The 288,358-nt window shown below is 43.4% G+C and overlaps 6 protein-coding genes and 1 non-coding gene across 12 annotated transcripts; 3 read left to right on the top strand and 4 right to left on the bottom strand.

Moving 5' to 3' along the window:
* Window positions 1–17,442: 17,442 nt before the first annotated feature.
* On the top strand, window positions 17,443–19,493 carry LOC143359050 (MYG1 protein C27H6.8). The gene is made up of 6 exons (XM_076796700.1): window positions 17,443–17,799; window positions 18,133–18,228; window positions 18,304–18,537; window positions 18,604–18,805; window positions 18,947–19,119; window positions 19,205–19,493. The coding sequence occupies exons 1-6, from the start codon at window positions 17,456–17,458 to the stop codon at window positions 19,380–19,382; spliced, it is 1,227 nt and encodes a 408-aa protein (XP_076652815.1). The 5' UTR covers window positions 17,443–17,455; the 3' UTR covers window positions 19,383–19,493.
* Window positions 19,494–26,982: 7,489 nt separating this feature from the next.
* On the top strand, window positions 26,983–83,090 carry Stacl (SH3 and cysteine-rich domain-containing protein). Of its 3 annotated transcripts, XM_076796668.1 has the most exons (13): window positions 26,983–27,522; window positions 56,040–56,296; window positions 56,648–57,040; window positions 57,905–58,161; window positions 58,627–58,738; window positions 69,912–70,066; window positions 70,360–70,410; window positions 71,105–71,364; window positions 74,313–74,471; window positions 80,687–80,863; window positions 81,632–81,881; window positions 82,097–82,280; window positions 82,934–83,090. In XM_076796668.1, the coding sequence occupies exons 1-13, from the start codon at window positions 27,120–27,122 to the stop codon at window positions 83,078–83,080; spliced, it is 2,805 nt and encodes a 934-aa protein (XP_076652783.1). In that variant the 5' UTR covers window positions 26,983–27,119; the 3' UTR covers window positions 83,081–83,090. The 3 variants fall into 3 exon arrangements, with proteins under 3 accessions (XP_076652783.1, XP_076652784.1, XP_076652786.1); XM_076796669.1 differs by lacking the exon at window positions 70,360–70,410; XM_076796671.1 differs by lacking the exon at window positions 74,313–74,471.
* On the top strand, window positions 83,081–89,117 carry LOC143359176 (uncharacterized; the record flags this gene model as incomplete). The annotated part of the gene is made up of 1 exon (XM_076796925.1): window positions 83,081–89,117. A coding segment is annotated over one exon (792 nt), but the record flags the coding sequence as incomplete, so codon positions are not given.
* A 68-nt stretch (window positions 89,118–89,185) lies between these two features.
* Window positions 89,186–92,426, bottom strand: Idgf4 (Imaginal disc growth factor 4). 2 transcript variants are annotated; one of them, XM_076796697.1, is made up of 6 exons: window positions 92,297–92,426; window positions 91,806–91,941; window positions 91,359–91,612; window positions 90,810–91,113; window positions 90,024–90,186; window positions 89,186–89,909 (listed from the first exon to the last, which is right to left on the bottom strand). In XM_076796697.1, exons 2-6 carry the CDS (start codon window positions 91,924–91,926, stop codon window positions 89,429–89,431), a joined length of 1,323 nt encoding a protein of 440 aa, XP_076652812.1. In that variant the 5' UTR covers window positions 91,927–91,941; window positions 92,297–92,426; the 3' UTR covers window positions 89,186–89,428. The 2 variants fall into 2 exon arrangements, with proteins under 2 accessions (XP_076652812.1, XP_076652813.1); XM_076796698.1 differs by having other exon boundaries at window positions 89,186–89,891; window positions 92,297–92,423.
* A 12,667-nt stretch (window positions 92,427–105,093) lies between these two features.
* LOC143359042 (ecdysone receptor-like) lies at window positions 105,094–165,395 on the bottom strand. Of its 3 annotated transcripts, none has more exons than XM_076796685.1 (5): window positions 165,344–165,395; window positions 114,273–114,682; window positions 113,502–113,780; window positions 112,793–113,168; window positions 105,094–112,416 (listed from the first exon to the last, which is right to left on the bottom strand). In XM_076796685.1, the coding sequence occupies exons 1-5, from the start codon at window positions 165,378–165,380 to the stop codon at window positions 112,172–112,174; spliced, it is 1,347 nt and encodes a 448-aa protein (XP_076652800.1). In that variant the 5' UTR covers window positions 165,381–165,395; the 3' UTR covers window positions 105,094–112,171. The 3 variants fall into 3 exon arrangements, with proteins under 3 accessions (XP_076652800.1, XP_076652797.1, XP_076652798.1); XM_076796682.1 differs by lacking the exon at window positions 165,344–165,395 and adding an exon at window positions 133,661–133,983; XM_076796683.1 differs by lacking the exon at window positions 165,344–165,395 and adding an exon at window positions 133,661–133,983 and having other exon boundaries at window positions 113,502–113,759.
* On the bottom strand, window positions 148,390–265,096 carry LOC143359058 (uncharacterized). The gene is made up of 4 exons (XM_076796714.1): window positions 264,195–265,096; window positions 234,398–235,950; window positions 176,231–177,263; window positions 148,390–149,258 (listed from the first exon to the last, which is right to left on the bottom strand). Exons 3-4 carry the CDS (start codon window positions 176,709–176,711, stop codon window positions 149,236–149,238), a joined length of 504 nt encoding a protein of 167 aa, XP_076652829.1. The 5' UTR covers window positions 176,712–177,263; window positions 234,398–235,950; window positions 264,195–265,096; the 3' UTR covers window positions 148,390–149,235.
* A 4,651-nt stretch (window positions 265,097–269,747) lies between these two features.
* Trnal-cag (transfer RNA leucine (anticodon CAG)) lies at window positions 269,748–269,830 on the bottom strand. The gene has a single exon. It is a non-coding gene; the product is annotated as a tRNA-Leu (tRNA).
* Window positions 269,831–288,358: the final 18,528 nt, after the last annotated feature.

The raw sequence follows: 288,358 nt of genomic DNA, 5'->3' as shown, positions 1-288,358 counted from the left end.
TGTCATAGGTTGGGAAAACAAGGCGATGTTCCGTAATTTTTTTAAGCAAAACCAAAACACACATCGATTTCAAATTTCACAGATCCACTCGCTACTATTCGAAGCGCGTTCTCAAATTTTCCCAAGCACAAAAACTGTGTCCGAAGCTACACCGACACAAACATTTCCACTAATAAGCCATGATATTTCGAACCCTCGGCGAAAGGTCTCCGATCGCGGAAATCTCTTCCCCCACCATGCGTCCGAGTTTTCCGCGGTTCAAGGGGGTTGGAGGGGGTAGAGTTTCCCGAAAGTAACGCGTGCCGACGACACGGGACGACACGAGTCGAGTCGAGACGAGTCGAGGCTCGGCCAGTGGTGCGCGGGCCGCCGTGGCGCGAGTACGTGCACGCTGCTTCCGGAACAAGCGTGCCTCGCCGTCACTTACGCTTACGCGAATACGCGAGTGCGCGAAATTACACCTAATCGACGCGACAGAACTCTCTCGCGCTCATCAACCCTATACATCTAGGACTATTCCCTTGTGCCACGTGATTTCCGATCTTTTTGCAACACCTTCACTGTGGCGATCCTTCAAGCAGATCTACTCCATAGATCGATTGCTCTCCTCTGGGGGTGAGTTTTGACATTTTTGAAATTGCAAATCTTTTTTATATTTCGAGGTGGTTCATTCTATTTTGATGGATTTTAGAGGAGCTTTTTTGTGCTAATGCATTCTTAATATATAATATTTTTAGTTTTTATCACTGCATTTTATTTTATTTTACTGGATTCTTAAAAATTTTATTTTGTGTTACTGCACTTTATTTTGCGCTACTTTGCTTTATTTGATTTTACTTTGATTTATTTTATTTTACTGTACTTTATTTTATTCGACTATGTTCTTAAAAATTTTATATTGCCTTACTGCACTTTATTTTGCATTACTGTGCTTTATTTCATTTTACTTTGATTTATTTTATTTTACTGTACCTTATTTTATTCGACTATATTCTTAAAAATTTTATTTTGTGTTACTGCACTTTATTTTGCGTTAGTGTGCTTTGTTTTATTTTACTTTGATTTATTTTATTTTACTGTACCTTATTTTATTCGACTATATTCTTAAAAATTTTATTTTGTGTTACTGCACTTTATTTTGCGTTAGTGTGCTTTGTTTTATTTAACTGTACTTTATTTTATTTTACTTTGATTTATTTTATTTTACTGTAACTTATTTTATTCGACTATATTCTTAAAAATTTTATTTTGTGTTACTGCACTTTATTTTGCGTTAGTGTGCTTTGTTTTATTTTACTGTACTTTATTTTATTTTACTTTGATTTATTTTATTTTGCTGTACCTTATTTTATTCGACTATATTCTTAAAAATTTTATTTTGTGTTACTGCACTTTATTTTGCGTTAGTGTGCTTTATTTTATTTTACTGTACTTTATTTTGTTTTACTGTATTCTTAAAAATTTTATTTTGTGTTACTGTACTTTATTTTGCGTTGCTTTGCTTTATTTTGTTTTACTGTACTTTGTTTTGTTTGACTATATTCTTAAAAGTTTTATTTTGTGTTACTGCACTTAAAATAAAATACAAAATAAAATACAATAAAATAAAGTTACAGTACAGTAAAGTATATTAAAATACAGTAAACTAAAATAAAGTACAGTAAAATAAAATAAAGCACACTAAAGCAAGATAAACAATGTATTGTATTTTATTATGATTTACTCAATTTTACTGTATTTTAGTTTATTTTGCTATTCTATTCTGTATTTTGGTTTACTATATTCTGTTAGGTTGTATGTAATTATGTTTGCAAAACAGTATTCATTTATATTATGATCACGATGATTTTACAATATCGAAAATACACCAAATTTCACTGGATAACAAATCTATGGGGGTTGCAAAATTCCAGATCACAAAATAATTACAAAAAACACCGTACCGACTATTTTCCGCTAAAATGAACATCGCTTTTGCATTCTCAAAAATCCGTTCTGCGCAAGCAACAACACGAAAAGCGTGAAAGAGAAAACAATTTTCAATCTGAAAATGATCATCGCAAAAATCTCGTCAGCTGAAATTTTCAAATTTCCATCTCGCTCGGAATATTTTCCGACATTTCTAGCAACAAATTGCAGAACAAATATCTGTTAATCCCAGTCGGAGTCGGAACGGAATTTGCATTAAAATTAGAATTTCCATCGAAGCTAGTTTTTCATTTCGCAAGTACTCTCCATGCGTTTCCACGTGATTATGATGGTCGGGCGTTTTCTCTGAAATTTTGTTATTCGCAAAAATTATTCGACTCGCGAAAACCACTCTCGAAGCGCGGCGGGTGTCAGAAATTTCGCGCGGCGGATTTGAAAGGTTTCGCGACCATCAGGCCAGGTTGTAATATGCAAATTTGATCAGGTAAACGGATTGAAACCTTCCACGGTTATGATCCGGACGCAGCAATAATTGGTTTACATCAGAAACCAATTTCTCCGTAGGCCATTATCGCTGTTTCTCGCGCGACGTTTTCTTTTCCGCGAACGATCGCGAAAATGTAAATAATATCGTCGTCCCGGATTTTTCGCTTTGTATGCGGGAAAAATTGCTGGGAAATTGCGAATCCTGGAAATTCGATGAATTTTTTCGAATCGGATGCCCTGGGAGATTCATCGTATGTTATATAGGACACGTGCGTGTGTTCGTGAGAAAATATGCGAATATATTGGAACAGTGAATGAAAGACCTGTAATCATTTTTTTTTCGCTACGATTTATTTTCAAATTTTAGTATAGCAAAGAAAGAAATAAATTGTTTCATCACTGAAGTCCATGATTCACCCCTGAAATTGCAACCCTCGACAATTTCTCCCCTTACAAAGCTGTAATTTATTCTACTTTTTCAAATCATTATAAAATTCAAATTTTGTATAGAAATAAAGGATAAATCCGTTTTTAAGAATAGAAGTCCTACCCTTAAAATTGCAACCCTTAGCCTATAATTTTTCTGGTATCGCAATTTCTATCAAAATATTTAGCAGGAACGAAGAATTTATTTATTTAGCAAAATAGTTCACAGTTCACCCGTGAGGTTGCAACCCCTAAACAATTGTTATGTCTTGAATAATTTTTCACTTCCTACACTTATTAAGAACATATTTCAAAATTTAAGATTAGTACAATTGTCCCACTGTCCCCACCAGTGGGATAGTGGAATAACTTTAATTGTACTAATCTCAAATTTTGAAATATGTTCTTATATGTTCTGGCCGCCATTCATCGAAAAGCGTCGGTATTCAGAAATAAGAGTTAAGTCAAACCAGACCAAGTCGAGTCAAGTCGAGTCAAGTCGAGTCAAGTCGAGTCAAGTCGAGTCAAGTCGAGTCAAGTCGAGTCAAGTCAAGTCGAGTCAAGTCAAACAAGACAAACTTAAGTCAAGTTGAGTCAAGTGAAACAAGTCAAAGTTAAGTCAAGTTCAGTCAAGTTCAGTCAAGTCAAGTCAAGTCAAGTCAAGTCAAGTCAAAATCACAAAGTATTAGACAAAACCAAACAGAATCAGATCAAGTAAAATCAAGCTAAATTGAATAAAAGCAGCCAATGTAAAATGCAGTCGTGGGAGTGCTGAAACTTTGATAACAAATCTTGAATAAAAAATATTTAAAATTCAATTTTCACCACTAACAAGCTCTAAAGAATTTCGGCCTTATTTCCACGAAAGGGTCAGGCCGCGATTCGTCGAAAAGCGTCGACAATCGGTATTCAGAAGCTCGAAAGAATTTGATTTCCGGTGGTTTCCGCGAGCTTTCGTTCGGTAAACACGGAAAGCGGAAAGCTTTCGCTCGGCTTTCTACGATTGACGAACCCGCCGGTGGAATAATTGATAGCGCAGAGCGCGCAGACATTGGAAAACCTCCAAAATCCTCTGATCCCATTCGTCACTGTCGAGATTGTTACAGGGGCCAGGAAGGCGTATTTGCGAACGAGGGATGGGCACGCGAGAAAAAATCTGGTAAACAACGCCACGAGAATCCACCGAAAACCATAATGAACCGTGAAATCCCGGCGCGTAACACGGTCTCTCGTTTGCGGTGGTGGGGCTCAAGGGCTGTTTGCATCACGTAGCCGAGGCTGCCGAGCTTTCTAAAAAATGAGGGAAGTGCTTTCTGGCTCGAGGGATTTTTCTCGGAATAAAATGAAAGCGGTTCCAGGTGAAATTCTTCTTCCCGGAATTTGTTTATTCGTTTGTTCGTTCGAACGAACGACCTCGCACGCGAAATACAAATCACCGCAGGAAATGGGGGAGAGAGAAATTAAAAATTTAGTGGGAAGGAGGGAGTGTCCGAAGGGTCGCTCGAACGGCTGACCTCGATATTTTATTTTGTGGCTGTCGAATTAATAATTGAAGCAACGAAACACTTGCCTTTGTTCGGGGGTGGGTGGGTGAGAAATTTCGTGAAATTACGGAATTTTTTAAAACTAAACTAGTGGATATATTGATCTCAAATTTTGTGGGTTCGTTCAACAGTGTTCGGAAGATTATGTAGAATTTTTTCATATGAAAGTATTGATTTTGTTCGAAGTTACAGCAACAAACAGTTAACAGTCGTTGGTGAAGCTTTTCTTGACATGAAAGTGACGATCTGAGAAGGAAGGTGATTTTTCAGAATTTTTTTTAAACAAAAGTGACGAACGTATCATTTTCAAAGTTTATAGGTCAATTTAACAATGTTTGGAAGATGTTATAGAATTTTTGCAAATAAAAATACAAATTCGTTTCTAGCCGTGTAAAAGTAATGACAGGAATACAAATTTTTGTTAATAATTTTTTCATTGCGACGACGGGATTGGCTGCCACTTTCTCTTCTTTCCGTATACGTTACACGAATTTCGCCTTGCTCTCGAGAGTCGCGAGCTGGCCTCTACATCCTCCGCTAATAGACCCGGCCCTATTTATAGGGACACTTATTTCGAACCTCATGCTGAATATTTAGCGTTGCTAGTTACAGCTGTCTCGCGAACTTCGTAGCAACCTACGGCACAGGCGCGGATAGATCGGTAATAAATTTCCCTTTCGACGTTTCGAGCTTCTGTCCCTCTAACAAAATTTATTGATGGCACATGTGGTCAAGCATTGTCAAACGTTTTCAGCAACAAACTTCTTTTATGGGTATTTCAATATTTCACCCCTCCAAAAATTTGCACACTGTTAGTGGGGCACAAACTCTGTCAAACGTAGTCAAATTTAGTCGGATGTTGTCAGATGTAGACAAATGTAGTCATTTGTAGTCAAATATAGTCAAATGTATTCAAATCCAGCCAAGTGCAGTCAAGTGCAGTCAAATACAGTTGAAATACAGTTGAAATACAGTTCAAGTACAGTTCAAGTACAGTTCAAGTACAGTTCAAGTACAGTTCAGGTACAGTTCAAGTACAGTTCAAGTACAGTTCAAGTACAATTCAAATACAATTCAAATACAATTCAAATACAATTCAAATACAATTCAAATACAGTTCAAATACAATGTAAATATTCCCCTAGAAAAATGTACAAAATGTTAATAAATAGCGAATAAAATGACGACGGCAATTTGTAGTTCATACCGCAGTGCACTTAGTATACAATTTTGGAAAATGTCGTTAACCTGTCGCAGATTTTTGCATGGTACCACAAACAACATTTCTGCATGTTACTCTCTCTTGTATGCCGCGAACTAAACAAATTCCATTTATTTTCGTTCCTCTAGCAGACTTCAAAGAAACGTTTCCTTACCGGCACAGTCAGTCCATTTTCGTATCTGGCTTCTCAAAGACAAAGCCCCCTTATCTTAAAACTCACTTGCGGCGTGCACGATTCGTTCGAGCCGAGGTAGGATGATCCCCCTTCATCATATCAGAACGGCGGAGTATTTTCTTTCTCTGAAGAAGCAGAAGCTCCGAAATCTAAAATCGATTCGATTTTTCTCTCTTCATTGGGCTTAGCGTCGCGTCGTCGCCGCTTGGCAGTCATTTCAATCGACGAGACTTCGGTTTGGCTTCTCCTTCGGAACGTTTTCGACCTCCGATCACTTACTTAGACCGGGTCTCGTTTTGTTCGTTTGAGCATTGTTATGGTATCTGTGTACGTCAACTGTTCTCATCCCGGCGAACTCTCGAAGCAATTTTCTGGAAAAGTCGGAACTGAGAATAGAAACAGTTAAAACGTACGAATGATTATGGAAAGGAGTTTATCATTGTTAGGAATGTGGAGGATTAATTCATCGATGCAGATTATATTTAAACCTAACCGAGACTTCACTCAGACTTGACTCAAACTTGACTCAAACTTGACTCAAACTTACTCAACTTGACTCACACCTGACTCAAAATCGACCAAAACTTGGCTAAAATTTGTCCAAAAGTTGACTAAAATTACACTCCAATTTCACTCGAACTTTGACTCAAACCTGACTCGAACTTCACTTGGACGTGACCAAAACTTGACTCAAACCTCACCCCAATTTGACTCGAAATTGACTCGAAATTTACTCGAACTTGAATAGAATTGGACTCGAACTTGACTCGAACTTGACTCGAACTTGACTCGAACTTGACTCGAATTGGACACAAACTTGACTCTAGACCTCACTAAACCTCGGTAGAATCTCACTAGACCCCTCTAGAATCTTGTATCGAGGTAAATTGGGACTATAGTGTTTCATGTTCGAAATTGATTTCGCTAAAAAGCGGACTCGGAGAGGGTACAAGATGTCGGGGATAAAAGCTGTAAGGGACACCCATTGAAAGTCGGAATTGCAAATACGCGTTGAATGGTGTAATTGGACACGTCCCGCTCAAAGGGATGGTATTAAAAATGGCGGACAAGACACTAGGATCTCGACAGATTCACGACGACGACGCGACGACGGATCACCGTCTCTTTCTCCCTCTCGAGCTCGCCTCGTTTGAATTTCGAGGGAAATGGTTTTCCCTTGATCGATTGTGACGGTAATGATAGCGGAGTGTGTTTCGCGGTCGTGTATACGCCGAGCGTTGCATTTGTAATCACTTCGTTAACTCCGTGAGCTGTAATTCCAGCGAATACCGGCGAGGATGACATAAATCGATGCGACTTCAAGATAGCTTCGCTTTTATCTGTTGCTTGTTCCGTTGTTTTCGAAATCTGAAAGGCTCATGATTATTTTAAGGACGTTTCTTCGATCTCTGATCTGCATTCTGCGTTCGTTTTCAAAAGCGTAGTTCACTAGTTGAAAAGAGACACTAGAAGATGTAGTTTCAACTCCTAAATTTGGAGGTTGCTTTATTCTTTTCAGTGTGAATGACTTTTTATGGAGAAAATTGATGTTCAGTATTTTTGTTAGAACTATCGCAACGTACTGGAAGGTTTGCGTTACCTTATCGTGGGGATCAACCACCTCCAAGTACCTCTAACTGGTTTGTGTACCTAACCTAGATCTAATCTAGAGTTGGTTAATTAGTTAGTTAGAGACTGTTAATGTAGAGCAAGGTCATGTCATAGGTTGTCACCTAACCATGATTGAAATAGTAAACTAGTGAAACAGTGAACTAGTTGCGTAGGGAAATAATAACCTCGAGAAATAGTCATCTGGGGAATTCGTAGTATGGGGAATCAGTGATATGGGGAGCTAGTGATATCGGGGAATTAGTGATATGAGGAGCTAGTGATATGGGGAGTTAGTGATATGGGGAGTTAGTGATATGGGGAGCTACTGATATGAGGAGCTAGTGATATGGGGAGCTAGTGATATGGGGAGCTAGTGATATGGGGAGCTAGTGATATGGCGAGGTAGTGATATGGGGAGCTAGTGATATGGAGAGCTAGTGATATGGGGAGCTAGTGATAAGGGGAGCTAGTGATATGGGGAGCTAGTGATAAGGGGAGCTAGTGATATGGGGAACTAGTGATATGGGGAGCTAGTTAAATAGTTAACCAATGACATGGGGAACTAGTGAAATAATAAACTAGGAACATGGGGAACTGGTGAAATAGTAAACTAGTGAAATGGTAACCTAGTGACATGGGGAACTAGTAAGATAGTAAATGAATAAAATAGTAAAACAATATAATAGAACTCACGTTTCGTACACCACCAAACTATTTTGAACTAACATTGGATTGGTACGGTTACGACACACATAGTAATTTCGCAATTTCAAATGGAAAGTAAAAATGGCTGTAGTATTATCTTAGGATGTTCCTCGCAACCGTTTCGGAGGATCGCGCGGGGGTTAAGAGCACACAGCTCCGAAGGTGTGACGAACAGGTGTGCATGCACACGGATCACGTATCCCTAACCCACCGCTCGGCACTTTGCGGATACTCGGCAAAGAGAGACGAGTGAGAGAAAGTGAGAGAGAGAAAGAGAGACGAGAGAACGTTGAGAGAACACGGAAAAGCTATTCAAGAGGGTGCAACGTTCGAATGACCGTCGGACAGGGGTAGAAATGGGATACGACGCCGCGAGAACCACTCTTTCTACGATTTCTTTTCCTACCCTCTCGCTCGAAAGGCTGTTTACACCGCGACCAAACTGCCCACCTCCTAGAGAAACCCTTTCTTCTATTGTTCGACGGTTACAGCACCCGGATAGGGGGCGAAAAGGGGCCACAGGAAATTGTTACACCCTTAGCGCTTCGACTGTGCCGTCATTGGTTACACATTGCCTCCTCGATTCTTTGTACAGACCGACGAATCGTGTTTGAACAGTCCCCTCGAGAAATTCTCGTTATTCATATTTTCATAATAACGACGAAACATTTTCATTTTTAATTATTTCTTTGACGAAACATTCAGTAGCGTGTTCCTGACATTTTTCTGATTAAAACGAGTACCGACACGACAGGGTTCGGATCATATTTACTCGTTTAATTCGGGATACAGTGGAACCTCGATTAGTGTTCGGATAATCGAGGTTCTGCAAAATCGTGGATTACACAGGCGAATAAGCTCCGAATGGTATCGTGTTTGGACTCATTTTAATCAGAAAAATGTCACGAATGTGCCGGTAAAAGTTTCATAGAAAAGTAATTAAAAATAAACAAAACTTTTAATCGGTATTTATTTTCAAATATCGTGCACGTCTGTTCGGCGTGTATCTAGAGATTACTGTGAAGCAGGAATCGGAGCAGTCGGCTGGATAATGGATAAAGCGGTCCAGTTTGTTCCTCGAGACAGAGCAACCGTCTGTTTCGGCGAATCAGCGCACAGGGGAACAAAACACTTGCCGGTCTTCTCTGTTCCACTTCGAAATATTAATTTATACGTAGAGGGAAGCCCGACCGACCCCAATTATCATGCGGATCGAGCTTGTCCAGGCCGCGAATCTAATCCGCTCGCGGGATTCTGCGGGTCGATCCGATCAAACCCACGTAAATCCCATTCGCGAAATCGCGACGAAATTAATAAAACGCGTTTATTGCTTCCGGTCACGTTTCTCCCGGTGTTGCAGTAAATATCTCGAGCTGCACGCCGAAAGCAATCTACTCATAAAGTTGCATTTTCTCATCTCGGGAACTAGAGGGCCTAGGAACCAGAATTTTTAAAATGATAAAATAAGAATAATTAAAAATAATAAAAAAAAATTTGTTTAGAAGCACAGAACCATTTTTTTTAGAAATTTGTTTGTTAAAATAATTTGTTTAGAAAGTACAATAAAAAATTAAAACCTCCCTCCAATTTTTTCAATAAATATTAATTCGCTCTCATTCAAGCAGCTACAAAAATAAACAACTATTTTCTCGGCAGTATCTTTCAAGATAATTTTCAAACATATTTATTTGAGCGTCATAGTTATGGTTTTCTTGGTCCAGAATGGTCAAGGAACAAATTTCGATTTTCGCCGGCTAAAATTACCAACGTTGTCTTCGCAGGGGAAAAATTTGGCAATGATCGTGTCAACAGGACGGAAGCATGAGCTCATCGGGAGCATTTCTTCGATTCGCTTTCGGCCGGTGTTTCCTTAAATTATTTAAGGCCCGATAGAAACCGCGCGAGGATCGCCACCGAATGTTTCGTAAACATCCGCGAGCGTTAAATCGTCGAGGTCTCGCTCCTGCATAAATTCTGATCGGAATCGTTCAGGCCTCGCTTGACTCCATTTGTGTGTACACGCGATCCCGACAGTATAATTGACGATTGGAAAGTTTGTTTCGTGTCTTGGAAACGATGCGGACCGTTCGCCTTTAAATACCAAATCGTTCGCGAAAACAATATTCAACTAGAGCCCGTATGCGAAATTGCACGTTCTGCAGATCCCTCCAAATGGACGCCCACAAAACTATCACAATTTTTCTAATTTTTTAAATTTACGAATATTTTCATAATCATTTTTACAATCCGTAAACATTTTTCTAATTTTTAATCATGTTTACAATCCAGAAATGTTTTTGTGATCATTGTAATCAATCAATATATTTGTAATATTTATAATCCATTTAATATACTTATTTTAGAATTTATTTATTTTGTTCTTGACAGAAGTAACTGTTTCCAAGTCGAAGCATGCACAAAAATTGTTTAAATCATTTTGCTACGCTTCGTTTTCAATTTGCAGAAAATGCAGAATTTTGAAGCGTTTGAAAGTGGCGCCATCTGCTGAAGGCCTGCTTGTCAAGTTGCATGCACTGTTCCCGGGAAAAGGCGGTTCATTCAAACGCTAAAACAGTCCCCGTTCTTGATATTCAATTTGTGCAAGTGAAAAATTATTTTCAAAAATTGTGTCTACACTAACAAATCAATGCATTTATGAATTTACATTTAACAATTGATAAAATAATTATTAGATTCCTATATAATGATTTAAAAATCACAATAAAATTACAAACAACATGTTTTGAAATTTAGTGTGTAAATTCCACATTCTCGTTCTGAAACGATAATAAGTGCGATACGTGGTTCTCGGCGAGAGAATGAGTAGAGCAGGATTTTATCATAAGTAGGATGAAAACGACGAGTTTTACAGGAAGCCACGGTCGAGTTATTGGAATTCGAAACATTCTGGCGTAAACTAGTTTCGTGACTCGCAAGCATTCGTGATCAATTTGTCATGCAAACGCAGGCCAGAAAGTATAAAATTACCTTTCCTGGAATAAAAGTATAATACGCCATGGAGGGTAGGGACGGGGGTGGGGGGTTACATTATGTCATTCGAACGAGAGGATTCGATTAAATGGTCGGGTGGATGATAATCGAAACACGAGCCAGCCTAAAGCTCATTGCCAAGAAATTGTTTCATAATTTCAAATTATTTCAAGTTATTTAAATGGAAACGAACGTAAATGGAAAAATAACGAACGAACTAATTATTCAAATGGTTTTGTTATTTATACCTTTGCGTGACGGACCCTGGTTGGTGTGCCCGGGTCTCCCGTGGCCCACACGGTTTAATTGCAAATGCCATGTACCGGATGTTTCATTTAAAGTGGACCGTAAAAGTTTATTTTTAAAAATTGCCTGTATAAAAATAGGTTTTTGTTATTTATGTCTCGAGTGTTGCGTGACGGGGTCTGACAATTATGTCTGGGTCTCTCGTGACCCGTAACATGTAATTACATTTTCTATGTACCGGGTGTCTCGTTAAACATGAACTACAATAATTTATTCTTAAAAAGACAATTTTTGAAAATGGCTGAACGCTACACCTGGGTCTCTCGCGACCCACGTTATATAATTATATCAGTTACATACCGGGTGTCTCATTTAAAATGTACCACACGTACCACGTACCAATGTATCATCCTAACAATAGTTTTTTGTTATTTGGGCCACTCGTGACCCAACCACTTAAAAAAACGTTATCAAATTGAAATTAAATACGAAAAATGGTCAATTAAAAATTCGTGCAATGTTGAATTAAATATCACAATAATAAAACATGGAGAAAACGGTCATGTTTTCAGAAATAATCGAAACTAAATTAAATAAAAGCGAAAATTGTTTTTCTGTGAAAGGTAACCGTTGATTAAATAAAATTCTGTTCTGTTTGAACAATATCGAAGCGAAACAAAATTTGCACAGAATCCGAATCGAACGAGGTCGCGTACTGTCTCTCTGTTCCTTCGATAAATCACGAGTCTGGCCAACGCGGGTAATTAAAAACTAATTCCGATTCGAGGGGACTAATTTCCGGGCGAAATTTGATAAGCCATGATTCCTGCGGCTTAATTGTTGAGTAGCACGCGCGACACTGGATCACGGTTTCGCGAGGCACATTCCCTAATTAGGGGAGCATTTCTTCCGTGTTACAACACAGAAGAGAACCAGGTGAGAGCACATCGAACGCGCACCCCTTATCGCAACCTATATTTCTCCAGGGCGTCTCAATCAGTTCGAATGTGATTCATTAATGCGCGAGAAAACCTTGCTGAAAAAACTCTTCATTGTGAACGGAAAAATCCGTTCCTGTGAGCAGTGCCCAATTAAAGAGCAGAAGTCGCTCGAACGGAACAGTTTCCACAGCTCAGCCGCCATTTTGAATACTGTGTTTGAACTACCGTTGCCAGACTGTTGCAAATAAAATGCCTCCGTCTCTCAATCCGTGAAATATTTCATAAAATATTTTCTATTCGTTAAGCTACAAAAAATTTTAAACGACAAACTTACACAATTTTAGTTAAATGTTAGTATTATTTTTGCGGATTTATAGCGCGCAGGAAATTTGAGAATTTTAGGAAATTATTAGGCGAATATTAGCGGCAATTACTTAAAGTATTCTGACTTTTGTTTCAATTTTTAATTTCTCTGATTTTAGAGGAATATAAATATTGAAAATATTAGGGGAATGTTAGGAAAAATAATTTTAAATTTTATTTCGATTTTCAATTCTTCCGACTTGAATATTCTGTTCATTGTAGATGAAGATATTGTTTGTTAGGAAGTGATCGGAATTTCAGAATCGTATCTCGAATTTGACGCACGTTTCATTTTTATTCGGCGCTCAGTGGCGAATTCGTGCAACGCGATGAAACGGTATTAATAAATCCGGGAGAGCGTGTGCAAACAATTGGAAACCGTGGGCACGCGGGTACGCAAAAACCAGCCCTGTAAATACAGCAATAAATTAAAACCGAGGTGAATAAGCCGGGAACGGATCACGAGAACACGATGACGTTTTCTCCTGTTTCCCTGACTCCGTTCCAAATTCGAGACGTTTTGGCATTTGCGACGCTGTATTTTTCGATTCTCGTAAACCAGCTAATTTGTTGCCGAAACAAAGTCGCAAATATTCCTCGTCCAACGAAAATTATATTCAAAAACCACTTTCAATCAACTTCTTCATATCTACAAATTTAACAATTTTTTTCAAAATCCAATTTCTTAGTTTTTAATAAAAAAAAATTTGTTCTTGACTGGTTATTAAACAATATTTATGTATTTTTTTAGAAGCTGCTTTTGGTTATTGCGTCTATAAAAATGTTTAAAGTTATCAATTGTTGACGTGGTATTCAATTAACAAGATATCATAGTTAAATTAATACACAAAAACATTTCTTTTCAGCTAAAACAGTTTTCCGAGGAAAGAGCAGGAATAAATTATAGAATCAATTTTTTTGATAAGCTTATTTGCTGAAGAAATCGAGTTTGAATATAAATGAACGTTTAAAGCGTTTGAAATTGGCGCCAATTAGCCAACGCAGGCCTACCACAACAATATTCTCAATTTTCCCTAAACTGGCGGTTTATTGGAAACAAAAGTACCCTACGTAACGCTGATCCAGCAAAGAGATTGGATTCTGTTCTATAACAGTTTGTTTATGTAAAAACTTGGTTATTTTTTAGCCATTTTTTAGTTATTTTAAAAATTCCCAAATATACCCTTGAGACTCGTATAAAAAATTCCTAAAAAATACCCCTGCAGGCATAGTGTCGAATCAGGGGGATCCCTCGAACAACCCACTCAAACGAAGACAAACGTATCGGTCGTTTAAGGAATCATGAGAAGCGAGTAGGGGATTGTCGAAAGGAATATCGACTAGGGTAACCAAAGACCCATCGATCGGATTCCTTTCTTCGTGGAAGAAAGGGGCGGAAAGTTCTTTACGAAGTTACAACACTTGCTCCAGTTTTCCGGATCGAACAACGTTAAAGGCTCCGCGGGATTTGGTGGGGTAAAGAGAGAAGAGCCTTGGGGGAATCCCTAGTTGAAGCGGAATTAACGGGAATTCCCTAGGACAAGCATCGAACAAGCAGTGGAGGGGGTAGAGGAGCCGACGAAAACGGCCGATTCGTTCCGGCAAATCGCGTTCGTTTTACTTGCAAATATCATTCGGAATTAGCATTGCAAAGGGAAGCGACGCCTTCGCGACGGGTCTTTTAGGCTTTCGTCGCCCGGGAGAAGTCAGCCTCGACACAAACTCGATAGAATTCACCAGAGATAGACAGAAAGAATTTCTCTCTTGCAACTTCCCCCTCGGCGGAGTTAATAACCCGGCAAATTTGTTGGCGAACGGTAAATACTGGATTGTAGTTCAGCAAGCCCCGCCCCTCTGGGGAATTCCCGATTAATTGCTCCTCTACTCGCTCTTCTGGTTTCCCTCATTTTTCTTTGTCTCTGCTGAACGAAAAATCATGTGATGTATCATTCGAGTGCGTATGAGTTGATCTTGCGGGCACTTGTAATTCTGGGGGATTTCTAGGGGATTTTCAGATTAAGAGAATTTTTAACTTTTGGGTAATGGTTTTCTTCGGTGGGCTTGGCTGAGTGATCATTCTGAATGTGTCGTGAGGTAGATAATTTTTTAATTGTTGTAAATAAAATTTGAACAAAAGTGGGCGGAGCTAAACTTACACAATTTATTCAACCAATTTTGCCCAGTTGTCCCGCTTTTGTACCTTCTCGGAACAACGTTTAACAAAATCCTGGTTTTGGCAGCAATACTGGCAGAAAATTCGTCCAAAAAAGCGGTTAGGCTTCCAATATGGCGGCGATTCGTCCCGTGACTCCTCCCCCGGAAAGTTATACACGCTATTACGCTGGAAACGGTCGCGTTTCGAATTTCCACCACACAGTTTGCCGCGAGTTCGAGGGTCCAGGAAAGTTTCTCTGATTGAGTGAATAGAAATGGGCAGGGGGTGGGGGTGGGGGCTGTGTTGTGGAGACATTAAGGGGGTGGTTGACGTCGCCGGAAAAGCGGGGAGACAGAAGCGAGAATTTAATGCTTTCGTGGCCGTCGGGGGGATTATTTTTATTTGCTATTTCTGTGCATGCGAGTTTTCCGCTTCGGGGTTCGGTATCGTTGCGTGAAAGGGGTACCCCGGATCGATCTTATAAATAATGGACGGTCGATAATCGGGCAGGGGTTGAATGAAAAGTCCCGGGAAAATTCAGTCAACTTCCGAGGAAAAGTTTTCCATCGACTCCCGTGGAGACGAGAGGCTCGAATTAAGTGTCCGACGACCGTCTTCATTGAAATGATCGTTCGTTTTACACCTCGTCGCGTCTGCCGTCCCTTCTCCCGTGTCTCGGCGCCGGGAAAAATGGATTTTTCATTTAATTACGGGATTAAGTGGTGCGGCAATCAACTGTTGATTTCCTAGATGGATATTTGTGCCAATTTATATTCGTTGACTGAGTTTAGGACTCGTATACGATATGTCTGGAACGAATTTTTTCATTATTATTACAAAATGCAAGATTACAATAAATTATAAAATTTGGAAGAAAGAACAAGTCTTACATAGTAAGGTATTTATTAAATTTACAAGATTGCAATACAGTCTGAGTGTCTTTATCCCATTGTCTCTGCCTCCAATCTTTAATCATCATCTTTTCATTGCAAACGATTATAATTATTGGACGTTTTGCATTTTTATAAAACTATCACAGGTCAGGAACAATCTTTGTTTATTATTTTTTGAAAAATGTATTGTCTCCTTTTTTTCTGTTTACATTAATATTCGAGGTGGAGGGCATTTGTTAGATCAAATATGGCGGATAGGTATTCCAGTGGTTGCCAAACTTAAGAAAACGACACGCTAATCGATTTTAAATGAGTAAATTGTTGTCAGGCGATGAAGCATTGTTGAGAAGATGTTGCTTTTGGGAGAGCTTGACATGTTTTCGAGAATCGAGCTCGTCTAGCCGATTAAGTCGAAGGAATCTTATACTCCTGGTCGTTTTTGGCACAGAAAGGTTGGCATTACCCACGGGCAACGACGCGACGAAGGTCGCAATTACAGGGCCGACGGCAAGCATAAAATTAACTATGATCCCCGATAGCCTCGTCACCCTACCGTCTTTTCTGCTTTTAAATATCATCGGATATTGGGTATCTTTGCCACCTGCCACGAAATTCCATGGATTCCTCCTGAAATCTCATCTAGGAAAAAAAAACAAAAAGAAACTCCGTACCTGAATGTCTCAAATAAAAAATAAATGTGCTTTCCCAAAAATGATTCTGTACTCTCCTAACCACAAAGACGATTTAAAAAGAATTTCTGAAAGGTTGACCTTCACTTTGAAGATCAAGGTCAATTTGTGTTTTTCATCGTAAATCATTCTGTAAAATTGAAATTAATTGTATGAAGCATTAATATCGCCAAAAATGGTTATCTAATTAAATGTTATTGATGTGTCAGTGATACTTTTATATTTTTGGCGAATAGTTGAATTTGGGTTTCACTAAAGTGTTCGAAAGATTCTAGAGATCGAAAACGACTAGGACGAGATAACGACGGTTTGCGTATAAATCCGCAACTTTGGCAAACGCAATTTCTAATAATCTGTTTACCGTGTGGTTGATTTCGAACTTTGATAGAATGATAGGCGAGCATCCCGGAAAATTAGCATTTCAAATACCGGATCGATACGTGTTAAAACTTCCAAGCTGGAACTGCTCGTGTCACCACGTCGGTGGAAACTTGTCGATAAATGGAGGAACTGCTTGGAACGAAGAGCAGCGTGACATTTTTTTTTAATATTCGAGTTTAATCTGAAATCTCCATTATTCCAATATTCCCTCGAAAAATCTGAAAAAAAGCTATCTCTACACCAGCATCATCAGAAAATTATTACATGCCCTATCTTATCCGGCTATCCTCGGTAAACTCGTAAAACATTTCGTGCTGTTCTTATCTTATCAGCTTGGGAAAGTATTTCCAGTGCTACAGGTTTTTCCATCTCGATGGTAAAATGAATGGAATGCAATACCTCTCTGCTGAGAATATTTCCAGAATATGCTGAAATATCAAAAAAGATATACTACTCTCAATTTTAAATTTCAAATTAAAAACTGCTCAATTTTCAATGTTTTCTTGGATCTCTACTTTTCTGGAAACCCGAAGTCTATCCTGATTCCACGGTGCAAGTTGATCAAGATTATTTGTTTGTAATATTCCGTAAATGAAGTTTGTGCACGGACGCAGTTCAAATTTTCCCGCGCGGCCGGGGGATTTATTGATTTTGCGCGTTGCGCGCTGCGCCAGTGTGACGATCACCTGCCAAGCCGAATGCACGCGTGCCGAGTGGCCTTTGAAGCGAACGGAGCACGTGCGTACAGTTTTAACAGAAACGTGGGCAAATGTTCAAGTATTCATCGATCGGCGCGTGTTTTCCAATCTCAGTTGAAACATAATTCGTTTCGCTCCGTTTTCGGTGCCTGTGACACCAAGTTCTTCCGCTCTAATCGTCTCGACGTGTTCCTAACCTATACGCCAGCGAGACTGCGAAGCTTCTCGACGATGTCGGCGAATATAAAGATCGGAACGCACGATGGTTGTTTCCATTGCGACGAGGCGCTCGCTTGCTTTCTTTTGAAGACGCTGCCCCGGTACAAAGACGCAGAAATCGTCAGGTGAAACATAGTTCTCATTTCGGAGCATGTAGACCGTACTTCAATCAAAGCGCACGTGTAACAAGAGGCGGTACTTTTGAAATTGATCGCGCGCCTGTTCCTTTAAATTGGATGTACAGACAGCGGGAAATTTAAATCGACTAGATTTGGTATTCTCATTTCTACTATCATCATTTCTACGATACTATCATTATTGCACTCCGTTATTTTCCATGTTTTTAACTATTACCTCCGGTGGCGGTGCTTTTGTTTATCGATCTGTCGATAACAATTTGCTACGAACTTTCACGTTCTGCTGTGCGCAGGGACACGAAGTGTTAAATTTGCTTTTAGATCACGAGATTTAAGTATTTTGAGTACCTGCGATATCGTAGTTGACGTCGGTCAGAAGTATGACCCTTCGACGCATCGTTATGATCACCACATGAGGTAGATATCGATATTTGCTACTGTAATTTGCTAGTAGAATCATGGTTTGTTAAGTCCATTTGTTTCACGAATCAGAGATTTTAAGGAGTCGGTGAGCACAGTGATAAAGAAACCTGGATACAATTGGAAAATGAAACTGAGCAGTGCCGGTTTGATTTACTGCCATTTTGGCATGGAGATTCTTAAACTATTATTACCAAACATGAGTGATAGTGACATAGAACAAATTTTTAAAAGAGTTTACGGCACATTTATTTATGAAATCGATGGCATAGATAATGGAGTTCCGATGTTTGATGGAGAGCCTGAGTAAGTGGTCTATCTTATAAATATTAGAGTCGGTAGTTTGGGTGTTTATGTTATTTTTCTTTCTAGATATCGCATTGTAACCGACATATCTTCTCGCGTAGATTTTTTAAATGCCCCGTGGAATAGCGAAGGCATCGATGTTGACCGACAATTCTTAAAGGCGGTGGAGCTCACTGGCCAAGACTTTATGCAGCATGTAAATCGTGCAGCGTACGTTTGGTTGCCAGCTAGGTCTATCGTGGAAGAAGCTATACAAAATCGTTTTGAGGTGATTACTGTTAACACATAGAGTCATCGGTAAAATTAAGTGGGTGTCTACATAATTTTGCCCCTGTCTGTAATTGTAATTTTGAGCAACACTGTTGCCAGCTTTGATTGGGTAGTATGTAGAGGCAATAAAGATTTGCAGGTTGATCCGAGTGGGGAGATCATAGTGTTGTCTCGAGGAACAACATGGCAGGAGCACTTGTTCAGGATAGAGGAAGAATTGAAATTAGAGCCCACATTGAAGTACGTAATTTTCAAAGACAAAGAGTATCGAGTTCGAGCAGTTCCAGTAAAGAGCTCCAGTTTTGTATGCAGGTATACATGCAGCGAATGACTTGATTCGTTCAAGCAGGAAGTGAAAGTACTGTTCGCAATCTGAGTACACGATATTGTTTTGTAGAATATTTTTACCGGAAGCTTGGGCCGGTCTGAGGGACAAGGATCTAGAAGTTGCCAGTGGAATCGAAGGCACCATGTTTGTGCATACAGTGAGATTCATTGGCGGACATAAAACCAAAGATGGCGCGATTATGATGGCACGCAAGTCGCTCGAAATTGCAAAGGCGGGATCGAGTTAACCGCAAACTTTGATTTTACATTTATTCAGTGACTAGTACAATTGCATAATAATCATCATGTATCGTATGTTTTGAACACTGACTGCAATGAAATTAAATATTTTCAGTCCATACCCGACTCCATTCATTTCACTAGCCCCCTGGATGGAAAAATGTGGTTTTAATCGAGACAGTACGCTGGAATGATCCTTTTCAAAATATTCGATAGGATGATAGCGAACCATATAGAATATTAAATCGGGATTCAATCTATTTCCTTTTTTATGGCAGACTTTCTCTGTCTTTGTGCTGCGCCGCCGAGGCTTTGAATCGTCGAAAACTCGTTACCCGGTTTCCGAAAGAGCCTCGGTTAATTCGTTTTCCCGATTAAATTCTAAGCCGACGTGTATTTGTTTTTCCGCTAACGCTTTTATTCCACACGGAACAATAAAAGTTAGTCGGGAGCGTTCCATCAACTTGACAATTCTGACATAGCTCTTTTGTTTTTAACTATCTTATTCATAGCAATGAATTCTGATTTTCGCAGACTACCTTCGAAAATCTTTGAGAAATTTCAGGAAGAGACGAAAGAAAAATATAGTTTGCAGTGTAAACGGTCCCCGGTAACGGAAGTAATCAACAAACTGCATTTATTCTCGAAATGAAGGAATGCCGTAATCGCGCAAAGATCTGCGATCTAATTAGAGTTCGCGCGATTACGCTGCGAAATTCTGGTTCCAGCGGAAGAAAATTCCGACGCAACGTTGAAGTTTCTTTTAAGCCCCCGTGTCGCGATGGCATGATTAAAATACAGTTTACGAAAGCGACGAGACTGTCGAGAGAATTTCACTGCAACGCAACAATTTTGATTTCGTATAAAGTAGATAACGAGATGAAGATCCGCGCCGAGGTGGAGGGAAATTAAACGCGGCCCGTTGAACAGGGTTGATTATCAATTAGGAATTCCGTGATCAGTTCCCGGAGCAGTCCGGGCTTCATTATCAGGCCCTTGCCCGGCTTTCTATCTCCATCCTTCCGGGGTTGCGGCCGATGCCATGTTAAAATTATGCGACGACACGTGGCCGCGGTTCAATGAACGTGCTTGACACAGTGTCGGGGAACTGTGTGCTCGATGATGTGCTGAAAAATGGAGCTAAAACACGGGCTGATAAATTTTTCATTAGGGGTAATCGACGGCAACTTAAATATTCAAGTTTGAAGTCAAAGACACGAACAAGCAAAGTTTGCGAATTTTTTGTGGGACAGGATTAATTTTGATGGAAAAATCGTTTGGTACATCTTAAAGTGTATAGTTTCGTCTACGTGTCCAGTAAATTTCACTAAAAAATTCGTAAAATTGTAAATTTGGCAGCGAGTTTGTTCAAGTTTGAAAGCCTTACACATCCAAAACACGACCGAGTGGGGTTTCAGAAATTTTTGTGGGACAGGATTAATTTTGATGGAAAAATCGTTTGGTACATCTTAAAGTGTATAGTTTCGTCTACGTGTCCAGTAAATTTCATTAAAAAATTCGTAAAACTGTAAATTTGGCAGCGAGTTTGTTCAAGTTTGAAAGCCTTACACATCCAAGACACGACCGAGAGGGATTTCAGAAATTTTTGTGGGACAGGATTAATTTTGATGGAAAAATCGTTTGGTACATCTTAAAGTGTATAGTTTCATCTACGTGTCCAGTAAATTTCATTAAAAAATTCGAAAAATTGTAAATTTGGCAGCGTGTTTTGTGAGTGCTACTTCCAGCAGCAAGGTTCGAGATTTTTGTTAAGGTTGAAGAAATTTCATTTTTACAGGTATCTTGCGACGCTAATGGGAAAATCAGTTTACAGAAAATGTAGCTGGGGTCACGAGAGACCCAACGGTTAATGTATAGCAGTGAATGGTTCGTTCCCGAACCGAAGGTATAACAGTCGGTGAACGAGAAGAAAAACGTCTTTCGATCGCGACGCGATTTGAATAATTAATTAGCCCCGCGGAGGCTGGATGATGAAATCAAGCGGCACTGTTCCGGTCACTCGCCTTCGTTCATTAGCATCTCGTCTCCCTTTCAAAGCCGGTAACCTAATTCGTTAGCCGTTGATGCAGCGCGACGACGACGAGGGACAAAAATCGAGACACGGAAGAAGAGGGGACGGAAAAGCGCCATTTTAAAACGGGACGGACCGAGAGACATTCAAAAATCGTGTTACCGCTTAATTAATCTTACCACAGTACTGGCTCAGTGAAAATGTGTGAAGAATTGAGGGACTCGTGTACGAGGGCTAAGCGATTCACTTTAGGAAATTTTCTGGAAGGTATTTGCAGTCTAATTAGGACTGTAATAAGGGAATTGCAGATCCGAGGGGACAATAGAGGCAACGGGACAGTAACGAACCGTTCGATAAGAGAAAAAAACTATCGAGCAAGTTTGTCACTCGGCTCAACAAGTAACGATCACCGAAAGTTTCGCTGCAACTCAAAAAGCAGCCTCTCGAGGACGCCATCGAGGATTCCTCGGTGCATACACGCGCACACCAGCGCCGGATAATTGACCGAGTACTCCAATTATTCGCCGGAACCGCACGAGGACTTTCCTCGGCCGATATTGCGACGCGATTTACCAAAAAGTGGAGTTTCCGGTGTGGAACGACAATAATGTCTGAATATAAGCGATAGAGATATGCAAATTTATGAAACTCCATCCCCATCACCTCAAGATCTGCCCCAGAACTTCAATAACACGGGCACGCCCAGAAAGACAATAGCAATTTAATAATTCAACTTCATTTTTAATTTTTTTTTAATAAAACCTTTACCATCATATTCCTGACATTTTTCCGATTAAAACGAGTCCAAACACGACACCATTCGGAGCATGTTTACTCGTTTAATCCACGATGCAGTGATTCCTTGATTAAGGTTCGCATAATCGAGGTTCTACTCAATCGCGATTTACACGAGTAAACATGATTCAAATGGTGTCGAGTTTGGGCTCGTTTTAATCAGAAAAACGTCACGATTTCATTGTTGGTAGTTTCACAACGAAATAATTGCAAAGAGACTTTTTTAATTGCAACTCTTTATCGAGTAAGCGATTTTTGGGGAAACGTGTGCTACATCGACGGTGTAAAGAATTTAAAAGAGCGAAAGAATCGAGTGCCTCTAAAATGATGGATAACTCCGTAATCCAATAATACAGACTCGCCGGCAAAGTGAACGGGGAATGCTTTGATGTAAAGTGTGTCATATTTATTCAACGAATCCCGCGACTCCAACTGCTTGTTTATCGAATTCGATGCATAAACTAGGATGCACAAATTCATGCGTTACTCGAGTGCGTCGCTATGCTGACACCGTACCATTCGGCGGAGGGTTCTGACGGATTCGACGATTTTTCGTGGAATTTTCTTTCTGGCGCGACTGCTATTGACACTTCTGTGAACGAAATTTCAAACGAAAATAATGGCAAAAATAGTTGATTGTTTTTGGCGACGCTCGGTTAGACAGATATAGACTTTGTTTTAGGTATATGTTTCACGCATTCTCTATAGAACAGGCTTCTAGAATTTTCAAACAATTTCGGGAAATAGTTCTTGGGGAAAAAATGTGCAAATGCGGATATTTTGAAAATTTTTGTGACCAACACATTTGTGACATTCTCACGAGTAAAATGAGTACAAACACGATACCATTCGGATCACGTTTACTCGTTTAATCCACGATACAGTAAAACCTCGATTATGGTTCGGATAATTGAGGTTCCAGTGTTTCGTGGATTAAACGAGTAAAAATGATGTGAACTGTGTCGTGTTTGGGCTCATTTTACTCAGAAAAATGTCACAAAACTATTGGTAAAAGTCTTTGTACTTATCGTTTACGTTGAAAAGATTTACATTGTCATTGCACATGAGAATTTCAATTTTTCCTGATGTAGTACTAAAATGGTTGCCATTAGGGAAGCGACACGGGTCAAAAAAGTAAAAAAGAAAGATAATTTTCCGTAGAGAGGAATTTCACTGGACAGTGAATGGAGGCGGAAGTCTTCGACGTGAGGCGCAATTATGCGAAATTGCTTATCGCAGTTTGCACGGGGGTCTTTATGACGCAATAATCGGTGCCGGTGCTTCTGTACGGATAGCGTTTCGTTCAATTACTTAAAAAGGTTCCCTCTACTGTGAAGTTATCAGCGCGAGACGCGAATTTAATATCGAGCCCCCCAACCCCCGTAGCCATCCTTTTTTCTCGCGCTTTTTCCTCTTCTGCGCCATAATAATTGCATCATTTGTCCGTACCGCCGGGACAGATAAGCTTTTAAGGGAAATTAACAGGGCTTTTCCGCCGGCATGAGTGGTGTTAATCTTCCGAGATTAGAGACCTGCCGTCGGGCGAAAGAGTAATTTTATAATTTTGTAATTGAATAGAGCCATTCCGAGCAGCTCGCCAACTGATTTGTTTCCTTTTCCGCTTAGGATTACCGCGGCCGCCATCTTGGTCAGCGTGGGAGCATCGACAACGGTTAAACTGATTTATTCCACCTTGAACAGAACTTTATTAATAACTTACCCTACCGGCGATATAATTCTTCAGTCTTTGACAGACGTTTATTGGAATTTATGAGAATGATGTGAAGCATATTTGTTGCGAAAATGTAGGCTTATAATAAATAATGCGGCAGGAATATCAAGATAAATCAAAACGTGCGTGGGTGGTACAATCCGAGCCAAAATATTAAATCAAATTCTCTTTTATAATTTTATCGCAATGCACTTTGGAAATTTTTGGAAATTTTTTATTACAATTTATTGCTCATTGAAAAGTGACTAACTTTTGTTCGAAAGGTTTTTTAATCAGATCATCAGAAGTGTTGAGAAAATCGTGTTTCAATTAAGAGTTCACGTAGCGTCGGTTAAGTGTCCGTGCGGCAGAACATTTGCGGCCACCCCTATGGATGAACGAATAAAAATACAAATATACGGGAGGAGCGTGTTCGGATATTGATTTGCAATTCGAAGTTTAAGATTGAAAGGGGCTGCATCATGGGATCTAGGCAGATGAGATTCGCGTTTGATCCTACTGTAAGAAGAAGGATCGGGCGTTATCTTGATTGATTGATCGGCTCCCATATACAGCCACTCGGTTCTTCGGGCAGCTAATGGGCCACGCGTTTCCCCACGGGATTGTACGAGTGGCTGGAACCTGATACATCCACTGGTAATTGATGGCTACGTTGTATTAATATTTGTTGGCCGACACGGGCCGAGCCAATTTCGAAAGAATAATGACCCTGGCTAAGCAACACGCGTATAAGAGATACGTTACGTGCTCAACGAGACGCCATCGAATGCTCGAGTTCCTCGAGTTTACTGTTTGGGGGATTTTGGGGACTTGGAAGTTTGATGCTTGGGGATTTTAAAGTTCAAAAGTTGGCGGTTTGGAGATCTCAGGTCTCGGGAGTTATGAGTTTAGGAAATTGGGGATTTCGGACGTCGTGGATAGAATTTGGGATTTTTTTAAATTATAAAAGTCGAAGTCTAGGGATTTAGGGGTTTTATATTTAATTCGAGGATTTCGCTTTGCACGGTTTGATGAACTGAAAAGCTAGGAAGCTTGGAGTTTATAAATTGAGGAAATTGAGAGTTTCGGACATCGTGGACAGGTGTTGGAATTTTTTTAAATTATGAAAGTAAAAATCTAGGGATTTTATTTTTTACCGTTTAGTAATCTGCAAATCTAGGGACTTGGGGTATATGAATTTAGGAAATTACAAATTCAGGAATCCCTGGAAATCTAGGGTTATGGAATTTTTTTAAATTATGAAAGTAAACATCTAGGGATTTTATTTTTTACCGTTTAGTAATCTGGAAATCTAGGGACTTGGAGTTTACGAATTTAGGAAATTATAAATTCAGTAATCCCTGGAAATCTAGGGTTATGGAATTTTTTAAAACTATGAAAGTAAAAATCTAGGGATTTTATTTTGCACGGTTTAACAATCTGGAAATCTGGGGACTTGGGGTTTCCGAATTTAGGAAATTACAAATTCAGGAATCCCTGGAAATCTAAGGTTATGGAATTTTTTAAAATTATGAAAGTAAAAATCTAGGGATTTTATTTTGCACAGTTTAGTAATCTGGAAATCTAAGGACTTGGGGTTTGTGATTTGAGAAATTTCTAAATTCCGGAATCCCCGGAAATCTAGGGTCTCCAGAACTTGAAAAACGAGTACAGCGGTTGTAGGAACGTCAAGATAAAAAATTTAGCATTTGTAGAATTCCGAAAACGTTAAGTTGGCATCTCGGAATTCACGGAAATTATTAATTCTGCGGGGAATCGAGGACAGAGGTGTTGGGAATACAGGAACGCGCGGGATATGTGCTCGGGAACGGCCGGAATCCAAGAAACACGTGGGAATCCCCGATAATCAATAAGATCCGGATAATTTTAATTGCCGCCGGTCGGGCGTCCAATTTAAACTAAATACTGGACGCTGAAAGTAGACGTCCGCAGCGCAAATTTGTTTAGTGTTTCGCCCCGCGGCGAAACGAGAGTCGCCTAAAGGGTGCTCGAAAACAGGCTTCAGCCGGCGTTGCACATTGAACGACATTCAAATTAGATTTAAATCACCGAGTGAGATTTGCATTGGACGGCCGGGATCCTTGAACCGGGGAATAAGAGAGGACGCTTTTCGTCCTTTATCCGGAACGTTTGAATAAGTTGTTCAACCCTGTAAACAGGGATACTTCCGACTCGGTCGTGCGCGAGGCTCCGTTGAAAATGCGGCCTATAAATAATTCATGGGACGAGTATTGCTTAATAAAATCGGTGGAACAACCGTTCAATTGGAGACTGTCAATGGAGATATAAAAATGGAGATCAAACCAATCCAGGAACAGTGAACTGTTAGCAGAATGTTCCTGAAACGAGTAAGAGCTTCTATTTCGGTAAATAGACTGCAGATTTCGATCTTACATAATTTTTATAAAAAAAATATCCTCCATATACATGAAACTTCACTGACACCTATATTTCCTAAGCATCCATTAAATTTTCTCTTCGGCAGTGTACGCGTTACATAATCAAGTGGATCACGTAGTCACCCAGCCCGCAGAAATACTTCCCCGTCCCCTGTCCACCATTTTCTCTTACATCACGTTTCCCCTAGATCTGACAACGCTGTTTCTACCCGCCATTAAGAACCTCTGGCCGTCCCCCCATCAATTCCCAAAAGCGACCTTAAACTTTCCAATCCCCTATCCGAACCCCTTAGAAGTTACGATCCACACCAGTCCTCTAGGAAGACACCCCCCTAACCAGACTTGTTCAATTTCAGGTGACAGGTGTTTCCCCTCGTTCCCGACCATGGGAGGCCATTAGCAGAGCCAGGGTCAATGGCGAGGAGGGTGTACAACCCGTACGGGTACGTCCCCAGTTGAATAGTCGCGACTGTCATCCCGAGACGTTTGGTGGCGGAAGAAGAGGAGGTGGCGGGGTAGGAGGAGGTGGGAACGGTGGCTCCCGTGCCAAGAAGATGCGGGTGTTAGCGTGGCCTGGCAGCGTGACTCGCGTGACCCTCACGAGCGATGAATCGTCGGTCACCAGCAGGGATGTTGGCTCACGCGGACCCGAGAAAAGCGGTAGCAGCAGGAGAGGCAGCATCGGCAGCAGCGGCATCATCGTTGTCATCATCATCGTCAGCGGCGGCGACGGCGGCGAGCAAGAGAAAGAGGGCGCGGAGAGTCCCATCGTCATCATCGGCTGGGCATGTACGTCATCTACCCGGCGGACGTGTTGCTGCGTTTCTATGAGAATCCCGATCACGATCCCAGCCTGGTGTTGACTGGCGAACGCCGGTCCAGCTGTTGTCGGATTCACTTGATCACCGTTGCTGATCGAGCCGAGCGGATCGAGGAGGAGGAAAACCGTAAAAAGAGGAAGGGGAGGAGGAGGAACGGCGAACGAGCCGCGACACGAAGAAGAGGCGGCCGACGAGGCAGCGGACCTCGGAACAAGAAGGACACTCGTGCACAGGACGCCAGGACTATGCAAAACAGCCGGGGAGCCGGCGACGACGCCGCCGCCAATCCTTTGAAGGACCTCACGCAGCCCGGGCTCAACGAGCCACTCAAGCAGCACAATGCCGCCACGCTCAAGCTCGTGCAGACTGGTGAGTCTATCGGTTTTGTTTTCTTGTTAAGCTGGGTCAGACCCTGAAGCGATCCGCGAAGATCAAGGAAGTGGTCCGAAAAGTCCCTTATGGGGCTCAATGTGCGAAAGAACCTAACCGGTTAAGGGGGTCAAAAACGACCCCCAGCCGATTTTGGCCCAAAATGGCTCGTTCGATAGCTTACCAAGGCAGCACCCTTTCCGCCAAGTTTCAGCCCTCTAACTCGCCTGTAAGGGTAGTTACGGGGAAAAAACGAAAAATCAGTTTCGACCCCAGTTTCCCCATTTAGCAGCGTCGAAAAATTCTGAAAAAATCTGACACATTTACCATGTCGAACCACACGTTCGAGAATTTTTTCCGATTTTTCGGTTGCAAACTCTCGTTGTAAAAAATTGTTTAAGAGAACTTAAGAGCACAAATCTGCTATTTTCTGCTCTTCGAAATTACTCAAAACGGAATTTCGTGCAATCGACGTAGACCATTTTTATTTTGCGTAAAGACTTAACATTTTTGCGTATTGTCGCAAGAAGTGGGTGTTTCACGTAACACGTGCAGGTAGCTCGTTGGGATTCCAGTGACTTAGGTTACAAGGCTTGAGAAGTGGAAGGTCGTAGGGCTCAAGACACAAAAGGAGGTACGGGCATTCTGTTGCAACAGAATAGAACGCGGAACTGTGTGGAAAACCGTGAATATCGTGCTTTGCAGCATGTCTTAAAGGTTTACGATGTTGCGGATTAAACGGACTTTGTCGACCAGGAGTGAATGCTATACACGAGCTTGTAGCATCTATACAGGGACCGTTCAGTTCGATTGATACGTATGTTTATAGACTGCGAATTGTTATTAATTATTCATTAAAAATTTAATGACGTCGGTCTATTTTTAACTCCAAAGAATTTTTAAAGCAGTGTGTGACACCTGGTCTCATGATTCTGCGCAAGCGCCGTCACCTGTCTCTAAGTACTTTCCGAAGGTGCCTCATTGTCCCACGTAAGGGTGGCCCCCCTGATTTGCATAAATTTCCATACTGTAAATAGTGCAAGCTTTTCTCCTGTCTTCGCCGCTGGCTAATGCCCCCTCGTGCGCGCCTACACGGTATAAACAGCACGCAGATACAATGAGCAATTCAAGAGGGGTTTATCGCGGTTCGCCAACAACAGACACGGGCTCTGTTAGCAAGGCTGACCATCCCTCCGCACAACTTTTCCCCCGTGCAATCCTGATCTGATTAAAATCGATACTTCTGCTAAATAAAACGCCTGATTATAAATACGTATTCAAAATTACACAAGCGGATGATTGCCGCTCGATTCCAGTGCTCTGTGACATACAAACACGATTCTGGGTCTGTGCGCTACAGGGGGTCTTCTTATTTCCGGTTTCTTAACGAATTTTTTCCCGAAAAACTATGGAGCCTTTCGTACTGGAATTTTGCATATATCTTTACTGATATTTGAAGTGCATGTGTGATTTTTTAGAAGTCAATATTATCAAAATTACACGAGTTATACATTTTTTTATAGAGCATAAACTTTACAATTGCCCTCCAATTTTATCTCAAATTTAAAGTTATAAACTGGAACACCTCTTTAATAATTATGGAACTATGCTGCAGTAAAAAAAAAAAAACTGTTCTACAGGCACCCAATTACCTCGTAGCACCAACACACTCGTGCTTAATTACACGTACCATGGTCAAAGGTCCTCGGTGCACGCGCCTTTCGTGATTAAAGGCTATTTCCCCTCTTATTTAGTAGCTGGTAACGCTGTACGTTTAGGACACCCTGTTGTTTGTTGTTTCGCCGGCGGAACAGGGTGTAACGCTCTATTCTGTAATGTGCGTCCAGGTTTCGTGCTGGGGTGCTGTAACTCACCGTCGTGACCGTCCTCGAACGAGCCACTTAGGTGCTTCTCCTGCCTAAACGCGCGCTATCCTCCGGGGAGCGAATCTCTTCATTCCTTTGTCGTCATTTTTGTTCGATATGTCCATTTTCTGGCGAGCACGAACCGCCACTAATTTCTGGGGGCGTACACAAAATTGCTGCTTGTAATTCAGAGTATTCCGGGGATTTCCTGGAGTTGACAGTCAATTTATTATTTTCCAATTTTTCAATTCGTGCAAACCGTTATGGAATTACTTTTTAAGTACTCGTAAAAATCAGTTTAGACTGTTTTATAGTGGAACGAGGTCTTCTGAATAATTTGAGGTGCTTCTTAGGGGATGAAAATCTATTTTCTATGCCCTCAGAAATTTTTAACCATTTTGGTATGGACATGTTGTTATAAATCGACATCTCGGTGGCACATAAAAATTATTTCACACGAAGGCGTAGGGGGGTGTTCTGAATAACTTGGTGTGCTCGCGTGTTTCCCTGGGGGTTGAAAGTTTATGTTCTACTTCTCCAACAATTCCTAAATATTTTGGTTTGCGCGGACAGTGACAAATTCACGGCCCAGCGGCAGCCAAAAATTATTTAGCACTGTTCTGGGCCACAGCGTGCACCTGTGAACACTTTAAGACACTTCTTTGCCCCCATAAGGGTTGGAAACTCACCTTTCAGTTCTCTGGTACTTAACCCTCTGCACTAGAGTCTATTTCGACTTCATTTTAACACTAGGTCTACGGACCACTAAAAATGACTACTTTGCATTACTTTATAAAAATAACAAGAATGTGTTACCCACATTTTTAGCAATATTTTAAGAATAATATATACCCAAAGAAATAAATTTGCTAAATAATTTCTCATATATGCATTCTTAGAATCTTAATAATTTTATGTTTATAATTTTATCTTAATGTCCCGTAAACCTAGTGTTAAATATTCTCTAAAACATCTAACCTTTTCCATTTTATTTATGTAAAAACGAGTGCGTTGACTAGTACTAGAGGATGCAGTCGAGTGCAAAGGGTTGAAAATACATAAAAATAGTTCAGCCATATCAAAGTTTTAAAAATGAATTCACCACCGTCCCCGTAAAGTTAAAAATTAAATCCCCACCACGGAAAGAGTGTCGGGGGTGGGTATGACCGCATGGCATCCTCGTAAAAAATTAAAAAATTTTTCTCTCGCCGCAGCGGAAGATCCGGATGCGCTTTTATTAGGCAGTTCCGTCGAACTGGCGAGCTGGCCGGTGTTTTGAAAGTTTGATCGCCGCCTAGCATAAATTCCCGTACGGGTTCCACGACCCCTGAATTGCTCTCACGGCGACAGTGTCGTCTACGCCAGCGTGGTCCCGGAATTACTATTGCACCGTTCCGGCGTCCTTACAGCCTCGGCCAGCTCTCGTTTTCCCGCGAATTTATCGTTTACAAGCATCGCGAAAATCCCGAGCGCCGTACATTAAAATCACGATAAAAAGCTCGGACGTTATGGCACCGGCTTTTTGGCAGCGGTAACCGGTGCCAAAATGTCTCCCCTTCCGGTCGAAGCTCGCGTCGTTTCCGCTCTCCGGCGACCACTATGTTTCTGTTATACCCCGAATCCGAGAACCTTTTCTCGTGATATGGCTCGGGGAATCGTGGGCCATACTTTAATATCGTCGTTGATTCATGGCGGGAAGTCGATAAATATTTCTTCTGAAAATTTGGTACAGTCTTCCGAGCCAAAACTCCCATGCGGTTATTATTAATGGACATTTTCCGACGCGATCTCTTTATTGGATTTTCCGGATGAATTTGTCACTGGTAAATTGCTCGAGTTTTCAGAAGTTGGTCAAATGTGTCCCCAACCCTCCGTGGCAAGTTTCAAATCGGTACCCCCACCAGAAGGGTAGTTACAGGGTTGACATGGTTTTGTGAACTATACCCCATTGCTTCTGCTCTGCTCAACAAAAAATTACGAAAAAATTCGTGAACATTCTACCTAATAGCACACACCACTGTGAATTTTTTCCGAATTTTTGATTGCGAAATCGATTTTTTAAAAATCCCAGGAGTAGTCATAGGGTGTGGACGGTGTTAATGAATTATGTTTTGTTTCCTGTGTTCTGCTTAACTAAAAATTACGGTAAAATTTATGGATGTTCTACCTAGTAGCGCACACAACTGTGAATTTTTTTTAAATTTTTTATTGCGAAATCGATTTTTTAAAAATTCTGGAAAGAGTAGTCATAGGGTGTGCACGGTTTTAATCAATTGTGTTTTATTTTCTGTATTCTGCTTAACAAAAAATTACGAAAAAATGAATGGATATTCTACCTAATGGCACACACAACTGTGAATTTTTTTTTTCAAACAGCGATATTTCAAAGTACAATATTAACTTTGAGATGTGGTATAATTTTATCATATTCTCTCTGTATAGGTACAGTAAGTATTTGGTACCATATATTTCGAACACCGATGAATACTACAGTGTGATATATTATTTAGAGAAGGGAAGATGGAACATCGAACTTTTCGTCCCCAATAAATAAATAAAGAAAGAGGCAATGGGGAGGAATTTTTCTCGGGTCGTAGCCAGGTGTTTTTCCCGGTGAGTTTCCTTTGAGTCCAATCAGGACCCTGCGAAGATTAATTATGTCGGGGAATAGGGGTTGCCAGAGTCTTTCCGTCATCGGTCTCTGTCGGCAGCGATTTTATCCCTGCTCGATCCCCGGAACGTCGAACTGATTAACCTTCGTCGAGATCGATCTTACACACCGGGATCGAGATAACGAATTGGCAAATATTCGGGGGCCAATAAAGACTCGTTTTGTCAGGCCTATCAGGGTGATTCTAACCCTGTAAAAATCAGTTTATAATTGTGCAAACCAAAAAGTTTAAATCTTTCCAAAACCTCCGAGCAATTTAAATCCTAGTTTCTGAAGCGGTGTTATTCATTTAAAAAGCCATAATTTCATCAAGCAATTGTGATAGAAACTCTACGAGCAAACGACTCGGCGAACACGCAGCTGGAAGGAGAAATTCGTTTATTTTGAACGCCGGTTACTTAATAGTCCCCGAGAAATTGTGATCCGCGTTCAGGAACAAATTGCCGGGAAATTGTTCGCCAGTCAGGAGCCATAATTTCGAAGTAATCGCGTGGTGGACAAACTGCGACCATCAAGAGAAGCAAAGAGAGAGAGAGAGAGAGAGATCGAGAAAGAACGGGAGAGTGGAAGGAGCAATAATTACTCGCGATAAAAAACCGAGTGTCACGGTGTGTCCCGGTGACACAAATACGTGTCACGCGACCGACAGTCCATTTTCCACGAACGTTCCGCGTTATTGCATTTTATTTTTTTTTCCCCCGTGGCAACAATTCCGTACCGTTTCTCTCGCCCCCCATCACCTCTCTTTGTCTTTCTCTGTGTGCGCGCTCGAACGATCGTTTTGCCTCCCTGCCTGTCTTCACAAGCGGCAACAGACGTCAGTCGATTGTCCTCGAACGAAACAATTTTTCGCGAACCCCTGTCGGAATGCCAGGACCCAGCGAAAATCAGCGCAACACCCGACGGAGATGAAAATGTTTCTGTTGGCGGAAGACTCGACCGGGCAATTTGCTCAATTAATCGCGCGACTTTTAATTTGTCACTCGACGTTGCTCCACATTTTATTTCACCGGATTTTTGCTTACTTTTTCATCCGACTCGTAGCGTACGTGCTGTACTTTCGTGGATCGAGGAACGTATTTAGGAAATTGTGCTGAGAGTCTCAGCAGAAGAGATTATTTCAACAATGTACGGTGCAACGTCATTTGTTCTTTATAAGGGAAATGTAGCCCGATATCGTATTTGAAATTAGTTATGTAATCTAGCCTGAGAGTCTCAGCGATGGATGTTGCATGTCGTTATTAGAAATGGTTTTATTTTATGTTCTCTATTTTTATCGGGTGAGTGAGGCCCAATATCAAATTTGAGGTGATCATTTAACTCAGACTCTGAGAGTCTCAGCAGAAGATATCGGAGATTATTTGAACAATTTACGGTTCAATGTCATTCATTCTTTATGGGGGAAATGAGGCCCGATATCGTATTTGAAATCAATTATGTAATCTAGCCTGAGAGTCTCAGCGATGGATGTTGCATGTAGTTGTTAAAAAATGTTTTATTTTATGTTCTCTATTTTTATGAGTTGAATGAGGCCCAATATCAGATTTAGGGTGATCATTTAACTCAGACTCTGAGAGTCTCAGCAACAGTGGAAGTCCTCCTAATCTCAAAACTAGTCAAATTAAAATTTAACTAGTCTCAGTATGGATCTCAGCGATATCAACTTCTCACTCTCGCAAATTCTGACAAAATGGTCTCAGCACTAGTCCATGTCCTCCTAATCCCAGAACTATCTACTTCAATTAAAATGTAAATCAATCCCTTTGTCAACTTCCCAATCTCCCAAACAGTTTCAGTACTAGTCGAAATACTCTGCCGATCCTAGAACTACATTGCGAACATCCAACGTTCTGCTGAGACCATTCTCAGCATCCAGCAAAACAGCGAGGCGTCAGCGAGGCGGGCGCAGACCGATTTTCGCGGGGTCTCGAACAGAGGTAGAGAGAGAGAGAGAGAGAGAGAGAGAGAGAGAGAGAGAGAGAGAGAGAGAGAGAGAGAGAGAGAGAGAGAGCCCAGTCAAATTCACGGTGTGCATGCTCCCTCACGAGGAAACGAATTCTCCTCGGAGCGTTTCGCAAGATTACATCGAAGACCTCGTTACCGCGGTATAAATAGAGAGCTTTCCGCCTGGCGTGGATTCAGTTTAACAGCCCCCGCGGTGCAGCGGGTGCGCGCCCGGTCCAAACAATCTTCTGGCTGTCACGTGTGGTGACCTGGATGCTTATTCGGATCATTGGCGCCGGGTCGTCCCTTTCATTGGTCGCGACCCGCTCCCTCGCCCTTTCTTTCCGGTCTCGACGTCGGTGGATATTTAATTAGCGATGCATTCGACGTCGTGTTTCGGCAATGTCTCAGCCGAATGTCAACTTGGAATTGAGAACAGGCGACCTGGATCGATCGGAGCCCGAGAATCATCGAGTTCGAGGATTTAAACGGTGGCTTTCGTACCGTGTTGTTTTCCACAGTCTTGTGGTCTGAGGTCCTCAGCACATTTTTTCGAAGCATTGTCAATCAAGACCTCAGGTTCCGTGTTTTATCAGAATCGAGCATTTCTACCGGCTTCAAAGTCTCAGTAGGATTCGGAGAGTCTCGGTAGTAGTCTCAGAGTCTCAGGCCTCTAGTTCAATTGTTTAAAGCATCGTTAATCACGGCCCTCAGATTTTGTGTTGCATTAAATCAGGGTGTTTCTACCGGCTTCAAAGTCTCAGTAGGATTCTGAGAGTCTCAGGGTCTCAGGCCCCTAGTTCGATTGTCTAAATGTACAGTTATCAAGCCCTCAGATCCTGTGTTTCATTAAATCATGGTATTTGTATTGGTTTCAAATCTCAGCAAGAGTCTCAGAGTCTCAGCGTAAGCTCGAATCCCTTATAAATGTACTATTAATACCAATGTTCCTCACACAATAATTTCAAGGTCTCAGAATCTGTTGATTAGTTCTCACTGTTTGATTATCTCACCTGCTGAGATACTCAGCACACCAGATAAATATTGTTCCGAGGTCGTCAAATCCCGTCAACAAGTTCCCATCCCCAAAGTTGCAATTTCAGCGTCCCGTTTCTCATAATTTTGCCACGAAATCTCGGAGTAAGGCTAGGTTAGCGTCGAGTATGTCCGCCAGAAAGACACTGTAGCACCTGTCGCGCAACATAATCTCATCGGGACGACAAATAGCATGAGCAACGGCGTGTAGAATCGAGTTAAACTCTCCCGGCGCACCTGGAAAGTTTCGTAATGCAACTTTGACGCCAGCCGCGGGAACTTGCGATTTTGTGGCGCTCGCCAAAATTCGAGATGGCCATTTATCGTCGAGATATCGCCCGTACAACGTTGCCATAACCCCTAGAAGCTCTTCTAAAAGAATAAAAGTGTCGTAAATGTGCGACGGGGAATGTGCTCCAGGGGCTGGTTACATAATGTAGGAACTATTACCTTTGATCGAGGACTTCACACTAGCTGCTTATGAATAGGAAAAGGGCAACTCGAAGCTATTGCTGAGAGCATTGCTGAGGGGGGTACATCAATGGGAAATAGAGATTGGTTCTCTTGGAAAGACGGAAATCGACTTGAAAATTGCTCTTCTTCGTGACTGAGCTTGAAGAATGCCCCACCTCCTGGCCTGTGTCTATTTCCAACGGTTGGCTGCCCTGCTCCCTCGAAGATCGGTGTATAGGCTGGCCAAAAAGTCACTAGACCATGTAAAATTCGAATTTGTCTCTAAAAGTATGACTGTGAATTTTTAAAGCATAAAAAAAGTCACGTTCAAATGTTCTAGTGAATTTTGGGCCAGCCTGCATTTAAAAGTCAAAAAACATTTTCGCTATTCTCTTAAATCTAGGAAGATTTTTCCTAGTAACTTGCTGTTGGTAACTGTCTTGGTTTCTCTAGGCACTATTTAAAAGTGTAAGAAACCTTCTACAACTATTTTCGTAAACTTAGAAGCATTTTTTAGTATCTTGAAGTTGGCAACTGTTTCAGTGTGCCCAGGTAATATTTTTCCTAGATAAAATTTAATTAAAGGCCAGAGAATTCTCTGCCGTCGTTCCCTCGAACCTGGAGAGATTTTTAAAGAGAAATAACATATAAAAGCACTTTACGACAGTGTCGCAGTTCTGCGAGGGTTAAGAACATAGAGTTGAGGTTATGTTGTCGGAGGTAGGATCATAAACCGTAATTGGTCTCGAGAGATGGACTCAATAGAAACTGTAGAACGCGTCAAAGCATTATATAAGATTTAATTTAACCGAATGCGAGGTTGGGCAAAGCAGACGATGAGCGCAACGAACGACGTATTAAAAATAAAAGTCCCTAGGGCATTTACAGTCGCGCTTCTAAACTAGAAGTTACTCTAATTAAAATTCAGAATAGAGCATGTTCTGTTTCTATTGCGAACTGACTGCAATTTTACTGACTGATATTCCAGCATTAATATGCTCAGTAATGGGTAATAGAATTTCATAGGAGTTAGACGCAATGTAAATTGACTCCCTTTACGGCCATCACGAAAGTTCCAAAGTCTGGGGATCATCTGTGGGATATTCTCCCTAGATTCTGTACAGTATTCTAGCCACAGTGTGACCAACTTCTGGCAACAGTGTTGACTCGAGTAACATAAAACCAGAAAAAGTAACAAATCTTGCCTTATGTCTTTAACAATTTTATTGATCTTATTAATTAATAAACTTATCATTTGTTAACAGATACAGATATTTTCCAAATGTTTACATAACTAAGTAATTTATTGAAAAATAAATTATTTTGAAAGCTGGAATTTTTTCGAACTTTATTAAGTATTGAGATATTTTAATAAATATTTATCTCCGCTCTGATTTCTGGGTTGTTTTATATTTTTAATGTAAATGACAGTTGGTAGGGAGGAAGATCTGTCAACTATTTTTGCAAATAGTATTTTTTTCACCAACTTTGTTCCGTTGGGAGTGTCTGCTCCTGGCTGGACCCTCCAGCCAGCTCTTCAAGTCGTCTAAGAAAAAACCAAGGGTCAAGAGACAGGCCAAGTAGCTCGGATGACACAACGTCGAGATGAGGTACACAGGAAGTAGACGTCTCCCACGATATTGTAAATTCTCAAAAGATGTTCCTCAGTCATGTCGGAATGTGTTGCAATTTTTCTTAGGGGGGGTGGTCGCCTGAACCCATTTGCAGATTAACCACCCCCAACAATCTACCCTTATATAAAACGCAATTCCTTTATCGTTCGTGTTCGAGTTAAAAAATTTAAATTGCTATACTTTCGTAGACTAACACAACATCCACAATTATTTCCAGAAGAAACAACCACCCTTTCATCAAACCTAATTTTTTCATACCGTTCCTGCTGGACCCAAAAAGTTTAACTTACTGTGCTACGAAAGACGCCATTCATAACAATTTTCAACCCTCTCATCTCCATACACCCTAAATCCTCTCTACTATTCCCTCCGTGCCTACTCAATCTTCTCTCACCTCACCCTTCTACCAAATATGATTTTTTTTCATGCTCGGAAAATTTATATTTAAGAGACAGGTCCCAACGCAATATTTATAATTATTTACAAACGTGTGATCGACAAGTATCGTAGGACAATTTTTCTTAGGGTTATCTAGAGTCAGGACCATCCATCAAATCACACACCATCCCCCTACAAAACCCCGTGAATCCTCCCAACCATCCTCCGTCTCACCTAGCCCGACGAAGCCCGCTAGAAGCCCGGGTCGTCGAACCAGGGAAAGTAACGAATGTCTCTAAAAGACCTCGGATCGTGGCGGCCGGCAAGGGTGAAACCGAACACCAAGGCCAGGCCCGCCTCTTCCTGAAACCTGGCACCGGGCCGTGTCGGTTCATCGTCCGTGTGCCAAGGCCGGTCGAATCTAGCGAACCTTGTCGTTTCGTCCTCTCCTCGAACGCTCTCACCTTCGGGGGCGCACACAGGGTACTCCGGTTCGTCGACACACAGGTGGCTGGGTGGGCACAGGTGTGTGCGTATGGGCACAGGTGTGTGCGTGTGCTTTTGGGAACGCAGGGAACAGGGTGCACACAGGTTATACTTAATAAAGGAGTCTGGTTGCCACGGTAACAGTGAGGTGAACGAGCGCCGGGTATTGATTCAGCCCACCTGAATTCAGGTCAGCCCCTGACTGTAACACCTTTCCCCGTGTTACACTCTTTTCCGTCGCGTTCCCCCACAACCTCCCCTTCAACTTTTGCTCAATTTTTCCCACCCCCCTCACCCCCCGCCTCTTCCCGCCAACCCCACCCAGCACACAACAGTCCCCATCTCAACGTCTGCCACGCGACCGCCGTGCATTATGGATATAGTTCATCGTGATAGGGGATGGTGCCACCAGTCGCATGGTTCCCCCCAACCGTTCCCCTAACCCCCTGGCTATACCTGGCTGTTGTATCTGATATCCAAGGTTCGCGTGGCTGTCGAGCAGAGACCGGAGGGGGATCTAGCAGAATAATGAGCGAGGACTCGGGGATAGCGGGATCGCTATTGTGACGAGTGTCTTCAGGTACGCAAGGGGTTTGAGATATTTAGCGGGGCCCGAGGAGGCCACTGACACCTGGATCAGCTTGCTCTGGGTGCTTCTACTGGCTGTGCTTGATGAGAGGAGTGGATGCTGGTCGAGAGGGAGCTAATTGTGGAGTCATCTTTTTAGGGGATGTGGTGGGTTTTGGGGAATTTTTTCGGGGGATGTTCGGTGATAAATTGATTTTCGGTGGGGGACGGTAGGGTTTGTGGGGGTATAGGAATTTTTTTAGCAAATGCAAAATGAATGGGCCAGCCTCGTGGGAAGAGTCATCATGTCAGGAGATTCTTGGGGAATCTTTTTAGAGACGTTGGACCAGCCATTTCCTGATGAATTGATAGTTCCTGAAGATCTCAATTCCATCTTGGACGGTTTGTCCTCGAGCATTATAAATATTGAAAAACCCATTAGCGGGATTGGTCCCGGGGCTATTTTATTCAAAAGCAACCTTCCTCTAGTTCCTCCAAAAAGTTGTAGAGTCAGCATAGGTAGTACGAATCAGAAGCGAAAGGTCGTCGGGTCAGTTTAGAACGATCGAGTGGATAGCGAAATTGTAGGACGTCTGAAAACAAAATGGAAAACAAAGTCAAAAAGGTCACCGGGTAAATCGGTCCTGATTGGGTAGCAAATCGTGGGGCCTGTGAAAATAAGAAAAATAAAGAGCAAAAAAGGTCACTGGGTCACCTCGACAATTAACCTAACAAGGTAGCACATTGTAGCACCTGGAAAAAACATGTTTGTTAACAATGAAATTGATTAGATAGACGATTAGAGGACTTGCAAATGTGTGTTGGAGCAGAAGAGGGTCACGGGGTCGGTATAGAAATAATTCTCACTGGGTAGCAAACTATAGGACCTTCAATAACAAGTTGTGTTTCAAAGAAAGACGGTTATAAACTAGATAGGCTTCCAAAACTATGATGCACTAAAAGAAGGGGGTCCCTAAGACAGTGTATCCATGAGTCCAAGTGGCTAGTAAATTATAGGGCCAGCAAAACAGGTCACCAAGTCACTCTCATTAATGATCCCCACTATGTACTCATCCGTAGGACCTCCAAAATCTAGCTATAGCAAAAGAAGGAAATGACAATGCTAATTGAGCAACGAACCTGACCAGCCAGAAGATTACAGGACTCTGGGAGAAGCAATGAACCGAAAGAATATCCCTAGAACACCGCATCAAAGGCTCCAGGTGTCCCCCGAATTACAGAGGCAAACCCAGGGAGATCCCGAAGAAAGCAGGTCACCAATTTGGCAGAGCATGGACCTAAGAAAGGGGACGGAGAGAGGACACGTGTCGACTGCAGAGGAGCCTAGGGCCTGCAAACACCTCGAAGCAGCCCGTCTCAGACAGAGAGAGGGAAAACTATCTTCGAGTCTGTATGCTCGAACGCTTCTGAAGTAATCTCCACTCACAGCCCGGTATCTTTAAATCGAGAAGCTGAAGAAGGTCCTGAATAGCTCCCAGGGAACTGTGAAACTTCGTTCCCCGGCTTCATCTTGGGGATGTTTAACTTCCTCGATCTATGTTTTCAGATTGCCGACGTCAGCACGAAAGTATTCGAAAACTCGGAAGACCCTCTGAGAAATTAGCTCCCCGGGAAGTCCGTGATCAATGACGGTTCCCGAAGCCCTCCACAGGTGTCTAGAGGTCTTTACACGCCCCGGAAGTTCGCCATACGTCGACACACCTCGGATAGAGCCGTTCGCGTCCCGTCTATAAACTCATAACTCTCGGAAAGTCCCTAGACGACGCCTGGAACCGGGGATTCCCAACTTTTTCCCCTAGGAACTTCAAACTTCCCGATTTAAATTTATTTATGAACTTTCCTGGTTCGTTTAGGGACGTCTGCGAACAGTACAGGCAGAGTCATGAATATTTCTAGGTGGTTGAAGTTTATGCCTACAATTAATTATTATTAATTAATATTCGTGTCTTGGTCTGTAGAAGAAACTTTTTTGGATCTGCATATTGGCACTGTTTGAAATGTATTTGAAGCTGTATGATCTCGTTTGAAAGAATTTTTATACGAACAACTGGTAAAAAGTCCCTAGAAGTCTCTAAAATCACTAGCAACCATCTAGTCACAATTTCGAATGCTGCCAACGACACGAAATACTATTTAAAATATTTTACAAGCTCTCTGAACCGATGTAGAGTACCTTCCACACGAAACTGTGATTGCTACCAAATTCCCTAGATTTCCAAATACGTAGAGGTCACATGAAGTATCCGGTAAGCGTCTAGTGACATTTGTGAATGCTTTCAACGGCGTTAGACATTATTTAAAATGTGTTTAGACCAGTTCAGAGTTACGTGAGCTGATCTAGGGGAATTTCCAGACAAAATTACGATCGGTAAAAGCCCCCTAGAGGACACCAAAGTGACTAGCGAGCGTCTAGTGAAATTTTAGACCGCCGTCAATTCGATTAATGGTTTCGATCGCGTCCCGGTAATTTCCGGGCAGATATCTGTCTGACGAATCGTCGCTCGATGGAAATCGATCGGAGGGGGATGGGCAGCCGCAAAATGCCGCTTAATTGCTGTCGTCATTATCGTTCACGGATCGATGAACATTGCTAGTCCGACGGCATCCCTTATCGAGCAGTCGTCGGGGCTCTCGCTCGATCCCGAATCGTGAATGCGTTATCATCGAGGGGCGTGGGAGTGGGGGTTGGAACTGTTCGTCGGTGGCACGGGGTCGTTAAAAAGTCCTCTCTCCGAGGTGCCTCGTTATTGTCGGCAATTTTACAACTGCTTTAACGGCCGCGGACGTCTATGAAAACGCAAACGTAATCGTTGAGAGACTGACTCTGAAAGCATCGGTGGGCAACGGGACGGAACAAGGAAATGGCCGGTCAAAGTGTCTCGGGGGTTGCCAGCTTGTTCGCCGTATTCGGATGTCCCTAAGGGCTTGCTGGTAATATTCCGGACCCTTTACTGGTCGTAATTCTGCGTGAAAATTCTTCTAGATCCGCCCATGTAACTCTAGACCGCTCTAGACACATTTTGAGAGCATGTGCAAATGTCACTAGACACTTGCTAGTAACTTTGGTTAGCTCCATGGGTTTTCTAAGAAATAAAAACGAAACAAAGTTTTTATCTGACCTCGTGGGAACCATTGCTGGAAATTCTGGGACACATAATGACACTAGACGGTAGCTGGTAATTTTGGGTGGCGTCTAGGGACTTTTTCTTAGCTGCAATTTAGTGCGATTTTTCCGGATCAACACGGATACCTCTAAATACGTTTTGGCATTGCGATTAAAATGAACAAATATTTAAACACTTCTCAGCCAGAGCATAATATATAATTTAAACAATTTTTATCTGAAAAATTTTTGTCTCCACTTAAACGTATTCCTGAACGTGTGAACAAACGGCGAACAATTTGCCAATTACCGTGGAATAGCCGTGGAAACGTCGACAAATTGCTGACGGCTTCTAAAAATGGCGATTCCGGGGCCGGAAGCCGCGGACGCGCGGGACCGCGCCGGGGTTTCAGCTTACATGGAAACTCGATTAAACGGTACGGTGAAATAACGTCATTAAATAATACCATTACGGTCGCCGGTGGTCGCTGATAAATCAATTTGGCCGCGGTAACAGGTAGGTATCATTTGACGGAGCGGCGTTGAAATTCCGTTACGATTACAGGTCCCCGTAGAAATAGCCCCCCCCCCCTCCACCCATCGAATTCGAACGCGCGTCCCCCTTTTACGGTGGTTGGTCGAATTTCGAAGGGGCGGGGGAAACGCGGACGGAAAATTGAATTCCGACCGAGGAACCGGAAAAGAAGATACTTCATCGCTCATTGCTCTCCTGGGGCATTGCGTATTTACTTCCCTTGGCACTGCTCGTATCTTTGTGGGGACATACGATCGTTGTGGATACGTTCGACGTGGCCTCGCTTTATTTCCTACGCGATACGCTGCCGTTCGTTTCATTTATTATTCATTAGCCCCGGAGAAACGCCTGAAAAATTGATTGGGAGCAGCCTGCGGACCGGTTCACTGAATTCAGTTTGAATTTCCCGCCTTACGACGGCGTCCGGGGAAGCCCCGGGGTAAAAACTTCGAGAAAGTTGGCATTTTATGGTTTTAATCAGTGGTTGTGTACAGAGGTTGTATTTTCGAAGTTTCAAGCGTAAATTCCAAGCAGTTATGCAGATTTTCCTTCGTCTAGAATTCCTACGTTGGCAAGCCTCTCAATAGTTACTTTTATTTCTATATTTTTATTCATTACTACGTTGGTAACCCTGTATACCCCCTACTTCATAAATAGTTAGTTTTAGTTCTATATTTTTATTCATTACTACGTTGGTAACCCTTTATAACCCCCTACTTTATAAATAGTTACTTTTAGTTCTACATTTTTATTTCTTACTACGTTGACAACCCCTTTATTTTTGTTTACAAATGTAATTGTAACTCTCTGTATTTGCAGTTCTAAGCTATTTATATTTAATTGTACTCTCGCCATGAAAATTCGAATCCAAAAAGAAGTCTTCAGTGTTATGTAGAATTAAATCGGGAATCGAACAGGGATACCAACTGTATAAATTGTCTGGCTCTTCGAGGGGAAATTGGAGGTGACAAAGGTGTTCTAAATAAAAGGGGAATGCTGGGGCAAGGGGTCAATCGTGAGGGTAGAAGTTCATCTATCAGGATTGCGGGTTAGGTCTGCGGTTGATTGGCTACAGGGTAGGTAGAACTTCGATCAAGGATCGACTGTTCGAGCTTCTGGCCGGGGTTGCAATCGTTGTCGGGTAATTTTAGCCGAAAGCTGTCGTGCCTCATCCTTGATATCGTCGTGGGGACCAAACACGCCTACGGGCGTCGTGACGGGGACAATAATTATAGATGGCATGACGAAATTCTCATTGGCCGCTGGGGGCTAGCCGGAAACGGGAGTTGTCCTTGAAACGGCCTTAGGATCTCTGATTTATGCTGGAGTAGCAGCATCGAATTATTTTCCACCGAGCTGTACGGGGATTGCTAATTTCATCAGGCTTTCAATTCTTTAAAATCTAGATTTTAGGTTATGTTGATGTTATAGGTTAGTTTGATGTTCTAAGTTGGTAGCAATGGGCTATAAAAGGATTTAGTGACAACCGAGCTAAGTTTAGGTTAGTTTAGGTCAATTGAGGTTAGAATTGACAACAAACTGGTCATTTTGGTCATAAAAACATATAATCTGCTGTCTAATTATGAGAAAGTACTCATTTGTGACAGAAATGGGTAGATGAAATGCAAAACAATAAAAACGTGTGAAGAATTTAAGAATAGTATTGCATTATTCCTGACCCACTAAAATTATTACAAAAAGGAGGTACATGTCTACGTAGCTCCAGGTCACGATCATTAATCAGGTCACTTTGTATCCAACTCTGACAGTCACATTGTTGTTGCTGTCTATAGAAGACATGGACGGGCTTAGGGTGTCACACTAAGTTCTTAGGTGGACTTATGTGGACTTAGTGGCCTCGCATTGACGCTGGATCACGCAAGACACGTGTAAAGGCAAACTTCCAGCAAGCTGTATAGTGTTGCTACTTATGCAGACTTGTACCGATACGCAAACAGTTCTAGGTCGCCTGTTGGTGGCGCAAAAGTTTCTGTGTAGAGGATAATTTATGAAGACCTAGAACTCTGATCAGTTCCTGGTTGGCTGGCAGCACAGGCTTTAGGACCCATACACGTGTACAGGACTTTGATGGCCTGTAAGGTGGTGGAATTGATTAGACTTGTGGACACCTAATAATTTTCTAAAGGTCTACAGTCGGGGGCAAAATTAAGTGGACACCCTTCAAAACTAACAACTTTTTAAAAATTGGATTATACTATACATTTTTTTTTAAGTTATTTTACTTAAAGGTTTGCGAGGATTAATATTACTTCTATTCATATAATTTCTCCAAGGATTCAAATCTTACAGACACCCGTGCGACATTTAGATTCGCTTTGGGTGTCGTCAAACCACCTGTGGGTCTGTTAAAGCCTTAAATATACTTGGCCTAATCTCTCTGACACTGTCACTCTCGGTTGTGCACATTACAACGAATAATTTCAGCAGTTGACAAAAACAACCCGACATTTACAAGAACATTAGAAAAACGTAAAACTATGGAGACGTTATTTTCACACAATTAGAATTATTTACAATATTAAATAAATTTTTATTTAGCTCCATTTCTTTGCAAATATTTTATTTTGCACAGAGACCCGCGCGGTCCAGTCACAACAAAATGACAAATTTTTCTAGTCTTTTGCAACTTGTGAGTTCGGTATTATTTTGAGATGTATCGATAAACGATAGAAAACTTTTTCTCTTCGCTGGAAAATACAATGGAACTTGACACAAGCTTGCACGGCTCTGTGCGCACACGTCGCGAGTATGATGGAGCACTTCTGATAGCGTTTATTCAAGAGAAGTCTTTGAAAGTTACACAGAGCGGAGCTGTTTCAATAAACCAAGTGCACCGACGGAACCGAATCGATTCGGTAACCGTGATCGCGCACTGATTCCAAGCCCCGCGGTATTGCCATGAAAGGTTGTGCCTGCGAATGCTAATATGTTAAGTGACGCCGGGGCTTTGCTCGCTTCTAGCTATAGTGTATAGAGGAAGAACGCCGGCGAAACGGGAAGGGAAAATTATACGGAAGTTTAATGGCACGATAATTACTCTGTCTATCCCCGCCAGCAGCAGCATTAATGGAACTCCATTAGGCTTTATAATAATGCGCAGTGTAAATAGACGGTTGCCCTCACCCCGAGTTGCTTAAGAACCTGTCCATCAGGGGAATCCTCTCTTTGAGGGTCACGTGACTACCAATCCGAATGAATTTTAACTTTTGTTCAAAATAATTTCAACTATACTTCAGTCCATCAGGGGAATTCCCCCATTGAGGACTTCCGAGCCAATTTCGATGAAATTCAATTTTTATTTACTTCAAGTAATTTTGAAAAAGATACTAAACGATACGTGTCTCTGAAAGGGGCAAAATAAAAATTAATACTTCGAAGTTGCCAAACGGGGCTTCCCCTAAACTTGTCCACATCGAATCCCCATGTCCCCTAAGCATGAAGTCCCCTGATTGATCTCGCCGTTTGAGAAATTTCCAGACCCTTCCCTGTCAAGCAGGGCTTATCCCTGTCCCTGCTGTCCTTCGTCCGATGCTCGGGCATTTAATTATAACAAAAGGACCAAAGTCTAATCCCATAGGGTTCGGGACCTCTGAGCAGACAGTCTTCGCTCGAAGGCCAGGATAAAATTTGATTCCGGCAAGTCCCTGACGTCTATGAATTATAAAGTTCACGGTGTAACCGAGCTGTTCGAGACGTTGGCAGACCTGGCGAACGTTTTCGGAACTTTGAGGTTATGCTCGGAACTCTTTACCGACTTTTAATGGAGTTCGGAGTTTCTTAACGGTTCAACGGTCGTTTACGTTAAAACCCGCTGTTGACCGAGTTAATTGAACGCAGGTGTCCGATGCGAAGTTAATTCTTTATTGTCCGATCGAGAAAAACTGCTGGCGGCGGGAAAAGTGGGATTTGAATTTAGCAACTTCTCCCGCGCTTAGGTGCTGGTGAATGTTAACGAATGTTGTCAGAAGAATAACTTTTTAGTTTATTTGGTAGTAAATACTGAATTCAAAGTAAGGAGGAAAATTATTTATTACTATCATTATTCTGTATATATTATTGTAAGTATGTAATGTGATTTGAATTTGGAGCATTTTCCCGCGGTTAGAATTTGAACGTTACCAACCGAACAACTTCGTAATTTCTGTAGAAATAAATATAGAATTCTGGAGACAAATGAAGATTGTTTATTGGTCTATTAATTCAGTAATATACTGAATAGTTTTGTTGGAATTTTTGGCGTCCTGAAATAGTACAGAGTCCCCTGAAATAATACAGAGGGAAAAAACGCGGAACAACAATAAAATCGAGTTTTAACGGCATCGTTAGTTCCCTAGTTTATTAGCGATTCATTCGATTCCGTCTAACGATGCTCGAGAATGTGGTAAATATTCCGGGCTGCTGCTTAGTGAGTCACGTGTCAGTCCACCCGAAACAGGTGCCATAAACAATTCATGGCCGCTGCGAGGCACTCACGTCGACGATTAGGCAAACCCTGGCCAGAGTTCAAGTGTACGACCGCGACGTTTCCCAGAGGCGGGGAATTTACCTCCTCGATGTAAATCGAGATCTGCTATGCTCGTTAGAAACCGATTATGCATTTCCGAGTACCATTTCCCAGAATTGTCAGGTGTACCAACCCCCGGAAAATTCCCTAGCACATCGATACCTATGTCCCTAGGCAATTTAACAATTATTTAAAGTCTTACAATTTGTAGATCCAAGTAGATCCAGTGGCCATAAAATTGCAGGTTAAATTTAACCCCGATCGCCAGGTGTGGTAACGCCTGGAAAATTCCCTAGCACACCCACGCGTGTCCCCAATGGCAGGGTAAATACGATTAGCAGAAATGGACGGTGAATTTATTATACTGAAGTTTCGATCTGTTCTTTCGATTCCCATGGTAGCCACGCCCCCTCAATTAGCCCTGTCACGTTAATTTTCGTTTGACCGGCGAGATCGATATCGCCTCTGGCTGGGCAAATGTGGTGGATGTCTATTTGCCAGGGATTAGAAATTAGCCTCATTAGAGTTTTGAATGGCCATTAACCTGCTTGTCCTGTCAGTCTTCGCGTAAACCACCACCACCCCCCCAACCCCTGAAAGCCTGGGGACAAACTTCCTTTAATTGGCAATGCACGCGTTTACAGATATGTCGCCGGTCGCAAAAGGAGACGGGTGGGTCGGGTAAATCGGGTCAGTGGACAAAACGCCGACACAGAGATCAAATGGGGGGGGGGGGTGGCTTATTAATTCAAGGGGTTGCTCCGCTTTTCAGACCCGTCCTTTTCGATGAAATTGACCGAGTCGACCGATTAGGGGAGGAAAGATCTTGACTGGTTACTACTCTGCCCCATTTTGCAAATCGCTTCATGAATTTTTAATATTGTCGGAATTTCATTTGCAACCGAAATTTTTATTTTCGTCAAGATTATTTTTAATAGAGGTTTTCTAGTATGTTTTCTTCTACAAATTTGTGAATTTTATGGATTTTAGCGATTTTGGATGATTTTCGAAGGTTTAGGGTGGTTGTTTATTAATTTATGGTTCGTTTGTGTTTACATATTGATTTATGTTTCGTTTAATCACACGTTTCACCTCCTCACCGTTTAATTTTTTTGAAACGCCACCATGACGGACGACGTCTCTTGATAAGCAGGCTTTTAGTGCTACCTAGGAGCTCCCTTAATTAATTAAATGCACTTCAGTGCACTGGAGAGGTTCAGGCTCTATTTATCTGCTTCGAAATGTCGTGAATTACTCCATTTTTCTTGGAGACCACGCAAATACTGAAATCTTTCTACTTTCTTACTCAATATTGAAAATTGCGATTAATTTAAAGATGCAAGTAAGCCATTTTTCTATATCAATATTAATATTTATTCGTTTAATAATTTCGTTCTTCCATAACCTCTTGGACTTTTTGAAAAGTGCGGGGAACCATTCTGCATTCTTGCAGGCTGGCCAACTCGAAAACTTAAGTCACAGATTATTAATTTACAGACTGTATAGTATCTATTAATTTATACATTATATATTTGTGAATTTTATAGAGTCTGTCAATTTGTTCATCAAATTTAACATTCATATTGAAAGAAATCATAACCTTCTACAAACAATGTTATGATCAGTCTCAATGTCCAGCAGTCTTCATTTTAAACGACAAAAGCGCGGGAAAAAGATCCGAATTCAAAGTAATTTCTAAGAATTGTATAAAAAATCCCCAAGAAAAATAGCGTAGTGTGTTTCTTTATATATGTACAAATTTGTTTAAAAAATTCGTTAGAATAGACATCGTTTTATTTCGTAACTTAACTTTCCATATGTTTTTCTTGTAACATCATGTTGGACAGCGGTTTCCACATTATTAGGCCTCGCGTGTCTCGGTGATAATTTACCGCCGACGAAAAGTCAGGGATCGAAAGTGATCGCGTCGGATTAGCACGTTTCTCTCGACGTTAATCGCCCCGTCATCTATCATATTTTATGGTGATCCATTCTAAGCCGGCCGTCACGTCGTGGCCTCCAAAAATAATCTTTCTAACAAAAGCCCCACCGGAACCTTCATGTATTTCCTCCTCTACGATATAACCTTCATATAACCTTGCATTCATATTTACATTAAGTAGAATTTTTCCAATTCAAACAAATTTGTGACTCGTATGTATTTAATTCCCTGGCAAAGTTGATCTGTTCAATTTCAGCTGCCTCTATAACATAACCTCACAATTGGAAGGAACGTCAAAAGGAATTTTTGACAAACCCGAATCACAATTTTTCCAGCTTCAATTCTACCAAATTTGTGACTCGTATGTATATAATTCCCTGGAAATATTGATCCGTTAAATTTCAGCTGCCTCTATAACATAACCTCACATTCGTATGCACGTCAAAAGGAATTTTTAACAAACTGAAATTACAATTTTTCCAGCTTCAATTCAACCAAATTTGTGACTCGTACATATTTGATTTGAAGCTAAAACTAAGCCTCTGAAATTGAAAAAGATGCTAGCATATTCAGAAAAAAGTGATTTCGAGCGCAAATCAGGAAACAATGTTTCCGACGGACCGTATTATGGAAAAACGGAAAAAAGACACAGCGGATAAACCCTTTGGGGTCAAACGTTGCAAAAGAACGGAAATCGATGAACGGAGGAGGCAATATGGCATCAGAAAGCTTACGGGGTATAGAAAATATCGGGCAGGACTTTCGCTAATTACTTTCCGATTGACACGAGGGCTTTGTATTCATCAGTCATCCATGACAATTCGCCACGGCCGTCCTCATCCGGCTTGGCTGTGCTGCAGTATCGATTGGCTTCCCATTGGAATTGACACGCAACCGAATAATTGAAGGTGTCGGATGGCGAATATGTTCGGGACGTATTGAGATTTGTTCACGTCGGCGTTGCGCGGTGCATGATGGGCCTGCCAATACCGGTTCCGAAGAAAATCAATTAACTCGACAGCGTTTACCGGCTCAAACAAAAATACACAACCATGACTACGTGACTCTGAACTCTTTGCACTTGAAAATACTGCAACAGCCTGTATCTATTGGGTTAGGGCTATGGCATTGGATCCATAGAGTCAGATTCATGTGTTGGAGGTTATGGAATTAGGGCGTGCTAATTAGTGGTGCTAGGCACAATCTGACTTTGAGCTAGGAGCTATGGGGTTTGGCTCTATGGTCACATTTTTTACATTTTTTCTGCAGGTCCCTTTTTTTTTGTAATTCAAAGTAAACGCAATTTTCCCACAATTTTCATTACATATCACCCACTAAACTAATCCATCTAGCTCGGCAGGAAAACTTTATATCTGAAAGATTATTTATAAAAAAATTTATAAAATGCAGCAGTAAATAATCCTAAATCATTAACTATAATGAGGGATTTAACTGAACAAGAACAGTTTGTACGTACACTGTGTATGTCTCAATTTCCTGAAGAGTGTGTAAGAACATGTATCGTTTGAAGCACGGTTGGCTTAGAAGGAAAAAGGGTGACGGATTAGCTGTTGAAGATGTCTGATTCTTCAGGAGGAGATTGTTGGGGATGAAGAAAGGGTGGAGAAGGGGCGTGGGCGGGGTGCCAAAGAGAATTTCTACTCGGAGACCAACGGCAGACGTATTCACGCGGCACCGGGATAATCGATTCCGTCGAAACAACGACACCGACACGTGCATACCGTATAGATCCCCATCGATCGTGTTCAAACAACGGTAGCCGCAAACGAAAGCACTCGGGGTCGTCTCGCCGAGAGAAATCTCTGCGAGAACGAAATCGGCTCGTGTTACCTGGGTAACCCTGGCAACTGGTCGAGGAAAAGGTAAAGGTAAACCGAGCCCCGGATGCTTTTCCCTGCCCCCGTCGATGTTAGCTGATCCCTGGTACGACCGTAGAATCAAAATGGCGATGAACGAGGTCCCTTGGAAATAATTGTTAGATTCGGTCTACTATAGAAATGCGTCTAATGCGTTTTAATTGGACAGAATATAAGAATAGTTTGAATTTAGATGGTTTCCCGCCCTGTGGAGTTTTGTGGTACCAACTTAAAGAAATATTAGCAATAAGCATTTCCAATTTAGGTGGTTTCCCGCCGAATCCGGTCAAGTTAACCTCAAAAAAGATTGGAACGTTTCGAATTTAGATGTTGTTCCGCCATGTTGGGGAATTGTAATACCAACTTAAAAAATTTTATCTAAATTCGTAAAGTTTACTGCTGGTTTCCCGCCATACTGTGATTTTGTAATACCAATTTTCCACTAATGTGGTATAACCTCAAATGAGTTTATGAGTCATTTTGATTGGAAGGATATTATTTGTTGAAAATAGAGAATTATTGAATGCAACGAAGCAGAATATGTTGCGAACTTAACCTAAAATTGAAATTTTGCTTCTGTATGTAATAGATTTTGGGCCTTTGTTAGTGGATAGTATGTTTTGAAGATGGGAAATGTCGAAGGGGGTTAGGATTTGAGATTCGAGTCATTTGTAGGTGGTATCTGGTGTTAGTTCAGAGCTTGTTTCCATGTAATTCCAAACTTGACCTCGATCCAATCGAAACCAGCACCTGGTGCCGCATCAATCTGACATAGGGCGCAATATCTACGAACAGTTAAATCGTCAGCTAAGCATAGTCACTATGATTCGAGGTAATGTTGGTATCAAACAGCACGCAAACTCGAAATCAAATATTCTCAAATCTGTTCACTGGAGGATATTCATTATAATTTTTATACAACTATTTTATACAAATATTAATACAATATAAATAATATTCGCTCAGCGAATTGAAACAGTGATTTGTACCAGTGTCACAAATTGAATTTATCCAATTAAATCGTTGTAATATTATAATCTTCATGAACGTTACTGAAGTAGGAGATAAATTAATGTTTGGAAAATGTTCATTGAACAGACACAGTCGCTTATAATTACAAACAAACGATAATGTGTATAATATAAATTGGCGGATGTTTATTTAAATGATCTCGTTTATGGATTAACAAGTCGCTGAAAATTATTATTCATTTAAATGTAAGTGCACAATATTCTGATGCGTGTATACTAAAATAAATAATGAACGCATTTCGCAAAGTAAATGTACTTACAATAATGAATCTGCGTGTACAATATTAATGATACGAGGAATTATTCAAAGAATACGCAACGAAATTCCATGAACAAATAAAACTAAAGGAAGATTTCGCGAAACAAAAATTTCTGTAAAATAAGCAGTAAAAATAGTTTGTTAATAATTACGTATTAATAATACAGAATTGTACGCACTTTATATTGTTAGTACATGGAATTATTCAAACAAACGCGTAATAAAATTCACCAAATAAATTCGAGCTTCGTGAAATACCTAATGGAGCTTCGGCGCAACAGATTCCATTGAATATGATCAAAAAATGATGAAAACGTTATCCGCAATAAATCCGGAATATCAATGCCGCGAGCAGCCGTCGGATAAATCGTCTCTAAATGCCAATTCGTCTCTTTACTTTCGCATAGCAACGCGCTCACTAGGTCGAAATAAAATGGCGGGGGGTGGGGGATGCAAAATTATATCTGAAACAATAATCTCGTTTCACGGGGTAACGGAGCGTGGGGGAAGGAAGATAGGGGAAAAATGAGGTAAACGAAATTTTCGATTGTCGTCAGTCGACGCAGCCCCCCCCCCCCCCCCGCGGAAGTGAACGCAGCCCCGCCCACCAGGGGGCCGAACGCAAAGGCGATTATGTTTCGCAACCCCGGACCGTTAACAAGCACGGAATTGACATTCAATTACGCGGACACGGTTAAAAATAGAGGGGAAAGCTTAATTAATTCTGTGACGCAACGTCTTGCCTCAATGTTTTTTTATTCCGGGCCGTAATTGACCCCGTCTTAGCGATCCCTGACGCCACTGACGAGTAAACGTCCGATTTTATCTTCGAAGCACTCGGAGGGAGGGGGGAATTTTTAATTTTTTTATTTATCTGGGTGAATTTGAATTTTCGTGTTCATCTATTTTTGTTGTTTCAGTATTTCTGTTATGTTTGATCGGATTAGCGAAACGAGAAAATGGTACTTGTCCAGAAAAATTAGTACACAATCGTGAAAAATGATTTTGTTCTGTAAAATAAATTTGAACAAAAATGATAATATGGAAATTGTTGATTACTCATCAGTAATTTTAGCATTACAAATATAGTTTGTTTTAAATAAGAAGCAAAAATGGCACTTCTCCAGAAGAGATATAAAATCGTCAACAACAATTTTCAATGTGCTGCTGTTTAAAATGGCGGTATAAAATAAACTTATTATGAACGAGGACTGATGATATGGAAATTGTTTATTACTCCCCGGTGATTCCGGAAAGGCTGCGTAATTTATGTTAATACATGCTGTTCAGTTATTTCCGTCTACTTTTGAAATGAACAGGATATCAGCAGTGATTTCATCTTTGGATAACCGTGACCCACTGATGACGTTCGTTCCGTCCCATTTAGAAATGATACTGTCACGCTAACCGGCACCATTGCCAAATGATCTTGTTGCAAAACAAGTGAAATCATTTTCGTTGGATCCGCGTGAAATGCACCGAGGAATTTGCAGCCTGGGGGACGTGTCGTTGTCCTTGCGGACATTTCCGTGGGTGGAGAACGATTCAAGATTATATCACGCTCTGTGCGATGACAGTAGTATAATTACGCGTGATATTATTTGCTGTACACTGTCAAGTTCCCTCGGGGCGTCCGGAAGTCAGTGATATTTGGCAGTTTGCTGAAAAGATTGTTTTAAAAAATTTTCGTTCTTCGCAAATGAGGTGACCTTTGGGATTTTTTCAAACAAAACTAATGATCCTATGAATTTTAATTTTTGCGGATTTGTTTACAAAGGATTGAGGGGTGTGCAACAATTTTTGAAAATAAATCCAACCAATCCATCGGTTGGAAAATAAATATAGAAATATGGAAAACGCATGTGGGTGAAACAATTTTTGAGAAATAATGATTCAGCCTGAAAGAGAAGACTAAAATGAAAGTCAATTCAGCGAAAATTCATGGATTTCTAATTGCTGTCGATAACGAGCGCCGAAGTCTGCGATTAATTGGTGCCGGGGAACGTTTAAGGCGCCGCCATCTTGGGAGGCGTGTAGCGTCGCCCTGAAAATTCCTTTTAACGAGGGATTCTGATAAGGCGTTAATTAGGGAACGAACAGCTCTCATTAACAACCGATATCCGATAAGTTCGATCCTGTTTGACATGTTCGCCATCACATAATCAATGAAACCACAAAAACCCTGAAAATATTACTAGAACACGATGATTCGGAGAAAATTCAAATTGAAAATTGGGGTTCGAAGCAAGATGTTCAAAATTTTCCAAACTTAATTTATTCGTGTGTTAAGATATTTTAGAATGGCACGTGAAATGTTTACCGTGTCAAAAATATTTTTTCTTCCTAGGGGGATGGCTTAATCTTCCCTCAGGCTAGTCTACAGCTGTAAGCCCATCGATTCGATTTTATATCCAATCTGCCGGTACACACCAAAGGCACCCCCATAAATGTGTTTTCCCCTCGAACCCTATGAATCTCATTTATCAGCCGCGGCTCTAACGAAACCGTTAGAAGACTCCCAGCGACCCTCTTCTCAAAGAAGAAATGGCTCAAATAAATCTTTCGAAATGGACGCGCGAGCATCCTCCAGCATTCCCGAAGAATTACGACGTAAAACCGCCTATAGTGCTCGCATCAATTGCTGCTTAACCCTGCAATACGACACTGGACTCCCGCATGACCACACCAAAATTTTCTGTACACAGATTTTCCAAACACAATACCAAAAAACAACAATCTCAAAATTTTTTAAACTTTTATTTGCCTCACTTCGAGGAGGCAAATATTATGGCAAGAAAAGTAATATTTTTTCGAAGTTTCAAGCTCATTGCCATTTTTTTAAAAAATAACAGTATATATTTTTAACATTGTAGAATGATAGCTGAGCCCAAGGCGAATCCAATGGTATATAATATTATGACCTTCAAACGACCTTGACTATTCAATTAATCCGAAAGAACATGCAAATCTCCCAAAAATCGAAACCACCCTCTGAACAAAGGGGTTGAAGCAAAACAGGGAGGATAAAATGTGAAGAGCAGGGGGGGGGTGGCACTCAATTTGATTGGAGCTCGACAGCGGCGCAATCGGCGTCCGTCGACCGGTTTCGACTGGCTCAATTAATTAATCGAAACAGTGTTGAACTCTGTGGCGGAAACGGTTCGCGCGTTGCAGCCCGTCAGACGCGGGGCATCGGTTACACGGGGTTTCGAGTTCTCTTCAAATATTTCGACGAGTGCGAACCAGAGAGAGAGAGAGAGAATGCGGTGCCACTCCTTCGTCGGCAAACAATTTACGGACGGGTCGGCCAGGCGCCGGTTAATTCAATAAATGCCGGCCATTGTTTCAGCGGGGAACGTCCGCGGAAACGATGTGCTCGATAACGCACGATTTTCGGGGAACAATCGCCGCGCCAATTGTACACCCTCGACGTTCCCCGCGAAGCAAATCAGCGTGTAATGTCCGCGGTAACGAACGAGCCCGGTGAATTTGTTGCGCTGCCACCCCTCGAGGCAATCGAGTGACTACTCTTTCCAGAACGAAAGTTTCGGCATTTTTGTAAGACCCGTTAGAGTAGAGCGTTTTGGTCGAAATTTTTTTCTAACATGGCTTGGACATTGGAGCGCGCATACAAAAATTTTCAACGAGCCCGTTTTGTTGGTAACAGTTTTATGAATTGTTGACTAAGATCAACTTTTTGGGCTGGTCCCCTTCGTTACGTCTTCGTGATTTTTTTGACACCCTCGTAGCCATTATTTTTGTACGTAATTTTTTTATGAGATAGTCTTGACAATGGACCATGTATACAGAAATTTTCAACAAGCCTGTTTTGTTAGTAACAGTTTTATAAATTGTTGACTTAGATCAACTTTTTTGGCTGCTTCCCCTTCGTTACGTCTTCGTGATTTTTTTGACACCCTCGTAGCCATTATTTTTGTACGTAATTTTTTTATGAGGTAGTCTTGACAATGGACCATGTATACAAAAATTTTCAACAAGATCCGTCTGTTAATAACAATTTTACAAATAGTTGAATTGGTTCGAGTTTCTTGAGCTGATCCCCCTCGTTACAGTTTAATTATTTTTATGGTGTCCTTGTAGGCATAATTTTGATTCGAAATTTTTTGGACGGGTAGTCTTGACCTTGGACCACGTATATAAAAATTTTTGACACGATCCTTTTCGTTACAGTGTCGGAGTTCACGGAGATGTTGGGCGCGGTCATGGAGGACCATTCCGCGAACGTCCAACGCCTGGTGGACAAGTTCCGGAGCAAGTCCGAGGACACGAGGCTGGACACTGGAGGCGTGCGACGTGTTTGGGAGAACCTGTTGCGCCAGGTAGAGGCTGACGCGTTAGCTCACCTGGATCTGGCCAAGGTTTTCCAACAGCAACTGTCCAGGCCCACCTTGGAAGCCAGTTTCCATAGGAAGCTGCAATCTAGGAAGGTGAATATGTTCATTAAAAAGGACAATGGTGGGCAAAGGGTTAATTTACTAGATGACCTTAAATTTCTGATAATATTTTCATCGCAGTATCCAAACTGGGTTGCACGACATAGTTTATCCTTTTTCCAATCGCCATTCGCATAATTAAAGCGCTGTGATCCGAATACGATAAGGTGTACAAGATTCTAGTCACTGATAAGAATACTTTGCTGATGACCAGGTAGATAGATATTCCACCTTCATGCGTAGAAAATGCTACCTTGTCCTCATTGAAGTTTTGCTGTCCTTGAAGATGAAAACTGACAACAACGTCGGGTGATCGAATGAGAATCTAAATGATCCAAATTTCAGGTATTCGCTCATCGCGAGGCCTACGAGCAGCTGGTAGCCAAGTCCGAGGAGAAGCTGCAGCGCGCTCGAGCGGATTACAAGCGCGCGTACGCCGCGCTGCTGATGCTAGAGGGCGGTAGCGAGCAGGACCTGAAACGCGCTTATTTCGAGGCGCACAACGCGTACGTTTTGCAACTGAGGGCGACGAATGCCATCACGGAACGATACCAGACGCGATGCTTGACCGGTATCCTCGGCGAAATAGCGGAGGTCTACGAGGAGCTATGCGGCTTGGCCTGCAAATGCGTCACCGGGTTCACAGAAGCTGCCGCGGAAAGATCTCGAGAGCAAGCCAAACGATACCAGAGCATCTCGGAAGAGGCTCAGGTCGTCTCGCCGTTGACCGACCTACAAGTAGGTTCCTTTAGCGCCAGTGTTGCCAGTTTTGGGACTTTGACCCTCCTACAATACGATTAAGTCGGTCCGTGCTGTATCGAAGTCTTCTTTCACGAATTTTAACAAATTCTCGATAATTCCTCCAGTACTATTTTATGAAAATCGGCTTCCTCTTTAACATTTGTAACACTTAAAATGCTCATCGAGGTTTTATACCTTCTAGTTTGTTAGCAAAAATTAAAAAGAGGGTTTTGGTTAAAATGCATGTGAAATTAAACGGTAATCAATTTGACTCAAACTTTGTATACTGGTAGCTCTTTGGATCAGCTATCGATTCAAGGTAAAAAATATTCGATCGGGTCCCTAAGTCAAGAGAGAGAGGAGGCTGAAGTGGGATTTTCGAAGAATCTTTGAACAGCTGTAATTTTTTAGCGTAAAGAGGTATCGACCTGGAAGTTGCGTCAGAAAATCACAAAAAAATCAAGCTTTCCAACGATGTATAATTATATGCAGTTTCCTTAATTCTTACCTAGCTTTTCCTCATTTTTCGTACTTTTTAGATGAAAAAAATGCTATTGAGTTGCTAGTTTTTCTAAGAAGCAGATACCTCGTATTGACCAAAAATTCATAATTAATAGTCCACTTTATACTCTTTCGAATGCCGTCTAGTAGACCTCCCTAAAATTTTTGGTTTCCGAATTATTCAACAAAGAAATTCGAATTTTACAATTTCCGGAAAAAAGAGGTTCAAAAGTATTTCAAAATGTTTTCGGTGGGAATGTAAGTCGTACTTATGATCAGTTTATTGTTAGGAACGCCCAGAAGTGGTACAGCTTAGCAATTTTCCTGTCTGTTGTTTAAAATATTACTTTTCTCGGTCAGATTCTAGCACGAAGTTTGGCAGTCATAGCGACTCCATCGAAAAAACCTGCCAGACGTTTGTTCGTCCCTCCAGGCCCTCCGGAACAGGTACCAATGGAGAGAATCAATCAGGTACCTGCCTTGAGGGACGAGCTGGCTCCGACGGGATCGAGCACCCTGCCACTGATAGAGGATCTCCGACGGGAACACGACGCTCTCAGCCAGAAAATTTCGGGGCTCCAGGAGGCTTTGGACTCGCTGATGCGCATGCAACGCAAGTAAGTGCGAACATGAACTCCTACATTCGCTAAGATCCCCCCAGTAATGTTGAAATTTTTATTATTTAATCGTACGACTCGAGTAAATTATTGTCTTACTACGTTTCTGATGCTGTTAATATGCTGTATATCTTTCCCAATGTTGCATGCGGTGAAAAGTAGTTTTGTTAACAATGTTAGGAGTCGTAAATAGCGTCATAATTGACCTTGAACAGGCTTGAAAAGTCTGCGGTGGGGGTTTAGCGTGGATATCGAGCGAAATATTGTGAATACGAGTATTAGAGTGAAAGAGGTGTCTAATCGGTTGTTGTGCGGTATCCTTCGAGCTCTTCGAGTCCGTGAAGGGGTAACACGTGACGAACGGACAATTTCACAGTGGTTCTTCGCTCGGTGGAAACACTCGACCCATTTAATCCCCAGAAACTCGAACAACCAGCTGTGAACGGTGTCCCTCTGTGATTGCAGGAGCGCCGAAAGCAACCTTTACACTAAAGTGGCCGAGCTGCAGAAAGACATTTCCATGAAGCGTTTCGAGCTTGGCGAGGCACAGCTGAACCTCGCGGCCGTGCAAGCACAGGTATTGTCAATTTATTGTTAATAATATCGTTCCACCGTGGCGTGCACTACAAAGGGACAGCTCGTCTCTCTTGTCGATTCAATAATTCCAACTCTGGACCTTCGTTTCTTTTACGGATTCCATCGACGTTTGCCAGTCGATATTTAATTCACTGTTATTTCTTTAATTTCAAGAGGTCTCGGGAATTTATTGAAATCACGGCTTATTATTTATTCGAGTAATCCGTTCGTTACATGTCATTTTAATTATCTTGGATGGGCAGTCGGAAAAAGAATTGCGCAATTTGCCTAGACTGATATAACTCTGCTGTTTTGATGCCACAAAGTTGGTTTTTTCTCGACGATATTTTTCCAATAAAAAATTAGCAAAGAAGCGAAGACAGGTGAAGAGGGCTTGGGAAAGTTCAACTATTGCAACTTTGTGGGAAATAATTGGATAATGATCTGACTGGGCTGATATTAAAAGTTGAAGTTCCTACTTTTAGCGCACTTAAGTTATTTTTATTTCAAGGACACTTTTGCAATATAAATTAGGCGAAAAAGTGAAGATAGTTGTTTCTTTCTTCAAGAAGGGTTTTAGACTTAACCTCCCCACGGAACTTCAGAAGTTTAATCCTTTGCAACTTTGTAGCAAGAAGACAGACAAAAACCAACCTGAGCTTGTTTTGAACAGCGAGCAAACAACGTCTTTCAACAACCCTAAGTTGTTTCTTTCTTGAGAATGTTTTTACACTGGAAAACGGATGGGAAAATGCAGGTTTTAAACTTTCATGAACTCTGACATCCTTATTCTAAAATCTTTTCAATTCTTGACAATTTTACAAATTCAAATATCTCCATGAAGTCTAAACAATTTTTCTCGCTACTCAGATTTTCACGAATTCGAAGATTGGAATATCCCCTTTAAAACGGGACCATAAAATTTGAAGTACGATTTTTATAGCCGTTTTATTACACTGAATGAAACATGTGCTGCTGTTTCGATGAAATGAGAATATACGAAGAAATATAAACTGTTACATTTTTTTTTCTCTCTCGAGAATAAAAATTTGTACAAGCTTGAATCGAAGTTCGAATCGTACAGGAACCAATTTCGAACGTGTTATAATTTTGTTTGGCCGAGCAACATTGAACACATGTCGCTTTCTTTTTTATTGTATCTTGTATCTTATATCCTCGTCGAAGAGGAACGAAGCTAGGGCAAAAAGTCCGAGGAATCGATGATTCTTCCTGGTCCTGAGGGACGCGTTATCCAATCGGAAAGTCGTGGAACGACTTCCCTCCTCTCCCCCCCCCAACTTTCGTTTCTTGCGGCCGTCCCGGCCCGGATGAAAAAAGTTTCGACGAGCCATGTCGCGGTTTTCCGGACCTGGTTAGTCCGGGAAAGTGGCAAGTTTTTGCGGGGAAAACTTCCACCGGACTGTCCCCCTAGGGACATTACTGTTGGCAGCACCGAAGTCCTGATAATTCGGGAAAACCGCCTCTAAATACCAAGTTTCAGTCAATCGGGACGACACTTCTCGAGTGGACCCTCGTCATGTTCGTTTGCCATTTGAAACTAATGGCTGCGTGACGCTTAATCACTGCTCGACACACTTACCAGCTGAGTTCAGAAGTCGATAGTGTAATTTTTTTGACGTCCTTACGGTATACATTTTTACTTGAAATTTTTTTGTAGAATAGTCTTGATATTGGAGCATACATGCAAAAATTTTCAGTGATATTCATTTATTAATAACATTTTTATAAATTGTTGAATGCGATCAATTTTTTGGGAGGATACTTTTCCTTACAGTACTACGATCCTGGGAATTGTCTAGGGATATTTACTGTGGTCTAGGGACAGACTTGAATCTGAGTGAGATCGGACCCAAAACAAGGCCCAAAAAAATCCTCAGAGGAATAACAACATCACCAAAAATAATACTATCCATGATTCCCAATTTCCTGCTCAGTCCCCTTACCATTACGATCCGAATCAGATCAGGCCCAAAATTGGGCCCAAGAAAATCCTCACAGGAATAACAACACCACCAAAAATGCTATCCATGATTCCCAATTTCCTGCTCAGTCCCCTTAACATTACGATCCCGATCAGATCAGGCCCAAAAAAATGGGGCCCAAGAAAATCCTCACAGGAATAACAACACCACCAAAAATACTATCCAGTCTTCATGATTCCCAATTTCCTGATCAGTCCCCTTAACATTGCGATCCGAATCAGATCAGGCCCAAAATGGGACCCAAGAAAATCCTCACAAAATTTTCACACAATCAAAAACGTTACTCAGTCGTTATGAACGTTGTTCAACATTATAATTCTAATCGAATCGGTCCCAAAATGAGGCCCAAAAATTGCCCCACCACCAAAAATGTCAAATATCAAGCTCCCCGTTCAGTTATCCCCACCAATACCCAAACCAATTGGACCAACGCGGTGACCTGACAGAGCCCCGGTCGAGTGTGTTCGAAACGTCAAGTAGGTGAATCGGCTAACACGTTTGCACAAGCACGTCGACAGAAAGCGAGCCAGTCTCGGTTGGCAATCGAAGAGAGGTCCAACGGTAGAAGGAAACGAGAGGAGGTTGTCGATCGTCGTCAGAAAGAAAGAACTGGTCTCTCTCGACTCTCTCGAGTGGCATCGGGCCGATTAAAATTAGCACGAGCCTGCCATTGTTCCCTTCTACGTAGCAAGTACAATGCACCTGCACGTGCAACCGGGCGCATTTGCGAGCAGTCGACGGCCACTTTCGTCGGGGAAACAGAGACATTAGGCGAGCCGGGAGCTGCAGTTAAACGACTCCGTGTGAGTATAGTCGCCGGACGAGATCATGCTCGGCGATCGTTGCACAGTTTCTTTCGGTCACTTAGGACACTTTTTCCTCCGGGATTCCCCGCCTTAGAAAATTACAAATCAGTTTTAAAATGAGCAGTGGCGTCTGGTGTACTTTTCTTTTTTGTCAATTAGCTTCCTTATCTGTTAGGCGAATTTAAATTTTTTAGTTGGCTTGGGATTGTGTCAGGTTGTGTAACGGGCTCGAAATTAATTTGGATGATACTGATTTTATGTGGAAGTTATTTAGTTGTTTATGTGTGCATTAGTTTGGTTTGTGACCTGAGAGTTTATTTATAAATTAATTGTTATCTTATTTTGGATATATTGTTTTTTTAATTGGAAGGTTGACATCGTTTTTGAAGGTTTTTTGGTTGGGAGTGTGTATTGTTATGGTACGGGAACGTTTGAGTTTGAAAACAATACGTTTTCAGTTTAGTAAAAAATGTTGTCAATTCCTTTTATTATATATATTCTATCTTATTGTTTAATTCCCGTGAGGAATAGTTGATTATTTTTGTACCAGTTCAAGGATAAACACGATTTTTTAAATACTCAATCGAAATTTAAAAAATAAATGATTAGAGTTGATTAAAGCGGATCTTTATTTTTATATTGCTTTCTGAAGTGGATACGAGATGCTCAGTACCTGTAACAATTTTGTTTAACTCGATTACTTAGTGCCGCTAATAACAATTCTAGATCGCCCACCTTTTATAAATTTTTCCATTTTCAAAAAATTGTTTGCTCCCGGAAAAAAGAGGATTAGAAAAGTCATTCCAAAGTTATCTGTTATAAAACACGTTTTACAAAATCCTGCAGAATTCGTCAATTTTTGAAAATGTTTCCATGAAATTTTGTAGCAATGCTCTTAAAAGTGCCCTCTTTAAAACGCCAGAAAATATTCTTCGCCGAAGAATAATCGGACACGAGTAAAAAAATGTTGAAATATGCTTCGACTCGTATGGTTTCCAGCAACCCCTTAATGAAGTGCTTAGTCACCGGGTTTTTTTTCCTGAATCCGCGTAACACACGCCACGCGGAATTCAATAATATTGATTTGCATACGACTCTGAAGTATGTGCATGTGCTTGCGCATCGAATGCACCGGCCCCATCGAGGACGATTGGCCTGATTCGAGCGTTCCGCTCGAGCATTCGCACAATTCCTGAATGCGACGTGTCCTGATCCTTCCGGTGGCACGCGGACAGCCCAAATACCAAGGAATACGCCCAGTCGCGGATAAATTCGGTATTCGGAACGACTGTCGACGTTTCTTCCCCTTAAGACTGCTTAACATACCGGGTGTCCCCTAACTCACCCCCCCAAAAACCATCTATACAGCCACCAGTTGCAAATTTTTCAAAACATCTCACTCGTCTCGACTAGTCCACTGAACAAAATTTTTCGTTAGCATTTTACACCAGTGCAATCGATGTTAAAATTATTTCTACCCATTTTTCAATGTATTAAAAGTATTTTTAATTTTGCAAGTCCGACTATTCACAGAAGTGTTTTTGGAAACTTTTTTCTCATATAATCCTCTCCGAAAAAGATTTTCATATTTTTCAAAACAAACTCGAGAAACAGTGCTATGCTTCAACAAATATTTTTTAAATAAATAATTCTTAACTGTCTGCACACGTGAATCCTCTATTTAAAAATGCACAAGCTGTACACACAATGTTTTTTCCAACGATCAAGAGCTTTGAAAATATTTTATCCAACGTGTTTTTCATCCCCCGTTTCAAGGGCCGTTTTGAAAACGTACAGATATGAACAAATATGAGTGTTCGTAGGAGTCCATCAAATTTGTTTCGTCCGACTCTACCTGCTGGTTCAACATTTTTTATTTTTCCATTTCAGTCTTCGCAAAAACGTTTAATTTATATTACATTTATATTACCTGGCACAAATCAATAATTTAATTGCTGAGAATATTCTGGTATACCACACCCATTATTACGAATAATTAAGAATAATTCTAAAGTTTCTATTTATTTCGTTAGGGGCACGTTTTTATGAATTTTTTAATTATTTTGCACTATATTGAGAGAAACGAGGGATGCAAAAGCAGTGGCAAAGTTATCTCCGAGCGACGGAGGGTCTCAGACATGCAGATTGGCGATTCAAGCGGCGTTTAATCGGCGTGCTTTCACGAAAGCATCGATAACAGGGGTTGCGGGGGGGTTGGAGGGAGGGGGGATCAAGTTTCGCTAAAATTTTCAACAAGACGCGTCCTAATGGACCTTCCGACAGCGAGCAGATACTCGTATCTATGGAACAAGCTGTCCGGCTACCGATAATTGGCTGCTTCGATCACTCGTGGCAATTTCCTTCGTGTTAGGGGTTGACCCATTCTCCAGCAGCTTGTACAAGATGGCTGGCGTGTTGCCTTTTGGGACCTCGAGGTCTAAGGAGATGGCTCCAAGATGACAGATCACTGCCAGAAACTGACCTTGATGTGTCCCAGTTTCTCCACTACATAATCGCTTAATTATCTCTAGGGGATGAAATAGATGACAGGGTATTTGTAACTTATTTCGTGAAATTTTGCGTCGCAGTTGAGGGAAGGTTGTAAGTGTCGTGATTATATAAACATTTTGGAATAGGATGAAAAATCGTTGGGTCCTACTTCTTCGATTTTAATTGATCATTATGTTCGAAAGTGTCTAAAACCACCCCTAAAAAGATAGTTTAATTATCTGGTAACCTGAACGCTCCGGCAAGAATGTTCGTAATTAAAGTTGCGTCGTCGTCGCTCAACTCTCGGAGTTCCCCAATCTTCGAAGTGTCAAAAACTATCCTCAAAATTTTGCAGGTTTTAATGAATTTTAGCGTGCCGATGAAAATTCTCTTAACTGCAGTTATTTTCTTCCTTGTTCTCAAAAGTGTTCAAATTCTTAGTTTACTGAAACCACCCCTAAAGGAACAATTCCCATTACCTATCCAATCAGCTTTTCCCAGACAAACCCCCCAAAACAAAAACAAACCTCATTCATCTCAAACTCTCAACAACCAGCCCCTATCAAAGTCACCCCTACAATCCCAATTATAATCACCAAAGCTATCCGAATTCCAGAACAAAAACAAACCTTATCCACCACAAAATTTCCAAAACCCACCCCAAAATAAGTCTTCCCACAGCATTCCCCGTGTCCAAACCCCCTCAAACTCAACCCCCCCATCCGTAACCCCCTCAGCCGGCCTCCGGTAAACGCCGGCCCCCAAAACCCCATTCAAACCGAAATCTCCGAAACCATCCCTAGAAGACCAATTGGGGTCTCAAACCAAATCGAACCCTTCAAACATAAACAAACCCCATCCGCCTCAAACCTCCTAAAACCCCCAAAAAATCTTCCCCACAACAATCCCCGTGTCCAAACCCCCTCAAACTCAACCCCCTTAGCCGGCCTTCGGTAAACGCCCAATTGGGGTCACCAACCAAATCGAATCCTTCAAACATAAACAAACCCCATCCACCTCAAACTTCCCAAAAGCCCCAAAAAATTTTTCCCACTACGTTCCCCATGTCCAAACGCCCTCAAACACAACCCCCTCGTGCAAACCCCTCAGCTGGCCACCAGTAAACACTGACCCCCAAAAACCCCATTTATATCTAACTCTCCGAAACCATCCCTAGAAGACCAACTGGATTCACCAACCAAATCGAACCCCTCAAACAAAAACATACCCCATCCACCTGAAACTTGCCAAAACCCCCAAAAAATTTTTCCCACTACATTCCCCATGCTCAAACCCCCTCAAACTCAATTCCCTCAGCCATCCTCTGGTAAACGCCGGCCCCCGAAAACCCCACCCATCCCAAAATCTTCGAAACCACCCCTAGAAGACCAATTGGAGTCACCAACCAAATCGACCCCCTCAAACAAAAACAAACCCCATCCGCCTGAAACTTCCCAAAACCCCCAAAAAAATTTTTCCTACTACATTCCCCATGCCCAAACCCCCTCAAACTGAACCCCTTCAGCCATCCTCTGGTAAACGCCGGCCCCCGAAAACCCCACCCATCCCAAAATCTTCGAAACCACCCCTAGAAGACCAATTGGAGTCACCAACCAAATCGACCCCCTCAAACAAAAACAAACCCCATCCGCCTGAAACTTCCCAAAACCCTCAAAAAATTTTTCCCACTACATTCCCCATGCTCAAACCCCCTGAAACTGAACCCCCTGGTGCCGTGACCCCCTCAGCCGGCCTCCGGTAAACACCGGCCCCCCAAAAACCGCTCTCGCCCGGCATCGTCCGAATAAATACGGCGCGCAATCGCACGACATGCGCCCTCACAACTGGGTCACCGTCCAACACTCGCGTCTGAAAATCCATTCCCGGCCTCCTCTCTCGCCGAGTCCGCCTTCCTAGGTCAGGGTAGCAGGCACACAGCAGCACTCCTCGCAGTGTCTCGTCAAAATCCTCATCGAATCCTTCGGACATGGGTTGGACAACGTTGCGCACACGAGTCGTTAGTACCTTCAAACCCCTTCAAACGCGAATCCACGATATCAAACGAGGCACAACCACCCTGGCAAGTGACAAGTCGAAAAATTTCGAACCATTCACCTGGCGTTCTCTCATTCAGCGAGTCGAGTGTTTGTTGCCATGCAACCACGATGCGTCCTGGTGCACCTGGGGATCGGTGATCAAGGTGGAGGGCTGCCAATGCGCTTCCAAACCGTTTCAAACCACCCTCCCACCATCTCCCGCAAACACCTCGAAAGTGTTTGTTAGTTTTTCTCGATTTTTATGGTTTTTTTGATTCCGTGGTTGATTTGATGCAGTTTGATTTTGTGCCTTTTGTTTTGGTGCGTTTTTTCGAGGGGGTCCAGGTTGATCACGTGATGTTTTCATGGGCCCCCCTGGTGGTGTGGAATGGTGACACGTGCCAAGGGGATGAGGAGGAGGACACGTGGACCTCCAGGAAGTTGTTTGGAGGAGCTGGGTGGCATTAAGCTCGTCGGAATGGACTCTTCTGGGATCGCGTACCTTGCCGGCGGTGGTTCAGTCGCGTGGTGTAATTTTAGGGGTTGATGCGGGCTGTTGGGGTTGGGGGGTCAGGTGACAGGTGGACAGACCGTTTTGTTTTCGCATTCAAGATGATGGACGAATATTTAATTTTTATTTCTGAGCTTTTGTGTTTGTTTTGGGTGGTGGTGTTTGTTTATTTACGTTGTTTCTGGAAGTGTAATGTGCGTTTATTTGAGATTGTTTACATTTTAATTTTGTTTTTGGTGGTGTGTTAGACTGTTTTCATTTTTGTTTAGATTTTTTGTGTTAGACTGGTTTGGTTTCAATGTATCTTTATTTCCCATTATTTGTTTGCTTATTTTAGACTATTTCAATTTTTATTTGACTTTTGGATGTGACTTAGAACATATCAATTTTTTTCAATTTTTGTATTTTCATTTCATAGATCGTCTTTTTTAACGTGGCAACCACTGTTAACCATAAGTTTTGTTGTTTGTTTATTGTGTGATGTATCGAACTTCCAAATGTGGGTCACTGTTTTATAGAAACTTTACTAAATTTTGAAAATTGTGGAATGTTCCCAATGTTCAATATTATTCATGTTCCTAAACTATTAGCAATCAATAATCTGCAGGTATTTATGCAAATATAAATTTTGCTGAGTTCTATGTCATATTTCAGCGAAAATAAAAATCGTATTGAAATTGTTTAAAAATTTCCAACTGTAGAAGATTAAAAATATATAAAATGCATAAAATCCACAGTTCAGTAATAAATATTCCCAAAATTCTTAACATATTCTTCTCTGAACATATACATTTTGACCATACCAAAAGCAATAAGATATTTGACCGCTTCCAAATTTTCAAGTAACACAAATGTTTAAAGATTTGACGATTTGAACACACCAGTATTTCAGAATTGAATGCTCGTTCGCAGAGGGGGCGTTTCGACTATTTAAAAAATTGGATAATAAAATATTCGAATGGGGTGAAATTTTTTAATAAGAAAAAGTCTCGGATGCTTCAAATTTGCGCGGCCATATTAATTCTTAAACTCCCGAGAGAGACCGGGAGCCATTCTGGAACTAGGTCCTTGAAATGCCACACGGCTATTGCACTTTCACCCTTCATTCACTTTCCTCCGCTTCCCCCCCTACCGTCTCCCACCGAAAATCAGTGGAAGTGCACTCTTCTTACATAAAAACAATTAGGCGCAATCAGGTTTGCAAGTTCGATTATAATTAATAACAAAATCAAATTCTGCTTATACAAAATTAACATCATTACTCGCCCCGTTTATTTCCATTTTAATGTTGATCAATATTTATTCGATTTCCTTCTAAATTCACAATCAATTTTAATTTTTAAAAAATGAAATCAATTTTAATTAAAAAATATAACCGTTTTTAATCATAATGTTAAACTGAACGCATAAATAAAACGTATTCGAAGTTCATTTCTTATTAATTTTTACTTCTGCTTTTCAATATTTATTTCTTTCTTTTTATGGTAATATTTAATTAAAAAGTTGCCTCGCGTTTAATAACAATATTAAATTAAATGCATAATTGAAACGTGGACTATGTCACGAATTGTTATTTCCGTGTGTGTGTGTGTGTGTACATTTATTTTTTTCCTTTTCCTGTGGTGTAATGAGCAAATTGTGTTGTTGTTATTATTGTTGATCATATTGTTGCAATTAATGGTGGTCCGCGCTTATTTCCCATTCGTTTCGGTTTGTTCGTTTCGACAGTTGATAACCGCGTTGAATAGTGCATTGTTAGGTGACGGTGAATGCAGTTTGTGTGGTCGATGCACCTCCGGTGCATGAATGAAGTCGCCGAAATACACATATACATTCTCCGATACAATGGGATCATACGTGGCACAGCTTGTTTGTGAGCAACAGCCGTCCGAGTTTGAACAGTAACATTCACCAAAGAACACCAAAAGTAACTTCTTTGCAATCTATACATTGAATTGCAAAATTGACAGTACCAATTTTACAATAGCTAAATATCTTTAACAATCTCCATTGACACAAACAATTTCATTCACTCGCATTGATAATTCATTCACCCTAATTGAACGCTACTTACAATAATCTATTTTAAAAAATACTGAAAGGTACCATTTCCGTAATACTAAAATTAAAAGTACCATTACGATAAGTACCATTTACAGTAAAATATTAAAGAAAAATAAACAAGTAAATAAAATAACTAAAGTAAATAAGTAAATTACCATTTACAGTAAAATGTTAAAGAAAAATACTGAAAAGTACCATTTGCACGGCACAATGTTCATTAAAATAAACGAGTCATTTTCGATGATCTTAGCAAGTCGTGTTTAATAGAATTGCACCTTCTCCCCGATCAAATCGTTCGAGACAATAGGAGGATCGAATCAAGTGTCTATACAATGCACACACAATGCACCGACAATGGGCATGCATACATGTGCACACAGAGACGTACAACAGTGGCATTTGAACGCGTATCTTGACGGGCCATCACGTGTTCAGTGTCGAATCCAATTAATGCCGGTTCCTTCGTCGCATTAAAACCGTGTGCTGGCTTCCTCTTCCATTGGGCTGCCTATTTACCAGCTGGTCGTGCACGGCCCGTCAAACAAGTCAACCGGAAACGCGGCTGTTTCCATTACCGTCAGTCCTCAGGGACCGATAAGAGTTTCCGCTTGCCCAATTTTCTGCGACCTTTTTTTTCGCTAAAAGGAAATTGGCAAGAATGCACCAGCTCAATGTTTAGCAATTCTCGTTCCATCAAATTGAATGAAGACGAAAGAATGCACATGCTCAAGAAAAAAGTTAGTCAAACTACATTGCATAACCTCCCTCTACAATTTGCATTTCATTAGATAATTAGGTAATTTATCAGTAACATAAGTTTTTTTAATTATTTTCTCATGGAACATTTACTAACGCATTCGCGAGATCTTCCCGATTAAAATGAGTCCAAACACGATACAATTCGGAGCACGCGTACGTCTTTAATCCACGGTTTAGTAGCACCTCTATTATCCGAACGGTGGGACGCGAGTGTTACATCGTGGATTACTCGGGTAAATATGATCCAAACTGTATCGTGTTTGGACTCATTTTAATCGGGACAATGTCACGAATATGCTGACAACAATTTTGTTAAAAAACAAAAAAAAATTATTATTCTCTTTATTCTGTTATACGTTCGAGGCTGACGCCGAGGAATCGATAACTTCTGTACATGATATAAGTAACATTTCGGTCCAGAATTTTTCACAGAATTTTCAAACGTTAATGCATTGCTTAAAAATGTTAAATAAATGTGTTGTGTGTGATCTCATTCGATTTACAGAAAGAGCTGTTCGGTAGCGGAGAAGCCGGTCAACCGGATGGGGTGAGCAGCCGGAAGATGTCGAATGGCTCGACCGGAAGTACCAAGCACAAATGGCTGAAAGCGTTCAAGAGTCTAAAGACGAGCTCGCCGCCAACACCGCCGCCTACAGACAAGTCAGTATTTGTGTCCCGCGTGCATGTGTCTGTTTCGTATCCTCGACAAGCGTTTCCCACCACGAGAATTTGTTTTTCAAAAGACCGACGCTTTTCACGATCGTTTTTAATTCATTTTCATTGCCCGACGTTCCTCGTCATGTTTTTCGCATGTGTGACGTTTCCTTTTTTTCTCTTTTTTTCCATGTAACAATAGTGTGTTTTATCCGCTACGGAATTGTCGTGCGCGTTAGCCAGAGCAGTTTGCTTTTCAATAACTGGAATTATTGTTTTGCGAATGCCGACTAACACAGAGGAAAGCAGGCGATGTACCATGCTGTCTCCACGGTCGTCGCCATGTCCAGGTAGGCAACTAATTTTCTCACCTGTAATTCAGCAAATTATTTCAATCAATCACCGTTAAAATTGATTTTCCGTGGAAAATTCGACCACCGATCGAACCCTCGTGAGAAACTGAACCGAAAACATGTGCCGCATCATTCGTTTACGAGCCTCCGTTCTCGAGAAAAATTGCCTTAAACGTGATTGGTCGCTTCAGCTGTACTTTTTGAAACTTGATTTACTCGAGAAGGAAGCTGAGTAGACACAAAATGTATTACATACTTTCTGTTCAGTTTTAAACGACGAATCGAATGATACGACATTTTTGTGTTTAACAAACAAATTTATATTATTTGTAATTATACAATGAGACACAAAACTGACGAACCCCACGTCTGACAATCACAACAGAGCAACTCCAGCGACTAACAATTGCCTCACCTGTAATAATTATTTAATATTAATTGGTCGACCGAACAGTTCCTCAAAAAGCTACTGCACAAATGTCCCAAAATAAATTACAATTTACCAAATAAGTCACGAAATAAATGTACCGAATATATCAGACAAAATTCCCAAATCATCCCTTCAAAAGTGACTTCATCCCCCGTAAAGAAAGATTCCAGAATAAAAATCACCATATCATCCTCTAAAGTATTATTTTTAGGAAAATATTACCAAACGGTTAACCACTGATAAAAATGGCCATTTTTCCAGGAAAAGCTTGGAATCACAAGGTGGCCACATATGGCGCGAGTACACCTACCGTAAAATTACCCCCTGCGACGCTTGCGGCCAGGTGTTGCGGGGCCACAGTCGCCAGGGCGTCAGGTGTCACGGCTGCAAGGCGAACGCACACACCGATTGCATACAGCAGGTGCAGCCGAAGACGTGTCCGAAAAAAAGCGGCGGCATCCCTCTTCTTCGACGACAGAAGACACAGACTCAGGTCGACGAAGCGCCGACCGCAGAGCACAGTAAGTATGAACCCAATTTTGAACCCTTCGAAGGGTTTTTGGTCTACTCGCTTCGTCGGGCGAGAACTTTTCTCTCTCTCTCTCTCTCTCTCTCTCTCTCTCTCTCTCTCTCTCTCTCTCTCTCTCTCTCTACTCTCTTACTCATTCTTTCTCTCTCTCTCTCTCTCACTTTTTATCTCTCGTCGTCGAGGATCGTCGATGCTCTCGTTACAGTTAAAAAGAAGTATCAAAATCTGCTAAAATAAATCGGGGGATATTCTCGGGAAAATGTTTGACACGCCATTTTATTGTTTATAGTGTAAAATATATTTTTGTTTTGTTGTGTTTTGAGGTTTTTGTATTGTTGTACTTTTTGTCATTTTTGTTTTATGATTTGTGTTACTTTTACCCCCATTGATGGGGATAAGTTTTTACTAAATTGTTTTTTATGCAATTTAGGAGTGGATTTTTACTAAATTATTTCTATACAATTTTATTATATGATAATTTTGAGGATTTTATTAAATATTTTCAGTTGCGCTGATTTTTGTCATTCGATATTTGTGCATAATTTTATTAAAACTAAGAAACTATATTCGGTCAGTAAATGGGGGAGTAAAAATGAAAATGAAATTTTTTAAAAATTTGTTATGCAGTACAAACTGAGAAGATAAGATTGTAACAATTGGACGTCTGCCAGTCACACCATTTTACCCCTTCATTTTTTCATTCCCCAGAGTAAAACCACCCCTATCTTATTTTTCCACATATCTCGAGTAACACTTACAAAAAAATAGTTCCGACAAAAGTTTATTGTCGTCTCACGCTCTACAGAACCACCTACCAAAATTGTTCAAATCAAATTGTTTAAACAAACAAAATTGTTGTAAACAATTACCCAAAAAACATTTCAGCACATGCTCACAGAACACGAAAAAAGAGCCAATTTTTATCCCACCGACTTTTCTCTGTCACCGACAATTTTCAAGATACACCAAAAAATAAAAGACTATTTCCACCTGGAAAAATCAAAAAGTCGTAGACAGAATTTCCCAAAAGGTAAAATCGTCACCTCCAGCAATAGTGTTCTCTTGTTATTGGACTTTACGCAGACGTCTGCGATTCAGAAAAATGTTTCACCGTGGAGCGATCCACAAGTGGTCGGTCGTCAAACATTTTTCTTGGGAACGTTGGTGTTCTACGTGAATAACATTTAACGAGGTATTGAGCAGAATTCGAGAGAGCACCGATCGATCCTCCATACCGAGGAAAAAAGAAACGAAAACGAAGCGTCTCCGGAGGAACAACTTTGCACGAAAGTTTCGTTCTATTCGCATCGTCGTGTATAACGATCGGCTTTTTGACTACATCCCCCCCGAACCCCTAAATCACCGCATTAATCGTCTCTCGATAAGGATAATCGATCGGGGATATATCACGATCCGCCCTTGCCACGAGCCCATCGTCGAATTAACGATATAATCCGCACCGGGTAAAGCGAATCGGATCGTTCCTCATCATCGCACCCCTTATACCTAAATGGAAGAGGCTGCAGGAAAAGGTCTTTATCTCTGCCACGTGTCAACTCGATGATTTTTTCGTCAGCCGGTGTCCTGGTCTTTGTTCGAGGTCGCTGAAAATGATGATCGTTTGGAGCGAAACGCACCCCTTGGACAATTTTTCAAATAAATTATTGCTTCAACGTTATTTTTTTGGGGGATTTTTCGTGGCCTTTTGTATCGCCCAGTGTTGCCAGAATTGTTCTATAATATTTTTAACATCATCTCGGAACTATTTCATATTTACATTAATAATAAGGGTAGAAATTTAGTGAAGATTCTGAAAACTTCTGAAACTTGAATTAAGGGTGAAGTGACCTTGTTGGATTCCGACCATGACAGAGCCAAGGAGCTACCCTAATGGCCCCGGACACGGTGAACCGTCGCATGAATAACTTGTCTGAGGATGGGTTAGGGGGTGTGTTATCCACGTCGAAAATTATTCGAAGGTCCTCATCCCCGAATTACGCGGCAGCATGTTATATGCTCTTAATCCTTTCAACATGATTTACTTCAATTGACGTCAGCATGTGCCTACCCTCCGAACGATCGATAGCAATTTTGTTACGTGTCCTGATCACCATAGGCTGTGTCAGGATCGAAATAAACTTTTTCTAACACGCGTCGCCCACCTTGTCAATCATTTCTCACGGGGAAACATTTATCTTCGCTGTATATAATCAAATGAACTTCAGTGACCTTGAACAAACGACCTCGACGAGGCGCCAGCGAAAATGAAGTCGAGACTGGTCCTTTGAACAACAAGTGTCTTCCAATCAACATCCTTTCCACTGCTTTTCTTCAGAACATTAATGCTTCATCAGTAGAAAAGAGTGTGGAGCCTCTTTTTCAATTAGATTAAAATTCTCCTAGCTTAATCAAATAATAGATAACTTATAAAGGAAAGAGTTTCAGAAAATCAGTAGGAGTACAGAATATTTTCTAATATCATAATAAATTTTTATAAAGTAATGTAAAATAGTCACTTTTAGTGCCCCATAAAGCTAGTGTTAACAAATGAATTAACAGTGCTTAAATCATTTATACATTATTCATTCATATCAATAAAAAACAGGGGTAAAAGTGTTCATGCTCCCTCTGAGATTCCCACTCACCTAACTTCACCATGAAAGAAAGTAGCTATCGAACAAAACATGAGAATAAATCAGAGACAGAAGCAACCGCACCAATGAATCACACCGCAGGAAGGTTCCACCGTAGAGTCCACAAATAAATGACCAAGCGAAGACACTCGCTGTCCAAAGGACCCTCTCAAAGAAACAGTTGAGACTGAAGCGAAAGCCAAAAAGATGTAAAAAAACAAAAAAACTGAAGATACAACAGGAAATCACTTCCTGTGATGTCTATCGTGTGCTTTTGCATTGCTGTCACTCTATCCCGTGTGGCCAGACGTGGACGCCATATACCAGGTGCTGAAGCAGGCAGGCGAGATCCGTGGAAACTCGACAAACTCACCACCTACGCCTCCCACAGCAGATCATCCTCCCTCCGGTGCAGCACCTTCGTCAGCGAGGGCCTCCTCCCACCCCTGTTCCTCGTCCACCTCTGGTAAGGCACAGCACCAACTCCTCTTGACCTTGAAGCAGAACCTTCCCAACAATTATTGGGAGAGATAGTAGCCTGTACTCCTTGCAATCGCCACTTGGAGAGCTGTTCGAGTGTGTCATCCTGTGCACAAGAAACTAGATTGTACCTTTGGAGTCGTGTGTTCTGTAGATTCTCAAATTTCGTGGCTTCAGATAGCTAAAAACTGGTTAGAAGTAGTTTCTGAGGAACAGAGTATAGATGCGTAGCATAATTTTAAGTGTACGGTTGACTATGTACTTCTGGGCACGAGGATGTTTAATGTTTGTAGTCAATTTTGTGGCAGCGCAAGCTGAGAATATGCTGCTTTATGAAAGAATAAGTCATTTGTATCATAGTTTTTGTACTTGTATATTTGGAAGTAGAAATCATATGGTAGCATAGGCTTTGAGATAGGTAAGAGACAAATTACTAGTTTTTTTAGTAACGTAGGTGCTTCGAAGCAAACTTTTTAGTAACAAACTGATCCCTCTATGTGCAAGGAATCTAATTTTGTAGATTATGTCTGTTGCATTGATTCTGAGACATAAATGACAGTCAATATTTGTCTGTTGCAACCAATTTGTGTTTCACACATTGCAATTTGCTAGATAAATAGGCGAAGTTATATGAAAATTCTTGAAAGTTGTAGATTGCGTGCATTCTCCAAGTTTGTTGCAGCAGAAACTTCGTTGATGGCAGTTTCTGTAGATTTAAGTTACTCAAGGAAGTTTTAGGGGCTTGGAAGCGCTGTTCAAAATATGAGTTTGATCACTGCACGGAAGGGAGACTATTGTTGTGGTTGATAATATGGAAGTAACAGTTACATAGGACACTAATGGTAGTTGCAGCTTAGTTTAATTGACGAACTTCTCTGAATAGATGGTAGAATTGGTTGCATGTTGGTAACTTGACCAGCGATCCAATATAATCCTAGACACCCTATGCTTATTTTCAGGTTTCTACAAACTATTTTTTATATTTTATTATGTAAAAATGTTACACGATTCAATCAAAGTTTGAGAATCTACAAGTTGTTGAATTTACTAAATAGTTGTATCGCATAACAAAATTTAGCTTTTTTTCTTAGGATAATTAAAAATGAGAAAACCTTCTTTTGCACAGTATTGCAGTCTCTATGAATAATTGCCTGTATAATTGAACAATAATTAAATTTAGAAAAATATTTAATAGTAGATGTTGCTGTAACAATTCCAATTTGTGAAAATACGTTTCCTTCGAATGCTAGAAAATAGCACAGCATACTTGCAGATTTAGCATCTCGCAAAATTGCACAGCTTTTAAAATAATTAGAAGAGCAGCAAGCGAAATAATTCAAGCAAGAGAGATTGTTTAAGATCAGATTTATGTTCCAATTTCGTTGAAACAATTTGCAGCATCAAAAGCTGAGAACGCGTTATAGTTGAGTGTTTTTACAGTGCCATGAAAAAGCGAGGAAAATCACCAAATGCACTCAGAAACAGGCTCCATTAATAATGCAACGGAAGAGTCACTGTTTTTCTGCTTCAAGATCTCACGTGACCCTGTTCTCTTTCTTTTATTTTTTTTAATCAGAAGAAGGAATGCTTGTCTTCTTCAGGGACATGACTCGTAATTTTCTCTCTCTCTCTCTCTCTCTCTTTTTTCTTTTTTCTTCAATTGTCTCTCTGATCTTCTCTCTGGCTCTCTTCTTCTCCTGCTTCATCTTCATTCTTCCCCCTTTACCCATCGTTAATTTTTTGACTGTCTCGACTACCCGGGGAACTAATTCAACAAAGCGTGTATAGATCAACGGTGATCCACGATCGAGGGATCCAGCTTCTCGTCATCTCACCATCATCTTAACGTTAACCGTTCACGAAGGAAACAAAAATATTGAAACATTGACGAAGGTGTTGAATCTCTTCAGAGTGCCTCTAATTTCGAACATCAATTAATACTTAGCTACTCTGTCGAATTGAAAAGAAATCTCGATAGTCAGATAACGTCAAAAAATAATTAGCGCGGTGCAAAATCTGCATTTGCTCGACGGGAAAATATCGAGGCGCGGTGAATCGACTATCTTCTGAAGGATCTTCGTAAAGCCTCCTCCGAGGTGTCTTTGAGAGCCCACTCGAGGACCTGAAGCCCTCAAAGACCCGCGATTAAAAATCGACATTCCGGAGTCCGCCATTGTGGCGTCCCACTCGAGGCGAGAAAACGTTTTCCCACTTTTCCGCGAGTCTCGTTGCGCGAATGCCTCCTGCCCTCTCCTCTTGACCAGTGTTAGGTCTCAGCGAAAATGAAAAAAATTACAATTTCAGCAAATTATTTAAAACAATCACCGTTAAAATTGATTTTCCGTGGAAAATTCGACCATCGGTCGAACCCTCGTGAAAAACTGGACCGAAAACATGTGCCGCATCATTCGTTTACGAGCCTCCGTTCTCGAGAAAAATCGCCTTAAACGTGATTGGTCGCTTCAGCTGTACTTTTTGAAACTTGATTTACTCGAGAAGGAAGCTGAGTAGACACAAAATGTATTACATACTTTCTGTTCAGTTTTACGCGAGGAATCGAACGATACGATATTTTAGTGTTTAAAAAATAAATTTACATTATTTGTAACTATATAATGAGACCCAACACTGACGAACCCCATGTCTGAAAATCACAACAGAGCAACTCCAGTGCACCAGCGACTAACAATTCGCCGAAGCATTCGAATCAATTCCAAGCAACTCCAAAACCTAAGTGTCCAAAGAAAAAAAAAACAGACGAACCTAGACTGTCATCGGAGCGATCATGCACAATCATAAGAGCCCGGAAGAAGCCTACAGGAAGGCTGGCAAGCTGTGACTAAAGTGGAATTGCGCCAACTAACACACACGCACGTACACACACAAAATAACAGAGCCGTCTAACTCGATCGCTTCGAGAGAGAGAAAGCCGGCTTCGAGCTTATGCGAGCGTTACACGCATCAGAGAGTCACCGTGGAATCGTTGCAATTCCATTGAGCAGGAAGAGGCAGCGGCGGATCGATGTCCGGAACCAGGCCGTTCGGGCAACCGTTGCTGTTGATGACCCAGGAGACGCCATCGGTCTCGTCGCCGAGGCTTCTGGAGCCTACTTATCGCGGTGGCAACCGGAAACGATGACCCGTCAAGTGGAATTTCATCTGGAAATCGCGTGGTCGCGTCTCGCATAATTCCTCACTGCTCGCGAACGAAAAAATTCACGTTCGCGATCGTCGAAACGACCGAACCGACCGACCGTTCACCTTACATGGGAAAACCGTGGAATCGCTTGTGTGTCATGATGGAATTGCTGGCTTCGCACAGTCCGATGAGCGTGTTTTGTATTGTTCATGAAAGGAATCGTTGTCGTTGACGATACAGACCGGTTTAATAATTGATTCATCAGTCTTCGTGCTCGGAAAACGTGGAATTGCTTGTGCATTTCGATGGAATTGTTAGCGTTGTACAGTCTAATGACAATTTTTCGTGTTGTTCGAAAGCGGAATCGTTGTTCTCGCTGATCTGACTCGATTTAAAATTTGATTGATCAGTCTTTACAATCGCTAATCGTGGAATTGCTAGGCCTGGTAAACGTGGAATTGATCAGTCTTTGCACTCGCAAATCGTGGAATTGCTAGGCCTGCTAAACGTGGTATTGATCAGTCTTTGCACTCGCAAATCGTGGAATTGCTAGGCCTGCTAAACGTGGAATTGATCAGTCTTTGCACTCGCAAATCGTGGAATTGCTAGGCCTGCTAAACGTGGTATTGATCAGTCTTTGCTCTCGCAAATCATGGAATTGCTAGGCCTGCTAAACGTGGAATTGATCAGTCTTTGCACTCGCAAATCGTGGAATTGCTAGGCCTGCTAAACGTGGTATTGAATCAGTATTTGCACTCGAAAATCGTGGAATTGCTAGGCCTGGTAAACGTGGAATTGCCAGGACTAATGGATGGAATTGCTAGCACAATTAAATCGGCCGGACACAGTCGATCGACATAATAATTTTTATCAGTTTTAAGGTGCTCAATTATCCTTCGTATAACACGGAATTGCCGAATGGAATTGAAATGGCGGAGTCTGAACGGAACGAAAAGAGACAGGATTGTTCGTGAACGCTTTTATGTTACACAGAAAATAGGATCGATGGAATTTCCGAGGAACGAGAGGTGGAGTTGCCGAAGTTGTTCTACTGTGATGCTACTATTTTACTCTTGAAACAATTGCCTTCACCCTTCCCCCTAGAATGTTTCTTGTTCGACCGAGTATGTAAGGAGGAATGCTGCAAAGAGAATTAGGGAATCGCCATAATCGTAGACGGAGTTGCGAGGGCTCGCGTCGACTCGAGACGCGGTACGAACATTTTTCACGCTATTTCCCATCAACGTACGCTGCAAAACGGGTAGACCATGGAATTGCCACTTTATTTTACATTTATTTAGTCGCTGTTGAGAACAAGCTTGTACTTGTACTTGTCTGTCCGGGACGACTAGTTGGAAACTAGTTTGCAAAATCGATTTGGAATTGCTGAATTATAGAATACCGTCAATGTTCGCTTGGGCCAATGAATCCTCGAGCAATTCTTGAATTCAGCATGACCAAATTATAAAACGAAAAAAAAAAAACAAACAAACAATACAAATACCCGAAATTCCTAAAGCGGTGAAATTATTTGCAGGACTTTTGTTTATTACGTACAGGTTGTTTCAAAAAAGACTATGCCGTAAAGGTAAGGATGCCCCAATATACTATCAAAGTTTCGAATAATCCGCGTAATGCAAATCACATGTAAAACGTTACTATAATTCTCGCGAATGGCACACAGTAACGGCGATACCCGGCAGGGCCAAATTTGCATTCGGATTATTTTTAACGTTCCATCAAACAATCAGAGATGCTCGAGATTTCCACCGCATAGTTTCTTTTGAAACGAGACTGCTCCGGAGTTTTGTCGAATTTGGGATTGTTGTCGGATAGTCTTCGATTGATTCGTGTTGATTGTGAGAGAAGGGAGACGTGTTTTGAAAACAAAAAAGAAAAAAAAACGACGTGTAACTTGCTCAAAGTATCTTTCCTTTTCCGAACGAATGCTCAGCTTTGCAAACTCGGACAGGTCGAGTTGCAAATAAACGATTTGTCTTGTTTCTTCGCTGTTAAACAAATAAATGCGCTTGTATCCCTTTGATTCTCCGATTGTCGACTTGTAAAATTTATCGGAAAATTTAGGACGACAGAAGGAGGATAAACGAGGGAGTAAAAGATCGTGGAAAGCAGTCGGTGTTTGTAACACGAATCCGCAGATCAAAAGCGTGCGAAATCCCACCGAAGAGAAGGAAAAAAAAATATAAAAAAGACCTGAAAGCATCACAGAGATCCCGTGTAAATATTGTAAATAAAATCTTGTATTCTTCTGCAACCTCCTGCTGTCACTTCTTCTCGCGCGAGTCGTGTCCCATTTCTCTCTCTGTACATATATACATACGCACATATATATATATATATACGCATCTATTTTTTGGTTCTCTGTTCTGCAAAGAAAGAAAAAAAAAAGAAGGAGTACAGTATGTTTTGTAAAATTCTCTTTTTCTCTGTGAATCCCGGCATTGGTCGAATTTTTTCGCCTGAAAAAGAAACGTTTCTGTGTGCATTCATGGTGTTTGACCGTGTCTATGGTGTCCTTTGTTTCGTGATACGTGTCCTACCAGCCTCGACGTTGACGCCACCGAAACCGATTTTGTTGACAAAGAATCTAAAAAAAAAAAAAAAAAAAAAAATTCAGCGATGCTCCCTTATGATCGAGGAGAGCGTCGTTGTGTTCTCTACTGTCTTTCATTTCAGCTGTTGAGTCGCGTACCTCCCACGTTTCTTTCGACTTTGCGCACAACGTGCACTTGCTTTGTCTGAGCGCACTACTAACAAGCAAGCTTTCTGTACCTTCTGCTCTGTTCTAACAACTGTCGCGAATCGCTGTGTCGCGCGTGTCCAAGACGACTGTAATACTCGTCGACGAACGCCACTGTGAGTAGCCGTTGGTTTGCTGGAGACCCTCTCCGATTTGCTTGACCTGGTCTGAAACACACGTGAATCTAGCTGTGACTAACAAGAAAAAAAAAAGAAAGAAAGAAAGAAAATGGCGTCAACGTCGAGCAACAGTCGAGTCTCAAACGCTAACTTGTTATCGTCGATAATTATGGCACATGAAGCGCCGCATAGCCCGCAACGTAGACGAGAGAGGCTTAACCTGAGGATGAAGAGCCTCAGCCTGGATTCCCCGGAAGGCACCGCTCACGTTCGGCATCGTTCGAGGGATTACTATACCGGCGGCCAGAGGGAATCCACGCCGCCTAGACACTCCGACAGTGGTACCATCAACAGATTGTGTAAGTAAACTGCATAGTTAAACCGCGCATGCAACTCGAATCGTTTCAGAGGTGCCGCGAAGCATCGGGAACGTTTAGGTGGTCCGCCTTGCATCCTGGCTAGCTGTAATATTCATAATGCTAACATATTTATGCCCTGTGCAGCTTCGTTTCAAGCTCGGTGCGTCCAACTTCAATTTCTGTTAGTTTACCATACCGCCATTTAAAAACTAAACGTTTGCCCCAGGTGGGTCACGCGCCATTCGAATGGGCATGAAAATGACTACTAATGATCAGTTTTTGATTAACGTCAGGCAGCCCCTTCTTGCAGAACGTAGCCACTCAATAACATTTTTTCATCCTAAAATATACGAAAAATGCGAAAAAGTTACGTATAAATTAAAGAAAATATATATTGTTATACATCGTCGGAAAGCTCGATTTTTTTGTGAGTTTCTACCGGAAATTTCAAGTCCGTACCTATTTTTAATCAAAAGTTACAGGCCCTGAAAGATTTTGCTAAAATCGTACTTTGTCCCCCATTTACTTTTCGCCCTGTGGTCCAATATGAAAAATATTTTACAGCTGAATGCCTGACCTATAGGACTATTATATCCAGAGGTTAAATAAAGCCAGAGTTAAAAAATTTTTTTCTACATTTTACGTTACCATATTAAATAGACTAGCCAACGTATTGAGTGAGATTTTCGTATATCCTAGTCTCAAATAAATTCTTTCGTATCTGGTGGATTGTTCGAAAGATACCCTAACTTAAAAATCGTATTTCAGCTCCATGTAGTCCAGGCCAAGGTCACGGCATTCACAAGCACATAAGAGGGACCACCAGGATGTCAAGCATGGAATTACCGGACGAGAACGAGAAATCTTATTCCTCGGCGAGCACTTCGCCGTGCCCGTCGCCGCATACTAACAATCAGAATCACACAAATCTGCCGGGGAAACGTGTCCCGCCACCCAACAACCTCTACGTAGCCCTCTACAACTTCGACGCACGTCACCGGGACGAATTGGATTTAAAGTAATCATTGCCACAGGAACTGTATATACTTAGAACCCGAACTGCGACACGTCTCCCGGAGGCTGACATCCTTAAGAACTAACCCGTCGATTTCGTTTCGCCCTTCTAACTCCGAACCTTGACCCTCCTTCTCCTCTTTGGTTCTCGTTGTTTGATTGTACACGTTACTTTTTTTTCACGTTGCTAATGCCGGCGTTGTTGCAATGTTTTTATAGGGCTGGTTATAAAATAACAGTGATCGACAAATCAGAAAGGGATTGGTGGAAAGGCAAGTGCTTGGGTGGACGAGTCGGTTACTTCCCAAGCGCGTACGTCATGAGAGTGGAGTCTGGACAGAAGACCCTCCAGGTCACGCGTAACCTACAGCTTACTGATCAGATCACACTATTGCGTGATCAGGTATTAATCATTTTTACAAGCCTAACGAAAGAATGTGTAATAACATCTCTCTGGTCAGACATCCGCATTGCAAACCTTGTTAAACCTTTCTCTTCATTTTCTTCTTATGTCTTCTTCATTTCATCTGCTTCCTTGTCACACCTTACGGTTTCAAGCTAGGCTTCCGAACAAGTCCTCTACCCTTTCTCTCCCTCGGTCTCATTCCAACTCCTCTACTGCGCGCACCATTGTAAGCACTGCTTGAAGTCTCCCTCGCCTTAATTCAGGACTTCCTTTGTTACGATTCTCTTTGTTCTTTGAGAAATCAACTCAGTAGTCTCACCACCACCCTCTCATAGAATCAACTCATCAGTTCGATGCCCTGATCCATCCTACGTTTCCTATTCTTTGAGGGCTTAGGCTAGACCCAGCTCTCTTGCGAAAACTTAATTTCTCTGCTGCCACTTGAAATACGCCATCTTGTACAAAGATCCGCAGTCTGGTCATTGACCCCTTCCACTATGACGTCGAGTCAGACTCAGAAAATTACTGTATTAATTTCTTTCCGACCAAAATCAAATCATAGTGCAAGGGGTTGACCATGCAGAATTAGACTACGCCCAGTCTGTCGATCATAGATCAACGCGTCGGTTCACAAGATGCTCCCTTTGCAGATAGTGATCCAGGTAGGCGAGGAGGTGGACGGTGTGGCAATGGTGCGTTGCGCAGCGGACGTCCGTTCAGCTGACCACACGGGCAAGGAGGGCGAGGTCCTTTACAGGGAGACCCTTTGCCCTTTGAAGTACCTGCAAGAGGTGTGACAACAGCCTCGGCAGGGTGGCCACCCTGCGGGCGAGCGTCAGAGTCGTGCACACCCACGCGACCGATTCTCCGCTTCAGCGCGCCGAAACGTGGCCGAGAAGTACTACGACTGTCTGCAGTGTGCAGAGCAGTGCCATCACGCGACAACCAACGTCGTCACCAGCAACAACATCATCATCAACAACAACAATGCAAACAGCACGAACAACAACGTGAAGCAACAGCAAAAAATCCCGAAGCCTAGCAGCAACAGCCTGGTCCCGAAGAACGGGCCGAACTACCGAACATCTAGCCTGACTAGTTCCTCGACGATCAAGGAGAACAGCAAGATCTTGTCGCGCCTGAACGACACCAGGTTGTCGAAGAACCCTAAGAGCTCGAGCCAGTCCAAGTCCCTGAAGAACCAACCGCTGTTGTTGACCCCCGTCAAGAAAAGGTCCTCCCTGGCTCGTCCGGTACGCGTCCACGACTCCTTTTCCCAGCCCAAGAAGCTGATGCCGATGAACTACGCGTTCCAGAGTCTTCAGAAGAGGGAGATCAACGAGTCGACGTACGAGGACGACGAACAAGAGGAGGCCAGCTTGCCTATCAGGCTCAGGCTCGTTCAGATGTTCGAGCTGACCCTGCCGCAGACCAAGAAGAGGAGAAGGAAGAAGTCGATGAGGCTGATGAAGCAGCAGCAGCAGAGCAGACACGTTTGCAAGGACACCGAGAGGCTGCTGCGCGTACTCAGCGTTAACAATGTGGACCAAGATAATAGGTACAACGTTTCACGGTGTTCCGTTATGTAAAGACTATGGTAGCTGGTCCCTGGGAGTCGCAGACCGGTGCTACACCGAGCCAGGGCTGAGGATTCGGGCTGGCCGATGGGCGTCCCTTGGTCACTTCGAATGCTGTTCAGGATCATACTCGATCCTACTGCTGGCCTCTAGATTATACTAAGTAACCGTGTCTTTCAAAAATATAACGTTACGATAACCATAACTTACGGTTGCCATAAAATGCAGTCTGATCAATCTATTTGACCGTGACAGACCAGAATTGGGAGCCGAATTGTATTCGATGCTTTTCCAAGATCTTCGAACGGCGTTCGCAGTGATCCAGGATGACTGTACGACTGAGAGTCAGTTGAGCCAGCCGATGCTTTCAACAGGAGAAGGCGACTGCGAGTCAGACTTGAAGAGAATATTGCACAACCTGTGTTCTCTTTTTATACTTAGGGACATTTCACGCGAAGAAAAGCTACTACGAGTGCGTCGAATGGAGTGTCGAAGGGTTCAGGAATTTGTTAACGGGACTCGAGTTTATCTGCTGAACTGACACAGGTCGATTCTTGCACTTTCTTCTCTCAAAATCCCAACGGAAGAGAAAAATTGTTTTTTGGTGGAATCCCCATTTCATTTTCACAATTTTGGTTACCTCCCAGTAAACAATTTGCTATGAATCTGTCACCAAATTTTAGGCTCGGTGTTTGAGCGCAAAGTTTGCAGCCAAAACGAGGCCAAATCGAGGCCAAACCTTGGTTTCATTGTAGAGGGCAGGTCGGTCGCACTAAGAGCGAACCTAACCTTGTTCTAAGAGTAAACCTTGCTGTAGGAGAGAAAAAGAGAATTAAATTATTGAAAATATATGAACCGTAAAATTTAGAAGTTTAAATAAAATTCTATTTTTCCTCCTACAGCAAGGTTTATTCCGATTTTGCTTGATATGTACTCGTAGAGCAAGGATTTAGACCGACCTGCCCTCTATAGCGAAGCCAAGGTTTGGCCCCAGTTTGGCATGGAATTTGAAGCAAAGTTTGCACTCAAATTCCGCTCCATCTGTTTCCAAATTTGACTCGGAATTTGTCAACAAGCTTTGGTGCCAAATTGGTAGAATAATGGGGACCAAATTCTGCTACAAGCAGAGTTTGGTACCAAATGAACAAACCTTTGCTCCCAAAGTGTGGCACAAACATTCCCCACATTTTATTGGGTTTATTTTCAACTGTGTGAACACACTGTGGCAGAGAAAGTGCAAGCAGATCTGCATCCAATCGGTCAGTGCTAATTCGAAGCCCTCGCTCGAGCATCTGTTTCGAAACCTAATCGAGTAGACTCGAATGACAGCAACCCGGTCGAAGGAGACTACAAGAACACGCGTCCCATTTTGCGGAGGGCGTGTTCCACTAAACAGTAAGGAAGTTCTTCGTTCAATGTGACGTCGAGTCGTTAGCGCTGTCGCTTGTTGAGTTTCGAGAAATTCGCCTCTGGCCACAGAGGGGATGGGTGTTTGTATCGTTTTTAAGCTAAAGAGAGGCTGGAGAGTATTTATGCTAGCATGCTGGCGGAGGGGGAGAAAAGAAGAAATACAAAAGATAACGTTGTTAAATGGACTCGCAAATAATCGGAGTATTTATCTCGATGTACGAAAAAAAAAGAATTGATGTTCGAGCCCCGCAGAGAAACAGGGGCTTCATTAAATGGTTGTTTATCTCTTGTTTGCGCTGACGCGGCAGTCAGTCGTGTACACGTGTGCGTTTTTGAATCATTCGACCGTTGTTGTACTCTGTTTTCTGTTAACGAGTAAGTTTCAGTTCGTTCGTTCGTTCGTTCTTCTTTCTTTCTTTTATTTTCAGACTTTTGTTACACGGCTCGTAAAGCGGTTAACGATCGTTACTAATATAATTAAGAGAACTTAAGGATCAAATAAGAAATCGAAACATAATGCGAGCTTTGATCGTGCCCGATCAAGGACGAACCATTTGATACAAAAGATTTCGAAGGAATTCGATCTCTTGCACGCAGTGCGAGACGTCTAGAACCAATAGAGGGTCCTGTTTCACTCAGAATTTTTCCAAATTTCATCCCTCATCTTACCTGAACGTTCTCGCGTCGAATTTCGTTTCCAGCGACGAGAACGCACTGCTATAATTCTTTCGATTTTTCTTACGGTGAATCATTTCATTTTTGTTTTTTGTTTTTTTTTTTTGGTGAAAATATTGGGGAGAATACCGATTTACAAAATACTCTTCGAGTAGCATCGTTTCGTTTTTCCCCTCGGTTACACATTATATTACCGAACCGAATTAAAAGAAATGCAACCAAGGATTCTAACGTTTTACACGCTTGCATTTTTACAACTAAATCCGTCCCCGAATGGTGAACTTTCAACTATCGATTACCCCCACGATTCGCATTTGATTTCCAACCAGAAACATCTTCGTCTGCGTTGCCTGTTCGGAGAAGCTAAACGAGAAATTTGTATCGGAGACAAAGTTTCGTTGTACAAAATTAATCGAAGTTGCGAGGTGACTAGATTTATAAAAACGTTTCAGAGGAAATTATTATACTGAGAAAATGTTATCGACCGCTGAACATCGAATCACCGCGAGCATCGGCGGACCTCCGATTACACCCGCCGTTTCATTGACACTCGACTCACCTGAAACCGTCACACCGAATGATTTATACGCCTTGCCTTTACCTCGAGAGGGAGAGAGAGAGAGAGAGAGAGAGAGTGAGAGAGAGAGAGAAAAAAGGGAACCTATCTGCCCCGCTCGCAGCGATTCGATCGTCAGCCGTCACTATATTTAATGATGCCATATTTTATCTCAAAGTTGACCAATCGCGCGATTTGCATTTACTTGATGTGCATTTACGAAGTGCAGACCGTTCTCGAGGACATGTTTTTCGATACTCGAACGGTGAAACATAGAGACGGCTGTCCGGAAAACTTGCAGGGGAACCTTATTCTGGTTCCCCTTTTTCTCGCAGCTGTGCGTGTGTCCTCAAGAGCCTAACCTGCTGACCTGCATCGTTGAACCTCAGAAGTATGTAGACGGACGTTGAACGTTTTCATTCCAGTGTCCCTCCCTCCACCTCCCAGAAAACGCGAGAGATAAATAATAGACGGATGTCTAACGATCAGGTAAAACTAGCTAAACACTAGAGGATACTTTTCTAGGATAGCAAATACTTTCGTTGAACCGTCGGGGATCAAATCGACGAACATAAAATACAGCAACCAGACACGTTTCTTCCTAAAAGGGCCCACTATCCTAAAAAGGAGCATAGGTTTCTCGAGGGAGCGTTCCCCCACACAGTATATACTCTCTCACTCATAGAATGAAAGTCACAAGCAGAGATATATAAAAACTCCGTACTTATTTTTTCACTATCCGGCTCCGGGATGATATGCTCGCCGAACGACGAGCTCCCGTCAGACGCGCCTGATAACATGCTTTCAGTAACCGTAAAATCTCGTCGAGTGTGTCGTGTTCCTGTTTAGAATCCTTCGATTGTCCTCGAGATAGATTCTCTATCTCCAGCCGAAACTCGTTCGCGAAACTCAGGATACACAACGCAATTTGAACGAGCCTAATTCCTTCGGAAGTGTTCTACTTCTAAGTCGTGGAACCGGTGTGGGAAATGCAGGCATTCAACTTCACCCTAACACCTTCAATTTCCCTATTTCATTCTTTCCTACACCACTGTACCACCCTCTTTCTTTTCTTTTCATACGATATGCATGGTTCCTTGTACATATTGCTCTCTTTTTTCTCTTTGGATATCCACAATTTTTCCATTTCCCTGAATTTTCTGGATACTCTAGGATTCCAGGAAATGTGGGAAATTACTGGAAGATTTCCCTTGGATACCTCCGGAGCTCGGGAGGTCCTAATACAACCACATAATTTCAGGAAATTCGAGGGAGTTTACCCCTCCTAACTTTTCCCTGAATTATGGATGATAGCCTGAGTCTGGAGATACTCCAAACGTGGGAAATTATTTTTGATCATGTCTCCAAATACTTTTTCCCATTTCCCGGTAATATGGGCGAGTGTTTCCTCTTGGTTTCCTAAATTTTTGGTGTCGGAAAAATATTTTGTTGTCTCTACCGGGATTCGAACCCAGGACATCCTACTCGTAGCGGAGAGCGCAACTCTTCGAGCCATCGAGGTGCTGGTGCTTAATTTTTGTTTCTACGTATTTATCCTCATTTGAACCTCTCTTTTTCATCTGTAATAATTTGTTCGTCCATGTTGATACAAGAAATTCATGCCCGTCTGTAAAATACCGTGCGAGAAGTCTAATTTTCCTGTCGATATAGTTCGTAGTTTTGGACTCCCCAGACTTGTGAACGAGTTTGCATGAATAATTGGCCGAGGACCGAGAGTCAGAGTAGCATTAGGATTAAGTATCAGGGATAACAATTGTGTTATTGTACGTTGTAACGCTAAACATATTATATTTCATTATATTAAATACCGTAATGTAATGAGTGCCCTACCCCTGGTAAAGTGTATATCGAATTATTAACTGTACTATAGTGTGTAAGCTATTCCAACTACCATGCCCAGTATTTTCTAAGTATTATGATTATGCAGCGGGATGTGTTCGTGTTGTTGTTGTGACTCTTTCTGGCCTGCTGTTTTGCTGACATTGTACACTACCCTACAGCTATACAAGAAACCCGGTGGAAGTATCAGAGTACGTTACTTTGACAATGTTATATTTTTCTTTTAATAAAAAGAAGATTGTTATTTCAACAACGCGCGTAAAATTACAAGTTGGACAAACTTTCAGTTGTAATTCACGGACGTCACGGCCTGTTATTGGTTGTTCATGATGATCGTTACTTCCACGCATAAAGCAGCAGTCTCGAAAGAAATAACAGAGGTAAACAAAAAAATAAATAAATAAATTTACGGATGCTATGTTCACCGAACCAATGTGCACGAGTGTTTGGCGAGTTGTTGTTGTTGTTGACAAACCATTGTGAGTTCGATTGAAGCACCTTCGTCGATAGGATACTTTCAAAGGGGAGGCAGCGTGGCAGACAGAACTGATTGTACACAACAAAGATTTCAGAAGCGTTTCATTTCTATGTAATAAGAGTGGCTGCGGATTAGCTATGTCTCGTGTGCCATAACTCCTAACGTTTGATATATTTACCAAAGTTTAGTCCATTTACAAGGAAACCTTTCATACACACCCGAGCAAATGTGTTTAACCAAATTCATAGACTGCACGAAATATATTATCTATACATACAGCTCCAGGGCTCCCTTTACTTATCCAGTCGCCCAAAGTCCCTCCCGAATGAACAAGAAGCAGACAGAATTGAAAAAACATATGATGACTTTTATTCACGCGTACGTTACATTTCATTTACTCCATCACGCGACAAGACAAAACCTTTTCTGCATCTTGTGCAAGGAACTGTGAATACACAAAAGTAGGAGACAAACACAGCGAGCAGTTAGGGCTTGCAGAACCTGAAGAGAGGTGTGTCCAGGAGTAAGTAAAGCGTGCAAGAGATTCCCCTCCGACTCTTCTCACCATTCATCCTCAGTCTCTGATCATTCACAGCTTGTACTTAGCACCCCTGATGATGGGGTACTTGTCTCCGGTGCAGATGCCCCTGAAGTCGTCCAAGGACAGGTCGTAAATAGCAATACCGCCCAGACCCTTGGCCTTGGCGTAGGCAGCCTTGTTTCCAGCTGTGTCAGGGTTCTCGTAGCCAACCCAGATGCCATCCGCACCAGTGTTCTCGTCGTAAGACTGGAAGGCGTAGCTGCCATACTTCTTGGAGGGGTCGTTCACGTATCTCAGACGACCCACGGCACTCTCGGTTAACCTGGTGCACACCTCAGCGTAGGAGAGGACACCTGGGATGCCTGTGTGCGGCCCCTCAGCTCCTGCGCCATCGGCAACGATGGGTGGCACACCCGATATCTGGCTCTCGGAGGTCAGCTTCCATGTTCTGGCGAACGTGGGGATTCCCACGACGATCTTCGAGCCTGGTGTGCCGTTGTCGAGCCAGTACCTTGAAGTAGAATTCATACTTTACGGATATTTTTGGCTTGTAACCCGACGGAAACGGGGTTTTAGGAAGGTTCGACTGACCTTGACCGACGTGGTCAAAGTTACGTGAAATGATTTTACAAATTGTTCTCACCTAGCTGTGGCGTCAACATTGTCCTGAGGACCACGTCCATAGCTCTCGTAGATGGGCGCAGGGTAATCACCTTCCTGAGGGTTGCGTTCAGGTGTCTTTTGGTCGAAAGTGAACAGGTGCACGGCGTCGATATTCGGCGCCAACAGTCTGGCGTCATAGTAAACTGAAAAACCAATTACAAACACGGTCAACCCAATTGCAATTTAATTTCACCCGAATAATTTTTCATATTTGCTTCCCGCTGAACCCTTGATCTCCCAATTCCTGTCAGCTGTGTGCAGTTGTGTTTAAATAAACGCAAAGAAACGATCCACACGGATTGTTTACAATTCATTTTCCAGCGGAATCACGCGTCCCGGTGATCCCGGTCCGGCTCAGTGTTTGGAGAACGTGACATTGATTACAAACCAGTTTAAACGCGCGCACACTGATTCGCAGCGTTTAACGTGCTGATCGAAGCACCTGCGTCCCCGGCACGTTCGCGATCTCATGGTACACAGGAAAGACAGAAGCCTCGAATCACTGCGTTGACCAATTTTACTTGAATCTACATGCTCGGAGCACTCTCACTAAGAAAACTATAGCTCTCCTTAAGACTGACTGATAGGGGAGAAGTAGGAACACACTGTAGTATCCTCTTCGTAACTGTGAAAAAGATCTCTACGGTAACTGTCAACATTTTACCCCTACCACTGGGATATCCCTATAACTGTGACTCTGCACAATGTTTTCACAGTTACTGGCAGGATACTGTAGTGTGCTCCTGTTTTAAGGATTGATACTAACCACTGCTGTTAACATGGGGCAGAGCGGAGACGGTCAGAGCCTTGAACTTGGGCCTGAGCTGAGCCTTCAGGTCACGGACCAGGATAGTGAAACCGTCACGGTGCTCCTGTTCCTTGTCGTCCTTGAACTTTCCATATCCAAACGTCTTCTTAACTCCGTGCCAGAAGGAGCCAAGAGTGCTACGCTGCTTCTTTACCTTCACCGGTGGGAACTGCCAGGCCAGATCAATGCCATCGAAGTCATAATCGTTGAGCAACCTGATCACGGAGTTGATGAACTTGGACCTTGCCTCTGACGTCTCTGTCTGTGAATGGTTTGAATCAAGTCATTATTAGCTGACGGATTGTATGCATTTCTGACAAGAAATGAGTAGACAAAATACAAAACAGTGAAAAACATTCACAGAATTTGAAAATACCGGTGCACTACTTCTAACATAGTAATGTTATTAAACCCAACATGTATGTTAACATACCAATGTTATTTTACCTTGGTATTAATGTACGCAATTTCTATTCGATGGAAAAATATTTGACTAGAAAGACTTACAGCGACAAGGTACTTGTGAGTCTCGTCCTCAGGGTCAGCGTTGCCACCGATGCTGAGGTAAACCTTCAGGTCTGGGAAGGCTTTCTTCAGCTGGGGAACAAGCCTGTAGTAGGCGTACCCAGCACCAGTGTCAAGGTTCGGGTTCAAGGAGACAACTTCGAACTTGTCAGCTGTGATCCCAGCGAATCCGTAAATCAGATGGGTGCAGAGAGAGAGTGCAGAGCGAGCGTCGTCCAGCTGGAACTTTCCTGGACCTGAAATAATTCAGTAAACTATGTAAAAATGTTTTTGGGGCACAATTTGTTAGTACAGTTTTCTTTTGATATGAGAATATGACTAGGGGCGGCTTTCTATTCGGTAGGTAAATGAGAGATTAAATATAGATGGAGGTACGACACTAGTACGACCAAGCTTGGGTTCAAGAAAATTTTTTGCATGACTTTTTACCTTGTCTTTCGAACGCCGTGCTGTTCCAGAAGCACACGACCTTGTTGTGTTCATGATTGTCGACGCTGAGCACCGATTGAATACAAAGCGCCGCGACTGCGGCAAGAATCAACACCTTCATTGTAGCAGACTGGTCCTGGAAGCAAGCACAACATTATATTTCAATATTCACTGCACTTCTGTATCAATTTATCAAGGAAAATTGATACAGTTGAAATAAAACAAAAAGTCAGTTATTCTAAGAAAATTAATAAAATTTTATAACTGATATTTGAGGATCTCCGACTTTCCAATTTTAGAAAGTATAGTTTGACCAATTCTGTCGAACCTTTTAGCTGGTATTAAAATATTTAAAAAGACTGTAGCTGCTCCTACTTTTGTTAATGTGAGCGAAAGATCTATGGGAACACCCTTATGATCTATACTGTCTATACTGGTGTACTATAGTGATTGAACGAGTGTTACAACGAACCAAAGCAGCGAGGTCTTACCTTTCAGAAGGGAAGAAGCAGACTGTCTGGAACAATTTCTTCGACAGAGACTTTGATGCCTTGGCCTGATCTCTGACAAAGTGGTGGGGGGCGTGTGGATCTTACGTCATCGCCATAATCTTTCGAAGACAGTTTATCCCGATATGTCAGCGTTGGATCCTGTTGATACCGAGGTCCGCGAACCGAAGGCCAGGGGTCCGAAAAGTTTCTCGGAATCCCCGATTGAAAAATCAGTCGGCGAGATGCGCTGCGTGATCGACGATCGAGGAGCCGTTTGGAATCTTGGATCTCTTATCGACTTGATGGTCATCCACCTTTTTTTTCTGCTATTGTTAGACCAACTTTGGGTCGTTCATTTATACATCAGGGAATAACAATAATTATATCCGGTCATAGTAATAGTAGGAAGTTTTTTTATTGTTTATTTATTATAAGAAATAATTTATAGATAATTACATTTGAAAATAGCTTCTAGAAGTAGGCTATATCCTTTTTTTAAACAACTTCTAGACTAGAAATTCTATTTTTTTAAATTGTTTTGTAGGCACTTGTTTTTTGACTTTCATCATAGCTAATTAATTTTTAGAGTAAGACAGCTGCGAATACAGTGAAGAGCAATAGGTGGGACGATGTTTGCACAGGTTTTTCTTTTATCTTCGTTTCAATTGGTGTCATTTTAAGTATTGAAATTGGAAGGGGAAGAACCTGGGAACGCAGTTTCTATCCGGACTTGTTTACATGCACTATCTAACGTTATATTCCGCTTAACTATCGGAATGTCGATGAGTCTGTGTTAATTTACAGAAGCCAGGACGCAACCTTTCACTCGGGTTATCGCGGTTACGTAGAACTTCGTCAGAACGTCCACTGTTCAGCTGAGACCGCCTTCATCTTGTGTAAGTATTCATCAGAATGTCTGCTTGTAGATTTTCTGAAATTTCTCAATAATTCTGTTATTTAATTGCGTCAATATCTCTTCAACTTTCGTGTACAACTTTTATTTATTTCCATTCGTTTTCAATTAAGCGACTTATGCATTGAATATTGACAATACGCATTCTATTTTACATAAAGTATTCATCATTTTGATCAATTCAAAATTAAGAAAGCACATCGATTATCAATTTCGATGTCTAACCTGTGAGCACAGGAAATAATATATTTTTATTATAATTTTTATTGTCAATCCATTTATTTATTTATTCGTAATAACTGTGGGACATATGATGCTTGTAAAAAATATTTTTCATTTATATACATAAGCAATACCGATAAGGAAAATTGAACTGCAAGGATAATAATCGTTCAATCATCTTCAGACGTCTAAACAATTTTCCAGCAACTTCTACAGCCATCTTCTTCCTCCGCATTATTGACAATTTTCCGATACTTTATCTTGTCACGTTATAGTGATTCATGATTCTCGCGTACTGACGAACACTGCGTTTGTATAGTACACTCTGGACAGACAAGAACATTTATTTAATCTTTCTCCAATATTGATCTTGCAACAGCAGCGAACCGAAAATGTTTTTTAAAAATTCTTTTCATTATTCAACTCTGAAACGAGCCTTTAAAATATTCAACAGAATAAACAAACAGAAACAATTTCAGAATTTGTCAATATTCAATCTGAACCTGCTCCTTGCAGTAATAAATAAAAAATAATCGTATTCCACGCAAAAATATTTTCAACTACAATTCAAAATTTGCTATTCAAATTTATTGACACCGATCAATGTCAATGTTAACAAGCTACCAGCTAAAGAGCTTGACAAATAAGGTGAGATTAGGCCAATGAGTTTTTTTCGAAATTCGGTCCTGCCTTCCAGCGATGACTTAGTATAATCAGCGGATAAATGGAATGTTATTTCTGTAGAAGTTCCAAGTACATCGATTTAATAACCATAATATGTCTCATCTCAAGGTGTGTTTTGAACGTGCTGGCAACGGCAATTCGACTTCCTTCATGCTCGTTGAATATGACCTATATAGGCGGACATGATCTCATCTCGAAACGTATCGCACAATCGCTACCAATTACCTTGTCACGAGTCAGCTCGCGTACTTGCTAATTCACGTGCGAAAACAACCTTGAAGAGTTTACACGAGACGTTTCCACATTTGCCCACCTTCGGCTGTTATGCAGAAGACGTGGCCAGTGCACCATGGGGACAAGTGGTGTCTCTCTTTTTGCAGGAAACAATGAATTCCTTGTAAATCCTCTTTGACGTTCGACGGAAACATTCGCATGCAAATCATGCGGTCAAAAAAAGAAAAAGAAATCATGGACAACGTTCTTGTCTTCAGCAGGATAGATCTATAAATACGAAACGAGTAAGTCATTTTCTCGTAATTGTGTTAGACGTAAACAAATTTTAATCTTATACAAAGTGGTATTATCAAGCATTTGTTTATAGTGGAAAGCAGTCTATAATTTTTATTCTAATTGTCTTGGGCGTAAATCAATTTTATTATTATTTTGATAATTATTTAAATTATTATTTTATTTTTATTTTACTCGATGATTTTTATACAATATATTTTCAGCCCATCAGCTTCGCAATAGTGCAATAACGTAGTTATTTGCTTAACACTAAAAATGGGTTTACATATTGAACAATTTTGTATAGTTTATTCGTCAATAAAGTATACATTTTTTAACAACATTTGCTCCCAATGCTGATCCAAACGGTATCGGGCATTAAGAAGCGCGACTGTTACAACATAACAGATTGAGAACGATTGGACGTTTATAAAATAAGTCGAATGTTTTCAATCGCTCGCTGATTATGCAAAGCGGGCAAGATCTACAGACATGATTTCATCGAACCGCCTGGAACGTACTCTCATTTTATTTGCGAATGAGTCACTCTCGCACGTACACGTTACGCAAGCCGAGAATATGATACAGGACGATGGTTCTAGGAAACGATTCGTTACGTTTCTAATCGTCTCAATGGCTGTCGGCAACATTGAAGAAACTGTGACAACGCGTGTGTTAACACCGTTAACGTTGCTCGAGCAACGACCCTTGGAGCCCTTGGACAGATGCGATTGATATGATTTGCTACTGGTCGTTTGCTCGACGATTACTAAACAGTCTTCTACGTCGGTCTCTTCAACTGTATTTACGTACGTAATTGTTTACATAATACCGTTCGATCGAAATGTCGCAAGATCATGTTTGTTTCAAATGGCATTGGATTGGAACTTTAGATAAAGATGCTCTTGGCCGACGAGATTGTTGCTCTTATTAGAAAATGATTTCCCGTTTTGCTTTGCCATGTTTTAAAATGCGCGCTGAATTTCTGGACCAAAAAAGAAGTCCATTTTGCAACAATTATCGATCCTTAAAGTTGATTGACATATTTCGGTAGTGTAGATCATAGGTGGTTGCACATTACGTTTTTCGAAAGTCAGATTTAATTACCAACATTATTTTGATTGTGCTGGAATCATTTCAAATACTCTCTGTAATTATTATTGTAATCAAAATTATTATTTTTCTCCTATTGAAATCTTAAGGGTAAATGATTCTTACCGGTTTCTATGTATAATGCAATGGAAACAGCGGCACGAATCATTTGCTCCGTAAAATTTAAAAATAGCGCCATTGCACGTAGCGGCAAAATGCTCAAACTTGTACACGTTTATACCGACAGAGCAGTGTTCTTCTCAAACGTAATTGTGGCGCCATCTACCAAACAATGAGTGTACTAATCGACTACTAGCTTGAGCGTTACACCACGGATGGCGCCAGCAGTTCAAATACAGTGTACTTTTATTTATTGAGAGTGAGCTTTGGATCAGAACCAAATATCAAAATTTCTGCAATAAATACAATAATAGACTATAAAAAGGGTTCCTATTCAGATATATAATTATGTTGTAATATTATTACAAACGAGGTATACCAAATTACCAAGTTCCTGCGAGCATCTTTCGCTACATTTTAGTCCTATTTTGTTCTATTTTGTACATGTACACGTTAACATTGTAATTTATTTGGTGAGAAATAAAAAATATTAGTTACAACAGTTAATGTGTTCTTGGAATGGATCTTGGAAAATTTCGGGAACAGTAAAAATCCTCAAATTACTCTGTCGATAAAATTGTCTACAAGTTTGAGCATTTCGCCGCTACGTGTAATGGCGCTATTTTTAAATTTTACTCACCAGATGATTCGTGCCGCTGTTTCCATCGTATCTTATGGAGATACCGGCAAGCATCATTCGTCGGTACCTATTTGCCAATTGATAATTAAAATTGTCGAACAAAGCGACAAAAATCATTGGTTTTCAGTGTTGATTCATCTCCAATAATTGATGTAGGGTATCTCAAGGAGGAAAACAACGATGTATTTGTTGAAAGATTTATTTCTAGTATTGGAACATATCATCCATACATAGCACGGTCAATACCGATCTCGCTTTTGTTTCACCTGTAAAAAAGGTGGAAATAAAAGTAATATACAACAGACAAAGGGCTCTTCCTTTCTTCCTTTCTTTCACCATCGCTCGAAAACTCGGCGGAACATCTTCGTTCCCGACTTCTTTACATTTTACAAGAACCGAGAAATGAATAAAAAACGATGACTCTGTACACGCTGCCAGGTAAATGATCTTCGTTTTTAAAACAAAAAGGATCTCCCCGTCTTTCTCTCTCAGCGACGATATCTATTCTGAATATCGCGATAACATAAAGGGAGCTCCGACGTTTAACGATTAATAATGGCGGCCGTCGCTCTTCCGGTTGTGGAATATTAATCGTTGAAACAGTTAACAATCACGAGCGCAATATACAATAATAAATCAACGGAACAGCTTGCAAAAAACGAACGCTCCGAGGGAAATATTTTCTGCTCCGGACGCGAGATGCTCTCTCTCTCTCGTGAGAGAAAGGAAAGAAGAGAAAGGACGTCAGTCAATCAGAGAAAGTTCTTCCTAGTAATCGTGAATAACAATATGGCTACCAGCGGTCATCCGGTCTATGTACACACAGCGAGTTGATCCTCGATCATTTCTCACGGATCGATTTGCCAGAAAGAAGATCCAGAAACGACATTCAATGTCTGAAAACAAAAATACAATTTCTGCTACCTCTTTTACAATCTTCTTGATATATATATATTATTCGTTGCTGTATCAATGTTGGATCGCATCAAAATTTAATGCAACAATGTTGCAAGACATTGTCGGAAATGCAATATTGTTGAAACTGAATTTTCATCATTGTAAATTTGAGTTTAATTTGAAAGTTTGTAAATGATTTTGTTTAATTGATTGTTCGGTTTCAACGACACGGGGGCTGAGTAACTGGATGAATAAATAAATGATAAAATTTGTTCACCAATCGGATGTTTCGACAGAAAGAAGCTCCCATATTTCCTGCTCCGCCATCGCGATTCATTTAAAAAAAAATAGTCATCTCTTTATAATGTTTCTCTCTTTCTCTCTCTCGCTCTCTCTAGCGTGCACGTTCTCTTCTTCTCTCTCTCTATTACACTACACCCTGATGCCCTTTGCATGATCGATTATATGAATTTTTTTTTATTGCGTCCACGAGGTCGGATACGTCTTTGTAGTAATATTCATTTTTATCCCAGAAAAATATATATGTTTATATATGTATGAGTACACGTATATATTTATTTATATACACAACAGAGCCTCGACAGAGAAACATCTCGATTTTGCAAAGTTGAAAATAAAAAAAAAAAAAGACTGAAAAGAAAAAACGTAAAAAAATATCCTCCTTTTATCAACGAAACGCGCGAGTGAATCTTCGTTGAATTGGAAAAAAACGTAAAAACTTAAAAGACTTTTAAAAATTCGTTTTCTAAAAATTAAACATGCTTCGGGAAACTTTTGGTTTTGTGGGATTAAAAGATCGTTGCTAAGCCCGCGTGTTCGTGATTTGCAACGAATAGATCTTGACCGAGGTTGCGTGTACCAAAATGGCGATGGTGGATCCTCTTTCCGGCCGATCCTGCAACAATGCGCGGTAAACAAAAGGGGTAAAATAGAACAGGAGGTACAATGTACAAAGCTAATTTACAAAGGTGTCGTTCGGTTACCCTCTGTATACTCCACGGCTCATTTCTTCGTCCCTGCGATAGTATTTACACAATATACTGTCCGTTCACGTTAGAGAGGGACCCCGTCGGCATTTTGTATTTTTAAAATTTTTTCCCAGGCCCCAGCAGTACCAAAATAATTTTAGATTCGTTCACAAGTTAATTTTTCTTTCAATTTTCATGCCAACGTCAATTCCACATCGATAAGGTAGACTCAACTAACTCCAATATGGAGTCGGACAAACATTTGCGTAAACCTACATAACGTAAAACTGAGGTTATGTTGCAGGACATTTTCCTGGAAAGGACTATCGATTTCTTTTTTAATAATATTTGCAGTATTGTGACGGGGTCCATCTACAAAATGGACAGACAATAAATACTCTGTTTGAACTCTATGTTTCTGTATCATCTTCGTCTGTCTCTCTCCCTTCCACGCGCGCAACACACGCATTCTCCGCTCTTTGTCTGTTTCACGTAACTGTATTGGTTAACAGAATTGTGACGTTCAAGGTCACCGCTCCCTCCCGTCGTTCACGCGCAACACGTGATCGCCGCCATCTTAGCTGACCCTAACCTCTCAGCCTAATTATTTCGTACAGAACGTGCAAAATTTTCAATTTGTATTCATTGCATGTTCACTAAAAAAAAAAGAACAAAAAAAGATTAAAATAGAACAGCCATTTTCATTAAAATTTTAAACCAAAATTTCGAACACTATGTCCAGTGAAAGAATTATCGTATACAAAGTATCTCAAAAATAGGACATTTGGCAGCAACGAAAATTCTGCATAAGAATTTAAAAAACCTACATTGTTAAACGCTTTTCTAAAAATCCATTTTCAGACGCTGTATAAATGACTCTAAAATAAAATTGTTAAAAACATCTGCTTCATCCATTCACCAGAATTTATATTTTAAATGTATCCCTACCACTAAACAAAATGTATTTTACACAGTGATTTTCCTGGAATAATTTTTTAATAGTTCACATTACAACAATTATCACATCTATCCATCTTTAACAACGAATCCCTTGCTTCTTTGTCTGTAGAATTACTATCACAATGTTGCATACTTGCAAAAAACATTAAAAAAGAAACAATACCAAACATAAAAAATATAAATTTACTATCGAAGCAGGCAATAACAATTTACTGCGACTCGTTTCATTACATAGATTAGTAAAACCGTTTCATTTGGGCCTGTACCGAAGAACAAAGGCGAACAAGATGGCGGCGTACCTAAGATGGCGACGAGCCTGGAATGGCGGAGGGAGCCAGCGAGTCTCGAAGGTCACAAGCTATCCGATCGCTATAATAATTTCATTCTGTGTCAGCTCGATTCTTACTCTCGGCCTCTCGTGCTGGTACTGTAGCAATTTACTGAAATTTTTGTCGCCCCCTCCCGCCTTTCGCAACTGACCCCCAATAAGCCCCACCCTCTTGCTTAATCGAAAGGCTTGGAACACCGTGTAAGAAAAATAAATTCTCTCCTCCGTTCGATCGTGTTAGCAGAATAAACTTTGAACGTCTCTCAGATTTTCAGGAAAATAAATACTCTCAACGCTTCCCCCTCCTCTCGCCGCCCCCGAATAGAGTTTGTTGTTTCCTTTCGCGTAAGCATTCCGAGTCTCGAATAAAAAAAAAAAAAAAGAAAACCATCGAATTCGAAAACGCAAAGATTGCACAAGAAAAAATATTCTCGAAACGGTCCGGGACCATTTCGAATGAGACTCAAGAGAGATATACCGTGTCTCGGAACAGACAAAATGATAATTTTAAAAATGTTAAAATTCTTCAAATCGTCGACACTGTCGAACGCAAAAGCGAAAAGTCGACGAATTCACCGCGAAAACGTCCTTTTCCCCTATATCCTCCGTCTATATATTTGTCGCCTCTCCGGTCTCTCTCTCCGCAAAAAATACACATCGATTTTTTCGTTTAAAAGACAAATACATATTCTCTCGTCCGGTTCCGCTAGCTTCCGGTTTACTCGACTGTACAAACAGGACTCGTCTCGTCTCTGGTTCGCAATCTCTCCCTCTCTCTCACACCGTGTCTCTCGCTCGCTCGTTCTCTCTCTCTCTCTCTCGCTCTTTCTCGTCTTTATCGTCCTCGTTCTCGCCGTTGCGACGAACACTGTCGCGTGCACACGACGATTCAAATCGTCGTCGCAGTCGGCAATTAAAATTATTGTACAGTATTTAATTAGTAGTCGTTAGAATACAATATTTGTTGATGTATAATATGCCTCCTCGCATGCCCGACACGGGGAACACGTGGTTGACTAGGTACGCGCGAATACCGGGGGAATCCCCACTTGTTCGTCACCAAACTCCCTAGACGAGACACATAAATTCCCCAGGATCTTATTTTTCTTTCTCGAATGCTTCGACTATGCTGGATGTTTAAATACAGAAGGATCCCCCACTTATTTTTCACTGGGAATGCCCTAGGGAATTTTCTAAGAGCCCCCTAGGATCGTGAAAATCGACAATAAAACTCGGTTTAACATTATACGGTTAGACATGTCTGTATATACGAGAATTCCCCAATTGCTTGTCATTAGAAACGCCCTACTAGGAACATCGCTGGGAATCCCCTAGGATCGAAAAAATTCCCTACGTTTCTGGAATGATTTGAATCCCAATAAAATTTCCGAAAACTTTGTTCTCTGTTTGAAATTTTTTGGTTACACAAGCTGTTCGAATATAGGGGAATCCTCCACTTCTTTGTGTCACTAGGGACTTTCTTGCCAAGTCCCCAGAGTCGTTAAAATTCTCTAGGGTTCCCGAATGAAATTGCATTTGCAATACAATTTAAAATCTCTCGTTTCCCCGACGTCTACAGGTCGTTTCCAACGTGAGTTACCAATTGTAAAAATGTTACCGAAACACGGATCAACAAATAATTCAGATGCGAATTACAGACTTTCAAATTGTTTATGTACAGGGACCAGTATTCTCGTAACATTTTTCACCATTACAATTTGCACCTCGTTTGAAACACGTTGTAGCTTATACCCGAGGGGGTTTCCCTAACGTCGCAGTCGATCCATAGGGAATCCTAGGGACATTTAATCCGTGGAATCGCAGAATCGACAGGTAAGTGACTAGACGCTCGATTTAAAGCTTGAACATTGCGAATGTCGATACTCGTGCATTTTTTAATTTTCTTAATTTAAAGCGTCGGTGATTTTGAATTTCAAGGAATGATGGGAACTTTACTGTTCCCCGATTCCACGTGTTGACATCTGTCTTCACGGAGGCAGAATGGTAGGGACTTTTCGTGTTCCTAGTCTAGAGAGATTCTTTCATCGCCAATCTGGTGATTTTTGGAATTCTGATCGACTGCGACACTATTCGCGCGTGCCTAATGAATATCTACACGTCATTGTTAACTTCTATTAAACGCACACGGGCGAATTAAGACGAACCGCACCGCCGCATTGCTAACCTTGCAAAAAAAAACTCCCTGCACCTGCGCGATCAAGCTGTTTTTTTCGCATTCTTCTCTCTCTCTCTCCCGCATTTTGGGCGGAGTGCACGCCGAGTCTTTCTCTCTCTCTTTCTACTTTTCTCTCTCTCTCTCTCTCGCTCTCTCGCTCTCTCACTATCACTCTCACTCTCTTTCTCTCATTCTCTTTCTCGCAAGCCCACACACGCTCGCACACGTACACAAACACACAAAAACATGCTCACTCTCAGTTTCGTTCGAACGCAACCACTAAATTTGTTTGTACATACAAAGTATTTGTTGCCAATTTCGAAATTGGCGCGCCAGCGTGCGCGCACACGCATACGTGTTCTAGTGTATATAGACGCCTGTGAGCATAGTGCTGGGAATCATAATACGTTCTCCCCCTCCAACGAACGAAATTTTGCAAATTTAGAACGAATTTGACTAATCATTTTCTCTCCGAAAAATTTGTTTAACCTAGTAATTTTGTAAATAAACTTCGAGCCTACCAACTATACATTCGAGACGCCTACCTTTGAGCACCAAAAAAGGGATATTTGACTTTCAACGAATAGAACTTTCAATTTCGAAATCTAATCGAGGCAATTCAACGAACCTACTCTCTAACTAGAATCACAAGCAGCATCTCTGCGAATTTCAATTTTTAAATTTAGCTTAATAATTTAATGGCGGCCGTCTTTTCGAAACGCAAACTGGGGCGCCAGAAATTCCCCTAGATCTCCCTATGTATGTCTCACCATAGGCATAGTTACGTCTAGCGACTCAAGGTCTTAGAATACCACCATGGTCATTTTTTAATTTTAAAAAATTTGTTTTCTTATGCAATGGTACTGATTTTCTATTTTTAATTTATCTAGTTCTTTTTTGATAAAAATTTTGGTACAGGACGACATTGGTACTTCTCTGGCGATTTTACTATTGCTTCTTCAAACAGATATTTTCCCCATGTGATGAGAGATTAAGTTAGGTTAGGTTAACTCCTGATTTAGAGTGGGGGTGACCTTGAGCGGCTAGAAAAACGCGACCACGCTATAGGGACACCGAATTTCGACGAAATCTGAAAACAACGAGCCTGGAAACAATTTCCAAAACCGATTCCCATCACTGTACGCGAAAATGCCGTGTACGTGTATACGTGTGAGTGTAAGTGTGCAACCTAACGGATATACAATACATTGTATATTATATAAAACGCTCCAAATAGAAATAATACGTTCACCAATTATCGATCGAATGAGGATATCTCGATATCTCCTCTCGTTTTAATGTGTTTTCAGTTTTCGTATTCGTTTTTCTTTTTTTTGGTTTTTCTTTTCTCGTTTTCGCCTAAAACGTACAACAATAATTCAGTCTAATACATTCCGAGAGCACCAATTCGTTATAGTTCTTCCATTCCAATATGGCCGACTCTGCGAGGCCCTGGAGCATCGTACGTTTTTTTTTTTTTGTTCAAAAATGTCCGAAAATCGCACACGCCTCTGGGAAAAAAAAGATCCGAAAATCCGAAAACGCCCGTTTTCCCGTTCTTCTCGGTTGTTTTTTTCGTTCTCCCGCTTTTCTCGCATACCGAATTTCTCGTTTAACCATAAATTTCGAATATTTTACAATTAGTATGTATAGTAGTATCGTAAGTAGACTCTAAGAAAAGATGCTAGCCGCGCGTTTTTTCTTGTTTCGCGTGTTCTTCGAACTAGCCGCACGCTTCGTGCTGTCGTTGATGGAACGGAGTATAGTTGCTTAGTATAGTTGTATAGACGTGAGCCGATCTTCAGGTTCTCTGTCTCTTAAAATACAGTATAGTTTCTAACTATACGGCGTTACACTCTTTGTAACTGTATTTGATAAAACAATAATTTTAACCATTGCTACTTATAGCCTAATAGTTAATTATAATCCCCAGTAAAATTTGAAGCAGTGTTATTTTTCTGTATTTCACTTGAATCCTTTCCAAGAAGAATATTCAAGCAAAATTTTGTACCATGAACCAGAGGCTATAAAACCATACTTTATAGTTTATAGTTGCACTCCAGTAGTTTAAATCACTCCCCGGTAATTATCAACTATGAAGCCTTATAGTTGCCTGGAACTCTCCAGTATACAGCGATGAATCCTGAAGAACATTAGTGCAATCTAATGCCTTCATAAAAAATATTCCAGTTGACCATGTTTGTCAATTCAGCAACTATATTTTTATAGTTGTCCACTATTCTGGGTAACTATCAATCAACTATCACTCTTCACCGCGATCGAATGTTTCAATACAAATATTGAATCGTAAAGAGTACTTATACCACAACTAAGCAACTATACTTTCGCCAACGACCAACGGCCGTGTGTAGTGTATAGTCGCCTACATTTTCATCTTTTGTGTGTATGTGTGTGTGTTTGCGTGCGTAACCCGTGTGTTGCAAGTACAAACGTGAGAGTTAAGTATTAGTAATAGTAATAGCAGCAGTAACAGTAGCAGTAATAGTAATAATAGTAGTTAATAGTAGTAGTATAGTAGTAAGTCGACCGGGTGCACATCCGACGAGGGCAGGTCCTACATTGACATACAACGGGTTTCTAGCCGGTTTTGACAGCTGTCAAATATAGGGCAACTCTACGACACTATAGCGATTCTGACGTCACGCTTCGCCACGCCCCTTGCCCCTCCCACGTTTCGCTCATTCGCGCGCCTGACAGCGACGACTTCTCGATGAACGCATTCAATCATCGTCCGAACCTTAACTAATTTTCTCCCTTTGTTGTTAGTGTTGGCAGCCCCGAAAATTTTATTAGTCGATTGTTACACACTATCGTTATTCTTATTAGTCGGTTAGTCGATGGATTTACCTGATCTCGGTGAACGAACGATCACGATGAAGACGCTGTGACTTTCGCCGTGCATCCTTCACGAAAAATCTAGGGAGTTTTCCGAATCCCCTAGAGAACGTTTCAAGACCTGGACGAGAGCAGCGGTGATTTCAGAGTTTAAAAACGAGCCGGTCAAAAGTCAAGAATTTTATCTCACTTTGACTATAAATTCCTCTAAAAAAAAAAAGGGAACTTAATTGTTTTTCTTAATACCGGTCGGTAAAATAGATCCCGTTACAAGTGTCGTGCGCGCGCAATTTAAAATTCTCAGGGCTCCTTACATCTCTTTTCTCGCTAAAAAAAAAAAACAGTACGGACATAATCACGACGAGAAAAACATCCTCCCTCTCGAAAAAAAAAATAACATACGAACTACCATAACAAAGTATAATCATTTAACTTTATTTATAATAATCTTCAGCTGATTAGCTCCCTCCGTTCGGGCTCTCTCGTAGCTTTTTCTTATTCTTTTTCTCTTCCACAGCTTCGAATAAATTAAAAACGGCTCCCTCCTTTGTATCTCGCGATTTAACAACAAGAACCTTTCTCTCTCTCTCTCTCTCTCACTCACTCGCACACGCTCTCTCTCTTTCTCTCCCGCGGGGCCGAACAGGTAGTCGACCAATAAGAAAATACCGTATATCTGAACCGTCTGTCGGTGAATTACGAACGCGGGCCGAATTAAATCGCTTTTCCCATCTCGGCTTCACAACAAGAGTATCGGGTTGCAGCCGCACGGGGTGACCCTCATTGTTTACATTCCGACAGGTCCAAACAACCGTCCTCGATCACCTTTTCTGTTTACAACGGTCACGGACAGCCAAACACAACTAGGGACTCGATCTGAACTGCTAATTGACAGCTCCTGGACATCTAACTCTAAAATTGGGGGCTCAATCGGGGGGCCCAGGAGTGTACATAGGTCCCAAAATTGGGGACTCTGTTTTTTTTAAAGAATTTTAGTAGCGGCTGGGTTCGCAAAGAGACTATTCAAGGTGGAATAGTATAAAACAAACAACAGATGCAATAGATGATTTTTAAAGACACTTTTAGGGGCAACACAATTTTAGGTGTCAGATCCTCTACCTTAGAGGATTGTGGTTGAGGCCACTTAGACGGTTTGAAGAAATTAAATTATCTAAGACACGTGAAAATTTTGGAAATCTGCTAGGACCTGTCCATCGACTTTACAGTTAATGGGGTCTGACTAACACTCTTTTGTGAAACAATTCAATCGAGTATTCTAGATCTCTCTGAAGGACATGTGCGAGGACACAGAAGACTTTTATGGGTCCACTAGGACCAGTCCATTAACCGAGCAATAAATGTGACCTAGGTAGGTTGTAAAACAAGAGAAACGTTAATGGGCCCAGTCAGGCCCCAGACTGAACAGCTCAGGGCCGTGTGTAGTCCCATCAGAGGCCCCACTTTCGTCCAAAAATTCGATTTATAAAATGATTTTTCTATGAAAAGGAAGTTTCCTTGGCCAAGGAAATGTTTTTGCTAATGTTTGGTGTTGCAGTTTAAAGAGAAGATATTTTAGGAGACTCGCTACGGCCCTGATAGCGGGCCTTAGGAATTCCCGGCGCGGAGAGCGGTCCCTAGGTGTGTACAAGGTGTTCGCGTCCAGCGAAAAGAATTTTACAAGTTAGCTAGCGTTGTCGAACCGCAGGGGACACCTGCGTGTGACCATTCGAAGGTGTTAGGTTCATAATCCTGTCTTCTGGCGGCCATTAAAACAGGGCCATCGCCGTGGCTGCCAACCCGAACCCGAATGTAGCAAATGTCCACAGAAAGACACCTCTGACTTCAACAATATTCCGAGGTGCTGTCAAGGTCATCACACTAAACAATATTCTAAAAATTTTCCTGAGAGGTGTGTTTACTCACCCCCCCCCCCCCCCCATTGTTTAATGACTTCTACACACATATATGTACACATATACATAAACTTGATAATTAGATAGACAATTTAGAATAAAATAAAAATAGAAATTTTATAAAAATAATTTCAAGTAAAAATACGAAGCCTTCGTTACACCATTTTGAACAAAGACCTCAACTAGAAATCTGATAAAAATAATTTAAAATAAAAATAGAAAACCTTCGAATGAAGACCTCAACTAAAAATTGGAAAATTGTTAAAATCAGGGGGCCGGCTGTTAATGAACATTTACCGGGAATATTTACACATACATATCTGCGTCTAATATTATGTACATATAGGCGAAAGAGACACCTAGGAGAAACGGACAGACCAGGGTACCCGGGCGGACAAACAGACAAGAGAGATTTGCGGCACGATGCGCACACACATTATGGTACATAATCAGCGAGCGTGTGTATGTGTGTATGTGTGCGTGTCTGTGTGTGTCTACGCGAATGTCTCCGGTGTGTCTTCCAAACGTCAGCGTGTGTGTGTTGTGTGGAAATGCTTGTATGCAAGTCGGCATTCGTGTACGTGTGATCGACACATATATTCGGAAAAGGAGTATTATAGTTTTGTCACCTTAAAAAACACAGAAACTCGAGAGTCTACGCTTGGCAGTATCATGAACAAATCGCTCGCTCGTCCTCGTCAAACGGCAATTCGAAATCGAGCGGGCGGCGGCGCGAGTGTGTTTGTATAATATAATCATAATCAATAATAATAATCATCGATAATCAATAATAATATGTATACATATACATATATACCGTATATATATATTTTTTTTTCTCCGTGGTTTTATTATTAATATTATTATTCCTTTTTTTTTTTTGTTCTTTCTCAACGTTTTGCTGATCTCCTGGTTTAGATTAATCCCCGGGGTTTCGAACGCGCGCGCGGCTTGGTAGTGTGTACGTGCTTTGCCCACCTCGTTCGTCAACTATTCGTTATTATTTATTAAAATCGCGTCTCGCTCCGAGAGCCACGAGGGGAAAATGAACGACTAACGACACATTTAGACAATGAGAAGATCGACGTTCGACGGTTAACGCCCTTGGCAGTGATCGTAGAATTGCGTGTGTTATCCTTGCTTCGTTTTTCTTGTTCTTTTCTCTGTGTGTGCTTGTCCCTCTGGGCAATGGTGTGCCGCCTGCTGTCTGTCTGTGTGTGTGTGTATGTATGTATGTGTACCTGTGTGTACAGGCTCTCCCCACTCCCTCAACCCCCTCTCCCGCCGTTCCCCCACCCGCAACATTCTCTCTTGCTCTCCTTGCCACTCCCTCTCTCTCTCTCTCTCTCTCTCGTTCTCTTTTTACCACACTCTTACCGGAGAGCATGACCGGTTTCCGATTTGAAGGATGCGGTTCACCTTGATTCCCGAGCGTCCCCTTCCCTCTCTACGGTCCCCCACGGTCTCCTATGGTGTCCTGCCTTCGGGCGATCTCTCTCTCGAGAGAACGTCCGCCGTTCGTTGGAACACCGGGAATCCCAGGACGCAACGGGGTAGCCAGAAAACGCGGCCTGTGTCCTAACCTCTAAGATGACGACCTGCCGTCGACGGTCCGTGACGATACGGAGACGGAGGGGGTCTCCTCTTCCCCCCGTTAGGGAGCGCTATAGTACTCGCGCGCTGGCCCTGGCGCGCCGACACACGTTCCTCCCCCCCCCTCCTTTTTCTCCGAAAAGCGTTTTATTGCACGATCGCGTTGGATCCGTCGCCTCCGCGAACGCTGAAAGCGCCGTTCCCCCCGAACAGGCGCGTCCTACGGAATTTTTCCTAGGGATCTCTAGCTTTTAGGTTAGGATCGTTGCAAACCGGCCGGCCTGTTCGGACAGAGAGCAGATGGATCCGTGCGAAACACGTGTAGTCGATGGGCGCGCCAGGGCGCGCGACAGAGAACAACTGATTACGTAACTATAGAGACAGTGGTCTACCTAGGGCGAGTCGAAAAGGAAGTCTCGAGAGCGGACGACGTTGCAAGCGGTTCTCGCGGTTTACACTTAAACGTTAACGTTCGATTAAGAGTTTTACAAGTTGTTGGCGAAACGAACGGGTGTCCGGTGGTGTCGTCGACCCGCGCTCGACCTCCGCGGTGCATGGTGTCCCCGGGTCGACGACGCGCGCAAGAGGCTACTCTTTAGAGATGTATAATAATAGGCAATATATCGTCGCGATGTGCTTTGTGTGTCTTTAAGAAACTCCTGTTATCCTCCCCAGTATTCTCTCCTATGCTTCAACATTCACATTCTCTATCTCTCTCTCTCTCCCTCTCGCTCGATCTCGCTAAAAACGGCGATGCCTGAAAGCAGTCTGTTATGGTGGATGCGCGAGTATGTGTGTATCTTTGTGTCCGTGTGTGTATGTGTGTGTGTGGTATAACAATGCGTGCTAGTATCTCGGTGTGTCTCTGTACGGGCCCCTCTGTCTTGTCGCGCTGATGAGCCCCATTCTCTAGGTCTTTGTCTTCCCTTTGACCACGATGCAAATCACCCGGAGCCCTCGAACAAGTTGATTCTTCGATGTCCTCGCATTATCTCGGTCTTGTGTCTTAGCACTTTTGAGACAGGCTGGGTGTAACGGTGGTTTCGAGGCTCCAGGTGAGCACGAAGCTGAATTCAAGATCTGAAGCCGATAGCTTCGATGACAACCGAGCTGGAGGATTCTAATCGGATCTAACGATTCCCATCAAGGCTCCAGGTCACCACGAAGCTGAATCCAAGGTCTCGAGCGGATATCTTCAATGACAACCCGGTTGAAGGTCTCTTCTCTCATCGGACTCCTTTCACAGGGCTTCTTCAGCGGCGACCGAAGACAATGTCCACACATTCCAAGAGTATCTACGTAAAAACGTGTCGATGGTAGATGGCGGTGACGGTTCCTCCCTCCCGATCCACTTCCGGTTCATCCAAGGTGTCTGGTGCACACTCTGCGGTCTGGCAGTGTCCGCCTTGCGGCGTTTTACCTAGTGTACTCGCGGGGCCTGTAATCCTGCGTTTCCGTTTCCCGAGGCGTCGTCGTCGCGGTGAGATTATGATTGTACATCCTTTGATCTTTCGGCGCTTCCGACGACCTCTATCCCGTAGATCTTGAACAATTGAGAACGCGACCCCCGGGAACAAAAAGAAGCGCCTCGCGCGCACTTCCAGTGGGCGCTCGACGCTATACTGTGTGTGCCTAAACGGATAGATTGATTACAATAGTGAACGACGACGTTCTTCATGCGTCGGTCCCCCTCCCCCGTTACTATGTATGGAACTGTCCGCTGTCATTCCTCCTCTCGAAACGACAGAAAATTGCCAGCGCCGTTCGCAACACACCATTGAACATTACCGTCGTGCGTTCGATCGGTAATCTACTACGGAATTACAACTGCGTACGATCAGTTAATAGCGATTAGAGTTTAACACAGTGTTACACAACATCGAGAATCTTAGTGTACATGTACCTCTTGTCTGTGGTGGCGGATGCGTGTTGTTACCCTTTTATGCTCTTTCTTTTCCTCTCTCTCTCTCTCTATAGCGCGCGCGTCTTTTGTACATGTCCGATCTGATGATCCTAAATGGGATCGATCGGGCGCACGTAACAGTGTGTTGCTGTGTGTTTCTTGTGTGTCGGTTTTTTAGTGAAATCTGTCTCAAGGAGCAGAACCTACTCGCCTGATGGTTTCGACCTTCTCCAGCCTCCCGTTTTCACGGCAGAATGTCATTGGAATTCCCCCCCCCCCCCCCCCACAAACCCTGTTCCGCGTTTCTCCGTGCTAAGATCTTTGCTAACCCCCCTAAGCATCATTCTCTCTTTCATACTCTCTCTCTCTCTCTCGGTCATCCAGCGCGCAATTTAACGATAAACTCGACTCTTTCTCTCTGTTGATTTCGTATTTCTGCACATTTTTTTGTTATCTTTTTATTAAAAAATTAAAACGGACGGTTAAATTTCATGGTTTCGTTTTGTCGGTGAGCCGATGTCCGCTGCTGAAGGCACAAGGCTTTGCACTTGAACTCGGTCACCTAGCCTAGCTTCGCTGACTTACTACGAACCTACTACCAAACTAGCCTCGCTTACTTACGGTTTTTGTTACTTACTTCCTACAGTTTTTCTACATTATTCTCTCTCTCTCTCTTTCTCTCGCTTGCTCTCTACCTCTCACTCCATCAGTTTCACTGTCACGTCGCGCACACCACACGTTTCAGCCGATATTCGCGAAAAAGAAGGAAATTCCGGACAGCGCGCAAATGCCAAAGCCTCGTCTCCCGGGGAAACTCTGCTATCGTCCCTTTCACCTAATCTCGACTACTAATCGTCCTAGCAAACTTCTCTCTTTCTCTCATATTCTTTCTCGCACACTCGTTTCTCCCATCCGTTTCCCCTGCTCGTATAAACAATGTACATGCTAGCAATATATTATTATGCTATGTGTGTGATATAGACTCTATGGTATCCATTATGTATAATCGTATCGTTTTTTGTTATCATCTTCTTTTTGTCTGTTACGCCTCTATCTCTCTCTCTCTCTCTCTATCTATCTCTCCATCGCGAGAATTCAACGGGGGTGCCCGCTGCTCAACAGCCGGCCCTGAGCTTCCCTCCACACTCTCTCACTCTCTCTCTCTCTCTCTTTCCCCCTTATCTCGGCACGGCGGCGGCTACAGTGCAGATCTTCCTCCCTATCGTCTCCTCCACACCCTCTCCCGCTTCTCTCGCGACCTAATTGCACGCATACGGTACCACACTCACACTCTTTCGCTCCCACTCTCTCTCTTACTCACTTTCTCTCTCTCTCTCTCTCTCTCTCTCTCTCTCTCTCTCTCTCTCTCTCTCTCTCTCTCTCTCTCTCTCTATCTGGTTCCCTGTGTCCTTAGATTCGTAGTTGCTGTAACCATCGTCGTACAACACGCCTGCCTTAACCGTACCTTATACATTATACATTAGACATTTACATATCGATTCCGGGAGTAGCCAGGTAGAGGATATAGTAATAACATAACTGTAGGTAGCTCCTTATTACAGTCTCTGTACTGTCTCTACGTATCACAGCCTGGGTGCCTCGCCACTGCCTTCTTTTCCCCCTAATAGATCCTCTCGTTTCTCCATGTGTCCCGTGATCCTCTCGGAGCTCGCACAGTTCCCCGATTATAAATTCCCCGGTCTCCCGGTCTATGGGGCTCGTCCAGGCGCCACACGGAAATCTTCAAGTTCTTCGTCAGGTTCCTCTTCATGTTCTCTCTCTCTCTCTTCAGATTTTTTGTTTCCTCTTCGTCCTGGACCACAGAGCGCGGGTCGACTCGCGACGCTGAGGCAGTGGCATGCTGGTGCACTAGTACAAGTGTGTGTTATATCCGTGTGTGGTTGTGTTCTTCGTCGTCATCTCCTTCTCTTCGTCGCTGCGCTCCAGCGTCGTTGTCGTCGTCGTCCGTGTCGTCGTCGATCGTCGATCGTCGTCAGTGTTGACGTCGGTGCGGACTCTGGTTGAAAACACTGTTTTGTTTTAGCCGATCGGCGCGGGCGCCGGTGACCGGCTACGGGGGAACTAGGGTGTCACGTCCCAGATCTCGGCGAGGAAAACTGGCAGCTTTTTGTTCTTGAACTTCAGACTGAAGCACATCTCGCTGTTCTGGTTGCCGAGGGTCCGCAGCTCCGTCAGCACGGACAACAACTTCGCGAAGATCGTGCCGGACTTTGGCCTGCGACGGTTGTCCACGTACGCCTTCAACGCCTCCAGGTAGATCTCCTGGATCTTCTCCACCTTCCAGCCTTCTAGCAGGTTCGGTCTCTCTGCACAAGTGACAAAATACAACGGGTTCTTTATTGGGAGACTCCAGAGATCGATGTCGGTCTGCGCAGGCCACCGTGTTTGATTCTGTTAGGTTAGGACTATGGGACACAGGTGGCGTTCTTATTGTCAACCCAACTATTTAAGGTTAGGAGGTAGCCTCTTAAGGTTAGCAGAACTTCAAAACCTAAAGCTGTTAATCAGTTTAGCTAACAATAGATGGTCAGCAGATCTGGTCAGAGTTGGTAGCCATGTTTTAAGTATATAAAGGTTAGGAGGTTTTTTTTTTGAGGTTAGGAGGTTGAGGATAGGATGAGACCTAAGATTTCCTCGTTCCACCAGAGCAGTTTCAAACTAGTTTAGAGGATTTGCTGTTACCTGAGAATATGACGATGGCCGTCAACAACGCGTACTCCGCGTTGTTCACTTTCATGGCGTACATCTGCCGGCAGAAGTGCAGCAGGTCCTCGATCGTCTCGCCCATGCCTGCTACATTGTAGCTGTCCCTCGTGTACGGCTGGTTGTTCGCGAATATTATGCTGTCCGTTTGCACGTCGTACTTTCTCGCCATACGGAGCATCATCACCTCGCTGGAACAGGCCTTCAGCAGAGCGATCTGATCCTCGCGCAACAGCTCGTCGAACCCGGGTAACCTCTTCGAGAACTCGACGATTAGCTGCACGGTCAGGATCGTGATCTCTGTGATGTGCCTGAACTTGTAATCACTGATATCCTCCCCTTCCGACGGGTGGTTCTGCAATCATACGAAAAATATTAGCAACTTACTCAAACACATTTTCATTGATCATGCGGGGGGATCACTGTCTTTGTAATTACTCGGCTGGTACACTATAGGTTGCTACTGGGATTATTCTTTTAGGTTGGCAAGCATGGGACATCTGTACTGTAGTATTTGAATGAACTGATGGGGCTATAGCGGGTGTCCAGATCATTTTCCAGGGATTGGCAAGCCTGGGTACGTGACCTAGTCACTGAGGACTAGCTTCTGAAGCTTTTGAACATTGTGGGAAGCCCGGGGTGTGTCCTATCATCTTTTAGATAACTTCCTAGTAGAACGTGGACTTACTGTGATCCTTTTCAGATCATCTTCAGTGGGCTGCTCGTACTCGTTTTGGAAATACACGAGCCTGTGTATCAGCTCCTCCTGTTCAGGACTGATGGGTTGCACGTAGCTGAAGGAGCTGACCGGCAACAGAATGCGACTGCTGCCGGACGTGGACAAGGACTCAGCTTCCGCTGGTTCAATCTTCACGCCCATTTGATCGGTGCGTGTCCCACTGCTCGGCGAGCCATTCATCGTTGTACTGTTCGGTTTGTCCTTCTCCTGCAACGGGAAATGAACCATCTGAGGATAGAAAACACACATTCTGTCTAGCCAAACGGTTCAACCCCTCGCTCCCGACTGTCCCAACCCCTGCGGACTGGGTCTATTCTGACCCGACAATTTTAGCTTTTTAGCTACTTATCGAGTGTTGATTTCCAAAAAACCGAGGGATCTAGCAAGCTGAAATTTTGTACGGGTATTGCTTACACACTTGGAGTGATGATAGCGATGTCTTAAAGGACTTAAAGGGTAAAAGAGTTTAGAAAAAACTATATAACTCGCGTAATTTTGATTATTTTTACTTGAAAAAAATCACGCGTATTCTTCCAACGCCGTTAAATATTTATGCAAAATATTAATGCGAAAGGTTGGACAGTTTTTCTGAGAAATATTCTTATGTGAGATGTGGGGTTCAGAAATGTCGAGTTTCCAGGGATTGGAGGACAGCCCAGGTAGCTAATGATGTTTCTTCCTCAATTTGATGATGTTTGAGGTGAAAGTGGGGGTACGCACCTTCTGCGCCTTCTTCTCCTTGCGCTTGACGGCGCACTGGTACTCCGGCACGACGCACTCGGGCCTCATGCCGACGGTCAGACACTTCTTCAGCCTGCACTCCTGGCACTTGCGCCGCATGTACATGTCGATCTCGCAATTATTCCCGTATTTACACTGATAGACCGCATTCTTGGTGATGCTGCGCCGGAAGAAGCCCTTGCAACCCTCGCAGGTCAGCGCGTTGTAGTGGTAGCCGGAGGCACGGTCCCCGCAAACAAGACACAGCTCCTCCTGTTGTCGTGGCGTAGGACCTTTCTTCTTCCTGGCGTCGCAACCATCGCCGCCACCGCCTCCACTGCCGCCCCCGCTGCCGCCGCCACTGCTCCCGTACCCGTTCAGAGATCCAGGCTGCGACAGTTCGTCCCTGGCTGTAATCACAAGTTCAGGGTCACGTTAGACGTCAGCTCAAGGTCATCTATATGTACAGACTACATTCATTCCACTCGTCTTCATTCATTAAATTTCATTATACATTCCTGCAGCGGATCATTTGTTTCAGTATAACGATCGGAGTTTTTATGATTTACAATTTTTATGGATTTTATGGATTATTTTTATTCGATAGGCTGATTAGATTTGTCTTAAAGAATTCCCAAAGGTCTACAGTGTATTCTCGATGTATGTCAACAATACGGGTCTTGCCAGGGACCTGTATCGTGTAGGAGACATCTTCAAGCCGTGCTATGTTTACACTCGCGGTAGTGGGGATAATTCCGCGACGTTTATCACCCAGGCCTTGGCGACATATATGGAGAAATCACTGTACTGACAATTTAGAAAGTATCCTTAGATTTTTTGAAAATAAAAAAAAACGAGGAAAGATATCAAAATGCGGTTTGGGCCGTTGTATTGTTAGATATTCAGGCCACAAATATTTTTCTTTTACCAAATTCGGTTCGGCACCGGATTCAGGTTTGTTAAGCTGCAAGAGAGTGAAAATTGTTTGTTTTGATAAAAGGCGAGTGTGTGAGCTAACTATGAGGAATGACTATGTAAAAATCGACCTGGGTAAGACACGAAGGGCAGAGAGGATTCACGGCGAGCGCAGTGGAGTGTATCGCGCAGCGCAATTTGTCCAGGCGAGTTCCTCGCGAGGTTTCCGGCGATTACGAGACGCGTTACGCGCAGCGCGGCGCTGCGCGTTTGCCTGGAGCGTGCGCGCGCGCGCGTGTAGCACACCCGGTGACTCGATTCGAGCCGCGAAGGAAACGGGTTCCAGTAACCTACGTGGCGACATCGCCTCTATTACCCTCTTTATCTGTGAAACTCGTCGAATGGAACGCCTCTCGGCCGCAGCCGCGGAGAACCGCGCGCGGTGGAAGTCACGGTCGGTGAAAGTACGGCTGCACGCGCCTTCTCGCAGCGAAGCGGAATCGAACTCGCCGCGGATGGAAGCCTCAAGCCTCGAGCGAAACTTATGGTGAACCTTAGGCTACCAGGAAACTCGAAAAATTCTCGATGCTCTTATTTAGGGGACGTGTGCCGAAGTTAGATTATTGTTTATCACAAATGGCCCGACAGAAATAATTCATTTTTTAATTATATGTGTATTGTGGTCTAAAAAGCTGGCGGACTAAGTTTCAACAAAATCGGATGGCTTGTTCGAAAGTTATGTTCATGTTTGTGTACACACCTCTGTTCTAGGGGTTTACATTGTCGTTTGAGTATTGATGACAACGGAATAGATCCATAGAAATTTTTTATATTTTGTCAGTATTTGTATAATGATGTAAATACCTGCTGTAGCAAGTTTGAGTAAAATCGGATCGTTCGTTTAAAAATTACGCTCAAATTTATGCACACCCCTAGGTGTCTGTAACCTAAAACCATTGGAGATCGTGCTCCCCGTAAGTCCAAAGAACACAGCAATAATAAACTTCGAAAGAGAAAGATAACTGTCTGAATAGTAAGAATAACAGAGTTGAAAAGGGAAACAATCGTGAACGCGATTCAGTCGAGAAAAGTGGGAAACTTGAACGCTTGGTGAAGAGGAGCTGCAGAAGAACGGTGTGTACCCTAGCTCACCCGGAAATACTGATCGCCGTGAAAACATCCGCCTGGAACAGTGAGACACTGACCGTGCTAGGTGGTCACTCGGTTATTACCCCTACTTTATGGCCGAGGCAACTCGACTGGCAATCCTTTCGCGTGTGTGATAACTTAATTCCTGCTCATCTTTCTGTCGGTTTGCTTTCTCCGGGAAAGTCCACGACTGTGTGTCCCTGCTCTGTTTGCCTAGTTTCTGAAGCTTTTCGTCCCGGAACGTCTGCCGCCAGTCAATCGTGATTTAGAACTGAACTACACTCGACATAAAATCCCTTCCGTTGCGCGATCATGTTTTCCGTGGCCACGGACGAACCAATGATGTTCTCAAACCGTTTTTTGTGCCATTCAATTCAGCACTATCTCTAGATGGATAAACTGGTCGAAGACAGATCGCGTTCAACGAAATTATAACTTTTCGAGGTCAAAAACTCCAACTCAAAACGGCACGAATTTTCTGTACAGCTCTCAAGGTACGCAGACTCGAGTAAACGTTGGGTGAAGTGATACACTGTGTATAAAATTGGGTTTGATGGGTCTAGATGGACTGCGAGGACTGATTATGGCCGCGCCAGGTCGTTAATTTGTTTGTTGAACATTAATAAACACGATCCTGGGACCGTTAGTTCCAGAAAAACGCGTTCATGTAGATTGCTGTGCAAAAGTCAAACAACCTGCCATAAATCGTTAATTATTCACAACGATGGCATCGACATCGTAAAAAGCGAGTTCGAGGTTCCCCGGTTGCGTCGAGAACATCCACGGGATCGCATTGCCGCGACTGGTAGCTCTGGTCTACAATGTCTGGAATCGCCGAAACTTCGGGGCAAGTTTCCAAAAACGATCCAAGGGGCCTGGGGAAACCGAGGCTCGATAAATCAGCGGAACGACTTGACTCGCTGAAAATCGATGCCGCGACGGGCTTGTGTACATATTGGTAAGTAGCACATAACCATTTTATCTAGAGCCGAACGGGCGGGTATGGTTTCCTAGCGCGAACATCGTACAGCATCTCCTTCAATTGCATAAATCCTTCAACAGTTAAATTTGGCGCAGTTGATTTGTTAGTGCAAAACGTAACTTCTAAACAATTTTCAGGAAACAAATTTTAAGTAGTTCGACGTTAAATGTTTGAATCACACCGCTTTTTAATAACCTTATTCTGAAGATAGGTGCTGGAGTTCTCGTAAGGGGTTATAATTTTAAACAAATGGCTCGGCAGAAATAGTTTATTTTTTAACGGTAGTTGCTTTATGTCTTACAGAGCTAGCACAGCAAGTTAGAACGAAATCGGATTACTTGTTCAAGAGTTATGCTCATATTTGTGCATATCCCTTTGGGCCTAGGGGTCTACAAGCCAAAACCAGTGGAGATCGAGGTTCCCGCAGGTCTCCAAGAGTACAATGGGCAACCCAAGACCCGAAAACATAGTCGGAAGCTTAGAACCATGCTCCCGGACTTTTTCGACCATCGGAAGCCCCGAAACCACGGGAGATGCCAGAACTCAATAGGCTGAAAGAGTCCAACGACCGACAGCGCAGGACCCAAAATCCTAGGAGAAAGGGCTGCAGGCCGATCGACTCCGTCGAGTATCGCAGCCAAGTTCATCGAGAGCGGTCCGTGCAAGTGTGCGAGCGGTCTCTAGAGTCTGTGTACAGGGTATACACACGTTCTATACTCTACGCAGCAAGGTTTCCGTGCTAGTTAGTAGCTCTCTCACGGCGGAGCAGTGAGCGGCCTTGACTCTGGCTCGCCGAGTGGATGCCTGTGTAGCCCGCGGAGAGCACAGGTAAAGTAAGTATACAGCCCGTACACGTTCCCCTGCACGTGTCCTTCTCGTTCACCAACAGACAGCGAGTCTTCGTCCTCTCTCTTCGGCCGGCCAACGTGTCTCTCCCCTCTCCTCGGCCCCTCCCCTCTTCAGCCCCCGCGTCCTACCCCGGCCCTCCCTTTCGTCCCCCGCCCCGCACGGCTTTATCCGCCACCTTTCGCCCGGATAGGCCGTCTCGTTTGCTCGCTCGCGCGAACGTCGAGCCTCTTCTTTCCTTGACGATCTGCGCTGTCGCTCTTGCCAAGAGAGGAAAGCTAAAACGGGCCAGTGAGCACTGCCTCTCCGGCGAGCAGGCGAACCAAGCTTCCTCTCCGCGAACAAGGAGAACGGGTCCTGGGATCGAGCCCGACACGCAAAGCCCCCAGGCGACTGGGCTGACCGGGCTCTGACAGGGTTGAAAGGTTTTTGGGCAACGTGGCGATGCTGCGCGCTCTGGGTTCTTTGAAACGTTGGGTACCATGAGGATTTAAATGCCTAGAATAGAGGACAGAGGCGGGATTAATTTTCGGGGTATTGGGGGTCTTGCGTTGGAGTTTGAGGTAGCATTTTGGGGTTGGAGCTGCTTTGAGAAGACTCAAATGTCTGGGGTTTGGGAATTAGGTGGGTTGAAATTTTGGGAGATTTTTGCGGAGTTTGGTTGGAGGTTGGGACGCTTGGATTTGGGATTTGATTTAAATGCCTGGAACTGAGGATAGAGCTGCGATTAATTTTGGGGTTTTTGGGGGTCTTGCGTTGGAGTTTGAGGTAGCATTTTGGGGTTGGAGCTGCTTTGAGAAGGACTCAAATGCCTGAGGTTTGGGAATTAGGTCGGTTGAAATATTGGGAGATTTTTGCTGAGTTTGGTTGGAGGTTGGGACGCTTGGATTTGGGATTTGATTTAAATGCCTGGAACTGAGGATAGAGCTGCGATTAATTTTGGGGTTTTTGGGGGTCTTGCGTTGGAGTTTGAGGTAGCATTTTGGGGTTGGAGCTGCTTTGAGAAGGACTCAAATGCCTGAGGTTTGGGAATTAGGTGGGTTGAAATATTGGGAGCTTTTTGTGAAGTTTGGATGGAGGTTGGGATGCTTGGATTTGGGGTTTGATTTAAATGCCTGGAACTGAGGGTAGAGGTGTGATTAATTTTGGGGGTCTTGCGTTGGAGTTTGAGGTAGCATTTTGGGGTTGAAGCTGGTTTGAGAAGGACCCAAATGTCTGGGGTTTTTGAATGAGGTGAGCTGAAATTTTGGGAGCTTTATGTGGAGTTTGGATGGAGGTTGGGATGCCTTGGGGGTTGAAGTAGGGCTTTACACTCGAAGTTGATTTAGGTTGAAGTGTAGAGGTTTTAGGGTTTAGGCTTTAAACCAGGTGCAGACTTTGAGTTACGCTTTAAATTATGCTCCGGCCAGAATATTGAGACTATGAGCTGGGCTCAGGTTCTCGCTGATTCAAACCCAAATGGTACCATTAAAATTCACAACACTGCTCATGCCATTCTCATTCCACAAGATGTTACATCACAACCATTTTCTCCATTACCTCACAAATCAGAGTACAACGATCTGATTGACCTACAAAACAGCACAAAATGGAGATCATGTGGATAGAATGGTAAACAACAATCTACCAAATTTGAACAATTTTAATAATTATGTTCTACATCTCTGTTAAGATTTGATTTAAGATAGTTGTGCTAGTATATTCAAACTGGGTAAGTTCGAAGCTCTCGAGGAGGAAACTTATGGCAGCGCTGACTACGAGCCCGCGACAAGATGGACGACTAGCGGCACATCGCTCTAATGCCAGTGACTATCGTTGAAGTCTCTGGAAATCGCCGTATGGCTCGGCGCGCGGCCGCCATAATTCGCAAACCATCGCGATCCGACGGGGCTCCTCCATTCCTGTCACACATTTCTCGAAATTGAAATTCCCCGGCGAACATGGTTTCGGCATCGCGAGCCTAACTCCAGAGGAATTGCGAGAGGCCTAACTCTCGAAGCGAACCCGATCGACAACTTTCCAAATCGTTTATTCGCACAGATATAATTCTCGATCGACTGTAGTCTTACTTATTAGCAATAAATATCATTCCATTTCAATGAAATACAAAATACTTGAATATAAATTGTGATTTTCTCATTTCCTTGTTAATTGGATTGCTTAATAACATTTTTTACTATAAATTTCTTATGAAACGATATCACCAGTTCAAATTGCATGCGTTTTCCCGCCGTTTTATTCGGAACGCTAGGATTATATGATCTGGTGAACTGAAAGTCATAATAAAACAAAACTTCTAGATAAAATTATGTGATAAAAAACAATTCTCACTGCAAAACGTTGCATTTCAAAATTTTCTTCCCGCGATTTCATAAAAATTTGTGTAGAAAGTCGCATTGCATTTCAAAATCCACACATTTTCCCGCCATTTTTCTGAAACGCTATAAAATGGTAATAAATCGCGAGATACGTTTAAAAAATGTCTCAAACCAGAAAGGCGAGGGATAATCGACTGCAACAATGAGCCACCGGCATTTATCCATGCATCGCAGATAAGAAAAACGTCCGGACGTCCGGAAAATTGCAAAACGCAATGGAAAAACTAATCGGCGACCTTGCCCTACCCCCGGGGTCCCTTTAAATGGCGGCACCCAGCTCTCGGCTGTCCGTCGAAGCGACACACGGACGCATACGTAACTAATGGATGTCATATCCGGTCACGGTACGCGATTTGATAAGATCTGAAAACAAAAGGAGGAAAAAAAAGGCGAGCACGACCGGCAACACGCAACGGCCATATTCGCAATCGGAAGATAAACATGGGCGCAGTCGCGCCAGAACAAAAAAAAAAGTCCCACTCTGCCCAACCATAGTTCCCTTTTTTCATTTTTCATTGGTTGCATTCGAAACTTTTCTTTGTGCTAGACCGTTTCAAAAAGTCAACTTTGTATTTGTTTTCTTTTTCTTGTGGTTGAATGTTTTTTAAAAAAATTCTTTTTTGAATGTTATAAAACGATTCTACTATGGAGGATATCTTCAAAAAATCTTTTTCCTTTGTGTTTTCATATGAGTCCATGTTTTGAAAACTTTATTTTGGAGTTTCGTATAAAAATGAAATCGTAAAAGACGTTTTTAAGATAAATCATTTTTGTGGACACGATTTAAATATTAGATCTGGTTTCTGAAATTGTCGAAAATCATTTTTTCACTGGAAAAGTGACAAGGTATTTTGGACAACGTTCTGAAAATAGCATTTTTAGATTTTTTATTTTCGAGAATCATTTTTTGACGATCAACGAATCGCGTCACGATCGATTTCTTCGACGTCCATTGAAAAATCACCGAGCACAAAGGGACAATGGACAAGCGACGAAGCAGAAGAAGAGGAAGACGAAGAGGAAGAGAAGAAAACGAGGGTGAAGAAGGACAAAAACGAGCACAGGAAATCCATGAATCATCGGCGACGAATTTATTTTCGTTGGAACGATCCTACGCAACGTGGACGATTTCGAAGGCCTCCGGGAACTCATTCCGTATTCACCGTGGACCGCTTGCATGTTGAAACGACTGTGAACAGGACTTTAATCCGCCTCGGTTTCACGGATTTCTTTGAAACTGCCTTTTCGAGCTATCAACCGCGACTGCGGTCACGAAAATCGCGTGTTTCACCCCGGCCGCCATTTCTAACCACGAGACAAAATACGTAGAAAAATCCCTGGTAAAAAACTGGACAGAAAACACCTGAAACAGTTCTTTCTACGAGCTACGGTTTTCGAAAAAATTCCGTTCAAAGTCGCTCGACTCTTCTCGAGCAATCACCCACGGAGTCAATCTCAAATATTATTTATTTATTCCTGACCGCAATTTTTAACCTCGAAACAAAATACACAGGCACATTCCTCGTAAAAAGCTGGCCAAAAAACATCTATAACATTTCGCTGTAGGATGTATAGCTTCCGAGCAAATTCAATTTGAAATTAGTTTTTGAATCCGCGCGTCCGGTGGCTTCGACGCCGATTTACTCGAAGACTATTGGTCCTAGAGAAAAAGTTGGCTGACGCTTTTTGTTCAGTTTTTCACGGGGAATCGGATGGCGTTGGTTAATTTCAGAAAGCTCCATTGGGAGGCACCGTTTCACCGGTTGATTCGCTTCGGAAGCGGTCGAACAGAAGGAAGGTAGGCCGTCGCCGACAAAAACGATCATTTTCCCAGGAGCAGCGCTCGTTTCTGAGTAATGGGAGTTAATGAAACAAGATGATTCCAAATGTTTCCATCGCGACCGTCGACCACTGATCCAGCTGAGCGTGACATTGGCCGGCAACGCCGGATAGGATTTATCCTTGAACCGGAATATGGCCGTCGGTCCGACAAACGACGATCTACCGGGTCGCTTTACCAAGAAAACTACTGAACTTTCAACTAATCACCAGAGATCAATATTTAATCCGATGAAATTGAAAATGTATAAATATGCACGCTCACTATGCTGCATAGGAGCACCACAGCATCTACCTAACAGTTTTTTATACGGATACCCATAGATTTTCTTCTATATTCTTGTCCAGCATAAAAAGACGAATCCAACGAACCCCATAACCATACCATTCCGATTCTTTAATCTCGAGATATTCGGATTGGAAAATTTTAAAAATCCTCATTTCAGACAAAAATATCTCGAGATTACATAATCAGAATGGTACGGTCATGGTAGTCGTTGGGTTCGTCTTCTCGAGCTGTATGACAATATCGAAGTAAAAATATAAGGTGTCGTTAAAAAAGTATATCGATCACCTTGAATGTCGTAAAAAGAATGACCTTGCGAAGAAACTATATGCAAATCAATGAGTGTACTAAATTAAGTGAAGTGCAACGCAAAATGGATGAAGTATGAAGGTTGAGGGGTCTACAAAAGCTGCAGCGGAGGTTCGTTTTCAACGAAACTTTCGCGATTCGCGAAATACTTTCCTGCGTGCATCCGATTTACTCTGATTTGCAAGCTGATGTCGCAGATCCTCGGAACTCTGTTACGCGAAAGTCGCCACGCGGACGCACCGGATACGGTACTTTTACCGGAGGGAATGCCACCTTCGTACCAGCACAGAGAAAACGCTGACACAGTCCTCCGCGGCAGCGTTTCCCAACTTGAGGATCTTTAAAATCGCTCTAAACACACCCGAGTTCCGTTTGACGCAATAAAAAACAATAAAAGTATATGAAACATATTTGTTCTTAATTACTTGTTCATGAAACTCTTACTAACATACTCCTGACATTTTTCCGATTAAAACGAGTACCCACATGACACACTTAGGAGAACATTTCATTGTGTAATCCACGATTCAGTGGAACCTCCAGTATCCGAATTCAATCGAGGTTCCACTGAATCATGGATTACACGATCAAATGTTCTCCTAAGTATGTCATGTGGGTACTCGTTTTAATCGGAAAAATGTCAAGAATATGTTAGTTACACCGACATAGAGCCCAGACGTAACCTAAATTAAACCAACACAACATAACTCGGAATCAATTCAACTCAGAAACACATTCCACTCGAAACTTCCACAGAAATTTATCTAAAAAATTCTAAGGAATAAGATACCTAACTCAGACAGGCCTAATACGTTTCTTAACCGAAGGTAAACCTAACCCAAGCCTAGGAGAGCCTAAAAATGTCATAACCGTTACTTTCAAAACACTTTAGTCCCCGGAAACAAGCCACTAATTCGCAGAGCAACATTCCGGAGGTGTCGCGAGCTGCATCTGAATATAGACTAGCGTATTTTAACCGTAGGTACTCTAATTATTCTCCGCTTGATAGCCGGCCAATTTCAATTTATTTTCACCTTCAATTCGCCGCGAGTCCGCCTATCTGGGATAGGCTATGAATCAGAGCGTCCTCAAACACTTCAGACACGGACCATCTATCCTGGGTGCCATTCTACTTAATCCTCAACCTGTCTACCCAAATTGTTACCAGCTATAGTAATCACTAGGAACATAGTAATTTATAAAATTATATATAAATAATTTCGACACATTTCCCAACACATTCGAGAGGTTTTTCTGATTAGAATGAGTCCAAACACGATACAATTTGAATCATATTTGCCTGTGTAATCCATGATTTAATAGAACCTCTATTATCCGAACTTATCAGTGAAATATGAGTGTTTTGCGATTTAAACGAGTAAATATGATCCAAACAATGTCGTGTTGGTACTCATTTTAATCAGAAAAATGCCAGGAACATGATGGTAACATGAAGGAATCAATGTGGTCAGTGTCTATAAATAGTATAAGTGATATATTTCGGTCCCCAAATTTGGTTTAGGTATTTTGAGAGATTTCTGATCGGAGTTAGGTTTGCGACGATAGGGTTCAGGTTGGGAGACACTGTTTCCACAGGTTTCTGATATCGTTCCCCATGTACGTGGCTCGTTACCATTCCACGCACCGCTCACTAACACACGCCGACTGCCACTTGACGACCACCGACGACCCACTTCTCTTGCTCGGCCGGTCGTTTTGTTGGTCGCCGGTTGATCCGAGGCGGTTTTCCCGAGACCGGGAAAAGTTCCGGCGGATTTAACGATCAGCGATCATGGTACGCAGCACCAGGTGCCATTTTGTGCTGGGAGATTTGCTGCATCGCTTGCTATGCTACTTCGTTTCGGTGGAATCAGAAAATCCTCTGCTTTAATACGATCTAGCACTGTTTCTCGTTCAATTCTGATTCGAAAACGAAGATTTCCACGCAACTTTGTTCCCCAGGATTTACCATTTCGAGTACCATGCAACATTGTGTCGATGACGTCGAACAATCTGTTTCGACAAAATGTGGCACTGTTTCTTATTGAATTTTGTCTTAAAAATGAAAATTTCCACACATCTTTGTTTTCAAAGATTTACCATTTCGAGTACCATGCAACATTGTGTCGATGACGTCGAACAATCTGTTTCGACAAAATGTGGCACTGTTTCTTATTGAATTTTGTCTTAAAAGTGAAATTTTGCGCACATCTTTGTTGTAAAAAATTTACCATTTTCAGTGCCATGCAGAAAAGAAAAATCTTCTGCTGTGGCTCAGTAGATCGTCGTTGCCGATTACACGTTCTTATTCGATTTTGGAAATGGATGCTCACATCAAGTTTTGTTTTCAGCTATTAAATGATACAGAAAAGTGAAGTTGAAAGAAATGTTTTTAATCGTTTTTAAAAGCGAGGGAGGTTGAAATAACCGTAAATCAACGGTAAGGAGTCTGCAGCAGGTATGATTATTAGACTGTAGAGGTAAATTGAGTTGAGTATGCTAATGGAGGTAGCCCCAGAAGCCTCGATTTACGCCAAACTCGACCAACTTATAAGGATCAACCTGATACACCAGATTATAGTGGCTAGACGTTCCTTCTACGCGATCGAGTCTCTTCTTTCTCGAGTGAGAGTGACCCACTGACCTCTTCCTGCCTTTCTCTCTCTCTTTCTCTCTTACTTCTCGTTACCATCTGCCTCTCTCTCTCTCTCTCTCTCTCTCTCTCTCTCTCTCTCTCTCTCTCTTCCGTTCTTTCTCCAAGCCCTTTTCTTTCTCCCTCGAGAGACTCACCTTGGAATTCTTCAACGAAACCACACGTGGAAAAATGGACAAAGGTACCATCTTTGGTATTCCCTGACTTCAAACAGGTGAGCTGCGCGTAATACTTCGACCCTGTCGTAATCATCATCAAGAACTGCCATCAAAATCTTTGATGCGCACAAGAATGTGCGAGAAAATTGCCTATTTCTTATAATCTCCTTTTAGGATTAATTACAAGAAAATTAGCGAGTGGAGAGCAACAATTTGTCAGTTTAAAAAAAATTCCACAAAAACTCGCTTTGCAAGTTTTATGTTAAAACGAGTTGCTGAAGAGATTCAATTTTTTAGTATTGACAGCCACAATTTTTGATAATGTTTTTTCAAGGCAATCATTAGCTCAAAAAATTCCGGAAAAATTGTAAGCAATTTCTAAAAACATCTTTACAATAAGAAAAAGTCATTACCGTCAAAGTAAAAATAAAAATGTTTAGAAACGGTCTGTAAAAACATTCTCAATGGCGTTCGTTTGTTAAAAATCAGTTTCATTCGAAATGAAAATAGTACGAATGAAACTTTGTGGGAATATTTTAATTAGGGCCGTTTATGGCTAGGCGAGCGCGATCGTCAAAGAATTTTCTGAGAACGATCTCCGGAAGATCTTTTCCGAAAAGAAAACGGCGCGCGGCATTAGCAAGCAATGAGAACGGGGACTTTAGCGATGTTAATTGCTTGCAAATTGCAGAGTGGTGTAGGATAATTATACGGGCTCGTAGCGCAACATCGGTGCTGCTACTGATTCTGCCTCGCTTTGCCTCGCCTCGCCTCGTTGCAACAGAGTTTATTATGAGGCAATGCAAGAGAAATATTTGGATTTAATTTCCCGGGGAGGTTCGAGGGTGCTTTCCGCCCCTTTGTCGGGGGAGGAAAGACGGTTAAACGAGCTTTCGACGATTTAACGTCCCGCTTTTATATTAACCATTCTATACTAAACCACTTGTTCACTTTATGTTCGAGTGCTGTTTTGTATTCTGATTTTCTGTATCTAATTATTTAGACATGATTATTTGACCCATTATTTCCCCCATCGTTTATTCAAATTTTTAACCCTTGGATGGATTTGGTGCATTTTATTATTTAGACGATTATTTGATCCGCTGTTTATCCAAATTTTTACAGTTTTGTGTTTGGGCTACTACTGATTGTTTATAAAATCGGAGAATGTTCAAATTATATTGCTTTGTATTCCTTGGTCCTGGTATTCAATACATCTCTTTAAACGTAAATAATTGATACATGTGTTTTAATAATTGTTGAGAAATAGAAATTTGCCGGTTTGTTTTTATCCATAATTGTTTCCAATGTTTGTTGAAAGAGGTACAATCATGACTTAAGAGGCTCAATTAATTTTTGTCGAGAACGAAAGGTTTCCATGGAGATTATGGCTGGATATATTGACACAGAAATGAAGGAAAGCATCATCATACCAGTTTCGTAATTTTGCAACCGGCTCGCGTAATTCTTTGCGGCCGGTGACGAAAGTTTCCGAGCACAGAGCGACGGAATGTGAAAGGACGTGCAAAATTTGTGCACGTTTCGCGCGGTTTTGTCGCCGGGACTCGTTTATTTCAGTTATTTGCTCGTCCGATTCGCGTGTCTGGCTGCCTCGAGGGGAACGCACTGGCGATAACACCTCGTTCCGTAAATATTACAAACTCTAATTACCGTCGCAGCTCTAATTTCATCAAGTTCTCGAACTGTGTCCAAATGACGCTATCATAAACGAGATTAAACCACTCTGCCTCCATAAATTTCCTTTTCCTTTTGCATTTTCCTTTCCAATTTACTATCATTTTTCATAAATACATTAATAAATACGTTATAAACAAAAAGAAAAAATTTATAATTTTTATAACAAATTATCTTCCCACTGAATTAAACTACACTGCCTCCATAGATTTCCTTTCCCGGTTCAATTTACTATCATTCTTCGAACATACACTGATAAATGCGTTATGAACAAAAAGAAAAAATTTATAATTTTTATAACAAATTATCTTCTCACTGAATTAAACTACTCTGCCTCCATAGATTTCCTTTTCCTTTTCAATTTACTATAATTTTTTGAAGATACAGTGATAAATGCGTTATAAACAAAAAGAAAAAATTTATAATTTTTAAAATAAACTATACTCTGCCTCCATAAATTTCCTTCTGCTTCTCCTTGAGCATTTTCCTTTCCAGTTTACTATCGTTGTTCGTACATACAGTGATTTCTCGATATATGTCGCCAAAGCCTGGATGATAAACGTCGCGGAGTTATCCCCACTACGGTATACCGCGTGAGGGGCCACAAAGGTCGAGAGGACCCGGACGCCGAGGAGTCTAAGGTCGCGTGGATCAAAAAATAATACAGTGATTTCTCGATATATGTCGCCAAAGCCTGGCTGATAAACGTCGCGGAGTTATCCCCACTACGGTATACCGCGCGAAGAGCCACGAAGGTCGAGACGCCTGGGAAGTGTAAACACAACGCGAGTATGTCTCCTAGAGGATACATGACGCTGGCAAGACCCGTGTTGTTGACATATATCGAGAATTCACTGTATAGTGACAAATACGTTGTAAATAAAATAGAAAAAATGTATAATTCTTATAACGAATTATCTTCTCACTGAATAAACCTGCCTGATGAAACTAAACTCGACTCCGCACGAACTATAGTTCCCCGGCGGGATCGAATCGTGTCAGTAAATTTCCACAGCGTTACCCCAGTATCCCCGTCGTTCTAGGAAAGAAAGGAACCGGAAAAACGAAGTTCTGTCTTGAAAAGGAGGAGCTGCGCACGTGTTCTTTAATTCGATGGCCCGCAGGAACGAGTTCTCTTCGTAGTTTCTTTTTCGGACGTGTCCGAAGCCAGTTCGACACGCGGATGTGCCGGTCTAACGGTTCCTCGCCGAAACCGTGACGCGTCCCGATCGCACCGGAATATTTACGAATGGATTATGCGTGTTTCCGTGAGCGTATGTGTCCGTGGGTGTGTGTCTAGCGCGTTTCGTGGGGCCGCATTATCGTCCGGCCGGAATCCGATGACCCATTTCGGCGTCCTACCACGTGGAGGCCGAGAATTCTCTCTCTCTCTCTCTCTCTCTCTCTCTCTCTCTCTCTCTCTCTCTCTCTCTCTCTCTCTCTCTCCTTCTCTGTGGTATTCCGATCATGCAGAGCACTGCATCGACCAGTGCAGCCCACGTGCAGTCGATTGCATTCGACACGGGGGAGGACAGCGACGGCCCCCTAGGGTGTTAGCGGAGAAATTGTTTATCATTAAATAGGGGATGATTGATAATTATATCGACCGCATCGATGATTTAATGAGTATCGTGGGCCGGTAGGCTTGTTGGAAAAATTGCGGACGGTTCCAGGAATTGAAACCCACCTTTATGAGTAATAAATATTTAATGGTGGGTGGGGAAAATTAATTTTATCATTAATTATTTAGATCTATTTATTATCTATTTATTTAGAAAATCGTAAAGTTTTAATAGGTACCGCGGGCCGGTAGGCTTGTTGGAAAAATTGCGGACGGTTCCAGGAATTGGAACCCACCTTTTTGAGTAATAAATATTTAATGGTGGGTGGGGAAAATTTATTTTGTCATTACTTATTTAGATCTATTTCTTATCTATTTATTTAGAAAATCGTTACTGTTTATGTCCGAGGGCCAATAAAAATTCTCATTTGTAACAATGTTATAAAATTGTTGGAAATACGACCGTCTTGCAACTATTTCTAGAACGACACTAATTAACGGGAAACATAGTCTTCTCAGACAGTTGCACATTTTGAACGAGCACTTAAAATGGTAAAAATGGTAATAGGATGAAGACAACGATAGGAAATCATCAGGAGAATCATCGAATTTCGAGCACTTCTAGAACGTCGAGAATGAAAATGGCGACCCGTGAGAATTTCACAAAATCTCCAACAACAATTCCGAACAGTTTGCGAATCAATAAAAATAATAGGAAACCATTCGACACGATATCAGATTTTACACGACCCCGCAACGCTCAAAACAGACAAATAAATAAAAATGTTAAAGAACGTGATAAATCGATACCAGTCGTATAAACAAATAGCAATCCCCTCTGTACACTCCAACCTCACCTACGCAATTTCGGAAAATCGCAAAGCGTTGCTACTGCGACTACAAAATAAAAAAAAAAGAAACACATTTCTACAATTGAAAAAACATTGTTGTCCTATTTACATATTACGAAATGGAATAAATTTCCATGTGCCTACCTACTGTGTTTTGCGACTAAACAATTTTTATTTTGCATAAATGACTCAGTTGTAGCAACGTTGAAACTCGATTTAAAAAACAATCCACACACGGAAGGAATAAAAACGGTGTCCAGAATGTTCCCGATAAAAGGTGAAACAACCCTAAGCGCTACGCCAGAGATGATTGATCCCGTCCCTGAAAAGATCTCTCGCCCCCCCCCCCCCCCTCGATAGATGTCCGTCGACGCGTGATATTATTTCCATCTTACGCTGCTCACTCGGGTTTATTGCATCCGTGTGACGTCCGTCGGGCGCAGCAGGTAGATACACGTATATACACGGCCGGCGGCTTTAAATAACGTGATGCGTCACGCGTATGTGTCGGTGCGATGCACGCGGCCGAGAGCCATTGTGTTTTCGTTCGCGGCGAAGCACAGCCGCCACAGCATAGCAGCAGCAGCAGCAGCAGCAGTCGCCGCTGACTGCACGGTACCGATGACCCGGAAACTGGGTCACGGTCCTCCGGCTTTTTCCCTCGGCGAATGATTCACGGTTGCACCGGGAAGCTGCACTCACCGGCTCTCGCGAATTCTGGAACGCCTCGGTTAAGTGGCGGGAATGCTCCGTAAGGCCCACGAATCTTTTGGGACTTACGATATGACCCCAGACCTCGAGACACAATTTTGAAACAATATAATTCCGTGGTCTTGGCAATCGTGTCGGGACCTATTGTATCAATCTTTTGGTCCAAGAATTTTGGGCCCAATGTGCAATTTTTGGGACTCACGAAAATCTTGTGACCACGGAGAAAATGGACGACCTATTTTGTGAACTCTGGGACGGTTTGTCCGATTGGCGTGCTGGGAACACGAGGCCCAGGAAAGTTTTGGGACTTGTGGCGAGATGAGTTTGGAACTTAAAATTTTAAAGCGAATTTTTAGTATATAGGATTCGATTTCCGCGGTTTACAGAATATTTGACCCGCGTTGAAATTTAGGGCCCATTCAGAACAGTGTGTTATAGGGCCCACAAATGTCACGGGGCCTCTCAATTGTGACATTCCAGGCATTCCTCAAGGTTTCCAGAAATCGGAATTGTAGACGAACTCGATTAACACGAAGATATAAAACGGTTGGGCCAGTCGGGGCCCAAGGTAGTTGGAATAATGAATTATTGCTCGCTCGGAAAGAGATCAGAATTTCAAGCAGGGCCTGTTAACAAGCCGAGATTAGAGGAATGTAAAATCCACGGGGGGATTGAATTCGGATAATAGAAAAGGTAGGGGGTTAGAATTTGGGTCAGTTGAGGTGGGGATGGCATTACCGGGCCCGGGCTTTTAACTTGACGACTGAAGTAGCTAAGTAGGCGACTCAAGAGATCAGAATTGGGCAACCAAAACGATTATACACGTGAGCGGACAGGTGAAGAAACTTTTGGCCATTACTGTGAATACAATAAAGTTGGAAATGAGAAATCATGAATTTGTTAAGAAAGAGACTGGACAAGAATGAGTAATAAAATCCTAAAATTAAAAAATCCGAAGGTTCACAGTACAAATCCAACTCCTACGTCAAGAACCACTAGTTTCGAAAAATCAAATCCTGACCTCGGCGAAAAAATGCAAAATAAATTCCTCCTCATCTGACATTTCCAATGGAATGTATTCGTGTTACGCAATGGCGTAGCACTGACACAAAAACCTCTAAATTTAGTTTCCAAAAATCAAATGGTACCCTCAAAAAAAAAAAAAAAAAAAGAAAAAAGAAAAAGAAATGCAAAATAAATGTTGACATTCGATCGGTATCGGACGTCGAGAAAGGAACGCGTTGGTATTACACAATGGCGTAGCATCACAGCAAGCAAGCAAAACCGACGAAACATCTCGGAAAGCGAGAAGGTCAGCTCCCCGCGAGCCAATAAACGACCTTTAAAGGTGATCGACCCACAAGATCGACCGACATTTCGCTCCCGGAGCCGGTGGCGGGTGGGTTTTTTCGAAATGTCGCGTTCGATTTTGTCCACGGTGAAATTGGGTCGAGGCCAAGCCGACTACGGGGGGAGGGGAATCGACAGCCTCATAGGACCCCGTAAAGGCGTTCGTCATCGATTGCGCCATGTTGCACCATACCTGACACCGGTTGCGCAATTCCAGCATTTTCAACGCGTGTATCCCCCGTCAGCTTTATTATTCGGTCGCGACGCTTTGACCTCACTATGTGTTTCACAGCCGTCACAATTAGTGCACACGCTATTTATAATCCTTCTCGACCGATTTCAATGTATTTTCGGCGCTCGATTCCTTCCCGATAACAACGATCGTTGCGTTGTCCTCGAACAATTTTCCCCACCTACCAACAACAATGAATTCGTTCACGTGGACCTATTTCAGTGTTTACTTCATACATGTCCCGAATGCCTAGCCGATAAAAGTCCCAGAACTATCCCCACTCCCGCGGGGTATACTCTATGAAGAATAGTATCTCCTGTACGATCTATGTCCCTGGCCAGAGTTTTGGACATATATCGTAAACACTGTATATTTTTACAGATTTGTTAGTCTAATTTTTTTCAACAATTTCCCAGTCAGTGTTTGAGAAAATCAATTTTCCATGTTTACGAATTTGCAACGATCATGAGAAGCTGAATAATACCGAAAAGAGCAAAAATCTCCGTTTCGTTACACCGTCTGTTTTTCCCCGGCGAAACTTTTTGCATTGCAGATAGCGTTCGGCTATAAACCGAGCACAATTCAGATAAGATTTTAAATACACGAATGCTAAAGCATTCTTGAGTTACTCTAGCCGCGTCTTATCGGCCAAGAGTGGAGATAAACACCGGCTGTTCCCTCACCGTCCACGAGAACGCAGTTGCGTGCAGTCTACGACTATTTAAATATCCGAGGAGCGCTTTAATGACACTTAACTATCGCGACCAATGGACACGTCTAATTAACGAAAAACTGAAAACTGCAATCTTTTGAACAAACTTTTACCGATGGCTTGAAAGTCGCAGCACCATTCAAAATTCGAATTCTTCTTAGGAAAAAAACAGATCTCGATTTTGAAAAAGTGGAACAGTCAAAAAAAAATGGTCTAGTGACCTTCGAGTCAGCTAGCATTGCATCAGCTTTTGCCCAGCACCGAATCGAACGATTTTCGATCACAATTGATCGTTGGGAGTACGCCTTTGAAATACCGGGTCAACATGGACCCGGGAGCCATTATCCTGGACCACATTTCCCCAAGAACGATGGTTTTTGAAACTCGTTTTACGACGGAAAGACACTCTTCCAAGTCACTGTTTAGATTACAGACGTGCGAAATGCTATGCCGCAGATAACGCATCATCCAAGTTCTCCACTTTCTGTCAGCATTCCGTCGAGGCACTATCGTCGTTCGGACTGCGCAGCGGGATTCAATTAAACTGTCGGTTTCGTCACGAGGCCTGCTAGAAACGTCCGACTTTTCCTCGCGGTGAAACGAAAAATTACATTGTATCGAAACTTACTGCGGCGAGATGAGAACGTACGGAAACATCGTCATCGGAATGTATCAAAACTCCGTATAAACTGGTCCACGCGACGCACCCTAACCTCAACGGGGCAGCCCTGATCCAAGAAAAAACGTAAATCATCACGCACCTTCAACGGCGTTCGCGAATGGCGACGCGGGGTCGGTTCCTGTGGGCAGTACGGTGGTGGTGGTGGCGGTAACGGTGGCCCTATAATGTTCTCCGTTTCCCTGGAGTCCTCTGTGCAGGTCGAGGTCCCATAGCTGAAGGTCCTCTGTCCTGACCGCTGAGCTCTCCGGGGTGGAGGGTTGAAAATTCGGCGGTGGCGAGAGCACCCCGCTGCTGGACACTTCGGGGCTGGACTCCTGCAGGTTGCCGGTATGCCTGTTGCCCCATCTTCGTCGGACCCCGGCGACGGGTAGACGGGGCACGGTCTGCAGCATCTCGCCAGCCTGCTCCACCTTCTGGACCAGCGTGGTGTGCTGTTCCTTGGGCTCCACCGTACAGAATTGAACCACGGTCCCTCGAATAAGAAAACCAAACCAAACCCGGGTGGTGGTCTAGGCACCCGCGAAAAAGGTGCCTAGAAGAGAGTAGTCACTCGATATCCAACAGGTACCCGACGCGAACAGTTTCTCTGGCCGGCGCGCGGCGCACTGTTTACAGCATGACGGCTGGCACTGCACTAGTCGTTGACCCCGATAATTCGTTCGTCGACCGAAATCGCGGGGAATACGAGGTCAGGGCAGCATCGATTCACTGTCAAGAGTCCATGGTCCCCTCGAGAGGCTCCACGCATCGGTCTCGGTCGGCCGCGTCGCTTTTCCTCTTCGCCCCTCTTCTTCTTCTTCTTCTTCTTCCTCCTCCTACTACTACTTCGACGGCTGCTGGCTGTGTCTCTCCGTGGCGCGCACAACGCGGCAACCGGGCGAGCGAGCAGGCAGGCAACCGAGCACACAGCGTACCAGAGCGCAGAGAGGCGGCTCTCGTGACTCTCGTCTCGCCTCGGCTGCTCTCGTTTCTATCTCTCTCCCACTCTCCCTCGATCGTCCCGCTCGCTCTAATGGCGGCCGGCCACCGGAGTGTCGGTCATCGAAGAAACGGGGTCACGATCGCGCAAAAGGGAACGCAGCGGGTCGTGGCGATGGTGGGGGGGCGCAGGGGGTGGGGAGGAGGAGTCTCGGTGAGGGGAGGGGAGAGCGACCAGACGCAGAGACCGGGCCGCCTTGCCTCGGAACGTCAGCCAGCCGAGCGTTCGCGGTGGAAGTGCATCATTTTCACTGGCGAAATTCCGGCAAAGCCCGAGGAGGAGGCTGCGCACACAGTCCGCCCGTGGATCGAGGTCACGCCGGCCGTGTGTACGATCCTTCCTTCTCCTCTCGCTCCACTTCTATCTCTCAGCAACCTTTTCTCTCTCTCTCTCTCTCCGAGCTTTCTTCGGCAACCGCCGTCGCCGCCGCGTACCCGGCCGAAGTTTCTCGGTCGGTGTCCCTCTCTCTACTTTCTCGGTTTCCCGACACACGCACGCACGCACGCACGCACGGGCCGTGTATACACGCGCACACACGGTCTCTCAGCGACGACGATCAGCCCTACGGAACGAGGCGAACTGCGTCGACGTCGACGTGTCCCGCGCTTCAATCGCCTGCTCTTCTTCCATCGTTCGCAGTGCGCATCCTCGGCGAATGGACTCGGCGCATCAACGAATATTTTGATTTTGTCCGCTGCGCCGTCCGTTGGTACGTAAGTCGCACTCGACGCGACGTTGTTCGTCGCCTCTCTGTGTGTGGGTTCACCTTGGGGACTCGGACGGTGTTGTGTTTACTGGTGTTCTCGAGGATCGGCGTACAGGAACGACTGAGAACGCGCGCGAGCGCAACCGAACGATGTTACACCGTCAGCGGTCCGCCACTCACTGAGCGCGTACGGGCGGCAGCGCGGGCACGAGGGCCACCGCCAGGCTCCACTGTACCTCTCGGACCGCCGACGACCAATCAGAAACGACGCTGAGCCTACTTTCACTGTCGCGCGTACCCTGCACCGTAGGGCGACCGATACCTGCGCAGCGCAAACGCACTGAGAACCGCGCGAGCCTCTGCGTTCCCGGCCTCCGCGCCGATTTTTCACCAGAGATCTGTTTTCGACGTCCCAGGAACGGCCCTTTCGGGATTCCCCGGTATTTCTCGAAGGGTCCCGACGTTTTTCGACCTTCTGCTGCTCGACCTTAGTCTGCCTGTGATTTTTTAATGAGTCTTTTAGCGAGTGATCCGGGGTTCCGAGTTGGAATTTCTTCCTCAAATTTTGCACGCTTGTACAGTAGACGTTTGCTGATTTTCTCGGGTGCTGATGTTTTTGGACTTTTCTGACACCTCGATAAGCCCTTGTTGAGAATTCGAATTTCTTCTTCAGATTTTAAAGTGGATGAGTTTTTATCATTCTAAGGGGGCGGATGTATTGGAAATTGTGGTACGATGGTTTTTCTCGGTAATTTTCCGGATTATCCCCCGTGGCTGGACACACACATGCCCGAGCACATGCCTTCTACAGATCTTTTTTTATCACGCTCGCGATAAAATTGCGAATAACAAAGGCCTCCGTGGCAGAGGTCAGGACCGGTGACTAACAATCAGCCACGATAATTCGATGGGAAGCAGAGCACTCCAACAGATTCTTTCATTACCGAAGCTGTTTGTTGTTGCAAGAATGTGAGGTGTATTTGCAAGCCTAATCTCAACCCCCGGTTCGCACTAATACAAATATTGCTTACATGTATTTTTCAGTTAAAGTTGAGAATAATCTACCTTAGTACTCTAATGAGTCTTCTCAAATGAGGTTAGATTTTCCTAACCTAACTTTCAATCTCCTCAAAAAATGCTTTGTACACTCTTCGCGCAATTTACTACCAAACAAAATAGATATATACACAGCCTTTTCAAACCGTTTTTCGATTACTCAATACGGTCGCCTAGAATTTTTTCAGGGGTGGGGGGAGCGTTTACACGCACGGATAAATCACTACAGTGCGATCCGTGGCGGCCGTGCGGACCAAAACCCAGAAAACGTCCCTTCGCAGTGGAATAACCCCAAGAACCAGTTGCCAGATGTCGTAGGGCAGGTCCGAGGGCATGAATGGAAATTTCATTCGGCTAACGAGCGTTTTCTTACGCTACACAGAAATCGCGGAACGGGTTCTCGGCTGGTGCATATTGAACTCGGGGTACGTACTTTAGAACTCTGTGGATCTAGAATGGGTGCCGATTGGCGGCGATGGTGGGGGCAGCCCTTTCGACTCGCCGAGCGTCGGTGGTGTGGGGAAGGGGGTGGAGGGCGTTTGCGACCCTAGCCGATGACGTCATCCACCTGTTACACCCTGAACAGACACACGCACGCACACACCGGGAACGCATGCGCGCACCGACACACCTGAACAGGCACGCACACGGGCGCGCAACATCGGCGCCGACCTCGGTGCCGTTTTCACCGGGGAAACCACGGTGAATGTCGCAGATCACCGATGCACAACCTGTGGCCCGTGACCTCGTTTTCAATGAAGCCGACGCTTTCCACTAATTCCGACGTGGGCTCCGAGCCCGGGGGGATGAATGGGGGTCGGTCGAGCCCCTGTCCCAACTGTATCGTCGACAAATTGAAAGCCACCTTTTGATGTGGAACGGTTGCGTAGGAGATAAGCTTAGCGTGCAGTTCGATCTATCCTCGCGAATTTGCTTCATTAACATCCAGCGGGTAGCTTTGATACGGGAACGTTCGAATATGTGCGCCATAATTGTTTCTATGGGACGAACGATACCGACACGGATGCACTGTTCCGGCGGGCGTACACGGTGACGCAATGAATTTCTTCGCAAGGTCGTTTAAGGAGACTCCAAGGTCACAGGTATTTTTTTCTTACTGGAACTCTACGGTTTCGTTTCGATATTCTTGTAGAGCGAGAAAAGACGAATCCAACGACTATAATGACCGTACCCTTCCGGTGATTCGATCTCGAGATATTTGTGTCTGAAAGGGTGAAGTAGCATACCTTTCAGACAGGAATATCTCGAGATTGAATGGTCGAAACGTTGTGGTCATGGTGCTCGTTGGATCGGTCTTTTCGCGTTCTATGAGAATATCGAGAGAGAAAATATTGATGACCTTCAAAAATTATTTGCCACTTTGTACAGTTAACTTTCTTATAACGCCGGTCCGTTCGTACCGTGTTCCTTCGAGCACAATTGTGCGTGGGAGTGACTTAATTAAATCGCGGCGGTCGGATGACAAATTCTTCTTGACAATATCAAGCATAATTCAGCACAAACACGTTCGGATTGCGTCAGCAATGATCTCGGCGTGAAGAGAGAGGGAGAGGAAGACACTCAGAGCGACACAGAGAGGAAGAGATCGAGAGAGAGCGATGGCTCACGGGACGCCGAGGGCGCGTAGGAGCCACATTACCCAGCCAGGGCTATCGGGGGTGGGTCACGGCCAGAGAAACGGGGACAACCCTCGGCTCACCCTGCCGGGCCAGGAAGAGTGGTTGAATTTCCAAACCTCGACCCTCTCCCCTCCCACACTCCCCCGCGGTCAGCTGTGTCGGCTCGTTTGCATCCGGCAGGATTTCTCCTTCTAAAAATAGAAACCCAGGACGCCAGGGGTGCATAGTTGTCTGGGGTTGCGCGGGTTCAACGACAGAGAACCTTCGAGGAGCCTGTGCCACGCTCGTCGAACAGCATCGACCAAGTTTCACTTCCGGGAACGAACAGGTGTGTTGACTCTGGCCTCGAGACAAGGGTAGTTTGGCGAGAAAACAATTTTCAAAATTTTGTAAACTGATAGAGATTCTGCCTCGTACACTGCTGACAACGGAAACGTTTTGTTCTCGTTGACAACCCACACTCTTACGACATCTTGATTTTTTATATGTCACTCGGGGTAACAGGGGTGGTTCAGCAACGAAACAAATTCAGGAAAATTTTCATATTTTCAGAAATGTGCCCCGTGCACTGCTGACATCGAGACGACTCTTTCCTGTAAAAATCAAAAATGATCCTAGATTTAAAAACAACCCCCAACCCACAAAAATGTTCATTTTCCAACAATCGTGAATATTGAGGAAGCTATACGAGACACAGGAAAAAAGTATAATCAAAAGTTGAAGTGCTCACTATGGTGTACAGTGTTTATTCGATCTATGTCCAAACCACGGGTCCAGCCACGGACATGTATCGGGCAGAAGATACTATTCTTTGATCCACGCGACCTTAGGCGAGTAGTTCTGGGACTTTTATCTGCTAGGCATTTGTGACATATACAGGGTGTCCCACATAAATGGGAACACCTAAATATCTTTCGTATTTACAGTCCCGTCAGAAAACATCAGAGGACAAAGTGACACTATTGCAGGGGGCAATATAATGGTGAAGAAAAACATTTTTTATGTCGTGTTTTTTAATGAGATTTCAAGGTCACCGATGTTCTTTTAAATGGAATAGTATATTTATAAACACTGTATTTTTGGAACAGAAGAAATTAAAAAAAATGTTTTCCTATTTTTCGAAAGATTTGAACGTGAACGAATATTGACAAATTTCGCGAGACAGGGGTATATTTAAAGCGACCGTTCAACCATGACATTTCACGGATGAAATTGCAATCATGGTTATAGAAGGAATCCATGTAACAGATCCGAAGTGAAATCGCACGGCGTCCTTTAAAACCCGCCGCTGTTGAAGCCTAACCTGGATACGTTCGACTTCTGTGAATGGATTCCTAGGATCTCGCATGATTCTTTTTACGGCGGTTGCTATTAGTCACGCATCGCGCTCACCCTGTAATAGGCGTTCGTTTCAACGTCTTCCGTTCCTCCGGGTACATGTACCTCCCCGGCAAATTACCATTCGCCGGGCAAACTATGCCGCTTCATTTCAGGGATTTTCGTAACGCGAATCCGAGCCGGCGATAAACGCGCCGATAAATAACGAAGCCGGGAGTCGTTCTCGCGGTTTTTAACGACCGTTAGCCGATTCCCCGTGAAAACCCGAGTCGAAAATGTCCGAAGGCGTTTCTTCCTACAGCGCCTCGTTTCCCGGCAAATTCAATCCGAAAGTGGGGCGAGCGGCGAGCGTCGCGTTCGTCATCGATTTACTCGGAAACGGGACGATGCAGGCGAAAATATCATTTCACAATTTCGCTTCAGTTTTTCACGGAGAATATCACAAAATTCTTCGAATCTCAAAAACTTGCTTTGGTTCGGCAGAAAACGAACAAAACCGAACTTCCAGGCAAGTTGCAGTCGTTCATCTACTATTTTCAACTCGAAGCAGCTATAACTTCGGATAGGATTGTTACTCTTGCATGAAAAAATACATACATATTCTAGACACATCGATAAACAAATCCGTAAAGTTTCGTGCGGATACGTTCACCCGTTTTGTTTATAAAAATCCCTACAGATGGCCAGAACCTACCCCGCGTAGAATTTCAGAAAAATCGCCGTAACTTTTGATGGAAACGTTATTTCAGCGCGAGAAAAAATCCGCACGATCTCCGAACATCTCCGAAAGCGTGCACAAAGTTTCATCTCAATCCGTCCGCCTACTCGGTTACAAAAAAATTCCCGAAACCTCCCTCCAGTGGCTTCTAAACGGAATAGCTCCGTTCCGCGAGTCCTGCGCTGCGAACTCCCACGCTAATGGCCGGGAAACGTGAAACGCGTTAATTAAAACGCTGGTAGAGGGGCGGGCGAATGGAATTTCCGTGGATTAGTGTCCCAGGGAAATATCCAGTTGCGGGCGCAAACGGGCAAAATTATTTTTAACATGACCCTCCGCAGCTTTCGAATGCCGCCAGAGAAATCGGGGAAAAAATCGTGAACGCAGGTGGGAAGGATTTGAAATGCGAATGACAGTTTCGATGGGTTTGCGGGAGTGTGCAGAGCCGGTGGAAAAAAGGAAAAAAAGAAAAATAATAAGAGGTCGGTGATACGCGGAAGAGTGGTCAAAGATCTCGGGTTTTGCGGCCGGGCAACGAGGAAACGAGCACCGCAACGATTCCGCGGCCTCGCCGGATCGTTTAGCGTCGTTCACGAGCGAGCCTTAATCACGGTGACCTCGTGCCACTGTTTACGAGCCGGCACAGCGCTGATTTTACGTCATCGATTTTACCTTTCGTCGGCCGAGCCTCGCGAACACGCAACGCCGACGATCTCGTTTATTATTAACAACGCACGCACGCCACCAGGCTGCACAGTGCACAATCAACACCCTGGAATACGCACAAACAATGGCGGCACCGTGGAACTCCAGCACCCCCTATTTCCACTTGATATTACCGATAATATTTAATAAAATAAAAAGATGCAACAATTTTTGCACGGAACTGTGCGTTTTACAGTTGGCGTGGTGTGTCACTGATGTGCGCACGCGCGCATAGGTGGCTGAAATTTTCTGGAGCACCACCCCCACTAATTTTAACTACGCCACAAACTAGAACAAAACAAGTATAAATTGTCCCGTGTACCGAGAAACAAGCATAAATCGTCCCAAATTGAAGGTGCAGTGAAAAATCGTCTTCCGAGAGGAGTCGATTTTTCTAACTCGTGGGCTGGACCGACTAGATGAAGCTGGGTTCATTTTCTTCGGCGTTTAAAACTACGTGGAAAAAGTGACTGAGGTCTTTTTTGCGCTGGGCTTTGTTTTTGAGAAAATCGAACCCGAAGCTAGTGGCAAACATGCGTGGGAGAGCTCAGTGTTGGTAGCATTGTATCTCGGAAACGCGTGGTCGTATGGAAAAAGCTTTTCCACATTTTCGGTACGGTTTTTCCCAGAGAATTATTTTTTTGCTGTCCAAAGAATGTTCTAAAATTGATTGCACGTAGAAACAATAATTTTCTCCGGAGTTAAAATTAGCTAAAAATCATACACGAGGATTTCCACATTGTAGCTGCCGCTTTTTGAGTTTAGTTAATTTTTCTTGTCCAAACGGAGCAAAAGAAACAATTGCAATTTTTTGGTCTCGTTCAGCACTGTCCAAAGAATGTTCTAAAATTTATTGCACGTAGAAACAATAATTTTCCCCGGAGTTAAAATTAGCTGAAAATCATACACTAGGATTTCCACATTTCAGCTATCGCTTTTTGAGTTTAGTTAATTTTTCTTGTCCAAACGGAGCAAAAGAAACAATTGCAATTTTTTGGTCTCGTTCAGCACTGTCCAAAGAATGTTCTAAAATTTATTGCACGTAGAAACAATAATTTTCCCCGGAGTTAAAATTAGCTGAAAATCATACACTAGGATTTCCACATTTCAGCTATCGCTTCTTGAGTTCAGTGAATTTTTCTTGTCCAAACGGATCAAAAGAAACAATTGCAATTTTTTGGTCTCGTTCATCACTGTCCAAAGAATGTTCTAAAATTGATTGCACGTAGAAACAATAATTTTCCCCGGAGTTAAAATTAGCTGAAAATATACTGAATTTAGAATTCTAGGAAATTTGGTGAATTTTTCTTGACCAAACGGACGGAATGTAGGAACTGAAAATTTCGCGAGCTCATGTAGCAGTGTTCGGGGAACGTATGCGAACGTCTTAAGCCAGGAATAACGATTCCTTTCAACGGTTATATTAAAATGATCTCACATAAGTGCATCTCGGGCTCTCGGAATAGCAGTTTCGGTGGCGAACGTGCAGCATCGACAGCCAGAGCAGGAAGACGGCGTAATGGGTCAACGGAGGAGCCGCGCAGACCGCAGTCATTGATATAATCTTCGAAACGCGTCGAATGTCAGCGGTGGGAGGCAGCGGGAAGGCATAGTCGGTGTCGGCGTCGCGTCGGGCTGCTGATGCATGGCAGAAGGCGTAGGCCTTGGCGGTCGTAATCGTTAGTCACCGATAATGCCGCTAACGAGGCCTCCGCGTGTATATTCATACGAACGAACGCGACTGCAAAAACACCGTCTCTCCGGTGCTCTTGACACTCGGTCACCCCTTCTGCCGTTGCACAATCACAATCGTGTTTTCACCTTGCAAATCCGCGGCGCGACGTTCGATTTCCAGAGCGTGGGAACGTTTAACTATTTTTCTGTTCTTTCTCTTCGTTGTCGACAGTCGCTAATTACCATCCCAACGATCTAATCGCCCCGAGGATTTGCATTCTGATCGGACGTCTCGGTACGCACCAATGCTACGACACTTTCGTGACTCCAACGAACGGACGTCTTTGACATTTTTTTGTAAAAGATTTTTTCGACATCTCAAAATGGGATTTGAACGGATTTGCAGAGGAATTCTTACGGTTTAATTTGAGGTAATTTTAGTTCAATTTTATAGGGCTCTGTGTTGTCGTTAATTTGTTGAGAAAATGTGAATTTGGACAAATTTTGAAAGTTGAATGATTTTTTGAAATTACTGTTACCAACATATTCCCGACATTTTTCTGATTAAAACGATACCCAACACGATGCAGTTTACATCATGTTTACTTGTGTAATCTACGATATACAGTGTTTACTCGATATATGTCCCAAATGCTTAGCAGATAAAAGTACCAGAACTCGAATGAGAAAGTCCGAGGAGACCAGTCGCGTGGATCGAAGAACAGTATCTACTGGCCGATATATGTCCGCGGCTAGACCCGTGTTTTGGACATATATCGAGTAAACACTGTAATCTGTGGAAGGAGGAATTACACGTACAAATAAACTCAGAGGTATATCATGTTGGTACTCGTTTTAATCAGAAAAATGTCACGGATGCGTTGGTAATGTGAATTTGGACAAATTTTGATACTTGAATGATTTTTTGAAATTACGGTAAAAATATTAGAAGAGTTCCTCTACAAACCTGTGCAAACTGCATCTCGATATCTCGAACAGTTCTTTTTTAATTAAATGTCAAAGTTGTTTATTCTGTGGTAATATCGAATAAAGTGAGAAAGTTTTTTTTTATTTTTAGTACAGTAGTGCCTCGATGGTAGTCCATAGCTCTCCCGTTCACCCACCATCCTCAAAAAATATCTGAACGACCCCCGACAATTGAGGAGTCCACAAATGGATAACGAAGTCCAAGTAATAGACTACTAATGAAGCGCTACAGCACACACGAGTGATCAAACGACGCACAGCATCGATCGAATTAATGATTCCCAATGACGTAACGGAATCTGCTACGATGAATAATGAGTAATACAAGAGGCGCACCCAATAATCCTTCATCTGCAGTTCTTCCATTGCTTTGTTCAACGAGACCATTCTAAAGTCGCAAAAAAACACATTTCCCGCAACTTGATGCATTTTTTCCAAGCAAATATAATTGTAATTAAATTGTAATTTTTATTCGACAAATACCAATACAATTTGAAAAACTCACTCCTCTCACAGTTTAAAAATTTCTAATTAATTCTCCAACATTTTCTAATAAAGTTCTAAAAGATTGCAACGCAGAAACGTAGTAAATATAATTGTAAATAAATAAACAATCAATGGAGATATTTTAAGAAATACTTTCTTTGTATTTGAAGAATGTTTGATCAATTCTCAGACGTATTTTCGAGCTAACGAAGATGGATTGGTCGACGAATTCGTCGAAATGGTTACGCAGATGCGCTTCCTCGCTAAACTTTCCATTGCATAACAAAGCGCAGGTGCTTGACACTCGTCGTACTGCATACTGCACCGCGAAAAGATGACTATTGGCAACCAGAGCCGCGTATTTCTGGAAAGAGGCTGCCTGGTGAGTCATTTTTCAGCAAACGATCGCGTCTCGGTTTAAGGTTCATTCGCATTTCCTCCGTTTGCACACGTGCGAGCGTCGACGATAGACGACGCAGGTCGGCAATCAGCTAAAACGCAACGGTTTCCCCTCTCCCCTCCCCTCCCCTCCCCTCTCGCGACCGTACCGGTAACGTGACATCGAGTAAATTAATACCGCGATATTTTTAGACCAGCGTTTCGCGTGAATATTTTTTCGATTTTTCGTTGCAACGTTTCCTGTCCATTTCCTTCGTCGCCTGTAAATCATCCCGCGATGAACGATATCTGTTGGTAATAAAACTGATCGTATCTCCTGGTCATTATCAAATAAACAATTTACCATTTATATTCACACAATTGTAGATATAATATTTTTCCAATTTTAAATAACAATGAATTGTCGGAAATATTCAACTGCTGTTTGATCTGGTTTGCACAAACACTCTTTCACTCAAGTGAAACACTACAACGTCTGAATCCCTAGCATCATCAACAAACACGTCAAACCAACCAAAACTTCAGGATCCAAATGTTCTGAAATCATAGCAAAAGACGCCAAGATCAAAATTCCCAAACCCCCAACAACATCAACAAACACGTCAAACCAATCAAAACTTCAGGATCCAAATGTTCTGAAATCATAGCAAAAGACTCCAAGATCAAAATTCCCAAACCCCCAACAACATCAACAAACACGTCAAACCAACTAAAACTTCAGGATCCAATTTTTCCGAGACCAAACCAAACACCAGGCCACCAGAATGTCTCCAGATCATTCCAAATTTCCCAGAGGCTTCCCATGACCAAATCCCTCGCACTTGGTCAATAATCAGTCCACCATATCAATACAGCCTAAGATACCAACACCCCTATCAACATCAACAAACACAAACTAGGCTCCCCAGATAAGTCAAAGTTCCCCAGAGGTTCTCACATCTCCCTACCATCAAATACCACAAACTAGTTCACTGATCAGGTCATCATAACAAGTCCTGGGCTATCGACAGCCTAAAACTCTCAAACCCCTATCAACATCAACAAACACAAACCAACTAGGCACCCCAAATCAGTCAAAGTTCCCCAGAGGTTCTCACATCTCCCCACCATCAAGTCTCACAAACTGGTTCACTAATCAGTTAGCTTCAAACCCCTATCATCACCACGAAACAAACACAAACCAACCAAAAATCGAGGGTCCCCAGTCGAATCGAAGTTCCTAAAAATTCGCATGGTTTCCCACCATGAAATACCTTTAACCAGCCGTGTACCCAGTGCGGCTTAGCACGTGCGTCGCCGAAGAGGAAGTTACGGGGCTCCGGGAACCCTGACCCGAGTATAGTCGAGCTCGGCCCGAATCCGGGGAGACAAAGGTGTCCTTCCCCGTAGCTCCTAGGCACCGGGGTGAGAGGCACCTGAAGAGAGAGCGCGTTTCGCGTCTCTCGGGCCAAGGTCACAGGGGTGAGAAGTTGGCCGAGGCTCTCTCGCCAGCCAAGGGAGAGAAGGCAGCCGGCGCGTGCGCCGATCTATCTATCCGAGGATCACAGGTACAGGGACCAGGTCTAGGGAGAGAGGGAGCGAGAGAGAGCGAGAGAGAGAGAGAGAGAGAGGGAGGGAGGGAGAGGGAGAGAGATCCCAGCCCTAACCTCGATTCGAAGGCCCGTGGCGGGACAACACCTGACCCGGATCAACCTAGAAACCGTGGCCACGACCGCCATACGCGTTTCGGGTTCAAGTTCAAGGCTGAGGATACGCTACGAGGCCCTCTCTCTCCTCTTCAATGTTTTCATCCCCTGCGTGAGTCTTCTTCAGATGGTGTCGATATTCGATACTGATCGATGAGAATTCAGGGGATCTTTAGGGGCTGATGCTTTTGGTTGCAGGTTTGACGATGTTTGATGATGTTTGTTGGGATGATTTTTGGTGTGCAGGGTGTAATATTGCGTTTGAGATTAGGGGAACTATTTGGTTGGACTTTTTAGGGGTTCGTGCTTGTGGTTGGAGGCTTGGTGGTTTTTGTGGAAACGACTTCAGGGTGTGAAATTGGGTTTGGGGTTATGGGAGGTGTTTCGGTGGATTTTTAGGGGCTGATGCTTTTGGTTGGAGGTTTGGCGGTGTTTGATGATGTTTGTTGGAAAGATTTTTGGTGTGCAGGGTGTAATATTGCGTTTGAGATTAGGGGAACTATTTGGGTGGACTTTTTAGGGGTTCGTGCTTGTGGTTGGAGGCTTGGTGGTTTTTGTGGAAACGACTTCAGGGTGTGAAATTGGGTTTGGGGTTGTGGGAGGTGTTTCGGTGGATTTTTTGGTGGTTGGTGGGATTGTAGGCCCGAGGATAGGGGTGGGGGATGTGTGGTTAAAGATGATTTGATGGTTGGAAATTTTTAGTGATTTTGTGAATTTTTTGGAACATTATTGGGATCAGTGTTTGGAATCTCACAGTGACTTTTTGGAACCTCGTAGGGCCAGAAACATTTTGGAACGTTATTTAAACTGTTCGTGAATTTTGAAACCGAACAATAATTATTTCTGCGGATAAATTGAATGCTTCCTTGGAAATGTTTTTTCGGTGTCGGGCGTCGACAAGGGAACCCAAGTCGGGAGATACCAGGAACGAAAGTAAATCGAAACGTGCAACGAAAAGGAAATGCAAGAAGAGAATGACATCTGTTCGCAATACACAAGACCCTGACCGCCGCTGAAGCTGCCACATCCTCGTGCCTCCGCAATTACGTATTGTGTTTCCCAACACAAAAGAATGCGAGCGACGACGCCCCAGACGCGTTCGTTACCCAAAAGCCTCGCCGCAACTCGGTGCTCTAATTGTTTTCGGGTTTTTGGCAGTGCGCTGCCACCGAAAAATGCCCGAAAATAACAAACACAACTACAGCTCCTGCCAAACACGTTTCCATTTTATAACAGCGAACAGTATTGCCAACATTCTCATCACCGATACTATACAAGTGTATTCAACATTTTTAATTCAAAATTTTGATACTACCATTTAGTACCATTTTATTCAATTTTCGCTTTCAAAATTTCAAAATGCCCGTTTCGATGTTATTATCTAATCCAGCATTTTTAATCCTACATTTTCATGTTATCACTTGACTCAATTTTTCCAATGAAAAATTTTGCTATTATCATTTATTTAATTTTGCTACTATTATTATAATATGGAACGTTACCGCAGACTGCACGGGACCAGAACACGGAATGAAAAATGCGAATCGGCGCTGCACTAGCACCGCAATGACTGTGTAAAAATACCGGTCGAGTGAGTAATTCCGTGGAAGAGGAGGCCGACAGAGAGACAGGCGACTCTCGGTGACAAAAGAAAACGTGAGTCGATCGGTTGCACATGCATCGGATGGCCTTGAACAATCGCTTCCCAGTGAAACCGGCTGCCTCTTTTTTTCTGCGAGCGAAACGACCGGCCACCGACAAACGTAACTTCTCCTTCCCGGTGCCGCCGTAATTTCGAGCACACGTGCGTACAAAAAATCGTGTACATCCTCCAGGACATGGACAAATAACTCCGCGAAATTTCAGTTCGGAAGCTCGAAAGATCTCCTTGGAAAAAAATCCCAAATATCGAAATCGAATTTACTTTTGCCGCTGGTCAGTTTAAAAAAATGCGCAAACGGGTTTATGCGAGCCCCATAAACCGCGCGGGGAACAAGGCGTGCGAGCAGGGGGCACGTCGTAGGATCGATAAGATCTCGATTGTCGGAGCACGGTGGCGAAGAGGCTGTAATTTCTCTGGTTCGAATCGGCGCGCGCTCGGCGCACCGCGTAAAATGGTTTCGCGTCGCTAGCATTATCTCTTTTTCCGTCTTCCACTCCCTCCGCCCTCCACGCCCCCCCTCGGGCAATCTACGCGCCTAATCGCGGCGCGTCGGTGTCTCTGATGTCTGCTGGCCGCGCAGAGGAAACCGGACATGATTACAGAGTCGCGTGAAGCTTCGTTGAGCACCGCGAGGTCTCCGCCACGCATCAAGGCTCCTCTCCGTCTGTTTTCGTCGCTCCTCATCGCCACCCTCGCTCTGCCGGGGTTCTGCCAACTTTTTCCCCAGTTCTATACACTCCCCCCACCTCCCCTCCTCAACCCCCGTCGTCCCCTATACACGTTTTTCTCCCTAGCGGTTTTATTTTTCACGTCCGGAGCGTTCCTCGTTCAGCACGCTCTAGCTTTATTAACGCGATCGCGGCGATCGTTGTGGAAAAAACATCGATCACAGACGATGCCGGCTGATTTATTGCAATTTCGCGTGATACCACACTGTGCGTTCTAGTTTCGAACCTATGCGGCCTGACAGGAAACGTTCAAGCAGCTTTAATCGTTTGCTGTTAATTGAAAGCGCGTCTGCGGGGCGATCGACGGACGATTGTTTTGTAAAAATTCGTGGTCTTGTAATTTCGTGTTTCTATACATTTTTCGTGGGTGTTGGTGTTCTGCAGGCTTTCGAGAAGCCATGCGCAAAATTTCAATCCGGTACGGTGTCTTTTAAAAAAGTTACAGATGAGAATGTCCTTTTCTTTAAACTTTTCTGAAGATTTCGTGTGCGGTTTTAAATGATTCTTGCCTAGAATCATGTTTAATTTTAGATGCCAAAGCGGATATTCTATTACTAATAATGACTACAGATACGATCTATGTTGTGTTTAAATAGTCCTCGTATTTTTTTTTGTATTTTTCAGAGCTTGTATTAGGGATTGATGCCCCGATGACGCCACCGCTGCGTCATCGGTCTTGATCGCGTAAACGAGTTTTGCGCCCGGTGAGATTTTCGGTAGACGTGTATAATATGCGGCGTTGAACACCCTGGCAACGGCCATATTGTTTATAGTTTACATAGTAGTATGAAACAGGTTGAATGAAATTGTGTTCGTTATTTTTTCGTTTTTCGAAAAAATATGACTTTTGTTGGAGATTCTTACTCACCCAATCACCAAATGCCATTCTCTCAAAAAAATGTCAGCGACTCACCTGAAACAGGAAGAGAATAGATTTGATTAACATATATCACAATTTTTGTCTTATCTTTTACCGAAATCGGTGCGTAATTAATTAAGTCTGCTCGGAGATCGAGATCTAATAAATATGCGTGCCTCATTATGGCTTAAACGAGTCTGACTTATCACTGCCGCAGCAACGTTGATGGATTCTTAATTAAAACATCTCCGCGATGCGAATAAGGAAACCAAATACCGAGATTTTATTTGTAAGCTCAAAAATAAAATCGAAATTGAGTCAGTCTGCCATGTTTAACTCGTTAAATGGAAAACGATGGTCAATTAAGCGTGCCGTTCACTCGAATTAATTAAGAAGACGAATTTATTTTCGTAGGCCATTCGAGAATTACGTCCTCGGCCACCTGTTGTTACTTCGACGCGCTGCCGCTCGCCTAATCGCTGCTGTCGCTGTCGCCCTACCACATTGCCTCGAAATTTCGTGTTAACAACACGGCACTCAATATTCTCCCCTAATTTTTCATCCTAACAAAAATGTAAATAATCATTTTCTCGTGCATTTTTTAAAATAATTATTTCCATATTAAAATTTTTGAAATATGCAACTTAGTTAAGGTTAACATTATTCAGATGTTACGTTAAAAGATTATTATTGGTATGTATACATGGTTTAAGTAATACATTATAAAACCATAAATTGCACACAAAAAAAAAATTAAAAATTAATATGATCATTACCGAACCAACTTTTTAAAAGTACAACAATCGTTTAACTGTATTATTAAAGAATGTTTTTAATATCTTAATGGCAAAGTATTAAAAATGAGGATTTCAATTTTTTATTTTAACGTTCTTTTGGAGTGACGGAGCAAAGTCACGCACGCGCGATGCCGGCCGTTGGAGGAAACTTCTCACGGATTTGCACGTGGTCCGTTCGCGAGAAATTACGAAACAGCCTCGACTTTTGTGAAACGCTTTTGCCGAGCGTAGCGATTACCATAACAAAATGTACTGATTGCGGGAACGAGTCGAACTGGACTGGCGAGAGAGGGAGAGAGGTGGAGAGGGGAGAGGGGGTCGGTTTGTCAAACAAAATGGCTTCCCCTCTCCTGTCAGTTTTTCGAGCTGTTGTCTCGTCTTGCATGCCGAGGACATGCAGCTGCCGAAGAACAGGTACAATCGATTCGTCGAATCGAATGTGTTTCCTGTCGACCCTTGCCTGTGACCGGGTCAAGAGTGACCCGCGTGTTAATTGTAATCGTACGCGTACCAGAATACGTGCGTATAATGTGCGCAGTATATGCGATGCAAGTGTGTATAGAAAATACACGTACACATGAAATTAATGTCTCGTCTAAATGAAAAAGATATTCCCCTGCTAATTGGTAATTTCTCTCACGCTCACAGAGGCGTTTCACGCGGATTTCTGCTTTGTCCGCCATCCCCCTTTCGCTGTACTATACTACGCTATACCGTAGAAAAGAAGAGCCTCTTTCTAAACGTGATCAGAACGCAGAGAGGGGACCCAATTCGAAGAACCGGGGTCCTACAAGAAAGTGTACGCCTTATTGGCATACAAAGATTACTTTCGAGCTGGCTCGCATATATTAATTCAGAACGCGATAATTAGACTCTGAATTTTTATGTAAATTCGTCTGTTATGGGATTGGCTTTATTGGGATTGAAATCGGTGAAAAATTTCTTCGGCTTGTTAGGCGATTCACTGCGGTTCTCACCGGGCAAAAATATTAATTAATACGGTTTTTGAGTTTCGTGATTTTTTCCTGAAGTTTTCATACAAAAATCTAAATCTAAATGCAACACTAAATCCAGTTTTAAAAATTTCTTCTATGTTCATTTACTGCAATTTAATATGTAAATAAATTTAAATCCAACGAAGGCATAATTATTAATTGTTGCTATTTTTATGGAGTTTCAAGGCTCCAGGCATATTCGCGGAAAGGTAACGAACGAAGATTGGCGGATGAATGACGGACGCAAAAGTTTCGAAAGTAGAAAATAGTTCTTGCCTCCGTAGATTTTGCGGTCCCGAGTTGAACGACTCCCTGAAATTTCGCTTCACAGTGTGCGCGGTGCCCGCAGCGAGGCATAGTAACCGAAAAGCCCCCGTATACCTGCGGGAAAATGGACAGCCGTGACATTCCATGGGAGATTAGATTACCCGTCGTCCCCCGCAGGAGTTTAAAGCTTACAATTCCGTGAACAGTGCCGAATCCATTTTAGACAGCCCTTCTGTGTCGAATCTCGGGCCCTTTTCGTTACCTCGAATTTCTATTTTGTTAAATTTTCAATTGTCAAATTTTCAATCTGTTCAGATGTAATTTTTGTGACGATTTATCACTTGTCATTTACATTAAATATTTCTAATGGTTAAACTGTTCATGTTATTTACCGTTAAACATTTTGTATAATTTTACATAAATCAAATAAGTTAAACTAAATTTCTTCCAGGATTCCACTTTCTTTCTTACTATTATTATTATTATTATTATTATTGTCATCAATCGTACCAAAAATGTCATAAATTCCAGAAGTGAGCCTGCCCGTTAACTAAGAGTCGACAATTGAAAAATGAACGGTCCTCCACCTGCATTAAGATGTCCAGCCCTAATCCCACATGTTTCCCGTTTCATTCGTCAACCGTCTGCCCCCATACACAGAAATCAAACGCGCGCCTCCATCTCCGCGTGAATAGTGCGGTCCAAAGTCGATTTGAAAGAAGGCATGACTGTTCATGTCAGCGGGAAAGTCAACGGAAACGAAGGAAGCCAGGTCAATACCCTTCGTGGTCGTAGCAGCAAAAAGGGAAAATTTCTACCTGACGCAGGTCGAGACAGAAAGGGCAACCGAGGTGAAATCGAAGAAGGGAAAAAGATCAGCGATCTGCAGGTGAACCTGAGGGTAACCTCGAAGGTGTCAGGGCCTTTGGGCTTTCGTTTCACTGACGCACGAAGGGCAGATCCTTCGAGATTCGAGCCCTGACAATTTATTCTCAACTGGTGCATCTGTTCTCGGAGTTTCGATATTGTTTAAAACACACGGACTTCTATTCAATTATTTTTCAATGAAACTATTACCAACATATTCCCGACATTTTTCTGAGTAAAATGATACCCAACACGACACAGTTTACTTCATATTTACTTGGGCAGTCTACGAAATACAGTGTTTACTCGATAATAGTCACAAACGCCTAACCGATAAAAGTCCTAGAACTCGAATGAGAAAGTCCGAGGAGACCTCGGTCGCCGAGGAGTGTAAGCTCGCGTGGATCAAAGAATAGTATCTACTAGGCGATATATGTCCGTGGCTAGACCCGTGTTTTGGACATATATCGAGTAAACAGAAAGAAGCTCTGAGGTATGTCATGTTGGTACTCGTTTTAATCAGAAAAATGTCACGGGTGCGCTGGTAAAGGTTTTGTTTAAACAATGATATCGTGCACATGTGTGTATTGAGATGTTATTGTGTAGTGTTCGAGATCGAGAGCACGTGGCCGATGTCGGAAAGATTCGCGCGGCGCGACCTGTATTCCGCGTTTAGCATTCCTTCCTTGACATATCTCTCTCTCTCTCTCTCTCTCGCTCGCTGCTCTCCTCATCCCTCGGTTTCTCACGGAGAACGCTCAAGGCCGGGAGTGGGCGCGGAAGGCACACCCGAGCATGCTAATACGCGACCCTGATCGCCGATCGACGGATGACGTTGCTCGTTAAGCCGGGTGCACACCGCGGCTGCACCGACTGAGCTGTTGATCGAGTGACCTGTCATGTATGCGTCTCTATACGTCCCTCATGTTCTCCACTGGCTTGTCAGGTTTTGGTCCTGATCCAGATCGTTGCTTTGGTGAATATGACTATGATTCATTGTAGCTTTGACAGGTTGTTCTAAATTTATTTTCTTTTTAATATTTGGTATTATTTTATTCATTTTTACTCGATTCATGATGTTGTCACCTTCATGTGACCTTAAATAGAATTTCGGAAAATATCTGTGTCCGAATGAATTTTGACGACTGTACTGTGTTGCTAAGTATGACAAAGGTAAAGTATAAAAAGCAGTAGGGACAAATAAAGAAAAACAAGGTAAATATAAGGCAAGAAGGACGTCACGCCGTGTACTGTGGTGTAAAGGGCGAGGTTCAACGAGAAAGTCTCCTCCGGTGAAACCTAACCCTAAACTCAGAATAACTGGCGTCGTTCACTACGTGACGTACAACATAACCTACAAACTGTTTTCCGAAAGTTTGTATTCGACTTTGCCAATTTTATTCAATCTACTTTCAATTAATTTTAACAGAAAACAGGACTCAAGCCTGATAGATCACAACTTGATTTAGGTTAGGTCTGGCAGATCATAACCAGGTTAGGTTAGGTCCGGTAAATTATATTTCAGATGAGTGTCATGTCTGATAGATCACAACTTGACTTAGGTCTGGCAGATCATAACCAGGCTAGGTTAGGTCCGGTAAATCAGGTTTCAGATAAGTGTTACGTCTGATAAATTAAAACTTCGTGTTATAGGTTTAGGTCTGATAAATCATTATCCTTAGATTTTACAATGCCACATCTGTCTTATACCTCGGGTCTAGCAATCAACGGTGTCCCTGATCCACGCCTTCCCTATTCATTAACACCGTCGTTTTAATCAGTCAAGCCCACACTCCATACCGAAGTCTCACAGCTATAATTACTTCACTTAGCCCTCTAGTTCACATTCAACTTCCGGTCCAACAAATACCAGCGAACTTCGTCGAAGGTGTAGGAGTTATCCTATTGAAAATGTTACAGAGAATTCAGCCCATCGATCATCGTGTAAAACGTGGAGAGAGAGAGAGAGAGTGAGAGAGAGAGAGAGAGAGAAAATACGCGGGAAAAACCGTTGCTCTACGCCAATGTGAGCATAACCGGAGAATAAATTCTGCACGGTTGGCTCGAAGGTCGAATGTGGGCGCCGAAGATGACGGTACTGCGACTACATACGATGATGAATTTACGCGATCTGGCGGCCTATGCAGTTTCAAAATGGCGTTCGACTCCGAAAATACAGTGGCGTAGACGGGCACTTGAATATCACGCGAAAACCACACTAAAATGTCTTGAATCCTTTCTGTAAAATTGAGATCGCTCTCAGGGACAAAAATTCAGTAAAATTTTGGAAAGTTACTTAACAAATTATTAAATTTGCAATTATAATATTTGATACTTGTTTTCAGAGAAAAATTGAGTATATCCGAGTAATACCAAATTTGAAATTATCCAATCAGAAATAATTTCATAAAAAAACTCAGGATAACGAATGAACAACAAATAGATAAAAATTGTCTTAAAAACAGAAGAGAGGTGAAAATTCATTCCGATTACGATAAGAGGATTAATCGACGCGCAAGGTGCTGACGCGCAGCGACAAAACGAAAGATTCAAAGGTCGTCACACGATGACGTAATCGAACCACGACTACTTTTTTTTTCGTTCGCTTCCCCCACTCTCGTTCGACATTTTTCCCGCCCATTTTTATCGCGCTTAATAACAGGCTCACGAGACGATTGCGACCGGCACACACACCGTGTTATTTTTAGCGAGGTATCCTTTCGCGATTATTATATCACAGCCGATAAATAATTATCGTCGAACAAGACATTATTATGTACCGGTCGCTACAATAACAATCCGGACCCCGGGGGCCGGCGGTATTCGAATAAAAATGTAATGATTATCAATCGGCCCACGGCGATTGTTTATACGAGAGACCCACCTCTCGATAATGACGGAATAATAATTCTATTAGTCACGTCATTTCCTGGAAACCGTCCTCTCTTGTTTTCCCTCCGTTCGTATTTTCCCGCTTGCAAAAAAACCGCAATGGCTTTCTAACGACCACTCTCGACGACAATTTCCAACGTTTCGCTAATTGTTTCCTTATGAGGACCCGCTTTGTTAGTTCGCTTCCTCAACAGAGCGATTCAAACAATTTTTGTGAACGTCTGTTTTCCCCTCGATCCGCCATTTTGTTCTATGCCCCCTTCAAAACATTCTCCACACACTTTTATCGATTGATTTTTATTCATTTAAAACTCGCAAGGCTGACAAGAATATGTTTGTTTCTTCAATTTGTTATATAAAATTAGAATTTGTTTATATAAATCCATTTTAACAATTTCCAGTTTGTTTCCTCGCGATATAAATACGAATCGTGAGTTTAAAAATACGTTTCCAAAAAATTCACATTTGTGTTTGAAATTTGTTTGTATAAATTTATTTTTTAATTAACTCGTAATTTGTTTAACATTGATACGTTTCGTAACGTTAGAATCTGTTTGTACGCATATACAAGCTTGAATATTAGAAGCTTGAAATTTCTTTGTTACATCTGACAAGTATTTCAGTTTGTTTATTCACGTGGATAAACATTGGCAGCATAAGAAGGAAAGTTTTCCCGGCTCGATATCGCAGGGACACGAAAGGTGCCGATCGTAGAAAAGTAATGCTGACCTGCGCGTTGAGCGGAAGATAGAATGGAATGGCGGTCAGGAGTGTGATTGGGTCAGGTCAGGTCATGGTCATTGGCCCTAAGCGAGGAAAAAACAATTGCTACGGTATTAACGCCGTAATCAGAACAAAAAACCACTCATTAAACCGTATAGACCAACCGTAATCGAGATTACGTAAACATTCATTACCTAACCTAATAATCCAATTCATTCATTGACAGATCGTTTACAAAAAATCAATGACTTGCTAATTGAGACATTGTTTTTTAAAACAGAATGCAATTTTAATCGAAACGAAAGTATTTGGGTAGTAGATGTTTTATAGTGATTTATGATACGTCATTAATCTCTGGAAATCCATTAGGCCCCGCTCATAACTCCAATAACTTAACCTAGTACCCCATTGCATTAATACCTAACTCATTATTGAAAGATTTATGCTAGCCAAAAAATTTTAATTTCACTTGAATTCGAGGTACCATAGCCCATGTTGACAACCACTGGCCCAGGGGACCACCAAGCCCCGCCTACTGAGGGAGTATCCTAACCCAATAAGGCGGTACATTAATTGTTTTTGGAACAAAGTATAATTCTGATTGAATCCAAAGTATTTACATAGATTACACAGTCTATGCTTATTATTACCGATTCACGAAATTGTTAAGCCCCGCCCACAGTGGGCGTATCCTACCCCAGTAACCCACCCGAACAATTTATAGTCCCGTTTCTGAACCAAATTTTAATTTCAATTGAACCCAAGGTATCATAGCCCATGTTGACAACCACTGGCCCAGGGGACCGCCAAGCCCCGCCTTCTGAGGGCGTATCCTAACCCAATAAGGCGGTACATCAATTTCTAAAGTGTTTTTGAAACGAAGTATAATTCTAATTGAATCCAAAGTATCTACATGGATCACACAGTCCGTGGTTATTATTACCGGTTCACGAAATTACTAAGCCCCGCCCACCGGGGACCCAGTAGCCCAACCCAATTTACCACCTCTTAGACGGTTAGGCTACTAGATAGAGCGGCGTTCTATGCGGATTGATGGCTCGTGGTTTGTAACAGAGTATCGGAAAGGGGCGAAGAAAGGGGAGAAGAGCTGGGGCATTAGAAGCATCACTGACCTAACACGTCACGCGTAAAGGCCAACCGTGACGCGTGCCGGCGAGAGATCGCGCGGATCGGGTCAAGGTTGCATACTTCACGACAGGCTCGCAGTTTCCACGGCGGGAAATAGGGAAAATAGGGCACCGGTGACGAAAGCAACACGTTAATACCCGAGCCGTGACGACAGCGAAAGGACCACGCTTCGCTGGAACTATTAGCGCGGCTAATGCTACTCAAAGGCAATTTCCGATGGCTCTTGGGGACTTTCTAAATCTAGCTTACTGTATTTTTGCTCCGATTCCACTTATAGACACCATTTCACCGTTTTACCCGAGGTCCGGCCGAGGATCGACGTACACTGACTCACCGACGAACACTCGCCGCAAAGCTGATCTTTGCGAATTTATTTCTCGCCAACCCGTACACATTTCGAAACGAACCTTGACGCATCTGAAAGAGTATAATTTCCAACAACTCTCATAATTTCTTCGTTAAAAAGTATAAACAATTGCTGAAGATACACCCACTCTTCTGAAGGTCGTTTTTCTGTTTTATTTTAACCTAACCCTACTTTGCGTCATTCTTAATTTTTTTCCGACTAAAATCTTCCACCAAAAAATTTGAAAAAATTCTGTAATATGTATGTCGGTGACTATAGTGTGCCAGATTTTTTCAGAATCGCTGCAAGCAGCCGTATACTAGAAACGGCGAAAAATCTGATAATTGATTTTCATTCGCTACCCCACTTTAGTCGGCTTTATGCAATATAAACATTGAAAAACCCTTATCAAATCCACTTTATCCATCCGCAGGTGGGCGAAGGGAGGCTCGCAGAGTTTATCAGGATCGAGTCATTAAGCTGCGCCGCTAAATTCTTCATTTATCTTCGACTGGCTGAATTACACCTCTCGCGAACGATCTTCGGTGGATCTCGGTTTAATGAGGTATTTCTGGGATCGACTTGATTTAAGGTGACCATTAGCGAGGCATCCAGTCGCGGACGCAAGTATCTTTGCCACCTGGAAGCAAAATGGACGGCAAAATGGAACCCAGGCTTTACGTTGCCTCGAGCACTCGCCAGATTTGTTCGCTCGAATTTCGAAGGTTGCAGCAAAACTCCATGGTGGAGCGTGCGTAACCCAGTTTCCAACGGGCTCGAAGGACACCCACGACCCTGACCCGACACCCTGCGCATTTAGCGTCGCCATGGAACACGCTCGAAACGCGATCGGAAACGCAGAACTCGAAACTAATTCAATCAAGCCTCCTGCAATGATTACTTTCTCGCGTGAACGAGTGGCAGGGGACAGATGAAATTTTTGATTTTTTTCCGAGCGAACCGTGCGAGGAACTTTTTCGAAATTTTCATGGCACCTACGCTAAACTTTCGAATTGTTGTGCAAATTTTTTGGAGGCGGATGGTAGGGTCGTCAATGGAATAAAAATTGTATTCCCTCGGCGCGGTAAGAGAGACGGAAAAAGAGCCGCGTGGGCAGAGCCAAGCCGCCGAGTCCTCGCATTTTCTCGTCGAAGGACGCGTAATCTGCATTAGGATTATTTTCATCTGTCACTTTTTGCTCGGCTGACCTTCGGTCCCTGTCCTTTATACCAGTTTCCGTTTTCTCGTCGCGTTCAACGTGTTTTGTAGCAATTAGACGACGTTTTGCAACGATTTTCATTTAGCAAGAATTTTCTGAAAGGTTGAAATGATGATTGCGTGAGAGGAAAATCGCGTATTGTCGATAGAAGTTGTTACAGTGGCGTCAGACTGCTGCGCGCCGCGATTTCCCGGGAAACTGGGATAACTGGGTCATAGTTATCGATATATCTCCCTTTCCCAAGCTCTGTGGTCGACCTCCCGCCACGCCTGCGATTACCCTCGACCCTGCCACGGGTCCATTACACTCTTCAATTTGGCTCGGAGACCCTAAACTTCTTCTGCATCGATCGTTTCAGCATTTATCGCGACAATTGTGGGGGATGGTGTTAGGAACCTGTAGAGAAAACGCGATTCTTAGCAATTTTTTTCTCGAAAACTAGTAAACAATTTAGAACAAACTTTTTTGCAACTCAAAGAGCATAGTGTCAAGTAATGCTCATAATTTTGTCGTTAGGAAATATTAATAACTGTCGAAGATGTTCTCGCTCCTCTGGAGGTCCATTCTACAGACCACTTACTCTAGATAATTGTGTTTCTTATTTTTTTGCAACCAGAATTTTTCAGCAAAAATCCGAGAAAATTCTATCATATGTGTCTGAACGACTGCAATATACCAGATTTTTTCAGGATTTTTATAAACAACCGCAAGAGAAATATGGACCAAAATTCAAAAATTTGATTTTTTCGCGTAGCTACCCTCTCGGTTGGGGTAGAGGGTTGAAACTTTGCACAGGTAATCTCTTCTCGATAAGCAATGGTCTAATCAATCAATTTTTTAATTAGCCACAGATTCAAGACCGTTCATTCGTTCACATCTAGGAGAATAAAATGCACTGATCCGCTTTTTCGCAAGTTTCTCGAGGGGAAACATTCATTCGGTTTGTTTATTATCACGTGCTATTAATAACGCGACCGGTGCACCTTGATCGTATACTCTCTGATGTTTATAATAAGCCGGGGAACGTTTTAAGCCGCGGTTACCCGGCTTCTATTGACGCATTGCCGTGTGTCAATCATGTCATCAACCTAACCGGTCAAGTGTAAAGGCCAATCGTGACGCGAATCAAGGATTCCAGACGCGTCCAGCGAAAGGTTGCAGGGTGCATAATGCACCATCTACGTCAGAAGGGTGCACGTTTGACGAAAGCGAGCCCTGAACATTGTTTGAAATGTTACAAGTTAAACAACGACCAAGTACGCAAGCAAACACGATTAAACAAACAGGACAACCACTCTCGGTAAAATGATTGTTCACAATTGTCACTGTTTATGAACGAAAAAATTACGAGAACTGCCCGAAATTGTACTGTTTCAGATGCAAAAAGGTTCATTACAAACCGTACACAGGTTTCCCAGAAATAAATTCGCAAAGATTACATTCGTTCCACTTCTCGATTGACCACAAAAAGTGTCGTAAAAATTACAGGACGGCCTTGAGCCAGATAAAAGAACTCGTGGTCGGTGTAAAAATCCCCAAAAAAATCTGGAACATTGCAGTCACGGAGACGCATATTACAGAATTTTTTCAGATTTTTTGGTTGAATTTTGTAACTGCAAAAAATTAAAAATTCGAGAACATGCTCGAAAAGTGGAACTTCGGTTAAAATATCCATATCTTTGACAATTGTTAATATTTTCTAACGGAAAAATGATGAATATTACTCGACATTGTGCTCTTTCAGATGCAGGAAGGTCCGTTGTGAAATGTTTCCTGGTTGTCTAGAAATAAATTCACAAAGATCACGTTTCTCCTTACTGCTTGATAAACCATAAAAAGCACTATAAGAACATGAAAATCAGCCTTGAGTCCGATAAAAAATGCTCGTACGACGTCTGGAGGACAATTTAACACCTTCGGACCTGGGTGCTCGCAAGATCCCCGTTCCGGAAATACCTAGGCGAGGGGAAACCGTCTTGAAAGCGGCCTCACCGCTTCTATTCCCACGAATCGGTTCACTGTCGCGAGCGAAGCCTGGCGTAACAGCAAACACCAGCGTGTGGTCGCGGTACAAGAGCAGCTAATTGCGTTTTTCTTAAGGAGCCTGAGCAGCCAGCGGTTCCTTGGGAGTTCGCAACTACTTGTGAACACAGGGAGACGTGAAATTAACGCGAACATGCTCGTGGAATTGGTATTCCGCAACTTTTCCGAGAATTCTTTAGCTGAATGGGTCATCCTAAACGTTCCCATGGCTCTAAGTCGTTCATTATGGAAAAAACACACCTTGTTAAAATAAAAAGCCCGTTGCACAAACGTTTGCATCACGGAGCAATTTTTTCCGAATTTTTCCATACTCTTTGAACGGCAAAACAAAATTATTTCGACTCCAGGACGCATCTCTGCCTTGTTGGTATTTCAAAATTATAAAATGATTAAATATTATACCATATTAGATTTGTTTAAAATCATATACATGATTATCGAGCTTGTAAATGAATCTAAGATTGAGGGTTAAAAAAATATTTAATTTGTGGAGATGTATGTTTTTTTTTTAAGTGGGCAGTGTAGTTTGTTGATTGTGTTTGGGGCGTTCGAGAGAAATGGGGCTATCTGTTTGCTGAATTTCGCTTGTAGCGCGCCTCGATTTCGCATTCGCCTATCTCTCTCGAGCAAAGAGTAGGTGTCCTTGAAGCGGAACATTGTCCCCGGCGATTTCTCGTTCCTTCCGCTGACATTGACCGTTGACCAGCAGGATTTCGTCCTAAACGACTCGCACGCCGGACAATGGCGTCGTTCTCGTGTTTCCAGCGTGTCTCGTGACACCGTAGAAACTGATAGGCGTCCATTACCGGCTGTCCATTCAGGACGAATCGCTGATTTACGTCCCTTTTGCTCGCCAGTAACATCACGAACTACAACATACCAGCTTCAAACAAATTCGCAGCAGATACAATTTTCGAGAATTTATTATGTTGTCTGGATTTATTGTTATAACTTCCTTGATTTTAATTATTTTTATACGAAACTTTTACCATCTCATCCGTGACATTTTCCTGATTAAAACAATACCGCACACGACACAATTCGAATCTTATTTTCTTCTCTAATCAACGATTTAGGGGAACCTCTTTTATCCGAACTGTCGATATTCGGATCCAAATTGTGTCGTGTCGGGTATCGTTTCAATCGGAAAAATGTCGCGAATATATCGGTAAGGTATAGCACTTGTACACGCTGTAAGTGACATTTCGGTCCGAAAGTGTTCACTTTCATGCAAGTCAAGAACAATCGCTATGTCTCTGGAAAACGTTTCCCAGAGTGGAAACTTCGCCAGTTTCGAGCGATTCGATCTGCTTTTTTTTTTTTTTTTTGTACCCAACGTAATAACCAAGGGCAAATCGGAGGTTTTCACACGATCACCGAGGAATGCAGCTCCGGTTCTGCCAAGAAAATGGCAGTCTAAGATCCAGTGCGGTACGGTATCGCGCAGTTCTACGACACTTATCGTGCGAATCTTTGGAACACGATGGATTCAGCCGGACTGCTTCCACTTCGCGGCCGATTTCTCACGCGTTCGCCACCGTTATGAAGCGGCGAAACCTGGTACAACTTTTCGTTACAACAAAAGAAAACAATCCTCTAAACATTAGAGACAATACAAGTTACACTTGAACACCCTTTAGGCGAGATCTTTTCAACAATCACAGTAAAACACAAGTTACTAGCATGCCCTTAGTTGTTGGCGATAATACTTGAGAAATTGGGTGGAAAACAAGCCCGGGTCAGGATTGACCCGGGCACCGGCTGGAGTCAAATCGCCGTAGAAAAATCCCAGAATTGCTAGAAATGGAAAGCCAACGGACTATACAATGCCTATCAACAAAAATCTCCCGGCGGAAGAGACATAACACGTGACGCATCGGCAATTTCTCGCAAAAGCAAACCGGAAGACGTTAAAAATGGTAAAACGACAGAGCTGGACGGGCTAGATTCAGATTCTCATGACGTTTGAGTAGTCGAATAGAAGAGAAGGCCCGGGTCAAAAGTGACCCGGTCACCGGGAGGGGAACAATCTCGATATTGTACGTAGAATGAGAAGAATTCTGCATATTCTGCGCAGATGTGTATGTGTGTGTGCGCGCGCGCGGCCGCTTTTGAATCGGGAATGTAGGTGAGCCCGCGAGTACAGAGAGTATTACGCGAGCCACACGTAATACACGGCCGCGGCACGGCGGCGGCGCGAGTGTGGGAAAGTGAGGAAGCTGGCCTCGAACTCAGACCTCAACCTTCTCCTCTAGCTGCAACCTCGTTCCTCCTTTTCCGCCGGTCTAACTGGCCTGGCAGGCCCTCTCCTCTCTCGAGTTGCCAAGCAGAACCGTCTACCCTGTCGCAGTTACGTGGCACCATGCATCGCTGATGCCACACGCTCGCCTCTCCACGAGTGCAACAACGCCGCTGCCTTGTACCAGACCCCCCTCGTTTCGAGGATACTGTTACGTCTGGTACCATGGTTCAGGAGCCGCGGTCAGGACCTTGCTTCATGTGCACTTTGTTGCAGCAGACGCGGGGTAAGCTAATTTACGGAAAACAGGAAACAGAAGTGGCGTTTCGTTGCTATATCGTGTACTAAAGTTCTACGTAGAGATGAAGATTGTGGTTCTCATCCTGGAGCTGGCAGGAGCATGTAGGAGCACGGGTGACCCACCGGGGAATGGTCTTGATATTGAGAGCAGCCGGCTGTGTTTGCTCAGGACATCTCAGGGGTCAATTTTTAGGACATGTAGCATTCAGATCGGATATAGGTGTAAACCTTGTGGAGCATTGTCTTGGCCCCGGGGGTATCATGATAGGTCCTCATTAGAGACTGGAATACAACGATTCCAATAAAAAGAGGCCAACTCAAACCCATGTGTTATAGTCTTTCCATCTACACTTTTAGGGGATGTAGGGCTTAGGCCAGTCTAGGAGCCAATCTCTGCCCCATGGAGCAATCTTAGCCCGCGAGACACGGTTCAAGCACACCCTCCAGACCCGTTTACCGTGACTGGCAGAAACGATCGTCCAATCCAGCGAAGTTAGTCGCGGATTTCGTAGTCAAGCGAATTCGCAACGGTGAATGTCAGAGGGACGAAGCCAGAGAAAAAAGAAGAGAGGAGGCGGAAGCGCTCAAGGACTTAGGCGATCGTGTGACGACTCCCAGTGTCGCGGTACACAAGGAAACACACGAGCGCGACCATAATCGACGCCATTAGCGTCTCTGGATTTATCCTGAACCGATTTCGAATTTCGCAACGCGAACGCGTTGTGGTTGCGTAATGGAGAACCATCGTCGAAACTGACATCTCCCTCGGCCATTTTTATCACTTTTTACCACCGCGACAGCATCGAAAGATAAAGGCAAGTTCTCAGAGGCAGTCCAACGAAACTCTGTTTGATAGACGGAGACGTTTGAACGGCGGCCATAAAGTCCCGGGCCTAAGAAGACGAGCTATAAAACGGCATTTGATGAATTTACGCTCGTGGCTACTTTTCCAGAGTTTATTATGCAACCCGCCGGTAAGTACCCGGTGCGTTACTACCCGCAGCCACCGCCGTTACGAAAGAGTAGAATTTCATCGATCGCCGGGATAATTTGTTTAGCGTCTAATGATGCCTTCCGGTTAATCATTCTTCGCCTACTGGCTACCTGTTTAACCTCAGTGGACGTATTGTGCGTGGCATTGGCGAGAGTGTTAGCAAGTTGAAAACACCATGATGTTCTTTTAAGTTTAGCAATATTGCCACTGTTTTTTACGCTCAATCTTCTGAGAACCCTATTTCGATACAATATGGTGTAAAATTGCCACTATTCTCCTTCTATTGGGGCTAACTGTATCTCACCCACAATTTGCCTTAAATAGCCCACCTCGTTGCAAATTGAGGTGAACATTTAGAAATGCGATAAAAATTTCAGACGTTGACCGGTCACTTTTCGAGTGCCTACTAGTAACACTGATGGCCCGAAGGGTGGCTGACAATTGATTGGCAGTGTAGCGCAGGCACGCAAGGGATTGGCATGGCACAATAAGGTAGAGTAGCACAAAGGCTCCCTCTGTAAGGTGTATCGAAGGGGACCAAGCAGCGTGTTATTTGTTTCTTGGTCGGGCAAAGGGGTGAAACCCTTCGGACACCATGGAGGAATGAAAGTTCAGTATGGTGATGCTGCCACTGAATCCGCGAGTCCACCATGGACGGTAAAAACTGGTCGAGCGAGTGCGCCAAGTAAACGCCATTCCTTGCTAGCGTTCTCCTGTCCTCGTAAACCGAGGACGCCTCTCGTCCCATTCCAAACCATTAGACACCCTCGGGAAAAAAAAAACAGAGTAAATCTCTCCTGGAACGTGTTTCTCGATTTCTTAGCCTAACTCCAAAAAACTTGGATTTATTACAATTAGAACTAAATCCGTTTTGGAATATTCATAAGTTTGTGTCTAGCTTAGGAATTTATAAGTTTGTAGGTTTATCGTGATAGGTCGAAGACATTCCGGCCATTGATCGCTGGCAAAATGATATGCGAATATTATGTACGCTGATATTTTCCTGAATATCGCATTTGCATTCTTTCCAGCTGACTAATCCGCAGTCGTTACGCTCGACCAATGATTCACAATTTCGTGCGCGGTTTGCAACTTTGTGACCATCTCAAAAACCAGCTAAAGAAATTGTGGCGCCATCTACTGTGATTACGGAATACTGTATCTGGTTTAAGAAATCGCTCAGAGATGGCGTCTCATCATCTGTCTCGGTTCACGCGCCGTTTATGGGGTGCATAGATTAAATATGAAATATCTTTTAAAGAAAAATTTATTAAATATCGTAGAAATAGTCAAACTGTTGAGAATTACCTGATGTTTGATATCTGGTCCAGCGAATACCACCCATTCAGCTTTCTTAGGCACAAGTCACAAACTCACTATACTTTCGAAGTTTCACAAAGTTGCAGGAAGTTCAACCGAGTCCATTTTAGCTCACTTTAGTGTCCACCGTGTCCCAGTTGATTACTTTTACCAGCGTTTTGTTCACACACTTTTCACACAACTTCACCAATCTTGCACAAAAATTGACGAACTTAAGGCCCACGTCGCCTAACTTAAAGCTTAGGTCACATAACGAATTTACTAGGTAACTAGGATCTATTGTGTTCCTAAATACACTAAACCCCAAAGATCAACCTACTTTCAGTGCAGGTTGCAGCAGCATATTCTTCACGAAATAAACACTATAGACGCTACACTCTGAGACTGCAGTGCTGAGGATGATGCAGCTTCTTGACGAACAGTTAATTAATTAAGTCTAATTCACGTGGAGTGTTCCATATTGTAATGCTAGAACTGAAGTACTTGCGTGGCCACAGGAATTATCACTGAATGAGCACTGGTTCTCTAGATTCCTCACAGTGTGCTTATCAACATGATCTACGACACTATAGTGTATCAATCATTTTCACTACACTTCTTTGCTTCACTCTTGGTTCTTTTTTAAAGAAGTGTGAGCACAAGGATGCACATGTTAATTAAACACATTTTTATTTGTTGTTAACGCAGAAACGATTTCGAATGTATCTACTGCATGCACAAAATTTTTCTACAATTACACACACACACGATTACTAACTACAATTATAATTACTACTGTGGCTCTTTTCCCAAAGAAAATATTTGTAGGGTCCAACCCACTGCTATGTTCTAAGTGTCAAATGATACAAGTGGGGTGGACATCTACTATGACTGCATCAAGTGCTTTTTTTAAAATGTAGATTCAAATATTAAAAAAAAAAAAATTAATTGGCCTGCTCTAGTGTAAAACCTACCGTGTACCAAATTATTTGCAGGAATTTTTTTACGAATATTTTTATGCTGCTTTTACGTTTATATAAGTATGTTTAAAATTGTTTTTTGGCGATTCGGAATTTCGCGGATGAGATGTGTTACGAATTTTAATTTTATTGTTGTAAGAAGTGAGTTTTGGGAAAGATTGAATTGCACGTTGCAAAAATGGACTTTCTACATGTTGGGTATTGCTAGTCGAGAGCTTCTGGTGAATCCGCGAAGCGGACCAAAGCGGACAGTAAAAACTGGTCGAACGAGTGCGCCAAGTAAACGCCATTCCTTGCTAGCGTTCTCCTGTCCTCGTAAACCGAGGACGCATCTTCCCATTCCAAACCATTAGAGTTGCTCGAGTATCCGCAAAAAACGAGCTGAATAAATCGCGAATCGAACATGTCGATTTTTTGGTCCCGAATATTCCGACCAATTTATCTCAAACAATTCGATCAGTCCTCAAAAGGATCGTTAATTGAAGTTTTCCATATCTATCAATTATTAATTTATTTTTCAATAATAATAGGTTATCTTGAACTGTATGTATCTGTTTCCGATGTAGCGTTAATTTAACTCCGCTTTATTAATTTGATATAATAAGTGTTGCGTTATTCGGTATATATTTACGTAATTTATTTTCGTATCGTTACAGGTGATAAGCTATAATAAGTAACAATACAGCTTAAAGGTAACAGTGGGAGCAATCAGTCATTGACTCTACACGAAATCGATGACCGATAAGGCGGTTGAAAAATATGCGTTATCGATAACCTCATTTTTCGCGCGAAATGTTTTGCCTGCTGTTTACAAAATTCCTCGCTTATTTTTGCAATGCTTCTGTAGATAAAGCTATTTTTAAAAATTCGACTATTTGCGCGTGAACAGCTAAGACTAATTTAAACGCAATTACGCAAATTGACGAATCGTTTGCATTTATCCACCGCCTTAGGTTAGAAATTCCCAGATCGATATCGGGGGCCATTGATCGTCGTTCAAAAACTGACATGCAAATATTATGTGCCAGGAATATTTTACCTGGAATCGTGGATGTGTTCTTTAAAGATGATTAACGTGCAGTCGTTGCACTTTATCAGCTATGAATCACAATTTCGTGCACGTTCTGCAATTTTGCGGCATCGCTCGACTTTCAGTCTTGCGAAGAGTAACCGTGGCGCCGTCTCCCGTTGTTACAAGACACCAGTTTCTTTTGAGAGATCGCTGGGAGATGGCGCCACGTCCTCTATCGAGAGTTAGGCTACTTGATTTCCTTAGCACCGGTTGTACTTTTCGCTTGCGGTTGCAGTTTCTCACCTTTGCTCTCGGCCTTTTCTTTATCAACTTTGTCATTCGAAATCTAGGACGTAGATGGAGTTTCGTGGCTAGAAGTTCTACGGAGGCGCTAGTAAGTATAAATATTCAAAATGGACTTCAGTGAATAGTTAACTACTTAAGTTGAAGATAAAATCCAGATACCCATACTGGACTTAACCTAATAGTTAATTACGCTGAAGTCCAACTACAATTCAGTTACTCAAAATGAGTTTAATCCGATAGTTATTCAACTGGATTGTAGATCAGCTAAATCTTAGCTACCCAAAGTGGTTTTAACCTATCAATCGAATACCTGAATCGAAGATCAAGTACAAAAGCAACTACCTACAGTAGATTTGAGCTAACTGGGCCGAAGTCCAGCTAATCCTCGACAACCCAAAGTGGACTTAACGTAACAACTGACTGCTTCAACTGAAGTTTAGCTAAAAATTAGCTACCCAATTAATTATACCATAATGATCCAACTAAACTCAAGTTTGGCCAAACCCTAGCCAACCGATGTGAATTTCATTTGACTTCAGCACCTCAAATCAAGATTCATCTAAAACCCAGTAGCCTGGTCTATATTTTAACCAGATCTAAGCCACCAGGACTGGACTCTGGCCAAGATAACGTCCATCTAACTGCATGATTGCCCGGCACATTAAAAATCAAGTTAAAACCGGATCGAGCGATCAGAATTTGCGAATAATGAAAGTGCAACGTGCAGTTCGAGTTACCTGGACAGGTCGTGAGCACGGGCAACTGTTATCTGGCGAACGATAAGGTGGATCGCGATAAGGGAAAAGGCAATGTATGGCGAAGTACGTCCTGGTACCCGCACCTCGAAAACAGCGTGACTGATACCACGCGACCTAAATTAGCCAGCTTACGATTGGTCATCGACTTCAGACTATTCCTTCGTGCTACCGCCATATATACTGAACCGAACAATTTGCATCGGCTACTATTATTTTCTAGGGGAATATCAAGCGGCTGTCAAGGCCAGGCTCCGTACCCCATTATCGGCTTAACCGGACTTATCGTCCGGTGGGCTTGAGAACAACTATCAGTCACGGGACCGCCGTTTTCGTTGTAAATCATGGTTGCAAGCCGATCGATATCTTGAAGAATGAAACGTCCTACCCTCTCTCGCTCGACGGTGCAACTACATCGCCTGATTTCCAAGTGTGTTTACGTGGAAACACGCGAGGCCCGGTCGCTTCCGGAAGTGGGCACTTCGGGGAGGCGATAGGCCGAGTTCCCTGCTGCAAAACTGGTTGCCAGGCGTCGTATCGCTTTGAGAAACGACCGGTGAGCGATTTTGCGCCGTTGCGAATACCCCACATAGAAAAATCCGTCGGTGGAATTGATGATGATGGCTACACCCAGCTAGAATTTAGGTGCTAGGAGGATCTCGCAGGCTGGAGCCACCTGGTGGGAAGGTAGACTAACACTTAGCTACCCGATAGATCTGATCTATAGGTTAGCTACTTCGCACGAAGCTTCCGGAGTTTCCACAGCTGGAGTATAGCTACCCAAAGACGAAGGTTTCAGAGCTACTGGAATCTATCTATCAGGGCTGATGGTTCCACAACTTCCGGAACTAAAACTTAGCTACCCGAGCCTAGACGTAGCCTAGCATTTCGTTGCCTCAACTGGAAATCGACTAGAGCTGCTCACGGCTAAGTTTAGCTCGAAGACTGCGTCTATTGTGGACCTAACCTATAATCCAGACACACGGACGAGCCGCGCATAGAGAAGGAAAACACAGGCCATGAGTCATTCCGGAAAAATTCTCGCAATTTCGACCGGTTGCGCGAACCTTGCGATGTGGGTCAGGCACATCCCGCACAGATGATACGCCGATAGCGTCTCCGATAAGCGGAGCGACTGACTGATTACGTACCGACGACCTACATCAACGCCTCTCGCTCTCGGGCAACGATAACTACCCGTTTATCTATTTTTCCCGAGTGCTCTGTCAGCATTATTATCATTATTTCTCCGAATGAAAATTCGCCGAAATTATTCTCCGAAGAAACGAATGAAATCGCACGGATATTGGGCGGAAAGTTTGCGGACAGATCCGAGTTCGATGAATTTTAATGGATCGCCCGGAGGGACAGAGAGAGAGAGAGAGAGAGAGAGAGAGAGAGAGACCTAACCTCTGCAGGCAACAAACAACCTCTGGCGAGTTTCGCTTTCATGCGAGAAATAAGAAAACCCGAGGAAGCGATGCGCAAGACGGGTTACGTAATAGAGCGAGGAAGAGAGGACGATAAAAATATGCGGAGGAAAGGTGCAGGAGAGGGAAAGAGAGGACGGGAGGAGTTGTGTTTGCCGACCGAAGCGCAGAGTCGCCTCCTCCGCCTGTCTCGCCTGATAAGCGGTTGATAACTGAACCGTGATAAATATAGAACGTCTCTGTGCTATCCTCGGTCACGTTGCACATCGACGTTATGTTTGCCGGCGCTACGGTGCCCGCCATCGACGTGCATTCTTCGTCTGTCAACAATTATAGTCGCCGGGGGAACCTGGCGCCTCCTTCGGCGTGCATTGTCCCAAACCATACATTTTTATTCACCGTCGTTGCAATTAGGGTCAACACATGGTGGAGACACCGTTTGTCCCTTGGGGGCACTGTTTTGAGGATCTAGGACCTCTAAATTTTAGTTTGAGTAGGGTCCTAGGTCTGGATTTTTACTTATGGACCAGTGGAGTTAGGTCCCCATCGCTGATAGATTAGATATTTACTAGTTAGGACTTTTCGAGCTGTGCACAGTTGAGGATGCAAGACCTAACCTCAAAATTTCAGTATACTGAGAGCCCTTTGCTAGGTCCAACCGAAAAGATTCACATTCCAAGCCAGGAAAGGTATGATAGCAGTCAGAAGACTCAACATAACCTCCGCATCAGCCTAAGTGGATTGATTAAATGGCGACGCGGAGTGCGTTGTTTGTAATTGCCCTAACAATCGATGATGGCCGTCCCGAGCAGGAAGACAACAATTTTCTTTCTGCAAATCGATAATACCTCCATCCCCACCTTTTTGATTTTGAATATGTTCTCAGTGGCGGTGTAGGCTAATTGTCAAGCTGTTCTATAGGTTAGCCAACCCTAGCCCACAGTTAGGGCACCGTAGACCTGGAAACAAGTTTTCCAAGTAGTTAAACAAGTTGTTCGACACAACCATGAATGCCCCTAATCTCGCCATTGTCCAGGCCTCTTTCGTTACTCTTTCTTGGCCGCTACCGAACTCTACCGTCGCGTTGTAAAAAAATCAATAACCAGCTCTGTCGGTCTGGTTAGGCAGCTAGACCAACCCCCTTTTTTATCACCGCATTGCTAACCAAATTTTTGCTAACTCTTATCTGCCGGGCGCAGTATCGCACTATACAACGATTCAATAGACAGTGCTAATTAATTCGTGATACTGTGCAAACGGTGGGGGGTCCGTGATCTCCTGATGACTATCGTCCATACCTCCAGGCCTGTTTCAAGCCCACTATTGATTACTCGAGGATAATAATTCAATTAGTCTATGAACTCAATAATTACGGATTCGGTGCTACAATATTAAAATCGTGGAGCATGACAGTGTCACTCTGATAACATTCTGACCAGATGCAGCGTGCAACGATACTCCATCCTGCACACGATACAGTGTCAACTTCAAACATTAATTTGCATACGCCAATCCCTGCAGCCGCATGTGTTGCAAGCACACGAAATAATCGCATAAACATTGACCTTTGATAATTAAAATCCTACCACGGTTCAAGGCGAAATTAATTAACCTAAACATTACTTGTTGTGTCTTTGAATAATAACTAGAACAATGCAATCGAGCAGATAAAAAAATATGAAAAATTTCTAGCCTGAGGATTGAAGCATCGTTTATCTGTCACCGCTGACCCCCGATTCCATATACAACTAGAAAGGCACCAAATTAGTATAATAATTCATCAAAAACTGCTTTCCAAAGCAACTGCATTGCTTTAAATGTAAAGATATTTGAAAAACGGATTGCATCGTTTATCTGTCACCGACGACCCCCCATTCCATATACAACTAGAAAGGCACCAAATTAGTATAATAATTCATCAACAACTGCTTTCCAAAGCAACTGCATTGCTTTAAAGGTAAAGATATTTGAAAAACGGATTGCATCGTTTATCTGTCACCGACGACCCCCCATTCCATATACAACTAGAAAGGCACCAAATTAGTATAATAATTCATCAACAACTGCTTTCCAAAGCAACTGCATTGCTTTAAAGGTAAAGATATTTGAAAAACGGATTGCATCGTTTATCTGTCACCGACGACCCCCGTTCCCCGGACAATTAGCGAGACCGTGGAAACGAGACTCGATTGGGGCGTAATCGAACGGGGAAAAATCGTGGAAATTCGTCGGATCTGAAATAGAATGCGGGGGTGGGGGGAAGAGGTCTGGTACATTGATACCCGACGTTCCTCGTCGCGTGATATCGATTCGCTCGACGGATTAACGCAACAGTTACGTAAATGCACTCGTCGCACGAACTTGCCCGTCGCGTCGTGTGCCCGCCGCGTGAAACAGAGATGATGGGACGAGTTTAATGACAATATATCAGGTCCCTCCCACGCGTCGCTCCCGCTGGCCCATATAATTATTATTCTGACTCGCGCCGACACGCATACACGCGCTGGACCATTTAATTGTCCATCGGTGGACGGGTTTTTTGCGCGGAAAAACTGCCAACGTCCTCACTCTCTTTTTACGTTTATTTCACCCCCCTCTATTCTTCCCTGCAGTAAGCTCATTAAATAATAATTAATAGCAAATTGTATACACTTGACAGAATTAAATCCATGGTGGCTCATTGAATTACTACCACAGAGACAACATTTTGTGTCAAATTTCAACCCCCAATATCAATCAGAAGGGTTGCTACAGCGAAAATCCAGATTATCGAGTTTGCCCCTATCATTCGCATATAATCGAAGCAAAAATTTTGGAAAAAATCCCACGCGTTGCTACCGTCAAGGCACACATTCGAGAATTTTTCCCGATTTTTTTTCCAAAAATCCTGACGCAGAAAATCAAAAAACTAAAATTCGAAAAAGTGCGGATATTTTTAAAAATTCAACAGCAATCGCTTTTAGACTTTTACAGTAGTGAAATAATGGATGAACCATTGCGTCCGAATTTTTTCAAAATTTTTCGCCAGGTCGTTCACGGTAAAAAAAAGATGAAAATTGTATCTTTCGAGGCTTTTGTCGGCCGGCTGATCCCCGTAATGCTGAGCTGTTCAAGCAATTATGAGCGTTGCAGGCTAGGCTCTGGTGTCTAGCAGTGTTAGGCTCGTGCGTGTGGCGTGGGGATCGTTGCACAGAGTGCACGGGCTGCACTGGTGCACACACGTGCTCTGTGCTGCACAGCGTACTATACAGTGTGTGAGTTAGGTGCCCCCGGTGTGTGAGTTAGCCGGTCACGCGAACCATGCGCATCGGGCACGCACACGTTCGTGCACCGCCACTCAAGGCCGTATCTGCATCCTGCTGCAATTCACAGCACCACCCGCTATTACCGTCGGAAAATCCACGATGCGTTCTCAGACGCGCCGGGGCCGTGGAAAAAAAGGGGAAACGCCGCTGCGTCGGAACTACTCGACCAGCAAAAATTCTCCGAGCAAAATAACAACGTTTTTCGAAAAACCATCACGTAACGTTCACTCATTAATAGTCATTTATCCGGTGCAAGAAAAAAATTTGAAGGTAATCATCTTGCTGACAAAGATAAGATACGCACAAAATTATACATTTTTACTGTTTCTCAAATTTCTCTTGCAATAAATCCAATATATTTTACATAAAACTGTGTAATATTTTTTTCTTAATGATTATTTAATGTGCCAGCATTGGCCTGGTTCAATTGTTAGGCGTTAGTGTAAATAAAGGCTTTTTAGATTGTTAATTTTTGTTGGCACCATCTAAATAATTGCAGCTCGTCCACCGGAAATGGGAATAACATGGAAACGTGGCCTCGAAACAACGTCGGCTGTCGAAACGCGCGCATTATGGTAATGGCACGAACTTTTCCCGGGCGTTATCTTCCCGTGCCCATTATAGTCATGCGGGTTCAATCGGCAGCTCGCACACAAAACACCCATATCGCGCCGAAAACCCCTTCGATGGCGGAATCTGTTTCGCAATTGACGTTCCCGCGAACGTGGGAACGAGAAGACGCGAACGCCACGCGATATTTCTGGGAAACTAGACGAGTTTACCATTTTTGCCATTTTGCCATTTTTTAAGACCTAAATATCTTCCGACCCATTGACGATATCAAAAAATGCTTCAAACAAAAGTTGAATGGCATGAAAGGGCACGTAATTTGACATCATTATTTTCCCGGTAGGCGGGCACTTAGAGGTCACGTGAAAGTCAACCGTATTTTCTTACATGGCACCATGTATTTTTCAATACTGTAATCGAGCCTGTTTGAGATTCTATATACAAAAGTACTAAACCACTCTTGGCAAAAATTATTATTTACAGATATAATTTAAATTTAATTGTAAAATATAACTTTTGAATTTTTAAAAAATTTAGAACTTTCTGTAGGGAATGGTAAACCGCATCGACCTGTGCATTTCAAAATATACTATTGTATTTAAAAAATATAGATGACCTTCATACGACTTCTACGGATTATCTGTGGGTCTCTTGAAGTCCTTCAATTTTGTAGACAAAATTTCACGCACTTCTAGTTGCACGATATGTTTGTATTTCATGAATTAAAAATTACCTAAAAAGAGGGAATTTTTTTGGGTATGCCTGCTGTTCTTTTTTGGGGGGAAATTGTTGTGCATGGTGCATGCAAAAGGGTTCAAGGTCTGACGATGATAATACGATGGGGAATTCGAAGAATTCGAACGAACAGGAGGGTCGGGCACGCGACTCATGAATGGAAAAGCAGCCGAGAAGAGAAAAAGAATGATTCGCTCTCGAGACAAGCGGCGTCTCGGCGAAAAAGAGAGTAAACCGATAGCATCAGGTCGCGGAGGAAAGTTATAAGCGTCGCCAATCGATAGTTTCGACCAATACAACAATAATCGCGCGCGTGTACACGCGCGACTCGGGAACGGGGAGAGGAAAAGTTGCGCGCCCTTTTGTAACGAAACGAGCCAATTAATGCATACCGCCGAGCGGAAAAATATAACACTAATCCTATTTTTGAATCGTTCGAAGCCGATGGCTTTCGGTTTATTCGCTCGTCGTGAACAGGAAACAGAGTACACGGTCGACTGCCGGTACCACAAAATTGTTGCTAAATTGTCCATTTCGTTTGCAGCGTGGCCAAACTTCGTGAGCAAGTAATCCACAGTGTTCTGCCAATATAAGTAAAAAGATCAACATTTTCAGTCGCGTCGATTTGTTGTAAAAAAAAATTTTCTTGTAATAAAAGAACCTTCACAAATATGTTCGTAACTTTTGAACGAGAGATTCGTTCAAGCTCAAATTTACTGCACGAGTACTTTATACTACAGTGTTCATATAGTGAATAAATTAAAAATTTCTATCAGGCGGTTACGTTGTAAAAAATAAATCTGTTACCGACAAAAACTTGACATTTGTCCGATTAAAATGATATCCAACATGACACGGTTTGGATAATATTTGCTTGCGTAATCCGCGATATAGTGGGACCTCTATTATCCGAACTAATCAGAGAGACACGAGCGTAGGTAGCCGAGGCAACGATAAGGGTATTAATTAAACCGATAGAAACGCCCAAGGACGTGAAGCAACGCGACCGATTAGAAATTCAGCGCGCGATCGCGTTTCTTTCTCCGGTCGCATCGTCGCGTCGGCGAGAAAAAGAGAGTGGAACGTCGACGAGTAACCGGACGTGACGTCACCGGCCACGTTCTCCTCTCACGCAACCTCCCCCCGCCCGCCCTCCGCCCTACCCACCCCCCTTTGTCTCTCGTGTCCACTTCCGTCAATGCAAGTGATTGCTTGCACTACTGCCATACTGCACCGCTCTCGCGTGACGCATCGGCGCGAAGGCACGTTTTAATCGGCGACAAAAAATCTTACCCCCATCCCGGTTGCGGCCTACAATTTTTTCCGAACCACTTTCGAACTGTCGGAAATAATCTTTTCAAATATATTTGTAACTTCTGACGAAAACATTCGTCGAAGCTCAAACTTTTCGTGTCGAAATTAAACATTTCGTGAATTCTCGATATATGTCGCCAAGGCCTGGATGATAAACGTCGCGGAATTATCCCCACTACCGCGGGATATACCCCGTGAGGGGCCTCAGACGCCGAGTAGTCTAAGGTCGAGTGGATCAAAGAATAGTACAGTGATTTCTCTATACATGTCGCCGAGGCCTGGATGATAAACGTCGCGGAATTATCCCCACTACCGTGGGGTATACCCCGCGAGGGCCTCGGACACCGAGGAGTGTAAACATACCACGGTTCGGTTATGTCTCCTGAACGATGGCAAGACCCGTGTTGTTGACATATATCGAGAATATGACATATATCAAGCTGTATTTAGATTTCAGTGTGTCCTTGTCAAACCAATGAGGTCACTTACCTATCTTACTGTTGGGACTGTAGGGATCGTAGCTGCTGGTGCTCATGGGGCTAGCGTAGCCGTTGCTGCTGGTGGGTTGCTGTTGCTGTTGGTGCGCCAGGGGGCTGGAGTGTGCCAGCGGGGGTTGTTGTTGTTGTTGTTGTTGTTGTTGTTGTTGTTGTTGTTGTTGTTGCGGTGTCTCGGTGAGCTGTTGCTGAGGCGTGGTGTAGACAACATGCTGGTTCTGTAGCGGGCCGCTAGGGGATCCTGGACTGTTTGTGGATAGCCAGTCGTCGGGTCGTTTGGTCTTATTGCTGCTGGCAATGCCGGCGAACAGTCTGGCAGCGGCGGTAACCGGTCCGAAGACCGACGACGGCATCGTCGAGGTGCCGGCCAGGTGTTCCGGGGACTCGGCCTTGGCCAGCGTCAAGGACGCGGCTCCAGCCACCACGGATGCGATGGTGCCGTTGGTCGTGTCCATGCTGGAGTCGCTGGTGTCCATGCTGGACGTGGCTGGGTCCGCTGCCTCTAGCCTGGGAGTGGCTGCCAACACGACACCCCCGGTGTTAACCACTTCCGACGCCTCATCGTAACGCACCGCTACGTTCCCGCTCACTAAGCTCGCCACCGTGACGTCTCCTTCTGCTAACCTCTGATCACCCTTCCTCTAGCCCCCGTCTATCCCCCTACCCAGATCACTGGGGTAGCTATTCCTCAACACTGAACGCTCCCTCGGGCCCCCTTTGTCTTGCCAGGGCTACACGGCTCCTCCTGGGCCTTAATCTCAAACTCCAGCGTTGGCGCTATCAAAGCTAACCTTTCTATAAGTCGTTCGCCCCCCCAGGTTCTAGAGTCTATCTAGGATTCTCGGTTTGTGGGCCAGTTGAGGACCAGTTTCGGGCCAGGTTTGTTACTATGGTTTCGGTTCTATCACGTGGCTAGGTTGCAGGTGTCGTCAGCCTCCAAGTGGTCCAGGCACATGTCCTCGTCTACCGCATCTTGACACCGCCTCGAACCTCGGCTGCTGGTTTGTATTTTTCCTGACTTGAGGTATCTGCAACGGAAGACGATAGCGGTTAGTTTCAGTGGAGGTGCGAGTCTTAGATCTACCGGGTTTGTACTTTGCTGATAGACGGAAGTGAGGTTAGGTGTGATTCGGGTTCAGCGCACGCTTTCACCGATCTTGATAAGCTATCGTCGAGAGCTGTTGTCTCCGAATGGAGATAAGCCTTCTGGCGAATGCTCACTATTAGAAATTGTATTTTAGTCGTGTAGAAGACAATTGTCTTATCGTGTTAGGTTATGATGTCTGTTGTTCAATCATGTCTTTTAAAATGTCCAGTAAAAGAAGACCCAGGTGTGTCTAGGTTTACCTAGGTCTATTTAGCGTTCATTTATTACATTGAGTGGCGATTCTGTTACTCTGGGTCAGAGCAGACCCAGCCTTCGCCAGGTGCAAGGTTAGAAACAGTCTTTTCGGTGTTTCGTATGGATCGGCGCTCCGGGCGGAGAGGTTAACAGGAAATGGAATGGTTTTTTCGAAAAATCCCGTCGCAGACGTTGCACCTGGGGGACGGAATCGGTCGGGAACGACAACTGCAGGTCGATGCGCCACGCAATTTCCGTCCGCGTGGAGAAATCTCGAGTAATGACACGCTTCAACGGTCGGCCGAACAGCGACCGACGAAACGGGAGTTCCCTGGACAGTCTCTCCCGATCGAAACTTTCAGTCGTCCGAAACACACGCACCCGGCTAATAAAATAGCTACCTCTCGGCGCTCGCGACAAGGTGAACCCGACGAGTATCGTAATTTGCGACCGTACCAATACACCTCCGTTCCGACTCTAATTCTCCGCAATCTCGAACACCGTGTCGACTTTCTGGGGTAACCTACATTGTTTATCCATTCGTTGTTCAAACTAGTTCGAGCAATTTGAATCGAAAATATTTAGCTTCGCCTTTTGTTGCGTTATGATTAAACTGAAATTTTTCTCTAGCGTCCTCAAATGAATGTGTGTTATTTGTTTTCAGCGCCAACATCGGAGTATGGTTGCATAGGTCGCGGGGCCTGTTCCGCGCGGTTCTCCAAACCTACTCGACGCGCAAATTAAGTAGTTGAGAAAGAGAACAGGCTCGCAACAAGGCACAGCCGACGTTTAGAAGCGGCGCCCGGCCTGGAACAATGCAATTGCAAATTGATAGGATGCTCGGCTATTGTAGGACGCGTTTTTATCGGCGACAGCCAGTGAAAGTGGCTGTTAGTTACGTAAAAGACGGGCGCCAATTCACTCGTCGTTTGTCAAACGAGGCTAAGAGTGTCGGATGAAAGTAGCAATTGCATTTCCTTGGTGATTGATGCTGCCCCGAGTTCACTGTTTCCCTCACAGAACGAACAGATCGCGATCTATCTTCTTTCGTGTCACGCGGCGGTCCTTAAAAAGAGTATGGAAGCTCATAGTAACCTTATGGTGCAAGTGTTGGCAGCCCTGCTACGGGATAATCCTTCCGAGCACAAAGCGCACTAATCTTCTACACTTCAATTTTTTCACTCACACAAACTCCTCTTTCAGGCATTACAATTTCATTTACAGAACTCTGGGGAACCTAAATTGTCATCTGAAATTTCGAGACTGGAGCTAACTATATTCTCGAAGTTGGCAAGCTGCGCTCTAGAACTAGGAAGTTAATGGCTAATAGTTCTTTACGTTACAAAAACAACGAGAATTTGTCTACCCAAATTCGCCATTTTATTTACAATATATACCCAAAGAAACAAATTGAATCTCAGTAATTCGGTGTTGTACATTGAAATTCCCTGCAACGGGAGAAAGTGTTTGCACCGGTATCTGAGTAGCCTTGAAGCACAAGCAGCAAGGTCAGCAAGGTGAAAACAACACAACTACAACGAGGTCAACAATGATAAGCTCGCGGGAGCCAGCACAGTCTGACACAAAGGACCTCCAATCATTCAATGCCGACCAACAACTGGCCAGGACATCATCAGTTTCACATTGCCTGAAACTATCAACAATAATAAAGGTCACCTCGCACCTCTGGCCACTGTGACCGTCAACAAACACGAGGCACAGACGGAGCTCGAATTCCAGCCAACAAATCACTTTTCCACTAGACTACACACCGCCCACTCGTACTCCAAAACACAAAGGCAACTCCTCGCGTAGACAGCGCAGCTAAGTGTCGCGAATCTCCACGCACCTTCCGACCGTCAACAGCCCACGGGAGGCTGCCCGAGAGATGCGGTCTAACGAATTTAGGGGATTCAATGGGTTCCTTTGACGGAGGAGGACGCCCAAGGGAATCTGCTAGCGTGAAAGCGAGGGAGGGGGGTGGTGTGGGGGAAAGCACTCGAGTTTGTGGGACTCGCGAATCGCAAGCGAGCGGCCGCGTTGCGTGACGCAGTTGCCGAAACTGCGGCACGGGTCTCCCCCCATCAGTCACGTCGCGCCGGGCCTTGAAACGGTCTGTTATGGTGGGACAACCGAGCCAGACCCGACCGGGCCCGCGACTTTCTACGCAGCTACACTCACCGCTGGCCCCAAAAAGAACACTGAGCCGGCCGACGCGTTTCTGCACACCGGAACCCCCTCCACGGACCCTAACCGGGGCCCCTGGACCTCTTTTGTTTAGCCCCCTGGCTCTAGGATTGCGAATTCCAGGGGGAATGATCCACCGGCTCGGCCAGTTTGTTTGGTACACGCAACGAATTGCTTCGAATAATTTATTTTTATTTTGCCAGGTTGTGCAGAGTTGTGCTGCTTGATCAATATTTTATACTATGGGACATTCGGCAAGTTCATTCAGCGCACAATTTTACAGTCAGCAATTAAGTACTATATTTGTCACCACCACTAATATATAATTGTCAGCACCAAAAATTTATTTATCAATTTTTTAATCTTTTCCTGCAAATGCATAATGTCGACAGTCTAAACATAGCGGGACACAGATAGTGGGTATGATTGAACGGCGAGTTTGAGGCTCAGGGTCAGAACAGACCCTGGCACCGCAGCCCGAGGGCCGACAATCGATTATCTCGGGCTCCGCCGATGACACACCGGCCGCCATTGTCAGAAGTCGACCGTGCGTGTTCGAGATGACAACAGAGCCTGGCCCGATGATTAATAAATCGCCGTTTTCAGCGACGCGGTCTTGATTGCACCGAGCGGAGCGGCGGGGCGGAGGGGCGCGGAGAGAGGAAGAGGAGGATCGATAGATCGATCCACGGGATAAGAGGATCCTGAGGCCTCCTGCTGACGCGGAGCTTTCGAGAACGGGCCTCGAAATTTCCTTTGCCTCGGCCCAAGGCTAAATCAGCGCCTTGAGAACCGGCTTTTTAATTGACCGCCTCCGGCGGATGCATTCTGATAGCGGACATGTGCTCCGGGATCGTTCGAATAATATACTTGCAAAATTAAGACTCCACGCCATCTTATTAGCCCAGATAATTAGCAAATACCGTTGGCTTATACGCAGTAAAAGTCTTCCAATTCAGTTGAAAGACAGGAAAAGTAAAAATGAAATTTTTATCAGAAATTTTTAATTTTTTTTAATTTTTCGTTAAACCGTTACCACCGTATTCGCGTAATTTTTCCGATTAAAACGAGCCCAAACACGACACCATTCGGAGTTCATCTGGCTGTGTAATCCACGTTTCAGTAGAACCTCGATTATGCGAACGCTCACCTTCCATCGGTTCAACTGTGTATAACGCAGGCAAATGAGCTCCGAATGGTGTCGTGTTTGGACTCATTTTAATCGGAAAAATGTCAGGAATGTGTTGGCGTTGGTTCGATTAGAGAATAATTAAAAAAAAGTGCGTGGAAAATGTTTCAAACAATATCCGAACTAGCTGAAAGAGCTGTTATAATACTTTATATTTGACCGAGGCTCGAACGAGACCTTTTCTCACATTCAGCAGCGGCGTCTATGGAATTCCCGCGTTCCTTTCGTCAAGCAGTCGTGCCAGCCAGCTGATCTCCCGTGTTTCAAGCAATTGCATTGTGCTCGAATCCCACATTAGATTGGATTCGTTTCTCCCGGCGCATTACGGCCGCCATTGACTGTCTAAACCGCACGTTGATGACTCCTCCTACCAATCGGCTTTCATCGTTGCCTGGAATCCCCCTTTTTCCCGGATCGCGCGGCCAACAGTGAAAGAACGCCGGCGAGATTCAGCCGAGCTTTCTTCCGGCGCTATCTTTTTGCTCCATCGGCCGTGTAGACCGCCAGGATAACGTGCATATCGCAAGAACCACGTTCCTACAACGCGCAACACTTAACTGGCGTTGGGACTCCCGGTTTCGAGTGGGACAAATTCCAGGTGGAAAAAACCCAGAAATTCTTTTACGTTGTTTACAGCACGTCCAAATATTATTTTAAAACTCGAAACTTAGTGTTTTCCAAATATCAAGATAAATTGTAAAGGATCCTTCACTTATGTACAGGGTGTCCTATTTAAATCGATCCCCTCGAATAGATGTTTTAAACAATTTGTAATGGAAATTATTTACGATATCGGAAAATGTTTTAAACAAAAGTTGAATGGCATCGAGGAAAACATAATTTGATGTCAATATTTTCTAATTCTTTTGGTGGATGCATAGAGGACATATGAAGGTCAACTCTATTTTTTTAAATAGAAATGATTTACGATACCGGAAAATGTTTTAAACAAAAGTTGAATGGCATCGAGAAAAATATAATTTGATGTCAATATTCTTTTTCTTTTGGTGCATAGAGGACATATGAAGGTCAACTCTATTTTTTTAAACAATATATTTTCCCTGTACAAAATTAGCAACCTATTTATCCCGAAAAACCATTAAGAGATATTTTAACTTTTATTAGTTCCGCGCGCTTTGTGAACAGACGTGAATATAAAAATCTATGAAAAGACAAGCTTTGTTTTCACCAGGAAGCGCGGAGATCTAGCCTAACCTCAATAAACTTCGATAAACTATTGCGAAGCGATAAACGAATGTACAAGTATAGTGTAGCAACACCGTGGGCCCGCAGTCGTAATAATAGAACGGTAAAATTCATTCAACCGTTCGTTTTATCAAATCAAAGGGGGGTCTATTTCTGGTGTCAGAGACTCGGGATGGGCGTCGAGGATGAATGAAATAGCGTTTCCACGATAGCTACTTCCGGCCAGGAAGGTCAGCACCGTTGCACTACTTCCTCATCTCGCACTGCACACGATTGTTTCACCGATAAACCCACTTGCTATCCTACTTTGCATATTAAAATAGAGAATACTTTGCATATTAATTTCAATTTTTGTTCGTGAGTTGGCTAAATTCTAGAAATGGGGTAGCGGGTAAAGATATAACATTAGGGGTCGAGAAGTGTCTAAATCTGTCGAATAAAATAAGAACAATTGCCTAGTTTAAGATAAATCTAACAAAATAGAAGTAATATCCCTTATTTTTTACATCCCTGTCCACTTCATTTTTTTCCCAGCATACTTTTCCAAAAAGGGATAAATTTTGAGTGGTAGATTAAGGGTCGAAAATAGTCTAACTCAAAAAATTCGAACAGAATAAAAATAATAATTTTCATTTTATTACACCCCTCCGAACCAGCCACCCATTTCCATTATATTTCTTTTCACTACTTTTCCAGAAGAGGTGGGGGGCTTAAGCACGCACATTAGGGGTTGAAAGCGGCATTGCATTGGAGACGGCAAGCCGTTTCTCCGTGGTGTCGAGCATCCCTTAAAAATCCAGTTTGCAACCCCGTTAGCTGGAGGACCCCATTCGATTCATGGAGCACGGAGAACGCTGTGCCATGCAAATTCGATGGAACCGCAGGCGAGCCTCGTGGGACGAGATCGGTAACGGGGGTAGTAACTTCCGAAAGTTTGGGGTGAAAACGAGGCGAGGCAAGTCGGAGCTGAGGCAAAGGAGAGGCAAGGCAAAGGGGTACGATGAAAGCAGTCCGAGTTCAGCTCTGCCAGTGGAATATCGATCCAACTGGCGTCTACATCCCTTCCCTCGTGCCTCTGCAACCCATGGGGGTCCTGAGTAGGGGGAGAAAGCATAACCTTCGACACTAACCCTGACCCACCCCACTGCCGGGTTCGCCTCTTCCCTTTGCCAAGCTACATATTTACCGTCCTGGACTTGGTATCGTATACGAGGTGGACGACTCGTCCAGATCACCCTAAGTTTCTCTACATATCAGATTCTACTCAAAATTATACTCTCACAAATTATTGCACGAGCTGCCCTCTACAGTTGCTGAACAGGAACTTCTCACTGTGAGCATGTGCCATACGTGAAATTCTAAGGGGTTGGTTTGTGTTTTATTTATTCTGTTTTAGGTGGATGTGGTTTTTAGGGGCTGTACGATGTTGGGGATGGCGTAGATTAGTCTAACGTGGTTTGCAGGGGTTGTATAAAATTGCAGGAGAGTATAGATTAGTTTGATGTGGTTTGTGGGTGTTGTGTAACATTGTGGAATGGTGTAGATTGGTCTAATGTGGTTTGCGGTGGTTGTATAAAATGGCAGGATAGTATAGATTAGTTTGATGTGGTTTTTGGGTGTTGTGTAACATTGTGGAATGGTGTAGATTGGTCTAATGTGGTTTGTGGAGGTTGTATAAAATGGTGGCATAGTGTAGATTAGTTTGATGTGGTTTGCGGTGGTTGTATAAAATCGGAGAATAGTATGGATTAGTTTGATGTGGTTTGTAGGGGTCGTATAAAATTGTGGAATGGTGTAGGTTGGTTTGATGTGGTTTGTAGAGGTTGTATAAAATTGTGGAATGGTGTGGATTAGTCTAACGTGGTTTGTAGTGGTTGTATAAAATTTTGGTATGGTGTAAATTAATCTAACGTGGTTTGCGGTGGTTGTATAAAGTTGCAGGATAGTTTGATGTGGTTTGTAGAGGTTGTATAAAATTGCAGGATAGTGTAGATTAGTTTGATGTGATTTGTAGGGGCTGTATAAAATTGTGGCCTGGTATAGATTAACGTGGTTTGCGGTGGTTGTATAAAGTTGTAGATATTGGAGTAAACTAATCTGAAAGGGATGGTTTTACCTGCAACATTACCTGTAGCATTAAAAAATGTGGCAGAAAAATTTTACCAGGTTTGTGTTTCAATGGTTTTATGAGGGTATCAAATGCAGATTCGTTGGCACACCATGGACATGGTTTCGCGATGTCAACCGGCGACAACACTGTCAATTATCGATCTCGCGAGTAGGAAATTCACGCCGGCTGTTTACACGGACGATTTTCGGTCGGATTTAATAGTGCTAATGCGACAAAAACCATGCCTCCCCCTCCTCCTCCTCCCCCTCCCCCGACTACCTGTTGATACATAATTTTCCGCCGGAAAACAGCGGCGTCACCGCCACCGGCTGTCATCGGTCCGCGGAGGAAAATTCGACGGATAATTCAGCCGTGTTCGATTCGAGATTCGACGCGCACGTCCACGGCCGACATGAATTCAATATCCGTGATAATATCCGGCTCGATACCGGCCATGGTGTTTCACCGTCCGCTTTCACACGGCGAAAGAAAAGAGACACGCGGTTCCATCGAATTTTCAAAAAAAAATACCGTCCCTCTGAAACGTATTTCTAATAAATTAAAAATTGTTGCTTTAATAACATTTGTTTCGAATTCAATACTGGCCCGAATTTTTACGTACTTATTCGTAAAATTAACACGTGTACTGGTAGATTAGATGCATTGATCATTTGGTTAGGATAATCCGTAGCTAGCTTGGATATCGTTTAAAATATAATTTACACAAAACAAATCTGTTTAATTATTTTTGAAATTTGTACTAACATGCTCCTGACATTTTTCTGATTAACATGATACCCAACACGATGTGGTTTGGATCACAGTTACTCGAGTAATCCACGATTCTGTAGAACCTCGATTATCCGAACGCTCACCTTTCACCGGTTCACCAGTGGATTACACAAGCAAACGAGCTTCGAATGATGTCATGTTTGGACTCATTTTAATCAGAAAAGTGTCACGAACGTATTGGTGAATTGTTTGATTCAAAGAAAAATGAAAATTTTTTAACATATTTTCAAAAATTGTTGAAAGCAATCAATCCCAAACACATTTTTCTCAAGAGATCTTTAAAAACAGCTAGGAAAAAATTGAAAACCCCAACTCGATCCTAAAATACGCAATAACAAAAATAAAATATACTTCCCAGAACCAGAATGCAGCAATCAAAAATAGCTTCGCAGCAGCGTAACACTATAGCTGGTCTCGCGGATCGCCGGTATTCGGTTTGCCAGATAGGAAGCGTGTTTAGCGGGCGAATTTCGCCGATAAGGATCGCGGCTGGCGAAACGTTGGCGAAAAATGTCACGCGCGGCCCGACCAGGCCCGGGAATTATGCGTCCGTTCGCATGCTGCCGTGACACGTGCACATTCACCTAACACAGACCGCTCACCGCCGGTTTTCGTGCAACCTGTTATCAACGCGTCGTCGCAACTCCGGGAAATTATACGGGCTGCAAGAATCGACACCCGGCTTGTGTTTTCTGAAATCGACACACGCCGATCAAACCTCACCCCCCTCTCCCCCTCCCGAACACAATGCCTCCAGAAACGAGCTTGTACTACGGACGTGTTTAACCCCTTATCGTCTCGTTAAAATCCTGCACCGTTTTCCGAAGTACTTGCATGAAATTCAGAAAGCCTCAAAGAGGGTAAGTGTAATTTTTTCGTTTATTGAAATTGTGAATGTATGAATTTTCGATTTGTTATAAAATTATCTGGAAGGTACAGGATTTTAAACATTTTTTGTATTATTGTAGCCTTAAAGAATTATGGACAGAAATTTTACCAGTGATTTGAGCAATAAAGATGTTATAAAAATGTGATAAATATTAGCACCGAAAAAATTATTGAACATAAAATTTTGTACTGCTGGTAAGAGTTTGATAAGAGTGTTTAAAGTGAAATTTAGTTGAACAGAATTTTGCCCGGCAAGCTGGACAACTAACCGAGTCGTTGATACCCAGGGTCGATCAATAAACCGCCCCCGCCAGACAATCCTCTTCTCCGCCGACCCCACGTTTCCAGGTTTCCTCGAGAGTGCGCCGTTTCCCGTAGAAAAACCGTGAAAACCATTCTGAATTTCTGAAAATTCCCGAATTTCGCGAGGGTCCACTTGTCACCCCCATTTTACCACTCCTCACCCCATTTCATCCGTTTTCTACCCCCTCACACTCGTTTTCACCCCTCCACTCCCTCTTCACCTCATTTTACCCACTTTTCACCCCCTTTTCACATTTTTACAACCATTTTGCACCCCCTTTTGACACCTTGTACCCCGTACACCTCTTTTTAACCCCCCTTCACAAAATTTCCAAAATTCCAACAATACAAATTTCAAAATAGCAGAGTGGGAACAGAGAAATGTGTAAAAATCGAGGCAACAAAAAATTCTGAAGCGGTCACGTTTCTAAAAATGAGAATAAAAATTACACTGGCATCCTAAAAATAATAAAAATTACAATGTCTTCAAATTCACAAAAAAAAAAAAAATTGCAATCTCGTGAAATTTCGAGGAGGGTGATAAACGAAAAAAAAAAAAGAAAATGGCGGGGATTGGCCGTTGACGCCCCTCGGCCAGCATAAAACCGAGCTCTCGTAAAACTGTGGAGCAGCTCGCGGGACATCTAGGTCAATGCCTGGCCTAGCTCTAGGATGCGGATCCCGGCTGCGACCTCCGAGCAACAAATCCCTCCCAGCAACCCCCAGCCCCCTCCCAGACGAGCCGTGAACCCGGCAGGAACTGCTCGAGGATGCAGGAGACGGCACATCCGCGGCGAACGACGCCCTTGAAGCCCGTTCCGTTTTAGATAGGATCTTCAAACGAACGAACAGAATGATGGAGAACGTTGTTCGAGCGATCCGAGCCTCTCGGCTCGGCGATTCGCTGAGAAAATTGGTCGTTCGAAAACTGCGAGATAATCGGTGTGGGCATCGCGGGGAGATCATCGAGAGAATTTTTTATGAGATTCATACTGGGTCACGTGGGCCGGGGGACGTTCCTGGGCGTGGCTTACCCCCCACCACTCGTAATTATCTTCCAGGATCTGTCATGGCTGCCTTTTTATTTAAAAACTCTGACAAGTTTATGGCGGAAGGTGGAATTGATGATTAGGGTTGTAGGGGGATGACGAAGCTCGGAGTTCGAGATGTCAGATTTAATTTTGGTAAGCCTACCGACGATTATTTTATAATTTTAATAGCAATAGTAATTTCAATTTTGAACAAGTCAGCCGCAGTGACGTAATTTAATAATTTAAACAATTTTATTAACTAAAGTGTTGGCGGACCGAGAGGTTCAGAGTTGACGCTAACGGGAGGGAACAACCATAACCTTTCCGTATTTCAAGTTAGGACCTGGTAGACACATAACAACATCTATTTTAAGACTAGCCTTAACCCTAACTTGACCACCCAAGGCAAAAATAAGAGGATGCTCAATAGAGACTATAGGCTGCAATTAGGGGGACACTGTGTAAAGATAGAGGGATGAAGTGGTCCAACAAGGATGGAGAAAGCGGAGAGGACATGTAGGTCAATGCCTGTCCTCGCTCCAGGGTTCGCATCCCGGTTATAACCTCCGATTAACACCACCCACCCTGCAACGTTTTCCACGTCGGGACTGTGTCCAACCACCACGCCTCCGAGCGCACCCATGAAGGCCGCCTATGGTTCTATAGGGTGGAGCGGAAGTGCAATTTACTAGGTGTCCCGCTGCATTCGTGATAGGATCGACTGTTAACTGAATCTACGTGAAAAAATTCCATCGAAAACGTAGAATGAATATTTTTTTTACACGGGCCTTCGTTTTCGAGGGGAACGAGTTCGCAAAAATTCATGATACACGACTGCAACTAGATAAACTTCCGTTTCACAGGAGAATCGAAAATGTTAGCCAGTTCTACGTGAAAAACTGAATCGAAAATGTAAAACGAATTTTTTTCGTACGATGTTTCGTTTTCGAGTAAATCGAGTTCAAAAATTCCGCGAGCGTTCACTAGATATAGTAAGTTGTAACCACACTATACATGTTTAGTCTTCAGACTCGTTTTGCTCGAGAACGGAGCCTCCGATGGAAAAATTTCATTTTACGTTTTTGGTTCATTTTCTCGCGCAAAATTGATTAACGCTCGATTTTCAATTGTACCGGTGCATCCCGATTTTTTGAATTGTTTTTTCTCGAAGACGAAGCTGCACGCGAAAAAAATGCAATCTACATTTTCAGTTCTGTTTCTCGCGCGGAATCGACTAACGCTCGATTCTCCCACGAAATACAAAATCTATTCAAGTGCTAAAAATTTCCACTGTTTTTTTTTTTGGAAAACGAAGCCACGTACGAAAAAATGTCGATATCCCAAGAACTGCAGAGCATTAACAATAATCACATGGAAAATCCAAAAAATTAAATTTCTGAACAAGCATACCAACAAATTCAGACACTCAGCGTGTGGCCCGTCAGTCGTACCAACCCGAGAAACAGGAAAACAATACAATCTTCTCTGGAGCTGAGAAAATACCCGGGCAAGCATTTTCTCGAGCTAGAAATCGATGTGAAATACGTTCGAACCAACTGACTCTTTCCGAAGTTACGCGTCCAGCAATTTGAATCACTGTTTAATTAATTAGCCGGTCGGTTCCGCGAGCAGTCAACCCTTTCCCAGCCGGGTCGCCACTTCCGCCCCACCCTGTATGCGGGTCTGGAGGGTACATGGCGCTCGTCGCACCGGCCGGTCTCACTCTCTCCTGGTAACTAGGCCATCAGATCGATCCTGCAGCGGCACCAACACCGGCGCCGCAACCACTGCCACTAGCACACAGCCGACGACCGTCTCAAGTTTCCCTCACGGCTTGGACCGTGTTAGGTCTGGGTTAGATGCTCTCGCGGAGGCCAGACCTCGAATTCCCGGCTGCGGAATACTGCAAAAGCGTCGCGACGCGACGCCTCGCGTTGCGTCTCGTCGCCCGACGACGACCCGGGAAACGTGCTACTCCGATCACGTGCGCAGTATACTATGAACGCCGGGTTTTTAGACCCGCGCGTCATGTTTCCTACTCTGCTCCACGGATACGGTAATCCCTCGATACACGCGAGGAAGAACTACGCGATATATTTGAAAAATTTACCCCCACTACTGCAATGTACTCATTAAGGCCTAACGAAACTAATACTATCATATTCGTGACATTTTCCCGGTTAAAACGAGTACAAACATGACGTACTTCGGAGCTCATTTGCGCGTGCAATTTACGATTTTGTAAAACTTCTTCGTCGGTTCGGATAACAGAGATTGTACTATATCGTGGATTGCTCGGGTAAATACAGACCAAACTACATCGTGTTGGGTATCAAATTAATCAGAAAAATGTGAGGAATACGCCAGTAATAATTTCGTTAAAAGATAATTCACAATAACGCTGTAAACATTATTTTAAGCAATACGTAAACACGGAGTCCCAGAAAAAATCGGCAGACCTTGATTAACGGCAAACAATGAGAATCCTAGGATGGTGTAGACGAGTCTCGCATATACTCTAACACATGACAACTCATGTGGCCCATTGTCCCATTGTGTCGACCGTTCGAAGTGCACCGCGCAACGCGAAAGAAGCATCGTGTCATCGTCTGATGCTCCCAAGGCTGTGGAGATAGAGCGAGGGAATTGAAATTTCGCTGCAAGCCGACCGCGATAAAGGGGTTTTCTTTTGAACGTCTGGCCGCCGTGACAATTACATAATGACCGTCGTCGTGAACGCGAGGAGGCGGGTATCGCGTGTCGAGGCGATAATCTCGGCCTCGCCGGCTCGGATCGGGGTCAACGATAGTCGTCAGGATCATCGACGGGTGCACTGGAAAAATCGGACTGGCCTGTCCGAGCGCCGATGAATCTTGCATCCAGGTCAGATCGACGTAAACCAGACGCTTTAACGAATCGAGCCCGATGGCGGAACACTTGTTGAACCGTGGCAAACATTTTACCTGGAGAGATGCCCGTAGCGTCGGGCAATCGGGCTTCAGAATTTGCAACGATCTGCTCAGATGTCCTGATTAGCTTTTTCCGAAATGTGGAAATCGAATCGCTGAGTAGAATAATTTTTTTTATTTTGTTTAAAGAATTTTTACAGACCCTTTGTTAACTATATCTTAATGAAACTATTGCCAACATATTCTTGACATTTTTCTGATTAAAATGATACCCAACACGATATAGTTTGGTCTATATTTACGCGAGTAATCCACGATATAGTAGAACCTCTGTTATCCGTACTATCCGGGGAGACACGATTTAAACGAACAAACGAACTCCGAATGGTGTCGTGTTTGTACTCGTTTTAATCGGAAAAACGTGACGAATACTTCGGTAATAGAGATATCAAAAAATAATCAAAATCAAAAAGTTTTCAGTTAATTTTATCGAGAGACTCTTTGTTTTTGGTAGATATGGAGGAGCAGTGCAATGTCCCGTGAACTCGATAGACTCGTCTGACTTCGGTCTAGCCTTTCGAAGTCGAGTATCTTCAGTATCACGCGGTCGTAAAGTCGCCAGCGAAGAACTGGGTCGCGTCCGCTTTTCCCAGACAGCCGATACACGTTTTGAGGAATCGATAGGGATCGACATTGTTCGAAATGAGCGGCGTGACGCTTCCACAATCATAGTTAACGCGCGTTCACCGTCTGCTGACCCACTTGCCGACATGGACAGCCCACGACGACGACGACGACGACGATGACGACGACGACGATGACGACGACGACGACGGCCACGCGCGATCATCGAAAGAAACGTAGCCGCGTTTCCAATCCATTTGAATCAAGGCTGCATGAACTTATTATTTAGAATTTCAAATTGCGGGTAACGATGCTGTCCTTACCGCGCGTGGCACCGGAGAATTCTTACCGCACGAAAGAAAACGCAGGTACGGAACGCTTGAGAAAAATTCAATTGCTAGAACTCAGACTGGGAAGTTCAGAGTTCTCTGTACGTTATTTGACCCCTTTTTCCAATAATATTTTGACACAAATGTAACATGATTTTTATTTTCAATTTTCGTGTAACACTTCACCATCATATTTGTCACATTTTTTCTGACTGTAAACGTCTCAAAAGTCCCCGAACAAAAGTTTCCTTGATTAGTTCGGATAACAGAGGTTCTACTATATCGTGGATTACTCGAGTATATGTGGTCCGAAGTGGGTCGTGTTGGGTATCATTTTGTTCAGAAAAATGCCAGGAATGTGTTGGCAACAGTTTTACAAAAAAGTAATTAAAAATACAAGAGTTATGTCACTTTTCGTATCGAGGTGTCGCGTAACGAGCTATTCTCGCGAATAAGAAAAGCACAGAGAGACAAGAAAGAGAGAGAGAGGACTCGTGCGAAAAGAATGCGGCCAGGCTGGGAATGTGGCGAAAAAATTTTAATTGAATGGAAAAAACATTTTCTCTCTCTCTCCTTTTCATGGTATCTGTTTCCCATTCAACACCGCTTGCTCGGTAATTAACGCCGGACCGTTCGCGAATTGAAATCGGGAACGACCGTGGGAGTTGGGATTAGAAAATTTTATTTTGCATTGTAGATTCGATGGTATTAACTATGATATTAATATTGTTAGAATGTACAGGTAGAATTGTTGGTAAAATAATTTTCTTCTGAATGAACTGCAATGATCCAGCGATTAATTAAAAATTCTTTTCGCCGGTGGCGTGCTTTAGGGTTCCCACTGTTGCTTTTTTATCTGGTTAATTGTTTCAGGAAGACTATATTTTCGTCTGAACGCAATCGCCAGATGATAATGACCCATTCTTTCGACGACGATAGCGATCATCTGGAGCAGTTATTACTGAAACGAGAAATCATCGTCAACGAGAGATACGAGGAGACCGGGCTAATTGAAAGAATGGTAATTGAAGAATTGTAAGAAATTGTTTATGGCAACGGCTCCTCGTTCTTGGGACATGGAAACGCATTAATTAAAATTCATCTTGACACCCCGGGTTATGAATGGTCTTACTAATTAATTAATTCCATAAATCTTGTTACGGAAATGGAACTCCAGGGGAGGAAATATCGATAATTCCAAACAACCAATACAATTAAAACAATTTTCATCATTCCGATGAAAAATATTTTACGTCTCAATGTTTAACAATCTTTTTCTCTTGAGAAAATGAAACTTTGATATTTTAGTCTTAGAAAACAAGTCTCTCGGCGCATGCAATGGATTATTCATGACGCGAACTTTCTACTTTAATTAAGCAATAGACTAAGATGAATGTGCAGTAATTGTTTCACATTATTTTAATTTTTTGTTGTTGATCCAATGAATTCGCGATTAACATAAAAATAGTGGTGAAAAGGATGATCCTTTGCGAGCGGAACGAACAAAATTTTAAGTTTCCAAGTTTGTCGGTTACGGAAATAAAAATTGTTTTGTAGAAGCTGTTTCCGGTACACATTCTGTGACTCGAGATTCGAGTTTTTGGAAAACTTGTTGGGGACTGGTTCGGGAGCGAAAAAGGCAAGAAAAATCGAAGCAAGATCGTTACTAGAGAATGTTTAGGAAGACTGTAGAGTTTCAAGGGAAACTGCTGAGTGATGTTCCCTCGGTATCATCGAGAAGACTCGCGACTCGGTCTGCTGACTCGGGATCTTCGCTTTGTCTCTGGCCGAGTCTATCGAGCGAAGTCAGCCTGTAGCGTTCACAGTTCCTTTTAAACCTCAAGAGAAAGAGAGAGAGAGAGAGAGAGAGAGAGAGAGAGAGAGAGAGCCTCGATCGATGTCTCCGATGTTCCCGACAACCGCCATCAACTCCGACGAGCCGAAAGTAAAAAGAAAGTTCCCGACACCAGTACCCTTGTTCTATAGACTGAAAACCGAACACCAAAAAAAAAAAAAACTACGCTACAATCGTCCTGGACAAAATGCCAAAACTACCATTAAATCATTCGTTACCAGTTTTCTGTCAGTAATCATTTATTACAGTATTTTTTCTCTGTCCGATGTGTGGACATTACTTGATGCGTTTTAAATTTCCCGCCTTTCGCAAGACTTCATTTTCTGAGTCACGTGACTTCGCATTGGCAACATGTCGGCCATAGGAAAACGAGATACCTCCATCTCAATTAAAAGAACGTGTAAGCAGCATTCTCGAACCAATATGGCCGCTCCAAAAATTCGAAACACTCCGAAAACTTAATCTCCCATACCCAAAATCTCAATACCCTTTAAATAATTTTCCATTTCCTTCGAATTTGAAGTCTCACTGATACGCTTGGGACCACGTGGTAACGATGCCAACTAACATGGCCGCCCAAAAATTTCAAAACCCGAATAGCGCTCAGCTACATCCAACAAGCCCACTCCCAGCCCGTAATGTCTCGTTACCATTGTGCCCGAAGCTTTTCTATCGTACTTAGGACCACGTGACAACATTTTCCCAGGCAACATGGCCGCCCAAAATATTCAACACACACCTAAACACGAAACAACGGAGCCCCCAACCCGTCGCGTTCCATTCTCATTGTTTCCCCTCCGCAGCGTTCATTATTCCCCGAGTCACGTGACAGCCATTAGCATCATGGCGTCGCGTCGCGGATTTCGACTAAACCTAACCTAACCGCGCCGCGCGTCTGGTCTGCTCGCGTCCCGTGGAAAATCGCGAAAAATTGCACCCGCTCGAAGAAAAGCGGGTCTCTCGCGATTTTCCGGCTAGAAAATCGACGAGTGGCGCTTGCGCGCGCGCGCTCACGCAGCCATGGAAGCATAGTCATTTGCTAGGCGAATGGGGCGCAGGGAGGGGATGAAGGGGTGGTGCGGAGATGGAAAAAGAGGGGTGGTGAGGGAGAGAGAGAGAGAGAAAGAGAAAGGGCGCGAAATCGATTTCTCCGGTTATTCCGTGGCTGCACGTGCATGCGCGTTGCAACTAGGGCAGAGACGACGCCGACGCCGACGTCGACGCCGACGCCGACGACGAATACGTCTGCGGCGATGAAAAGGCGAATATCGAAATGCGTGAGCGAAAATGAGCTGGATGCGGTTGCAAACTGATGGAAGAGACAAGGAGGAGAGGGGAGTGGGAGGGAGGGGTTTAACGAGGAGGGGAGGGGTTTACGCGCGGTGGGGAGGCGAGATGAAAATGGAAGAGCATTAATGAAGGGGTTCCGAAGGATTGAAAGGAACCACCCCACGAGATAGATTATCGTCGATAGTATGTTAAAAACTGATTCCTGTTGCGAGGGATTCGGGGGAGGGGGTTGGGAAGATCGATACGGATGATTGGGGGAAATTGACAATTTTTTTTTGGAAAGGGAAATTGGAAACTTTTGTGGTCGGCGGTATCGAGATGGGTTTTGGAATATTTTTCTGGTCCATTTTTAAGATTGTGTTTTTCTAATTTTTTTTTCAATTTATGCTCGGCGGGGAATTTTTTGCTGTTGCATTGATTTTCGTAATTTTTCTTTTGATTATTGTTGTTCCTACCACAAATTTCTATTTAACTCTCGCAGGACGAAAGTAGTTGCCGGTGGCTGGGTCTCGTGTGACCCGTACTAGCGACTACACAGTCAGTGACAAAAACCGCAGACCCGGTCGTAGTCATGCGAGGGTTAAAAACGAATGCTAAAAATATATTAATCGAGTCGTGTATTTTTACATTCTTTTTCGTTCTAATTGTTATTCCAGTTGTTAAAGTGATCGGAAAAGAAGATAATACGATGGAACTGGGTCAATTGCAGCAGCCGGAGCTTGAAAAATCCCCGTCGAAACAAAGTTGCAATTTCGAGGGGATAAGCCGCTCGATTTCTCCGCGCGATCATTCTCTTCCGATCAGAGTTATCGAAAATCGTTCGGTCCATCGAGCAGGGATTCTCTCCCGCCATTGATGCCGGCATTACCGCGAAAGAGAGCGATTCGACGAGGAGAACTAAAGAGACTTTCATCGAGGACATTAGCGGGAACGAACGGGAGGCTGGTAGACAACAGAGCTGGGAGCAGAAAACACAGAAGAGAATGGGGGGCCGTGACAACGCTGTAACGAGACTTTTACGGAAAGAGGAGAAAAACAGAAAGCGAAAGAAAAAAATGTCACAAAAACTGTTTTTGTGGTAGCTGTCTCCGTGAGCATTGAGAAACATTGTCTGCGCGGACACCCAGCTACCCGTGCCGTTTGTAATTTTTTGCTGTTGATGCAACGACGTTAACGTTGAAATAAAAAATATTAATAGAAGGAACAATTCTTTCCGAGCAAATTAAAAGAAATTTCAAGTCCGTAAGTTTACCGGTTGTGGAAATAAAAATTGTTTAGTGGGCTCTGTCCTTGAGAAAATTGCCTGATCGAGTTAGCTGTTCGTCATTTGTGATTTTTTGCTGTTGATGCCACGACGTTAAGGTTGAAATAAAAATATTAATAGAAAGAACAATTCTTTCCGAGCAAATTAAAAGAAATTTCAAGTCCGTAAGTTTACCGGTTGTGGAAATAAAAATTGTTTAGTGGGCCCTGTTCTTGAGAAAGTTGCCTGGTTGAGTTAGCTACTCGAGTAATTTGCAATTTTTTGCTGTTGACGCCTCGACGTTAAGGTTGAAATAAAAATATTAATAGAAGGAACAATTCTTTCCGAGCAAATTAAAAGAAATTTCAAGTCCGTAAGTTTATCGGTTGTGGAAATAAAAATTGTTTAACGGGCCCTGTTCTTGAGAAAGTTGCCTGATTGAGTTAGCTACTCGAGTCATTTACAATTTTTTTTCTATTGCTACACTAATTTTGAGGTGAAAACAAAAATAGTGGTGGAAAGAGCAATTCTTTCTGAACAACCTAAATAAAAATCGAAGTTCGCAACTTACCTGGTTACCGAGATAAAAATTCGTTTGTAAAACCCAACTCCATGAAGAGTTAACCAGGGAAAAATAAAATTACAGGAGGGGAAAAAATCGCATTAAAAATATATCCCGTGTGCAAGGGGGTAACGAACGCGGCGATTAAATTGAAAAGTGAGGAACGAGCGATGGAGGTGGTGGTGGTCGACAGAGGCTAGGATGGCGGAAGGAGGAGGACCGTAGATAAGCGGGCACGGGGAACACTCTCTCTGTCGATGCATCGCGCGCGCCTCGACCTAGTTCATAGAACAAGGCTGAATGCCAAGTCGCGCGCGAGACCACGTCTCTCTCTCTCTCTCTCCCTCTCTCTCTCTCTCTCCTCTCGTAGCCGGAGAGGATCCGGGAGAGCAGGCCGTGTGGAATCGCTGCGCACCGACTACAGATAAGAACGAATGTCACCGTGCAATCCCGGGAACTGTACCCCCTCCCCCTTGTACTGGAAGGAAATGACCGCGTGTCGCGACTATAGTTTGCGGCAGTATAGTTTGTTTGACTATAGTTGCTCCTGTGAACCGTCTCCGCGCGACTCCGCTACGTTTTAAGTCTGTTTCTACGAGAATAATGTCTACAGAAACGAGTTTCACAAAATAATTTTTATTTCCATAACCGGTAAACTTACAGACCTGACATTTAGTTTATTTCATTCCCAAAGGATTGCGCTTTCCACCACTATTTTAATTTTAATCGCAAAGTCATTGTGCCGTAACAAAAAAATTGCAAATCACCAGGGTAACTAGACTCCTAGTTTAACAATTTTTCTTAGTACCCTTAAAAACGCCTTTCAGGAAACAATTTTTATTTTCGAAACCGGTAAACTCACAGACTCGAAATTTTTTGTATTTAACTCAGAAAGAATCGCCCTCATTGCTACTATTTTTTATTTAATCGCAAAGTCATTGTATCCGTAACAAAAAAATTGCAAATCACCAGAGTAACTAGGCTCCTACTGTGACTATTTGTCTTAATGTCCATAAGAACGCCTTTCAGAAAACAATTTTTATTTTCGAAACCGGTAAACTCACGGACTCAAAATTTTTTGTATTTCACTCAGAAAGAATCGCCCTCATTGCTACTATTTTTTATTTAATCGCAAAGTCATTGTATCCGTAACAAAAAAATTGCAAATCACCAGAGTAACTAGGCTCCTACTGTGACTATTTGTCTTAATGTCCATAAGAACGCCTTTCAGAAAACAATTTTTATTTTCGAAACCGGTAAACTGACAGACTCAAAATTTGTTGTATTTTACTCAGAAGGAGTCGCCCTTTCTGCTACTATTTTTGTTTTAATTGCAACCTCATGGTACCGACAGAGAAAATGTGCAAATGAGTCGCATGGGCTCGATTAGTTAATTCAGACGTTTTGATTAGAAATGAAAGATTATCGAAGAATTCGATTTTATCGCAGCACGAGTTGGCGGTGGTACAAATTCGGGCACGGCAGTTTTATTTACAATACAGCCGGCAGAGATTTAATGGAAGAGCGTGGACGATGTAACGAACGACAGGACAGGCCCGAGACGACAGGACAAGCAATCAGGCGAGTTGGCAGCGGGGGTTTTAAGGCGAAAGAATTCCGGCTGGAGGATTGAATGGCGGGACTGAACGTTAGAAGGATCGAATGAGAATGGGACAGCCTCGAATTCATGAGGGAGCGAGCCGCGCTCCTCTCTGATGTACTTCGCTGACCTGCAAAGAGCATTCTTCTACGAGGCTCTATCGGGTCGCGCGCTATTAATAGTGTCTTTGATATTAAAATAACTCGGTGACGCGACATCATTGGTCCACTCGTAGATCACGGCCAAGGATACTCTCGCCGGGGTATCGCCTCAGAATTCTTTTGCTACGCGCGCGCTCAGCCTCGGGAAGGTCGGACAATTGCCTGACTGCGCAACTACCTACCCGCATCATTTGCAATTTTGTGCTGTTGATACAACGCCGCCAAGGTTAAAACAAAAATGGTGGCGTGAAGAGCGATTCTTCCCCAATAAAATGAAGAAAAATTCGAGATCGTAACATTACCGGTAACGGAAATAAAAATTGTTTTGTGAGACCTGTTCTTGTGACCATTGAGAAAAATTGTCTTATAGGGTTCCCAGCTAGCTCGACCATTTGCAATTTTTTTCAGTTGACACGATGATTTTAAGATTGAAATGAAAATAGTGGTAAAAAGAGCGATTCTTTGTGAGTGAAGTAAAGAAAAATTCAAGATCGTAACATTACCGGTAACGGAAATAAAAATGCTTTTGTGAAAGCTGTTCTTGGAAACATTGAGAAAAATTGGCTGACAGAGTTTCCCAGCCAGCTGGTTTTTTCTACTGATACATTGATTCTGCTAATAAAGTAAAAATAGTGGTGGAAAGTGCAATCCTTTCTGAACAAAATAAAAAAAAATCGTCGTTTCTAACTGATCTGGTTAACGAAATAAAAATTATTTTGTTGAAGCTGTATAAGAAGTTAACGAATAGAAAGCTTTACAGAAAGTTTACTAACTTTTGAGGACTCTAGTTTTGAAACAATTTCAAATCCAGAAAAGTGATGACTTAAACCCACCCTGTTGTTGCATAAACTATAACACACACCAATTTCAGCATGATCGGAGGCGTAGAAATGTTTGAGAATGAATTTCCAACATCGAACAACAGAAGAACTAGAATTGGATTCGATTGTGCGACAAAGTTTGTGTTCCTATTTGTCCGGAACGGTTCGAATAGGTTAGCGCAGGAGATTTGGGAAGACGTATATCGCCTCCGAGGGCTCGATAAAATTCGATATCGAATTTCTTCGCGAAGGTTCGCCGGTTCCGTAGCCGAGGGACGCGAGATGCAACTGGGTCTTCGAGTCTCGAAATAGCGCGTGCAGGATGCATCTTCCGATGCAACTGCGTTGCGAAAGTGGCGTCTCAGTATCTCATTCCATCGGCGAAGCTATTCCAAAACGAAGAAAGAAACACGCAACGTACCCTTCGATTTATTTTCGAAGCAAAACGAGTCTTTCAAATACGAACTCTTAAAACACCGATGAAATTACATTGAAAAAAACCGCGCTGTTACCAAATTACATTTACAATTAACAGCTTAATGGTTTAATACTAAATTAGTACAATCTTTTTCTATTAATACAACCATTTGTACGTGAAATAAAAAATTTTCATACCTCTAAATTTGCCGATTACGGAAATAAAAATTGTTTCGTGAAAGCTGGTCACCCCTATCATCTAGCTACCCCTGACATTTGCAATTCTTTTTAACTAACACAATCAATCTGCGATTAAAATAAAAATAGGAACGACGAGGGCTATGCTTTGTGAGTAGAATAAACGAAATCTCAAGTCCGTAAGTTTATTGGTGCCGGAAATAAAAATTGTTTCGTAGAATCCACTTTTGTGGGAATGGAGCAAAAAGGGGGATGAAAGGTTGGAATTTTAGTAGTTCCGATTTTTTTTTGTTTCATGCCAGGAATTCTTGGCGAGATGTGTCGCATTTTATCGCGACGTAGAAATTTTCAAAATGGCCGCCACGCTCTCAGGGAACGATGGAAATTAATTTACGAGTAGCAGGCGCGTCAGAACGGTTACGCTCCTGAAAATAGCACTTGTTCCGAAAACATTTTCAGTGTCTGCAACCTTGCTTCAGCCTTCTTTGTAAGCGGGCTGCATGATGGAAAGACATTCGGAAAAATTTCATCACCCGTATTGCATTTTTTTCAGAACCGAGCGTTCGCGAAAAATCCGAGGAATTTCCTTCATTAAACATTTTTCTACTGGCATGCTCAATCAAAATTTCATATTGAGGAAAAATGCTTCACTAGATTGCCTGGAAATAGCAAAGAATTATCTTTTTTTTTAACTCTAGTGCATTGTTAGTGGCAGTTTCACTATAAACGAAGAATTTTCTCAATCCATTTGGTGGCTTGAAAAATTTTTATTTGTATTCTACGTACGGATGAATTAAAATATCGATTCAATGAAATTCAGAGGAAATTATTTTGACAATTGTTGAAATGAAACGCTAAATTTGATGAGAGTCAGGTCTGGCTTAGGGTAAGAGTTTATTATTTAATGCTTCGTTGCAAACGACGGATAAAGAGCATAATGGAACGTGCAGACAAGCTTCGCAATATTAATGATTTTTTACGGGCACGGCATGAAAGCCTGCCAGCTCGGACCCCGGATTATTGAGCAAAAAGGGGACGAGTTAACAGGCTTACTTCGCACACCGGTAAACCGAGGGTTTCCCTTTCCCTTCCACTTAAAAAATCCATACTGATCGTGCAGGAGAAACAGGTATTTTAATAATCGTTTGGTCGGGTCTGCCGGTGACCGGGTCAATTATGACCCGTACCTCTTATATTTATATTTTAATGAGAGACGACTATGTTGCCCTGCATAATGCAGTAGTTCCGTTTTGTTTCGGAAGTTCTACGATACTCCGAACAACTTTTCACTCTCTCACCCCCTTACACCCCTTACTCCTACACCCCCCCCCAATCATTTCCGTTTGTATCAGTTCCCGGATCGACATAGAACGCATCGTTATTCTGCCGCCGGTCTTTATCAACGCCATCGGATTCAAACAGTCGCGACGGGGAACGCAATTAGCCGCGATGAAACGAGACCTTTGACGTGCCGCCGCCTTTAATCGATCATTTAGCGGTCTTAATGTCGTTTCCAACGGGCCTGACCGAGTTTGTTGTCGGCGATGAGCTCAGACCATGCATTTTAGGAAAGTTTCAGCAAAAATGTGAGTAACAACGTCGGTAAAGCTTCAGTCAACATTTGAGTAAACTTTGAGTCATCACAGTTTCAGTCAAAACTTGAGCGGGTGTTGAGTAGAGTTTGAGTAGGAATTTCGGTAGAAAATTGAGTACACCTTGAGCGCAGATTGAGTAGAAACTTGAGTAAACTTTTGAGTGCAGTTTGAGTAGAAATTTCAGTAAACTGTTAAGTACAGTTTGAGTAGGAATTTCAGTAAAAAATTAAGTACACTTTAAGTGCAGATTGAGTAGAAACTTGAGTAAACTTTTGAGTGCAGTTTGAGTAGAAATTTCATTAAACTGTTGAGTACAGTTTGAGTAGGAATTTCAGTAAAAAATTAAGTACACTTTAAGTGCAGATTGAGTAGAAATTTGAGTAAACTTTTGAGTGGAGTTTGAGTAGATATTTGAGTAAACTTTTGAGTGCAGTTTCAGTACAAAATTTAGGAAGCTTTGAGTACAGTTTTCGTCGAAATTTCAGTAAGCTTTTGAGTACAGTTTGAGTAAAAATTTGAATAATGTTTAAGTAGAGCTTGAGTAGAGAGTGGAGCTAACCTTGAGTGAATATTTGAGTAGTCTTTGAGTGCAGCTCGAGTAGAAATTTGAGCAAACTTTGGAGTACAGTGCGAGTAAAAATTAGAATGATGTTTGAGCACAGCTTGAGTAGAAAGTTGAGCTAACCTTTAGTGAACATTTGAGTAGTCTCTGAGTGAAAACTTGAGTAACGTTTCGGTGGAAATCTGATTGAAATAGTTGACAAGGAATGTGGGTAGATTGTGACGACTATCTGCCCGATCATTTCAGGAGGTTGTGAACAGAATGTGAGGTGCTCGCGGGGGATTGACAATAAGGGATGAAAAGCGTATGAAAGGAGGAATTCCATCACCGCGGATGGATCCGTGGCAATAGGAAAGGGTTCAGCGGTGCAGCCTTGCGACGACTGCAACGACGCGACGGTGCAATTCCGGGACGGCGGGCGTACGAGAACGAGGACAGTGCGAGAAGTTTGCGTGGGTCGCGTATAATCTTCCAAGTTTACACGCGTCGCTATGACACCGTCTGGTTTATTGTGCCGGCGAGGACATCAAACGCATGCTTGTTTACAGTGCGTTCAAAACCAAGTCTGCTGCTCTGTTCCTCTGTTGTTCCTCGCTTCTCCCCTTTCTCTATTTTCACCCTTCGCACATCGAAGCTTGCCTTCATTTCTCCTCGTTTCCTCTAGCGTTATATCAACGTTACGGTTAGCTCTCGGTTAGATTAAAAGATGCTCCAGCCCAGGAATTCTACCATAACTTCCTAAATGTATCCAGGTCTGGTAGAAGCAGGGTCCTTGTGATTCCTATGGACTTAGGTCCTAATTGTATTATGTTCATATCAATGTTAAGCCAGATCTAGAGTCTAGATTATGTTCAGAGTGGAATTGATAAGTGTCTAAGAGTCCGGGTTGGGTCGGCCTCTGTGCGTGTCAGATCTAGGTTAGGTCTACAAGGTACTGTACAAGTGTCTGACAGGTCTGACAGAGACACGCTAAATGCAGGTTAGGTCTGTCAGATTCTTACCAGGACTAAGGTTGCCAAGTATATTTTAGGGTCACGTTAGGCCTGCCAGGTGCATATATAGTTGAGGTCAGCCAGGAACATACTAGGTGAATGTTGAGTCTGTCAGGCAGGTGTCAGGTTCAATTAAGGTTACTCAATTGCATGCCAAGTCCATATTAGGTCTCCCATGTACCCGCAATGTTCAGGTTAGGGCTGTCAGGTACATGTTAAATCTTCGATGTACCCATCGTGGTCATATAAGGTCTGTCAGGTACATGTTAGGTATTCAATGTACCCATCATGGTCATGTAAGGTCTGTCAGGTACATGTTAGATTTTCTACGTGACCATTATGGTCATGTAAGGTCTGTCAGGTACGTGTCAGGTCTTCGATGTACCCATCATGGTCATATAAGGTCCATGTACATGTTAGATTTTCTATGTGACCATTATGGTCATGTAAGGTCTGTCAGGTACGTGTCAGGTCCTTGATGTACCCATCATGGTCATGTAAGGTCTGTCAGGTACATGTTAGGTACTCAATGTACCCATCATGGTCATGTAAGGTCTGTCAGGTACGTGCTAGATTTTCTACGTGACCATTATGGTCATGTAAGGTCTGTCAGGTACGTGTCAGGTCTTCGATGTACCCATCATGGTCATATAAGGTCTGTCAGGTACATGTTAGGTATTCAATGTACCCATCATGGTCATGTAAGGTCTGTCAGGTACATGTTAGATTTTCTACGTGACCATTATGGTCATGTAAGGTCTGTCAGGTACATGTTAGATTTTCTACGTGATCATTATGATCATGTAAGGTCTGTCAGGTACGTGTCAGGTCTTCGATGTACCCATCATGGTCATATAAGGTCCATGTACATGTTAGATTTTCTATGTGACCATTATGGTCATGTAAGGTCTGTCAGGTACGTGTCAGGTCCTCGATGTACCCATCATGGTCATATAAGGTCTGTCAGGTACATGCTAGATGTTCTGTGTGTCCATTATGGTCATGTGAGGTCTGTCAGGTACATGTTAGATGTCCTGTGTGCCCATTACGGTCATGTAAGGTCTATCAGGTACACATCAGGTGTTCTATATGACCATCGTGTCCAGGTGAGGTTTGAAACAGACCAATAGAGTGGACGTACGTCCATCTCGCGACTGCACTATCAAAATATTTGTGCGTCAAGCAATTAATGGTGGACCAGGCACCCGAGTTCCAGGGAAGGCAAGCGGGGAGGAGCTGCGTGGATCAAAAGCGACCGGTTGTAGCGCGAAAAGAAGAAAATAAAGAGCGGGCTGCAGGTCTGGGTTAGGTAGTAGCGCGGAGGCCTGCCACGGTTTTGATCCCGAAGGAATGTCGTCGGCCGTGAGAGGAACGAGAGTCAGGGAGAGGGCCAGATAAGAAAAATCAGCGACGCCTTGCTGGAATCTATGCTCTCTGGCGTGCGGGAGCGAAAGTGCGCCAACCGGAGCCAACATAATCGGCCTTGAACCCGGCCCGCAGGATCGGTGATCTCAGCCGTGAATACTGTTCTGATAAACTGTGTGGGCGTTAGTGGAAAAACGAAGTTTCTCTAGCACCTAGTCGCATATTGTTGTTGTTTTTTTTCGCGAGTCCGAATGTCCACGTTGACTCGGATCGACGATCTTGATCGATCGAGGTGGGGATTCCGAGGATCCCGCGTTTGGGGAAGTCCTCGCGAAAGGTCAAGTGTGAGCTGGGCTTAATCCGCAAGGAGGAATTCCTATTGTTACCGGTTACAGCTGTTGTGCTCGTTTTCTTGGCGGATTTAGAGCTTATACGTGTCTGGGAGTGGCTCCTTTGTTAGCGTAATGGCTGGTGGGAGCAACGAGTCGGTGAATAATTGGAAATGGGATTAAATAATGACGGTGGGATGCTGGGAACTTCACAGGGTGATGGTGAACTTGACGCTGGAGGTCTGGAAAATTTATTTTGTGTCTGCTTTATGGTGAAAATTCCAGTAACTTATTTATCTTTGGTAATTGGTTGCTCGATAATGAGAGTAATAATAAAATATAATTTGTATGACTTACGTACTCTTTCAGTTAGCATTAGACGAAGATTGGCACTCACCTGCAACAATAAACGTACAAATGATTCGATTATTACAATGTTTTTAAAAAAGTGCGTTGCGTCATGCAATTTGTTTGAAAACGGTCCAATAATTTATTATATAAAATTCAGGCGCAAAACGATCTAGAAACGTTGAAATAAAAGTTGAATTTTTGGAGGTGTCGGTCACCGATGGCCGATGCGGTCACGATCAAAGAAAATCGTCTACCACCGGTGACCTCGCCGGTCCTATTGAACCATATGATGTCACCCACCGGTGGGCGATGCGGCAGTCTTCAAAGAAAAATTGCCGGTCACCGGTGACCTCACCAGTCCTATTGAACCATATGCTGTCACCCACCGGTGGGCGATGCGGCAGTCTTCAAAGAAAATTGCCGGTCACCGGTGACCTCACCAGTCCTATTGAACCATATGCGGTCACCCACCGGTGGGCGATGCGGCAGTCTTCAAAGAAAAATTGCCGGTCACCGGTGATCTCCATGGCACTCGTGAGCGTTACCATAAATGACCTCGTAGACGTTCTTTGACGCCACACTGCCGGTCACCGGTGACCTCCATGCCATCATTATGCTTCACAAGATCAGTAGAAGACGCTGAATTATTTTTACGAAAAATCGTCGATTATCAGTGACCTCATCGATACCGTTGCACGTAACGTTGCCGGTCATCGGTGACCTCGTCGCCCCCAATGTCCCCCACCGGTGTCCTCGGAGCTCTTTCACATCGTCAACCAGCGAATTACGAAGACAGACGTGACAAACTGCACAGGAAAAATAAAAAGAAGTCCGTTTCGCGAAAACCAAGAGGGTCGAAAGACAGTATATTTCACGCCGGTCGTTCCACGCTGTGTTTGAATGTCCGCATTATGCTCGGGGAGTCAAGGCAGACTTTCTGTATCTCATCGGGATATCATGCAAGGTACGACTTTCGTCCTGTTCCGTCCCATCCTCCCTCCCCCCACTCTTTCTCTCGCGTGTCTGAAACTGTCGAGGGGACAATGGTGAGGTTGTATCCGAGCAGACGGGACTGCATTGTTGAACGACATCGGTGAGAACCAAGGAGAAAAGCTACGTCACGGTTTGTGCACGAGGTGGAGAGGGAAAACGACGAAGCTGGTAGGACGCGACTGTTAACGCAACAGGATAATATCAGACAACATTAAATGTAGATCGAAATGAAGCACAGAACTAATTAAAAATTAAGTAAAAAAATCTGGAATAAAAATTTACAAAAATAAAATTTTCGAATAGTTATTTTCGTAAAAATGGACTCGAGATATGTCTACTTATTTTTGAGAGTGCCAGTTCGAAGACCCCCGCAATAAATTACTCATCGAGGACACAGTGAGTCAGACAATGAAACCCGAAAATATATTTGGGGCAACTTGATCACGAACCCCCCACCCCACCCCCCCCACACGATTAAACAGTTAACGACGCCGCGCCAGTTTACCGGAGGGGGCCTCGATTATTTTCGTCTTTATTATCGAGATGTATCATTCGACTGTTTCTGGCACAGCGGGCCACGGGTTCCAGCCGGACGTCCAATGATCCCTCTCGCGACTTGGCGGCACGGTCGTTTGGTCCAACGATTGCGACACGAGATGCCCTGGCCGCGCACGTGTAGGCCGAGATAAATTCACCGCGCCTCCACCTGTATTTAAATTGGCAACGCATCTCGTGCCGGAAATCGTACGGTCTTGCGTACCAACAGCGAAACACAGGGGACGATTAAACTGCGATATGTCAAGATTTAATGGAGGACGGACTGTACGAAAATATTTATTCCTCAACTTTAATAAATTCGTTTGTTTGTGGCCTGTGTTTTGTTGGAAGATCGGTATGCTGGGGATTGTTTTTTACATAGGAAATTCGATGAACACATAGTGATGCAAGGTATTTAGTTAATACATATAACAGTGGAAAGAATCATTCCTCAAGGCTGTTTTTTAACTAGATTCCAGGGTCATCAATATTTTTTGTAACGACACCCCATATTTTTTCGACGATATTTGTATAGAGCACGGGAAGACGAATCCAGAGAGTACCATGACCACACCATTCCGATCATTCAATCTCGAGATATTTGTGTCTGAAAGTTAAAAATTTGATGCCTTCAGACAAAAATATCTCGAGATTGAATGATCGGAATGGCATGGTTATGGTAGTCGTTGGATTCGTTTTTTCATGCTCTACAAGAATGTCGAAACAAAAATATAAGGTGTCGTGTTAAAAAATGTCGACGACCTTGACATCTTGTTAAAACTTGACTTTGGTGCTCAGAACCGTTTTTCTGCGACAGTAACTAAAGGAGATAGTTAGGTGATTTCGTGTAGACGAGACCCTGAAGAGGGACAAGGTATCTAATAATTTTTCTATTGTTACAGAGACTGTACTGGCCAAAATAAGATTGGAATCCGGACGTTTTACCAGGAAAATGACGTTATCCGGCCAGGCAGCGAAAGATCAAGGGCGCAGAGAGAAGACGAAGATCAAGGAGACCGCGTTGAAGAGACGTTGGCAGTCGGGTACGTTACCTAAGCAGCGTCAGAAAATTTCCTCGAGGGTTGGCAACCGCAAACACACGCGATACTATGTCAGTGGTGTATCGCGGAGCCCTTGGTGGCCACCGATCGATCCCGAGGAGGGCGAAGACACTGTCCGATGCACTCTCGCGGGCCGTGTATATTTCGGCGCGTTCAGGGTCCGTCGTAACATGGACGTCGACTTTCGAAGCGAACCCCGCGACTATAAATAGGCTTAAGCCGAAGTTGGCAAAGATAATGCAAGGCCGTCACGCCGGGAACAATAGCCAGGAGAAATGCGACCGATCGATACACACCGTTATCGACCCTTCTCTAGTCTGTAGACGGACCCTTGCCCCGTGTCTCTGTCCCTTTAGACGAGACGATGAATTAGTGATCAACGAATTGCTGAAGTTTATGCATTCGCGGCATCTTCTAACCTGCGAGGTTCAGACGAAATGAAAGTTTCAGTGGTCACTGAATTATTGACGGCTGAATAAAACACCTGGCGCGGGAGATGCAGGTGTGTGCCGCGTTAGAGTTTCAGTGCACTTTCGTTGAGTTCGAAGTGTCCATGCATATTTCATTTTAAATCTCTCGCTTGAAACTCTTATCGCTTTTTTATTCACCTCTAGACCTAACCTGGCGAGGCCTGACACCGTGGGAACTAACCGAGCAAAGAGCATCATTGTGCCTAACTTTGCAAGGACATAACATCCTTATAACCTAACCTTGCAGAGGCATAACATCATTGTTACGTTTTAATTACGGAGTTTCGGGGTTTATTTCGCAGGGAGAAGGAGGTGAGCTTATAGGGAAAAAAAAAGGAAAGAAAACTGTTAGTTGATAAATAAAATATGTATATTAAGAAGAAGAAACTGTTTTATATATACAAATGTGTGTGTAGTGTGTGCGTGAATGTTCGTGTTTATAAAAGAAGTGTTAATGTGTATGTGTGCTTAAATAATTGGTGATATTAATGTAGTTAGCCAGGAGGTGCTGGCGAAGACCGCACCTTCTGGTGGATTTTGGAAGGTGCTGGCAAGGACCGCACCTTCGAAGGGTCTGGAGGAATCTGAGCGCGAGTGGCTCTTTGCCACTCGTATTTATACGGCCGTTTCCTCCATATTTGTATCTATTTTTGGATTTTTCTAGGAAATCTTCTTACTTGGTTTTGTTTTCGATTGTGTTTTTGTTTGTATGGTGGCGAGCTCCTTCGCAGGTGGCCACCTCGCGACGAGTACGTTCTGTGGTGGGGGCAGCTCCCGCTAAACGCGTTAAGCGTGAGCCGGGAGCGTCGCGTTCCCTTGCATGGGAACGTGACACCTCCCCCCTATGGAAAAAATGAGATTTGAAAAATCTCATTTTTTTTTTTTTTTGTGTGTGTTATAATTTCGCTTGAATTTTAGAGATGCGGCATCTGTCCATGTGGATTATCTTCATTTTTCCTTTGATTCGCACCTTTATATTATTTTTGGGTAAAATCTTTAATACTAGATGTGGTCCGGAGTATTGATGTGCTAGTTTGGTCTTATCGTGAAGAAGTATAAAAACGCTGTCTCCTGCTTTTAATTGTTGCGGATGTATTTTTTTGTCATAATAATATTTTGATTTTTCTTTTGCTGCAATCAAGTTGTTTCTTGCTTGAATTTGTAATTTCTTTAAATTCTTGATATGTTGGACGAGGTAATCTTCATATGTTTCCTCAGGGTCTTCATTTATTAAGTCTTGTATAAATGGTAGTCTTGCCGTATTTCCAAACACCAAATGGTGAGGTGAGAATTTTGTTCCCTCGTGAACACTGGTATTATATGAAAATACAGCAGCCTCTGTGCAATCATCCCATTGATTTTTGTTTGTAATATATTGCTTCAGGTATTCTTTTAGGACATGGTGGGCCCTTTCCAACGATCCATTGCTCTGTGGGTGGTATGCTGAGGTTTGAATATGTGTGATTTTAAATCTTTTTAATAAATTTTTAATTGTTGTGCTTGTTAAGTTTGGACCTTGATCTGTTAATAAGCACTTTGGGCTTCCAAATCTGTAGATGAAATGTTTTAAAAATGCGCTGCTGATGGTGTTTGAAAGTCCAGTTGATAATGGAATAGCCAAAGAGTACTTTGTTAGTAAATCCTGGATTGTAAGGAGATATTTGTTTCCTTTCCGGGTAACGGGTAGTGGTCCGACCATGTCTATTGATACCTTATCGAATGCTCTTCCAGGTGTGTCCGTTAGAGTCATTGGTTGTCTATTCTTTACTCTTACTAGCTTCCGTAATTGGCAGTTTAGGCAATTCTGTATGTATGTAGAGATATCCTTTTTCATATTTTCCCAGAAAAAGTATTCCCTAATTCTTGCGTGTGTTTTGGTTACGCCCTTGTGGCCAGATGGTGCCGAGGCATGGAACCTTTCCAATATCTGATTTCTCTTCGAAATTGGTGGTATTTTTACAAGATTTTGACAGACCGTGACCTGTATTGGAAGGTGCAAGATCTTGTCTTCTAATTGTTCTAATATCGGTTGCCAATTTACTTGGTCCGTCCTTGCTGGTTTACTGATTGAGAACGAACTAATTGTTTCTTCGTAAATTATTTCTTGTAATTTTTCGAAACATTTTACTAACATTCGTTTGCTTATTTGGTTTTGAGGTCCCTTCGTGATTGGGAGTCCTATATATTTCTTCCTGTTGTACATGCGGATGCTAGGTTCTCCGAGGGTCAAATTATTATGCAGGGGAAATTTTGCGAAGTCCTGCAATTGGCGAGCTCCTTCATCGAAAGGTTCTCCTGAAGAGGTGATTAAATACACTAAATTGTCCTTTCTCATATGAAGACAGTCTCGTGTTTCTATTATGTTTGAAGAGATGTTTCCATGTTCTTCGTCTCCCGAGGATAATATCTCTTCTTCTTCAGAGTCCTCAGAGGAGTCTTCGGCAGGGTGATTTTGTTCTTCGGGGTCTTCTGGAGGGCTGTGTGGAGTTTCTGTGATTTGCCAAAGCCTTAAGGATGGCTGGGGGGTTCGTGGGGGTTCTTCGGAATCTTGAGGTTCCTCTTCAGGGGTTTGGGGAATCTCCATTGGCTGCCACTGCCCTAAGGATGGCGATGGAGGGTTTTGGGGGGTTTGTGAGGGTTCTTCGGGATCTTGAGGTTCCTCTTCAGGGGTTTGGGGAATCTCCATTGGCTGCCACTGCCCTAAGGATGGCGATGGAGGGTTTTGGGGGATTTGTGGGGGTTCTTCGGAATCTTGAGGTTCCTCTTCAGGGGTTTGGGGAATCTCCATTGGCTGCCACTGCCCTAAGGATGGTGATGGAGGGTTTTGGGGGGTTTGTGGGGGTTCTTCGGAATCTTGAGGTTCTTCTTCGTCCTGGGGGCTGGTCTTCAAGTTTTGTGAGGGAGGATTTCGGGAGAGCGCATCGGCGTTGTAATTGACTTTGCCCGGTTTATATTTGATTTCGTATTCGAATTCCGCAAGCTTTAATCGCCAGCGGACGAGACGGGATGTAGGGTCCCTAACCTTGTGGAGCCAGACCAAGGGTTGATGATCCGTGATCAAAGTGAATTTTTTCCCATATAGATAAGGGCGGAAATGTTGAGTGCAATACACTATTGCGAGAAGTTCCTTTTCAATAGTTGAGTAATTGATCTCGGCAGGGTTTAATGATCGAGAGGCAAACGCGATAGGAAGGTCCTGCCCAATTTGCCCTTGGCTTAAGACTCCCCCGATAGCATGGTTAGATGCATCGGTAGTAACTAAAAATGTTTGATTAAAATCTGGATATTGCAATACCGGCTCGCTACAAAGAGCTTCTTTCAGGTCTCGAAAAGATTGTTCCTGCTCATTTTGCCAATTGAATTTTATTTGTTTTTTTAATAATAGGGTCAGTGGTTTAGCTAGACCGGAAAAATTGGGAATGAATCGGCGATAATAGCCGCTGAGGCCTAGAAATTGTTTTATGTTTCGCGGGGTTCGAGGAGTTGGGAAATTTTGGATGGCGGATATTTTGCTCGGATCGGGTTTAATTCCTTTTTCAGAAATTATATGTCCTAAATAATGCACTTCTTTGCATAAGAATTTGCATTTTTCAGGTTGAAGGTGAAGGTTGGCGTATCGTATGCGTTCGGCTAGTTTGTTAAATTTAATTGAATGTTCTTGTAATGAGCTTGAATAAAGGACTATATCATCCATATATACGAACATCTCGGTTCCTTGTAACCCAGTTAAAACTGTATCCATTAGTTTTTGAAAAGTTGCCGGTGCATTTTTTAGACCAAACGGCATACGAAGGAATTGAAAATGGCCATGCGGGGATGAAAAGGCGGTCTTTTGAGCATCGTTCTTGTCCATTGGTATCTGGTGAAAGCCAGAAGCCAAGTCCAGCACGCTAAAATATTTAGCTCCTCCCAATTGATCCAATATTTCGGTGATATTGGGGAGCGGATATGCGTTTCCAACCGTCTTTTCATTTAAATGGCGAAAGTCGATGACCATTCGCCATCTTTTGTTTCCAGCAGAATCTGGTTTTTTGGGGACTATCCACAGAGGTGAATTGTATGGAGAGTATGATGGTTCTATTATTTTCTTATCTAATAATTCTGTTATTTGTTTATTTATTTCTTCTCTGTGGATAGGGGGAAATCTATATTGTTTATGGTTTACCGGAATATTATCAGTGGTGTGGATTTGATGTGTGGTTAGCTGAGTTGCCGTTAATTGGTCACCTTCGCAGTAAAAAATATCATTATGTTTTGAAATTATTTTTTGGACGTGCTCTTTCTCTTCAACGTTCAGGTGGTTTGTGTCAATTTGGGAGAAGATTCCTGCTGATCTCGAGGTGTTGACTTGCAATATTTTTTGGGGGGTTTCTTTGTTAATTATATAATTGTGTTTGGGGGGATTTTCTATTTCGTCGATTTCCTCGAGATTCAGCCATGGTATTTTCACATTGGACTCCTGATCCCTTGTGTTGAATATTTTAATAAATGCTTGCCCATTATTGTTTTTTACTACACATTCTCCTGCGAAGATGCCTGGACCGACTTTCAAGCGGGGAATGAAACCTACTTTCACGTGTGGATTTTTAATAAAAACGGGGATCGTGGTGATGCTACGTGGGGGAATTAAATGTTTTGGAGGATCGGCAAAGGGAATTCGTATTGAGCCGAGCGAGAGGCAGTGATCTTGGTACGAGATAGTGGCATTAGCCTTTTTTAAAAACTCTGATCCTAGGATTGCAGAGTATGGTATAGGGAAGTCGTTAGGGACGACGTGAAATTCGTGGGTTTTGTTAAATATTTGGATCCCTAAGGATCCGAGGGTTTTCACTACTTGCGACGTGATACCACTTAGTCTCAAGATCACAGCTTTATTTAAGGGAAGATTAGATACTTGGCTCTTTTTTATTAAATTCGGTTCTGCTCCCGTGTCTATCAAAAATTTAGTGGGTCCTATGGGATGTGAGAGGTCTAGTTCGACGACAGAATCGAAGGTTCCTCTGATATGGTAAGTTCGGAGGAGATTGGGAAGGTAGGACGCCCGATTGTTCCCCCTCGCCGGTCGTCCGTCGGCGGGGGTTTGTTTTCGTTTCCCGAAGTTGAGGGACGATTTTGAGGGTTTTTGAAACACTCTGTATGAGTGTGACCAAGCCGGTTGCAGTAGTTGCAACTTTTCGGCGAGTTAGGGAACCGCATTTTATCATTATTATTATTATTATTATTATTAAGATTATTATTATTATAATGAGGTGCCGGTCTTCGCGGCGTGAAAGCAGGTGCCGTTGAATTTAGGGTCGACGGCCTAAATCTAGCTTGTTCTTGTTCTAAATCATTAAAAATATTTATTGAGTGATTATATGCCTCATTAAGGTTATTATAACCTCTGAATTTTAGTAATATTTGAATATTGGACGGGAGGCCCTTAACAAAATATTCTAGAACGAACTCATCTATTTTGGGATCTGTTGGGCGACCTTCCTGTCGTTCTGAAGCTACAATTGTATTTTTTAAATTTTTGACACGCTGGATATAGTCTATGATATGTTCATTAAGACCCTTGAAAATATCTGATAATTGACCACGGTAAAAATATGATGATTTTTGAGGAAGTAGTTTGGTATGAAGAGAATCTAAAAGATTATCGATTGAAGAAAATTCCTCATCTTCTATGATGCAGTAGGCTCTGCCAAAAATTTTTAATCTAATTGATTTGACTAGGTCTGGCTCTTGACAAGGTGAGAGAGCATCCCGAGCTCGTCGACAGGCTTGAAAAAACCTATTGATTGGGATATTACTTCCCGAAAATGTCGGTATGTCTTGAATGACATCTTGAATTTTTAGTGAGGAAGAGTGATTTTGTGTTAACGATGCTTGAGGGGAGCTGACTTGCCTACTTTTCTCGGTGAGTTGAGTTTGTAAATTTAAAACAGTTTGTGTTAGCATTTTAATTTTATCATCTTCTTCTAATCGAACTTTCTCTCTTTCCGTCTCTAAGAAATCTTCGAAATTTTTCTGTGTTTCTTTAAATTGTTCTTGTTGTTCAGCTAGTAGCTGTTCCTTTTTCTGGAGTTGCTCCAACAATACTTCTACTTCTCCTTCAGTAAGTTTTTGTTGCCGTGTAAGAGGCATTTTAATATAAATTTCTAACTTTTTCCCAAAGCTTTTCCTTCTCCGCGTATCATGTGCGAAACCCCACCGCTGTCACCAAATTTTTATCTGTTACGTTTTAATTACGGAGTTTCGGGGTTTATTTCGCAGGGAGAAGGAGGTGAGCTTATAGGGAAAAAAAAAGGAAAGAAAACTGTTAGTTGATAAATAAAATATGTATATTAAGAAGAAGAAACTGTTTTATATATACAAATGTGTGTGTAGTGTGTGCGTGAATGTTCGTGTTTATAAAAGAAGTGTTAATGTGTATGTGTGCTTAAATAATTGGTGATATTAATGTAGTTAGCCAGGAGGTGCTGGCGAAGACCGCACCTTCTGGTGGATTTTGGAAGGTGCTGGCAAGGACCGCACCTTCGAAGGGTCTGGAGGAATCTGAGCGCGAGTGGCTCTTTGCCACTCGTATTTATACGGCCGTTTCCTCCATATTTGTATCTATTTTTGGATTTTTCTAGGAAATCTTCTTACTTGGTTTTGTTTTCGATTGTGTTTTTGTTTGTATGGTGGCGAGCTCCTTCGCAGGTGGCCACCTCGCGACGAGTACGTTCTGTGGTGGGGGCAGCTCCCGCTAAACGCGTTAAGCGTGAGCCGGGAGCGTCGCGTTCCCTTGCATGGGAACGTGACATCATTATAACCTAACTTTACAAGGACATAACATTATTGTAACCTAACCTTGCAAAGGAATAACATCAGCATAACCTAACTTTGCAAGGACATAACATCCTTATAACCTAACCTTGCAGAGGCATAACATCATCATAACCTAACTTTGCAAGGACATAACATTATTGTAACCTGACCTTGCAAAGGCATGACATCATCATAACCTAACTTTATAATGACATAACATCATTGTAACCTAACCTTGCAATGGCATAACGCCATTATACCTAACCTACAAGGACATAATTATGACAAGGGCATGAAACCCAGCCTTGCAAGACCAATCCTGGTGAAGACCTAACCTCTGGGTGCTAACCCTAACCTAACTCCCCAACGCGTTCGGAAATAAATTTTTAAAAAATTAGGGTACCATTTTTAGGAAACTTCCTAGATTTTAGGGGACTTGTCTGACGCTCTATGATACCAATTGTGTTTCCAAATGCACAGAGGAGCGCCGCGGTAATTTCAGAAGGCAATTAGGGGTCTCGAGCGTTTAGCAGAAAACACCGGGGCCACACTGTCCATCGATTTAGCCCGCGGAGAAGCCGACGGGCCATTTCCTGCACCGTTCCGGTCAATCTTGGTGCAAGAAATATGGGTCGTAAGGAATCCTGGATGCGGCGATGGTCCGGTGCCAAAACCGTGAGCGCTGATCCCTTTTCGAGCCTCCCGTTGCGAACCGCGTCGCGACGTACGTGAAATACAACGAAAATAATGTCTCCGTCGCACAAGGAACAAGCCTCTATCTCGCGGCCGTCCGACAGAGATTTCGCCAACACTCGTTTCGAGATTGAAAATACTCGTTCCGGGCCCGAGCATTGTCTCCGGCTGAAGTTATGCGTCGTTTCTTGGACGATTCGTTCTTGGGATCGCTGTATTTTGATCTCCACGAAGCAGATACCTCTTCAGCGGCTTTTTAGGGGATCCTAATGGCCCATAGTTGTCCTCTTGTCTTCGAGGTTCCGCTGCTCGTGTATTTACCACCGGGAAACTTTCGTTGGGTGACGGATATAATTTTCAAGAGAATTTAAAGAGATTCCCTGAACTTGACAATTTTTTTCAAGAAAAGTAGTTAATGTATTCAATCGAAACTTTGGGAGGTTGTTCGAGAACATTTCGGGAATGTGCAGGATTTTTTTTTCGTGAAGAAATAATGATTCGGTCTGAAGTTATGTCAGTTTTAGTTCAGCACCTAACAAAACTAAGGGGTTTCGGTCTTCATTGTCAAGAGCTAAGGTAACAATTTTTTTAAACAAAACTAATAGACATGTCGGCTTGAAAATTTACAGACATATTAACCACTGTTCGGGGAATGTACACATTTTTTTATACGCCAAAAGAACGATTTTTCTTAATACTATAAATTCACAAATTTTTCCGAACAGTCTCGAAGCGAAGAAACTACATTCGAATTTTTTGAAACAAAAGTGGTTGACCTATCGATTTGAAAATTTACATACACGTTCACCAGTGTTCTGGGAACGTAGTCGAATTTTTTTATGCAAAAACGACGATTGCGTTAAAAGTTAGAAATTCAGAAAGTTTCGAAGAAGCAGCGAGGGGTGACGGCAATCGCGATGGCAAATGAAATTTCAATGTCATCGGGGGTAATTTCTAGAGTCCACAAAGGGGAGTCGTTGACGAGGGAATATCGTGACGGAGCTACCTGCGTTTCTGCACCCAATTCCGCCTACGGAATGCACCGAAGAAGCCGTGGAACGTGACCGGGAAGTTTGCGGGAAATTCCCGGCCGTGGAAGCAGCTGAAGCAGAAGAAGAAGAAGGAGGCAGGAGAGCGTGGAAGGAGGAGAAGCCGAGGGTGACCTGGTTACCCTTAAAAGGACCTTGCCACCTCTCGCAGGAGCTGGATATCGGATTACCGGGGCTACGTGCCGCGTCTTTTCCTTTCGAGACCGCGATTGCCTTCATTTCTGCGGGGGCTGGCTCCCTCGACCACCAAAAACCAGCTGACCACGCGATTACGCCATCTCGAAATCTGAAAGGTCATCATTCAAACCCCTTTCACACACAAACCATAGTTCCAAAAAAGTACATCTCACGCTTGTCGTGTATTTTAACACGGCGAATAAGCTAAAATAATCGTCATTCCTGATTAACCCTGATATAGCCCTCATTTTTTTTACAAAATTGTTCCATTAATCATTTTGAAATCGTTTTCCCATTTTCTCGTTGATCCGAGAGGTGTTTAAGACGCGTTTCCAAGCAAATGTCGAGGCGTGCGTTTCAGCCGATCACCGTTAATGCGTTTTCCCGGCGCGATACATAGATCATTCGGCTCGATCGATTCATAAATCAACGGACTGTCTCGCGGCTGATCTTTAGCCTCTTTGTTCCCCCGCTCTCCCCGTTGTTATTTCGAATGGCTCGTTTCCACGAGGCGACGCGGATCACCGCGCTTTCACTTTCATTTCCATTTTATTCGCCGTCCGCGATTTTACGCAATTGATCCGCCGCGCCGGCGATCAAGAATTCCTTGGCCGACGGAATTCGGGATCTCGTGTCCGCCGATAATACACCAACGATCCCCCGATCGTGATTCTAATTAATTTCCGAGGTGAAATCGGTTCTCCTTAACGTCGGATCTGTTACGGCGATCGCTTCAGTTTCGAAGATCATTAATTAAGACAGCAGAACGCGCTCCATATTACAAAATAAATTCTTAAAAAATCATGTTTGTATAACCGACGATACCATCAGATCTATCATTAAGCGACATAGAAATTTGTGCAAAAGAAATTAACTCTTCAAATTTTTCTACGGAAAAATAATAATTTGTAAATATAATCACTGTTGTTAATAGTATTACTAATTCTTTAAATTGATATTAATATGATTGTGGTTTCAGCGTGTTGTACGCGCTGAGTCGATTGAGTACAAGGACGGGTCAAAAGTGACCCGCCACCGGTCCTCGGGGCGGGTGAGCGAGCGCAAGGCGGCAATTTTCAGCGGGATTGAAGTGCACGGTTGATTAAGGACACGTGAACGGCTGAAACGTCAACCCAGTGGAGCGTGGCTGGCGTAACCAAAGGTAAGGAACCGTGTAATTCGTTGGCGAGTGTCCGTGCAAGGAACGATTGCCTTTGAAATTTACGCGCGGTAAATTGTGACCCGCTACCTTGGCCTGCATTCGACGTCTTATTGCACGGTTTCAGAAATATGCTGTGTAATTATGTCCAACCACTGATTCGCCCGAAATTGGCTCGGAACAAATTGGTCGACCGATCGATACACACCCAAACGATCGCATATTACACGTTAAAAGTTACTTCATTTTCTGTAGTGCATAAACAACGCTACAATATTTACACCATATATGTCGCAAACGCCTGGCCGATAAAAGTCACGGAACTATCCCCACTACCGCGGGGTATACTCCGTGAGGTCCTTTTCTACACGATATATGTCACTGACAAGACCCGTGTTTTTGACATATATCGAGTAACCACTGTACTTGCTAATACTAATACAATTTACTAATGATTACAATGAACTAGCAACGTCTATATAACTATACTCACACTATCAAGACAAAAACAATGCACTACCCCTTCCACTGCTAAAAATCTCAACGTTCTCACACTAGAACGATACCGACCGCTGCAAATCCTCGCCTAACAAACCAACAACAACAGACTACCATTGTCTAGCATAACATCGGCAACTGTACGCTCCCAAAGGGAGCAGCAACGGCCTCGAACACTGCATCGCCGGTCTACCGGCGCGAAAGGGCGCGCGTAATAATCGCCAGAAGAGAAAATGCCAGCACGCTAATTGTCCGATCGAAAATGTTACGGGCCACGGTGTGCGCAACCTGTTCGCAACGGCGAGCAGTTTATCCCCGCAATTATTGTGAACGAGTGCACCCGTGGGAGAGTGGGGGGTGGCGGGGGGAGTCTGGGGATAATTACCGAAAACGACGCGTAATGGCGGCCCGGTGCTCTCGCGATCGATCGATCCGCAGATCGATGAGGATAACAACGAAAATACGGAATCCCAGCGAGCCGCGCCGCCGTGACCTTTCCAACCGGGATTACGATGAACGTTTCTCGCTTATGGTCGTCACGAACCGGCAAGAAGACAACTCGGAGGCCGGCTATCGATCCCAACAGCCCCCCCCCCCTCTCGCCCCCCGGGAACCCTAACAGCCCCCCACCCCACAGCCCCTGAATGTCTGTCTTTCCCGCGTGGATTGCAGTCTCCTGCGGAATGTATGTGTGTGTGCACGTGGATTGAAAAGGGAGACCTACTTTTACCCGGCGCCTGCACCTGCGTGTCCATTATTCAGACGACGAAACGAAAGCAAAATCGCGGAAGAGCATGACTGTGCGTTGGTAAAAATCAACTTTCATGTCGGTACAGTGAATTCTCGATATATGTCAACAACACGGGTCTTGCCGGCGTCATATATCATCCAGGAGACACCCGAGCCGTGTTGCGTTTACACTCCTCGACGTCCGAGGTATACCCACCAGTAGTAGGGATAACTCCGCGACGTTTATCGTCGAGGCCTTGGCGACATATATAGAGAAATCACTGTACTATTCTTTGATCCACGCGACCTTAGACTTTTCAGTGTCCTGGGCCTCTCGAACTTCGTCGCCCCTCTAGGGGTATACGCCGCGGTGGTGGGGATAATTCCGCGACGTTTATCATCGAGGCCTTGGCGACATATATAGAGAAATCACTGTATTTGGAACTTTCAAAGTGACTTCATACAGTGACTCTTATTAACATTCGAACACTCTTCAAAAGACGAGAACTTTTTTAATATTAGACCTGGATTGCACCTAAATTTTTCTGAGAAGTTAGAATTATGAAAAAGTTGCAATTGACTGGAATTACAGAGGAAATACTAAAAGTTGTGTACAACTTTTGTACGTGGGACCATTTTGAAAATTTAAAGAATACAGCTGCGTCGATATTCAGAAAATTTTCCAATCAATTTTTCTTCTAACCCAAAAATCATCCTGTCCAACGCGTCAAGATCCACCGATGTCACAGAAAATCTTCCCGGTTCATCAGATTCAAGTATTCGACAACGAGCACCTGAGTACATCGTCGACCCAGGTGGTTGCACCAACCGAGTTCCGTTCGTGCACAATAATCTCAAGTTGAAATTTATGCGTCACCGAGTACAGAAAAAGGTTACTCGAGGCATCTCGCGTTTCACGAAGGAATCGATCCAATTAGCGTCTCGCGGGATGAGAGAGAGAGAGAGAAAAAAAACCGACTGCTCGAAAATTATCATGCAACCGGTCGAGAGGCCATGCAATTAGTTGATGAGTTTTTGGGGACGACACCCACACCCCACTTCTCTGCAAGCTCTCCCTCTTTCTCTTCGTCTGCAAGCTCCATTTCTCTACGAGCTCTCGGCAAGTTTTTTCTCGCTGCGAACACTCTATCTGCAAGCTCTGTCTGCAAGTTCTGTTTGCAAATTCTCTCTCTCTCTGCCAGCTTTACCTTTGCAAGCTCCCCCTCGCTCTTTGCAAATCCTCTCACTGCAAGATCCCTACGGAAGCTGTAGCCCGGTCCGCAAGCTCTCGCTTTACAAGCTTTCTCTCTGCTTGCAAGCTCTCTCTCTTTGCAAGCTTTATCTTTACTTGCAAGCTCTCTCTCTACAAACTTTATCTCTACTTGCAAGCTCTCTCTTTTCAAATGCATTTTCTTTGCAAGCTCTGCTTCTCTCTGCAAGCTCTATTCCTGACTATCTCTGGCTGACTCCATCTCTAACTGCAAGCTCTCTCTCCACGTGCATTTTCTTTGCAAGCTCCACCTCTCTTTGCAAGCTTTGCAAGCTCTGCAAGCTCTCTCTCTCTCTCTCTCTCTCTCTCTCTCTCTCTCTCTCTCTCTCTCTCTCTCTCCACGTGCATTTTCTTTGCAAGCTCTACCTCTTTCTGCAAGCTCTACCTCTCTCTGCAAGCCCTGCTTCTCTGCAAGCTCTGCTTCTCTGCAAGCTCTGCTTCTCTGCAAGCTCTGCTTCTCTGCAAGCTCCATTTCTAACTGCAAGCTCTGCCCCTCCGCAAGCTCTCTCTCCCCCAACTCTCTCACTTTCCCCCACCTCCTGACTCACTCTTTCTCTCCCCTCTCCCCCATTTCCCAGGCCCCTGATTCTGTTCCTCACTGTCTAGTAGAGCCCACAACGCTGCTGGAGCGGAAGCGCTTGAAAAACGCTCTCGAAGCCGGGCTTGTTAACAGAGCCGATCGATAACACGGTCTCGCTGGCACGATCCACTCGCGCTTTCGCGAGATGAAAGAGAAAGAGAAAAGGGAAAGAGAAAGAGGGACTGGTTCGCCGATGGCTGCCCGTAACGGGCGCGTTACGTCGCCAAACAGATCTCTATGCCAGCAGGTTCCACGGCCACGGGATACGACACTATTCGCTGTCCCACGCGTGTCGCCACGGATCGATGGATCGCGGCCACTCGGATCGACACTCTCGATTTTTGCATCGGACCGGATCAATTTGTGAATTAATTGATCGGTAGATTCTAATTTTTACCCTGTCCGATAAAATTGTAATTGACGTTCAACTTATTAATTTATTATTCGTTTACATTGAGAATTTGTTGTTTATATGTTATGTAACAAGATTGCAGTTGATTGTCCGGTTTTGCACTGTTGTTTGGTAGAATTTGTATTTGCTGTATAATTTGTACTGCCTCTGCTAAAATCATAGTTTATTTTTCACTTGAAATGCTGTTTAATAAAATTTGTGATTTATTCCTTGACTAACAACACATATAGGTTAGGAACCGGAATAGAATTTTCAGCGTGCCTCGACAGTTGACTTGCTAATTCAGTCGGACTGTCTTCGTCGCGTTGAATACAGTTCTCCTGTTGTCTGACACGTTAGAACTGATTCCACTGGGATAAGTTATAGACTGTCTGACAACGGGCGGTCATATTTCACTGGACATACTACGTACCAGCTCTGTTTCGAGTTTCCTGTCGCTTCTGCGGGAATATCATTTGTTAACGACAACACTAACGTTTTATTGTGACCCAAAATGTAAAAATATACATGACCGAATAAATTTACAAAATTACATTGACTTTATCAAATCTAACACGTTCCCACCTGGTAGCTATATTTTTAAAAACTAATATTGCCGTAGCAAAAATTTTGATTTTACAAAAATTGCGCTCGCTTTATAAAATACAGTTTTATTAGTATTTTTTTTTAATGTTGATAGCAACATTGTAGAAATTTTATTGCAACCCAAAATCAGAATATATATAACTGAATAAATTTGCAATACCGTAGGTTCGAGATTTGAATAAATCACAGCAACGGGAAAGTGTTGATCAAAACATGGCAATCAAAAAAGTCGAGATTACAGAAGTTTGTGAAACGTTCTAGGAACATAATTAAGAGACTTGCAGATGCTTATCCTCAATACTAAAATGTACACAGCAGATCGTCAGAGATAAACCATTTATATTCATTATGCAAATACGCTTCTATTATAATTTATTTGTTATACACTTTTATAATGCGTTTATCGTTCATTCATTATGCAAGCTACTCCATCACAAAACCATTCATCGTGCTTTATCAGTACATACTTTCCACATTGTTGCAGCCAGTAGAATCAGATATAGTGGCCAGACACGAAACTCATTATTCTGCGCATAATTGGGGGAAAGCACTGCTCGCTGAAATCGTTTCCCTCTGTTACTCGAGTATTTTCAAAGTGATCATGCGAGCAGTAATGAAGTTCGTGAAATGAAATTTTTAACTATAAAATAGCAATTAATAAAAAAAGAATTATTGATTTCATTTCTGAAATAGTTCCAGCGTGTTCGTTGCAGTAGAAATAATCATTATACACCAACATATCAGGAATTCTATTAATCAACAATCTATATTGTTTATTCATACAAGTATGTATTTATTTAAGCATTACCGCTGAATCATTTCCGGCGCATTCATTCTAGTAGAATCAGACATTATGGGCGGACATAGCGGACATCAATTAATTCCAAAAAAAAATATTTTTTTGTATGACACTAAAAATTGAGAATATTAATGAGAATATGAACACTTATTATTAATGATGGGTTATTGATTTCATAGTGGAATTACTTTCGTGGCAGTTCAAGTAGAATCGGACGCCACGGCCAGACACGATTACCCCCGTAAGGGCACGGTGGAAAAAAATGTTAATTATCGGAACAATCGCATTCGTTTGACCACATTCTCGATCGGAACCTGTTCTGTGGGACTCGGTGCAAGTCTGCGGTTAAACGCGCGGTGAATTTCTTCGTTACAGACCGAGTCGTACCTGCCATTACAGCGTACGGCACCGTAACGCGTTCCCTCCAAGTTTACAAGGCTCAATAGCGTAATTACGGTGGAGTATCGTTCGCGTGCATTACCGCGGACACGACATTAGCATAATATTCTATAAAGTACATCGGCTCACGTGACGAAGTGGGGGTGCAGCCGATGCATCCTCGATCCGATCGCAATTATGCATCGTTCGTCAATTATCCCCCACGAAATTTCAGTAGCCGCTGCTACCAATTCTTCCAAAAAAAAAGTTCGCTCACAAATCGCAATTTCAAGCATTAACAATACACCTGAATGCCGATCGTCAAGTTTTAAAACTGACCTAACCCGGACCTAGCCGAGCCCTGACCTCTGAGAAGCTTTACGATCCAATAAGAATATAGAATTATATTCCATTACAAGCAGCAGGATTTCGATTATCCATTATTAGGCGATAAAACCTAGCCATACGGGACCTGAACGTGACCTCACGTTAATTTGAACAATCTTATATGATTCTACGACTAAATCTGCAGGAAAAACGTAGAATACATTTTTTTCCTAGGCAGCTTCCTTTCCGAGCAAAACGAGTCCAACTTTTTAGGCAGATGTGACCCCCTGTTTTTTGAATCATTTTTACTCCAAAATGGAGCCCGGTACAGGAAAAAGTGATTCTACAGTTTCTCCTCAGATTTTCACGTAGAATCGTACTATAGTGATTGAAATCTCCGATCGCATCGGGTATTCGTGCAAACGGCAAGTTTCGCGTGCGTGGGTGCGGTCCGGGCGACTTGGGGGAACCTAATATCGTTCCCCGTTGAATTTCAAACGTTTAGCTGTTTCACACGCCCCAATAGGTCAGCCCGGGCAGCATGTTCGAGGAAATGATGGAAAGGGAAAGAAACCTAATCACCGGTATGGTCTTGGCTCCCGCCTCTAATCGGTAATATCGGTGCAGGCGAACGGATTCAGCGCAACTTCGGTAACATGCTGCAATTTATCGACCGACATGCACTGGGGGGAAAAAATTGAACAGTGCAGGTACTTGATCCCGATATATATTGTAAATGACGGACATACATCATATCGATGATTTAAGGAACTCATTATACAGGCCGTTTCATATTTGCTGAACAAAGTTGACGATGCTGGAAAATGTTGTAAGTTCGTCAAAAAAAAAATCGTACGATTATGCAACCAGGCACATTTTGAAGGGAGAAATGTCTACTTTCTTTCCCCTAAATTGCTATTTATTAAAAAAATTTTGCCCTAGAAGGAAGTGTCCTAGTGCCTTATCGTGAGGTGTTGGTCACACTTTCTGTTCGAAGTGCGATAAAACAGTGATAAAAAAATCGTGCATCAAATTTTTAACGTGACTGCAAACAGGAGACTCCAATCTTTAAATTCGTTGCGATTAGAGTGGCGAAAAATTTTTTTTAAGTTTCTTAGAGGTGTTTGGATCAGAAGAATCGTCCACAAAAGGAATCACCGTTTTTTAATTTATTTTCTAGTAAGAAATATTACTTGAAAAATAGCATGAGGTAAATGGGGTTCATCATCCTCCAATTTTTTTTTCTTTTACACGGAGTTACAATAATTTGTTTCAAGGATCGTGGTTACTTTTACAGGTGAGAAGTTTTCAGGCGTGTTTTGGGGTGAATCAGCGAGATTCCGGGGGACAATGGGGCCTGAGAGTCATGTGTTCACGGCTCTCGAAATCCGAAACCAGCCGGATCGGAGCCGCCGATTAGGCGAGGAGCCACGGGGTGTCGCGGAAATCCGAAGTGTACCGGAGGAGGCGATTGTGTTTCAAGGATCGTTGTAACGCTGCAATAAAGACGGGTCCGGGGGGGACGGGGACGGGACACAGCTCGGCGAAAGGTGGGAGTGGCAAGGGTCGTGTAAAAGCCAAGGTAAAACGGAGTTAAATTAATCTTAAGCCCACACTCGGCGCGCGAGGGAACACGCCGCGTTCCTCGCCGGAATCCGCTTTGATTCTTCTCCAGCCAACGATCCCCCAAGAATTCCCTCGGTTGCCTATCTGCGAAATCGATTGGAAAAATCCCGCGGAATTTCCTTTTTTAATCGCCAAACCTTGCGAAACACATTTTTGCAAAATTCCAAAAATTCCGAGTTCACTGAACTTCATAAGAAAAATAATTACCGATATTTAAGTCGCGAAAAAATTGGTTTAACCTCTAAACTCTAAACTTTAAATTTGTTTAAAAATGTTGCAGCTTTGCGATTCCAATTTTAGCAACGATGTGTAGAAGAATTTATATTCGTTTGGAAGTTCTGGCGCAGTTTTCCCAGCAGGAACTTTCTCAATAAGTAGAGAGATGTGATGCTGGTCAGACAAGGGGTTGACAAAAAGGAGAATCGTCGAGCTGCAAGGGACCAGTGAGACGCAATGTGGATGTTGTGCAAAAAGTTGCGAAAACAAGCTGGCACATGCGGCGCCAGGTCAAGGGGAACCGCGGAGGACAACAATTCGGGGGTAGAAGGACGAAAGCTCGCGGCGGTGTCAGCGTTCTTGCAAAAGTCCGTCGAAAATAAGTAGAAACGGCCGCGCGAGTCAGACAAGTTCAGGGTGAGGAGAAAATACTCGGGCGCGTGCCAACGTTCTCTAAACAATCAGCCGGAAATAGCGGTTCCGAGGCAACGAAAGTTGTCGTTCTAGAAAATCGTCGAACAATCAGTAGAATACGCCGCATGAGTCAGACACTTGCGGCAAAACACACCCCCGAGCCATCGAAACATTAAAAATAATTCTAATGGAAAATAAAACATTGCGATTACACTGGGGATACATAAATAACAAAAAAAATGAATGCTGAATACAAATTAGAAATGGCCCCCTTGACGGGGGTATGAAATGCTGAAGAAGGGTGGTGATTTTCGGTGAAACAGTCGGTTCGAGTGGAAAAGCCGGAATTGGTCGGACGGGGCCCGCGGAGGACGACGGGTAGGAAGTGTAAAAGTAGGGAGCGTGATGGAAAGCCAGTCTGCCGGTATGATTTTCCAGCGGAGGATGGCGCTGTCGGTCGGGCCAGGGCAGGGGTAGATCGCATTTTGAATAATAGAGACCGCGGTCTATTTATGCCCTGAAATCAATACACCCGCGACTATATCGCTGCCAGAACACGCCGGCACGCCGCTGCCGGATCGTTCGCTGTCGTTCCTTCGTTGTTCGCATGCATGCTCCACTTCTGAACGCGTCTCATTGTGCTTGAGGGAGCCGCCTACTATCGTCGACCGTAAATGGGGAACTAGCCGGCGTTGTTCGAGCCCCTTTCAAACCGGTGATTCGGGAGCGAACCCTCCGCTGGCATTTACTCGGGGCTTTGCAACTTCTAGAGCTGCCTGGACTTCGCTGGGACACTTATCTGTACCCACGCGAGCCAGCCCGAAAGAGTACTGGCTTCCACCGAGTCTCCCTACTATCGTTTCGTCCAGTTAATCTGATGAGAACCACTGCTTTGCGGTAGGCACACTGAGCTGTCAGATGAGAACCACTGACTTCTGATGGCTAGGCAACTTAGTCGAACGGCTAGTTGAGAACCACTGCCATCCAGATCCACGAGTACAGTCGATGTTCAATTACTACACAAATCTGGTAGATGAGCAAATGAGAACCACTGCTTTGAACTTGCTACAAGGGCCAGCTAGATGTTAAGATGTAACATAGACTTAACCTAGATTTTATGAATCATTTGAGCACAAACTCATGGTGTCAACTATCTAGGTGGTCAGCTGAGAACCACTGTTTTCTAACAGACTCTACCACACTAATTTAATTGATAAGACCATGACCATTGCTTCGTATCAACTGCGTAGACCACCCAGATGTTGATAAGACCTAACCTATGTCTTACAGATCATTTAAATGACCAGTTGAGAACCACTGCTGTCCAGCAAACTCTACAGCTTACCTAACTAATCATATGAGAACCGCCTAGATCGTCAACTGAGAACCACTAATGGCTGGCAACTTGGATCACCAGATGAGAACCACTGGTTTCCGGCAACTCTAATTCAGAAATTGATGTCATCCTAAAGTGCAGATCCCAATTCTCATCTCTCAAAGTATTCTTGGCCGGTGTTAGATCAGCAATTAGGGTGTTCAGTTATACGCACCCATGCTAGCTAACTTTATCAACCGAAGGAAACCGGTTGGGACCATCGTAGGATTCAACCGTCTCCCAATATATCGGCCGCGAATAAAATCATTAGCAACGTTAGAAATTATGCGGGGAACTGGTATTGATCCTCGTTAGGCAATCAGCCCCATAACCTCCATAAGAGGTCCGCGGAGGATCGTCGGTGTCGTCCTTTTGCGCGACACGTCGCCATTAATTACAAGGACTTACTCAGCAGTATGCGAGGCGACGTTCGTGAAAAGGAACCGGTTGTCCACCAAACCAGAATTCACATAGGCCCCCTCGACGCATAAGCGAGATAAAATGAGAAACGTTGAAGGGAGACGGAGACAGGGTATATACGTTGACTTTCACCGGGACGCAATTAGGGACGCGATCCGGGATCGTAATTACGAGCCCGTCAACTATGAAGTCGCGCAGAAAAGTTAAGAGCCTGTCCCCTCCTTCATTTCACGTCGTTTCCCGGATTTTATCCTCTATCAATATCAGGACCAGCCTGTTTATTTATTGCCCCACGTTGCTCCCATCAACCTTGATATTTTCATGTTAATTCAACATGTTGATAGGTCGTTAACACCGGCATTCTCTTATGTGATGACGTTAGGTCGTGATGTTCGGCTGATGTCGTTCAACACTCTGCTAGGTTCAGATGATAGGACATGGAGGCTGAATTCTGATGTCTGGACACAATGTCGTGTCGTGATGTTGGGGCACAATGTTGTTTCGTGATGTTGGGGCACAATGTTGTGTCGTGGTGTTGGGGCACAATGTTGTGTCGTGGTGTTAGGGTACAATGTTGTGTCGTGGAGTTAGAACACAATGCTGTGTCGCGATGTTAGGGCACAATGTTGTATCGTGGTGTTAGGACACAATGTTGTGTCGTGATGTTGGGGCACAATGTTGTGTCGTGATGTTGGGGCACAATGTTGTGTCGTGGTGTTAGGGTACAACGTTGTGTCGTGGAGTTAGGACACAATGTTGTGTCGTGATGTTAGGGCACAATGTTGTGTCGTGATGTTGGGGCACAATATTGTGTCGTGATGTTGGGGCACGATGTTGTGTCGTGATATTGGGGCACAATGTTGTGTCGTGATATTAGGGCACAATGTTGTGTCGTGATGTTAGGACACAATGTTGTGTCGTGATATTAGGGCACAATGTTGTGTCGTGATGTTAGGACACAATGTTGTGTCGCGATGTTGGGGCACAATGTTGTGTCGTGACGTCTGTTTACAAATGTATGTTGTGATGTTAGGTCAGTGGCAGGCCCTGGTAGGTTGGGGCAGGGCATGGTTAAGTGTCGATGCCAGCCCCTCTGTCTGTATTGTGGATGGTAGCTCGAGGTTGAGTCTTGTAACGTTAGGTCCTACGACGTCCCTATGTTTGTTAAAAAATCCCGAACGTCCCAATAGAGAAGTTTGACAATATTTTTACCATTTTGGAAGCATTCTAAGCTACTTAAAAGATCCTAGAAAATTGTCATTGCTATCGATCTCGATAAATTGGTTCTGTGCAAATGGTCGCGGCCATCCACAGCCGGATTGGCGGGACACAAACCATTCTCAGGAGGATTCAATGGCCACCCCACCCCCACCCCCTTCCGTATAGCACTGTCACCCGATATTGCTGACAGTTTCGTCGTCCGCGTCCGGTCGAAATCCGCTCGTACACGTGCGTCGGGACGCAAGAACACGAAGAATACCGGATATGGACTAGACTACAGCCAGACAGCTCGGAATGGAAATCAATACAGTCTCAACACTCGTCGGCTTCTCCCGGCCTCCCGCTTCACAGCCCCTCATTTCTCAACCTACCCGAGCAGCCTGTCTCTGTCTTTCCCCCTGTCTTTTTATCATACATCCCCCGACGCCTCCCCCTCCCCCTCCCCCTCCCACCACCACCGGGGGCCTCTTGTCTTTCTTTCTGGTGGCATCATTGGCTCCGCCGGAGCGGATTCCTCGGCCCTAACGCAGATTACACCGCACAATGGATCTCGCTGGAGAGACCGGGACTCGCCTCCTCGTCTGGCGAATGCCTGGCGCTTTCAAATCTCGCCGATGAAAAGATTCCGCTTGGAGCAGGGTGCGCGGACGCGAGGCACGGCACTGCGCCGGGTTTTTTAATCGACCGGAAAGGGAATCGATTGTGCCACTGGGTCATCCGCCGATTCTGATGCTCCGATGGGTCCGGGGACAACGGGTTTTGCGTATCGACTCGCCCTCGTTCCAAGAATTGTTTCTCGAGGCGGTCCGATAAATTCAGGTCCGCTTTATCGCTTTTTTTTTTGCACACGGCGTGGACAAATCGATCATTTGACAGGCTTAGCCGATCGTACGTTCAAAACTGCACAGGAAACGTAGAATCACTTTTTCTTCCACGGCCTTTCGATTTCGAGAAAATCGAGTCCAAAAGATTAGGTAACGCGGGACCGCAGACCACGCTATTATTGGCTCCGCGTCTCCGCTGAATTTAACATCGATTTACTCAGAAACTAAACGTGATACAAACAAAATGTATAGCACGTTTTCGACGCAGTATTGTCCACAGTGTCAGATAAGCGCTCCAAAAATATTGTACCATTTTTCTAACTGTCATAAAACGGGTTTAGTTCGACATCTTCTTCATGCGACACTTAACTGTTACCTCAATTTTTCAAGTGCTTCCAACAGCTTAATGAAAATGAAAAATTGTTTCTTCTAATAAAAGTTGATCAGTTTTCATAAAAACACGATTCCAATAAAATCTCCTCGTCCATTTTTTAAACAATTTGTTTAATGGCTTTCGTGTGTACAAAGTACGTTATGTGCAGTCGGTATACGAATCATTGTGCCAATAGTTTTGTGATCCACCGCGGTTCTGAAGCCAGTGCCATAAAAGGCTCGCGAATCGTTCGCCATCTGAAATCGCCGGCAACACCATGTTTGGAGAGTTCCTTCTCTCGTTTCAGCAAACGTAAACCTCCGGATCGTTTGATCCACCTCCTTCACCCCCTCCCCGTTTCTTAACCTTTGCATAACGTTCCCATGACGAATTCGTGGAACAGTGATTCATCATCCGCTGCCATGGTTTTTTTCTTTTGCGCCATTGTTTTTGCTCGCCGACGCGCTCCGGGAGCTCTTTGGCCAATTCTTGATTGCCGCGACACGGAGATCGAGGAGATTCCGCTCGAACATCACCCTAATCGAGATGTATACTAACTCGTGACTGTGCGAATCTCTGAATCAATTAACCGTAAATTCACGATTCGAAAAATATACATATACAGTGGCCGTAGACTAAAGGTTAGGAGAAATTTGCAAAAATTTTGCAATACAAAATTATAATACAAATATTTGTTCCACTAGAGACTGAAGGTTAGGTCAAAGTTAAAAATTTTGCAACAAAGTGGCAATAAAATATAGTATGGTAGGGGCAGGTCTGGATTAGTTTCCCGCAATAGGTCACGCCCACTTGACCACGCCTACTTGGCCACGCCCACTTGGCCACCGATGGGCCCCAAATTTGTACAAATTGCTCCGGAGAGAGGATGTACCCTTGGGCGGTGAAGATGGGGATTAGAAGAAGGTGGCCTGCGGTCCACCTTACCTCGGTAGCTAGGGTAAGGTCACGGACGAGGTCGAAGGGTGTCCGGGGTAAGAATTCACCGTTCGGAGGGGTGAATCACGAGGGTTGACACGCAGTGGTCGCGCGGCATGTGGTCGAGAGGCACGGTGAACCAGATATTCGAATGGCATCGACGGCTCGGCCAAGCTGCCGCAGCGGGAGCAGGGGTGACAGTGGCCTGGGGAGAAGGGACTCGGGGAAGGGGGGGGGGGACAACTGGGTATACAAGGTAGTGGGTATAGAGTATAGAGTGGAGCAACGGAGATATCCAGGTCACAAAACAAGTGTCGTAACCGGGCACGCTGGCACGCTCCTGCGAGCACACTTGCGTCCCCGCGTCACGATTTCGCGACTCCCACAGCCCGAGTCCCAAGGAACCTGATGCAAACACTGACCAGCAACTCGTAAACAGCCAAACAAACCGTGGTACACCGTGTCTGGAGTCGGAGAAATTTTTCAAATGGGCGGGGACTAGTAGGCGTGGCCTAGAGACCTTGTTGGGTCTCTTATTGGCTCGAGGATTTGGGAGCGAGACTTGTGACTGCGATTAAACAGTATAAATAGTATTGAAATAAATCAACAGACGCCACGCCTGCTGGGCATAGATTCGCCGAAGGGGCGGAGCTTATTGGCCCCAATGCTTCTCTTCTACATTCTCAAGTAAAACGCATAATTTACGCAATCTAGAGTTCTATGGTGAATAAATTGATCAAGAATTGCACACCATTGTAATATGAAATTCTATTTGATATTAAAAATCGTAAATAATTTTAGAAAATTAAAACACAGTGGGGTTCGAGTGCCGGCCAGTTAATTGCCAATTGGAAATTGATATTTCGCTGGAATATAATCGGTGTAGCGAGCGATTGGAGTTGGCTCGAAATCACGATCGCAGTTCCGTGGGACAGGCACGAGGTAATCGAAGCACGTGTGAGCGGCCAGTGTCGAGAATCCCAACGAGCTTTCGCTAACTGTAAAACCGAGCGCTCTTTTTCTTACGTCTCGCTGTCCGCCGGGCCACGATCGTCGACGGTGTCATACCTAACGATCGGTATCTAGGGTTCGAAACAATTTCAGTTTGCAGAATGCTCGGCGAAAAATCGCTATCGGTTTGCGTTTCGAGATTGGCGAATCTGGCGAGCGCGCGCCCGCGCACACACGCACACACAGAGAAAGAGAGAGAGAGAGACAAACTCGCCAAGGTAAACGGTTAGAGAAATCTAGCGGGGAGTTCGCGCTAAGTCGTAAAAGCGGAAATAAAATGGGCAAAGAGACTCGCCAGTCGGCGAAACGATCGTTCCGAGTCGTGTCGCGTCGACAAACCGAGGATTATTTATTTTCTGCGAATATTAAAAATTCTTCACCGTGAGAGCCGACTTAACGATCTTGGTGACGTTACAGTATGTCGCAGAGGTGGACATTCCCGTTGTCCTGTTTGTTTTTTTGGTTTCAGAGACATAAGTAGAAATATTGTTAATAACAAATTAATGGTAAATTAATATTTTCGTGGTCTTAGGTTATTCTACGTTCAAAACTGCAGAGAAAATGTAGAATTCATTTTTCTCATACGGGTCCCCGTTTTCGAGTAAATCGTGTCCAAAGGGGCTTGCGAAACGCGTAATGCGTTCATTTTGATCTCGATTTACTCCTAAACCAAGCGTGATACGAAAAAAGCGAAAAGGACATTTTCGACGCAGTTTTGTCCGCAGAATCCGATAAGCATCTCAGAAAGATCGCAACACTTTCCTAAACGCCATAAAACGTCAAAAAAGGGGGCTAAAAGACCTATTTCACTAAGTTACTTCAAATATTGACATCGAAAACGTGTTTTAAGGTCCCGGAAGTCGATGGAAAGGACTGTAGGGTTCATGATTGCTATGGATTATTAAAAATTAGATATTTTGGAGGGAGAATAGATGAAATAATAGAGAGATCCGGGCAGCAAGATCGACAGGCGAGTCCGCGCCGTCAGCTAGCCGGCCGAGCTTCTTAGAAAGCTGTTAACATGCGAATAGCGTGGTCGTGGACGGCAGAACGACACCCGCGAAGACAAGCAGCACGGGAAATTCGTCACGTAAATGCCGGACAATGACTCTATGCTGGCAGCGATCGAAACAGCGACTCGCCAAGGTATCCGTTAGCTCGCCACCATGAAAAAACCGCGGATCACCTACCGCATCTCGGACAACTTTAAAGCAGCTAGATGCCTAATAACGCTGCAGACCTCGCGTTTTTTGTCCCGCGGACGATCGATTCGCGGAGATCTTCCGCTCTTGCCATTCGACACGACGGGGAATTTTTTGTGAATAACGTAATAGCGGTGGTGAAGCTCGACCAGCAAAAAGCTGCTAGCGACAATAATAGTTATTCTTTAAAAAAATATTCATTGCATATATTTTGTCGATTACAACATATTTACTAGAGCGCAGAATGATCAAGGCCCCTGGTACCACTTTGTTGTTGTTATTTACATAGTGGTTAAACAAATTGATAATTTAGAAAGCTTAGCTGATTCTCCATGAAAAACTGCACAGAAAATGTAGAATAAATTTTTTTCATACAAATTTTCGTTTTCGAGCAAATCGACTCCAAAATATTCGGTAACACGGGACCACTATCGGCATCTCTATTGGCTCTGCTTCTCCGCTGAGATTAACATCGATTTACTCCGAAACTGTACGCGATACGACGAAAACATGTAGGACATTTTCGACGTAGTTTTGTCCACAGAATCCGATAAGCGTTTCAAAAATATCGTAGCATTTCTCTAACTGCCACAAAATGTCCGAAAAGAGAGCTGAAAGGGATCGACAAGCAAGAAATTCGCTAGCGAGGGCGACCAGGTAGTTCGAACGAATTCTGGACAGGTTACTGAGCGTTCCAAGGTCAAATAGTGTTTTCTGAAAGTGATCTTGAGGTTTCTACGGAAGTTGGATTTTCGATTTTCGTCCGAAGTGAAAGTGAACGGGGCCGAATGTCGAGCAGCGATCGCGAAAGAATTTCGTGCGATGATTTCCGGCGGCGGAAGATCGACGCTGCCGATAATGGCGGCGCGAGAAGGTGTCGGCCACCTTTCACTCGCGAGCGTGCGACTGGGCCGCTTTTCGTCCACCGCAGGTGCTAATTACCGCGCGAGAACGAAGATCCGCGCGGCCAGATATCCACGGGTAAAAGTTTCCTCTTTCCGGATCGCGGATCGAACGAAACGCCTATCGGCGGCCGCTTCCGCGTGCTATGTCGTAACCGGTGACCTTGAGACTACCAAATGGCCAGTGGACTTCCGGGCCAGCGTGTCCTTGAAGTTATTATTTACGAAACAAGAACAGCGACTTTTAATCGAATAGAATCTAATTTTCGCGGGAATTGTTTGGGTGATAGGTTTCGGGGAAATGGTCGACACTTATCCGTAACATGAACGTAGTTCATGTCTTTTTGTATTTGACCCAGACTGGGTCTACTTCGACCCACAGTACGAAAAGCATCATTTAAATGTCCAGTTGCTACCCGGAAGCAAAGCCTAACACGTGCAAAAGAGGGTATTTAGTTCGACGATCGAAGAGACTGTTTAGAGATTATGGTGATGATAATTGTCGGCCAGTAATATAGATAGTGCCTGGTGTGAATTGAACGAGTCGAGTGGTTCATAGTGCAGATAACGTTCCAGGTGTTCGAGTAGTGTACTTGACGATGTATTGTTCCGATCTGATTGTAAGTGGGCTAAATGGGTCAACCACTCGAGTCTCTAATTATTGGATGAAGTTGTACGTATAGAAAAGAATATTTTATATTTTCAATGTAAAAATTGCTAACAAAGAACTACCTTCAACACTGAAGAATCGCGAACAATCAATCAGAGTCGTTTTTGAATTTTTGTCGCCAACGCGACGAGGCAAAAATGAATTCACGTGATCGGGACCACGCCCCCGGATCGTGGCCACGCCCATTACAAAAATTGAAAACCACGTACCTCGTGTATGTAGAGCAGGGAATCCCGCTTAGCGCCGAGCAGATGAGCCTCGAAGAAGCAGAAGTACTCTAACCGGTCGGTCGTCTAGAATTATTAAGCGTTCGGCACTTCCGTTCCTCGCGATCCTCTTCTCTCTCCTCTCTTCTCTCTCTCTCTCTCTCTTCAGCAAGTGCACAATGCACACTCGTTCAACAATGCTCCTTACGCGTGCGTGGTATGCAAATGTTAATTGCTCCCCTCGTACTCGTATCGTTCGTCGGCCGATCCCCGGCGTGTTACGTTATGCTCGTTATACATAAATTATCGTTAATATTAATTATTATAAATATATCTGTGTCTGCAGGTACTTCGCTGTCCTGGTTCGTAGAGTCGATTCGAAGAGGCTGTGTTTCTTGTGGATGATTGGATCTCCTCGGATGGGCGGGTTCGAAAAAAGAAAAGTGGGCGGGGCGTTGGTAAGGGGCGGGGCTAAGGGGGCGGGGTTTACAGTTGTCAACAAGATGATTCCTGATCGAATCTCTGTCCACGGACAAAGATATCCCCTTTGTGTGTCGAGATGCTTTTCGATTGATGTTTAATCCTGAATGAAACGCTCGTCTCGCTCGCGTACAGATAACTGCCCGCGCGCATATATAGAGAGAGACAGACTGCGTGGCTGGTTCGTCGAGCATATAATAAACTCTGTGTGTATGCGTGTCTCTCGTTGATAGATATCTCATAAACGCTCTCTGCTCTGAGTATATATATATATAATATTTCTATATAATATATATATATATAGATTTTTATATATATTTATATAACGGTTGTTTATTATTAATAATAATAATAATATTTTTGTGTTATTACTTTATCGTTTAGCTTATTATTTTTTTTTTTTGTTTGTTTGTTTGTTTGTATAGTTACGTTTCTTTCGGAGGAGTCTAGGCACTATTGCGCTGCGAAAAAAGAGGTTTAAGTTTGAAGGTACTTGTTCGTACGAGGTATATGTTCTCAAGGTAGAAGTTTTGAAACGTTCGAACGTTTGCAGAGCGTTCTCTTCGTCTCTCCCGGCGAACGCCAAAAAGGGGAAAAGGGACTTGTGTGTTTTCTTCCTCAGGGTTCCGTTTTTTCGTCGGTCTATCCTCGTCGCTCTCAGCCGGACGAGGACCGTCGTTCACCTTCTTCGTGGTGAGAGTTGTGCCGCGCGTGTCTCTGTCGATCCCCCCTTCAGTTGCTCGCCTTCTCTCTCTCCGTTCGGTCTCTTCTTCTCTTCTTTCTTCTCTTCTTCTTTCTTCGCTTCTTCCTCTTCTTCGTCTTGTTGCTTTCCTTCGTCTCCCTCTTCCTCTTCCTCTTCTTCTTCTTCTTCTTCTTCCGGCTTCGCCTCTTCGTTTTCTTCTGAATGGTGAGCCTTTCACTTGACGATCGATGGCAAGGCCCTCTCCGCCACGGTGGGGTCTCTCACGGAAGGTCAGAAGTCGTTATCACCTACTCGAGCTACCCCGCTTGCCAACCGCATCGCCCTCCGCGCTGCTGCCGCCCGCCTCCCCTCGACGATCTACCAACACCACCATCTGGAAACAGAGAAGTCGATCGTCAGTTTCAAATGCTGCATTTCGAGCTATCCTTACTCGCGAATTATTCTTTGGTTGCCAGCAGACTAAGGATTCTAAGTACTTTTCACAATAATGAGTAGCATCATCAGTAACTTCATGAATTCTATCGTGCGTAGCTTTATAACTTGATTTAGAAGTAGCTTCGTCAGTAACGTCATGAGTAGCTTTACGAATTCGTTCGTGAGTAGCTTAGTAAGTTCTCTCATGAGTAGCTTCACGAATTCCTTCATGAGTAGCATCACGAAATTCTTCATGAATTCCGTCCTGAGTAGGTTCATGAATTCCTTCGCGAGTAGCTCCATGAATTCAATCATGAGTAGCTCCATGAATTCCATCATGAGTAGCTCCATGAATTCCATCATGAGTAGCTCCATGAATTCAATCATGAGTAGCTCCATGAATTCAATCATGAGTAGCTTCATGAATTCCATCATGAGTAACTTAAAGAATTCCCTCGTGAGTAGCTTCATAAATAGTTTCATGAATAGCTTCATGAGTACTTTTATGAGTACCTTCATATATATATAATAAGTTCATAAGCAGCTTCGTGAGTGGCTCCATGAATTCCATCATGAGTAGCTCCATGAATTCCATCATGAGTAGCTTCATGAATTCCTTCATGAGCAACTTTGTGAATTCCTTCATGAATTTTCCCATGAGTAGTTCTGTGAATTCCTTCATGAGTAGATTCATGAATTAGTTCGTGAGTAGTTTCATGAGTTGGTTCACGAGTAGCTTCATGAATTACGTCACGAGTAGCTTCATGAATTCCATCATGAGTAGCTCCATGAATTCCATCATGAGTAGCTCCATGAATTCCATCATGAGTAGCTTCATGAATTCCTTCATGAGCAACTTTGTGAATTCCTTCATGAATTTTCCCATGAGTAGTTCTGTGAATTCCTTCGTGAGTAGATTCATGAATTAGTTCGTGAGTAGTTTCATGAGTTGGTTCACGAGTAGATTCATGAATTACGTCACGAGTGGCTTCATGAATTCCCTCATGAGTAGCTTCATGAGTGGCTTCGTGAGTTCCTTCAAGAATAGCTTCGTGAATTCCTTCATGAGTAACTTTGTGAATTCCTCAACAAATTTTCCCATGAGTAGCGTCACGAATTCCCTCATGAGTAGCTTATATATGTTTCATGAATTGATTCACGAGTAGCTTCATGAATTCCATCATGAGTAGCTTCGCGAATTCCATCGCGAGTGACATCGTGAATTCCTCCACGAGTAAGTTCATAAAAGAAACAATCGGGTGTCAACGAACGAAACCTGTATTTGCGCGCCATCTAATGAAATTAATTAAGACCGTCACCGGAACGGTGAAAATTGCAAATGGCGGTCGCAGACGGCGTCGCGAGCGTGTCCGAAGCGAATTTCCGCCATTTTCGCGATCCGGCGGGGAATAAAACGGAGGCGGAGACGTAATATCTTTCGAAATGGAATGGCCGTGTTTGCCGGTGGATCGCGACGAATGCGAATGCATTTCTCTCAGCAGCGCACAGCCAGAAAATTCATTTCCACGAATACGCTTCGCCCGTCCGCGAACTGGCACGCCGTCTGAGACTCTCAGACGATCATCGCGCACGTGAAAACGCGTGACGAACCCGCGGAATTTATAAGCGACAACTGTTGCGACCAGTTTAAATTACCGAATTTCCCGCCCTTGCTCGTGAAACTGTTGACAACCTCGAATCTGCAATGTCTTGCAAGTACCACGCATTCCAAAAGTTCACACGCAGTATAATAATCTGGCGGAAATTCATATTGCTCAATTTAAATTGAACGAATACAATTAAATTATAAATGAATGCATAAAGGACAATAATTTCTCCACAATAATTTCTCTTATTTAATTTCTCCATTTACATTGACTCTATACAATTATACAAACAAGTTTAATGTAAAAGTGACTGTGTAATAAAGCATTAATTTATAAAAGCAAATTATAAACTAATATAAAGGAAAGATATTTTAATACATCAATTGAAATTGAATGTATAACACTAAATTATAATTATAAATTGTAAATTGATATAAAAATGACATTGATGAATTGAAAAATATTCCACCGTTTGGAGGGGCTCGAAATTTTCTCGGAATTGGAACGCAGCTAAATTGGCGAGGTGAAATTCGCGCGAAACCCTCCCACAACCCAATGCCCAAAAAACCCTCGCGCACTCGCTATACGTTACGCAACAGCATTATTCAACAGCGTCCGTTGCAGAACGCACAGAAAAACCTGTCGGGCGACTTTTACTATGCTCGCGAATAGCGTCGACATCGCGGAATATCGGTCTATAAATACCAGTGGTTGAACAAAAATATTCAGCAACAAACTCACAATAAACAAAGTCTATTCTCGCTGCGCGTCGCGCCTCCCGCTCGCCTAAACGCACTCGAACTGTATGCTGACTCATCAGTGTGCGAGTACACTGTTGTTCAAAAGTCTGCAGTCATTCTCTTAAATGCAATTATCTGAAAATAGAATTTCAACAAATTGTGTTCATTCTTTCTCAATAATTTGATATTTAATGTAAAATCACTTTCTATTATTATGTAACTAATTTATATGATATGGAATTATTTTTCATTATCTATTCATTATGTTTTATTAGAAATTATAGCGCATACAGGTATTAAAATATTAAAGAACAGTAGTGGATTAATTTTAACTTGTATTTATTTAACGTACTATATGCGTTGGAAGGATTTAAATAATTAAGTTACTAATATACAGTCTTCAATATTCCTAAGAGGATTTAATAATAAACATCGTTCAATATGTAAATATTAATTTCGGATATCACGGATGGGACAAAAATTGCAAATGTACTTTTAAAATATTAAAAATTGTGAAAATTAAAATTGTTAAATTGGAAGTGTTTTGAGCGGCACTGTATGCGGCTACAGGTATTTCAAGTAATGGGGTCCCCGTGTAAACAGTGTACCGGCTGGGCGGGAAAGACTGCAGTGCCATGAACCTTCAGTGTTTTATTTACGATTTTTAAAGACCTTCCATTAAAGTCAGCGTGGGGTTCGAGACGTCGAGACCGGCAATAAACTGGACTCATAGTGCAAACATCGAACTGCACCGAGCAAATGAGCAGCAGACCTTCTAAATCGGTCTTCGCCGTATATGGCGCCCTTTACGAGGTTCCATCAACGCGCCATGTTGGGCTCCCTTTGGAAACTTTGTAATACATTGCTTGGCTACAGGGTGGTACAAAACACTAACAAAGACTTGGCACATTACATTTTGCTAGAATAATTTTCATGTACAACAGCTTCTGCATAAAACTTGCAACACCCCGTACAATTCTTCAATTTCAAATTAACACCTAGACGGTAGCAAACATCTATGAAAAATTAGATAAATCAAATTTCTTATGTTAATTCATGTTCACTCTCGGATCTCACACATTTTGAAACATCCTGTAGATTTTCTCCTCTAGAAATAACCAGAGAATAGCTAGCATGGTTAATATATTAAATAAATCAATTTTCCTTCGTCGAATCGAATTCACCTTCACGTCTCACCAGGTTTGGAACACCCTGTATAAGCCTTCCTCTTGAAAAACGACCAGACAGTATCAGTGACGTACAGAGAAATAAATAAATCAATTTTCCTCCTATCTCCCGAATTTTGTTTTACAGACCACCAATTTTCCTTCATCGAATCGAATTCACCTTCACGTCCCACCAATTTCTGAACACCCTGTATAAGCCTTCCTCTTGAAAGGCGACCAGACAGTATTAGTGACGTACAGAGAAGTAAATAAATCAATTTTCCTACATCGAATCGAATTCACCTTCACGTCTCACCAATTTTGGAACACCCTGTATAAACCTTCCTCATGAAAAACGTCCAGACAGTATCAGTGACGTACAGAGAAGTAAATAAATCAATTTTCCTCCTATCTCCCGAATTTTGTTTTACAGACCACCAATTTTGAAACACCCTGTATAAGCCTTCCTCTCGAAAAATCCGACCAGACAGTATCAACGACGTGCATAGAAGTAGATAAATCAATTTTTCTTCTATCCGACAAATTTTGTTTTACAACCCACCAATTTTGAAACACCCTGTATAAGCCTTCCTCTTGAAAAAATCCGACCAGACAGTATCAACGACCTGCATAGAAGTAGATAAATCAATTTTTCTTCTATCCGACAAATTTTGTTTTACGGGCCACCAATTTTGAATCGCCCTGTGTCGATCCGTCGATTAAAAAATTCAGCAGGGCGCAGCAAACGTACGAAACAGGCCAGGCTAAATCAAATTTCCTCCGTTAAATAGAACTGGCGACGCGACGGTCTGCGCGGCAGAACTTGTCATACCGGTGATAAATGGCAATAATTATTGTCCGGGGGACAACACGACGACACGGTGCGCTCTCTTTCTCTCTCTCTCTCTCTCTCTCTCTCTCTCTCTCTCTCTCTCTCTCTCTCTCTCTCTCTCTCTCTGTCGAGCCAGCCCATAAATAGAAGGGTAAACACCCTATAAATCAGCGTCGGTGGCCCCGATCGAGCGGGCAAAAGGTAAACGGTGAGGGGGGGGGGCTCGGTTTTCGTGCTCGACGGCCCTGAACGCGTCAGAGGAAAAACGAGTCGGTGCGTGTGCCCGACCGGGAGGAGGGTTTCACGGTGTTTTTCATTTCACCCCTCAATCGTCGTGCGTGCGTGCGTGCGTGCGTGCGCGCGCGCGTCACACACGCAGAAAAGGAACGCTGCGCGACGCAACCCGCCACGCATGCGAACAAGCCGTGAAACGGGAGACAATGGCGGCCCTGGACCTACGTCAACGCGAAATTAAACCAGGCTGATGGAATGGGATCTGTACACCGACGCCACCGCCGCTGCTGCGCCGTTGCCATAGGGGGCCACTCTCTTTCCACACCGCGATTACATTGTGGACAGTGAAACCCGGTCGCCTTTGTGCCACAGATTATGTTCCTTCAATGAAATCTGCCGCTCAACGGACACCGGGATTGTCCTTCTGCGGATTCGTGATGTGTCGGATCGATGGAGTTTCCTTCGGGTCCCCCATGCTGGTGTATATGTTTGTTAAAAACAAAATTTCGTGGTACTGTTTCGAAGCTGTATTTATGTATTTTGGAACGCCCTGTATAATCCCAGTTTGCTTTTGCTGGTTGAAATGACCGTTGAAAAGAAAATATTTTCTATTCTTCTGTGCTCACTTATTTTGGAATAGCCTGTATATATGCTTTAGAATTGATTTTGTTTATCGGAACCCATGTTTGCTCAGAAGGAACATTTTCACGCTATCCTGAAGCTGTGTTCATGTATTTTGATATGTACAGTGATTTCTTTATATATGTCGCCAAGGCCTCGAGGATAAACGTCGCGGAATTATCCCCACTACCGCGGGGTATACCCCGTGATGAATTCCGAAGCTCGAGAGGCCCCAGACGCTGAGTAGTCTAAGGTCGCGTGGGTTAAATAATAGTACCGTGATTTCTCTGTATGTCGCCAAGTCCTCGAGGACAAACGTCGCGAAATTATCCCCACTACCGCGGGGTATACTCTCCGTGACGAGTTCCGAAATCTCGAGAGGCCCCAGACGCTGAGTAGTCTGTCGCGTGGATTAAATAATAGTACCGTGATTTCTCTGTATATGTCGCCAAGGCCTCCACGATAAATGTCGCAGAATAATTTCCACTACCGCGGGGTATACTGCGTATTTGATACTGCAGTTCCTAACAGGAGAAACATTCGCGTATACTGCGGCTTGGACCACAGCTTTTGAAACGACCTGTAGAACAGCGAGCACGAGATGAACCTCTCGGGCCAGAGTCTAAATTGCTAAAATCGTGGCTCGACGGTAGAACAATGGGCGAAATGATGGGCACGCGGGTAGCTAAGATTCGAGTTTCAAGCCACGGTATCGATCCTATCGGGGGTCGTTCGATCCCGTCGACCGGCCTGGGGTTTTAATAAAGCTGCTAGTAATTTATTCGCACCGCGGTGGGTGAATTACCACCGGCGATATTCGGCTGTGCCGCCTCTCTATAGGGACATTCGTTCTCGCGAGCCCCGCGATCTTCCACGGCGATCTTCCGCAATAATTTCAGAAGCCCGGTTATCCGGACTCGCCCCGTCCCGTAGATTCTACGAGATTCGATCTAAATGCAAGCGGGGGGAGGGGGGAGGCATGGTGTCCCTTGAGATGTAGGAAGATAGCGTGAGAAAATGTACGGGAGAAAATTTTTCCACCCTTCTTTTGCATGCCCCTACCGTTCCTCGCGCGTATATATCTGCGAAACTGATCTGAGCCTGTGGAATTTACCGGAATTCATGGTCTATCACCTTGGGCTTCATGGGGATTCAACAAAGTAGCTATGAGGCTCGCATAACTTGCTAAAGGATTTTTTTTTAGGGGGGAGGGGGTGCGAGATATGCCATTTTAGTAATATATTATTCGTTAAAATTGCTAGTGAATGGTGAAGTTTTTAACAGTCTGAATGCGGGAATGGATATAGTTGTGGAGACGTTAATGGCGGCCATATTGGAAACCTAGAATGCTGACCTAACCTAGAAACTCTTAAGTCAAACCTAGGAAATTTAATGAATCATTGTATGTTCAATCTTGTTAAGCTCATAAATGTAATCCATTTAGTTATTCTTCATTGGATTTATTTAATAATGAGTACTGAAATTTCGAAGTGGAAAGACTCAAACGCGGCCATATTGGCATCCCCTATGCTAGCTTAGAAACTTTTAATCAAACTGTAACTGACTGATTCAATGACTAACATAAATGCAACCTGTTTAGCTATATTATAATTAAATGCAGGTTTCAAAATTAAATTAATTACTAACTTTTAAGCCAAGAAAAAGGTTTCTATTTGCCCAAGTGGCAGCCATATTGGAACCCCAGACAACCACCTACTTCCATTCTTCCTAGATAGAAATCAGTGTCCTCACTTCCGATTTGTTAACAAACAATGGATTTGGAGTAAACATAGTTGCGTTAGTGATCGAGCGATAATTAATTCTGGCCGATCGCCGGCCATTGTTCAATGTGAATGCAGCGACCCCGTAGGGAGGGAAAGCGAGAGGGCTCCTCGAGCGAAGATAGAGAGAGAAAGATGGCGGAAGGATGAGGGCCGCCAGGTATCGTAATACAATACTATTAGTTGAACTTGAGCTACTTATGAATGACCTTGTCTGGTTCAGGCACACGAACGGTTGCGTCGGCGGTGTCCTTTGTCGTCGGTGTGCGTGACTGTGCGTCCTGTGTGTTGTGTGTTGTGTGTTGTGGCTGTCGAGCTCATTGTTTTTTGTTTCATGCGGCCGTGTATCAGTACACCGAGCCGGGTATCGCAACACCAAAGCCTGTTTCGTCTGGTTCGAAACGTTGTCACTGTTGCAAAATAGAGGTGTTGCGTTTCGCTCGCCTTGCATGACGCTTACTGGCCACTCTACGGTACCATAATCTCCTACCAGCTCACCCTTTTTACTCATTCAAAAGAACGATTTTAGATGTCACGAATATTCCCTTCAGACGCGTCCTCCACATATCATTTTCTCTAAATTTCTTCACCCCATCCTTTAAATCTTGTTACCAAAATTCAATAACAATACTTTTTTGTTTTCAAATTTCTTTTTTTTTTTTTTGAAACTATTACTATCATATTCTAGGCATTTTTCCGATTAAGAGGATACCCAACATGACCTTACTCGGAGCGTATTTGTTTATTTAGTCCACGATACAGTAGAATTTTTACTATCCGAGCAGACGGTTCGGATAAGAGAGGTTCTATTAAATCGTAGATTACACAAGTATGAATAGACCCAACTGTATCGTGTTTGGACTCATTTTAATCGGAATACTGTCAGGAATATGTCGGTAAAAGTTGCATAAATAAATAATTGAGAATAGAAAAGTTCTGCCGCTGTATTTCAAATGAATTTTCTTTTTAATTGGACTTTCCTTATAGTTTCTTTAAGCCAGTTAGACCTATCGTGCCAATTATGAGAATGGCTAATAATTTTCGACGATATATCTTCACTGGTAATTAACGAACGTATTTCTACAGAACAATTTTTTCATAAAAACACCGTTTTCCGGTTGGCGAACGAAAACGAACAGAACTAGAAAGTTTATCGGAGATTTTCTGGAGCAAGTAAACAGGTTCGCTTTCGTGCGACCAGCCATGGTCAAGGCTGAGCGCTATTACGCTCCCGTTCACTGCCCGCAAATTACTATCTTTTTCCGTTTTTTCCCTTCCCCCTCCTTTTTTTTCTTCTTGTTCTTTTTTTTTCGTTCACAGAAATCCTCTTTCGCGACCGTGTCATTGGCATCGCGGACCTTTTACGTCCCCGTAATCGTGCACGCTCTCATTGTCCTCGTCAAAACGACGTTTCGTGAAAGCTCGGCAAACGGGAAAACGCAGAAAAAATAAAAGCAAGGAGAAAAAGCGTTCAGTGGCCGGACAAGATGTATTCACTGCAACTAGCATTTCTTTCCCAGTAACAATCTCTTTTCTGACCGATTTTTCAACAATTTTAATTTCACTTTAGCTTTGTTTATTTCAATCGTTATTTTTTTAATTATTTCATTACCCGATACTATTTTCGAACGCTTCGTTTCTGTTGGAATGAATTTTGATCAATCCACATTGCATTGTTGCTTTGTAAAAAGTATTCTAAAATATTGTTTTTTAATCAAAGAAATTGCAATTGTGCTTTTACGTAAAATATTGTACAAGTATCAAATTAGGACTTCTGTGTGTGCGATGTTGAATCGAAGTAATTATATTTTAAAAAATATTCTGATGCTCGAGAGTAATTTTTTTGGAAATTTTTTCACAGTAAAAAATTGTAAAATACATACTTCACAGTATCTGCAAGGTATTTTCAAGCCACAAATTAGGATTCTTGATGTTAAAAATATTACGACGTATAATGATTAAGATAAAACAGTAATTCGTTGTATTTTATTAATTAAGAATTAATTACACGGATAAATTTTTTAACACCCGACCGCAAGCTATTGAAACGAAACATCAGGCTCGTTTGAGAACAAATTAGGATCATAATTACCAGCCAGCGGATATGTTCACGGAAATTCAATTATGCAGATGGATCTCGTTACTTACATTAATGGCTCAGCCAGATATTTTTCATGTTTTTGTTTTGTTACGTTTCACTAATCACCAGCGCGGTGAGGCTTGAAAAATTTCCATTTTACCTCGATTCTGTGGAAACTGTTCGGCGATGGAGCTTCTAACGGGTGTCCAAAAAGTCACCTAACAGCACCCCCTATTAACGAAGTCTGTTTTAAGGTCAGTTTGCTTATTTTCCCTAGTAAAGTAAAAAGGCAGTTTAAATCGTTTTATTGTGGATATTCAATATTTCTAATATTGCAATTTCACATTTTAAAATCATTTTCAATCTCTTTTTTAATAGGAAAATAAATTCTCGAATATCTTGTTCGCGTCAGAGGACTTGCCCAAGGTCTGATAGAAATTGTGCAAATTTTTGCCTAGTCATAAACCGATGCAAAAGCTGGATCACCAAGAAGAAACGTGTTCACGATCCATAGATCGAAAGTCACTCGACTGCGTGGCGAGTTCGCAGCCGCGTAAATATTTATCGAGACACGAGGGGTCACTCGGCGGAAGTGGTAACATCGGTGTTGGTATAGGTCAGTTTATTTTCGAACGGAATACATTATCGATCGTGGCCCGTTAATCGTATGTGTACGCGGCGCGGGCAGGAACACAGCCGGGCCTGCACTCGCGCAGTTCATGCCTTTTTCCCTTTCTCAGCAGAAGTTGCTTGACACGGAGCAAGAAATGTGCAGGAACTTTTTTATTTATGAATAATTGTGCTGGTAACATTTGCAGCAGGTCGAACAGATATCTCGTTGGAAATTGTTGAGGAAACATGCGATGGTTAAGAATTATTTTTAGCCACAGTAGTTAACATACGAAAACCAAAGTTTGTGGAATTGTTTGACAATCTTCGAAGAGTATTTGTGAATTTTTGTATACAAAAATATTGACAATGTTGGAAGTTACAACAACTGTAACAGAGCGCATTATGCTCAACATCGTGTGACACAGATAAGAATTTTTTTAAGCTTAACTAATGATCGCACAAAAATTAAACTCCGTGAGGTTATTTATCAATCTTGAAGCACTGTACACGAATTTTTCTATGTAAAAATATGAACGCAGTCGAAAGTTATGACGGTTTTACCAGAGCCCCTCGCAGAGGATTGCAAAATAATGTCGATATTCGACAATTTTTTTTAAACAAAACTAATCAAGATATCAACAATTCCGACCTAGGGTTTATTTATCAGTGTTCGGAGAGCATGCAGGTATTTTTTCATATCAAAAACACGGACACGTGAAGCAGTGAAACGTGTCCACAGTTCCTAGCGCACGGCAGCCGGGAATGTGCATCGCTGGCTGTAAGGACAAGCGACGGGGACAATAGCTGAGGATGCATTTTTGTCCGACGTGTGCACCGTGAATCCCTAATAGGCTATGGGAGTGGTCTCGTTCGACATATCGCCGTAAACGCGCGCCACGTTCACGCTTTCTCCGGACTCGCCTCGAGAACACCTGTTACCATAAGTACCAATCCGAGTTATCAATCAACGTGTCCGAAAGACGATCTACCTGTCAGTCCGTCAAAAATTCGATAACTCGAAACCGGTCAATTTCCATTCAGACACCAACCCAGAAATGCCAATCATGTCCCTAGTTCAGAATTTTCCAACATCAAATATTCTGTAAAATACTAACCACTTATATTAATATACTTATCTCGACACCAGCTACGATTTTGTAAAATTAAATATATGTGGTGTCGTTCAAAAAACGTCGGTGACCTTCAAATGACCTTGGAAGTAAAGTCGAGGAAAAATTTTGATTGGCTCATTGGACATTATAATTTTTGTTCTTGGATAGTCTATCATAGATTTAATACCTATGAACTGTTAACTTGATTACTACTGTTAATTTGAGTTTGCAAAATGGCCCATGTTTTTTGAGTCACCCTGTGTAAAGTCGTTAGAAAGGCAGTGGTGCGATTCTACTGAATCTGCTCGACTAATGCGTAGACGTTCCAGTTCCGGAAGGGCTTCCATCTGCCAGGGAAAAGTTCTAAATCCTGTCGACTGTGTTGTCTGTCTGTGCATGTGTGGGTTATTCCACTTGTTAGTCAAACAAACTGAACCTCGAGGAACTCAGCATTTCGATAAAGTCATTTGCTGCGAATTAATTTAACACAAATGATAATACATCGCTACAAACTAAAATCAATTCTGATCATTGGTGTCTGCGTACAAGTGTCTTATTCTACTTTGGAGTTTTTCCTATGTACATTTTGTCTGTACACGAGTGGCTTATTCTACTTGAAAGGTCTATCGAACAAGTTTTAAATAATGGGACATTTAGCAACTGATTAGAAATGTTTCATGGAATGTATATTGTTATATGTATTCTTAATGATAAATCATATAAATAAACAAAAAATTCTATGAGGGTATCTATTTTTCTATTTTTTCTTGACAATCTTTAAAGAGTATAAATATATAAAGAACCACTGTCTATTAATAATGTTCAAAGGGTTCGTTGTTTATTTAGAACCCGATAGAACCCTTAGCGCAATAAATAAAGAGCTAGACTATAATAATATTCCATATTTTAAAGAATTCATAACTTAGTTTTTGAGTCTTACCGAAATTGCTATAACTTTTGATAGAATCGTTATTTCTGCTTTAAAAAAATTGCTGTTCATTCTCTGAACATTACTAAATAACTCAGCGGAGTTCCAATCTGATATGTCAATTATTTTTGTTTATACAAATTCTTAACTATCCCATCATTTTCTAACTATTTCCAATAAGGTGCTCTATCAAAGATTCTGTAACTTCAGACAGCGTCAGTATTTTTTCATTAGAAAATTCATGTACGTGTTACAAAGATTGATAAACAATCCCACAAAGTTTAAATTTCCTACGCTCGCTAGTCTCGTTAAAAAAAATTCCTAACCGTGACCTGATTTTTCAGCAATCTTCTATAAGGACTTCCAGCAGAACAGCCATAATTTCGGTCAGTGCTATCGGATCTCCATACAGAAATTCCAGTTCGTTCCTCAAAGGTGTACAAACAAACCCACAGAGTTGCAATTTTCTGCGTCCCCCGGTTCCGTGCAGAAAAATTATCGCCCCGATCGGGTCATTCGTCGACATTCAAAGCAGGCTCTGGAATCGGAAAGAGAAATTGCCGGTGGCACGCGTTGGCCATTGAAAGAAAAAAAATTGCAAGTTCGCGGCGAACACAGGTGGAGAAGGAGGGGCACAGGTGCAAGGATCAATATTGGCATTAGTCTGGGCTAGATGTTTCCCGGCTCCGCGAGTCACGAGTGTAAAGGTTAGCCGGGCTTATCTCACGCGAATGCCGCGTTAATAATTCGCGCTGCCCGCGTTGTTTAACTGGAACAGCCGAGTCGATTTTCGGATTCCTGACTCACCGAATCGCGGTAATTTAACGATCAGGCTTGGCGATAGTCCGCCCATATACGGTTATTATACTCCACTCTGGATCGACGGGCTGGAAACGTTCCCGAGAATTTCCATCACTCTAGAGCTGGAGACCGTGCAACTATGACAAAACAGTGATCATATTGTCAGCGAGAATTAATTGCACCACGTTTCGATTCCAGATTAAAAATTTTATTCGAGAACAATTCAGTGTGAGAATGTAAAATTTCAAATTTCATCATGTTTCGATTCCGGATCAAGGATTTTGTTTGAGAACCACTGGGAGTAAAATATGTGGGAGCTTGAAAATTTAATTTGAGAACCACTGAATTTGAGGTGTGAGATTGTAAAACTTCAAATTTAATTGGATCAAGATTGGATTAAAAATCGAGAACTTTCATTGAGAACCACTGGTCTAGGTAACAGGGCGTGAAGTTTAAAGATCAAAGATTTCCGTGCGATGAAAATTTGATGAAACTATGTCTACGAACTGTAAGGTTACTGAAAATGAAATTTTGTGGAGCCCCAGGTTGAGAACCACTGTCACTGTCAGAGTCAGACGTTCCAAGGAACTCTCGGTATGGTGGGAGCAATGTTTTCAGCTCGGTCAGTAGTGTCAAGGGAAAGCGCCCATAATGCAATCCCGGGATGCACTATCTCTTGCAAAAACATCCTCTCGACATCGGGACTGGTAGCGATGTACTCGAGCAACTCGCGAATCAAAACAGTACCAACTTCCCACTAACCTGACCGATCAACGATCGTTCATCGACTGTTCACTCAACTTGCAAACCAAAATACAATTAAGTTACAACTACTCAATTACACTCCAATCGTCTCTCAATAGTTATACTATCGACAAGCCAATCAATCGATCCAAAGTTTATTACATAGAGCACGTCGAACTGTATGACAAATTATCAATGAAGTTGTCAATAGTCTAATGCAAGTAGTTGATGCTAAGTAATTCATTAAAAAAAAAAAACTTTTATGAAAAAGAAGACAATGCAAAAGTGCTACAAAATTAAAATGCACCCATCACTTTCGTCAATATTCGACAGACGTTCAAAAATTTCCGATTTCAATGAAATTCGTGGAGTTCGATCTTGTGCGTCGACTCGCGAGTCGCTCGAACCCACCACTAGTCTCTGTTACGCCGCGGACTCGGTCACTCGCACTGCTCGGAGTGTGTCGGCCTGTGTGCACTCGTCGTTCGGCCTCGTGTTGCATGCACACCGACGGACAGACGGACGGGCGTACGTACGGCCGCACGAGCCGTCGCGAAGTAGCAGAGGAGTGTAGTCGTGGTCGTCGTCGTTGCGGCTGTATATGTGGGCTAAAAATGATACGCTGGCTGAGGTGACGTCATGCGAAGTTAGGCCGTCTGCCGACGACTGCACTGGCTGCAGCTTCGCAGTTGTTATGGCGATGCACGCGCCGCGAATCTTCCTCTTGCTGGTTCTTCGACACCGAGGACGACGGGTCGTGCTTGTCGTTTCGTGGACAAGTGGTCCAGGACCGTGCAAGACTGTTCAGAACCGTCTCCGACTACGACTACGTCTGGCTGTCTATGATCGTCCAGATCCACTGCGATCTCGCTGTCAGCGTCGCTGTCAAGGACGAATTCTTTAGCGTTCGCTCACCAACTGCTTTTTTGCACGTGCACTCTCGTCCCCGTTGACCTCGCAGACGCATCTGACCCGCTTCGTCCTGTCGCCGACGTTTTTCCTACAAGCGACGAGCTAATCTCGCCCCCCGCTGCTCCGGAACTAGACCCTAGCGCACCGCGATTGCTATGGTCTAGGTCCAGGAATATAGTCTACGGCTGCGTGTGCGGCCGAGCGTTCTGAGACCGGAGAACTCTGGTCCAGTGCTAAAGCTGCGCCTCTTCAGCTTTGTTTTAGGGATTTCGTGGGGTTGGAGAGGCCCGGGTGTATTGGTTCGTAGCTAGATACGCTCCCGGTACCGCGGAAATTGATAGCTCTAAGTTAGTGGCAGGCGTACGGTTCATTTTTACACCGGGTATACGGATTTTATTACTTGCGGAACGTCTGCGACGATTACCGGCTTCAAAAGGCGAAAATGGTGGCACAAGCGTATTGGTCCGAAACCAGATAAGCTCTAGTCAGTCACATGAGCAGCATCGTTTATGCAATTTTTATACCTCTGCGATTTTTTTCTTGCTTTCGAATGTCGCAGTACACTTACAAGCGTAATGGTTCGGAAATGGACACACTGTACTGCGCCATTTCCATTTTTCATATCCGAAACGCAGTAATACCATCCCCGATGTATTGGTTCGATACCGGACAGATGTTAATTAACCTTGTACTTGAACTCTGTGGGTTAGATCGATAATTATTCTTGATTGCCACACTGTATATCTATATTTTCAGATTTGTGAACAGTTTATACAAGATTATTTCCATTTTTCATATCCGAAACGCAGTAATACTATCCCCGGTGTATTGGTTCGATACCGGACAGATGTTAATTAACCTAGTACTTGAACTCTGTGGGTTAGATCGATAATTATTCTTGATTCCCACACTGTATATCTATATTTTCAGATTTGTGAACAGTTTATACAAGATTATTTCCATTTTTCATATCCGAAACGCAGTAATACTATCCCCGGTGTATTGGTTCGATACGGGACAGATGCTAATTAACCTTGTACTTGAACTCTGTGGGTTAGATCGATAATTATTCTTGATTGCCACACTGTATATCTATATTTTCAGATTTGTGAACAGTTTATACAAGATTATTTCCATTTTTCATATCCGAAACGCAGTAATACTATCCCCGGTGTATTGGTTCGATACCGGACAGATGTTAATTAACCTAGTACTTGAACTCTGTGGGTTAGATCGATAATTATTCTTGATTCCCACACTGTATATCTATGTTTTGAGATTTGTGAACAGTTTATACAAGATTATTTCCATTTTTCATATCCGAAACGCGGTAATACCATCCCCGGTGTATTGGTTCGATACCGGAAAGATGTTAATTAACCTTGTACTTGAACTCTGTGGGTTAGATCGATAATTTTTCTTGATTGCCACACTGTATATCTATATTTTCAGATTTGTGAACAGTTTATACAAGATTATTTCCATTTTTCATATCCGAAACGCAGTAATACTATCCCTGGTGTATTGGTTCGGCGTTAGGCAAGCAAGCTAGCCTAACATCAACCATCTACACTTAAAATCCACGACTACACTGTACTTCCGCAAATGTATCTGTATGTATAGCATCCTTAAGAAACGTTATCAACCCTAATTTTACGTTTTAAACAATTTTCCCGTTGCCAAGTGCAATTCTAGCGTCCCCAACACGCGGATCCGTCGTCAATTAATTAATCTACGCGAATGTTTGGATTCTCTACGGTGGAACCACAATGGGCAAACACTTTCCACGGAACTTTCTCAACGCAATCAATGGTTCTCGCAGCGTAATATCGAATACATTTCCAGCGACGGAGTTAATGAGCCGGCGGGTGTCTGTCGATGGCAGCGAGTAATCTCCCGTTTCCCGCGAGAGCCTGGCAACGCGCAGAAATGCCCCGGAGCCCGGTGGCCATTATTATCAAACGAGTGTTAAAAATGAGCCGAGAGATGTGTTATGCAGCTGGCTGAAAGGGGTACATTATTCATTTGATCTCTCCGGCAGCCTTGACGCGGCGCGCAGTCAGCTGATGTGCCGATCAACTCTGATATTCATGGTGCCACTGGAGCAGAATTTATATTCCGCCGACAGATCCGGCGAGAAACTGTTCTGCTCGAATGGAAAACAGCGGATTACGCGATTCCCGGCGGAACATCGTTCTTCGAACAATCCTCGGCCCAATAAAATCGTAAGACTTTCGAATTTCCCCTCCCCCGAGCTTTCGGCACCTGTTATGGCACGTTCGACTCATTTCGACGTGCCGAATACGAACATGACTTTCGTTTTTGGCGGAAATTACGAGTTACAGATTTACTTGCAAAAAACTTTCTTACCGAACAAGAAAGTACTCGGCCAATTTGTAATTTCCGAAACGAAATTGTCAATTCCAGTCGATAAAAAAAACGAAATATTAATTAGCCCGGTGAAATAAAGCTACCGACGCACAGTAAAATGTTACGAGCCATTTTTTATTCAAACCACTGCAAAGACCGATTTTTATTGGCTTTTGTTTATTAAATTGGATGTTTATTGTTCTGGACGGTTAAAAATGTTTTGTGCAGTGTACATTGATGTTATCGGTAAATATCGGGTATTTGGTTCTTTTATTGTTGTTTGAGAGTTGTTTTACGTCGGCCTGAATGGGTTCGATTTTTTTAAATTGTTTGAAAATGAGGATTACTCGATCGGGATGAATATTGTTCGATTTTTGTGGGTTTCATGCCATCGTTGATGATTTTTAAAAACATCGTTAGTGGAGAGAAATTAGTGAAACTTTTTCTGGATTCGAATTGTAACTGGCTATCAAACGCTATTCGGTTAAAAATAATGCACACGAAGTTGTCAAAAAAAAAAAAAAAAAAAATAACAATCATTTCCATTTCAGGACTTCATAAAAGGATAAAACATGTCAAAAATCCAGTGGAATTAGGCAATTTTTAAAAACCTTACTAATGGAAGGATATCGTTAAAATTTTTTCTGCACACACTAGAATGTTAGAAACGTCTTATGAAAAAATTTCGAGTCAAAAGAAAATACGCGGAGCGTTAAAAAAAATGCCAAAGTTGTATTACCATTTTGAAGAACCGACAATCGAAAGGGTAAAAATTTGGAAGCTCTGAGCAAATGAAATGATTTTTAAAAACATTATCTCCGAAGGAGCATTGTTGAAACTTTTTCTGTACGTGGAGCAAGGTTGAAAGTATTTAATAAAAAATTCTCACATAAAAATAAAATAAGCGAGTACGTCAAAAAAATTCGAAAAACTGCCATGTCCCGATAAAGAGAATTGAAGAGTCTACAGGACCGAATTTTCGGATTGATAAAATGTAAAATTCGCTAATCAGACAAATTTAAGCAATCACTTAGGGACAATTCGATAAAGTCTGCGCCCTATTTGCGAACGGCGTCGTCGTCCCGATAAAAACAGGAGGGATTTTCTCGGTCAAGCGAGCGTCGTCGTTGGTAACCTCTTTAGAAGCTGTTGAGGATGATCGTCGGGGGCCTGGTAAACGTTCGCACATTCTGCATCGGTAAATAAAACTGTCCCGAGGTCTGGTTTAGCGCCAAGCCGGTAACTCGATGAAGACGTTCATGCTCGCCGAGGCGTTCGACGGGGCTTTCGAATTAGGCGAGCGTCGATTTTCGCGTGGAAACTTCGCCGGGGTATTCGCCGCTGAATTAATCAGCACACGTAAATTCTTCAACACCTCGGCCGCCGCTAATGTCATCAGTCAAATCTCATTAACGTCCCGAGGCATCGGAAACGACGCTCGCCCCCCACCCCCCGATCTCCCGGGCAATTAGGGCTGATCTACACGGACTCGTCTTAGCAATGATTTATTGCCAAATCTGGCTGACAGCGACATCGTTCTGGTAGTCGAAATGGAATAATCGATGCGAATGGATTACGACGTTTGCTCCAAGATACACAGGGACTCGCCATCCTAAATTTCTGCGATACTATTGTCTCGATTATCATTAGCGATAAAAGAAAATTTCAGAGAACAGTTGCAGTGAAAAATTCCAAAGGAGTTGGACAATTTTTAAAAATATTACCAGTGCAAGAAATCGTTGAAAATTTTTTGGCGTATAATAGAGGACTTGAAGCTACAGTACACATTTTTTTTTGGTAAAAATAAATATTGTAACGCTGGCAAAAAAATTGCCGAAGTTTCCGTTGACAGACGGAACAAGAATGTTTGCGTAACGTCGAGTCGGAACAGTCCCGAACATGAAATTACCCTGCATTGCCACAGCTGTCGAGCTTGCTCAAAACAGTGTCTCACAGTTAACTTTATCTCCGAAGGACAAAGAAAGCCGTTGTACCGTGAATTTGCAGCAAACGGTTCTCTACACACAACACCGATTCATCGCAGAGAGAGAGAGAGAGAGAGAGATATTTAGTCTGATCGATTCATGATCGTTGCACAAAGACTGCGATTGCCACCCAAACGTGAATGTAACGTGACTCTTCTCGCAACTTAATCCAAGTCAAGCCAAACTTAATTCAAGCTAACTCAAACCAGCCCAATCTTAATTCAAGCTAACTCAAACCAGCCCAAACTTAATTCAAGCTAACTCAAACCAACCCAATCTTAATTCAAGCCAACTCAAACCAGCCCATACTTAATTCAAGCTAACTCAAACCAGCCCAAACTTAGTCGAAACCAACTCAAACTCAATTCAAACTTGATTCAAACGAACCCAACCCAATCCGTACCAACTCAAATCAATCTATATATGGTCCAATCTGAACCTAAGCGACACACAGTTTGCAGAAGAAGCTGGCGAAGTAGCAAACACGGTGACGATGGGGCTAGAATCGAGTTCGAAAGGATTGAAACTGGAGTAGGCTAGCGCGAGAGAGTCTCACAGAAGCCGGGGCCGTTTGAAGGATGAATGGGAGCGATGCGTCGAGCGAAGTATGATGAAAAGTGGGAGAACGAGTCCGCTTTTAGAGACCGAGGATTGACTCTTTTTAGACTGAAAGGTTCCTGGGGGAAGCCCCGAGAATTTCAAGCTTGAATGTGAATTTTCTAGTGGTGGAAATGAAAGTACACTTTGAATCTCGCGCCGGAACATTTTCTAGGGGAATTCCAAAAGGTTCAGAGTACACGGAATAGAACGTAAGCAACAACCTAAACAACCATTCAATGTTTAGGGAGAAATGTAGCATTTAGGTTAATCGTGGGAACTTTTATAGAGGACTTTCATAATCTAGGAATATTGAAGTCGCCAAGTTGGTCAGGGACTTTTCTAGGGAAATAAAAATGTACACTTTGAGCTGTGGGGTTTTGGTTGGTTCATAATCTAGGAACATTGATGTCACTAGATTAGTCACTAGTTTAGCGAATTTTCTAGGGAAATGAATGACTACCATTGGGAATTTTTTCTAGGGAATTTCAAAAGCACATCAGCTGCTTCAATCAACAGTATTAATAGTTATGCTATGGTGATAGCTGTGGTATTTCCGTTGATTATGGGGTTATCCGCAGTCTAGGGATATTTACGTGACTAAATTGGTCAATGGTTTAGTGAATTTCCTAGGGAAAATTACTAGAGCACAGGTTGATGCGAAGAAAAGACTCACTATCGTCACAGTCCCGAGACCCCAGCTGCAATAAAGGTCAATAACTATTTGTCTGACGACGTGCTTACGCAAGTGTCGGCTAGGTGCCAGGTATTTCTGGCTGACACGTTCCCTAGGGGTCACTAGATTAACCGAAGTAGACGGGAATTAACGTCGATTTCCTCCGATCCAGACAGAACTTCTTCTGTGTTGCTTTACTCGAATAACTCTTATATCGTTGGACAGGGTAGTGGGGGTAATCGAAAGTTTTGCATTTTTAGGTTATGTGTATGACGTGAATTAGGAAGGTTTCCGGTTTGCCGAGGTTCCTCTGTCGTCGCCCATGTTGGATTATGTGTCAAGTTTGACTCGATTTCTCGGCGAGAGATCTAAAGGGGGGAGGTGCGGCAATGGACCTAACGGGGGGAGACGCGGCGATCCGGCGTAATTCTCCCGTAACCGCGCGTTTACCGAGAAAAGGCCGGTCAAAACACTCTCCCGTGAAATTGGGACGCGTGCCTATTTTTCGGCGCGTGACGCAATCAGTATGCACCGCGGGTGCATCTTTGCCCGGCCGGATGCTTTCCACTCGATCAGTAGCCGGCCGGACCAGGTCACCACGGCGAACATTTAATTTTATCGTGTTCGGACACCCTGTGGCCGCCATCTTACCCTCCGTCACACGAATCTTCCGTTTGAACAAAAACAACAAAAAAAAAAAAAATGCATTGTACCGACGGGGGAAAAATTTCAAAAAAATTTTCTCTGGTTTCAAAGATATCTAAAAAAAAATGTATATTGCCCTCCATTTTTGAATGCGTTGTTTAAAATAATTTTTTGGCAGTAAATTTTTTTATGTGCAAAATCAAAATGTGTTTGAAATATGTTCTACATTTTTCGCTGAATCTCACGGACTAGAGAATTGTTTAGCCAATACGTTCAATCGAGAACATGTTTGAGAAAGAGTTGGTCAGACTGTTGCAACAGGGAAATTGATTGAAGTTGCAATGAATGTGTCGTTGCATTCGGTCGGGTACCGTTGACCCGGCCGTGAGCAACGATGTTGCAAGCCGGGAATTAAATTTACGCGAGGCCAACCGCGTCTCACCTCCGGCCAGTGAAAACAATCACGGTCTGTTCAAACAATCCCGAACAAGTTTGTTTCCACTCGCCTTTTTACCGCCAAGAAATCCGCAGTTGAACTTGATTTCTCGGTCGACCCCTAACTCCGTTTCACGCGGAACATATTCATTTCATACCAATTCTCAGCTCATTTCTGTTACCTCCAATTAATATGTGACAACTTAACAAACAAAAATTAGAAAATAATTGTTTGTAAGGCAAGTGCTAAATTCCCTAGAAATCCCTAGAATACAGATTCGCCTGGCAATCTTTTTATAAATTCAAGCTTGAATTCTTACATTCTGTCTGTTGATAACCTGGGATTAGGACATAACCTCTCTGGTCGTAAAAAATTCCCTAGCCCTGCCACGTATTTCCCCTAGGCCCGAGAATTCTCGACGTTTCCCTGCCGTGGTTGGAACGTCGCGTTTTAAAAGGATCTCGGCGAGCGGGCTGTAATCCCTTCGGTAAAGATCTGCTCGCAAATGCCTCGGTGGCCTGGTTAAAAATGCATTTCTGTGCGAGAAGGGTTTCCCCGTCCCAGCAGGGGGATACCCATGCTCGGATTCAGCCAATAAACAGAGGTCGGTAATGCAGAGAGCCCGGAGACTTCGGTCGGTCAAACAGAATCGAATGACAGCTCAAATATTGGAATATCGAGACGCTATCGACCCCCGCCAAAAAAGTAAAATGCAAAACCACTGGCATTGGCTCAATCCTGGGTCAACAGTCATCGCCCCCCCCCCTCCCCCACCTCTCCAACCATGTCAATTACTCAGTAGATCCATCTTTAGCGGGAAGATTCAAACTTTGCGACAATTCTACAATAAAATGTCACAATAAATTAATGTCTTTAATTTCGTAATACTTTGTTAATATAACAAAGGAGTTGAAAACAAAATAAAAATAAAGTTAAAAAATTATTTCTATAAAATTCGTATTATTAAACGAATTACTTTCATATGGTTTAGCTAGATTGATAGGAATGAGTGCAAGAAAAATTAAATTTCATTAATCTGGATTAAAAGTCGAGTTCACTGTACCGGTGTGCGCATGCGCAACAGAGAAAATCGGTTCAGAACGATGAACCTACCCGCCGACAAATGCCAGAATATCCGCTGAAACACTCTTTTCCTCCTCCTGAGTGTTTCGCGAAGAGTAAACACCGTTGACTAAATATTTTCCTCGGCCGTGTACTCAGTTGCATGACGAGAGAAAGAGAGGAAGGTAAACAGGTGCGGAACAATCCTGATAATTTGACGAAACACCGGCCGACAAGAGCACTTGTAATTTTCTGCGGACTTTTTGCTCGTGTCCGTCTTCCTTTGAAATTAAGCTATCCATTTCGAAAGTCTCTTGACATCAAGGGGACTTTGTACATGCGTAGGAAAAACGGCTCGACGGTAAACAAATTTTTTCTTTCATTCCGAAGCCTCTTTCAACGTTTTTAACCACTTTCACGAAGAAAGCAAAACCATTAAAATGTTTTTCAACGATTCAGCTTTCTCTTCATTTTTTTTTTCAACCTGAAAAGCAAGAGAATTTTCTTGCCGAAAATTCAAAAGCTTCTCCAGACACTGCATTCTTTTTCCCAATTGCTATTTAGGTCCCCTTTATTTAGAAAAATAATTAATTTTTAGGTGTGCATACAAATGTTTGGAGGTGTGCTACTAAAATTGCGATAACTCCGAAGATGATAATTACTTTTACACGAAAAAATTTGTACGTGTGTCGGAAATATTGTTAAACAAGTATGCAAAATTTGAAATTTTTCTCTCCAGTAGTTTCTTTGGAAAAAATTCGCGAACCGGCCGGTGTTTCGTCCAGGATATGAGGACCCCTGAAAGAGGGGTTCAACCGCGGAGAAATGATTTGTTCGTGGGCGTAATTCGAATACGCGGTAACAAGTACTTCCCCAGTCAATTGATTCAATTGATATAACCCCGTAATGTGCCGTGTGTATCGCAAATACCGGACGAAAATTCGCCACTTCTTATATTTTTCTATTTTTCTTTTTGTTTTTGCGTCGGAGTTGCGCGACGCGACGGTGCATTAGAGCCCCATTGTTCCCGATACAGAGAAAAAGTAATGGCCCCTCCACTCGACGGGCCATTATTTCGATTCCATTTACATTTTCAGGATTTCGCGTTTCGCGAAACCGCGCCGAATTAGACTTGGCCTAGTTTCGAGTTGGACAAACATTGCCCGACTTTGAATTATCGCCGCGCAACTTTCCGCTACTCGCTGCTTCTCCCACCCCCGGCACCACCGGCTCCACCCCCCTGCGCCTCACGCCCCCTTCCGCAGAGAAAATGGCCCTAGGTATGCACTCTTCCGCCGCTACAAATCTTCGTCACACAACTTTCGTACGTGGATTCAGCGGTGCTCAAACGATGCGAAAAGAGCCGATACATTTTCAAAATATTTAAACAACTTTCACTGTCAGTCATTCTTAATCGCAAGTTGGACTGAAAAACAAGTCCTCGGTTCGTATTTTCCATAACTCCTCAACGACATTTCTATGCATCGAAAATAAAATATTTAAAATATTTCTTTTGATTCGATCTTCATTTCAATAATAATTTGTTGGACAAAAATTTCATGAAACTCTCATTTCATACGATTTATTACAACATTTTCACATCGAAGTGACCTTAATCAAACGCTGATTCTGGGAGACAGGAAATTGTTAAAAAGATTTCATAAAAATGTCATCAAATACTGACTCTAAAATGATTACAAAAATTCCGTTGAAAAGAGAATCGTACTAAAGATTAAGAGCGGTGCCAAATTATAGTAGGCTACGTTTAAGTGTCACGAAAAAGTCCGCGCGAGTGATCGGCCGAGATTTTCTGCGGCAGCGAACGAAACCGAGAACGCCAAAGGCTGTTTCGTTTCCTTTTTTCCCTGTTGTTCGAGTCGGTGAGCGGCACGGTTACGTAACAGAATCGTCGGCGACGACAACGACGACGGCGGCAGAAAACTCGCCGCGGTAGAACGCGCGAGCCATGCCCGCTTATCTCGTCCCATTCTCGTGCCGCGACACGACATTGGAGGCCGTGGATGTGCACCGTGATAATGCACGCTGTTATCGGTCCTCACGGTGAGCCAGTATCTCTTTCTCTCTCTCTCCCTCTCTTTCTCTCTTTCTCTGGCGACCGAGCCTACTTATCGAAACGCTATCGATGTAGCATCGGATAAAACCGCGACGGCGGTTCGACGCCACAGATCTCTCCCCGAGCATTTTCGAAGAATTATAGGCGGACGGAAAAATCAACGATCGACTGACGTCGTGTCCGCGGGACGCCTGCGACACCCCAATTGCGGGAATCCCATTTTCTAGGGACTTTTCTCGACTGGGGACCCTGCACGAGGGTGTTTCGGGGAATAACTAATTTCATAGCTTGGTGAGACTAGGAAACTGCTAGGAGGAATTTGAGTCTTTGGGGAATTGTGAGGCACGTGGCTAACTTCTAGGGATTTCTTCATATTTCCTAGGGAATTTTGTACCTAGGGATATATATGAAGTAACTGTTACTAATTTTACGGTTTATTAGATCTACTAAAATATTAGAAGGTGGTCAGTCCCCTAGGGGAATTGTGAAGCGCGTGGACCACCGGCTAGGGTTTTTTCACATTTTCTAGAAACTTTGTTGAATAAAAAAATTTATTGAAGTAACCGGTAAAAGGATCAGTCTTGAAAGTTGATCACAGTTCAAAGGTTCATGTTCTTGTGAAATGATTATTAAATATGGATGTTCTAGGTTTTCCCCTAGGCGTTCCTTCTAATGATTAGTAAAAAGCGTAGATCACTGAAACTTTTTCCAGGATACGAAAAACTGGTCGGCAATATGGAACACGTGGTGACTGTGAATATCTACAAACTCGTGCATTAATTTATGAACAATACGACTTTTTCAAATTTCCCTAGGCATTCTGAAAGACGAATAGCGAGGTATAACAATTAGTATAAACGTGATTCTTCATGATTTATGGAGAACCAGACTGAACGTAAAAACATTGAGAGATAAGTTGTAATTACAATTGCAAAATTGTATATAAATAGTATACGCAATTAATTACTTTATTTAATTAATTGTGATTTCTATGCACGGCTACGGTTTTTAATTCTCCCCAGATCCTGCGATTCTATTAATACGGTTGCATTAATTTACATGCTCACCACGAGTACGATAAAAAGGGAAGAAAGAAAGATAATTTGTTGCGCCCAGACTACTTTATTATTTATTAACATGTTCATTACCCACAGACCTATGTGTCTATCATAATGATTCCACAGAAAAAGTGAATAAGTCGTACTGAGTCAAGGACAATCATTATCGTGACAGCCGTTTCGAAGTTAATGATATTTCTTTCCCCGATGCAGACAAAAACTAAGTGGACTTTCAGGTTTGCCAATTACTAGATACTATCACTAGATTCACAGATTTCAGATTTTTTAATATTGCAACTACTGTCATCAAAATTCGTAACCGTTAGCAACTAGTCCTAGTGACAACGGTAGACCTAGTGACAATACCATAATTCCCTACACCAGAATACTGAAAGGTATTCATAACCTCTTACACTCAAGACGAATATTAAGATATTACTTTTCCCCTAAAATGATTACGGTTTATACAAAAATACTAAACAAATATTTGTAGGCTCCTACAGTCAAGACGAATATTGAGACGGAAAATAAAATCTACTGGTTCGTGTCGTAAGGAGCAGACGATCTCGAGAAAAAAAAATGGCAACTGGCTCGTGAGCATTATGCAGAGCGTATTCTTCGGAAACGTGTCTTGTTCGCGAGAAGATCCGCCTGGAGGACGTTAAACAACCGTTTCCAATCCCGAGCCCAGTCGGATTCGTTTCAATCAGCAACGATATCTGAAGATTTAAATTTCCAAGTGGCGGCGGCCAGTCGTTAAATTTGAATTTGTAATCAGAACGGACTCGTTTCGACGAACACTTCTGCTGCGACGAGTCGTCACGCAGCTCGCGGCTGTGCCTTCCAAGCTCGTTTCTGCCTTTCCCCTGGCCACGATCGCGAAAGATTGCCTCAGATTCGAAGCAAAACGAACGAAATCCTGTCTTGCGCCTACGAGACAAAGAAACCGGGTCATAAAGTCCCTAGATACCGCCCGAAGGTTGGCCGCACTGCCTGAGACACATGAAAAATTTGGGACTTACAGATAAACTCTAGGACGCATGAAAAATGTCACAAAAAAAAAAAATAGTAAAAAATTTTGTTCATGCAAAGTGACTCAGGGCCCAGAAATATCATGATACGTCCCTGACTGCTGTGGTGTGGCATACCTTAGATTTTGGCGGGAACCGTATGTTGACACTAGACTGCTTTCGTCATCGGTAACACCGAGAGGTTATGTTGTAACGTTATATCCCTAGTCAACAATCTTGTATTTTTTAAATCTAGGCAGAAGTTTAGAAAAGTAACTACAAAGTTCCCTATAGCTAAACACATTATTCAGAGACCCTTGTAACTAAACTTGACAGCATGCTAGATCAATAAATCTTCAAAACACATTAAAAGATCAGGAAATTCGATTTAAAACGCGAAACAGGTGATGAATTATTGTTGCATTCGGTTGCATTCTGGGTAGATGTTATCGGACTGTCACATCAATTAATCATGTCTCCACTCTGGGTAAAATAGAAATAGAGTGTTTTAGATTGGGCTAATCGAAGTTGAGAGACTCGCTGGAAAAAAGTCCCTAGACAACATTTTCCTCGCGAAAAAACTAACCTACAAGGTGAGAAATTTATGTCAGTCGGTCGTGTGCAATTCATTTCGAAGGAACTCGTTAGGGATCCGTCAAATTACATTTGAAATACAACAAACGACTCGCTGTTGTCAGTGATGCAACATAGTTGCATTATCCATGGTCATTGTCATAACCAATCGCGTGCGTCCTCTAGATGTGCTTTTCCTTTCCGCCCGAACGCTGCGGTGAGCACGGACGCTTACCGCGACGAATATTTATAAAATTAAAGTTTTATGCTAAAATCGACTCGATCTGTCATTACGTCGTGTTCAGTCAAGTGTTTAATCAGCACCGAAGTAATTATCCGGTGTAGTATATCTCGCGCGGCAATGTCACGAGTCGCTGCATTGCATCGGCGAAAAGTTTGGTTAAGTTCGTAATTATAGGGACGCGAATTCCTATTAATAACATTCATTCCATCCACAAAAATACGCAATTGCTACCCAGCTGCGTTAGTTGCACAAAATTATTTCCGTTTCCACAGTACTCGAAATGTTGCAAAATATCGTTCACACGGTGCATACTGATTAGGTTATGCTAGCATCTGGTCATCGATAGGCTGAGGAATTTTGTGTACGTAATTGTGGTCTAATTTAAAAGAAATTTCTACGAAAGAGAACGGACGAATATACCAAAATTTATTGGTCTGTTGTTCTTCCAAGTTGCTTTAATTTTTTGTCTATTTAGAACAAAAGAAGTTGCTTTAATTTTTTTTTTCTATTTAGGACAAAAGGGACGTGACGTCGCCATTCGCAGTAAAAACGTCGTTCCCGGTGGTTTTCCTCGAAAAACGCGGGCCAGCGTCGAGGCCGACCTACTCCGGTCCCCGATGCGACCTCGGCGCGCACATTCGTTCACGAACCTACCTCACACTTCGCCCCGAAGAGGACAGATGTAAACAAAACTCGGTGTCCCATAAACCGGCGGTCGCCGCCGGTTTCGCGGGAAAGAAATGCTAATTTTTCTCGAGGCTGACAGGCGTTCGTAAAGCATTTTAAATACGGTCACAATTGTTCATAAAACACTTTAAATATGGCCACGACTCGCCAATAATTGGCCAGGGGGCACTATTTATAACTGACGGTGCTTTTCATTAAAAATTACACGAATTCACACGGGATTACACCGTAGACCAGAGGAAAGCATTAGGGGAATAGAAAAACATAGTCCACTAATGGGTTTTTGAGTGTTCCTGCCTGCCAACACCTGAGCTGCATTGATAAGAGGCAGTGGAAATTTGCAAATACGCTGAAGGGCTTAACATACATCAGTACAGTCCAATAGAACCACTGTTCAAGAAATAAAATATGATTTACATGCGGGTTTGATCACTCGGGTTACCACCGATCAGAAGACAATAGCTGATAGCTGCGTTACCGCGATGTTCGAGGTATAAAAAGCTGATCCTCGGTCACTATAGTGCAGTAAACAAGAGTCTCCCCGAGGATAAAGCGATTTGGGTCACGGTAGCCGGGTACACGCGGTCGCCGCACCGAAAACTTTAGGGATACTCACATAACGAAGAGGTAGACACCGTGAAATCCTGTTGGGCCGGCGCGGTCCGACACGTTGGTCCTTCTCCCAGGCTCTTGGCCCGTTCGAAAACACTTGCACAAGGTATAACACGTGTACCCGCACGTCACTGCTGTTCAACGAGATCCCTCGGCCAACCGTGCTCGATCCCCGGGGTCGTCTATCTCTCGGGGGCCATGCACCACGCGAAATGATGTAGGAGAGGTACAACGATCACGAAAATCCTCTGGCACCGGTTTCGTTCGTTCGGCCGGCCTCGCCTCGGGAAACCACGGGGCGACCCGTCGTCGTTGGTCTCCGTCGTTTTCGTCGATGCTCGTTCCCCTCGCCGCCACTCGATCCACTCTCTCACTCTCTCTCGCTTTCTCACACTCCACCTCTCTATTTCTCTTTCTCTCTCCCACGCTCTAGCCACACACACACACTCACACTCTCTCTCTCTCACACACACACACTCTCTCTCCCCCTCTCTGTTTCTCCTCGGGCAACGACGGCAATAGACAGACACCGGTGGTGCACGATTTTCAAGTTGTTGTTGTTTTTTTTTTTCTTTCGCTTTCAGTTCAACCGTGTGTACGTGCTCGTGTGTCTTGTGTGTGTATATTTTTGTGTGTTCGTTTGTGTCTCTGTGTGTATACCCGAACTTTTTGAAAGGCTGTTGTGTGAAACAACCTTGGACCGTCTTCCGTCCGACTGACACGACCGCAAAGAATCGATGACGGGAGCCACCGAGGCCGACTAATCGCAGCGGCAGGCGAAAAACGGGCGAACGAGACAGGCCAAAAAGACGTTTTTCGTGGCGATTACGCACGGCTTACGGACTCCGCTCACCGCTGAGAGTGCAAGAGCGCGACTGCGGCGCTCGACGCTGCTTATGCGCCGGCCGCGTGATTCCCTTCCTCGCCGCCGTCCTCGACAGTGGCGCCACTGGCGCGTCCACAGAGCCACTGCCCCGCGAGAGCAGACGCGCGCCAGAGGAGAGAGAGACCGAGCACACGACCACGAAAATTTTCGGCCCCCGTCGGCCGCGGCAGCCCGCGACGCGACAACGGCCGAGCGAGTCGAGTCGAGTCGAGTCGAGACGAGTCGGGACGAGTCGAGTCGAGTCGAGTCGAGCACGACTCGGTGGCGGCGCGACCCGACGCGACCCGAGTCACAGACTTTCTTTTTCGTCGGCGCGCCGCGACTCTGCTCCGCGCGCGCCAGTGAAACTGCTGCCCGCCAACGAGCTGATGCATGGGAACCGACGACACGCGAATGCCCGTGCGGCCTGCCGTCAGGGGTCACAGCCTGCCTGCCGGCCCTTCGACACTGTTTGTTATCGATCTCCGTTCCGAAGAACCTGTACCACCAATTGCCTTATGAACAAATTGGGTAACTCTTCCAGTAGACCACTTGCGGCCAGTTCGCGGGAACAGGTGTGCACGTGGCTCCACTGGTAAGAGTTTGTCTGTTGTTCTTTCCAGGAAGGTTTACTATCGGGTAACATTTAGGACAGAAATGAGAGTGGGTGGAGGGATTCAGAGAATTTGAGAACATCGGTAATGAATTTATTAACCGGACGGGACACTCTGACGCGCGAGTGTCCGCCTGGACGGGGAGGCTTGGGATCATGTTGCTTGGGCTCAATGCTTGGGCTGCTGTCCGCAGACACGCGTCCGCAAAGGGTTAAAATTGTTAAAGGAGAAAACCTGTTTTTCGCAATTGCCTAGTCATCAGCCTCGACAGGCTAATGTCGTCAGCGCCTGTTTGCGGAAAAGAGCCCACGGAGAATTCGAAAAACTGAACGTCGGTGCCAGAGAGCACCTATTTCAGCGAATCGTTCAAAGGCGCGCCTTTGATGTCAAGAATACTCGCTGCCAAGGCAGACACCGTCGGGCAGCGGTCGCTTTAATAATGCATCGTTGACGCAAACACCTCTCGGCGGCGTGGTCGTTGTTGGCCGTCGTACATTCTCGAAAAGCGTCCGTTCGGCAGCCCGGCCGAAATGAGTCAGAACGGCAAGCAGCGTTTCAGAAATCGCGCGACACACCGTCGCGTCCGAGTTCATTGCTTTGCTGGTCAATAACCATCGCGGCTCACCGTCAAAACAAGCGGAGCCTTTATTAATTTATAGCGAGTGACTCAATAGCCCGAGCGGAGGCAACCCGAAGCTGGCTGAATATCGCGGACGGCTGCGACATTATGCTGCGCCCGGCCGATGAATATAATTTCCTTGGGCGCAACAGCGGCTCGTAAACACCGAGTTCTTGCATTATGTTAAAAAATTACTGACCACGGTCGACAGTGACCTGCGTGACAGTCGCCGCGGCGAATCAATTACAGGAGGTACGCACAAGGTGGCATAACATGATTAAACATGCTAATGCAAGGTACTCGGTGTAAACTGTTCAATGTTGTGTGACGAGGATACGGTACCACGAACCTAACCCGGACCGTGAACTTCGTATGACCTTGAAGCCAGACAAGACTTTTTAGAGTGATCCCGCTGAAACGAATGCCAGTGGCTCGAATAATTTTGAATAGAATGAATAATTAGGAGAGGGCGTGGAATAACAAGCAGCCTTACATATCGTAAATAACTTTTACGATACCTGCACATAAATGGTTACATGTTTTCACTAGTACCTCTTTCTCAGGTGCGGTACGAATTATTCAGAAAGAAACATTTTGCGCTATCCTGGAAGAAATTCGCAAGGATTGCCCTTTCGCGGTGTCGTAAGCGGAGTTACCGGTCGAAGCCCTGGAAAAACGGTGGCCGAAGAGGTGGTTGCAGGGACAGCCAGGTGGGACAGTCATGCGATTCTCGGGCCACGTGACTGACCTACCTTGAAAATTGGGCCACTGGAACAGCGAGGCCTGTCGGCTGGGTGAAAAGCGTCCGGGCTAGAGCGTTTCCCGCGGAAAAGCTTGTCCCGGGCGGGGCGGGGAGGGAGGGTGCTGATCCGGGGCCCCGTGGCGCTATTTACCATTGCGAAAATTTCGCGAGGCAGCGTCGTCGTTAGAGTATAAATAAGCGGTAGCGCTCACGTTGGATACGCGAACGAGAGGAAGAGGAGACGAGGGCGAGAAGCTGTTGGAAGGTTGGTTGCATTCTCTCGGCAATCTGTGGTAGGAGGCATGTAGGACGAACGGATGGAGAACACCAGCGCGGAGAGCTCGCCTCGCCGATGTTCCGAGAGGCAGGCTGGAAGAGGAGCCGCGAGCGAGTGGGGAGAGACAGAAGTGCGAGAGGCAGAAAGAATGGCGAGCGAGAAACACCGCTGGATTCACCTGAAGTGGGAGTAGGACGGATAAACCGAGCAGCGGCGAGGTCGTTAGGCGAAAGAGGACGCGCCGAGAAACCGAGAGAGAGACAACGGCGAGACTGGCGAGTCTTGGACAAGTGAAAAACAAAAGTGCATCTCGGCAAGATGGCCGTCGCTTGAACGACTCTCAAGGTTACGCGCGCGCACGGCATAGGGGAGAACGGAGAAGCGGCCGGGCTATGGTGTATGTGTGCCAGCCGATTGCCTTTAAACTTTCATGTGGGCCCCGTTAGTTATTTTGACAAACACCACCACCACCACCCGGACACACTCGGATCTGCAACCAGGGTTGCAGGCCCTGCGACTTCCGGTTGCAGAGGTGTTCTGAGCAATTAGGCACCTGGTGTACGCTGGTGGTCTGTTGTTTAGTATTGTTGCGACGGTGTTCTTGGAAATGTGGTAATCATGCATTTCTTGAATGCTTCGTCAAGATGTGCGTTGAAGTTAGACATGAGGACGTAAGTATGCTGAAGACACGGTGCGAAAGGTGCGATAATCGTCCTGTATGATGTGCTTATAACAAATTTTGTGTACAGCACAGACTTGAGCAACCCTCATACCGTTCATCATTAAGCTAACAGCGTAAGTATTATTTTCAAGTTTAAGTTAATATTATAGTGATCAAAAATACAGTGTAGGTTCTGCAAATCTGACCTAACAGTGCGAGCGTTACATTTTAAGTTCCAGCTAAAAATGTGGTGTTTGAAAATTCAGTGAAGGTCCCATAAACCTAACCTAATGTTGTGAGTGCTGCATTTTGAGTTCCAGCTATAAATATAGTGTACGAAAATTCAGTGAAGGTCTCATAAACCTAACTCAAAAGTGTGAGTGTTAAATTTTGAGTTCCAGCTAAAAATTTAGTGCTGAAAAATACAGTGAAGGTCCCCAGACCAACGTCAACAGTGAATTGCTGCTAAAATAAATATTTTAAGCATGAAATCGAATGCTTAAAAATCCGGTGTAGGCTCCGGAGGCTCAACGCAACAGTTTAGGGGTCGGATAAGGTGTTGCATAAAACTGTATCGTGCTTTTCAGCTCGGCAACACGTTCGTTTCACCTATCCTCTCGCCTTACGTTACCCCTATTCTCATCTACGCTCTAACCAAGGTTACCGCCACCACCACTACCACCGGCAACCTCATCCTCATCCTTCAGACACACGAGCGCGCGCGCGCACGCTCCCACACACACACGTACGGGACCGGCAGAGTCCAGTGAGAAATGGCACAGGAATGCGCGAGCATAAAACGCGAACGCGTCGCGCGGAATCGGTGCACTTGCTTCTCTCTCGCGAACCTCCATCACGAAATCGTAACGTCGAACGACGAAATTTACGACCGGGGGAACCGCTGGAATGAAGATTCGTCGGCTGCTCTCTCACTCGCTCTCTCTCTCTCTCTCTCTCTCTCTCTCTCTCTCTCTCTCTTTCTTTCTTTCGCTACTGCTGCTGCTGCCTGCAACTGCGAATCCGTCCCGGAGACCCGGCCTGAGAACATGCACTCCGCAGGCCCCCCTGATGCAACTGCACCGGATTCTATGGAACTTATTAAAACGCGATCCGAGGAGATTGCAGATTTTTTTGCGACCGAGTATAGACCCTTGCGTCAGCCGATTATTATTTACTGCGATCCTGCCGGCTTCTGCGCGGCCAGGAATCTGCAGGAAGAATGCTCGTGGCGATCTTCATCGAGATTTTTAAATGGAAGTACAGTCATTTAATCGAAAATGTGCATTTCGATGACTTTCACTGAAAGGTGACTCTATTGACGCAGAATGTAGACAATTTCTAGAGTATCCAATGTCTGTCCACAGAGATGGAATAAGATGTAAATATTCTGTTTTTAGAAATACCAAAGGATATTTAATGGAAAAATAAATAAATTTGTACAGGTAAAATTCGCAAATTATTGAAAATCGTCCAATCCTAAAAATAACCTGAAATGTGGCAAATAAATTATTTACAAGTCTCGTAATTTGTTCAAATGATAAAATAAATTAAATTTCCTCCAAGATGGATGATAAAATATGCTAAACAATATTATGCAAAGAAAGATGGGAGGAGACTACAGTCTCCAGCGTTATGTAACCTTGATTTGGGTCACCGGCGAGTACACAAACCGTCGAAAAAAATGGTTTATCGTTGACTAACATCGATCGAGCTATGCAGATCAGATCAGCGAGGCGTGACGACGCGAGAAATGTAATTATACGTGTAAAAAAAAAGATTTGTCAGAAGTGGGATTCGAACCCACGCCCACAGAGTGGACTGCGACCTGAACGCAGCGCCTTAGACCGCTCGGCCATCCTGACATGTCGGTTCGCATGTCGTAAAGAAGAAAAATCAACGGAACACGGCGTTACTATGCCGAGAAACTGGTCTGCCGTACTAAATTTACCTACGAGCTAGGCGAAAATAGCTCCCCGAGATGCAGCCACGGAAGGTTTCAAGCAATCCGCCGACAAACAAGTTTTTTCCCCCACCCAATTATTCCGTGTCCAGCGGCACACGTCATCGAAAATCGTTGCACCCGGCTTGAATTGCGAAGGGGAGCACTTCCGATGCACACTTGCTGCTTTAAATGTTGCGGTAGGTCGGAATGTTGACCCTAAACCCACCAACCGGGCGGTCCTTCATTAAAAAATTACAAAATATTTGAAATATTTTCGTTTCCCTCCTCTTGAACTCTTTTAAAAAAACTACTCATTCTCGCTTTGTTTCAAAAAATTTTTTAAAAATTATTTACTGCTTCCCCTTTGTCTCAAACATTTTTTAAAAATTGTTCACTGCTTCCTCTGTATCTAAATACATATTTTTTAAAATTATGTACTGCCCTTTTACCTAAAAATATTTAATGAAATGTATTACTTCCCTTTTGTGTGAAAATATTTTTTAAAAATTATTTTAACTAATTTAGTGCCTCCTCTTCGGCTGAAATAGTCTTTGCAAATTATTTATTGTTCCGTTGTCTACAAATATTGTTCCCTTTGTCAAACCAGATTACGCATTGTTAAAATGTTCGTGTAATTGTTTTGCGATATCATTCTAGCGTGGTCTACCTCAATTTCTAGAGCTCTACCGAGCGGTATCGAATCACCTCGATTTCCCATAACTCAATGAATGACAACGAGTGTTTTCGCCGGCGTAGACCCAAAGAATGAATGGCAGATGCGTCGGCGATTGCTTATCTGTCCCGAAACCCTTATCAATCGTTCAACTCTGCAATAGCATGACCGATGACAAACAGAAGTGCGAGCTCGATCGATCGGGTGAACCGCGAAGCCGGACTTAATAAAATTCATCAATCGTTGTCAACGGGGTGGCGGGCGACACCCCGCGTTGAATCTCAAAAAGGGCTGCACCTCTTTGAAAAGCTGAAATTTCTATTGGATCTGGCTGGCCTAGTGCCATAGGGTATCGATGCACCGATACCTATTTTCAATTTCGAAATTTCATCGTCCGTCACCGAAACGACGGTCTCTTGGCCTTCCCTAACCTCAAAAATTGCCTAAAATCCCCAAACAATAGGCATACCTGCTTAAAATATTACTAGGTCCTAGAATGTCACGTCATATTTCGAATTTCTTCACTAAGTTGGTGGTTCCTTGACTTAAAAAATTCCCCAAAATCCCAGCTAGGGGATTCACCTGGTGAAATGGCACTGGAACCTGTAACATCACAAAAAATAATGGAACCTCTGTCTTCCTGTTGTCTCAAGAGCTACAACATTCTGTGAAATCACCAAATACAGGAGTTCCAAATACCGGACTTCCCCTTGAAAATTTCCTAGAACACATATGGCAAGACTGACGAAAATGTTACTAAGAAAATCATATCTAACCCACAAAATTCTTTGTCACTTGTCGAACCCATAAAAACCCTTCTGCATCGTCGAAATACCATTGGCCCTGCCTTCCCCTTGCCCGGATGGGTCCCCAAAATCCCTATACAAAGTCGAGGTCCGTGAAAAATGTTCCTAGGCCCGACAAGGTCCGAGCAAAATCGGTTTCGCAGTCGTTGCGCTAGTAGTCTCTCGCTAGACTCATGGAATTGCAGTTTCCGGTGCAGGGGACGACGCTATGCCCGCATTGAGCGTCGCTGCGTCTCAAGGCCGGACCGTCCGAGAGCTAAGGACGACGTTATGCTGCTACCCGTCCCCCCACGCCTCGCCCCTGATGCCGCCGCAGGCTCGTCCTCAGTTGTATGCATCTCCATGTTCGCCTCCGTGATCCCTCCTTTTGCTCTCCTCTCTTTCTTCTCTCCCTCTCTCGCTGCCCCCTCTCTTTCTCTCTCTCTATTTCTCTTCCCCCCACCCCTCGCCCTTCATCGCGGCCCGTTGCGTTCTACTCGCCTCCCCCCGAACCCCTCCACTTCCCCTAGCCGTCCCCCCTCTCTCTCTACTCTTCCCCCTCCCTCGCTCTTTCTCTCTCGCTCCGTAGCTCCAGGCTGCCAACCTCTTTCCCGCTCTAGCTCGAACGCAGCAGGCTCGGGCACATTCTATTTGTAATAACGCGAAAAATGATTTGATGCGATACATCATGTTCATTTTTTATTTCCCTGGTATAGCGATTCTATCAACTTGTTATTTTCATCGTGGGGATAACGTACGGAAAGCAATTTCATTCCGTGTTTCAATATAACACCGTGTAAAAATTGCTCACGATTTATGTTACTTTTAAATATCGCTTAGCACGGTTTCCGCACAACACGGACCGAATTAGCCGTGTTGCACGAGGCTTAGGGGTATATTGTGCGAGCAGTGCTCATGCGCGACTCTCGCCTCGACTTCTGCCGTGCATTATAAACGCAGAACGCGGCGTTTCCTACGGCCGGAAACAATTTACCCGGTTCTGGTGTCCCGTGGGGCACGAACGCGCGTTCGAAGGAGGACTTTTACGTCCCCCCGATCGGGACCCCCTTTTTACGGCCCTGGATAGGTCGGTTCTTGAGGGATTACCGGGTATACAACACTTGCGAATGATTGATACAATTTTCTATAAAGAAACCGTGGAGAAATTTGAATGCGGGCGTGACGTGGGTTTGAATTTCGCGCCGGTGCGGGGCGCCATTTTGGGAAACGTTACTGATCGCGAAGGCTGAGCCTTCGAAATATTTTAATCAATACATGTAGATCAATTATCGTATTATTATATACACGATTGCTACTGTTGTCGTTTTATTTAAATCCAGAAATATGTAGCACAATAAAGTACAATAAATAAATGTAAATAAAGTGAAAATAAATTATGGAAATAGATCCTATGACGGATTCAAGAAACTGTGCTTTATGCTATAGTTGTATTCTTTAAATAAGAGAAATATGAACCGTATACTAAACAAATATAAATAAATGGTTGAAGTGAAATATAAACGAAGTGATAGCTTTCGTGACGTACGTGGAAAACTACGAACAGTTTTATGTAATCGAAAAAATGAATAATTATTATTTTCTTGTAAGATGGTGACTGAGAAGATATGTTGAAACGATGCTGCACAGCTTGTTTTTATCATTTCTACGATCTTCGATTACTCGATTCCATGATTCGAGTCAATTAACCTTTTAAGTAAAACATCCAGAGTTCTGATTCGCTGTGGAACACTTACGATAAGCCGAATACCATAAGTCAGGACTTCTGCATAGCGAAGGTGAAGAACCAGTTCTGCTTTATTGCAAATTGAGATTCATTGCAAGGGATCTAGACGGTTTCAAACTTCAGTAACAGGAGAACCATCGAAGCTATCGAAACTGTAGCTACACTCTCAAACTATTATTTCGGTCACTGAAAAAAATCATATCTATAAACAACCACCGCTGGTAATATAAATAAACAAAAATCAGCCTAGCATGTTATCGCACGCTGTAACAATAAAACCGATCGCAATAAAAATTTGCAAACTACTGTAAATAAACTTCGAAAATGGCTCTAGAATTCGGTGTAAATTTTATGCGGATATCTTTAATAGTTTTTTTTTTTTTTCTTAATGTTAAATCTGTCCAGTTCGAGAGTTGTGGGATATGAAAACTTCAATAAAATATCGTTAACTGAATGTCGAAGCTACGATTTCAGAAGCTTCATTTGGCATTCAAGCAGTCCTTTGTTCGCCATTCAAGATTCGCAAGTTTACCGGAGCCGATCTAAATTTCAAAAGAGCCTGCTGCGAAAGCAACGAGGAGGATCAAGAGCGGTTCTTGATTAAAAGGGATCAAGATACACCGGATATCTTGCCCGGAGGACTCCAGATGCCTCGCGGGAAAAAATTTGCTGCATCAGTCCAACATTCGAAGCCTATTAGAAGGCCTTGGATACGGCACATGGCTCTCGTCGTCCACCTGTTTCACCGAAAACTAGGCGAGGAAAGAACGAGCGCGACCTTGGCGGTCGATCTGGCCACCGTTGCTCCTCAATTATCCTACGGGAATCCTTGTTACCACTTCCGGGAAGCGGTTGCGGGCGCCCGTGTTGCGTAACAGTCGCAATCACAACGCAAATCTACGTTTCGATCAGGAAATATGAAAAATTCCAACAGCAACACTGTCCAACAATTTCTTGAGCGTACTCAGCCAAAAATTAATAATGTAGCCATGAGGAATTTTTGCCTTTTTGATTTTAGCACAAAAATGTATAACAATACACCATTTTGAAGCGCGGAGTTCGCTCTACAGTCTGGTGCAAATATTTTCGCAATTTTGTATAATTTTTGGCACGCTGTCAAGGCGAAGCTGAAATAGAAAATTCGATTTGATCGGAGATGATGAGTTTTTGTTTAGATCGCGAGATATCGTTGGTAGTATGTTAGGCGAATGCGATGGTGTTTGTTTTTGCGAATGAGAAGTGGTGAATGGGGCCGCACCAGGAAATGAATTCGCAATGGTGGAAGCCCTTCGGCGAGCGTGCGCGACGCGATGGACGCGGCCCGAGATTCTGCAGCGGTTTCTTTCATACCGTGGACTTCCGTTCTATGCGCGGAATGCGAGTATAGTAACCCAGTGACATGTAAGGAATCCTAACGAAGCGATGCCCTTACTTCCTACACGCCGATGACTCAGTCGAGCCGCGCGAAAACGATGCAAGCACTTCCATTATTCCGAGCGGACGAGCGCGCTTCGACCGGTGGCCAGCCGACCGCGAAAAAAGAACCTGCCCGCCACTTTATGCGACGTTTTCCCGTTTAGATCAGTGACGAGCAACCTGCGGACCCCCAATTACACGCCACTGTCCCGAAACTTCGCGGCAATTCCCACAATTTCAAACCCTTCGTCCGGCACTTCCTTCAGGTTCGATGTTCTTACGTAAAAGTTGCTGCGCTCGCGCTGCGCGTTCTTGCCGCGCGTTGCGAAGTCGCAGGGCGATGTTGCGCGCAACATTGGGGGCAGTTTATGTCATCGCTTCGCCCGATTCGCATTTGTTTAGGAAATGGGGACTTTTGAATTGTACTATTTTTCCTTCGTTCCCGGTTTTCCCTGTCCGGAGACATTGATGTCGAAAAGAATTTTTGTCTCGGAAGGTACTTGTCCGATTTAAATGAATCTTTTTTTATATTAATCTTGAAGGTTTACGTAATTGTACCAATTTTTTTTCTCGGGGGAAAAGTTGATTCTTCAATATGAAAAAATATATACAAGTTCATATTTCCAGGATTTCGTTTTGAACATCTAGGTAGGGGGGAGTTTTCAAATAATTACTGTGCTTTTAGTACACATTTTTGCAAGATATTGCAAGGTCGTAGTATGAAAATATATGAAAGATTAATGGGGGTTTAAGTCATCACTTCATCAATTTCGCATTTGTTTATAAAACACAGCCCTTTGAACTTTACAATCTTTACCTTTTCCTGGTAACGTTAAGCCCCCAAGGAAGATCACTATTTTTCAAATTTCGTCTTTAACATCGACCTTTAAAAATTAAGAAAAAATACGGTCATATTCTCCAAACTTCCGTCTAAAAAATGAGCCCAGTCTCAAAAATGGACGCCACAGTGATCCCTTAAAATGATCACTGAAATAAAATATTTGCACTATGCCTCTTATCAGGAATGATAGCGATGTCCCGCAGCGTTCATGCAACAGTAATTCGCCGCCATTTGGCAGCGAGCACCAGGCGTGATGTTGGCCTAATCCCGGCAATATCGGTCGTTCTGTTAGCATGATCGGGAAACTAGACTCCCTAGATTGTACGTCTAGATCCTTTATTCGCGAGCTCCCGTATGGGAGCAAATTGACTGTGCCGGGCACCACCATACTGAAATCCGCGACTGCAAAGAGAGAGAGAGGGAGAGAGAGAGAGAGAGAACGGTGTCTATTGCGTGTAGAGGGGGGTTTAAGGTGATCGCGAGTGCACCATAAATTTCACTTTCTTTCTGTGCAGGCGCAATTGCTCCTGAACCATTACCATTTCTCCCGACGAATGGGAGAGTTATGCAAATCGCTCTGCGACCCCGCCGCCGCTGTTCGACAGTTCTTCCGGCGATTCCGAACTGCGATTCCACCTGACACGCCGATTAACGTTATTACTGCGGACGTTCGAGTTACCATATAACCTACATTCCATTCGGCTTCTGCCTCTTTCGCTCAGTTCCATGTTTGAACTTGTTTGAACATGTTTGGCCGTGTTTGAACAACATTTTCTGAGACTCTCCACAGCACTCAATCAGCACAAACCATATGTGGCTTCGTTTGACCCTCTTTGTCCTCGTTTAATTTTGTTTAAGCTCGTTTGAATCTGTTTGGCCGTGTTTGAACAACATTTTCTGAGACTCGCCGCAGCACTAAATTAGCACAAACCATATGTGCCTTCGTTTGACCCTATTTGCGCTTGTTCAATTTTTGTTTAAGCTCGTTTGAACCTGTTTGGCCCTGTTTAAAATTGTTTGGCTCTGTTTAACTCTGTGTGAGCTTGCCCATGTTTAAATATTTTCGAAAATTGAACTGCTTTATGACAGAGCGTGACAAACAATGCACAACTCGGCTTTGCAATTTTTTGCAGCCACAGAAGCAGAGTCGTAGGCTTGCTCAGTCGCCAGATTCATCCTACACTGTCCGTCAACCGGGCACAGCCGCAGCAAATGACAGATTAGGCAGTCTGCTAGTGGTTCCGCGAAGGAGGCGTTCGCGTCAGACAAGAATCGCCGCAAGGTGAACGGTTTTGACGCAACAGGGTCGACCGCAGGCGAGTTTTTCGCGAGGATCGACACCGATCTCGTTTCTGATCTCTCCCCCCCCCCCCCGAGAACCTCGATTATCCGAATCTCAAACATTTGATTTCTTCATTGTCCGAGTACGTTCCACATCGAAATCGTCCAATCTGAAAAAATCCATGCGGAATCTGTGCAGGAAAATTGAAAAAACACTGGTTTCTTTTGGTTCTTCAGTCGGGAGTAGACTACATTTTTATGAAAAATGAAAAATTGTCAACGTTGAGTGTTAGACACTCTCATAAAACATTCCCCAATGTATTCGTGACGTCTCTCCGATTACACCGAGCCCAAACACGACACCGTTCCGTGCCTATTTGCCTGTTTAATTCACGACTTAGTAGAACCTCTACTATCCGAACCGTCGAAATCGAATTTTGATCAGAAAAATTTCAGAAACAAGTTGGAAATAGTTTAACGAAAAAACAGTTGAAGAGAAGTCCGTAAACAAAAATGCCCGAACACGTTCTACGTACAAACTAACTGTCCCATTATCTGAACGTCCAGATACCTTCGATTAATTCGGGTAACCATAATGCTAGCGTATTTAGAGTCATCGGTCCACCGAAACGCAGACGTTGAAGGATAAGGAGCGGCCGCGAGACGAGAAACACGAGGAAATAGGAGGAGGGGAAGAAGAACGACGAGAGGAAGAGAGTGAAAGAGAATCGTAAGGGTGGAGGGGGGAAGGGGACAATGTGTGCAACTGCAGTCCAAGGCCAGGCGATCGTGACTGGTTTAATGGCATTCGAGTCTCAGCCTCGAGTGCAATTATAATACGCTCGGGGAATGTGCATCCACCTTTGGTCCTCTGACATACACGCGGCTCCTATACGTTCCTCCTGTTCTCTGCCTGTCCCCCGGACCCCTACATGCGATCCCCTAACTGCGCGGGGTACGAGTTTAGAGTTATTTGTCGCTAAACTCTACGATTTGTTGAGCAACCCGAGAATATGCCGACTTTCTGATGACTCCGTCAGCTTGACAGATTACTGTGTCCACTTAAAAATAAGTGGAGACACTACGAGTCTTCCTATTGCCTTGAGGACTCTTCAAGATCCCCATCTAGGGGATCGATAAAATCCCCATAAAAATGTTAAAATCTCTATGTAGGGGCTCACAATTTAAAATGTCACTAGGGCCTAGAAAATCGCCATAAAAATTTTAAAATCCCTATGCAGAAGCTCGCAGTTTAAAATGTCACTAGGACCTACAAAATCCCCAGAAAAATTTAAAAATCCCTATGTAGGGGCTCACAATTTAAAATGTTACTAGGACCTACAAAACCCCCAGAAAATGTTAAAATCCGTATGTAGCGGCTCGCAGTTTAAAATATCACTAGGACATACAAAATCCCCAGAAAAATTTAAAAATCCCTATGTAGGGGCTCACAATTTAAAATGTTACTAGGACCTACAAAACCCCCAGAAAATGTTAAAATCCGTATGTAGCGGCTCGCAGTTTAAAATATCACTAGGACATACAAAATCCCCAGAAAAATTTAAAAATCCCTATGTAGGGGCTCACAATTTAAAATGTTACTAGGACCTACAAAACCCCCAGAAAATGTTAAAATCCGTATGTAGCGGCTCGCAGTTTAAAATATCACTAGGACATACAAAATCCCCAGAAAAATTTCAAAATCCCTACGCAGGGGCTCACAGTTTAAAATATCACTAGGGCCTACAAAATCGCCATAAAAATTTAAGAATCCCTACGTAGGAGCTCACAAGAAAAATGTCACTAGGACCTACGAAGCCTCTGCAAACTTACAAAAATCGTAAAATCCCTACATATGGGGCTCGCCGAATAAAAAGTTGTTCGATCGACAGTTAATCTCTCGCAGTCTGCGTTCTAAGCGTCAGACAAATGAATCTCGATCAAAGAGTCGCTAGATAAGCCATAGATAAGATTAGCCTGTCTATCTACAGTTTTCTCAAAATCGACGGATTCCCCAGAACGTTTCTGTTTGCCGACTTACCGGTTGTATTTTTCGAGAGATAACGTCCCGTCGAACGAACGCAGGATTATCTTCCCGGTCTCTAGATTCCTCGAGCAGTCCGCATGCACATACATATAATTTAGAGCCGACTTAAACGAACTATAATGATCGCACTAGGTCGCCGATATCAAAAGCGGCCCGGGGCATAGTTGCATGAACTTCACGCGAACGGGACGTACGCTGATTCATTGTTTCTTTTCAAAGTGATTAATAGACTAGCGAAACGCCAGCAAATCCCCGCGACTTATCAACCCTAATGTATCGCGAAGGTCCCTTAGCACATCATCAATAATTCACGGGTCGCCGGTACGAGACGAACTATCGTACGCGGGGATCCAATTAGCGTAATGCGTCAAGTACCAGAGAGACGTGTATATGTAGATTTATCTCGCTTTTTTTTCCGTTCGGGCGAAATTCTGTGCACTCATCTGTCGAGTCATTCGGCACCATATGCCGCGGTCATTTGCAACCTGGAGACAGCGGTCGAAGTGAAATTCATTCCTTCCTCTATTAACCATAATCGTTCGAGGAAAATGCGACGACATTTTTCAATTCCTCTGAAGAATGGCGACGGAGGTGGCTAGGGACCCCGAGGATTTCTTTTGCCCACATGTTGCTAGGGAAATTGGTTTTTTCAGTTCAAGAGAGGTTCTAGGGAATTTGGGTCCAGTTTGGTCTGAACCTAGCGGTATTTGTGTCCATTGTGATCCCAAGTTGATCCAACTTTGCAAGCCCCAAAGTTACAATTAACCTCAATTTTTCAAAGAATGACGCGAAAGTTTGAAAAATGAAGAATTGGCGAAGCTGAAGAGCGGGAGCCGAGCACTCGAAATTCACGAAGCGGAACCTGTTCCCGTCGTCCCCGGAGCGGGCCGAAGCTGTTTAGAATTCCGCAGCAGGGCAATAATTCCGGTTTCCCTTTTGCCAAACCGCACGCTAACTCCCGCCGTTTCTGCGAATCGTCCTATGCCTCCGCAATCAGCGAGCCACGATCTACCCGGCCGATCCTCTCCTTTTCCCTTGGTTCGCGGATCGAAAAGGATTAAGCCTGCAAATCTGCATTGCAAATCCGAGCGTCAAAGAGTTTCGTCGTGCCTCCGCGAGCCAGTTGCTTTGCTACCGTGTGATCGACGAAGGGATTCGGTCTCCGATCCATATTCATCCGGATCATATTCAGACCCCGAAGAGAGTCCCACGGAACGAAGAGGCTCTTCTTCGTCAGAGATCCTGGTTAAAGGATCCACTAATTAAATGGTTCGAGTGCGGGAAGTCTTGGGGAAAACTCTTCGGGGTGCTCTTCAGGGTGTTCTTCAAGGTCTAAATTCGGAAAAAAATTCAACAGGCCAGGTATTTTGTTGTCGATCAATTATGGCGATCGACGAAGAGTGCTTTAGACAGCAGGTGGTCTGAAATTCATATTCACCGGTAGACCTTGAAGACTCGTGAAACGAGGTAGGAAGAATTACTGCTCTTCAGAAAATATCTTACTGGAGGCTCCACATTACTAGATCATGAACTTCGCAATTAAGCAGCTCTAATGTACAGAGTCTTCAGGATACTCTTCAGGATATTCTTGAGGGCGTTCTTCAGAGTGCTCGTCAGGGTTCCAAGTCGGGGAAGATCTTCACAAGAGGACGAAGTGAAAAGTCATCAGGACGGTAATTCAATTATGGTGACTCGAAGACCTCTTCAGGATGGTCTTCAGGGTCTTCCAAGTTAACGAAGAAACCATTTAATCGATCATTTCTTAGCCAACTCTATTCTCCGACAAGAAAACCCGCTGAAGAACCGTCTTAAAGTTCACCTTCACCGTCAGACCCCGAAGAGTCCAACGAGACGACCCAATCAGGATCTCCTCTCTCGGAGATCCGAGCAGAGTCTCCGCTAATTAGCCAGTGGGATCGGAAAAAAAAAACTCTTCAAGATGTTCTTCAGGGTGTACCTAAACTAGGCAGGGAAGTATTCAGGGTCGAAGTAAACATCCTGAGAATCTATGAAGCGGAGACCGTCCAGCCAGGAATTTCCGATAGTCATCGAAGATCGGTATCGCCGTATTCGATAGGAATCGGAGGCTCGGCTGCCAATTAAGAGAACGAACGTTAGAAGTCCCGGCGCGGCGGGTCTCTTCGGGGTTGGACTAGGACCCGGCGAATATATTAGAGGACGTTTCTCGCAGATCGCAGCGGGCTACAGAGAGAGGTACGAATTAATTCGAAGACAAGGCGGCTCGTTACGGGGCTCGTGTATCCACGGTCGCGGTCCGACGCCGGGCGTCGCGTCGGTGCTCCGCGTGCGTGTACCGCACTGCGTTTCGAAGTCGCGGTAGGACGCGGAACATCCCGCTGGTATTGATCAAGGAGTGGTAGCGGGTGTTCTTGAACCCCGGGTACTCTTGCTCCCACTTTACGACGCTCGGCAAAGCACCGCGCTCCCGACTATTACCTGCGCCGCTTCGAAGCCTGCGTGTGCAGCCCATGGACAAGAAACTCGCTGGTACAAGGTCCACGGCTCATCCGACCTCTTCAGGATAGATAACTGCCGAAACAGTTTGCTGAAGCAAGGCTCCCCGGCGACTGGGATAAAGATCACTCTAGCCCTAAGATCTTCTATCCCCTAAGAACCAGTCCAATTGTTTTGTCTACTTCAGCTCCCCTTTCTTCAGGTCCTGGTTACGTTCCTCGCGACTGGCCCATTGTATTCCTTACTATTCCCTATTTTCAGTAGTCTGACTCGTCTGTTGGGTCTAGCCTATTCCACTGAATTCTTGGTTACTTGGCTCTTCGAGTCGTTCTTCGTGGTCCCACAAAATAGAGTACAGTTATTTCTTTTTGCTCCTCTGTTAATAGTTGCGACAACCTGTCGAGGATGTAACAGTATATAGAGAAATCGGAGGAAGTTGACAAATATCCACTTGTATGCTAAAAAATTGAGACACCGCTCTTGAGGTATTCGAGCGTCCATTGTCCTTTTGGAAAACTGACACCGGCGACTCGTTAACGTTGCAGTAGCCAGGGACTCGAGTGACACTCTCATGTGTCAGATGGTGATCCACTGGCGAATCTCTGTCCCGGTAAATTCATTGTTTGCTCAGAATCATTCTAGTATCGAAACCGCTGATATTGATCAGAGCTAGAACCCCATCTTGGAACATTTATCGTCCAACTTGAATATTTCAGAAAATTTGTTCACGACTAACGTAGACTTCTAATCTAGACTTGAAGGACAGAAAAGCTTTGGGGATGGATAATTGAAAGTTAGGCCCGAATAGTTAGGTACCTCGAATCCAGGTTAGGCCTCAGAAAGTTGGACGCATGATGCAATGCTCTGCTTCGTAGGCCCGCGTTAGGTCCAGCAGGCTAGGCTAGACGATGGCAGGAGCTGTTAGGTTAGGTCAGTCAAGCTCCGGCGAGAAATCTTGAAAAACACCGCATTCCTATCATCCATGAATCGAAAACAGACTCGAAATAGCGACTCGGTCATCGCGAAGACATTTTTCAAATCTCCGCAGACAGATCTATATTTAAACTAGGTTTGGCTGCCAAGAGCAAGTACGTACGCTAAACTAACACTGACCTTCCCCAACTGGAGCCGATGCTAGCTTCTAGCGAAGTACGTCGAAGATTGAGTTCTACGAGAGACCTGTACAAGAGCCCAGCCGCCTTATACACGGTGTCCTCGGATGCACGCGTTCACGTAGGAGTGGTACATCTGGCTACAATGTTGCCGGTCATAAATAAATCCCCTCGCTTCCCATTCAAGTCAAGAAACTAGCGGTCGCGACGGTATTTTTAACCGCGAGCGTTCATTGTTTGCGCAGGCTCGTTACGGTCCCGTCTCGTGTCACGTTGACTTAACGAGACTCCGGGCTGCTTTAAAGGGTACCAATAGAGCAGATTTATAAAATACGCCTACGAGTGCACGCGCTCGGCCTGTTTATGCCGGTGCAATGTCTCGGCAAGGTCACGCATGATCGTCCGCCTGTCCGTAAACGCTTTCAGCCCGCGCTCGACTGTGCACGGATAAACGGTGCTCGGCGAGCGTGTTGCTTGCACGAAATTGTTCAATCGCCGACGAATTTGTTTACTTGAGTCTGACGTAAATTAACCTTACCCTGGATTAGCTCATTGCGCCCTCAAACGGCGTTAGACCTAACCTACAAAACCGACTGCCAATGTTCTGTTCAGAATGACACGACTCGGTCGAACATAACCTAAATGAACCCAGCCTGTATCTAAATTAAGCCCGTCCTGAATCCCCTAGACCAATCGAGACATTTCAGACATAACGAAAGTCGGACTGCCATGTTGTAATCGAGGACGACCTGACTTGATCAAACCTAACCTAAATCAACCTAGCTTCCGTCTAGACCAATTCAGCGTATGCCGGAGTCCTCTGGACCAGGCCTGGGCAACTGGTGGCTCGCGAGCCATACGGGATTCCTCTTCCCATTTCTGAGACCCCCCACCACGCTCCTATGGAGTGTAGAAGGAGGGGGCGTTGACATCTCTCCAAAAGAGATGAAAACACGGTGGGGTAATATAAAATGGCCAGTGGTGGGGGGACCTACACACTGGTAGTGGGGGTCGTGAAGCGACGGCGGGGTAGAAGTTGCTCAGGCCTACTCTAGGCGATCATTCTTTGATTAAGATCGACCTGATTCGGTCCGAGGAATTTTATAGAATCTAGGAATCTTTTAGACTTCGTCTAGATTCCCTAGCATTCCCTAGAACGCCGTACGAAATTCCGAGAAACCTGGAACCGCGTCCCGCGACAATCTGACGCAGCAGCTGCCGTGTGCTTGACTTTCGGCACGGCGTACGGTCGTATTTTTAGCGTCGACCGATTTCCGCGAACGACGTGCATCACCTGGCGCGTATTTTCGCTGGTCGCGGTGACATTGCGTCGTTTTTAGCGCGAGGACGTTACACTCACAGCCGGACCGGCGTTCGCGATGGGGGACACGCGGTTATTGATAACAACGGCCGGCGCGTTTAAAGGTCGTCCGGTTCGAAATCTTTCCGGGGAACGACGTTCAGTCCGGTTCGTCGGAGTCCGTTTAACCGGCGCGCAGCTCGGCGCGAGAAATGTTGTCTGCGGTCGGCCACGGGTGAGCCCACGATGAAGCTGTATTACGTTAAGTGGCCGGCGCATCGCAATCTCTAAGTTAACCCCCCAATCAACCGGTGCCACGGCTTAACCCCGGTCCGGCTGAAATTGTTACGTTGTTGCGTCGTGGCGCACACGCGAGAACGGAACCCCGGTCAGTCGTTGTAGCGTGTCTCTAGCCGGCTCGATGCACCCGGGACTTTTCTTTTTCTTCCATCGGAACGGGTCCCTCTCTCTCCCGATGATTATTGCCCTTCGGGGGATTTTCTTTTCGGGCCCCCGACCCCCGGTGCCGGATAGCCCGTCATTATGAAACGCGAGACCTACCGAGTCCTCCACCTCGACCGATTGAATTGTTACAGGTTTTGCCCTCCTCCCCTCCCCACCAACGGTTCGTACCATGTTATTTCCTGGTTTAGAACCACGTAGTCCACCAGCGTCGCAATTTTCTTTTTTAATTCCCCGTGTCCTTAATTGGCACACTCGGCTCCCCTAACCCGCCCCACTCCCACCACCCTCGCCATTGTTCGATGGCGCTCGTTCATTTCGCGACGGCGGATAGGTCCGGGTTAGCGTCCGCGTTGGGGCCAGCTGGGATGGGCCGGTAGGTCCGAGATAAAGGATAGGTTGCTTCGAGGTTAGGTTTGATCGGGCGGTTCTTAATTAGACCGTGGCGATCTGTCGTTCGTCGGAGGTCGGTCCCTGGGTGAGGTGAAGTGTGGCATCGACTCGTTCGATCCGGAGAAGAGCACTTTTACGATCTCCCTAGGAGAGTCTGGGGAGTACTAGGGAAATCTAGAAAAGGCTAAGGAGGACTAGGGAAAGTCTAGGGAGTAGCAGAGAAATCTGGGGAAGTCTAGGGAAAATCGGGGAATCTAGGGACACTACGGGAATCTAGGAAAACTAGGAGAATCTAGGGGAATCTAGGGGAAACCAAGAGAATCTAGGGGAACATGGGGGTCCAGGGAAAACCAGGGGAATCTAGGGAAAACTAGGGGAATCTCTGGGAACTATGGGAATCTAGGGAAAACTAGCGGAATCTAGGGAACTCTAGAAAAGGCTAAGGAGGACTAGGGAGAATTGGAAAAGTCTAGGTAGTAGCAGAGAAATCTGGGGAAGTCTAGGGAAAACCGGGGAATCTAGGAAAAGTAGGAGAATCTAGGGGAATCTAGGGGAAACCAAGAGAAACTAGGGAAAACTAGGGGTTTAGGGGAAACTAGGGTCTAGAGAAAATCTAGGGGAATCTAGAGAAAACTAGGAGCTCTAGAGAAAACTAGGGGAATCTAGGGAAAACTAGCGGAATCTAGGGAAATCTAGAAAAGGCTAAGGAGGACTAGGGAGAATTGGAAAAGTCTAGGGAGTAACAGAGAAATCTGGGAAAGTCTAGGAAAAACTAGGGGGATCTAGGAAAAATTAGGGGAATCTAGGGAAGTATAAGGAGTACTAGGAAGGGTTCCATCTACGAGCCCAACAAATTGAAACCAATTTTTGCATCCCCACGTTTTCGCCCCAGTCTCCAAAGAATCAACATACGCGCTCTGAAATAATTCCCTTTCCATATTATAGATTCCCCGGTACATCTGAAGTGTTCGAGGGTGTAGCACCGACTCCTAAATGTACCCGTTAGGATTGAATACCCTCTTGCGTGGACCCTTTCGCTCGGGGTAGGCTCGAGTGAGGCGGACGGTTAGGGTGTGCGGATATAACGAGGGCCTTGATGAATGGCAGGAATAGTGCCGAAACCATTTAACAGCGGAGGAACTGAAAAACGTGGTTTCTGAAAATCTGAATAGAACCTTCATCCTTCAAACCACCCCTTTCCTCGTCCTGACAGATAAATTAATTTCTCCGAGGATAACGAGACTTGTGTACGAACTTTTAATTGCAAGACGGTTGAATACTCACCGCGGAGACTCGCATTAGCGTATGGGCAGTTCGGTACCCGTCTTTAAAGCGATCGTTATAATTTTTACAGTTTCATACAGCTCGAAGAGGAGCAGGTTTACTCGAGTTCAGAGGGTGTGCGCGTAGGCTGCGGAAGGAACGGGCAAGTTTCGGGGTTTTGCGTGTCTGTTGTCATAGAAACGGGCGTGCCTGCCCTGTCGAGCGGCTCGGAATCATCCCCGAGCTCCATCTCGATGCCACGTGGACGCCGAAAGGGGGAATCCCCGTTTGTACACCAGCCCGGAGTCCCATGCGCGAACGGTTTCTCATTGTTCCTGGTCGATTAATGCGCTGCCGTGATTTTACTAACCCCAGGAACCGTGAATTTGATCTGTTCGCAAAGATGCTGCACCTACACCTTGCAGCCCTTCAATATTTGTTTAAGCACAATTATTATTTAGCAAAGGTGAGGCTTGAACTGAGCTTAAAATTCGACTGGGATAGATTTCGGGTAGATAATTAGGTTTAAGATAGATTATGATACCCAATTATGATATTCGATATCATGACACGCCAATTCTAGAAACCCTAGGAAAGTCTAGGGACTATTAGTGAAACCTAGGAAACACTAGGGAACCCTAGAGGATTCTAGGAAAGCCTAGGGAGTAATTGGGGAGTCTAGGGAGTTCTAGGAAGTACTAGGGAAATCTAGGAAAAACTAGGGAGCACTAGAGGATTCTAGGAAAGTCTAGGGAGTAATAGGGGAATCTAGGGAGTTCTAGGGAGTACTAGGGAAATCTAGGAAAAACTAGGGAGCACTAGAGGATTCTAGGAAAGTCTAGAGAGTAATAGGGGAGTTTAGGGAGTTCTGGGGAGCACTAGGGAAGTCTAGGAAAAACTAGGGACCGCTAGAGGATTCTTGTAAAGCCCAGAGAGCAATAATGGAATCTAGGGAGTTCTGTGGAGCACTAGGGAATACTATGAAAATCTAAACGATCGAAGGGAGTTTTGCAGAATGTCCTATAGAATGCTAAAAAATTATTTGGAAGCTCAGGGAGGCCCAAAAACTGCTAGGGACCCTAGGAAAGCCTAGGGAAAATTTGTAGTTCCAGGCCCTAGGAAATTCTAGAGAAAATTGCGAAAGTCATATGGTTGTCAATGAAACATACTAAAAGGGATCTCCGGTTAAACTGAGATGTAAATTAGTGGCTTAAATAAATAAGCTGGAATATATTTTAGGGTTTTTATATCATGAGGGTGGTTTGTGTTTAAATGGAAACTACGGTTGCAGATACGGCGCGCAACGGATTAAAGAAGACAGTGTTGCATCAGGCGTAAATGCGCAACGAAACGCATTCGGCTGGAAACCGAGCGACGGTGCTCCGTTGTTTGCCGAAGCGAGCGAGCAAAATACCGATTTCTAATCTCTGTTGACTTTCCTCTCGAGACCCGCGACGACGCTCGCACTGATAAGGCTCGGCGCTTCTTTGCGCGATTCCAATTGTTCCGATGCAGTCGCTGGCAGCGGGGACACATATGCGGCTCGCTGCTCGATGCAGAAAAAACTAGGTGCAGCCGAGCTGCAGTGTTCCACAGAGCAGAGAGATCGAAAGAAGAATATTTCAAAAAATTATGGACTTAGAAAAATGACACTTAACTGGCTCAAAGTGGACACACGAGGGTACCCTATCAAATTTTTGCAGAATTTTCTAGTTGCTCTGAACATGGGAAAAAATGATGACAAAAATTCACTAGGTGCGGTGTGACGTACCAAAGGGATTTGGACACTGGTTTTCGAATATCCTGTAGATAGTTTGAAAATTCAAATTATGCTGGTTCAAAGAGTACGGCCTAAAGAATTTTCGAAAATTTTTCAAAAATTTTTCGCGGGTCCCGATCGTCGGAAAAAAATGGATAATTAACAGGGAAGATTGAGGTTTTGGACTTAATCGAAGGGACCTCGAAGATGAATTTTCAAGCGCCCTGTACACCCTTTTTGCGGGCGAATGGAAGCCGACAAAAGGGACGGAGAAACGCAACACCGGCTCCTCCGGCCAGTCCTTTTCCAGAAGGTTAAACCCATTAGGGTCGCGCACGATTTGCTTCTTCGTCGTCGCCGGTGGGATTAAGAGGAGAACCCGAAGAACAGGCCGCGCGGCTGCTACCTTGCTCCGCCGAGAAATAGATCGATCTCCTTTACGAGCAGTGGAATCGATCTCGTCCCCGACTCAATCTAGGAGAGCAAGGACGCCGGCTTCTCGCTATCGATGCCACGGCACACGATCGAGTCATCATCATCGTTCGCCGCTCTCGATTATTCGCGTCGACTTAACCGGGAGACACGCTAACACAATTGCGCTCACGGCTGGCGCGCGCGCGCGCGCCGCGATGCGTGTCGGATCGTTCCGAGTGATTGTTCTGCAAAGAACCGTTCAGCATCACTAATTGATCTGCTTAAGTACCAGTCGACCGATCTGTAACCCTAACTTTCGGTTTACGTAAGCTCGAGTCGCATCGGAATCCTCGAGCAAATGTCACGAGCATGCTCTACATATTTTAGGGGAAAAACGGTTCCCAATTTACTAGATATTCCATTTCACTGGTCCTTTCCTAGATTTCCCTAGGACTGCCTAGACCTTTGCAGATTTCCCTAGTA

Source organism: Halictus rubicundus, chromosome 11 (assembly GCF_050948215.1).
Source record: "Halictus rubicundus isolate RS-2024b chromosome 11, iyHalRubi1_principal, whole genome shotgun sequence".
NCBI classification, from domain to species: Eukaryota; Metazoa; Arthropoda; class Insecta; order Hymenoptera; family Halictidae; genus Halictus; species Halictus rubicundus.
Note: the sequence above shows the minus strand (reverse complement) of the source record. Positions and strands in the feature narration are given on the sequence as shown.

Excerpts from the sequence above, each read along its gene's own strand:
- LOC143359050 (XM_076796700.1), top strand. The coding sequence starts at position 17,456 with ATGCACGCGTGCCGAGTGGCCTTTGAAGCGAACGGAGCACGTGCGTAC. Across the intron at positions 18,229-18,303 it reads CGTTATGATCACCACATGAG|AGATTTTAAGGAGTCGGTGA; the intron begins GTAGATATCGAT and ends TTCACGAATCAG. Across the intron at positions 18,538-18,603 it reads ATGTTTGATGGAGAGCCTGA|ATATCGCATTGTAACCGACA; the intron begins GTAAGTGGTCTA and ends TTTTCTTTCTAG.
- Stacl (XM_076796668.1), top strand. The coding sequence starts at position 27,120 with ATGTACGTCATCTACCCGGCGGACGTGTTGCTGCGTTTCTATGAGAAT. Across the intron at positions 27,523-56,039 it reads GCTCAAGCTCGTGCAGACTG|TGTCGGAGTTCACGGAGATG; the intron begins GTGAGTCTATCG and ends TTTTCGTTACAG. Across the intron at positions 58,739-69,911 it reads TCGCGGCCGTGCAAGCACAG|AAAGAGCTGTTCGGTAGCGG; the intron begins GTATTGTCAATT and ends TTCGATTTACAG.
- Idgf4 (XM_076796697.1), bottom strand. The coding sequence starts at position 91,926 with ATGAAGGTGTTGATTCTTGCCGCAGTCGCGGCGCTTTGTATTCAATCG. Across the intron at positions 91,613-91,805 it reads CACGGCGTTCGAAAGACAAG|GTCCAGGAAAGTTCCAGCTG; the intron begins GTAAAAAGTCAT and ends GAATTATTTCAG. Across the intron at positions 90,187-90,809 it reads GCCCCATGTTAACAGCAGTG|TTTACTATGACGCCAGACTG; the intron begins GTTAGTATCAAT and ends TTGGTTTTTCAG.
- LOC143359042 (XM_076796682.1), bottom strand. The coding sequence starts at position 133,973 with ATGCTGCAGACCGTGCCCCGTCTACCCGTCGCCGGGGTCCGACGAAGA. Across the intron at positions 113,169-113,501 it reads ATGATCTGAAAAGGATCACA|AACCACCCGTCGGAAGGGGA; the intron begins GTAAGTCCACGT and ends GTATGATTGCAG. Across the intron at positions 112,417-112,792 it reads GGCCATCGTCATATTCTCAG|AGAGACCGAACCTGCTAGAA; the intron begins GTAACAGCAAAT and ends TCACTTGTGCAG.
- LOC143359058 (XM_076796714.1), bottom strand. The coding sequence starts at position 176,711 with ATGGACACCAGCGACTCCAGCATGGACACGACCAACGGCACCATCGCA. Across the intron at positions 149,259-176,230 it reads CAGTCCCAACAGTAAGATAG|GTGAGTCGCTGACATTTTTT; the intron begins GTAAGTGACCTC and ends TTCCTGTTTCAG.